Genomic DNA, 288358 nt, shown 5'->3' with positions numbered 1-288358 from the left:
TAAAGACATCTTGAAGATAATTTTTCTCCGAGCACTAAGGGAGGAAAATTTGGAGCTTTTGAACGTAGTAGGAAAGGGAGATATATCAAAGGAAGAATTCAACACCATTTGAAAATTGTGCATTAAGTGTTCACTTGGAGATGTGAGGCATAGGCAAGGCAATCAAACCCTCAAGACATGCAGCGACAAAGATACAAAAGCATAAATTGGAAACTTGGAGGACAAATTGAGGACCGATATCTTGAGCACACTGTCCTCAAAACTAGACGTTTTACATGTGAAACAAGAGAAAATGGAATCATAGAAGGTTATGTCCATTTTATGCCCTCAATTCAAGAAGAAGCACCTGCTGAAGGAATTTACATTGAATATTGTTGAGACTTGCACGATATATGAGAAGAGCCATTCCACTAGCACTTGTCCATCTCTTCTTGGGTTGAAGACACCTTTTTAGGGAGAAAATGAAGAGATAGATCAACTATACTTCATGGGATCAAGGAAACCATGGAAACCACAACCCAAAAACATGAATCAAGGTATGCCTCAAGACCCATCTCATTGTTTTAATAATTTAACTTTTGGGCCTTAATCTGTACCTTTTTCGCCTTCGTGGATATAGTCTTGTTAATATCCAATGCCAGGGAAACCATGGTTCCCTCAATCTGGTCCAACTCTTTCATGGTCCTAGAATTGGTGTGGACCTCCTCCTCCTTCAGGACAATTCTCCCAGCCTATGCCACAACAACAGTTACAACTACCTTCTAATGCCTCCACCAGTAATACTCCTCTTCAGCCACAACTGCCTGTTCAATCCAACCCAAATCCAAACAATAGTGGGGATCAACAAGTTGAGACACTCAACCTTCCTGCATAGAGTATTACCATCGCAAATGTAATGAATTAAATCTAGTCTGGTCGAGTGGTAAGTACTTACACTTCACCAATAATTGTTGAACATACTAATGATGGAGTCTCAGAACTAGAACCTAGCAATTCTACTGGAACAACTGGGGATGAGTCAACACAAAATGTTATGGAACAAAAACCCCCTTCTCAAACAATTTTTACTAGAGGATTTCATATTGGTCCAGCTTATCCTTAGAGACTATCCTTGAGCGAACAGAGTCCTCATCTTGAATTTCACTTTTTAGGGGAACTGAAAAATTTATTTGTCAAAATCCTATTACTTCAGGCTATGAGGCATGTACCGATTTATGGCAAAAATTATCAAATGAATATGGCTTTAAGAAGACTAGGATAAAAACAAAGGATCCACTCACTATTCAAGTTATGGGAAAATTATCAGACATAATGTTGTGGAAGCCTACACCTATTGAATACGGGGATCCTGGGAACTTGATTTTTATAGTAAAAATTAATGGGGTTGATATCCCAATGTGCTGGTAGACTTTGGGGCAACATTTAATGTCATAACCTATGCAACTGTGATTACCTTGGGCCTGTGAAACCTTAAACCAACTCCCACCATCCTAGAATTGGCAGATTAGTCTACTATAAGACCGATAGGGAAGTTGGAAGATATAACCATTTTAGTAGGCTCATGGTAGTATCCTGTCGATCTTTTGGTATTACATACCCAATCCCCAGCTGGTGGGAATCCTTTGATTTTAGGAAGCCATGGTTTGCGACTATAGATGATTACATTGGGTGTTGGTAAGGAAATATGGTAATATTCAATGGGGGAGTTACAAAGAATATTATCCTTTATCCCCCTTCAAAACCGAGTTCACCAGATAAACCAGGATTTAACTTAGTACAAAAATCTATACCTATGAAATGGCTTGACCCGAAAATGAAGAAGTTAGACCAATTCTTACCATTGGTGAGGCCCTCTATTTTAAGTATGAAATGGAGGATGATGCCATTCGTACCTTTATTAGATGCCCCAACTCCGTTTATGATTCAACCCGCCAACTATTAGAATCTGTTATGAGTTGCAATGTTCAGGAAGCCATTGAACTAGAGACTTAAGTTGAAAATGTTCATGTAATTGTACCCCGTAATAGTGTTCCTGTAGAAATCGAGCCAGGGAGGACGCTGAAAGTTAATCCTAACCTTTCACCTTCCCAGTCTGAATGGTTACTAGAAGTCCTTTGGGCACAAAAAGAATCCTTTGCTTGGGAATATACAGATATGAAAGGAATCCTTGTTGACTTATGTACTAATCGCATATACATTAAAGAAGAATTTTGACCTATTAGGAAACCACAGAGAAGAATGAATCTTGCTTTAAAGAACATTGTCAAAGATGAACTACATAAATAATTAGATGTGGTATTTAGTTACCCAATCTTGGACAGTCAATGGGTATCCCCACTAGTCATTATTCCGAAGAAGAATGGCAAGTGGCAGATTTGTGTTGATTACAGGGAATTAAATAAAGAAACTCAAAAAGATCATTTTCCCTTACCCTTTATTGACCAGGTCTTCGATACGTTAGCCAGAAAGAAGTTCTTCTCATTTCTGGGTGGATTTAGTGGGTACAACCAGATCCAAATAGCTCCCAAGGATCAAGATAAATCTACCTTCACATTCCTATGGGGAACCTTTGCATATAGAGTCCTCCCATTCGGTCTCTATAATGCACCAGCTACCTTTAAATGGGCAATATTAGGAATTTTTTCTGATCTAGTCAATGATAATGTTGAAATCTATATGGATGACTTCATCCCATATGGGGATTATTTTGAATAAGTTTTGGAAAACTTAGAGAAAGTACTTAAAAAATGTAAGAAAACACATGTTTCTCTTAGTATAGTGAAATTCCATATGATGATGAAAGAAGGAGTAGTGTTGGGACACCTTCTTTCAACTGCAGGAATTTGGGTTGATCTTGCTAAGGTAGAGGTAATATTAATTTTTCCTACACCTAAGACATCGATACAAGTTCATAGTTTCATCGGTTATGTTGGCTATTATAGACGTTTTATAGAAAAAATTTATAAGATAACATTCCCACTTTTTCAATTGTTTCCTAAGGAAGCAAATTTTGTGTGGACAGATGAATGTGAAACAACCTTTGTGAAAATCAAATAATTCATTTGCAAAGATCCAATGTTACGTGGTCCTAATTGGAAGCTCCCATTTCATATCTCTATAGATGCTTCTCACATAGCAATAGGGGCAGTCTTGGGACAACAGGAGGACAAGAAATTGTACGTGATCTATTACGTCAACAAGAATCTGACTCCTGCTGAATTGAACTATATGGTAGCTGAAAAAGATTTTTTTGTTGTTATTTATGCTATTAAAAGTTTCAGCATTACATTACACGGTATCCCACTTTCATGCACAATGATTGTACAACCATGAGGTCTCTGATGAATAAACCGATAACTCCTGGTCATATTACGAGATGGTTATTATTAATTCAAGAATTTCATATTACCATTGTAGAAAATCCAGGGAAAGATAATGTCATTGCATATTTCCTGTCTAGGCTAGATACAAGTGATGAAGGTACACCTGTAGAGGATAGCTTTCCAGATGAACATCTCTTTGCAATTTCTACTCACACTCTATGGTATGTAGGTATTCATAACTATCTTTCTATAGGAAAATTACCTCAACACTTGCCATACAGAGAGCAGTGAAAGATTATCCATCATAGTGCCCACTATTCATGGATACAGGGATACTTATTTTATACAGGAATTGATCAACATATACGGTGTTGCATAGGTGAAAATGGCATCTATGATGTCTTGATAGCTACTCACTATGGCCCCTGTGGAGGGCATTTTGCAGGTAAGCGAACATGTCATAAGGTGTTACAGATGGGGTACTATTGGCCCTCTATTTTTTGTGATGCAAGGAAATATGTTTGGGGGTGTGATAGATCCCAGTGGATGGGACAACCTGGTCAATTAGATGACATGTCATTACAACCTCAACTAGCTCTTGAGCCCTTTGAGAAATGGGCTATCAATTTCGTTGGGCCATTCAATCTGCCTTCACATAAAAAAATTCGACATTCTGGTCTGCACAAATTATGTGACAAAGTGGGTAGAGGCCAAGGCTATTGCGAAAGAAACAAAACAAGTTGTCTCAAACTTATTTGAAGAAATTTTCACTCGGTATAGAGCTCCTAGAAAGATAGTTTCAGGTGCAGGGTCGCAGTTCACATCACATATGATAGCAGGACTTATGAAGAAGTATGGAATCAAACAAAAGATGACATCTCCATATCATCCTCAGGAAAATGGTCAAGATGACAGTACAAATATAGTGTTAGAAAATATCCTTACAAAGACTATAACAAACCATCACCGAAATCGGGTTGAAAAGCTTCCTGAGGCACTTTGGGTGTATAGAACAAGATGGTGGAACACAACCAAATTTTCACCACACGCGATTGTCTATGGGAAATCCCCTTTTTCTCAGCGGAATTCAAAATTAAGATGCTCAAGACAACCCTTGAACTAGGTTTGGATCTTTCAGAAGCCCAAAAACACCGACTTGAATAATTAGATGAGCTGGATGAAATTCGTTTAATAGTTGTTCAAAACACTGCTGCAATTCAAGAACAATGAACTAAATGGCATGATAAATTCATCAAGAAAAAGGTGTTTCAAAGAGGAGATTGGGTGTTTCTCTACAACTCTTGGTTCAAATATTTTAAAGGAAAACTCTTCTCTAGATGGATGGGACCATATGAAGTTGACAAGTTGTTTTATAACGAGACTATTAGACTTGTAACAGTTGATGATGCAAATACTCCCCTAATTGTAAATGGACAATGCCTTAGATTGTATCATCATCCATCTTCTAAAGACTCCTTTATTAAACATCTCTCTAATAATTTCGGTTTTGAAATTGTTAGTGCAAAGAACTCTTCCTCTTCACCTCTTTCTTAATTAAAAAAAATTAAAAAAAATTACATATATACATACACACACACACACACACACAGATATATAGATATATAATATAATATAATAAAATGTTGTTACTACTCTAACCTTATTTTTCTTGTAGGTACTTCACTAGTACTACTACTCCACTGGTGTTGTTACTCCCCCGAATCTATTACCCTGTAGATGCTAATTTTGTCTAAGGACTTCAATGGTCTGGTTACTCCTTTGGTGCTATTACTCTGTGGGTGTTGATTTTGTCTAAGTACTTCACTGGTGCTGTTACTCCTCTGGTGTTTTTACTCCGTTCATGGCAATTCCGTCTAAGTACTTCACTGGTGTTATTACTCCTTCGGTGATGTTACTCCACCTGTCGCGATTCTGTATACGTAATTCACTGGTGTTGTTACTCCATTCGTTGTGATTCCATATACATACTTCATTGATGTTGTTACTCTGTTTGTACCGATTCGGTCTAAGTACTCATCCAGGGATGTTACTCCTCTAGTTGTATTACTCCTCTGATACTATTACTCCATCAAGGTAAGGTACTAGGTACATCCACCACTGACTTCATGGATTTGATTGATATTTCACCTAAGACATGACTAGACATGACCATGGATGTTCATCCCTTAGTTAGGGGGAGTTATCCTATTTAATGTTAAAGATGTGATATTTAATAGCAATGATTATCTGTCATTATCACTGTTGAACCTCTCGCGAAATTGTACATTCCAAGATCATTATTTTGATCCCCACCACACCTTGCACATTTATCCATACGCATCGGAACTTGAACCATGTATGATTGCATTGAATTACAATCCTTTCCAATGTGTTGTAATAATTTCCATTATTACCATGATCTACCATGGATTTTCTCCATAAAATTTGCCCGAATTTCCCTATCACAACATCCTTTGCCACCGCAATCCTTGTCATCGCAAATTTACCGGCTAAAACTCTTCTCAACGGTTTTGCTGATACTCCAAGTGTTTCTACTCCAAGTTCTTCTACAAAGCAACTGGCATAATGGGTGGGCAAGCTATTAGGCATGAACCGGAAGATACAACATAGGTTCGACACCATCTTGATGTGTGGCAGCTTTTTCAAGATGTAGGATAGCACACCTATATTGAGAGGTTGTAGGGTTTCAATGAAGTTGTTACAGTCAAATTTGCATTGAATTTAGACGGGAGTTATTCCAGAGCCGATGGGTTAGAAATTCTCGTCACTAAAGAAATTATCTCGACTCTCAGCCGATTGCCACAAGGAGGGTAGAAATGGCTCACTTGAAAATCACCCTTATTATAATTTCCAGAATTATTCTTGCATGTAAGAGAAACCATGGTTCATAAGGGAAGGGGATATGATCAGAAATCCTTACCGCATTCATGGGCCGAGTTCACATGCTTCATTGTGTGATACATTAGTTGCGAAGGTCGTCTCTCTACCTTGTTTGAATACTATTTTAAACTTATTGCATGCCTTTAGTTCCATCATTTGAATTCTCTGGATATGCCATATTTATTATGGAATAACCTTCAGTTAGTGGCATAGGCTTCTTGTTGGTCATGCCAAACCGTTGGCAGTCCTCACAAACAACAGGCTTGTTAGGCTGCTGGTGGTGCATGCCCTGTCACAGAATTTCGTGGCTTGGCCACAATTCACTGAATTAGTAGACGAGGAACTTGTAGCCATGATGTCAGCAAGAGAGGAAGAAGAATTAGTGGCATAGGAAGAAGCAACAAACAATGCTGCTACACAAGAACCAACATGGAATGCAGAACAACTGAAAGAATTGGCAACGAAACAGGCTACAATAGAATCACCAGCAGAGGAAGGGAGTGTAGGTGACGTTGTTACACAAGAACCAACATCGAATCTCGACCTAGAAGCAGGAGTAATGGAAGTGGAAGGAACCGTAGGTGACCTTATTACATAAGAACCAACATCAATTGCTAAATTTATGGAAGAATTGCCAGTAGTGGAAGAAATAGAAGTTGTAGTTGACGTTGTTACACAAGAACCAGCATCGATTGTCGAGCAAGCAACTGAAATAGAAGAACATGTGGCACAGGAAGAAAAGGATAAGGAGAGTGCAGAACAACCACTAGATAAAGGGGAAGGAGAAAGAATTGAAGGACTTGAAGAAGTAGGCACTGAAAGGATGGAAATTAAGGAGGATATCTGTTCCAGGTGGCTCCATAGAGACACACAGGACAAAGAGGACTTAGGAAAGCTCAAAAATCAAAGTGTTTGGATTAAGCTAGAACTAGGATCAGAGTGTATATCTCGTCATTTTGATCGCGACAGTGTGAATGGTTTGTCAATCCGAGTCCGTATGCGAAAGTTAGAAGCAGTCAAAGTTGGGTTGACATTTTGATGACCGAGGAGGCTTAAGGAGGCCATGATTTGGCCTTTTTTCGGCCACCAGATTCCAGCCAACCTAGGACGGATTCTAAACAAAATTGTGGGGTCGTTAAAATCACTCCTATGGCTAAATTTAATTTTTTTTTTTTTTTAAAATGGAAACTTATTGTTTGCAAAACAAAAAATATATATTAAAAGGGGGTGAGGGCCACCAACCCCACCACCCCCAACACTATACATATGTATTAAATATGGTGAGGCCGGTAGGAGTTGAGCCCACCTAGCCACGTGGGCTGGCCCACCGGGCGACCCCATAACCAACCATCCACCAACCCATTTAATATAACATTTGAAAACAAACTCCACTCCAAAACTACGACATTCCATCATAACCATTTGCAAAATTAATGTGCGCCAAAACAATAAACCAAATCACATGTATTTTTGGTAGAGGAGGGATTTGATCCCCTGACCTCTTCGCCTCGAACAGTCCGCCTTAACCAATGCACCAAGTGGTGCTCCTTTGGAAATTTCTGCCCACAAACACTATATAAACTTTGTTTTTCAGTGCAATGGAGGGGGAAGAAAGGCAGAACGTGGCACATTTTTCGAGACATATAATTTTTAATTAATTTTTAATGCAAGTGGAACCATGAATGTTGTAGGAGGGCCAAATTTCCACTTTGTCAGAATTTGAAAAATTTTATATGGATTCAGCACCTCTCGACGCCATGAATGCAATGACGTTGTCTGTTTCTCCATCAGAGTTCTGAATTTTTTGGCCACTTTTCAATGTGCATGTGGAACCATGATTGCTGTAAAAACAAGGAGAAAAACCACGATCCTTGAAATTTTCCCAAGGAGGTATTTTTTCTCCATGTTGGAATATAGTCAAGTTTATACTTGTTTTGCCTAGGGATAGTAATGGCGAAGTTAGATTCGTGTTTGGAGTTGAAGATTTCTAGTCCACCCATGTAGCAGAATCTTTGAGTAATCTAAGGGGAATCTAAAAGATTCTTTGAGCCCCAGATTCTCGGCTTCTTATAATTCAGATTTTGGACAGTTGATTTTGCACTATTTGATGCCACAAATCTGATGGTGCGTTTAGTTTCTCATTCTCTCATTCTATTCTTCAACCACTTTCTAAGTGGAATGCATATGTCAACATCCATGTGCAAGTAGTCATGCGATTGGGGTCGTGAGATTGATGGCCTCAACAGGTTCATCAGTTTGACATCTGCTTCTTTAGATGGCCCTTGGTTGTGAGGTATATGCAGTCTTCATGTACTTCTTCTTTATGCATTGTGCTGCACAAATCCTTGTTGATGTCTGATGTTGGATCTTGTTTCTTACTCATTTACATGATTCCTACTTGATGTGATGCGGGATCACCTATGTGATGTACTTGTTTTCATGATTCATCATGTTGTGTTTTGAGATCACTTTGTTGTATGTTGCTGGGATATTCTTATTGTCATCATGCATGTTTTGCATTGAGATCCCTTTTATGCCATGTTGGCGGGATGCTCATCATGCATGAGTTTGTGTCATACTGATAGGATTCTTTCGATTGAGAGTTCCTGTAGCGGAACATCTCTTAGAGCCACTCCTGCATTAGGGCATTCTTCCTTGTATGATATCGACATCATCTCTTGTGTACATATCACTATTGACAACACTTAATGCAGCGACCTACACTATCTTGACACTGGGGCCCGAAGACGTAGTCCCTCCTGGACAAACTCCATTATCAACACTTATGTTTTTATGTTGCTGATGATTGTCATGTTCCTCTTCTTTATAACATGCAAATATCTTCATTAATGGTCTTTTAAAAAATGCAATTTAACACATCACGAAAGTAAAAGGTCTTGGAAGGGTCCTTCGTCACACCCAGACCTGGATCAAGTGGTATCAGAGTGGTCTTTGCATAGATGTGAGTTGTAGCGTGAACAATGGAACATGGAGCGATAGAGGATGAGAAATCAATGTACGAGACCCTGCTCAAAATTTCCAAACGATTGGAAATAATGTATGAAACTCTACAAAAAGAGACAAACAAAAAGGAGCGATTACAACATCAGTTGCAAGCCACGGAAGATGCCTTGGAAGAACTGAAGCATAACAAACATAATCTTCAAACAGAGAATGTTGAATTGAAGATGCGTCTACATGAAGAGAAAGAGGAAAAACAAAGTTTACTACAACAGCTACAAGCAAAGGACGATGCCTTGGAAAAGCTGCAGCATGACCCATGCGAGGTAAAAAGTAGTTCTCCAAATTCATGTATGTTTCTTGACGATGATTTCGCTGTTTTTAAAAATCATACCACAGGAATTGGCTCCAAACTGTTGAAGAAAATGGGGTTTGAAGGAAAAGGCTTGGGTGTTAATGGCCAAGGCATTGTCAACCCCATCAAAATAGAGGAATTAATGTGTCAAATAGGATTTGGGTATGTCAGAAAGGAAGTTTGGGAATGTGCTGAGACAACACGAAAACAACCAACAACAGATGATGGACAACCCTCATTAGTTTTTTCCAAGTCAACAGAGGAGGTAAAAGATGTTGATTTCCTTTCAGTTTTGTCTTCACATAGTGTGAGTGTTGTTGGAGATTTGGAGATCCCAATTACAGGGACAAACATGAGGCTCCTTACAAGGATGAGGCACGAGGAGGAAGAAGAACTTGGTGTTAATAACCAAGGCATAACTTAACCTTTGGAGGTTTTGCACGAACATCAATTTTCAGGCTTGAGATACACTAAAGGAGAGTGCTCGAAGGTGTCACAGTCATCCGAGACATCGATGAAATCGTCAAGGAAAGAGAATGATGGGAACACATCGCCATCATCCCACGATAGTGCCCATTGCAGGGAGAGAGAAGAGGCAAGCTCTCATTGCCATAATGACATCAGAGACAACAAGGGAATGTATAACCACTTTCAATCTTCAAATGTTCATTTCGATTATGATCATGAACGTAAAACATGGCATCGAAAAACATGCACCTTTTGTGGATTATATAACCATACATTTTCTAAGTGTTGGAAAAGAATGGCAGCACACAAAAGGATGAGGCATGAAAGACCCTCTCAATAGCATGAAAAGAAACAGGTTAAGAAGATATGGAGGAAGAAAACCTACTGTAGTCATTGCGATAGAAGTGGCCATCAAAGAGCCACTTGTTGGAGGCGCCATCCAGACCAGTGCCTTAAAGACAAAGTGTCGGTGCGTGAACCAAGTGAAGCAGTTGTTCAACAAGAAAAACTGCCACAAGGAGGTGACCCATTCACATTGATAAGTGAAAAATGGTTTCTAGACATGTTGTCATTTCATGGTCGTTCGTTTTTAAATCATTTGTTGCATTTTAAAATGTAAAAGTGATGATGTGTTTTCCATCGCTCGTTCAACAACAATGATGTCTGGTTGTATTTTGAGTTGCATGTTAAACTGTGAAAGTGATGTTGTGTTTCCATCACTTGTCAAAGCAAAACAATAATGTTTAGCCTTATCTTTGTAAATCATGTGTTGCAGTGATGATGAGTTTTCCACACTTGTTGAAGCAATAATGATATGTTGGCCTTGTTTTTGTAGCTGGGGTATTGCACCCATCTTGTTGTAAACTTGACCACCGAGTATGTGTTATAAACTCATGGCAAGTGTGGGACGCTTGGCTCGTTAGTTAATCATGTCAATCAAGCATGTAATTTGCAAAAAAATGTACTACAAGTTGTAGAGGTTGCAGGTGTTGGCTCATCGCTTAAGGCTTCGAAGAACAGAGGTGAAGGGGATGGAAGCGAGACCTTTTTAGGATGCTTGTAATGCAGACAAGGTACAAAGAAGTTGCAAATTATTTTTCATGCTTTTGGAGGACCAAAAGCTCCTCAGTGGGGGGGATTGATCCAGGTGGCTCCAGAGAGACACATAGGACAAAGAGGACTCAGGAAATCTCAAAAATCAAAGTGTTTGGATTATGCTTAAACCAGGACTAGAGGGTAGATCTCGTCGTTCTGATCGTGACAGTGTGAACGGTTTGTCAATTTGAGTCTGTATGTGAAAGTTAGAAGTAGTCAAAGTTGGGTTGACTTTTTGATGACTAGGCATGCTTAAGGAGGCCACAATTTGGCCCTTTTACGACCACCAGATTCTGGCCAACCTGGGCCAGATTCGGGGTGAAATTGTGGGGTCATTAAAATCACTCCTATGGCTAAATACAATTTTTTTTAAAACTGGCACCTTATTGTTTTTAAAATAAAAAATATATATATATTAAAAGGGGGTGGGGGGCACCAACCCCACCACCCCCAACTCTATATGTATGTATTAAACATGGTGAGGCCGGCGGGAGTTGAACCTGCTCGGCCACGTGGGTCGGCGCACCGTGTGGTCCCATAACCAACCATCCACCAACCCATTTAACATAACATTTGAAAAAAAATCCGCTCCAAAACCGCAACATTCCATCATACCATTTGCAAAATTAATGTGCGCCAAAACATTAAACCAAATCACATGTATTTTTGGTGAAGGCGGGATTTGTTCCCCCAACCTCTTCGCCTCGAACAGTCTGCCTTAACCAATGCACCAAGTGGTGCTCCTTTGGAAATTTCCACCCACAAACACTATATAAACTTTTCCTTTCAGTGCAACAAAGGGGAAAGAAAGATAGAACGTGGCATGGATTTCGAGATGTATAATTTTTAATTAATTTTTAATGCAAGTGGAACCATGACTTTTGTAGGAGGGCCAAATTTCCACTTTGTCAGAATTTGACAAATTTTATATGGATTCAACACCTCTCAACACCATGAAAGCAATAGTGATGTCCATTTCTCCATTAGAGTTTTGCATTTTTTAGCCATTTTTTAGATTGTAGGTGGAACCATGATCGCTGTAAAAATAGGGAGCGAAACCATGATCCTTGAAATTTTTCTCCATGTCGTAATATAGTCAAGTTTATACTTGTTTTTCATAGTTTTCCACAGGTATCAATGGCGAAGTTAGAGTCGCCTTTGGAGTTGAATATTTCCAGTCCACCCATGGAGCAGAATCTTTGAGGAATCTAGAGGGAATCTAAAAGATTCCTTGAGCCCCAGATTCTCAACTTCTCAGAATTCAAATTTTGGATAGTTGATTTTGCACTATTCGATGCCACAAATCTGATGGTGCGTCCAAATTTCTCATTCTCTCATTCTATTCTTCAGCCAGTTTTCTAAGTGGAATGTAGGTGTCAACATCTATGTGTGAGCAGTCATGCGATTGGGGTCATGAGATCGATGGCCTGAACAGTTTCAGCAGTTTTTCATCCACTTCTTTAGATGGCCCTTGGTTGTGAGGTATATGCAGTGTTCATGTACTTCTTCTTTATGCATTGTGCTACATAGATCCTTGTTGATGTCTGATGTGAGATCTTGTTTCTTACTCATTTACATGATTCCTACTTGATGTGATGTGGAATCGCCTATGTGATGTACTTGTTGTCATGATTCATCATGTTGTGTTTTGAGATCCCTTTGTTGTATGTTTCTGGGATACTCTTGTTGTCATCATGCATGTTTTGCATTGAGATCCATTTTATGCCATGTTGGCGGGATGCTCATCATGCATGAGTTTGTGTCATACTGATAGGAGTCTTTTGATTGAGAGTTCCTATAGTGGAACATCCCTTAGAGCCACTCCTGCGTGAGGGAAGTTTTCCTTGTATGATATCGACATCATCTCTTGTGTACATCATCACTATTGACAACACTTAATGCAACGGCCTACACCATCTTGACACTGGGGCCCGGAGATGTATTCCCTCCTGGACGAACTCTGTTATCAATGCTTATGTTTTTATGTTGCTGATGATTGTCATGTTCCTCTTCTTTACAACATGCAGATGTATTCGTTAATGGTCTTTTAAAAATTACAATTTAACACATCACGAAAGTAAAAGGTCTTGGAAGGGTCCTTCGTTACACCCAGACCTGGATCAATATCCCTCATTCTCCACTTTCCACTTCCCTGCTAAGAGAAGCAAGAAAATTTCACTCCCCTAGATGCTCAGTGAAAGAAAAGGTCTCTCAGGATACTTAGATTTATAGGGACAACTATGGGCACCATCGTCAACACCTTCACACAAGAACTAGGGTCGAATGGTGGATAAATTGGGAAAATTGAAGAAATGGTGGGTTGCACTATTACACAAGAACCAGTGTCAACGAAAGGACAGGTTGAAGAAATTGTGGCTGATGTTGTTTCCACAGAGCCATTGGAAGAAAATGTTGCTATTGGTACCAAACCGCAAGGCTAGAACTAATTTATGAGTAAATGGAAGAAGATGACCAGGAAATAAAGAAGACACAGGAAAGAGGTGTTGAAAATGCTACTCTGCAAGGGTCTGCAGTGGATCTGGAGCCATTCAGAGAAGATATGGAGGTTCCAAGACTTGTGGAAGAAGATGTTGGGGCCGTACCCTGAGTTGTGGAGCATACAGAAGAAATAAGGGTGAAACAGGAGCTGGTTGGTGGGTTCACTGATGTTAATCTGCCAAATCAAACACTGATTGTGAGAATAATGGAGGAGTTCATTATCAAATAGGAATTCATTGAACAATGTGAAAAGAGAAGGGCCCCATTGAGGAAAGGTACCGATCGCATTTTAAGGAGAATATGCAATTAAAAATGGAAATTATTAAGCTAAGGAAGTAAGTGTTACACTTACGAAGACATGTGAGGAAGTATAAGAGGGATTCCAACTAGGTTTCCGTAAATCCTGGAGCTAATACCACTTTAGCAGTAGTACAGACTGAAGATAGGCCTACAACTTCAATAGTCACATAGATCGAATCATTTTTTCATATATTTGAGTTGCAGGAATTCTTGTTCACTGGAGAAATTCAAAAATGGTGGGCTAATACATCTCTTCTTCAACATGGGCTATCCCTCTAGAAGCCCACTAGGAAGGAGTGAGAGGAATTCAGGAACAAGTTGTGAAAGTAGTAACTGATTATATGAATTAGATAGAGAAAGTGAAGTAGAAACATGAGAAGCAACAGAAAAACATTGATGAATCATAAGAGCAAGTGCAACTACTAAAGGTTGAAAAAGTTGAAATATTTTCTCTAGCGTAGTAGGTGATGGCATGCTGACCTCTTGTTCATATTTATCCTCTGTTCCTCCATGAACAATACCATTTTTTTTGGAGAGAATCCATCAGGAGATAAGCCATGAAATCTAAGATGCAATATAGTTTTTTTTTTATCTTGAGGGATCACAATATCCTGAACCAACACTTAATGTGCGAACTAGACATGCATAATTATTTTATGGGGAGCGATCAATCGTTCAATCTAGTGCCATATGTGGGGGATATTGAACTGAGAGCCTTCCCCTCCTTCATGATAAATGAAGTTAAATGGAAGAAAGCCTTCAACACGTTCGAAGAGAACCAAGCAAACATGCCACTTGTAATTCAAAAAAAGCATTGTTAGTCTGTGAATATTTTTAACAAACATCATGCCTTCTTGGAAATAGAAGGGCGGAAGGGTTAGACGTTGGAAACATAGAAGTGGTTCATTGACATGTGTAGAAAGAATATTTTTACTTGTTAGGAGGAGGAGGCTCAGGATGGATGTCAGAACAATGGATGTTGTCGTCATCAACAGTAAGGATACATGAAACTTTTGGGCCCCTAATTTTGTTCAGGATTTGGAAAGAATACCACGATATATCGCATGTATTCAACATTGTGGGACTCGATGGGTGTGTTGGGTGTGGAGCTTGATTATCTGCTTTATTCATAGGTATTGCCGCACTAGACCCCAGTTTGTAATGGGGCAGCAATGGCGCCCATTTTTTCCCCACCAGGTGGGTTCACGGGGGGTGATGACAATTTTTATCAGCCCCCCCCCTAGTGGGGTTTCAAGGGAAGCACCCTCGAAGCTAAAAATAAATGTAAAATTTCGTTGTAAAATATTGTAATTTTGTAGTTAGTCTCGACTGTTCATTTGGCGAATGATCTGACGGTATAAGTTATGTTTAATTTAGGATTTTTTCCCTATAAGGCAATGCCTCGCTATATATGAGGAAATTGTATTGCGACTAAAGATATGTGCATTCTGAGTGAGAAAGAGAGAGGAGACTATGTGAGAGCGAAGAGGAAATTGCAACAGATTGGCTATAGGTTATATCTCTTCATTTTGTTGGATAATATAAAAGGAAGGATTGGCTGTTTCTTCGTGGATGTATCTCAAATTGGGTGAACCATTTATATTTGTGTCTCTCTCTTGTTGTATGCATTTTATGTCTTTGTGTTTTTGCAATATTTTATGTGTTCCATTGCTCTGCAAAATATAATTTTCTAACAACTGGTATCAGAGTTGAAGGTCTATTTGGCTAATAAACTCGTAGGAGAGAAGGGTTCCAGGTTCGAGCACGAGAAATGGCAGAAGATGGTAGATTTAGGTTCGAAAAATTTAACGACCAAAACTACCAGCTATGGAAGATGCAGATGGAAGATTATCTGCATTAGCAAGATATGTACCTACCATTGAGTGGAAAGACAAAGAAGCCGACAAGTATGACAGACACATAATGGGATATTCTCGACAGAAAGGCACTTGGAACAATATGGTTGTGCATAGCAGCGTTGGTAGTCTTTAACATTTCAAAGGAAATGAAAACAAAGGGTTTAATGTCAACATTATAAAAAATATATGAAAAACCCTCAGCCTCTAATAAAGTATTTCTTATGAAACGTTAATTAATATGAAGATGTCAGAAGGTGTATTTATTGTTGAACATTTAAGTGAATTTAATATGGTTACCAGTCAGTTATGTAGGGGTAAATTTTGATGATGAAGTTAGGGCTCCGTTATTTTTGTGCTCATTGCCAGAAAGTTGGAATGGTTTAGTTATGGCCATTAGGAAATCTGTCTATGGATCTAGTACATTAAATTTTGATGATGTTGTTGGTAAAATTCTTAGCAAGGAAATGTGACGGAAAAGCTTTGGTGAGACATCAGGTAATGATTTGACTGCAGGTACTAGGGGAAGAAAAATGGAAAGAGGAAAGAGTCCTAGATATCGCAATAAGTCAAGGAAAGACAGATCCAAGTCCAAATCAGGGATAGTGTATTAGAAACGTGTGAAGAAAGGACACCTGAAGAAAGAATGCAAGCCTCATAAGGTCAAAAAAGGAGACGCGCGACAAGAAAACAATCATGAAGTGAATGTTATAGTTTATGTGTTGCAATATGATTTGTTTCTTTCTTTAGAAAATATTATTAATGCTTGGGTGGTAGATTGAGGGGCCTCATTCGATGCCACACTTGATAGAAAACATTTTCATGATTATGTTCAAGGATATTTTGGACAAGTTTGTTTGGGTGATGATAAACCATGTAAAATCATTGGAATGGGTAAAGTTTTCATAAAACAACAGAATGGAAAAAAAATGGCTATTGAAGGAGGTAAGGAATGTTCCAAATCTGAAGATAAATCTAATTTCAATACTACTTTTATAAATAAAACCTGGAAGGTCACTAAAGGAGCCCTGGTAATAAAAAAGGAGAAAATGTTGGTACATTGTATTTATGCAATGGCATTTCTAATTCTGTTAATGCTTTAACCTCTAGAGGAGAATATACAACATTGTGGCATCATAGTCTCGGTCACATGAGTGAGAAGGGGATGCAAATTCTTCACTCAAGAAATTTGTTTCCAAGTTTGTAGCATGTTGATTTGGAATTATGTGAGAATTGTGTTTATGGAAAAAATAAGAGAGTCAGATGCCTCAGAGTTGGGAAAGAAAAGAAGACAAAAAAATTATATCTTGTGCATACATATGTATGGGGACCTGTTTAGGTATTATCTCTCAGTAGATCTCACTATTATGTTATTGTTACTTTTATTGATGATGCAAAAAAAAAAACCTAGATTTTTGTATTCAAAATAAATATTATGTATTTGATACTTTCAAGAAATGTAAATATTTGGTTAAGAATGAGACAGGAAAAATGTTGAAGTGTCTTAGATCAGAGCATGGAATTCGCAGAGAGAAGATAGTTTTAGGAACATCGCAAGAAAATGGTGCATCAGAAAGGATGAACATGACAATCATGGAGTGTGCAAGGTGCATGGTATTGCATACAAGATTACCCTCACAATTTTGGGCAGACGTTGTAGATGCCGTTGTTTATCTAATAAACAGAGGGCCTTCAAGATCCTTGGATGTTGGTATTCTAGAGGAGGCATGGATAGGTAAAAATGTAAACTACTCATTTTTAAAGTCTTTTGGTTGTGAAGCCTTTGTCCACATTAATAAAGAAAATAAAACAAAGCTTGAGGAAAAATCAAATAAATGTACCTTTATTGGATATGGTGTTAATGATTTTGGTTATCGCTTTTATGATTATGAAAAACAAAAAATCATTATGAGAAGAGATGTCATATTCAATGAAAATGTTTTTTGTAAAGATCATATGCAGGAAAAGAAACAGGAAAAATAAAACACAGAATACACAATGCTTGATGAGATCATAGAAAAGTAAAGGTGCCTGAAAATCATAATGATCAACAACCATAACAACAAAAACAACCATAACAATAACAGGCAGCTCAAACACCTAAAAGTGATGTTAGAAGATCTACTAGGATAAGTAGACCCCTTGAACAATACTCTCCTTCATTATATTATGTATTGTTGATTGATTTTGGTGAACCAGAATGTTATGAAGAAGTAATGCAGGTAGAAACTAGGAAGAAGTGGGAGCTATCCATGGAAGAAGAGATGGACTCCTTAGTACATAACTAGACTTGGGACTTAGTCAGGTTTCTTGCAGGTAAAACAACATTGCAGAATAAATTGGTTTACAGGTTGAAGGAAGAATATGGAGGTAGAAAAATGTATAAAGCTAGACTTGTGGCTAAGGGGTTTGCACAAAATAAAGGTATAGACTTTGATGAAATATTTTCTCCTGTTGTTAAAATGATTTCAATCAGAACTATTTTAAGTTTAGTAGCAGTATAAGATTTTCATATTGAGCAATTAGATGTAGAGAAGGCCCTTCTCCATGGGGATTTCGAGGAAGAGATCTATTTGTAGCAGCCACAAGGATATGAGTTCAAAGGGAAGGAGAAACTAGTGTGCATGTTGAAGAAGAGCTTGTATGGATTAAAACAGATCCAAGGTAGTGGTATCTACAATTTGATAGGTTTATGTCTGAACAAGGTTATACTAGATGTCACTCTAATAATTGTGTTTATCTTAAAAGGAAAAATGATGGTAGCTATATTATATTATTATTGTATGTAGATGACATGCTTGTTGGAGGGTCTAACATGTAGGAAATAAATGTGCTCAAAGGAAAATTGGTAAATTCATTTGCAATGAAGGATTTGGGTGTTGCAAAACAAATCATTAGTATGAGAATAACTAGAGACAGAAAAAACACAAACTAACATTGTCTCAGAGTGAGTACATACAGAAGGTGTTGGAAATATTTAATATGCAGAACGCAAAACTAGTTACTACACCTTTGGCTATCCATTTCAAACTAAGGATATTTGTCCCAAGAATTAAGAACAGATGGATTATATGTCTAAAGTTCTAGATGGATCAAGAATTGGGATCTTAATGTATGAAAAGGTCTGCACAAGGCCTGATATTTCACATGTAGTGGGAGTTGTAAGTAGGTACATGAAAAATCCAGGAAAAGAACATTGGATGGCCATGAAGTGGATTCTCAGGTGTTTGAGAGGTACCACATATCAAGAATTATGCTTTGGTGGTTCAAACATTGCTCTACAGGGATATGTTAATGCAAATACGGTAGGTGATAGAGATAACAAGAGGAGCACCACAGGGTATTTTCTTACTATAGGTGGAATAACTATCAGTTGGGTTTCCAAATTGTAGAGTGTTGTTGCATGCTCAAGGATGAAAGAAGAGTATGTTTCTACTACAAAGGCTAGTAAATGATTTGGTTACAACGTTTTTTGGATTAATTGGGTACGAAGTAGGAGTTGGGAAGGTTATACAGTGACAACTAGAGTGCCATTCATCTTGCAAATAACTCAACATTTCATTCCAAGAACCATATATAGCTCAAGTACCATTTCATATGGTTAGTATTAGAAGATGGAAAAGTGAAGTTGGAAAAGATACACACTAGCCAAAATCCTACAGATATGTTAACAACAGTTGTAACCAGGGAGAAACTAAGATTATGCTCGGTTTCAATTGGTCTTCAAGTATGATGATGAATATGAGAAATAAGCAGGTCAAAATAGGATCATTGTCCAACAAATGAATTAGTGGTGGAGTTTCTATAATTAGTATCCAAGTGGGAGATTGTTGGGTGTGGAGCCTACTTATCTTCTTTATTCATAGGTATTGTTGCATTGGACCCTAGTTTGTAATGGGGCAACAACACTTCTCGTTTGTTCACTGTCAAGGGGTTTGTAGGGGGGGGGGGGGGGGGGAGATGGTGATTTTTATGAGCCCCCCTGGCAGGGGTTCGGTGGCAGCGCCCTTGAAGCTAAAAATAGATGTAAACTTGCCTTGTAAAATATTGTAATTTCGTAGTCAACCTGGGTCGTTCATTTGGTGGATGATCTGATGGTAGAAGTTATGGTTGATTTAGGTTTTTTTTCCTAGAAGTCAACCCCTCGCTATATATGAAAAAAATGTATTGCGGCTGAAGATATGTGTATTCTGAGTGAGAAAGAGAGAGGAAACTGTGTGAGAGCAATGATGAAATTACAATGGATTGGTTGTAGGTTGTATCTCTTCATTTTGTTGGATAATATAAAAGGAAGGACTGGCTATTTCTTCGTGGACATAGCCCAAATTGGGTGAACCACGTATATCTGTGTCTCTCTCTTGTTTTATGCAATTTTTTTCTACAATATTTTATGTATTCTATTGCTTTGTAATATATAATTTCCTAATAGGATGGGTTTGAGATTTCAGTTTCCCAATGTTTGGCTGCTAGTTGAGAAGTACACACCATCTTATGTGGTAAACAAGGATTTTTGGAAGGAATTCCTTCACATAGATGAATATAAGGTTCTTGGAATAGAAATGACCATAAAATATGACCTTGCATAGCTCCATGCTGACTAGAGTAGCTCTAACCCAGATCTGCATAGAAGAGGAGCTGCATGAGGACATGCAGAAAAGCTAGTTGGGGGGAGATGTTGGTTGCTAAATTTTCCTACTTTTTACCCACATTTTTAATATTTATCCCTTTCCTGTACTCATTTCATATCCTTGTTGGTCGATTTGTATTCTAGAAAACAAAGGTATGCCTATTGTCATGGCTTTGTGAATTATTAATCGATGAAGTGTAGTCATAGGGGATTATTGCCTAAAGTGACTTGCTAACTTAAGTTTCCTTGTAGGTTCAAAGGAATGATGATCATGACCATGATTCAACATATGATGAATATCAAGTTGGCAGCGTTATCTATGGATATCAGTTGCAATGGTGGTTCTACGTATCGACCAACACAAGTTCTATCTTTATATTTTTTTGTATCTTGAGAATCTCTATGTATTTGTAGGCAGGCATGTACCATAATATTAGGAATTTTCAGTTGTTAAATGAATGTATAAGTAGTGTTACGGGGCTGGGAAATCCACCTCTAAGAAATACATGAGACTTTTGAGTTGTAACAACAAAACTTTGTAACGTTATTTTGATTAATGAAATCTCTGATGTTTTTAGAATTTCATAGTTCTTAATCTTGCCACAACCCTAATTAGGGAGTTGGGGCCACTCTCCTCACTAGGAGCTGTTGGACTAGTTGCGTGCGTAGGTTTATTTCTATTGCATTATATTCTTGCTGTATAATGATTTATTAGTGTGTTGTTGTGAGTCTTAATTTGTTGTTACTTTGATTGTTGTTTCATTCATTACTTATTGTTACACATTGTTATGTTTATGATTGAATTTTCAATGTTTGGTAAGGAAGTTGTTGCCAACATATACCTTGCATGATAGCCTTGAAATAATCAGTCAAGCCAATGGTTGACAATTAATGTGGAATTGGGTGAATTATATGACTCATATCTGAACACCAACAATGATCCTCTAAAATTTTTCCATGATTCCATCATTGCTTCATGAATTCATTCCGCAATCTAATCCAAGTCCCCATCAGTGAGGACCACTGGTGTGATTTCCTTTGTCTTGTATACCTTTTGCTTCTTTTTTCATCTTGTGGTAGCTTTGACGTCTGCCTTCCTCTTCTCTGTGACAACTTGGTCTGTCCCTATATTTTCAGAGTCTGTTTTCTTCTCATCACCTTCAGGAGGATCCTAGGGAGCCTCGTCATATTTCTCCTCTTGTTATGACTCTATCTCATCCTTATCCTTCCCACTAGCATCCTCTTGCTACGTCATGTCTTCCTATATTATAATATCCTCTATCTATGTATCTAGCGCAGTCATCCACTCTACGGGTCACTGCTGTATCTGTGTTAGGATATCGTCTTCTGTCATTAAATATGGTAGGGGATGTGATTTATTCCTTGTTTCCCTACAAGCCTAAATGTAAATTATGTGGAAGCAAGCCTCAAACTTTACAATAGAGCTATACTGATTATCTAGGCTCGGTGAAAGGAGAGGGTGTTGGTTCGCCAACATGTGTAAGTCCATATGATATAAATAACAAACATTCTGTTATCATGTGCTCACTCCGGTTTAGCAGTATACCACAATGAGGCATACTGTGTGACTTCAGAAACATCTGAGTGTACCAAAGGGAACTACAAATCTTCCGGCTCTCTCCATGCAAGAATCACAATGATCAAAATTAACCATGCATAATGGAACGAAGTACCTTTCTCCTCAGCCTCGTAGTAGTCACCCAGAAATTGTTGGCGTAGATATCTGGCCCAGTTGTACTGAACCCCATTAGTGCACTGTGTAGTTAATGAAATTACCAGTGCAGGGACTTCATTAGCACGACACTTCCTCACGATTTTTCCAACCAATATATGTGCTACAAAGCAAACTCTCAGGTCATTGAACGAGTTGATATCATAAACTCACTTCCCTTTTGTCAGCCCAAACTTCTTCTTCATGTTTTTTTCTATGGATCTATCCCAATCTGTCACACGCAATAAGTCGATCTTGCGGACAAGATAGACCTTCCTAGAATCTAAAGAAGACCTAATGACAAGAAAACCAACCAGACACCATCTTTCTCTAAATATGCTTTAATAAACAATAGCAAACAAGTGTTTTTAGGGCCTACCTTAGGTCCAACGCTAGCTTGTGGATGCCCTCTCTCCTTCGATCCAAATGAGCTCCTTTTCACGGATCTGCAAACACAAACAAGGCAAACAAATTAAATAGCACCTGAAAAGCCAATTGCATAAAACATATTTAACATGAAAGTCAAGGAGTCCATGAAACAAATAACATAAGATAATTGTTGAGAAAAATGAGTTTGATTGTATTAATTCAGAAGAAGAAGAACCTTACAACCTTTGCCTTGACGCTGTACAAGCTCCTCCCAGGGTCCAGCAAGAAGTCTCCTCTACTTTGACATGTTTCACTCACTCCCCAATGAAACCAAAAAGGTATGTGAACTCTCATCTTTAGGCTTAACTAGGAAGTCTTGATTTCACCAGCATTTACCCTAAAAAATGTTCAGTTTCTAACCTCCTTAGCAACCAGCCCAATGCCTGTATTTATAGTGCAATGGAGGGAGGTTACTAGGTCCTCCTTCAAAGGGATAAAGCCCTCCTTCAAAGGGATAGCTCCTCTCATCAAGGGATTAGCTCCTTCTCTTTTGGGATGCATGAACCACCTCAGAGTGAACAATCCACGTCAAAATTCCTTCTAGAAACCTCTAGAATTAACCCAAAGTGAGTTTTTTAAGATAAAACTTGCGCCTTTTGACTTTCACAGGGGTCCACACCTACACCGTTAGGGACAAAGCGGGTAGGTACGCAACTTTTATACACAGAAGGTGCGGGACCGCAGGTGACCATGAGAGAAAGTGTGGAACCAGAGTTACATTGATTTTTAATGTCTTTCTCTCATTTCCAAAGCTTGATTTGAAGAGCTGAGGTCTGAGACTTGCTTAGGAGGATAGTACAAGTAATGATAGACCCATACTAATTGCAAATGATCATGATGATGATATTTTTGTGTAACAGATTGCCCCCTAAAGTGCGAAGTCTGTAGTAGATGTGGATTTCTTATCATTTAGGAAGAGTGAAGTACTTTATCATTTCAAGAATCATCTTGTGGAGAACCCGGTTGGATCCTGTAAAAACATTCAATGCAAAATATATATATGAGATCATATCATCGCTGAGGTAGGCATTCCCATGCTCAGATCAAAACTGACTAGAAAAACTAACTACTGCTCTGATACAGGAATGATCTTGTAAAACATCACAAGTATAGACTCATGTGGACACAGTATGGACGCAGCCATCTGTTTATGAATAGTCCATTATATAATGAATACAAAATCCCTCGCAGCCTGGATTGTGGAAACTAGATCCAGGGTCTTCATTTCTACTTCCCGAAATAGTACGTCGAACATGGTAGAAACCACTTGATTACCAGTCAATGATGTAAACCGTTAACAAGTGTGAGAGAAACCACCAGTGATGTCAATGGCTCTCAAAGTACCCAGTACAATCCATGAGATGCGAATAAATGTGTCGATGTCGAGCATGTCACGGAATCCTTTGATCGAAAGTCAATAATGTAAATTGTCGTCAAAGGCAAGAAACCTGCCATTGATGCATGCAGATCTCAAGGTACTGATGATTCCTAGATCACCTTTCTAGATAATGGGTTGATGTTGATAGAAAGCGATCCGTCGTAGGCAAGCCCACAACACGAAATCATAGATCAAGTTGAAGAAATTTAGTTGCAAGAACTGACTCAGGGATGGTCAAGATGGATGACAGATATTTTGCAGATGAATGGCTTATTGGCAGTGACCTCTTAAACACATAACGACACAACAGATGGTTTGGTGACAATTGACCCAAAGTTAATACCCAGAAATCGGCTGAAGACTTTCAATGTGTATTGATCAACTGTTAGGCAAAGGATTTCCCAACCCAGGTGAATAAAAGTGTCGTGTTCAAGAGTGGTTACAAAGTATGACAAACAGGCTCATTTTTCTCTCTTTTCCCCCACCATTTCTGGCAAGTACGTCTTTATTTTTGACAAGCTTGAGGAGGATAACATTTGCTTGATTATAAGCTCATCATTTGGATGAGTCCAACTTAGTTTAAATTCGAACCCTAAGAAGGAGTGGTTCGTTCCTGTTTGTAATTGAACAAGTCCTTTACTGTGAAATTTTAATGAGTCCAGTATAGGAGAAACTCGGCGTTTTTTCAATTTTAGAGAGTCTAAAAAAACCTAAGAAGACTCCAGGGTTGAACTTTTTCGTAAATTTGTGTCTCTCAAGCCCAAAAAAGTATAAAATAATACTTGAGAGAACCGCTTGATCTTTTACAACCAAGGAGTACTTTTCGTCATTAGTGCCTTTGACCCGAAAAAGTAAAAAAGCGATCAATGACACGTCATTTTATAACCAGTATCGAATTTGAAACGACAAAAATCCGGCAATCTTTTCATATTTTTAAGGTCGGAAAAGAGCTGTAAGGGGACCGTCTTTTAATTCTGTTTTAACGAGTTTAAAAGAAACACTCGGCAATCTTTTCATGTTTTAGGAGTCAGAAAAGAGCTTAAAGATGACTCTACATGTTTTTCTGTCGAAAATGGTAGATTTCGCCTGAATAATCCTTTATTCTGCACAAAAACACAAACATTACTCATACCTGTTTGAAATGGATAAAAACATCGCAAAATACCTTTTCAAAGTGAAAAATAAACAAATTTTCAATTTATTTACTCAAAAAACTTATAAAAAGGGCCTTTGTCGATTCATTTTTACCGTTTGAGTTTGGGTGAGAAAATAGTGCTTTTGCTTAGAAAACTTCCCATGAAGATTGCGGAAAATCCAACCGTCGGAATCGAGCGCCGTCTTCTCCAGGTAATCCACATCATCGTACTCTTCATTTTTAACCGTTTAATTCTTGTTTTAGTCCTTCATTTTATTTTTTGGGATGGTTTTTAGGCGCAAAACCCGCGCGGGGGCCCGCAGGTTTACCATTGCAGACCCGCGGACCCCGACTTTTTCTCCATTGGAAAAAGCTCGGGGTCCACACCTTACGTGTAGACAAAGTGCGGTCCCATGCACTGTGTCTAACCTGGAGGGTGCGTACCCCGCCGCAAGGGTTTTGAACCCAAAGATTCTAAAAAATGGACCAATCAAAATATTTTTTAGCAATTTAATTAATCTTTATACTTGATGCAGAGAGTACATCATGCTAGACTGGCGTGAACGAGAGCATGAGGACGTGGATGCTGCCGCATGGAATCATCAGCCTTCACTTGATGCTTTGAGGGCATGAGGACTGTACAAATTCTGGGCCATTCCTGGCATGAGGGCTCAGGTGGATTTCTTACAGTGGCTGGTTGACAGATGGAGCATACAGGACCAGTGCTTCTTCATTGGCAGCCACCAGCTCGAAATCGAGCCGGCAGACATATATTTCTTGACTGGTTTGCCTAAGAGAGGTGAAGACTTGAATCTGCATGGGACTAGGCCAGGTGGCCAGTCTGTCGATAGCCTCCAGCTAGAGTACTGCAATAGCCAGGCTAGAGACAAAGGGATAGACATAAAGACCATATCCCATCCTGAACTCATGGTGATTGCGTTTACTGTCACCAGACTTTGCGGAGCTGTCGCATTACATATTGCCACCGGATCCCAGATGCGTATGGCAATTGATTACTTTCGAGGCACCATCTTCAACTAGTGCGATGCTGTGTTGGCCAATGTGAAAGGCCAACTGACCAGGGCCAAGAACAGACGGCTAAAGACCTTTGGTTATGGGGCTTTGGTCATCAGTTTTGGCCTGGAGAGGGTTCCTATGTTGATCCCACAACACCTTGCTGTTGGAGTTGGGCTTCCTCGAGAGCCCAAACTGATGCGATGGGTCGCAGTCATGGCCCATCACCCGGACGAGAGGACAGAGGTTGCTCAGTTCAAACCTGAGTATTTCCAATGGTTGGAAAACCAGGTCTTTTCCATTCAGGACTTCCCTTACAATGGGATAGATTTTCGTGGTGACCCAGACATGGCTCTTCCACCAGGAGAGCAGTGGGACGAGTTAGGTAAAATCCTTTTCAACTTTTTCCTATTTTAATTTTTTTTGTTATTTTTCCATCGTCTCAAAACTGATAGTAAAAATTTCAAATGCAGATGTGGGTCCACAGTGACCAGCCGCAGTCCGGCCTTTCGAGAGGAGGCAACCAGTTGCACCCGCGCCAGCCCCACAGGACGAATCAACAGAGGTTTTGGCCGAGTTGGAGGGTCATCTCGAGTGCTTGACAGGAGATATTCCTGAGACCACTATAGACGACATTCCTCGTCGGCTTCAATGCTATGTGATTGGAGTCCCGGGACCTTTTAGGAGGTTCCTTTGGAAGGTCGCCCATGCAGTGGTTTCTTATAGAGATCATCACCAGTGATAGGATGATCGCCTATTGTGGGCACATGTGACATTTTTGTTTTTTGTACTTATCATTTTTGCCGATCATAAGGTGTTTTTCAACCTATGATCGAGGACGATGTATTTTTTGACACACTCCTATATATATATATATATATATATATATATATATATATATATATATATATATATATATATATCACTATTACCGGCTTATCCTGTAAATCATGTTATGGAATGATTTTAAATTCACATGTATGATTATTGCAAATGTCTATTTAACATTCGAGAAGCAATTGCATCTGCTAATGTATTTAAAGACCTTGGAATATGCTGATATTCAATATAATCAAATTCACGTTCCAAGAGACGCACTCTCAAAAATAATCTTAATAACACTGGATTTCTATTGGCATACACTCTATTAAGCTGTAATACAACGAGTTCAGAATCTAACCTCACTATCAAACGCCGAATCCCAAATGAAATAGATTCAGACAATAACTCAATCACTGCACTGTACTCAGCAATGTTGTTTGTTGTTTGACCGAGGCTTACCCCATGCATAGATACCAACTCGTCAGAGGGCGAATAGATAACCCAAGCTGCGGAAGAGATGTTCCATGTATTACGACAAGCACCATCAGCAAAACCAATGTATGTTTGGAGAGGCATCAACATCTGCAATATCAAGAGTAAAACCAAGATAAGCAGGAATAATGACGAAAAACACTCTCTAAGCTAAGCACACTGTTTGAACTAAAACACACCAGCTAGAAAGAAAAAACTATCCTAACTAAAAAAAATCTCCATACCCATTCTTTTAAGCATAATACCTCTTCAAGTAAAGGCCATTTCTGGGTTTACCCAAAGAGTCCCCATCAAAGTCTACCAATTCATAAGCCCCTTTGGCTAGCTTTCGCTTGACAACATAGGGACCATGCCACATAGGAACGAATTTTCCAGCGCCTAATTTATCATTACCTTGATCATAAACTAAGACTAGATCTCCTTCCAAAAAATTTCGAGGGGTCACATTTCGATCATACTGAGCTTTTATCCATTTTGCGTGAGTCTCGATCGCCAATGCAGCATCACGTCGATTCTCATCTAATTGAGCCAAGTATAACAAATGCTTTTCCTCTTCGGAAGTGGCTGGAAGTAACTCAATGGCCATTTTCAGTGACGGGATTTCGCATTCAATGGGTAACACGGCTTCCAAACCATAGACTAGTTGGAAAGGAGTGAACCCTGTTGATGTTTTTACTGAAGTTCGATATGCCCAAAGCGCTGAAAATAGCATGTTGTGCCAATTCGACCGATGAATCCCAATGATTCATCGGATCATGATAACTAAAACTTTGTTGATGGACTCAACCAGACCATTCGCTTGTGGATAATAAGGGGTTGAACTATCGTGACGTAAACCAAGCTGGCCTGTAAGTTCGGTCATCATAATGTTTCGAAAATGACGCCCATGATCAGTGATTATCACTTGCGAGACACCAAACCTAGCAATTATATGATTTTACACGAAAATTGCAGCTGTTTTGCCGTCTGCCTCGAATGTAGGCATCGCCTCGGCCCACTTAGTAAAATAATCTACCGCAAGGATGATATACGCATGCCCCCCCGCCGAGTGAGGGTTACATGTAATAAAATTGATACCCCATTTGGCAAAAGGACCAACGGAAATTATAGGGTGGAGAGGAGCAGGTGGAGCGCGCATCTTACGATCAAAAATCTAGCAGTTGTGGCATTTTCAGACCGCCGTAATACAATCTTTAAATAAGGACGGCCAGAAGTAGCCAGCGCGCAATATCTTTTGGGCTGTGGCATACCCAGACATATGACTGCCACACGCTCCAGAGTGGCAGTCATTTAGAACCCTTTCAGCTTCCTCGTGAGTTAAGCAACGTTGAAAAATGGAGTCCGCCCCATGGTGATAAAGAGCATCTCCAATAATTCTGAATTGTTGGGACTGGAATCGAATTTTCCGACGTTCTGGCCTTGAAATTTTCGGCCGAAAGGATTGGGTCTGGAGATAAACGATGATATCCCCATACCATGGATCTAAAGTGCTGATTAGAAACAAGGATTCGTCCGCAATGGGCTCCTCCGCCACAGTTTCCGTGTCAGCACGCGGGAAGTCACACATTAACCCCGCAAAAACTAAAGATTTCTTAGACTTAGATTTCTCAAATTCCAAGTCGAACTCTTGCAGGATAACGATCCATTTAGAGTACTTGCCCCCTAGCAATTGCCTGGTCAAAATGTAGATCATAGGGTTGCAATGCGAAATGACTGTAGTTTTACGTAGTAGAATGTAGTGACGAAAACGTTGGACAGCTTGAACGACTGCCAATGCCAATTTCTCCACATGTGAGAATTTTAGCTAAGTTGGATTTAACGTTCGACTAAGGTAATATATCACATGTTCCGTTCTGAATTCGTCTTCCTGAACTAAGACCATTCCAATGGTGGAATGAGAAGCGGCGAGATACAAGAAGTAATCTTGGTTGTAGTTGGGAGGATGCAACAACGGTGCATGGGTCAACGCGTGTTTGAGTGCATCAAAAGATTTCTGAGCTATCTCATCCCAATGGAATTGAGTGTTTTGCTTCAACAACCGGGTAAAACCCTTTGTAACCTCGACGTAGTTAGGAATGAATCGTCATAAAAAGTTTACTTTCCCCTGCAAACTTTGGAGTTGGCGAAGACTCGAAGGAGGAGGCAATTTGATGATAGCTTCGACCTTCAATGGATCAATGCGAATGCCGGCTTTCGAAACTACAAATCCCAGCAATTGACTCGTTTCTATACAGAAGACACATTTGTGTGGGTTCAACCGAATACGATAATGCCTATACCTTATAAAGATTGCTCGTAAATGGACGAGGTGATCAGCTCGATGTAATGAATGAGCAGGCAAATCATCGAGATACGGTTGCACAATGTGCTTGATGTCATGAAACGCATAAGACATCGCCCTTTGAAAAGTTGCTCCGGCATTCTTAAGCCCAAAAGGTAATTTGCAATAAGAAAATGTCCCCCATGGACAAATGAAAGCCATTTTTGGTTGATTGACAGGTAGAATGTTGATTTGATTGTATCCGGAAAAACCATCCATAAAGGAAAATATTTCGCTACCGGCACAATCATCAATGATTTGATCGATATAGGGAGTTGGGTAATTGTCCTTTGGACAGGCTCGATTAATGCCCCTATAATCGATGCATATTCTTATTGTTCCCTGCTTTTTGTTAACCAGAACAATCCGTTAACGGGATCGGATAAATGAAACCTGCTTTCAATAGTTTTTCAACTTCTGCTTTAATTGCAGCATCTTTTCGTGGGTGAATCTGACGCAAACGTTGCCGGACGGGTTTAACATCCGGGTAAGCCTTGATCTCATGAACAACAATCGCGGGATCAATTCCTGGCATTTCCTCATAGGACCAGGCAAACACGTCGCAGAATTCTTGAAATAGGGCCTTATATAATTGAATTTCGTTATCTGAACACGAGGCACCTATATGAATGTTCTCAACAATTCCAGGCTTAACCGAAATGTCAATAGGAATAGTTTGAGAGATGCTTACCAAATTTAACTCTGAATCGGGATGTTTCATTGGATTCTGAGGTTCCTTGACATATTCAGTTGTAAAAATTGATGAGAAATCATTTTCAAAACGATCACCCTTAGGTAAAAACGAAGATCTGTGATGGAGATCTTCCCATGGTAAATCATCTACACATAGGATTTCACGAATTTTCTCATCAGAGTGAACAAGTTCAGAAAACGTAGTTAAATCCGAGGTTGATGTGAAAAGTGATTCCTCACGGACCACATTCATTAAGTCATTTTTGGTTGAACACGAGTCGGCAAAAGACTGCACGGCTTCATAGGCAATTTCATATGGACTCAAAGGCATGGAATTACCAAATGAGTCTATCTTAGATTCAGAAGGGACGATCCAAGGATCATCATACATAATGGTGTCAGATGTAATCATATGAATGGTTGCAAATGAAGATGATGCGTTGATTGGAGGAAAAGGAAAAGTTCCCAGTAAACCGGCATCTTTAACTAATCCTACTCCAACATCCTTATATGGGATAGTCATTTTACCAACATGCTGAATACTCTCTGAAGAGGCTGGGTCGGATGAAAAGTAAGCCAGCTGGTCTATTGTTATGATCTTTCCATTATGTGGAAACTTTATTACTCAAAAGACCGATGAAACGACCGCTGTCATAGCGTAAGACCAACTTCGACCCAAGAGAAGGTTGTAGTCTAGAGGAGCATCAACCACCTCCACATCTAAACTAACGGTTTTTCCTTCAACCCCTATAGGCAAATCCTGTAGAATGCTAAAAGGATGAAACCCACGGCCATCGCAGGCCTTTAGAATCGTCGGGGATTGATTTAGTGAAGGAGAACCAAGCGATCTCCAACACTGTATCGACATAATACACATTGAGGCTCCCTCATCAATTACAGTCCGATGAATAGGCCTGTTTTTTACTATTACTGGAATCTGGAAAGCCATTTGATGAGGCAAATGCAGCATACTATTTTCTAGATAGAAAATTATTAGGTTCGGGTCCTAAACATCAACAGCTCCTATAGCCGACAAAAGTAATTTACGTTGTGCTGGGCATGGTTGTAGCACTTCCAAAGCCGACATTGCTGAGGGTGAAACAGCTAAATCCTCGACAATGTTATAATTCTGAGCCGCTCTCGCATATGGATTGAAAGCTGACTTTCGAAGTATACACTTGGCGGGCGGTTTGATTACCAAGTCTGGATTAGGTTTCTCGATCTGTAGTGGATTGGAACCGGGAGCTGAGGTTGATGGATTAGAATGAGAAGATTTTGCTTCTTTACCATCAACAGGACTCTTACTACCATAATCTTGCGATCGAGTTGCAATCCTAACATGGGACATCATCAGTATGGGTTCTTCATTAGCACTCGAGGATGAACCTATCATCTTATTGTCTTGAGCCGGAAAAGGATCCTTCAAAACAGCAAGAGGTTGGGAACCCTTGACAATTTTTGCAACCTCTGCACGATGAAGGCAGTCTCTTGTAAAATATTCATCATCACAAATGAGACAAGGATAACGAGGTTTGCGTTTTTCGTCATTGGATTCCGCCTTTTAAGGTTTCTCCTTTGAACTTTTGTCCGTTTTATTCTTCTTCTTTCCTTTCTTCTTCCCACCGGATTTTGATTTGGCTGTAGATGACTCTACAACGTGAATATCGGCAGAAATATCTGCAGAAGAATTTCCTGTTGGGGAATCAGGCAAGGTTATAATAGGAGAAGAATTCTTGGAGGATTTCTTCTTACTTTTAGTGTTAACCGTGCCAATCATACCATCAGCGGCATGAGATCCCGAAGGAGCTGCAGTGATTTGATTTGATTTCGGAAGATCGGGGATTTTTTCGTGTAACGTACCTGACTGAGTATAGACCAAGTCAAGGTACTGTACTTGAGCAATGACTTGCTCCTCAATAACCACTCTGGCTTTAGCAACATCTTCAGTGATCTTTGGCAACAAAGATTTTACAAACCACTCAGCCAAGATCTGATCCAGAATAAATACCTTCACTAAACGACGTCGACGTCTCCACTCATGAATATGATCTGAAATGTACGTGGATGTCGATTGTTTTAGTGAAGTTAACAATTCCATGCCATTGTCATATCGGACTGGCAACTGGAAATGAGTTAAAAACGAGGTAGCTAACTGACTAAAATTATAAAAAGTGCCTCGCGGTAACTCAATGTACCACTTGGCCGCGAGACCAATTAGAGTGCGCTGGAAAAGTCTAAGACGGATCGAATCATCTGCGATGGAGTTAGACACACACCAGAGGTGGTAAGTCATCACATGGTTCGACGGGTCCTCTCCTGATTTACCTTCGAACTTGGGAATGTCACTGGGCAACTTATTCGGCATTGGCGGCCAAAATAGAAGATAATTAATGGGATCATTCGTTAGGCATGACAAGTCAGGTAAGTCCAAAGTTGTGATAAATGGTAACTGCCGATTAGGATCCCTAAAACTCTGGGTCATGAGACTAGCCCCAAGAGGAGGATATCAAGGATAACTAGGAATAGGAATCGCATTCGGGATATTGTATCCTCCCGGAAAACTAGGATTAACCGGACCGTACTGGGGTTGTTGAGGTTGTTGATAAGTGTACCCAGGATACGGTTGATACTGATAAGCTAGCTGCTGGACAGCAAGACCAAATTGGTACTGTCCCTGGTACGGTTGATAGGTGAATTGTGGTTGACTTGTGACAACCGTACTTAAACCAGGTTGTCCTACAGGCATCTGAACCGAAGTCTGAATCGTAGATCCAGACGGTGGTAAAGATGTCTGAGGAGTAGATACAGGAACAGTAGAAACCGGAGCTGTCGATACTCTAGAAGTAGGTGGGGTAGACTGAACAGATGTAGCGGCAGTTGTAGTAGTCGTTTGAGGCGGAGTACGAGGTGTACTAGGCCCAGGTTGAGAAACTACCGAAGGTATAGAAGTTTGAATGTTAGACTAGACCGGTTGCTGGGATGTACCAGAAACTAAGGGTTGTCCAGTTTGAGATGACAACTGTACACTTGGCTGCAACACTTGTTGGGTTTGTGATGGATCCCACACTATATTCATTCCGGGGTACTGACCCATAATTGGTTGAGAATATTGAGGACCATAACCGGGTTGAGGGTAGGATTGATAATTGAAAGGTACATTTCCTGTTCCTTGAACAAATGTTTGACCTTGGGGTGGTTGGAAACCTTGGTTCGAGTATTGACCTTGGGGTTGATACCCTTGAGGCACATACTGATACTGGGGTTGACCTTGAGGTATAAATTGATACTGGGGTTGACCTTGGGGTACATATTGAGTCTGGGGTTGACCTTGAGGAACGTACTGTCCCATAGGTATGTACTGTCCTTGAGGTTGCCCCCCAGATGCAAATTGTGTACCTTGAGGTTGCCCCCCAGGTGTTAATTGAGGCTGCCCCCCAGGCGGTAACTGGCCACCTTGAGGTTGAGGATTGGGAATAGAATATGACATCATAAGAATGTCTTCTACGCTCAACTGTTTATTACCATTGCTTCCAGTTAATAACCCTTGCTCAATGGGTTGAGGAGATGCTCCCAAAAAAGTACCAAAAAGAGACTGATACCCAGAGGGAACAGATGGATCGCCGTACAAAAAGGATTCAGGCGATTGAGTAAACATGGACGACTGTCCTGACAGATTTACGGGAGTGTAAAAACCTCTAGGTGTTGAGTGAGAAGGAGCACGAGGTGGTGAAAAACTTAACCCTGAGTTTTCTAAATAATTAGTCAAAGAAAGATACCAAGAACTACTCCTAGGTGGACTATAAAAAATTGATTGACGCTCCCTTAGTTCAATGACAGGTTGATTTTCAGGGATAGGGATGCCTACTTCTTCTTCTTCCGGAGCAAGTTCTTCAATAGAAATAAGTCCAGAAGGAAGATCTTGAGTGATTACTCTTTCTACCCTAGGTGAACCAGGACCACTAAAAGTTGGAGAAACAAACCCCAATGTTGGAGTAGCAGCAAATTCACTTTCAGGCTCAGATATTTCGGGTTCTTCACCTATATCACTAGTAGATGAAAAGCTACCAGCGATTTCGGAGACAGACACTGACTGTGGATTATATTCTGCTACTGGAGTTTGAAAATCAGGATGTACTATCAAAGAAGATTCTCCTTCTTCCGGTGATCCAACTCTACTGTCTCTAGGAGTTATGAGGAATTTTAAGCCTTCAAGTTGGCTCAGTACTTCCTCAGGAGGTTGGCCCCGAAGTCTACGGGACTTCCTCAGTAACTCAGCCACGTTTATAATCTCAGGAGACTGTCCGCGAAGTCTACGGGACTGTCTTGGTAATTCAGCCACAGTTAAAGACTTTTAACTACTTCACATGCAAACAAAGTAAAATCTCAATGAAAAACACCTAAAGTCTCTAAAGAACCAAACAAATTTGAATCACATGCCTAAAGAATCTAGGAGATCAAACACACACAAAAAGTAACTTTTCGGACCGAAAACACTAGTTGGTGATGAAATCCAATGTTGCAGAGTTCAGTACAGAAATGGCAGTTGGAACAGTTACCCCGACAACCTGCTTAATGAATAGACTGGCACAAGTTCCTCCACTTAACCGTCTCGAGTGAAGTGAACCCCCCAGAAAATCCAAGTGAGTCTAGCCGACGTCTGCTCTAGGTACAGTGGGATCTTCCCACCACTGTCACCTCAGGAAGAGTCCTAAAGAATATGGCCACTAAGGTTACCAATTGAGACAAATACACCTGGGGGAACAGTCTACGATCCGATACGCACGCAAGGGCAGAGTAGCAAGCTCAATCCCCTTGAAGGCTCCTTGACATAATCCAAGGTTTACCAACAAGTGACCCTAGGCTCCTCGACAATGGTTAATCCGAGGTTTACCGTTTTTAATACATGAATATCTGGCGTCGTTCCCAATGAGGAAGGATTGATTCCCACACTGGTTCGGACACGATCTCGTGCTTCTCCTTTAAGAGGATCTTTCCCAGAGCATAAATGCAACAATTGGATTTCTTCCCTACCACAAGATACAGCTACTTGTTTGTTTTTACTGTCTTGGAGAGTTAATTACTCTCCTACTCCAAGACACTAGCCTAAGCTGAGTTGGTGTATCAGAGCCCTAGAAATAAAAATGTTACTAGGTGAATTCTACTTTAAGCGTTAATTTTAGTGGTTTTTTGTTTAAGTCCAAAGGTGTGGAGATGAAACTCGTGGTATGAAGACTCGACTCAAAATCACTAAAAATGCACCTAAGATGATCTAAACAATCTTTTTCTTTTCGATGAACTTCTAAAACTAAGAAAGAGTTTGAGAATGCAAATACTTTGTAAACACAAATCTTTCTCAATTTAACAAATTAAAAGAAGAGCTTTTCCTTTCCAAAGCACTCAAAATGAGACAACTAATTATTTCACAAAAATTTCCCTTTTTCATTTCAAAGCACTCAATCACTACAAAAAACAAACTTTTTCTCAAAAGAGATTTTTTATATTTTGTAAATAAAACACTCAAAACTAATGAAAATGACTAACTTTGAGAGCTACAAATTATAAAATCTATTTGAAGTCAAAGCCTACTAAAAGTCTTTTTTAAGGATGTTTTACTCAGCTAGATGCAAGCTAAGGACTAATTTATGCAGAATCACAAATCAGTCAAGAACAACCAATTTCGTTTTCTTTTTGAAAATGAAAATCCAAACTCTCAAACACAAGCTTTTCGAAGTTTTGAAATGAGAAAATACAAAGCGGATTCCTCAACAAGGGGAGATTTCATACATGGTTAGACTCATAAGAAGGCTGGTAGACACTAAGGTGATCTGAAGTCCCTACAGCCTCTAAGCTCAGAGCCACTACACAACCAAAATGAAAAACAAACCCAACAAGCAAAACTCCTAGGAATTTCACCTAAAACCCTAACACTAACGAAATCAATCCAAGGAAAGTTTTTGACAGGGTACACGCAGGTCTGGGCAATGGCTAAAACCTATAAACAAATTCTAAACTGATAAAAAAGAGAAAAATTTAAAATTTCTCAAAACTTTGACAGGGTACGCAGGCAACCTGTTTACACAGGTGCGTTCACGCTCTGTGCACAAAGCAAAAGCGCGTACAGGTACGCACTGTGCTTAACTCAGAGGGTGCGTACTTCTCCCAAAACTATGAAAAATAAAAACTAACTCAAGATTAACTAAAATCACCCAATCCCACAATCATCAAGCCAAAAACAGAAACAAAAATACAGTTTCTCAGGTCAAAGTATAAACAAGGAAAACAATCAAGTCCCCAGCGGAGTTGCCATTTTGTCACACGGAATAAGTCGATCTTGTGGACAAGATAGACCTTCATAGAATCTAAAGAAGACCTAATTACAAGCAAACCAACCAGACACTATCTTTCTCTAAATATGCTTTAATAAACAATAGCAAAGAAGTGTTTTTAGGGCCTACCTTAGGTCCAACGCTAGCTTGTGGATGCCCTCGCTCCTTCGATCCAAATGAGCTCCTTTTCACGGATCTGCAAACAAAAACAAGGCAAACAAATTAAATAGCACCTGAAAAGCCAATTGCATAAAACATATTTAACATGAAAGTCAAGGAGTCCATGAAACAAATAACATAAGATACTTGTTGAGAAAAATGAGTTTGATTGTATTAATTCAGAAGAAGAAGAACCTTACAACCTTTGCCTTGACGCTGTACAAGCTCCTCCCAAGGTCCAGCAAGAAGTCTCCTCTACTTTGACAAGTTTCACTCACTCCCCAATGAAACCAAAAAGGTATGTGATCTCTCCTCTTTAGGCTTAACTAGGAAGTCTTGATTTCACCAGTATTTACCCTAAAAAATGTTCAGCTTCTAACCTCCTTAGCAACCAGCCCAATGCCTGTATTTATAGTGCAATGGAGGGAGGTTACTAGGTCCTCCTTCAAAGGGATAAAGCCCTCCTTCAAAGGGATAGCTCCTCTCATCAAGGGATTAGTTCCTTCTCTTTTGGGATGCATGAACCACCTCAGAGCGAACAATCCATGTCAAAATTCCTTCTAGAAACCTCTAGAATTAACCCAAAGTGAGTTTTTTAAGATAAAACTTGCACCTTTTGACTTTCACAGGGGTCCGCACCTACACCGTTAGGGACAGAGCGGGTAGGTACGCAACTTTTATACACAGAAGGTGCGGGACTGTAGGTGACCATGAGAGAAAGTGCGGAACCAGAGTTACATTGATTTTTAATGTCTTTATCTCATTTCCAAAGCTTGATTTGAAGAGCTGAGGTCTGAGACTTGCTTAGGAGGATAGTACAAGTAATGATAGACCCATACTGATTGCAAATAATCATGATGACGATATTTTTGTGTAACACAATCTTTCCCAACAAACTCCTCTGCGGGGTTCAACCCTTAATGAGGTAGTCATGTGATTCTCCATATTAGCATTGGGTCGATAGGGATCCTCTTCCCTATCCACATGCATCCATCATGCACCAATATGAGCATTTGTCTCATACAAGTTGTGCTTCTTGGACTTTTGCTGAGGTGTAGCACATTCAACATATTCATCAAATTCGGATGCGCCAATCCAACCGCCCACTGCTGTGGTTCTAAACTTGTCACACCACTCTCAAGGTAGTGTACCTGTTTTAAGTATCTATTTGGTGCAAACTGTGGATATTTATTTCTATCGCTGAAACCATAGTCTGCGAACTTCAGCTGCAGAATCTTCCTAAGGATTTCTCTAGTAAAAATCACACTGACTCCATAATAAAGGTGTGAAGGTGCCATAATTCACATCCTTCGATTCTTTCACTGGTCTTGAATCCGTTTTCTTGGTGGAATATATGGTGGGATAAATGATGGAAATGTTACGCCATCCATTTCCATTTGCACTTGCTCTGCTTCTTATTCATTGACCTCTCACTTGTTCAGGCTCGATAGGTATCTTTTCATGTTTCTTCTTCATTTGGTGCTCTTTGGTCATTTTTTTTCGTGGGGATTTTTGTTGCGTGTGTGATGATGCTGGTGTGGGTGGTGATGTTGGTGTGGGAATATTATCTAATGCTTCTTCCATGACTCTGTCTAAGCCCTTCTCACTAAATATAAGAATAAATTCTTTAGTCGTCAGGATATTCATGCGGAAATTTCAACAACTTCTTCGCAATAGCAATATTCGAAATCTTAGGACAGAAAAGTGCCAAATTTGGGTAGGATGCATCTTTTTATAACATATCTAAATTTCTAATCCCATCTTTGGCTCAGATTATGTTCATTAATTGCATATCTATTCCTAGGTCTGGTTAATCTGTCCTTATAAATGCATCTTTCCGCGTCTTTTAACGTTAACTTTCCCTTTTAATGGCCATGTTTTTGCGGTGAACTTTGACGCATCCCATATTGTAGTGAACAATCCCTCCTACATCGAGGCTCCTACGAACTTCGACATAATCCAGGCTGTAGCGAAGTAACTTCCTACATCGAAGCTCTCTTTAAAACATAGTTTATAATCCAATGCCCACTTTCAACTGCAAGTGGCATTAATACTTTTCTTCTTTCTTCAGAGTGAAGCTATAGGGAAAACTTGTTCCTGTACAGCTTCAACCTGCTACCATTTACTCTTCCTTGAACCAATTCTCCATTTAAATTTTCTAATTGAACTGTGCCTCCATCAGTAATATGCTTGATAATGTATGGGCCCAACCATTGCATCTTCAATTTTCCTGGAAATTTTACAAACTTACTATCATAAAGGAGAACACAGTATCATACCTGGAACTTCTTCTACTTAATATGTCTGTCATGCCATGCCTATTCTCTTACTTTCTATACCTACTGATGGAATGTTGTTATAAATCTATCTTCCTCCAAATAAATCAACTCTGACATTCTTTCCTCCATTATATCAGGATCCACCATATCTGTAAAAGGTGCAATTCTTAGGCTAGGCACGATGTACTCCATGGGCATCATACCTACTTGCCCATAAACTAACCTGAAGGGTGTCTGGCCTGTTAAATTTTTACATGTGGTCCTATAAACCCATAGTACTACTATAATTCTAAGGTCTTAGTCATTCCTATTCACATTGAATACCTTAGTAAGTGCATTATCTAAAATCTTATTAAATGCTTCTATTGTTCCATTGGCCCAAAGATGATAAGGGGTACTCTTCTGATCATAAACTTGGAAATCCTCAGTCAATGCTTCAATATTCTTATTTAGGAAGTGTGAACCTTGGTTACTCATCAAAATCTCCAGACATCCAAATCTAGACAATATGTAATAAAAAATAAACTTCGAAACATTCTCTATGCTACAGTCTCTTACTGGTTGTGCTTCAGCCCATCTTATCAAGTAATTAGTTGCTGTAAATATGTACCTTGCACAAGTCCTCTTTCCAGGTGGGTTGATGGGTCCAACAAAATTAATGGCCCACTTATCAAAGGTTTACAATGTAACCTATGTTACCAATGGCATCTCATCTCTTCTATAAGGCTTGCCTATTCCTTGACACACTTCCATTTCTCGAGAATACTCCTTCGCATATTTATGTAGTGTAGGCCACCACAATCTTGCTCTCAAAATATTTTGCGCAATAGCTTTTCTTCCATAGTATCCACAAGTTGTGCCTTCATGAGCCTCTGCTAGAATCATCTGTCTTTCATATTCAAGAATATATTTGTGCAATATCTCATATGGTCCCATCTTATATAAATGTCCTTCTATTAATGAAAATCTAGTTGCCTTAACCATTAATTCTTTCTTCTACTGTGTAGTATACTCTGAAGGATCCATTCTTGTGCTCAAAAACTGAATGATATCTATGAAATGGTCATCTGCCACTATGATTGCAAATAACTGTGCATTAGGGAGATTATCCTCTGTGCTGGTTGGTTCTTCTCATGTTTCTAGTCTTGACAGATGGTTAGGTCGTGCATTCAGTCTCCTTGGTTTAATAATGATATAAAAGTCATATTCCTAGAATAATAGTAACCATCTGCAAATCTTTCCTCCTAATACAATATTATTAAACAAATACTTCAGTCCATAATGATCTGTAAACATTTTAAAGTGTGACCCCAACAAATAGTGTCTAAAATTCTACAAAGCATATACCATAGACAATACTTCCCTTTCTATACTAGTGTAATTCTTTTATGCTTTAGATAACTTCCTACTTACAAAAGATAGGATGATCAATCTATCCTGCACCAGGTTGTGCCAGTACCACTCCCAAAGCTATACAAGAGGCATCCAAATGGACATGTAATTCCTTATTCCAATCAAGGAACACTAGTATAGGTGCAAATACCATTTTTATTTTCAATATGTTGAGGCTCTTTTGACATTCTTCATTCCACTAAAAAGTTACATCTTTCTTTAACAATTTCTAGATAGGCATAGTGATCTGAACATACCCCTTGATGAACTTCCTATAATACCCAGTATGTCCCAATGTAGTGTGAAGCTATATTACTCTCCTAGGTGGAGGCAAGTTCACAATGATAGCAATCTTAGCTGGGTCCACCATTAGTACTTACTTACAAACAATATGTCCCAACAATATGCTGAAATGTACACAAAATATGCACTTCGTTAGGTTCAAAGAGATTTGATATTGTCTACATGTGTCGAGCATAAGTCTTAAACTTCCAACATGTTTTCTCAACAATCCAAATACTTTCCAATCATCAAAATATACCTCTAAAAAATTATGGATGTATTCCCTAAAAGCTACAACCACCACCCTAAAAATATAGCAGGGGCATTTTTTAATCCAAAAGGAATTACTGTGTACTGATATGAGCTCCATTCTGTAGGAAATGTGGTCTTATTCCGATCTTCAGGTGAAATCCTAATCTAATGATAACCTAAGAATCCATATGTAAATGAGTAAGCTCTAAGACCCCCTACATTTTCTAGCACTTCATCTATGAAAGGGGTAGGGAAGAGATCATGTAGACATGCATCATTCAACTTTTTTAGATCAACACAGATCCTAATCTCTCCTTGAGTCTTATTCTCTTGCACTACCATAGGACTCACCCATTATGGTTCTTCTATAGGTTCAATAATTCCTGTTGCTATCATCTTATCAAGTTCTATGTTAGGAAACCAGCTCAAGAAAAGATAGAAAGGATAGATCAACACCTTAGAATTCAGCCTCTTCGAGGGGGCAACCTCCTTTACATTACATAAATAAACAATTCTTTGATGATTCAAATGACAAAACCTCCTTTGTATATATAGGAGTCTAAGGAGTCACAATATAATCCAACCGACCTAACAATAATAATATAAAGCCACAAAAATAACAATAGAGGGATTCTATGGGGCACATTAATAACAATATGGGGGCAATAGGGGCACAACAATATTAATAAGGGGTATAACTACAATAGTAATGGGGTAATCACTAGTATTATAGGGACCCAACATGCCCTTCTCCTTCAAAAAAGCGTTGTCCTCAACGCTTGAGTAGTTCCGGATACTTCTGCATAAAATTCTCATCCTCCGATGTGGAATCTTCAGCGGATAAGTTCTTCCACTTGATAAGATACTCTGAAATTGATTGATTTCGTAGCTGTCAAGTTCTTGTTTCTGTGACTGCTTCCAGTTCCAATATAATTATTCCTTCCTCATCAAGTTCTGGCAATATTGTTTGAATTGGGAGCTTGTTACCTATAACCTTCTTTAAACATGAAACATGGAAAACTGGGTGCAATCGAGAAGCTGCAGGAAGCTCCAATTTGTATGCCATAGTGCCAATCTTTTGCAACACCTTGTACGGACCATAATACTTTGGTGATAATTTATTATCCTTCTTAGCTTGCTTGAGGGACATTTGATTATATGGTTGTAGCCGTAGGAATACCCAATCACCTGCATCAAAACTTCTTTCACTACGATGTTGATCTGCCTGTTGTTTCATTCTATTCTGTGCCAACATGAGGTTATCCTTTAAGAGTTGGAGGACTTGTTGTTGATGTTAGATGTGATGTTCCACTGCCTGAATCTTAGAATTTTCTCTTAAATATGATGTGATGGATGGTGATTGATACCCATAAAGTGCCATAAATGAGGTCATTTTTGTTGCTATATGGAAGGAAGTGTTATACCACCATTCAGCCAGAGGCAACCATTTGACCCATTGTGTCTGCTTATCAGATACAAGGCAACGAAGATATCATTCCAAACATTTTTTTACTATCTCAGTTTTCCCATCAGATTGAGGATGATAAGATGAGCTATGAGCTAACTGAGTACCAAGACAAGAAAATAATTTTGTCCAAAAATTTCCAGTGAAAATGGGATCTCTGTCACTTACAATAATCTTTGGGTTTCCATGTAGCTTTTGAATTGTTTCCATAAATGCAGTAGAAACTGTACTGGCTTTAAATGGATGTGATAATGCACAGAAGTGTGCATACTTGGTAATTCTATCAACTACCACCATGATGACACTCTTTCCCTCAGACTTGGGTAAACCTGTGATAAAATCCATTGAAACCTCCTCCCAACGTTGGCTTGCAATGGATAAAGGTTGTAATAGACCCGGTGTCTTAATTGTTTCAACTTTATTTTGTTGGAAAACCAAACATTCTGCCACAAAATTTTGAATCTCTGATTTAAGGCCATCCCAAAAAAATTCCTTCTTAACCCTGTGGTAAGTTTTTAAAAATCCTGAGTGCTCTCCTAAGGGAGAAGTGTGCATTTCCATAAGAATCTTTTGTTTTAGCTGGGAATTCTTACAGAGGTATAAGCGATCTTTGTACCATAACAAATCATTTTTCCAGCTAAATGTATTAGATGTACTGGAATCTTGTTGTAACTTTTGAATAAGTGCCCACACTTCTTCGTCATTCTTCCATTCCTCCCTTGCTTCATTTATCCAATCTGGTTGGATAATAGAAGTGGCGCACAACAATGCTTCCACATCCTCATCCTTTCTTGAGAGTGTATATGCCACCACATTTTGCTTCCCTTTTTTGTAGATGATTTCAAAGTCATAACCCAACATCTTTGTGACCCAATTTTGTTGCTCTTCAGAGGATAATCTTTGTTCTAAAAAGTATTTAAGGCTATCATGATCCGTTTTTACCTTGAAATGTCTTCCCATTAGGTAGGGTCGCCATTTCTTAAGTGCATGGAGTATTGCCAACATTTCCTTCTCATAAATAGATTTTCTTAAAAACTTTCCCTTGATTAGACGACTTTCAAAAGCAATGGGTCTTTCATCTTGCATTAGAACAACACCAATTCCATTTCCTGAAGCATCACATTCCACAATAAAGGTTTTTGTGAAGTCCGGTGTAGCTAAAACCGGTGCTTGGCACATTGCCTCTTTAAGATGCTCAAAGGCCTTTGTTGCTTCCGGAGTCCATGAAAATGCATCTTTCTTCAATAATGTTGTTAGAGGTGCTGTTATTCTCCCATAATTCTTAACGAACTTGCGATAATACCCTGTCAACCCGAGAAATCCTCGCAGATGCTTTATGGATGTGGGGATTTTCCATTCCTTAATGGCTTTAATTTTGCTAGGGTCTACCTTAACTCCTTCATGAGATACAATATGACCCAGATATTCCACCTCCTGGACTCCAAAGAAACATTTGGATCTTTTTTCATATAATTGTTTCTCCTCCAATAGTTGTAGCACCCTGTCAACATGTTCAACATGATCCTTCCAAGACTTGCTGTAGATTAGTATATCATCAAAAAATACTAACACAAATTTTCTAAGGAATGGTTTAAAAATTGAATTCATCAAACCTTGAAATGTTGAAGGTGCATTAGTAAGGCCAAAAGGCATGACCAAAAATTCATAATGACCCTCATGAGTTCTAAATGCTGTTTTCGGAATGTCTTTAGTCTTCATTCTGATTTGATGATATCCTGAATGAAGATCCAACTTGGTGAAGTAAATTGATCCATGTAATTCATCCAGTAATTCATCAATGACAGGAATGGGGAACTTATCTTTAATAGTGAGCTTGTTGGGCTCCCTATAATTTGGACACATGCGCCATGATCCATCCTTCTTGTGCACCAATACTATTGGAGCAGAGAAAGAACTTTGACTCGGTTGAATTATACCAGCCTCTAGAATTTCTGCAACCATACGTTCAATTTCAGTCTTTTGGACATAGGGATATCTGTACGGCCTGATTTTTGGAGGAACACTTCCTGGAATCAGATGAATAGCATGATCATGATCACGCATAGGTGGGAGACCTTTGGGAGTCTCAAATACCTTGGAATGATTGTCCAGGACTTTTTGGAGATCTGGAGAAATAGATGATTCCGATGTGGAAACATCTAGTGAACATAATTGTGCAATTACACCTCTTTGCTCCTTTTTTAGAAGCTTTGTCATACCATTAGAGCTAATTATCTTTCCTGGTTTCCCTGCAATACCCCTTAATTCAATTTCCTTTTCTTCCATAGAAAATTTGATGAAAAGTTCTTGAAAATTAAAAGATATTGTACACAAGGATTGTAGCCATTGGACTCATAGTACAACATCAGCACCTCCCATTGGAATGGAAAGCATTGAGCTAGTCAATATGTATTCTCCCATGGATAGCTTGATATTATGGCACTTTCCAGAGAAATTTATTGTTCCTCCATTTTCAATCATCACTTGACACTCTGGTTGTGGATATAGGAAGCAATTCAATTCTTTTGCTACCTTACAATGAATAAAATTGTGGGTGCTTCCTGAATCAATCAACACTATTACCTTCTTCTTCTTGATTTGTCCTTCTATATTGATGGTGTGAGGAGTGGTAATTCCCGCCAATGCATTACAATATATGGTCGGATTTATTTGTTCTGCATCTAGGCTTTGTTCCTGGAGTATATCCTCTTCTTTTGACCTTTCTTGCTCCTTTTCTTCTTCCTCTTCACAATCTATGTAGAATAATTTCTTCTCAGCACACTTATGACCTTTAGTGTATTTGCTATCACAATTGTAACAAAGCCCTTTTGCTCTTTTTTCTTCCAATTGTTGTGGTGTCAACCTTATAGGTTGTGGAAGACTAGGGGCAACAACACTTCCGTCTTTATAGTTGTGAGTGGTATGCTTCCTGGTTGCCATAATTTTGCTTTCCATTTTTCTTGCTAACCTAAATGCCTTCTCTAATGAATCAGGTTCCCAAAGGTGAACATCATGTTGGATATTATCCTTTAAAGACCCTATGAACACATCAATCCTATGCTCCTCTGGAATATCTTTTACCCTTATGTTCAATTTTTGGAACTCCTCAATGTGCTCCATTATTGAACCCTTTTGTTTGAGACTTATCAATTGGCTAAAAAAAGTGTTGCTTTTTGTATCCTCATAATGTGCTATCGATTCTTCCATAAAAATTGCCCAAGTAATAAATTGTTTATGAGAGCAAAGCCATTGATACCATACAAACTGATTTGGTTCCAAATATAAAGTTTCCATACGTACCTTTTCTGTGTTTTGCACATTATTGAGATCGAAGAATTGCTCCATTTGTAATATCCATGTGGTGGGATCCTTGCCATCAAACTTCCTCATATCGATTTTTGGCACATGGTGAGTCTTCGATCCAACATTAGAGTCTATGGAATCATGATTAACATTTATTTTGTTCTCATCATGAGTTTCCTTTAGTACCCTTTCACCCTTAGTGACCATTTATTGTAGCAACTTATTCATATTTATCTTCAATTCTTCCATCTTATCATCCATGCCATCAATTTTAGCGTCCATGCCATTCACCTTAGCTTCCATGACATCCATATTAGCTTCTACGGCTTTCTTTAAACCATTCATCTTAGCTTGTACATCTTTCCTTAAACCATCCATCTTATATTCTCTTGCTTTTTGTGCAAGTGACACTTGTTGCACTTGTTCTTGTAATTTTGATATATCATATAGCATTTCTTCTTTTCCTTCATGAGTCATCCTAGAGCTTTCAGGTTCCTTACTAGGTGTTTGTATTTTCTTTCCTCGGGGCATCAGTTACCGATAATAACACTCTATTATTCCCTTTCAATTCCTTCAAAATAAATTTTCAAACCAAGCTTAAGCAAAAATTTAAGAAAATCTACACAACTTTTTTCACTTTGTAGGAGCTCGATATTGCCTCTGATGTATCTCTATACTTTTCGATCATCTAGTTCTGAATTTGTGACCTACAGTAGCCCTCTATGTCCTCTTTCCAATGCCACAAGTCTGACCCAAATTGGATTCTCCAAGGAAGAGTTATGCGAAAGCGCCCACAGTGACTTGATTATAGAATAGTTCAGTAGAGTGAAATTGTACGACGTGCCACGAGTCATTATTTTGACCTTTGGATCTGAAAAATGCATACAAGAAACTACAGTCCGTCCTCTTTCTGTACCTTCTTACGAAATTTCAATCTGATCCCTAGCGAGAAAGTTATGACGATTTTCCCCAGGTCACCTGTTTGGAATGTAATTCAGGAGTTTGCAAAAAGACCAACTTCCTCAGATCATATCTCCACAAATATAGCGTGAAAATCTCTGAAATTTGGACCTGAGGTTCAACGAAATTTCTTATCAAATGGGTTTTTTTTGCAACTTCTGAAACGTCGCAGAAAAAAAGTTATAGTGAAAATGCCACGATGACCTGTTTGGAGCAGCGAAACTCTAGAATCCAAAGCTTTGATACCAAATGTTAGGAAACCAACTCAAGAAAAGATAGAAAGGATAGATCAACGCCTTAGAATTCAGCCTCTTTGAGGGGGCAACCTCTTTTACATTAAATAAATCAACAATTCTTTGATGATTCAAATGACAAAACCTCCTTTCTATATATAGGAGTCTACGGAGTCACAATATAATCCAGCCGACCTAACAATAATAATATAAAGCCACAAAAATAACAATAGAGGGATTCTATGGGGCACAGTAATAGCAATATGGGGGAAATAGGGGCACAACAATATTAATAAGGGGTATAACTACAATAGTAATGGGGTAATCACTAGTATTATAGGGACCCAACATTCTACCTTCACTTTCTCCTTATACATTGGGTTCAACTTGTAAGGTATTTGTTTGACTAGCTTCACATCAGGCTTAAGGGGCATCTTCATGACTCATAGATCTCCTATTATACCCTTCATTTCTTAAAACTTGGTGGGAAAAATTTCTTGATATTCATAAAGTAATTGTGTAAATTTACTGACTATCTCCTCATCCCAGTAGTCTCCTATTGTTGCAGACTTGGATTTCTTTTTCGATCCTATCTTCACCTTCTTGGTCTTCAGTGGATTTTTTATGTCTGGTATCTCTAGCTCAGGTCCAGTTACTTCGTGGTATCCTTCTGACTCTACTATGTCGATGTTGTGAGGATATTCTTATTCATCTTTAGTAAGCATATAAAACTCCAATGCCTTTTATATTTGTGCAACCCAATCAGGTTGCTGCCATGTAAGTGGGGTTACATTCTCAAAGATCCTCTTCTTAACTATCTGAAGGGCCAAATCTATGTATGGGAAATCATCCTCAAATATGAATGTTAATATGAAGCCATCAACCATGTCTACCCAGTTCATGGTACCATGTCAAAGCTCTGTTTCTAGGTACCAGTTCTTAGGGATTGTCTCTAATGTATGAATGAATCCATGTACCCATTCTTGCTGTGGAATCTCCTTCCATGTTGTGGTGGATAAATGGATATGCTTCCTAGGATTAGTTTCACCATCATATTTTATCTCCATTATCTGTATCTATCTTTCCAAACCTTATCCCCATTAGTCTTCGACATTCCTGCAAACCTCCTATATTCTTCTTGTGTGCATTCCACAATCTAGTAGGGTTAGCTTTCACGATTATATCCAAGATTGACAACCTTTGATTTTTTGGAACTTTTTCTTCATAATAATTAAGAAAAGTATTATCAGCTAAGCCATCATAAGAAGGTAGGTTACATACCTAAGATATCATACAATGAACTGATTTGGTAATTATTGCATAATCCCTTGTGGATACTTCATGCAACCTATTTTTCCAATTTTCCAATTCTTCTTCTAAGTCTGAGGTACAAGAAATATCACGTTCCCAACTCAACTTTCCCTCTACAGTAGGGTTAACACAATCTTGTTCCTTCATTGTCATTTGATAGATATTGTCTATATCAGCTTCACAATATTCCTCTTTGACTAGTTCTGTATATCTTACTCATTCTGATGGATCCAAGGAAACAATTACTCTCATATTTTTTCCTTAAAATATCATCTATCTCTTCTTTAGATTAATTATGACCAATTTTTCAAATTGACAGTCAATTCAAAGCAATGCAGGATAAGGGTTGTTGTCATCGATGATCTCTATTGCTTCAAAATCAACAGTAGTGCCAACTCCTTTAATATCCATAGTGACACCTGGTAGTCTTCCCATAGGGAATATCTTTTGTTTATTTTCCATCATTAACTAAATAGGTCACCATTGTGGCTTCTACTTACCCATTAATTCCCATGTCTGTTTCATCAAGACATTACCATAAGATCTCAGATCTAGAATAATTGGATCCATCTCATACTCTCCTATCTGTGTACTAAGTATCATCTCTCTTCCGATTCTCTTTTTTTGATGAAAATTATTAATTGCCCACATCTCACTTCATGGTGTTTCTTTGGATGCATATGAATCTATCAACTCCTAAAGCCCTTCTACAACCTTTTGATCTCTTAAAAATTTCATACAAGTCTGCAGAAAATATTTTAAAATACCTACTTGATTTGTTGAATCTTGGTCTTGTGTCGGAGCTCGGTTATGTGTCGGAGCTCGGTTATGTGTCAAATCCCGATTCTCTGTTGAAGTTGATGACATGTCACAGTTCCTTTTCTGATCGAGCTTTGGTTGTTCATTAGAGTTCGAAGCTCCAAAATCCATAAAAATTTTCTTTGCTTCTATAAATACTTCTTTTTCTTTCTAAATATAAAAAACATGAACTTTCTCAACAGTCTTTCTGACCCATTCACTTTCATATTCTTTCTTTTCATCTGCTTTATCACTACCAGTCGCACCTCCACATCTAGTGACAATACTAATTAGAGGTTTGTTGGTCCTCCTTTCAACAATCATCATTTTAATATTCTGGGTCGGCCACTGATTCCTTTTTTCTTGCATCTTTGCCATAAGTACAGGAAATTCTTCAATTACATGGTCAAAGAATTTATAGTACTTACATGTCATTGTGGGATTCTAGCAGTCTCTCGCAAAATGATCTAGCTAGCCACAATTATAGCAAATTATCTGTCAGCATCCTCAACCAACTCCACCACCTCAACCTATTCCTTAGTAACCTCCTTGACCACCTTGTTGTCCATTGTACTCATGTCCATGCTCTTCTTCTTGCATTCTATACGTGTCAGCACCGCACTCCATTATTAGTTCGTAAGCCCAAAAACTATTCCCATCATGTCCTACTGATTTACAAGATTTTCAATAAGTAACAGTGTTTCGAATGATGTTGGCCTCTAATATTACATATTTTTTAGCATAGGCTAGATCCTGCATTCAAGGGATTCCATGCTCCACCAACCATGTAATTTTTTTATGATAGGGCACTGTTGTTTAGAATGGCCCTCTGATATGAACTTCGTACACCATATTTATTCTCTAACTTATTTTATTTTCTTTATGTTTTGTATCTATAGGGTTAGGTCCTCTAGCTGATTCTAAATTTGTTGCTTACCTACATTATTTTCTCCTATAGGACAAAATTCAAATTTCATCACAATCTCTAGAGCTTTAGCTTGACTTCCTAGCTTTTGTTGCATCAATGGCAATCTGATATGTGGTAGAAGTGCAGCTATAAATAATTATTTATGTTTTTACGAAGCTATGTCGAAGCTTACTTGATCCAATAACACCTTAAATCTTTGATCAAAATCCCAAATAGACTCAGTCAGTTTCTGTTTGATCTCTTTCAACCCGGTGATGCACTATGACTAAGAATTCAATTTCTTAATTTCTTTTATCACTGTCATTTTAATATCTGTAAATGTTCTATTCTGATTATTTGAATACGTCATATACGATGTGTTGAGTCATGGAAAAGGTATGCATATTCTATTTATCTCATCATCCTTTCCCTTTATTTATACCCTTTTATATCCTAATATGTTAATATATCAAAGGATTATTGCAAGAATGAGGAAATTATCTGCAGTTATAACTTAGCTGATCGTTATCTTTCCTTATGCAGGGAAAGTACGAAAAGGGACAATTTTTGTTCCCTAAGCAAGGAACAACGAAAAAGTAGCAAGCTAAAGAAGGAGTGTGGAAGTTATAGGTAAGGCCAAAACGAATCACAGGGATCAGAACGAGAATGGAAATATGCCTGAAGTTAGAAAATTGCGTGAATCCCTTAGGATCTCTTGAGCCTGAGGGATCACTTTTACCATTTATCTTTTTACCCTTTCTCATTATAAAAGGCAATGATTGTAAGCAGAAAAGGAGGATGATTTTTATTATTATTGTAATTCTTAATTACAGACGCTCGTTGTAGCAAAGAACACAAACACATTGTAATACTCTTTCATGATTAATACATAAGAGGAGTTGTCCCTTTTCATTTATCTGAAGTAACCAGTAGTGTACACTGGTGGCTAAGGGTCTGGCTTCTGGTGGAATTCACCACTTCACGTGTGTCATATATATTTTCAATTATTGCAAGTGTGATAGTTGATAGTATTATCGCTTTCTATTATTTTATTTAGTTGTTGTTCCTTATTTCTTTGCGTTGCCAGAATAGCTCTGTTTTATATAATTTACATCATTGCTGTTTAATTAGTTTCCTTTCGCTTTGGATTTAGTTTCCTAAATAAATATCCTGCTCGAGGTGATCAACTGTAATGAGTATTAACTACTATTGTTAGACTTTCAGATTGATATCATCGTTGTTTTACAGGGTAATGTGTTTGATTTAAATTCAATCAGTTTCTAAGAGAAGAGTTATCATTGCTGCACTCTTAACTGATACTACTGTTACTTGAATCGCATATTGTTGTTATCTAAATTGTTGTAGGATTTGATTTCATTAAAGGATTGAGTTTTCTTTTAATTGCAATTAGAATTTACTTGCTGCATCTATTTACTCTCGTATTTAAGATCTGTACTACAACTTAGAAACATTACTCTCTGAGTTAAATAGTTGCCACATACTGTGTACACTCTTGAAACAAGAAGACTTGCCCAGATTGACAATTAATGTGAAGATAATTAGGATTTTAAAAGGAACCTTTTATCAACCAACATTTTGGCGCCGTTGTCGGGGAGAGTGTAGACATTTCTAAGGAGTAATGTACATCGGATGATTGTTGTTACAGAAGAATTAGGTTTTCAAAATAGAAGGTAAGAACCTACGTAAGGAGCAAGTAAAGTGCTTGCTCCTCTGCCCACTTTTCAATACAATCACAGAAAATTGAAGTAAGTATTTGTTGCCTGTCTGTTGAGAGAGAACTGGGTATTTAAAACGAAAGGTAAGAACTTGTGTATAGAGCACATAAAATGCCTACTCCCCTGCTCACTTTCTAGTAGAATTGTTAAGAACTTAGGGTATAGGTAAATATTTTAATTGTGCGTATGAATGACTAAGAAGAAAAAAACCTGAAAATAATCCAATTCCACTACCCAAACCCGACAAAGCTAAGGGACCGGTGACCCTTGGAAAATCAACTTTCATAGACGACATCTTAAAGAAAGTTGAAATTCAGCCATCAATAGGTCCTAGAAAATTTGCTTCCAGACAACCTACTGGATACCTTCGGGCCACAGGCTCACCATCTGTAGCCTTCGTTGAGGTCCACAGAAAAACAAAAGGGACTGAGCAATGTTTTCAAGAAATTGAAATTCTTGCCCAATTTCTTTACAAGAAGATAATTCTTGTAATCTTCGTGAAGGAGGAGGGGAAACAAGGGAAATAGCGGAGCCAAGATCCCCTCAAGTAATAATTCAACCAGGAACACTCAACATCCCAGATTAAGGGAGTGTTGTTAAGTTCATTCAATAAGAAGCAAGGGAATCAAAGGAGCTAAGATCCCCCCCAAGTAGTAATTCAACAAGGAACACTCATTATCCTAGACCAGGGTACTGCTGTTAAGCTCATTCCCACCCCTTCTAATCATCCTAGGAATAACTCTATAGAGATCCTAAAAGGGTATTGGCACATATTTGATCAAATGGCCAACAACCCACAAACACCTCAGACCTCTACATTGCAGTACCCCATCGTTGACACAGTTGTCAACGCACCCATGAAAGTCATCCCTCTCCAAAATATTCCTACCTTTCATGGACTGACATCAGAGGATCCAGATGCACTCCTATTTGAGTTTGATGTGTTTTTTCGGGGTTATGATTATACCACCGACCCCCAAAAACTAAAGTTGTTTCCCTTTACATTGAAAGGAGTAGCCTTGCGATGCTTTATGGGATTAGGTGGAGGCACAATAAACGACTGGGAACAAATGAAAACCTCTTTCCTAAAAAAGTGTTAGGACTATTGTAGATCTAGGGAATTGAAAGACGAAATATTCGAAAGGGTAGCAAGATCCAGTGAAACATTAGAAGAATATGTATAACAATTCCAATATAACCTCCAGCAGTCTCCCTATGCAACTCTGCCTTTACCTGATAATGTGCTAAAAACTACACTGATTAAAGGTATGAAAGAACAATGGATAGAAACATTAAATGTTATGGGTAAAGGTGATATATATCAAGAGGAATATGTTGACATTATTAAATTGTGTATTAGGTCCTCAAGAGGCAGTACAAGATTGAAACCAGCAGAACGCGACATGACCACTGGGGATAACAAAATCTCTGGTTGAGGTATAACTCATGCAGAAATTGGAAATTTGCTAGAGGATTTCAAAATAGATATTTTGGGAACTCTGACAACGCAATTGGACATTATGCAAGCCAAACAAAAGCAAGAAAAATCAGAAAAAATCTTGGTGATATTCTGTCCTAGATGCAGAAAGAAGCATAGTAACAAAGAGTGTTCGCTAGATATGGTGCAAACCTGTGCCATATGTATGAAAGATCATGCTAAAGAAAGATGACCATCACTCCTAGGGCTAAAAGAAGTCTATAAGGAGGCAGAAGAAGAAACAGAATCAATCTACTTGCTAAATCAGCATCGCCAATGGTAACCATGACAAACAGGTACGCCGATTGATCCATCTTATTTCTTTCAAACTCCACAATATAATTCGCAACGATACCTGGGAGTCATGTGGCAGAATCAGCCACCTTTTTCCAATTGGTCACAATAGCCATTCCCTATGCCACCTTGGCCCAACCAATCAAATCAAAATAACATTTGGCCAAATTCCTCTTACTTCCCACCGTTTTGGCAAAATAATGCATATCAATCCCAATGGCCACCCTCGACTTCACAGAACCAGAACTGGTAGTCAAGTTGGCAAAGACCTGCAAATGAGCCAGCAGAACAATCCCCCTACCTCAAACCACACTTCCAGCACCCTACACATTACAACAGAACCCTTAGACCAACCTACGATCGCAACTCCCAGCTCAACCCAATCCCAACCCCAACAACAGACCGGTTCAATCTATGCAAATTATTGAAGGACTAGAGTCAGAGACTGAGTTAAGGGAGTGCAATGAGCTTCAATTAAGATCAAGGTGGATAATAGAATCATAGGGGGATAAAAATGTACAAATTGAAGATCCATTAACTATAGAACAAGCACCACAAGAGGAGAACATGGTTAGACATAAAACTCATGATAAAAAAACCACCTCTTCCCCACCATTCCCAAAAAGATTAATCATACCTTGCCCAATTGAATATCCTGATTTTGATCTTCTGGGAGAAGTGAAAAAGTTGTGTATAAAAATACCACTCCCCTAGGCTATTCAAGACATCCAAATTTATGCAAAAACTATTAAGGAATTGTGCATGAAAAAGCAAAAGAGGAAAATAAAAACAATCCCAACTGTCCATGTAGTTGGTACCTTATCTAATTTACTATCAGGAAGAGAAACACCTATAAAATATGAGGACCGAGGAAATACTATAGTCATGGTGCAAATAAATGGATGCTCCTTCCCCAATGCATTAGTCGATTTAGGAGCAGCAATCAATATTCTTACAACCAAAACTTGTCAAAAGCTTGGCATTACATCCTTGGACCCAACCACGACCTTTTTGGAATTGGCTGACTGATCGTTAGTCAAACCAGAAGGCCATTACAGGATGTAATGGTGTCTGTAGACTCTTGGGAATACCCAGCAGATCATCAATCCTAGAAACTGACTCGATGGGCATCCCCTAATTCTAGGCATACCTTCGCTAGCAACCGCGGATGCTTACATAAGTTGTCAAACAGGCAGCATGACTATAGGAAAAGGAAGAAATGTGAAGAATTTAGCCTTATATCCTCCAGCTCAACCAATTTTAATAGTAACAAAAACTAGAAAACAACTTGTATCATATCTAACTGAAAGCATTAGATCACCGCTAACCATAGAAGATGCTCTTCAATTTAAGGATCAAACAGAATATGACATCATTAACACCTACATTAACCAACCAGATGTCGGATCCCATTTAAAATGTCACATGATCGAAGCAGCATTCGATAACGAAATAGAATAAGATCCCCTAAAAGATATTAACGATCAATAAATACCAACAACCTCTGTTTATAATAACAAAACCATAGAAATTAAGTCAGGAAAAACTTTGAATATTAACAAAAAACTGACTGCTGACCAAGAGCAGAAGCTTGTTCAACTCCTGAGTAAATATAAAGATGGCTTTGCATTGGATTACCCGGACATGAAAGGGATTGATCCCCAATTATGCATGCACCACATTTATATAGAGAAGGATACTAGGCCCATTCGACAACCTCAACGGAGGTTAAATCCTCATCTTAAAGATATTGTTAAAGCTGAACTACAAAAATTGCTAGATGTAAACTTTATCTACCCAATATCTGACAGCAAATGGGTCTCTCCATTAGTAGTGGTGCCGAAAAAGAATGGAAAGTGGAATATATGTGTTGACTATAGAGAGCTTAATAAAGCAACCCAAAAAGGCCATTTTCCCTTTCCGTTCATTGACCAGGTCTTGGACACATTGGCAGGAAAAAAATTATTTTCTTTCCTAGATGGCTTCAGCGGATACAATCAAATTCACATTGCACTTGAAGATTAGGATAAGACTACCTTTACCTGCCCTTGGGGAACATTTTCTTACAGGGTCTTACCTTTTGAGCTGTACAATGCACCTGCCACATTCTAGAGGGCTATACTCAGCATTTTTTTAGATCTGATAAATGAAGGGCTCGAGGTGTACATGGATGAGTTTACACCTTACAGAGATGACTTCAAGCTAGCATTACAAACATTAGAGAAAGTTCCACAAATATGCATTACCACCAAACTCTGTTTAAGCCATGAAAAATTCCACATGATGATGACCGAGGGCCTCATCTTGGGTCACTATATCTCAACAGCTGGAATCTAGGTAGATCCAGCAAAAAATCAGATAATTCTTTTAATACCTACCCCTTCCACACAAACTAAGGTATGCAGTTGGGATTTTCTGGCTATTATAGAAGGTTTATAAATAATTTTTCTTAGATTGCTGCACCATTATATGCATTAACAGGAAATATTGATTTCATTTGGACTGATAAATGTGATAGTGCTGTTGAATATTTAAAATGGTTTGTATCAACAGCCCTAGTATTAAGGGGCCCAAACTGGGATTTGCCATTCCTGAATTCATCCAACGCTTCAGACACAGCCATCAAAGTAGTTCTCAGTCAGGAGGAAGATAAAAAGCCATATGCAATATACTATATCAGCAAAAATCTATCTCCCGTTGAATTAAATTATATTGTTACTGAAAAAGAATTTTTGGCTATAATCTATGCTGTCAATAAATTCAGACATTATATAACAGGATACCCTGTTGTTTTATACACTGATCACTCTGGTATTAAATATCTAGCTAATAAACCTATTATAAATGGAAGAGTGACAAGATGGTTGATTCTTTTGCAGGAATTCGATATAACAATTAAATATTGACCAGGAAAGGAAAATCCAGTAGCAGACTTCCTTTCACGAATGCCAAAGACAGATGGCTCGGTAGCAATAGAAGACTAGTTTCTAGATGAACATTTATTTGTTATAACTGTGAAAACACCGTGGTACGCGGATGTCGCAAATTATTTGGTAGTGGGAAATTTACCCAAGCACCTGACTCCTCATGAAAAAAAACAAATAGTACAACACAGCACGTGATTCTCTTGGATCGAGGGCTATTTATTTCATACAACGACCGATATGTACATTAGAAGATGCGTCAGGGAAGACGAGATCTTTGACATCCTGAAAGCTTGCCACGATGGGCCTTGCGGCAGACCTTTTGTAGATCGTAGGACTGGTCACAAATTTTTACAGATGGGCTATTATTGGCCCACCGTTTTTAAAGATGCCAAGAAGTTTGTCCAAGCATGTGATAGTTGCCAAAGAATGGGACGACTTGGGTAGTATTATGAGATGCCCCTACACCTGTAGATAGTAATTGAACCTTTTGAGTGATGGGAATTAGACTTCAATAGTCCAATAAACCCATCATCTAATAAAAGAACATATATATTAGTTGCAACAGAGTATGTGACTAAATGGGTGGAGGCAGAGGCACTACGAAGGGCAACAAAGGACTTGGTAATCCACTTTCTTTTCCAGCTATTCGTGCAATATGGTTTTCCTAGAGAGGTAATTACGGATGGAGGGCCACAATTCATAGGCCATAAGATTGCTACAACACTAAATAATTATCATATCATGCACAAAATCACGACTCCATACCACTCGCAGGCAAATGGCTAGGTAGAAAGCACCAATAAAGTGATTGAGGCAATACTCACAAAGATAGTTGCATCACATAAATGTGATTGGGCCACCCGATTGCTAGAAGCCCCATGGGCATACCATACGACATGGAGAAATACCATGGGATATTCCCCATATCATCTAGTGTTTGGTAAAGAACCTATCTTCCAAATTCAGTTTGAAATCTAGACATTAAGGATAGCTCAGGAGGTAGGCTTGGACTTAAATGAGGCACAGAATAATAGGCTACATCAAATCAATGAATTGGATAAAATCCGACTATCAACTCTTCAACACACTGCACTGATCCAACAACAAGGAGCGAAATGGCATGATGCCCTTATAAAAAAGAAGATCTTCCATGAAGGAGATCCTCTATGATTCTAGGTTCCAGGATTTCCTGGGAAAACTCTAGACCAGATGGTTAGGACCTTATGAGATACAAAAGGTGCATGATAATGGCACTATCACATTAGCCACCATTGATGGGTTTGGCTACTCTTTTAAAGTGAATGGACATCGAGTACGACTCTATCACAAACCGCTTACCAGGGAGTCCTTTTGCCAACAATTACGGGAAGATTCCACCATAAAAATTCTTGTTGAGGAGGGCAACCCATCATCAGCATTGACCCAATGAATAATTCATTTGTTTTTGAAATTTGTACATAAATTTTTCTTTCTATTTTTGATTGAATTTGCTTGTATAAATTGTATATAAAGTCTTTTTTTCCTTGTTGTTCCCTCTAAGGAACAACTGCTGTTCCCTTTAAGGAACAAATGTTGTTCCTTCTAAAGAATAGCAATGGTTGTATGGATTTTATTTTTGTTGTTCCCTCTAAGGAACAACTGCTATTCCATCCAAAGAACAACTGTCATTCCCTCTAAGGAACACCAATTTTGTATATTTGGTTTTCGTGCGATTCCTTTTAAGGAACAGTTACTGTTCCCTCTAAGGAACAGTTGTCGTTCCCTCCAAGGAACAGTTGTCGTTCCCTCTAAGGAACAATATTCCCCTGTATATTTTATTTTAGTGTTGTTCCCTTTAAGGAACAGTTGTTATTCCCACTAAGGAACAACTGTCATTCCCTCGAAGGAACAACAGTTCCATGTGTACTTGTTCTTTTGTTGTTCCCTTTAAGGAATAAGTGTTGTTCCCTCTAAGGAACAGCTGCCATTCCATCTAAGGAACAACAGTTCCCTGTATATTTGATTTTCATGTTGTTCCCTTTAAGGAACAGTTGCTATTCCCTCTAAGGAACAGTTGTTGTTCCCTCTAAGGAATAACAATTTCCTGTGCATTTTCTTTTTTAGTTATTCCCTTTAAGGAACAATTGCTATTCCCTCTAAGGAACAGCTGTCATTCCCTCTAAGGAACAAAAGTTTTGTATGCATTTACTTTTTTCTGTTCCCTTTAAGGAACAATTGTTGTTCCCTCTGAGGAACATCTGTCATTCCCTCTAAGGAACAACAGCTTCCCATGTATTTTCTTTTTGTTGTTCCCTTTAGGGAACAACTATTGTTCCCTCTAAGGAACAACAGTTTTGTTTGGATTTGTATTCATGTTGTTCCCTCCAAGGAAAAACCACTGGTCCCTCTAAGGAATAGCCACTGTTCCCTCTAAGGAACAACAGTTTCATTTGCATCTATTTTTCCATTGTTCCATCTACAGAATAGCTACCATTCCCTTTAAGGAACAACTGTTGTTCCCTCTAAGGAACAACAATTTCGCGACCAATTATTTTTGTTTCTTTTCATCATTCCTTATAAGGAACAACTATTGTTCCCTCTAAGGAATATTTTCACCGTTCCTTATAAGGAACAACTATTGTTCCCTGTAAGGAATAACAGTTTTGGTGTGTAGTTTTTTCTTTTTGCTATTCCTCCTAAGGAACAACTATTGTTCCCTTTAAGGAACAATACCTTTTTGTGTCTTTTTCTTGTTGTTCCCTACAAGGAAAAACACTCTTTGTGTGAGGTTTTCTTTAGGAAATAACCACTTTGTGAATATTATTTCACTTTTTATGGGTACAAATATATATGAAATGATACAAATTTGAGGATTACTGGAACAAGCAAGTATTGAATATTATCATCTTTAAACAAGATTGCTTTGCATTGATCGAAAACGAAAGGACATAACCATATATATCACTTCACTGTCTTCATTTCCATTATAAATCAAAGTGATTGATTATTTGTACCATGCTGGTTCCTCCCTAAACCCTATAAATCACTCTGTTCATTATCATCAGGTAAGGTGAATGGCATACTTTCTTCTATTTGATATGTTTAGACTTCTTCTGCCATTCCTACTCCTAAGGAGTGTTGAGGCACCCTCTATGCATAAATAGGAAGTGTTGTTCTAAATATGTGTGTGTATATATATATATATATATATATATATATATATATATATATATATATATATATATAGATATATATGTTTGCTAACAATTGTATGATTTTGTTACAGATGGAGGATAAGGGGTCTCATCACGAGCTAGTCTACCATGATCATGAAGAAGCAACAAAGTGGCATTCCCACTATGGCCACCACACTAGGGATATGATTCAATGGATGAATCAAGAAATAAAAAGTCCTTGGAACAGGAGGTCTCATCACGAGCTGACCTGCCCACCTTTTGCTCCTTCTTAGTGAATGACAATGTGTTCATTTGGTCACCAAACTAGCACATTGGTCTCCACTCTGATATCATAATGCACTTTCCTTATTATACACAAAGGACCATGGTTCCAAAGGGTTAGAAGGCAACTCTGTCGAGGCTATAGATGCCTGCAGGTAACAAAAGCTCTGTTGATGGTATTGAAGTCATATTACCAACATCAATAGTTTTTATAAGACCCTTTCCTTACTTGGTATCTTTACTACAGAGCGATTATGTTCCTAATTTATGTTGAACCTTTATGCATGGATATCTTCTAAAAAAATCAATCATAATAAGCTTTAGGTGGAATGATGACGGTAAAGTATCTTTTTGTGTCAGATGTCCTTTTTCCCTTTTCGAAATCAACTCATAGCATCTCCTCACTAATTGATAATTATCGTCTATACCTTGATTTCAGCACTCTGATATCTATTACGATCCTTTCATAAATAGGCATACCTTACCACTTCCATCGTCCCTGTATGTCGCCACTAGCATGATTTTCCTTCATTCATTAGGTCCAAGGCGACCTATCATTTCAAAGGGGGCGAGGGTGACTCCCAAAGCACTCATGCATGCGTGTCAGTCCTTTATTTGGTTATGCCGGACTATATGACATTCCATAATAGAAAGTCCTTAATGACATTTATGCTAAAAAAGTATCATCTGATATTAACAACTTGTTGTTCCATTGTTGGCTTTTTCTATTGCTGTGTTACCTGTGTTAAGATAACAGTGTGCAGAATTCAAGAAAAATGGGAGGAAGAATAGTGTGCAAGGAGCCACTGATACTAGCTGTTTTCGATGCCGCCAGAGAAATTCTAGTCCAAGCCAGGTGGGTCGCATACTTCACATGATTTCAGCAACCCAACAAAACTATTGCTGTTGAATTCCTACAAAATTTACAGAATGACCCGTCTATGGTGAGGGGCAGAAAAATCATAGTATCAGATGCTATGATTGCAAATGTTTCTAGATTACCAGCTGAAGGACCTGTGTGGACGAATAAACAACTGAAGCTATAGGATGCCATTGAAGCCTTTAAAGATGAAGGGCAAGAGTTGATCATCAAAGGAAATGGAGTTCGACCATCATCCCTTGGAGAACCGTGGGGAGAACTATCCAGAGTCATTTAGAACTTCATTACATGTGACGGGAGCAAAGACGTGGTAAGGCCACGACAACTTAAACTGTTAGTAGTGTTGGAAAAAAATGTTCAGTAAATCTACCTGCATATTTGAATTTCTTACTGCATGATTCTGCTGAAAGAAAAAGAAAATCTCGACGCATAGAAACAGTTGTAAGTCATCATTGTTTAATTAGGTTGATAGTAAGCTACAACCTCACCCAACAGAAAACAAGTTGGGAAGAATTAGTATTTACCATAGAAAGGGGGTTAGCTTTACCTGCTCCTAACCCTATTCGAAAAAGGAAGAGGACTACTAGCACCAAAAAAATTCCATAGAAACGTAGAAACTCTGCAAGATTAAGAACAAGCTTGGGAACAACTAAAAATCCCCATGGTAGCAGTAGCCAACCCATAGAACTATCTAGTCCAGAAAATGAGCAATATTTACAGTTGGAAGGACGGGGTCACCAGGAGTCATAACTTGAGGAGGAAACAGAGCACACTAGTGAAGAGGAAAGAAATGAAACAAAACTCCCCTTAACATCCAATGCAAGTCCCTCGCGAGAATTATTACATAATATTGAATTGGCCCAAATTTTGGCCAATATGAATGAATTTATACAGCTCGAAAGCCCACTCAACTTTAATGTTGAAGCAACATAATCGGAAGAAAACTCTGCCTAGAACAGGAGCATACCAGAAAATGTAATCTTTGAAGAAGAAACAGGGGCAAGTCACTCAGGAAGAGGTGGACCAACCTGGCAATATACCCCCAGAAGGTCCTAGCTTGGTAGACCTAAATACAGAAAATACTGACCAAACAAACGACATGAAGATGACAATCAATCTGGGGACACAATTGTTTTAGAGTAAAGTCAAGATGAGCAACCAAGCTTGTTAGGAGTCGAAACGACCAGAAAAACACTCGCTCCCCTAAAAATAACAAAGCCACAATTGAAAAGGTTAGGAAGGAACAACAGAGGTTACGGAAAATAGTGAAGAAGCTCAAAAGAAAAATAAGGAAGTTATCAGTAGGAAAAACTCCAAACAAAACCTAGAAACAATAAACACAACCATCCAAACTGAATTGCAAGAAACATAAGCTGCAGGGGCTCAAACTGAACCCGTACCCACTGAATTTGTTAGGGAACAACATGCAACGTTTGCAGAAACATCTACCCAAATAGAGGCTATACTTTCTCATGACTTAGCCACTCAGACAAAGATGGAACCCTCCTATAGCACATCTACCCAGAAAGAGGTTTGGGCCTCCTACAACAAAGAAACACAGACAATCAATATCCATTCTCTTAATAGGAGTACAAAGACAAATACTCAAGCCAAAGACATCATGACAAGCAGTGACCCCAGTATAGTGAATCTTCAAGAAGATTTAGCTCAGGCTCACCTTAATTTAGAACGGCTTGAGTTAGAGATTGTCCCCCAACAAAAATATCAGGAATTACAGAAGCAACTTTAGGACATGAACATCTCAAAAAGTGACGCATTTGATAAATACCGAAAGGCAAAAGAGAGGACTGAGAAAATGAAGCTCAGATTAGAAAATGTCAGGGATCAAATGGATACTATTTTCTCATTATATGCTGACGTATTGGCATGTAGATCTCCTACCAATAATTATGCCCTATTTATGCTGGAAAGATACTTACAGTTGAAGATCGAAGCTGTCAAAGCTGGATAACCAATAGAGTTGAAAGAAATTGAGGATTTCATAAACTGTTGTAAACATTATGGGATAAATGTTCAGAGATTGCTGTGTGAATTTTACTTACATAATTTTATACTAGAGGAAGAAATTGAAAAGAACCCTAGTCCTTTTGTGGGGGATGTGCAATTCTAGGCTTTCATTTCATTTGGTGTCAATCAATTGAAATGGTTCAAGGCTCATAACACTTTCTAGAGGTAGGAAAATGGATTGGACCTTTGGGTCAGAGCTCAACCAAAACACCCGTTACAAATGCTGGCCAGTCACAAAATTTTGATGAAAAGGGAAGGAGTAATTAAAATCTTGGGGCCCATTCACAAAGAGATTGTCCAGAAGGGAGTAGAATACTTTCTCTCTATTTAGGAAAGCTCCTTGTCTGTAGCTAAGGTTAGGTGGACAGTTTCTAATAGTAATGTACAAAACAGGGAGCCATTCAATTATAAAAAATTTAAGCTTGCTGCAGAACGTTTTGTTACTTACAACAACCTCATCTTAAGGGAAGGTCCTTATTGGCCAAGCTGTCGATTCGATATCCCTATTGTTTGGTACCCTGCCGAAGGTTATAAAGCTATATATGAATTACCTAAAGGGCAGACAGGGCCCATCCTTGAGCTCTTGGCTAAAAACCATGGCTTTAGACCACTTTACGACATTCCTTCTCCAGCTTATTCTCTAACTGCTCTGCATACAAATTACTTGCTTTTCATGAGGACATGAAAAAGGGTAAGAAGGGGAGTATGTTGAGTCATGGAAAAGGTATGCATATTCTATTTATCTCATCATCCTTTCCCTTTATTTATACCCATTTTATATCCTAACATGTTCATATATCAAAGGATTATTGTAAGAATGAGGAAATTATCTATAGTTATAACTTAGCTGATCGTTATCCTTCCTTATGCAGGAAAAGGACGAAAAGGGACAACTGTTGTCCCCTAACCAAGGAACAACAAAAAAGAAACAAGCTAAGGAAGGAGCGTGCCAGTTACGGATAAGGCCAAAACGAATCATAGGGATCAGCACGAGAAGGGAAAGATGCCTAAAGTTAGAAAATTGTGCAAATCCCTCAAGATCTCTTGATCCTAAGGGATTGCCTTTACCATTTATCTGTTTACCCCTTTTTCATTATAAAAGGCAACAATTGTAAGCAGAAAGGGAGGACGATTGTTATTATTATTGTAATTCTTAATTACAGATGCTTGTTGTAGCGAAGAATGCAAATATGTTGTAATACTCTTTCATTATTAATACATAAGAGGAGTTGTTGTTCCTTTTCATTTATCTGAAGTAACCAGTAGTGTACGCTGGTGGCTAAGGGCCCAACTTCTAGTGGAATTCACTCCTTCACCTGTGTCATATATATTTTCAATTATTGCAAGTGTGACAGTTGATAGTATTTTTTTTTAAGTGTGGTTCACGGGCACCGGAGTGTCCGCTACGTCCACATAGAGAAGCGGGGAAGCTCCACCCGAAGGGATCTGCCGGTCGGCCATATCAGGCATAACCCCTAGGGCGTCGAGGAGATTTGACCCCATGACCTCCCAAACCGGGAGAGTACTTAGCAACGGGAACTCGACCATTTGAGCTATCCCTCGGGGCTTAACAGTTGATAGTATTATCTCTTTCTGTTATTTTATTTAGTTGTTGTCCCTTATTTCTTTGCGTTGACAGAATAGCTCTATTTTATATAATTTACACCATTGTTGTTTAATTTGTTTCCTTTCACCTTGGATTGAGTTTCCTAGATAAATATCGTGCTCGAGGTGATCAACTGTAATGAGTATTAACTACTACTATTAGACTTTCAGATTGATATCATCGTTGTTTTAAAGGGTAATGCATTTGATTTCAATTCAATCAGTTTCTAAGAGAAGAGTTATCATTGTTGCACTCTTAATTGATACTGCTGTTACTTGAATCACATATAGTTGTTATCTAAATTTTTGTAGGATTTGATTTCATCAAAGGATTGAGTTTTCTTTTAATTGCAATTAGAATTTACTTTCTGCATCTGTTTACTGTCTTATTCAAGATCTGTACTGCAACTTAGAAACATTACTCTCTGAGTTAAATAGCTACCACATACTGTGTACACTCTTGAAACAGGAAGACTTGCCCGGATTGACAATTAATGTGAAGATAATTAGGAGTTTAAAAGGCACCTTTTATCAACCAACACCATGTTAATGATCTATATTGGAACATTGTAATGATCTTCACTTTCTTTATATTCTCATCATTTATCTACTTTGTTGTCCATACAAATTCACATAAAAACCAAAATTGTTTTTAATCCCCCAATCCAGTTCCTTTAAAAATGGGTAGCTTAATATCGTCAGCCATACTTCTACTTGGAGGGGGAGGGGAAGGGGGAGGAGGAGAAGTAAGGGGAGGGGAATGGTGGGTAGGATGGGTAGAGGGAGGAGGGGGAGGGGGAAAGCCAAAAACACCCTGGCTATTACTAGATTCTAGCTTCTATGAACTCTTAGGTTGGAAGGGTGAATACTGCAAAGCTACCTGGGGGTTATCAGGGAGGCTTCCCCCTCTTTTAGTTTCAGATTCACTTAAAAGAGGAATATAATAAATCTCTATAAAGGTATTTGGGTATTCTCCATGAGATCTCTTTCCAGTATCTACTTTATATGTCTTTCCACTTCGCGTTATCTGATCTCTTGCTCAAATTTATTCTCTTCTTCCAAACATAAGTAAACTAGTGATATGATTACATCTATAAAACTCCCTTTTCACACAAAAGCATATTAATTCAAAGTTTAATAGGTTTTAAATGCTTACCTAGCGGTCCTTTGAAGAATCATCATTCCACTTTGCTATAGGACATGATCGAGTCTACGATGAACTCAATAATGAATCCTCCCAAGATACTATGAATCTAGAAATCAACAACCCTTGAAATCCTATTTTCAGTGCTCTTAAGTCACTACATTAGTTCAGGAGTCCATACCATAGGTTCTTCACATCTAAAATAGTTCTTCCTTTTAGTCAACCTCGATATCCACTTGTAAAGCTCAACAGGAAATGAAGCGAATAAAATCTCATATTGATCTGTAAAAATATACTTTTGTAACCAATCTTCAGATGTCAGATGAGGGTTTCTGTTTTCTTGATCCACAAATTCTCGCTCTTTCAGGTCTATCCAGTCTTGAATATCTTTCTTTGATGGGTACCACATCCACATATCCTTCAAACAGATCCCAGTCCTGGCAACGAAACCATTTGTTGGCTTGGTTTGGGCTGACCCAGGTTCGATCTATATTTCGCACCAGCAAAACCCTCAATCACTGGCCCTTTCGACAACAACCTATAAGCAGATCATGGTATCACCCAAAGTGACTATAGGAGGATGCAGAACCAGGTTTTTGTAGCCTTGAAGGATTAAGAGATGTTGTTATAGACATTTTTGGGCACTGCAACCCCAAGCATGAAATGTCCATAACACAAGGGCTCTTAAGTCCCTAAAAGTGTTGTTCTAACCCCTAAAGGAACAAGGTCAACTGATTACAGCTTCTCCCAGAAGTTCTCCATGAAAAACTGCTCAGAATTGGTCAAAATAGGATCATTTCAGCTACTCCACAGGCTAAGTGTGTTGCATCTCACCTAAGTACACTGTGTGGGTGCGTTGCATTTCAAAAAGCCCTTCTATCGGGTGCGATGGGCAAGAAATGACAAATGGCAGTGTCATTCTGCGAGGTGGAGAGGCAATGGAAGCTTCCAGAAACTTCTCCTATGACACTTGCCTCTCTGAATTTGACCAAGGATGAGTAATAGATCATCAATCTACAAGTGGAAGCAAGAACTATCAGAGGGAAGACACTAATCAAATCATAAGCTGACTCATCTCCCTTACAGATATCTATATATGGATCCCTCATCCCAGAGATCCAGAGGCAGGAATTTTGCATATTGTAAGGAATTGTTGTTGGTTTCTTGAGACAAACATCATATTGTTGGGTGATCTAAGCTTTGTATGAGGTGAAGAGGGGCTTCCTTGCTGAGAGGTTGATATTGGGTCAGAACAACTGGTTGTAACTCCTCTTGGCTCTTTCTTGTTTATTAATAAAAGCTATTCAAATTTTCCCCCATACTCTTGTGTCATTTATGTTTGTTGCATTTGTGTGGTCAATTTACATCTTATCCTAGATTTTTTATGATTATAGATCCATGTTCTTGTATAGTGCTATGCTACTGTGATCTTACAAGTACTCTGTGAAGCTGGGCGTGCGAGGGAACAAGTAGCGAAAGACTATCAAGGAAGAGAGGAATCGAACCAGGAGATTAGCGCAAGACAGAGGTTGGTCTTCTTTATTCCTCTCTATCTATACTTCATAAAGGAAAAACGAAAGTAGCTTTACTTTGTTTGTTTGTAAGGCAACTATCACACCTTAGTGTGATAAGAAGTTCTGAGTAGACACTTTTCCCTGTAACAAAATGGCGACTCCACTGGGGACGAATTAGTTTGTTTGTTTATCTTCCTTGTTGTCTATTTCATAAACTTACAGATGGAGTCTGAAGTCGTGCCAGGTAGCATTCGAACTGCATTTGCCATAGCAAATGCAAAGTAGATAAATGCCACTTCAGTCCATCTCCAGGATCTGTTTATGATTTAAACAACTGATTCACAAACTCTCTGATTGCCCTTGTGATAGCTCTTAGATCCTAGTTAGATCTACCCCTGATTGTTGAATTACTGATTACCTTTTTCTTGGCCAAAACCCATGAACTGAACTGCAAACTGTGACCAGGAACCCAAGCAAAGTCTCGTTTCTGGCCCAGCGCAGGTACTGTTTTGAGAATCTAAAATTCAGCGCACTTCCCGAGTGTAGAAGGGGCGTTGCATTTCAAATTCCCTGTGTTACAGGTGTGCTGATCAGGCTAGGCTTTGTGCAGTTTTGGTTTCTGTGATTCATTCTTTCCAACTCTATTCATGAATTTTGCTGCCTGTGATCAATATATCTTTGTTTGAAACCCCTTTTCCTTGCTGTTATTCCGCCTCCTTTGTACAAAAGAACTGTAAATGTTTTTGTGTGTTTGTTGAGTCATTTTCAGTTCTCCTTTGCAAAAGTAGCGTAATCGTACTGTTGTCCTTTGATTTGAAAGTGTCGCAAGTGCCAATTTCAATCATAGGAAAGAGTTTGATTGCTGTTGCTAGTCGATTATCCTATTACTATTGTTTTTGGTCTGAATTTGTAATTTTCTAGTGTCAAAAACAAGTATTCATTTCAAAATCGTAAGGTGTTGTGATCGCCTCCATTTTTGATTTCGAAAAGAAACTTGTTGATATTTGTCGCTTGAAAAGAAATTCAGATTTGTGCATCAACTTTCTTCTTATCATTCATATAATAAGAAAGTCGAAAACAAATACATGGATGTGCATTTGCATTTAGACAGTCTGATTGGTTTGATTTAGGAAAGTGCATTTAGAGTGTGCTCTTTGCTCTTTGTGAAAGAATTTTGTCTTTCTTTCCTTAGTAGCAAGGATTTTCATTGCACAAAGAAGATAAAAAGATTGTTTATCATCTTAGATTGCATTTTAGGAATTACATCTACATCTCGTGGTGAACCTGAAAGGCAAACTTCATAAACAAGATCAACTATAAAATAAATTCAATGAACCTAACAACGCTTTGGAACCTAACGCACAACATTTAGAAGTCTAGGCTAGAGACGTATTCCGGCGTCGTAAAGCCTAGTAACTGTTGTTCTCACTGATGGTTGGGTGATTCCTCCACTTTGAGACGATAAGTGCCAGTACGGACTTGTGCTCCCACGTACCGTCGAGTATATTTTGGGAGACCACAATAGGCTTAATCCTTTATCCATAGGAAGTCGTGCCGCCCTATCCATCGCAATGCACTGAACACAACATTCGGGAAGATTGACTGTCATACCGTAAAAAGTATTCTGCAGTTTTGCGATTGGCTTGGTAATCCCTCTACCTAGATTTCTAGAGCAGTCCCTTTCATTCCTTTTCAGACTCTTTAACAGAAAAGGTCCATCTAAGTACTTGTCACTTCAGGCTCATTAAAAATCGAAGGCGACTAGAGTCATCTTTTGTTTTTTCTCGACTCTTAAAAATGGAAAAAACAAGTTGTGTCAAAGCATCTAAAATTTATTTTAAACGAAATATTCATTACCCTTTCCTCTGTTGATCTTGGGTTGAGAAAATGGAATCCACCAACCAAGGAATTCCCCTTGGAGGAAATCCTAGTCCCTTCTCCTCTTGGGGAGATGTTGGTGCACCCCATATGGCCACATTGTCGCTTCCAGGACTGACAATCGGCTTGCCTGTATGGCTCTTCTCAACCTCTGTTGTTCAGAACACCGCAATTCCTGAACAATCGAGTCAGCAACTAGATGATTCCAGGGTTACCCACCAACCTTCTACTTCCTCCAATTCTTCCTCTCCTCCTTCCCCTTCGCTTGATGGGGCTGGTAAAGCCAAAAGCCAAGTACCTGAGAAGAAGAAGGAAAAGAAGAAGAAAGAGAAGAAGAAGAAGGAGCCAAAAGCGAATGGGGGCAAACAAGCGTCGTCTAGCGAAAATCCACAAGCTGCACTGACCAGGCCTAAATTGCCATGTGTCATTTGCAAAGGAGACCACTATCATAGAGATTGTCCTTGCAACCCTCGGATCTTAAGGGACTGGTCTCCTCATTTGCACAACCCGATGTCATCAACCTATGATGATCATGTTGAAAACACACCGTCGACTAGTGAAAGTGAAGCCCCAGGACAAAAAGGAAAATATAGATTTCCTTGTAAACTGTGCGAAGGCGATCATGCCGTCCACCGTTGTCCCTTCTTAGATGAGGCTAAAAGAGTTTTGGATGATCATCCAGTTTCACCGTTACGACTTCCTCCTGGATATAAAAAACTCTTGCCAAGTCCGTCACTAGTTGAAAATCCGGCTGGCCCGCTCAGTTGGTCGGCTGAAGCATCTATCATTGAAGACAAACCATCTGAACCCATACCAGACGAAAGTCAAAAGGTCGAGGCGACAGTTGACCCGGTCTTGCCTTCAGAGGTTCCATCTTCAGATGATACAGTCACCGAAGAGAACAAGGATGACACCGTCCAAATTCTTTTCGTAAGCACAGACTCCAATGAACATGGGGGAAATTTACCTGTTCCTTTACCGTAGGAAGGAAGTTCGTCAGAGTCATACCCGACCATCTATTCGGTCCCACCTCCAAGCAACCTAGTTGTCTCCTTTGATTGGAATCAACTAGGCAGACCCCGTTTACCAGCTAGTGTACCATTCCGAATCATTGTTCAAATATATAGAATGGTTATGGTTGGTACCATCATAGATGAAGGGGCTTCTGTGAGTATCCTTTCCTCGACTGCTTGGAAAGCGCTTGGTTCACCATCGCTTTTGCCTGAGATGAGAAATCTAACAGGCTTTGATAAAGGAACCAGTCGACCGTTAGGGATCCTTCCCAATGTACCCATAACATTGAGAGGAAAAACCGTTCAAATGAACGTAATGGTAGTTCAAGGACCCCTGGATTACAATCTACTCCTTGGACGAGACTATATTTATTGCATGGGAGCGATTGTCTCCTCACTCTTTAGAGTAATGTGTTTTCCGCACGAAGGAAGAGTGGTCAAGCTCGTAGACCAGCTTTCATTTCTCGGATCACACAGAGCAAATAGTCATATACCATCCCTGAATGGTCTTTTCACGCAAGAAATATCTCAACCTCCAGTCCATCCGCCTGATGAGCGCGAGTGATTCGGGGGACATGACTGAAACCCAGGGGGCATGCACCCTGGCCTGCTTCGACAGGAAAACTTCTGGTATAGGGTAGGTTTCCGCGAGAAAATATGACTAGTCTGTACTCCCGTCCATGATTGGAAGAGGGGGTTATTCTGGAATAATATTCTCTTGTCAAAGTTATGTGGGTTGGCAAGCATCGCCACTCACCTTTTTTTATTTCGATAAACATCGCCGAAGAAGTGTTTTGTTTACACCGTAAATAGAACAATCTTTGGTAACCTGTAAGAGGTAGACCTCTCCCGGTAAAACAAATGTTTTAACAGAAGGAAGAAGGGGTAATCTTGAAACTCTGTTTTATACCTGGGGGCATGCAAACCTTTTGGCATGCAAGCGAAGAGCGACTATTTATTTTTTAAATTTGTAGGTCCTCTAACCATTTAAACTCGTAGGATTGGTCGTTTCCTAACTTGCATAAAGAAAGGATGTGGGGAAAAACTCTAAAAGTTGTCGTTTTTATATATGAGACATTCTTATCACACGACTGGATTAATCGAGTAGTTTTAGCGCGGACTTCATGCTCGTTAAAAAATAAACATAAGCAATGAGCACATGTTCCTCTAGAGTTTAAGCTCATTAAAAAATGAACCAATTTCCGGTAAATAACCATCGTGGATGTAATACTTTAGCCTTTAAAACCTTGGTCGTGTTTGCACCGTCACCTCCACTTTTGCATTGGCCGATCATTCACCTCCATTTGATTGTTTACCCATTTTGAGGAACATCTGCGAAGAGTGATCATGTTAGCCATCCTTGTAACACTGCCGTGATTGGAAAATTCCAAACCTTACCTGGAATCAGTTGCTACCCATTTTATCACTCGTTCCTCAAAATACGAGTCTCCTTTAAGCTCTTTTCAATTGACTCGTAAAATATGAAAAGATTGCCGAGCGATTGGCCTCTCCAGCTCGTTAAAGGGACCGGAAGTGTTATCCCTCCTCTAAATTTTAATCTTTTTGGACCTGAGGGATTATTACACAAAAAGATCGAGCGCTTGTTTTGTTCGGCTCGTTAAAAGTATCGAAAATTCATCCCTTCTGTATTGTTTTATACTTTTTCAGACTTAAGGGATTAGATGACGAAAAAGGAATTTTGGAGTTTCCTTTACGTTCCTTTTCAGACTCTCTAAAATTGAAAAGGACTGAGTTATCTTTGTCGTTAAACTCATTAAAATTTTAATAGCGACAAACTTGTCTATAGACGAGAACGAGTTTCACTATCACTAGGCTCGTTAAAACATAGCGATGGGTTTGCCCGAAGGGAAAATTATAGAACAAGCATATGTTATCCTCCTCAAGCTTGATAAAAATAAAGAGGTACTGGTCAGCAATGACTGGGGAAAAATTGGGAAGAAAACTTGAAGAAACTTTGTTGGTAGCAAGTCGCTCTTGAACATCACACTTTCACTCCGCATCAAAGTCGGGTTGGGTTCTTTCATTCACCGGTCACGTCACCATGGTCCCATCATACCATCCACATTCGGGGTTAATGCTACCAATCCATCACGTCAGTTTTGCCGATATGTTCAAGAGAAGTCATTCAGAGAATTCACCTGTGTCTCACCCACTACAATACATTTATACTCCATTCTTTCATGACTACCACGTTGAACCTTATATCACCAGATCGTTTTCACCTCCATTAAAATCATTTGCTCCATTCCGTGTCATTGATGTGGGATTCATTAAGGCCCTCCTGTGATGGATCACTTCTTGTCGACATTATCTCATTATCCAAGAAGTTGATCTAGGAACACCCCATTCAGTACTTTGAAGCTTACATGCCTCAATGGCAAGTTTCTCACTTCCGGTGACAGGTTTACATCAATGACCTTCGACCGAAAGATTTTGCGTGGTGTTCGACGCCAAGTCCTTTATTCACACCACGTGAATTGTACTGCAGTACCTTGAGGGTCATTATCATTATCGATGATTCCTCTCGCGCTTGTTAACAGCTTATATCATTGGCTGGTAATCAAGCGATGTCTTTCCATGTTCGACTCCAGAACATCTCTCACATGGATAGACTTGTACTTCGAGTGAAGATCAAACAAGATTGAAGACGCCGGATCTAGTCTCATCCATCCGGGCTGCGATATATATTCAGGAAAATAAAGACATCAAATGTACATCATTGCTGCACAGATAATCATCCAATCAAAGGGATGATGGCTCTATTAGAATCATCAGTCTACACTCAGACGATTGTCTGTCCTATGTACATGAAAATGAATTTATAAAGCTGAGCATGGGAATGCCCGCCTCAACTAGATCATTAAAATATTATGAAGATAATGTATTGTATTGTATCTTATTACAGGTCTCCTCCCATCTTGAAAGAACTTCGGATCCTCGTAATAAAGCATTTCACCTGACATCAAAATATTAACGACCTCATGCTTTAGGGGGCAGCTGTTATAGACATTTTTGGGCACTCCAACCCCAAGCATGAAATGTCCATAAACCAAGGACTCCTAAGTCCCTAAAAGTGTTGTTCTAACCCCTAAACGAATAAGGTCAACTGATTACAGCTTCTCCCAGAAGTTCTCTATGAAAAACTGCTCAGAATTGGTCAAAACAGGATCATTTCAGCTGCTCCACAGGCCAAGTGCATTGCATCTCACCTAAGTACACTGTGTGGGTGCGTTGCATTTCAAAAATCCCTTGTATGGGGTGCGATGGGTGAGAAATGACAAATGGCAGTGTCATTCGCGAGGTGGAGAGGCAATGGAAGCTTCCAGAAACTTCTCCTGTGACACTTGCCTCTCTGAATTCGACCAAGGATGAGTAAGAGATCATCAATCTCCAAGTGGAAGCAAGAACTATCAGAGGGAAGACACTAATCAAATCATAAGCTGACTCATCTCCCTTACAGATATCTATATATGGATCCATCATCCCAGAGATCCAAAGGCGGGAATTTTGCATATTGTAAAGAATTGTTGTTGGTTTCTTGAGACAAACATCAGATTGTTGGGTGATCTAAGCTTTGTATGAGGTGAAGAGGGGCTTCCTTGCTGAGAGGTTGATGTTGGGTCAGAACAAATGGTTGTAACTCCTCTTGGCTCTTTCTTGTTTATCATAAAAAGCTATTCAAGTTTTCCTCCATACTCTTGTGTCATTTATGTTTGCTGCATTTGTATGGTCAATTTACATTTGATCCTAGATTGTTTATGATTATAGATCCATGTTCTTGTATAGTGCTATGCTATCGTGATCTTACAGGTACTCTGTGAAGCTGGGCGTGCGAGGGAACAAGTAGCGAAAGACTATCAAGGAAGAGAGGAATCGAACCAGGAGGTTAGCGCAAGACAGAGGTTGGTCTTCTTTGTTCCTCTCTATCTATACTTCATAAAGGAAAAATGAAAGTAGCTTTACTTTGTTTGTTTCTAAGGCAGCTATCACACCTTAGTGGGATAAGCAGTTCTGAGTAGACACTTTTCGCTGTAACAGATGTGGTATTATTATTTTATCTTATTCTTATTACTTATAAATCACTTCACCGTATTAGATTAATCACTTAAACATCCCATATAAAAACATAAACCATCATCGTGCTAAAGTAAAATGTAACTGCAACAATTGCTACTCTATAATAGATAATAAGAAAATATACACATCAAACACCAATATATGATGGTTAACCCTAGTGTAGAGCTATGTCCACAAGGACTGTTGCTTAATGTAATAAATCTTTGATTCAAAAAACACTTCTTAGCCTGCGCACTAAGCTGCAGGTTATCTGCGCACCCAGCTACAGACTCAAACCTCTGCACACTCAGCTGCAGAGCCTCGCCTTCTCTACCAAATTACATATTACAATACTTCACTCATAACATTGATCTGGATCAAAATATGATTCTCTTCTTATTATTTTACCCTATATATACTATTACATCGAAGGGCTACATCATCAAAATACCATGGATTCCCTAAAACAAGCAACTTTGGTCCCAAAACCATTGATCCCTTATAAAATCGTGCGCTTTTACAATAAAAAGGGGCTTTAACCCACCCCGAAGCCCTTATGACACCACATGGTATATTCGAAATTCTCCACTGTGTGGTTCACTTTGCACTTTGCTATGCTCTCCACCCCACAAAATGCTGAGTCTTTACCAAAATCTAGGCCAGGTTGGGCTGCGCCCAACACACATTCATGGATTTGTAGTCTGATTTATTTGACATCAAACATAACTAAATTGAAGGATTTAAAGTCAAATTCAAGTATTTCATGTAGATACCTATATATTTATTGTTAGAGACTTCTGGATGTCTATCACGTCTAGAGGAAACATCGATAACCTGAAAAATTGCAGTTATCCCAGTATCAAAAGTTTTCATATTTTCATCCAACCTTTTGATGCGAAATTTGTGACCATCACACCACGTTTTGTTGTGGTGTTTCAATTGAAATATGTCAAACACATAAAAATTGCATTTTCAATTGATAAGAATATTTAAACTTGCAAAATTTGAAAATTAAGAAAAAAACATGCCATATGCATCAATATAATTGTAAAAAAAACTAAGTGGTATGGGTGAATATGCTTTCCTGATAATATTTTTAACCTAAGGGCCCTAAAGAGAATTTCGGGTTAGTTTACCTTCCATTCATTCAAGGATTTATAGATAAGATTGCCAAGGTTCTAAGAAAAAAATACGTATTTACACATTTTACGACATGTGGAACAATTAAGCAAAGAATGAGACCTGTCAAGGACAACATCAATCATGAGCAGATTAAAGGAATTTATCATATTGATTGTTCTTGCAGAAGAAGTTATGTTGGAGAGACCGGGAATTCTTTAAAAATAAGACTTAAAGAACATGGAGCTAATATCAATAATGGGAGATCTTGCACTTCAGCCCTTGCAGAGCATTCCTAAAAAACAAAACATCATGTTTGTCTCAAGAATGCTAGAATTATCGCTAGGGAAGATCATTATCAGAAGAGGAAAATTAGAGAAGCGCTCAAAATTAGGAAATGTATGAATAACCTCAAAAGGGATAGTGGGAATGAGATCAGTGGAAATTGGCTTCCCGTGATTAGGCACATCAACACTTCTAGGTCTTCTCAGGCATAATATTCGAGGTATAATCCCACTCTCCCATCCTTAATCTCTAAATAGTTTATGAAACTTTTTAACTAGCATCCACTAATAAAGTGTTTGTTGATTAACAATCCACAATAAACTCTTAAAATTTACAAAGCATCTTTACTAACATCCATTATGAAATTAAACTTAATTATTATTAATAAATAATAAATAATTATTGATAATAAATAATTAATAAAACTATTATTTAGGCATGAAGATACTTATTCATTATAGAATAAGTTAACCAAATAAATAAATATTATTTGTAATATCTATTTATATTTAAATTATATTATATTATTTTATTTATATTTATTAGTTAACAAACAATATTATTTATTTATAGTAAATTAAAATTTCATTATTTAGGTAAAATTAAATATAATAAAACTTATCTCAGTTATTTTATTAGGTTTCTAATTGTTATTAATAATATTGTATTATTAAAATTAATTAAAAATTAAATAAATCAATTAATTTCTTGCTACTAAGGAAATATTAATATTGATAATAATATAAATTAATATATTTATTTCATAATAAAGTAAAAGGATTTCTGAATTTAGATTGTTGCATAAATTAAAATCATTAAAAGTAAAAACATTTATTACCAGGATAAAAATAGATTAATTTCTTATTATAAAAAAGTATTAGGTTATTAATTTATTGCATATTAACTTAATAGAAGATTTCATTAATATTTATTTTTATTTTAGTTTTTATCTAGAATTAAAATCTTTATTATTATAAATAAAATTAAAAATCTTTATTATTAGAAAATACAATCGAATAAAATAAAATAAAATAAAATAAATCTACATATAATTATTAATATAATAATTTACGTGTAGGCTTAGGTTTTGTTTCCTCCTTCAATCTATCACTTAATTATGTCCTAAAGATGGATCTCCTTTGGGATTCAAAATGTCAACAAGATACTCATAATACTATGCCTGATCCGAATCACAAATTTCAAAATATTTTTAACCATATGATAAATCAATTTTCCTCTGTGTAAGATTGGTTTCTCCACTACATTGAGTTTCTTTGACCATGATAACCTACCATTATTAGCTTGTTTTCATTGTTCAATCCATACCTTCATCCAATCAAGATTGTTTGCAATGTATAAATGTGTGGTTCTCTCTTCCGGATTCATCGCATTTTACTTGTTTTATGTATCGACGTTTCAAACCATCCTCTATGGTTCATCATCAGGATTAGATATGTGAAGAAGTCAGAGAATGATGTGTAATACATAAAGAATTCTCTCCTCACACTATGCCCAAAGAAGATATTTTGTGCAGTATAGAATATGGGATCAAGGACATGTCAGACAATATTAAAGAAATTATCAGACAAGATTTACGCATAATCCTCAAAAAAGCTAAACCACCAGAAGCAACATCTCCAAACAAGAATACCTAGCTCTCAAGACTTTAAACCAAAACCCCATCATTGTGGTCCTGAAGGCTGACAAAGGGGGTGCAACTGTTATAATGAACACAAAATACTACAATGAGAAAATGCTGGACCACTTAACCAATAGTGGTTGTTACATTAAATTAAAAAAGAATCCCATAAAGAAGATCTCTAAGAATGTCAATAACTTAATCAAATTGAGCAATGAACACAATATTAAGAATCTTATTGAAACCAACCCCTACACCCCTAGGATCTATGGAGCCCCTAAAATTCACAAAGAAGGTATACCTATTAGACCCATTGTCAATACAATTGGAGGCCCTACTTACCATCTCGCTAAATATCTTGCTAAGAAGCTTAAACCCTTGGTGGGTAACACTAGCTCCTTTGTTAAGGATTCCAATCATTTCATTAATGAGATCAAACATATAAAACTAGACCAAGATGACATCTTAGTGAGCTTTGATGTAAAAGCTCTCTATACCAACATTCCTATAGATGAAGCTATGGATGTTGTTCACAAAATCACTGACCCTAACACAGCTAAATTGGTAGAAATTTGTCTAAAATCCACCTTTTTTAGCTTCAAGGATGAGATATATGAACAAACTTGTGGCATGGCCATTGTTGAGTTTTGAAAATGTAATTCATTTCCATTACACTTTCACTATTATGTCCATTATACCACCTCCATTTCACCTCCATTTCACTACTATGTCACCACATTCATACCACTTTCATTATTATTGGGCCACATTTATGTTTTTCCAAACTTTGCTAATTCTAAGCCTTTTAAGTTAATTTGTGGTTAAAAATTAGAAAATAATGTGCATATGCTTATACCTAACAAACGGGTTGAGATTGTTGACATGAGTAGGTTGAAAGGAGGCTTCTAGAAGACCCTTATGTGGCACTCTAAGGCCAAATTCGAATTTGAGTGGAAAAAATCATGGGATCATGAGGATATGTGTCACATCTCCTAATTGTATTGTAACTCTAAGAAGACATGTGTCTTATCAGTTCCTATTTTGATTAGGACTCTAGAGGTAGAGGGAGAGATTCATGGACTCTCATTCATGAGATGGCTCTCATCTTTTTGTATAAATAGGAGATCTCTCTCCTTAATTTGTTAGCTTGGCTTGGCTTTTAGTTCTTTAGCTTGGAGTTTGTAGTTCTTCCTTGATGGCTTTTGAAGGCTTTGGAGAGCTTTGTTGTACTTTGTGATTTTGAAGAATTCGAATAAAGCTTTGATGTTCTCAACATGGAAGGAGATGTGAAGTAGATGTCATGGAGCACATTAGAATGTAAGGTAGAGTAGATTTCATTTTGTAATTTTGCTTTGCTTTCATTATGTCATTTGATTGATTTCAAGTTTAATAGATTAGATTTTCCATTCATGCAATTTTAATTCATGTAAGTATGTTCAACCAGTTGATTGTATATTAGTTTTTCTTTACATGTTTTTGCATCAAATAGTGACATGCGATTTACCTCTTTGCTGACTTTGTTTTTTTTTTTAGCTTTTCAATTTCAGTTATGATTTGATTTCAGTCTTATTCATTTGCTTTGTTAGTTAGTTTAAATATCAGATTGCTCAAGTTGTTGATGATTACCTCCGAAAGCCATAGTGGGACTAATGGCAAGGGATCAGACTATGAATTGATGTGATTTGATTTTAAGTTTACTTTTCTACAAGGTAGATATTAGATTACTCATGTCATTTTCAGTTACCTCCGAAAGCCAGAGTGAGTCAAATGGTGAGGGATTGAAGTATGAATGCGTAGTTTGATATTAGTTTATTTTTCTGCAAGTTAGTTATTGAATTGCTCATGTCATTTTCAGTTACCTCCGAAAGCCAGAGCGAGTCAAATGGTGAGGGATTGAAGTATGAATGCGTAGTTTGATATTAGTTTATTTTTCTGCAAGTTAGTTATTGAATTGCTCATGTCATTTTCAGTTACCTCCGAAAGCCAGAGCGAGTCAAATGGTGAGGGATTGAAGTATGAATGCGTAGTTTGATATTAGTTTATTTTTCTGCAAGTTAGTTATTGAATTGCTCATGTCATTTTCAGTTACCTCCTAAAGCCAGAGCGAGACAAATGGTGAGGGATTGGAGTATGAGTGTGTAGTTTAATATTAGTTTCATTTTCTACAAATTAGGTATCAGATTGCTCAATTTGTTTATGATTACCTCCTAAAACCAGAGCGAGACAAATTGTGAGGGGTCAGAATATGAGTTGATGTAGTTTGATCTTAGCTTTTCTTTGCTTGCAACTTTAGGATTTCTTTGAGTTCAGTTTTTTTTATATTTCCGTATTTAGACAAGCAACAGAGACAGCGATTTCATGATCAGTATTTCATCTTTTGCTTGATTGAAGTAGCTGCATACTTACACTTTTGTTTAAGTACTAATTCCATCAATAACATGTTTTAAGATCTTTTGAAGTGCTAAGTTTTGGAAGTTACCATTAGGGACATAGACTTTGTCTTGAAATCTACATCCATACTTGACCTTTAAAAGTATTCATAAGACCTTAGAATAGGATTTCCATTTGCATTAGATACTTTAGGAGATCAACAAGAACAAAACCCCAAAACAAAATAAAATCTATAAAACAACGAAGTAAGAAAAAGGTTAACTAAGCACATATGGTGCACCACACTTCATCAGTTTACGATACCCAGATTGATAATTTATGTAGAGAAATTTAAGATGTTAAATTGACTAGACATTTTGGCACCATTGCCGGGGATCACCTCTGTCTCCTATCATTGCCAATTTGTTCATGGAACATTTTGAAACTAAGGCCATTGAGTCTTCCCCTTTAAAACCTAAACTATGGAAAAGATTTGTTGATGACACTTATGTCATTTGGCCTCATGGAAAAGAAAAACGAAACAAATTCCTAGAACACCTCAATAGTCTATCAAACTTGTCTTCCCTTTCTTGATATCCTAATCAAAAGAAACCAAGATGGCACAATATCTCACCAGGTCTATCGTAAGAAAACCCACATGGAACATTACCTGCATGCTAACTCTCACCATCATCCAGCTCAGAAACTCGGAGTGCTCAACACTCTAGCCACAAGGGTGATACGTATTTCAAATCATGATAATTTTGAGCAAGAAAAGAACCACATCTTGGATGTTTTCAAAAAGAATGGATATAAGAGACACCAAGGAATCAATGCTTTCAAGAGAGCTGAGAATCCCAGAAACAAACAACACATGGATTATTCTAGTAAGGTTCATCTTCCCTACATTCTGGGCACCACTGATAAAATTTCACACATCTTAAAAAGGAACAATATAAAAACCACATTCAAACCCATGAAAGAAATTAGCAGATGTTTTTTAATTGGTAAAAGATCCTATTGATCCAAAACACCACAAAGGGGTGTACTTAGTCCCTGTTCATGCGACAAGACCTACATTGGTGAAACCGGTCGTTCTACATTAACTATGATTCAAGAACATGCTGCAGACATTAAACATAACTGTTCCAAAACCTCAGCTTTGGCTAAGCACTCTAGTAAAACTAATCATCACATTTGCATTGAAAACTCCTGCATTGTGGCCAAAATTGAGCATTACCACCATAGAAAATTTAGAGAAGCTATCAAAATAGGGAAACACCCCAATAACTTAAACCGGGATGATGGTTGGAAAATTAGTGGTAATTGGATTCCTATGCTAACAAGTGATTCTTCCATCGCCTAGACAACCCCGACCCCATTGCTTCTTGGTCCTCCTCTTTCAACTCCTTAAAGAACTCTAGTTAAAATAAAACTCATTTAATTACATTTAATCCACTAGTTAACCTAACTCTAGTAATCAAAATTAAATTAAGTTAAATTAAAATTAAATCAAATTGAATTAAAATTAAAATTAAATTAAATCATAATTAAAATTAAAATTAGACTAAATTAAATTAAATTAAATTAAATCAAAATAAAATAAAATAAAATAAAAATTAAATTGAATTAAATTAAAATTGAATTATATTAAATTAATTTAATTTTAATTAAATAAATTAAATTAAATTAAAAATTAAATCAAATCAAATTAGAATTAAAATTAAATCAAATTAAATTAAACTGAATAATATTTATAATTAAAATTAAAAATAGATTAAATTAAATTAAATTAAAATAAATTAGATTAAATCAAATTTAATTAAAATTAAAATTAAATTAAATTCAAACTAAATGGAATTAAATCAAAATTAAATTAAATTAAAAAAAAAAAAACACCATTTTCACTGTCGGCTCTTTACATTACTATCCCTACCATATCCTTTATTTATTACCCTTCATTCTCTGACTTCTTCACATATCTAATCCTGATGATGAACCACAGAGGATGGTTCGAAACGTCGATACATAAAACAAGTAAAATGCGATGAATCCGGAAGAGAGAACCACACAAAATGCAGATCACAGAAGTCTCAAATCTATTATGTATAAATGTATTGCATCCCACTCTCGACTAACTTTATTAAAATAGAAAATTCACATATATATAAAAGTTACCATGTTATACCTTCATAATAATGGATTATGTAGGAAGACTAAAAATTAAATAAGTACGATATACATATAAACAAAAAAGTAAAATGTGTTATAAATCTCCACTTATATCTACTCACATCTCACTCTCCTCATTCTACCTCTCCCTAATAGGTGCTCCCCTTCAAGTTTGTTCTTGGAGTTGACATCCCATATTAGATCCAATACATTAATACTTTTTCCTATTGTAGGACTATATTGAAGAATATAATCCATGGTTTGATATACCATATATCCATCAATCATAGAACTCTCTGGATGTGCTCTTTGTTTGACCAAATCCTTCAACAATTTCAAGTGCCTCTCAACCATCCACATTGATCTTGTGTGTACAGGTCCACAATTTTAAATCTCCTCGACTTGGTGTATGAGGTAGTGTTGTTGTGCATTGAAAAATGTTGGAGATAGATACTTTTTCATTTCACACATTAGACGATGAACTTGTTTCCTCCAATACTTTATATATTCTTTATCGATTTCTTTAGATGACAACCATATACAAATGAAGCAAGAAAATCATATGTTTCAACAAAAAAAGTATATAAGAGATGATGACAAGTAAAACACATGCAACCAAAAATAAGGTGTATAATAACTTATTGAACAAATTACACTTTGCACATAAATCTCCACTTACCTTATGTATTTTCAAAGATCAAATATAACTTGTTTGGCATTGTTGTCAATTTTTTTTCTAGAAGAGATAGAGGTAGAACATATTGTAACAAAAATAATGATCAATCATTAATTTTTCCCAAATTGGTAGAAAAAAACACTAATTAACAATATGTTTCACCAATGTATAAATATATACACGAAAATAAACACCTTAATGAACCTATTCCAATCAGGATTTTTTACCCTATCTTATTCACCTTTCTTTCCTAGGATATTCATTATGTTTGAAGAAAATCTAATTGGAAATGTAATTTTTCAATAACCTCTTTAACATCCTTTCTTTACTACTCTGTCAATAACCATGGAATGGTGCTTATATTTTTTCCATCTCCATCGCTATTTGAATGTGTCGCACTTTGAAATGTTGGCCTCAATGTCATTGAAAATATTGCATTTTTTTTTTTTTTTTTATATCTCTCCCTCCATCTAAGATTCGCCATAAGGTCTCTATTACATTATTCCCAATGTGCAATTTATCAAACAAATGAACATTTTCTAGGTGTTCATAATAGGGGAGTCTATTGAATTACTCGTGATAACTTTTCATTCCTCATGGAAGTGCCCTATTCTTAATGCCTTGATGACCTACAATATGAATCACAGTTAAATATATTATAAAAGTAATATAATATTTCAATTAGTACAATAATGAAAATGCCATAAAAATAAAAAATAATCTAAACATATCATGTATATTGATACATAGACAATTCAATCCATACCTTGAGAGACTCTATTATATTGCAACTTCCATGCATGAGTGTCATTCTCCGTGGTATTAATCCAGTGTCTTCTTTCCCATTGAAAATATGTTTTTTGGTAATTCGGTACCTATGGTTCTTATAAAGGAAGTTCCTATAATCATCAAACACCTCCTTACCTAATATTCTTGAACAATGAGATTATGTCTTAAGACCACAAACTGGATAAGTGAATTCACCTTTTATTTGAATACTTGAAGAGATGGAATAATTTTTATATCATTTATTTTAAGTATGTACAATTAAGGAACTATTTAAAAAACATACATGAAATGAACTTCATAAAATTAAACACTATTGAAGTGTTGGGTAATGTTATATCATACCACAAAAATGTGTTAGCCTTGGGGCATCACGACTTTTCCATACAAGCATTGCATCGAATTCAAATTCCCTTTGTGCATCTACTAGTCTAGATATATCATACATAGTGACACCATTCCATAACTCCAATAACTCATCGATAAGAAGCTCAATATATATATTCATATCGTTGACTAGGTACTTACCTAATTGATTGAAGAAACAATACATAATTACTACATATATGAGTTAATAAAAAAACTATAAGACATAATTATAAGGCATAATTGAACATATATGAGTAAACAAAAAAATATAAGACATAATTATGAAACAAACAAGACAAATGAGATGTTATTGTGTTAAAAAAAGTTATTCTAAACAAATTAATACCTGGAACAATCATTGCCAACATTATGTGGTCCCTCTTTATTGACATCCATGGAGGAATGCTATTGTTGATAACAAAAATAGGCCAAACTGAGTAAGTAGATATGGTCTCTCCAAATGGATTGACAATGTAGCTACTAATGGAAGCCTGATATTACAAGGTTCTGTTTTAAACTTTGGCCACTTTTCCCCTATATTCCTAAATGAAAATCGATCTGTTGGAAATTCGAAGAACACCATCTTCAATTCTATTCGTTGCATGCTAATCCATAAGTTCGGCTATGCTTTTTCACTTGAAAATTTGTCGTAGACATGGAATTATGGGAATATAATGAAGAATCTTGTGTGGCACCTTTTTTGTTACTTTATCAGTTTGATATCTATTCTCATCACATTTTTGGAATTTGTCTTTTGACGCATGTTATTTATAATAGAGAATATCATCTTTAGGGCATGAATGAATAAATTGATACTTCATTCCAATATCTTTCATAATGGCATGTGAATCCCAGATACAAGGTAAAACATTTGACGATGGTAACATAAATTCACCTAATAATATACAACCTAAAAAAGTAGCATTGGTTAATGTACTAAACAATATTAATTATAAATATTGCATTAAAATGTTAAAAATTAATTGAATGATGATCAACGTACTAACTTTAAAAACAAAGGAAAAAATAATTTCTTTATCATGTATATAGTACTAAATGTTACAAAATATATTACATACCTAATGAGCTGTGTCACACATTTGTTTGAGAAACCATTCACCACCTTTAAGTTGACAACCAAAAATATAACAAAGAGAAGAGATGTTTATGAGCCTTCATAAAGAGGTTGAATTTCCCTCTCAAGTACGGGTATATAAAAAGCATGGTCGTCAAAATGGTTTCCATCATCATCCATTCCAACATTATTAAATGTATTTTGCATAAATGTATTTGTCTCATCTTCTTCAACTATTATATTAATATCATTATCTTCTTCCATATGATCATTAGATCTATCCTCAATATTTATTCCATTTTCATGAAGAGGTGCTTGTACTACAACCACCTCTTCCTCATTCAACAATGCCCTAGGGGCCCCACACTATACAATTACAATCAATTAAGTAATATTAGTTTATATAGAAAATATTTAGACGTTGATACAACAATTTACAAATATAATATATAAGGAAAATAAAGACAAAGAGAAAGACAACTTAGGTGGGACCAAGAAACAAAGACAACAAATCGATGATGAGGCTTGTGCAATTTATGAAGACACTTTCTGAGATTTATAGTCACAACCATAATAAAAAACATATTGATCTTATTTTACATTCATCATTATAATAAATATACTTTCTTAAATTCACTTAGAGACCTGAAGTTTTAAGAGGATAGGTGAGAAACCGTGAGCTTGGGTGAGAGAAAGAAACAAATATGACAAATCAATGTGATCATGAAGCTTGTGTAATTAACAAGATGTTTAAGATTATGTTGAAAACTTTTAGGAACAATAAACACATGTGAGCTATAGGAATGGGTATGACACACATTCTAATGATATGTATGAGTGTTTAATGTAGAGAAGTGAATCAGAACTAATTCTAGTGATGTGCAAAGGTGTGACTCATATAGGGGTCAACATACTTAAAATTGACACATATGATTGTAAGAAGAGATGAAAACGACACTTTCACATGTGAACTACCTTGAAATCAACACATGCTAGAGAGAAGATAACATTAAAATGCCACTTATTACAGTGAAAGCAAGCCAAATTGATAGCCACGAATGTGAAAGAAACACTTGTGAAAGTGAAAGTGTGCAAAAGATGACGATTGTGAAAACTCACCAAATAGAAGTACAAACACAATCAAAGTGAAGGAGGTTGTCAACAAAAGTGTGCATTGACTATCGACATGAGTTGAACATCACATAGACACTATCTTTATGGATGGTGCTATGCTTGTTTAAGATTTCATAAAGGAAGTACACTTTTTTCTTTAGGAAAGTGGTAGGGAACCCACAAAATATATTTTTTTTATTATAGGAAACCCTTGTTTACTAAGGAAAAACATCAAATATCTCTCCTTCTACACAAAATGGGGTATTATTTATTTTTTACTACTTATTTGATTTAACCAAAATGTCAAAAAATCACTCCTTTGTACTTAGTGGTAAGTGAATGTTATAGAATAAAAACATTGTGCCTACTTCAAAGGACATTCAAAATGGAATGTTCTACCTTGCATGAATGATAATAAGTAAGATAAATTTGGGAAAAAAAACCATTGATGATTTATCAAACATTTCATTAATCTACCCTTTTCCTAGAACTATTATAGCTTTGATATTACTTCAATTAGTTTTGATCTCACAATTTACAAAAAATTAGACCATTTACTTATCACAAAAAGAGAGTTTATATAGATAATTCTTAAATTTATATCACTTGAGCTTAAAAAGTTCATTGTCACCTAAAACATTTTGAAACACCAAACACAAGGATTGTGTACCATACTTTTTTTCCTGAAAAAATGAGAAGGAGTCTCTTTTATGAGCGAAATATATTGTGGTTAGGAACATAACATTTTAATAAATTGTGGTTTATAAATTTAAACTTTTTAATAAATAAAGTAATTTCTTTTTTTATATAATTTTTTCATAAAAAATGGTTTTTTTATTAATTATCATCTTACCTAAATTAATAAAATGGACTCATTTTATCTTTATCCAATCATCTTTATTTATAATTTTTTTTTAATCCATTTTATATTTAATTATTTTTTAATGATATTTATATTTAATTATTTTTTAATGATATTTATTTTTAATTATTTTGTCTTATAAAATTTTATTACAATATATTATATATTTATTTTCTTCTTTGCTATAAAAAAGTATTCATTATGTCCATATTTTAAATTATGTGCATAATATAATTTAAAAATTTATTAATAATGCTCCATAAAAACCCATGATTAACCTCTAAATCTTCTAGGTCCTAATTAACATCCTAAACATACATTAACCCCATAACACCTTAAACCCATTTCCCTAAGCCATTAAACCCCTAACCCATAAGCCCTTAACCCCTAACCCATAAACACTTAAACAATAACCCCATATCCCTAAGCCCATAAAGTAATTAACCCCTAACTTGACCTAACCCCTTAATCGAGTCTAACAAAAATAATCAAATAATATTTCTCCACATCAAGATGACAACATAGGTCAAATACCTCCCAAAAGAATATAAAATACATTTACAATTTAGAAAGATAATACAATTTACAATACAAATACATATAATCTGAATACAATATACATATTAACATTTACAAAAATAATCTACAATACAAAGACATATAATGAATAACTTACTAATGGATGGTATTAATGTCTGCCTTCATCATGTCCATAGTCTTTACAATGCTCTTTAGCTATTTTTATTAGAAATCTCCTTAGCCTCAAGGCTCAAACCCTTGAAATTTATACAAAGGCAATAACATCTTCAATCCTTAGAAGCCCCTGATGCCAATTCCATGTATATTTGGCCTCCTTGAAGAAATTTATGTGACATTGTTTGTCACCAAACTTTTAGTGATGATTTTGTTCAAAAATTAACCTCAAAATAATCCTACAACCTTTCAAAACAATCACAACTAGTATAGAAACTATGTCAAAGTTATATGATGTTTGAGCCTATATATATATATATATATATATATATATATATATATATATATATATATATATATATATATATATATATAGATAGATAGATAGATATAGATATATTATTATTATATAAATATTAATATATTATTGAAATTAATATTAATATGTATTAACTATATATTGATAATATTATATATAATCAAGTTTAGGCTTCTGTGATCCATATCAATATTATAAAAGGAATTTTGGTATTAATCACATCAAGAAATTTTTGTTCACGTGTTTCGAACATCCCAGTGTGGTTCATTATCACAACAAGATGAACATGATAAAACTCGCATGTGAGCTCCAACTATCTTTCCTTGATGATGAACGACACTGGTTGGTTTGAAACGCGTCGGAAAATATTTCTTGATGTGATTAATATCGATTTTTTAAATAATATAATATATAATTGTAATATTAATGTTATATTTATTATATATAGTTAAACTCAACATAAAGCAGTCCCATATTAGACATTGTTAATGGAAAAAATATGTTAATGGTGGAATTGAATGTTATACAACTATTTATTGCCATTTATTAGATATTGGACAACACGTTAGACATTTCATATTGGAAAAATTGTCAGATATTCAACAATAAAAGAACTCCTATCAGATATTCAATGACCATCAGGATTAAAAAAAATGTCGGATATTTGTTAAGAAAATAACTCTCATTAGATATTCGATAGTTAAAGAAATCTTGTTGGATATTTGATGACTCTCAAGATTTAAAAATAAAAGTTAAAAAAACATTTAACTACCAAATTTTTTTCTTACTTTATCCATTATGTTGGATTCTGCCATCAGAATTTCTGCCCAAATGTAGTAGTGAATGATCTAATCCATTTCCTCTACAAAGTGGGATCTACCAACTCAATATAAAAATATTAATATTTTTTAAGTTAATGATTATAGGTGTAGACATAGGCCTATTATCGTCCATCCTCTGGAACAACATAAAACCATTTACACATCACTCGAGGGAATGGAGGGGTACTGATCTTATCAACGCTTGGGTAGAATGGGACAACAGCCATAAAGGCACGAAGGCCGCAAATTTACCCATCATTGTGAATTGGTCCATTTGGAAAGCTAGGAACCAAATGATATTCGAAGAGAAGATCATACACTGGCCCCTTATTGAAGCAGGCATTATCCATGCCTTCAACGAACTGCCGGAACTGCCTCCTCCAAAAGCCCGCAGGCCAAATCCTCCCCCCACCATTGATCAGGGTACTCCTTGGGCATTCTTTGATGGAGCTGCCAATGTACAAAGCAGCGGGGGTGGTTTCATTCTGCATTTATCTGATAACCACTCCTTCTACATTAAAGCGGGATTGGGTGCTGGAACAAACAACTATGCTGAGCTCAATTCTCTGCGACACCTGCTTCATTTTGCCTTAAGCCATCATTGCACTAGCATCAACATATTTGGAGATTCACAGATCATCATAAATTTGTTCAATAATATCTCTACATGTCACATGCACACACTCAATGTCATTCTTGATGAAGTTCTACAGCTCAAAGAGGCTTTTAATCACATCACTGTTTCACACATCTACAGGGAACATAACCAGGATGCTAACAAACTTTCCAAGGAGGCCGCGCTGATGGAAAAAGGACACTGGGAGATAACCGAGATTTTGGACCAACAAGAACAAAAGTTTTATCATCGCCCATATATAGACCCGCAATATCCTACTGTGGGTCTACATGCGACTTAATTTATAACAGCACCTTGATAGCAGCAGTATATAGGACTGTTTTTTGTATAAATCTTTTTGTAATAGAAGGATGCCAAGGCATCTAACTCCATGAACTACACAGCAGAATTACAGTGACATAAACAACAGCATATTCATGCAACTTTCTTGTAAAATGTACAGAGATATCTGTGAACAATGGCATATGTGAATGCATCTACATATGTAATCTTTCATATTAATGAAATGTTTACGGATTTTTCCAGTGGAAAAAAAAGGCCTATTATCCTCCATCCTAAAATTATCTCTTCAAGATCTCAATTACATACTTCCCTTGCCCAAGGAAAATCTCTCCTGGCTACTACCACACCTCCAATCCAAAAAGGTATTACATCAATCCAATTTCCTTTATCTCAAACTCAAAAGCAAGGTCATCCTTACACATCCCTATGAGGCTCTCCAATCCCATTAGAAGGATATCATCAACATAAATTACTAAGATGAGAAATGCACCATCAACAAGTACATAGTATAAGTTGGAGTCCACCTCACTCAGTGAATACCAACCCAAGTAGGTACCCATAAATCCAAGGTTACCAAGAATCAGGTTCTTTCCTAATTCTGTACAAGGATTTCTTCAATCTCCATACATGGGATTCCCTCACATGCACCTCAAATCCCTAAGGTTTCTCAATATACACCTCTTCCTCATTTACCCCACTGAGGAAGGTAGAACTCACATCCATCTGATGTATCCTCCACCCTATGTATGGAATAATTGATATGACTGCCCATATTTGGAAATAGGTGCAAAATTATCCTTGTAATATACTCCCTCCTTATGGGAGAACACTCTCATCATGAACTTCTCCTTATTTTTCTTGACACTACCATCAACTACATGTGTAATATTGTAGATCCATTTGGAAGTGACCACTAACTTCTCCTCAAGCCTTAGTAGTATTTCCCAAATATTTTTCTTCATGATGGAAATGTACTCTTCCATCATGGCATCTCTCCAATCCTCTTGGATTTGTACCTCTTCAAAGGTAGAAGGATGAAGCTCACTGATGCTACTCATCAAGGCCATATACTTGGAAAATATATTAGGTGGTCTACTTTCCTTGAAGGTATGATAGGAGCCTCCTCATCCTCCTAAGAATATTTTAAATTCTAGCCAACCCATCTTGACTCCCTCTAGGTAGAGCTAGAAGTAGAATCTTGCTCATCCTCCTAATAAGAAGGTTATTCGCCTATTTTTGGTGTTGTTGGTCCTATTATCACTCCCGAAAACTCTTCTAAGTTGTAGCTCGAAGATTCCTAGTAACATATAATCTTTAGTATTATTCTCGCAACTACTGGAATGGATGATGGTTTGGATCAAGTTAGATAACCATTTCAGCTCTATTCTCACTCAAGACATGCATGAACACCCCCAACAACGCAAAGCTTTCGACCACTAATGCTTAATAGTTTGTAGATTTGATGGATAGATGGAGAATACTGACTATACCAGCAGATTGCATACATGAACATATGTGAATGGCTAGCTACAGGCTACAAATGAGCTTACTGACTGTACTGGTAGATGCATATATAATAGCACATATAAATGGCTAGCTACAAGTAGCAAAGAAGCTTGCAAATCTAATATATCAAAGCATAGATAAGATGAAAGTTATCTGGCCTCAAACACACAGAAAAAATGAACAAAATGTCGAAGTGCAAGCATAGAATAGAAGAGAAATGGACATTGAACATATAAGAACAAAAGAAGCTTGTATTACTAAAGAATGAAGATGAGAAGCTTGAAGGAACAAAGGAGGCATAATCTCCAAAAGTTGAACCCTTGTTACATTTAGTTTTCTGACTTTTATAGGCCCTTTACAATGCTCCTGAGCTTTCTAGAAGGATCAGTGTCTTAACCTTGTCTGATTTGTCCCTTAACCATTTGATTCCCCAATAGGCAGGCATGGCTTGGTGGTTTTCCTCTTCTGACAGAGGAATAACTGTATTCAGATATTTTGGGCAGCTTGTTGTGATGCCTGGGAGCTCTCTCATGCCAGAGATGCTCCATCATGTTTGTTATGACATCTGCTATGCTGACAGGACCGTCAATGCTCCATGATCTCATTTGATTCGGTTACAGCGTGCTGTGGCCCCTCTCTTTCCCTTTCTGGGATCTGTCCACTGGCACTGTATCCCAACCGAATCCCTCTTTTGGTAGGTAAACATTTCTGCACAACACTTCTAAGGATGGGTGGCCACCTGATCTTGCAAATGGACTGGCTATCGGGCCTATGAAATCCCTGCAAAAGTCCCTTTCAAATGATAACCATGAATGTTTTCTATTTCTTACATAAAAATCTGCAATTGTGTAAATCTCGCCCTTCTTTGTTCTTTTCGGACCTCAAAATTCCTTAAACATGGCCTATTCTCTCATTAGTTCTACCCCCTAGGTCGTTGTCGTCTATCGCAGCTAGCCTAGTCCCTTTGTTCCCATTGTATTTTGAAATACTTAAAAAACACAGGAAATACTTGAAAATTGGCCTCCCTCCGGACTTCAAATCTTATGGATTTCATTCCGAACCCTTTCGAGTCCGGGACTCATTGCAATCACCATTACCACCTATATAGAGGCCCTGCTCCTTCGCAATATTTTGATGCGATCTGATCGCAATCGCATATCGCTCCAACCAACGGTCTTCATATAACATGGCGTATGTTCTTGCCGATTTCGAGCCTGTGATGCGATGTGGGCCCCCTGACCCTTGGTAATGTTCTGCTATGATGTAGTGATGAAATCTGATTGCAATCACTGATCACTCAATGCTGGGGCTTTATAGATTATGCTCTCTACCGCCGTGATTACCAATGTGACTCGCCGATTAACAGTCCCTTCAACTTGGCCGATTGCGATTTAGCTGCTTAGATCTGGGCCATTGATCAGCCAAATCTAACGGTAGTTGTGCGTTGCTCTATTCGTGCCTGTAATACTCTGTCTTTTCACTGTTTTGGAGTATTTCAGCCTCCCGATAGTGTATTTCCGCCCTTCTAAGGGCTTTTGGCATATGATTGTTTCGGTCTTGGGAGGATCTTAATCAACTCTGAAGACTTTAGGAGTGTTTTGGATCCATTTTTTTGGGCCAAATTCCAACAAGGCTAACACTAGCTCCTTCTGGGGATGAAATCCTCCCTGTGAGGTTTCAAGAATCATAGAGCAATGCCTTTCCTGTAAAACAAAATTAAATCTTCCCCCTAGTGTTCCATTGGGCATGGAGTATTTTTAGCATAAACATAAAACTGAAAGAAAAACATATGTACAATAATAAGGTTTTAAGGCCTTAAATGAAATAGAGTTTCAGGAACCACCCATCTACCAGGCTACCAAAAGTGTCTCCTCCTTCCAGATTGTGTAGGATGAATGTATTGTTGTGTTGAACTTGAGGGATGACAAAAGGATCTATTCATAAGGATTCAAACTTGCCATGGTTACCTTTCTTTTCCTTCAATGCATCCCATTTGAGCACCCAATCACCAACTTGGAAATTGTCCACTTTTGCCTTCCTGTCAAAGGCTTCTTTGATTTTCTTCTGATGGACTTGTGACTTCTCAACTAGCTGCTCTCTGATCTGTTGTAATTCAAATAGGTTATTCATTCTTCTTACCATGTCATTTTCTTCATCTTGTTCTTCTTGTAAGAACTTAGCCACAGGGAGGATCAGCTGGATAGGGAAAACAACATCAACACCATAAACTAGTTTAAATGGAGAGTCCCCTATGGAATTTTTTATGGAAACTCTGTCAGCCCATAGTGCAAACTTCAACTTAGAATCCCAGCTCTTTTTGTTGTCTTCTAACAATTTTTTTATTATCCTTACCAAACTCTTGTTAGATGATTCTTCCAGGCCATTGCCTTGAGGATAATATGAGGTAGAATGCACCACTTGAATGCCCATGGATTTAGCCATGTCCATCAATTATTTTGGCTTAAAAGCTGCTGCATTATCAGTGACTAGTTTGGTTGGGCAACCAAATCTAGTGAAAATATTCTCATTCAAGAACTTTATGACAACTTGATGATTGGAATTCTTAGTGGGTATAGCCTCAATCCACTTGGTGAAATAATCAGTGGCTACTAAGATTCATTTGTGTTGGCCACTGGAATGTTGGTTAATCTCACCTATAAAGGCCAAGCCCCACTATTGGAAGGGACCATTGACATGTATTGGCTTCAATGGTAGAGATTTTAGTTGTTGTCTTCTTGCAAACGTCTGGCACTTTTGTCACAAGATTTTACAAAAGAAAACACATCAGAGAATAGCGTAGGCCAATAGTACCCAACCCTCAAGATTTTGTGAGCTGTGGTTTTCCAATAATGATGCCCACCACAGATGCTAGAATGGAACTGGTTTATGACCTCTACAGATTGTTCTTTATCTAGACTCCTCAAGAGGATTCCTGATGGGTCTTTCCAGTAATGCAGATTTTTGTCAATGTAGAATTTGGTTGATCTGAGTCTAGTGGTACAAGCTTGACTTGAACTAAGCCCTGGAGGAACTTCCAGCTTCTACAAGAAATGAACTATGCTGGAATAGTATGTGCATGTGGCTAGATTTTCAGCCAAGGACTGATTTTGCTTTTGCTCTTCTGATGCTCCCTTTGTTTTCTCATCATCTGAATTTAGACCCATGAAATTTATGTCTAACAAGCTGCAATTTTCTTCGGCCATGAGCTTAGCCAAGCCTTGGCCTTTGACAAGCTTAGTGGGCTTCACCTCTATGTCGAATTCTATGAATTTTGCAATCCATTTTGCCCTCTTTCCATCAATATCTGGCTAAGTTAAGACATCTTTCACTGAGGCTGAGGGCACATATGCAATTACTTTGGAATGCATAATATAAATCCTAAATGCTTTCAAATATTTTATGAGAGCATAAGCTTGCTTCTCAATAAGGCCATACCTTAGTTCAACATCCCTTAGAGTTTTGCTGAAAAAGGCCACGGGGTGCTCTATGCCTTCATCATTTTTCTGCAGTAGAACTGCCGCAAGTGTATCATAAGAGGAAAAAGAGAAGATACAAAACTCCTTGGTGTAATCTGGGCTGATTAGAGTGGGAGCTTCCATGATAGCTTTCTTGATGGCTTCAAAAGAGCTTCTTGAAGCATCTGTCTATTTTATTTCTACTCCTTTCTTCAGCATGGAAGTGATGTGCTTTACTAACACTGCAAAGTTTGGAATGAACCTCCTTACAAAGTGTATCTTACCCAGGAAGGATTGGATGCCCCTTTTCAACCTTGCGATGGACAGTGTCTAAATGGCTTGAACCCTTGCTAGATCAATCTTCACACCTTCAGCAGAAATAATATGTCCCATAAGTTTGCCTTCTTTTAGAGCAAACTGTGACTTCTTTGGGTTTACTGAGATTCCAAACTGTCTGCACTTTAGGAAGACCTTCTTCAAATGTTGTAAATGGTCTTTGTGGCTATTGGAGAAGATTGTTATGTCATCAAGATAAATAAGGAAAAACCTGTCCTTCTCTCCCATGAAGGCTATGTCCATGGCCCTCTAAAATGTGGCCCTAGCATTCATCAGTCCGAAAGGCATCTTGGATTACATGAAAGTACCCTAAGGAGTAGTGAAGGTAGTCTTTTCTTGACCTTCAGGATGTACAACAATTTGATTGTAACCTGAAAATCCATCTAAGAAAGACATGACTCTAGCCCCTGAAACCCTTTGCAGCAAGTGTTCCATCTTGTGCAGGGGATAGTTATCCTTTTTAGAGCACTTGTTCAGATTTTTGAAATTGACACAAAGCCTGATTTCTTCATTTTTCTTCCTTACCACCACAAGGTTGGCTATCCATTTCGAATACCTTAGGGGAATTATGACTTTGGCATCCAACAACTTCTTGATTTCTTTCTCGATCAAGGCAGTAAAAGAGGGTTGACAGGTCTTAATTTCTGCTTAAAAGTGGTTGTGTTCTTTTCCAGTGGATCCTATGCTGAATAATATTTGGGTCATAGGTTTTAAGATCGTTGTATTCCTAGGAAAAAATATCAGTGAATTGCTTCATGAGGGTGCAATACTCGGAATTCCGGGCATAAGACAAATGAGTAGACAGATTGATGAATTTAGGATGGGTTGGGCTCCCTATATTATGTTGTAAAATAGCAGACTCCTCCTCTATTTTGGCCGGATTGTAGGGCACGTCATTACGATCGAAAATCTTCTCTAGAGGCACCAATCCCTTTGGCATGTGATTATTGGGTAGCTGGATGATGATTTCTCGGCCAATTTCACTTTTTAGCTTGGACTGGCCGAATTCTTCCATGTTTTCATTTTCTTGGTCGATGTGCGTTTCAACAAATTCCTCAACGACTTGTAAAAACCTGTTGATTTGCTCAAAAAAATCTCCAATATTTGACATTGTATGGCAGGGACGGTCTGTATTTTACCTGAACTCCATATGTCAATTTAGGAGGCAAAGGAGGAACAAACATGCTAGCAAAGACAACAAGGGAGTCAGCAAGTTGGTTCTTCATTCTTGGAATATAAGAAATTTTGAAATCTTTGAAAGAATATTTGAGCCTCCATACCTCATCCCGATATGATTTCATCCTTGGATGCTTTGCTTGGAATGTTTTATTTACCTGCTGAATGATGAGGTTTACATCCTCAAACACTTGCAGGCCTTTGATACCCATTTCTTTGGTGATGCTTAAGCCCAGAATCAAAGCTCCATACTCTGTTGTGTTGTTTGTGACCTGCAAGGTTAATTTGAAAGACAAATGGATGTATTCTTGTGTTGGAGACACAAGGACCAAACCTACCCTTGCAACCTATTTAGAGTAAGCCCCATCAAATAACATATCCCAAATCTGTGGGTTTTTGTCCTCTACGATCTGGAAAACTGGTTTCTTGAGCTGCGTGGAGGCCAACTGAGATTCTTCAATGTGAAGAATACATGCTCCAAAATTAGTATCCATAGCATATATGGGATGATTCTTAGGGTTATTCTCATCACTGATGATATAAGCCAATTGCGTCTCTCTGTATAATCTCTTGCTTTCACCTCCAAAAACTGGGACAGTAGCATATGATAGATCATTTTGTAATGATCTACCTAGTCTCTTGATCCATCCTTTGGAAAGTAACATGCCAAACTTGGGTGGTACATCTGCTACCACAATATCCATCATCATGCTTTTCATGGATAGCTGAGACAAAGTGATGGCCAGGTCCTTGATTAATCCTAGACATTTCACTTTTCTAGAGTCAAAATAGAATAGGTCATGATAAGGCTTGGTAATGTCTAGACCCAACTCATCCACGATAGCCTTGGGCATTAAGTTATGGCTAGCTCCAGTGTCCAAACGGCAGTTTTGGAGGATTTTATCATGAATGTTCAGAGAGACATAGAATGATGGGGAGCTGTCCTCACCATTTTCAGTCATTTGGCTGAGGATAACAGCTGGCTTGTCATCTTGTACATTTACACAGTCGGTGGAGGCTTGGATGGCTTTAGGCTCAAGGGCTTCGAGGATCGATCTTTTTAAGGAATCACTTTTCACTAGTTCAATCAGAGGCATAGGTATTCTTAGCTTTTGAATTTTTCATTGAAAACTGAAAGGGGAAGGAGACTTGTCAAGGCCTCTTACCTCATGAGTTGGAGCTTTGAGGGTGATGGGATCAACTGCGTGTTGTTTTTTCTTATTAGCTTGCTGCACTGCAGGGTCAACAACTCTTTGAACAGGAGTTTCCTTGGCATTATTCATCTTTGACCATAAATTATATCTGCACTGATCTTCAGTTTGTAGGATAGCTTCATCATCCCATTCCTGGCTGATCTGGTCATTGCATAATGACTTTTCATATGTAGCTTAGGTCAAAATGGAAGCATTTCCTTTGTCTTCTAGACAATGAATCTCATCATCTTCTTCGAACTGCTCTTCTTCCATGACTGCATTCTGAAAAGAAGCCTTCACCCTTTGGACTTCATTTGCATTCTTGTTTCTTTGCAAAATCTGCAACTTCTCATTCATTCTTCTATATGGATTTGGATTTCTTGGGGCAAAGGTATTAGGCATTCTTCCTTTCCACAGTTACTGCTCAACCTTCAATTTAGAGATTTTAGAGGCTAATGACTTGATCATTTTGGTCATTTTCTCTATCTTAGGATCGAAGGATGATGAAGACTCGCCCCTCTCTCTTCTTCTATCAACATTTCCCTTGAGCTTCTCTGCCACCATTATGTTTGATTCTACTTCCAAGGATACATCCTGCATGTTAGCCAAAGTAGCACATTTCCTCTCTCTCAGTAGTAGGCAGAAGTCAGAATCAAAAGCATTAGCATAGGTGAGTTTAGCAGAGGTAATAGTGGGCTTTACTTCAGCTGGTATCTTGTTGTACATGCAGTTAAATCTCTTATTAAAATCGGACAGCAATTCACCATTTTCTCCCTTCAAGTTCCCAAACTCAGTGTGGTAGTAGAGGAGATCCTTCTGATCCCCCCAATGTTTCAGGAATGCATCATATAAGGCTTCAATATCTGCTATAGATCTTGAGGCTAGTTCTTTGAACCATTTTCTAGCCTCTCCATCTAGGCTTTGGACAAAGACACTCATCCACACATCATCTTCACTAATGTCTAGATTTTGGGCATAGCTGTAGAATGACTCAAGATGTTCTTCAGCAGTAACACCTTTGGTCCCAGTGAACTTAGGCCTATATTTATGATATTCTCCAGTAGGCATAGCATTCAAAGGAGTGGGGAGTATTAGAGGTTCATACCTAGCAGCTATGATTCTTTCCATTTTGGTAGGTTCTTGTGGACCTGCCATAGCTGTGGTAGCTAAAAGAGTACTAACAGTCTGAATGATAGAGGGCTGAGGAGTGACTGACAGGACTAAAGGAGTATGATGGATAGGAGGTGAGGTTTCCTTTGGGCTTAAAGGAAAAGGAGAACCTAAAGAATAAGGAGCTTTATGAATTTTTGAGAGTTTTTCTTCACTGCTAGTATTAGAATCTGTACTCTCAACATGTATTTATTCTATTACAAGATTTTCTTGAAGAGATATAGAACATTGTTTAGGTTTACCTTAACTTGCTGCTCCTTTCTGCGATGTATTTATTTCTTTGAAGGTCTTTCCAAGGTCAAGTATTGGATTAACTTGTGATTTCTAAGGATTTCTCCGAGTGTGGCTCACAAACTGAGCCGGCATTATGAAGTGGAGTCGCCAAGAGGTTTGGCCTCTAGTAGAGTCACCAGATAGATGATTACAACCAAAAATGTGTCCATACTTTGTCTATCATCAAATTTGGGTCTGTGTCGTTTCCCAGGGAAGCTGAGCTTCAGTTTCCTCTCCCCAGCAACGGTGCCAATTATGTTATTACTCCAGGAAACTCTCCTAGGTTGCAGCTCGAAGATGCCTAGTAACATATAATCTTCAGTATTGTTCTCGAAACTACTGGAATGGATGATGGTTTGGATCAAGTCAGATAACCATTTCAGCTCTATTCTCACTCAAGACATGCATGAACACCCCCAACAACACAAGGCTTTCAACCACTAATGCTCAATGGTTTGTAGATTTGATGGATAGATGGAGAATACTGACTATACTAGCAGATTGCATACATGAACATATGTGAATGGTTAGCTACAGGCAGCAAATGAGCTTACTGATTGTACTGGAAGATGCATATATAATAACACATATAAATGGCTAGCTATAGGTAGCAAAGAAGCTTGCAAATCTAATATATCAAAGCAGAGATAAGATGGCAGTTATCTAGCCTCAGACACACAGAAAACATGAACAAAATGTTCAAGTGCAAGCATAGAACAGAAGAGAAATGGACATTGAACATATAACATCAAAATAATCTTGTATTTCCAAAGAATGTAGATGAGAAGCTTGAAGGAACAGAGGAGGAATAACCTCCAAAAGTTGAACCCTTGTTGCATCTAGTTTTCTACCTTTTATAGGCCTTTTACAATGCTCCTAAGATTTCTAGAAGGCTCAGAGTCTTAACCTTGTTTGATCTATCCCTTAACCATTTGATTCCCCAATAGGCATGCATGGCTCGGTGGTTTTCCTCTTCTGACAGAGGAATAACCATATTCAGATATTTTGGGTAGCCTGTTGTGATGCCTAGGAGCTATCTCGTGCCAAAGATGCCCCATCATGTTTGTTATGATGACTGCTATGCTAGCAGGGCTATCGATGCTCCATGATCTCATTTGATTTGGTTGCAGTGTGTTTTGGCGCCTCTCTTTCCCTTTCCAGGATCTGTCCACCGACCGCTATATCCCGACCAAATCCCTCTTTTAGCAGGTAAAAATTTCTACACAATGCTTCTAGGTATGGGTGTCCACCTGATCTTGCAAATGGAGTGGCTATTGGGCCTATGAAATCCCTGCAACAGTCCCTTTCAAGTGATAACCATGAATGTTTTCTAATTCATACATAAAACATTGCAACTGTGTAAATCCCACCCTTCTCTGTTCTTTTCGGACCTCAAAATTCCTTAAACATGGCCTATTCTCTCATTGGTTCCACCCCCTAGGTTGTTTTCATCTATCGCAGTTGGCTTGGTCCCTTTGTTCCCCTTGTATTTTGAAATACTTAAAAAACACGGGAAATACCTGAAAATTGGCCTCCCTCTAGACTTCAAATCTTATGGATTTCGTTCTAGAACCCTTTCAGATCTGGGACTCATCACAATTGGCGTTACCACCTGTATAGAGGCCCTGTTCCTTCGTAATATTCTGATGCGATCTGATCACAATCACATATCGGTCCAGCCAACGGTCTTCATATAACATGACATATGTTCCTGCCGATTTCGAACCTGCGATGCGATGTGGGCCTCCCAACCCTTGGTAATGTTCCACTATGATGTAGTGATGTGATTTGATTGCAATCACTAATTGCTCAATGTCGAGGCTTTATAGATTATGTTCTCCATTGCCGCGACTGCTGATGTGACTCACCGATTAACTATCCCTTCAGCTTGGCCGATTGTGATTTAGCCAGTTAGATCTGGGCCATTGATCAGCCAGATCAACGGTAACTGTGTGTTGCTCTATTCGTGCTTGTAATACTCTGTCTTTTCACTGTTTTGGAGTATTTTAGCCTCTCGATAGCGTATTTCCGCCCTTCTAAGGGCTTTTGGCATATGATTGTTTCGGTCTTGGGAGGATCTTAATCAACTCTTGAAGACTTCAGGAGTGTTTTGGATCCATTTTTTGGGCCCAATGCCAACAAGGTGAGCAGGTCCCTGCTCAAATTTTTGATACGCTTGTTTCCAATCCTTTGCCATTTCTTTATCTAAATCATGTGAAATCCTAATTGATCATTGTTTTCCTCTACCTTTCAACGTAGACCCAGAAGGTGTTTGAGGTTTCACTGTATCGGAAAAAATCCATTATTTGATGGGGGCACTAGCTTAGTCCTATTCTCTTAAGTAATATGGTTATAAAGATACTTCCAAAGATATGAATATGGATAACCTTTGGTCTCAATATTGTATAAGCCTCCTAAGGCATTTTACTCCACTCCCTTGTGAGGACTCCGGTTATGGAACTATACAACCATGTCACATGCCTCTTCTCATAAGAACATAGGTAAATCTTGATCATGGATCATGCCCTTAGTTTCCCTGACTATAGTCCTTGCTTCCTCCTTGCCACTCCATTCTACTATGGATTATATGGCACTATCGATTATTTCTTGATTCCCTCCTATTTTCCAAAACTGTTGAACTCATTAGAGGTGTACTCACGCACATTGTCTAACATGAGAATGTTGCTATTATTCCCAGTCTACTTATCCACAAGAACTTTGAACTCTTGGAACCAAACAAATACCTTATCATTGTCCTTTAATAAGAAAATCGATGTCCTCATAGATGTTGGAACTATGGTATAGGTGTTGTCCTTGATAGAAACTCACATATATGATACTCAAAAATGATTCAGTGATGTATGATGGAAGTTCCCAGTGCTACAGGTCAATTTAGAAGTAAAAACAAAGGATTACATATCAAACTCTAGAAATTGAAGACAGAGAATGGTTTAAGTTGTATATGTTAGATCACCCTGTCCAAGTAGCGTATACAAGTGGGTTCACAACAAAAAAAAGCATGTATACGTATGCACACACTTTCACAAGAGGGAAAGTGTGCATGGGACGGAAAACTAAGATTAAAGAATACCAGGGGTTCCTACCATGTTATCGACCCATGGTAATGAGCACGAGAAAGAATATTGATACCATCGAAGAATACCAACAACATAATTATGGTTTTGGTCTGAGGTATTGAAAAAGGCTCCAAGTATATAAGAAGGAGAAGATCAAAGGGCTAAGTGTTCAAAGAATGAATATCTTATGAAGAGTTAGATCAAAAGTAAATATGCATGTTATGGGTTTTAGATACTTGATTTGAACTAAGTATGCACCTGAGTGTTTGATGATGGATGAGATCTAATGATGGATCAGGATCATAAGACCTAAAATGACTTATCATTATGTAATGGATAGTCTAGATCTGATTGATAATGCATGTTTATCCTTTATATGCTATGATATGGGTATATGTGAAGTCTGGAATAGTTGCGAAGTTATAAGTTATTATCTGCAGATCTATATGCTGGTTCGCCTTGGTGAAGGCACGTATACACGCTGGTTTGCCTTGGTGAAGGCGCGTATACACACTGGTTCGGTACTTAGAAGTAGCGTATACATTATGACATATTTTTTTCAAGTTGCAGTTGGTGCTGGTTGTTGATGCAGAGTTGTGGGTTTAGCTCTGTGTTCTGGTGATAGTGATTTGATAGTTCAGATTGATTGATTGTGATTTGCTTCAGTGTTGATGGGTTTCAATAATTGGTTGTATTGTATTGGTGATTGATTTTGAGCTTCAATGTTACTGATGGGTCTAGTATGAAAATTTGATGAAACGTGACCTACATACTATGTTGTTGTGTACCAGGAGTATCCAGTATGAAAATTTATGAAACATGGTCCATGGAGGAAGAGTGAAGGTAGTAGCCTTTTGTAGGTCGGTGCCTACATATTTCTAAACATGTCTGCTAGTACAAGAGCTAGGGGTTTGGAGCTCCCTTCTAGTAGCAGAAGGAGAATGATTGAAGGTAGTAGCCTTCTGTAGGTCGGGGCCTACATACTGTTAAACATATCAGCTAGTACAAGAGCTGGGAGGTTGTAGCTCCCTTCCAGTAGAAGCTAGAGAACGAGGGAAGGTTGTAGCCTTCTATAGGTGGACGCCTGCGTACTGGTATGAGTCTGAACTAGTACAATATTGTAAATAGTTTTTTCTTATATTAAAAAGAACACAAAGATGACAATAAAAGGTATTTTTTCTCTCGCATTGGGTTTCCACATTAAATCTTGGTGTTCATGTGTGTTTCTTATGTGTGATGGTTTATTTTGTTATTGCTGCACCTGGTTACTTTTTATCTAATAGTTAATAAAGTACTAATGCACTGGATGAAGAGAAACATATGATGGATTAACTGAATTATAAGTTCATTGGATATATGCTAGTTGTCTTAAGAACAGTCACGTGAACACACAGGTTTGATTCAGTAAATTCGCATATAGAAATATGAATATGAAATGGAAAATTTGTTGATGATTTGTAAACATTGATTCCCCCCCCCCCCACCTCCCCCTCCCTCTTAGTATTTTTCCCAACAATTGGTATCAGAGTAGGTCCTTTGGCAGAAGCTTGATCTCTTGAAGGAGATTCGTCAAGACAATGGGAAATAATCAAAAGAAGGTAGAAGATCAAAAGAAGAAGATAGCTCAAAGAAATAGTGGCAGTGGTGGCAAAAAATGTTTAGATTCAAAATCACCTCAGAATGAAGATGAACATGCAAAATAAGTATCAGGTATTGATTCCTTGTCCTTCGGTGATCCCTTTATCTTTTATATTGAAGATAGTGAATGTGTGAGAAGAAGGCTCGCAACTAAAGTTAGAGATCAATAAGATATGTTTGATAAAAGGGAATCTTCCTACAAAGAAGATATTACCAGATTAAAAACTTAGTTGGAAGAAGGAAAAAAATAAGGAAGAAATACAAGGAAAGGGAAGATCAATGTCAAATATTACAAGATGAAGTGACATCATTGAGAAATGAAGAGAATGAAAAGGATACAACAACCAAGGAACTTAAAGAAAGAACCAGTTACTGTGAAGGTCTTGACGCTGAGGTTGTCTCTCTAAAACAAGATCTTGAAAATTCAAATAAGTAGAATGAAGAACTACTCCAAGAATTTGAAGAACAAGAAAATGAATCTCAAATTAAGACAACAAGTAGAAGAAGGAAGAAAAGTTGAAGAAATCATGAAGAAGTAGTATCTGGAAAAGGAAGAGAAATATCTGGTTGAGGTAAATATCTTAAAAGGTAAATTAGAAGAAAAGGATAAATTGTTACGTTTTCAAGATAGTACAAAGATTCTGAATAATATTCTTAGTAATCAAAGGTCTCCTGCCATCAAATTTTGTCTTGGTTTTCATCAAACTGTTGAATGTGAATCTAGCTCACAAGTAGAGGCAAGGAACTCTAATGCAAAATATGGAATTCTTAATAAGGAGATAAGAGGTCAAGCCCATCAACAACCAAGAAAAGAAAGTCTTCAAAGAAAATCATTTACTCCTAACTATGGAAATGATAATCGATTCTTTCCTCTGATGAATAATGTTGAATTTTATATCTGTCATAATTTTGGACATGTTGCAGCCAAGTGCAGAAGTAGAATGTTTCAAGAAAGATCATCAACATCCAGGTACTTTAAGGGATATTGTTTTTGCTACAATATTTTTGGTCACAGAGCCATTGATTGTTATAGAAAGAATATGAAACATAGAATATGTTATTCTTGTAACAAGATTGGGAATATAGAAAAAGAATGCAAGGGAAAATTTCGGCTAACATACGAAAAGGAGAAAACATCATCACACTCTAAGGTATGGAAGAAGAAGGAACTATAGTCCGAAAGATGTGGCATAACCCATTATATAGACATAACAGACTCAGGGGGAGTTGAAAGTGTGAAACTTCAGTATTCCAATTCTCATACGTAGTTATTATGAATACAGGTAACTTATATACGAGAGTTAGAAGCAACACAATTACGTATATGTTGGTTTGATGAATAAGCAGTGGGATAGACTAAGGAAAAGGGGTCTGATATGGTTCAGTTAACTATCAATTGTCTTCTATGTTCTTATTGATTATGAGCACAATCTATTGATGATATGTAGAAGTATGTTTTGCCCTCATAATTTTTTGATGACTTGATGAATAATTGGTTAATGATGATGCCTTGATGATTCTTACTGACAAATGCAATGATCAGATCTAACAGTGAACAATTTGCACAGTTTTAGGGTGAGATATGCTATGCTTCTAACAATGCATTGTTGGCATTATGTTTTTCTTTAGAAGACTTTGGTACATGGTGATACTTATTCTTCTTGAGCCACATAGTTCCTTTATTCAGATGACCCTTTTCATGATGGACATATACATGTTGTTTTTCTTGATGTTGGTGACAGATGCTTATGGTGCAGATCATATATTATGTATGATAGTTTCTGATAACTATCATGGTCTTGTCTAAAGTCATAGGCTTTTGATATCATTTGATGTAAAGGTCATGTAAAGACCTATAATGGAATCTGTAACCTCACTATGCATGGGAAGGATGATGTAATACTTGCAATATTTCAGTCATGCATGAACATTTGGTATATCCCCACTTGTTTGGTGATTGATGTATGTATGCGTCATTGGTGATTGGAAGATCATACTCACATAGTTGAGTGATAGAGTCATGTACTTCATTTCACATCCATCACAGATTTTGGTAAAAGTTCAGGGGGAGCATGATCCGAGAATTTAGCATGTGCAGCACATCTTTAAGGGAGTGAATATCTTGGTTTGCCCTTTTCCCTTGATGTCGAAAGGGGAGAGTATGTTGATGTTATTTGATATATCTAACAAGTTCTACAGCCTGATGTAATAAACACCAATATGGTTGCCATCAAGTCCAAAGGGAGAGATTGTTGGCACTATGGTATAGGTGTTGTCCTTGATGGAAATTCACATATCTGATACTCATAAATGATTCAGTGATGCATGATAGTAGTTCCCAGTGCAACAGGTCAACTCAGAGGTAACTAAAAAGGATTAAATACCAGACTCCAGAAATTGAAGAAAGAGAATGGTTTAAGTTGTATACGTTGGTTCACCTTGTCCAAGTAGCGTACACAAGCGGGTTCATAGAAAAAAATGCGCATATACGTATGCATGCACTTTCACAAGAGAGAAAGTGTGTATAGGATGGAAAGCTAAGATTATAGAATACTAGCGGTTCCTACCATGGTATTGACCCATGGTAATGAGCACGAAAAATAATATTGATAGCGTCAAATTGTTGGAAATAATATTGAGCGGGGGGTGAATTAGTATTATCAGATCAATAATTTTATTTCCAAAGTTGATTTATATATGCTACTTCTGTGAAGTGAACTAGCATGTACACACAACTGTGATTAGAGAAACCAATGTATACCTAGAGAACTTGTGATTTAGACAATTTATCATGTGTTAATCTTTAACCAGTGCATCAGTAACTTATTAAACAATGAAGTAAAATAGAATAAAGCATCACACATAAGAAACACACATGAACACCAAGATTTAAGGTGGACACCCAATTTGGGTGAAAACCACCTACTGTTGTCATCTTTGTCTTCTTTCAATAATAAGAAAATATGTTTACAATATTTTACTGGTGCAGACTCATACCAGTACATAGGCACCCACCTGCAAAAGGCTACAACCTTCTCTCGTTTTCTAGCTTCTACTGGAAGGGAGCTACAACCCCCTAGCTCTTTTACTAGCCAATGTGATTACTAGTATGTAGGCGCCGACCTACAGAAGGCTATTACCTTCTCTCTTCCTCCAGGGACCAAGTTTCATAAATTCTCAAACTGTATGCTCTTGGTACACAACAATCTACATGAAGGCTTTGTTTCATCAAATTTTCATAGTGGACCCATCAGAAACTATGGAACTCAAACTGCATCAACCAATAATTAGTTAATCTGAACAATCAGATCACTATCACCAGAACGTTGAGCTGAACCTAGGAACCAGCTGCAACCTCAAAAATCATGCATCAGAATGTACATGCTACTTTACTGAAACAAACCTACATGTATATGCTACTTCCCGGAATCAAACCTGCGTATACCTTCAAAGCTATTGAAACATTAAACTTTTGAATCAAGTCTATACCAACCAGCAATATACTGAACATCTACTGTCTATTTATTGAGCTTTACACAGGCAGTAGAAGAGATCACCCTTCTCACTTATACAATCAGTCAATCAGATATCAAACTCCTTATTCATTCAGTTTTACATTCAGCTCTAAGAAGACTTCATTGACATACAATAGTAAAACAACAACACTGATATGATAGATCAGTCATCCTTGAACATCAAGCTTTTATTTTGCATATGCTACTTGGAAGAGCCAAACCAGTGTGTATACAAACCTTCACCACAACGAATCAGCATACAAATTTGCAAATACTTACTTCATAATTTCACTACACTTTCGGATTTCAGACAAACCTAGATCACGATATTTAATGAATAAAACAGGTGAACATAATCATATCTAGCCCAATATTAGATCATTCAAAAATAAGTAATTTCAGGTTTCATGATCCTGATCCAATATTGAATTCAAGGTGCACAAAGTATCTCAGATCAAATAAAAAACATAGCCCCTGCAACATAGAATATACTTCAGATAGAAGTATTCCTTAGAAACCCATACACTTACACATTTTCTTTTTATCTAACACTTCATAAGATATTCATTCCTTGTACACTTAGCCCTTCGATATTCTCCTCATATACATAGATCCTTTATCAATACCTCGGACCAAAACCACTTAGGGCCAATACCTTGGACCAAATACCTAGGCTCAATACCTTGGACCAAATACATTGAACCAAATACCTTGGACCAAATATCCTGGATCAAATAACTTGAACCAAAACCATGGTTTTCCAACATGTACACGCATTTCCTCCTATGGGAGTGTGTGTATACGTATATGCTCTTTTTGTTCTATGGACCAGTGTGTATGCTTTTTTGACTAAGTGGACCTGCATGTACCTCTTAAACTACTTTGCATCATCCTTTTCCTTTACCTTCTTTATTCTGATCAATAGCCCTTAGTTCCATCCTCTTGTTCTTCTATACCACTGCCTTGTTACCTCTAAATATACCTATTGTACTGTTGGGCATGGGATCCCCCAAGGGTAGTTTTGGGGCTTAAAGCCCATATTTTTGTCATAATTTTGTAATCCAAATGTAAAGAATCCACATTTTGTGGTCGCGAAGTGCGTAGGTGTTAAAGAGTCATGGGGTTGTTCACTTATTTTAGAAATGTAACGTTGGCTGTAGAAGATCTACCCATGGTCCACGGACCATGGGATTGTATAAATAGATCTAGGCTCTAAGTAGTTAGGAGAGAAATCAATCAAGAAAGATATGATGTATGAGAGACAGCTCTGAAGTAGAAGTCTAAGTCTTGTTTCATTGCGTAGGTAGAGGCTCTACAGTTGAGTGAGCAGAGGCCTAGAAGTCTGCAGCTGAGTGAGCAGAGCCGATTGAGTCTGTAATTGTTCAGAATTATCAATAAAGAGAAGTATTCTACAATTTCTACATCTTTATTTCCTGTTTATGCATCTTGTTATATTGGCTATGAATTTCACTTATAATGCTTATATGATGCACGAATATATATAATTGTGTTGGATAAGTGACCGCATGTAAGCACCTATGTTTACGCAAAGATAACTAAGATCTGTTAATAAGATAAGAAAAACACTTAACCTAGTTAGGAAGATATCGCAGTTCGCTGCCCTAGCAGCGTGAAGGGACTTCAGCCCCTGGTTAGGGCTACATGGAGGCCGATTGTACCCTTTCGCGAAGGTACTAAAGGGTGGAATAGAGGGTTAAGCAACTTGTGCAAAGGTAGGTATAGTTGGAATAAACTAACATCACAACCGTCTCAAGGGTGCAGAAACTTGGTTCCAGCATTCGTCCATACTGCTTCGGGTGAGACTTTAGTCTGTGCTCCGCGGGCTGATGCTAAAAGGGCCAGTAGTGTAGGGATTTTTTTGGCTAACTAACAATGAACCTGGGTTAGGCCCCCTCAAGCCAACAAATGGTTTCATTTCTGGGACTAGAATCTACATAAGAGATGTGTGATGTCGTATTACTGGAATCCAACTAAGAAAGAAATTGAAGGCTGATTGGACAGAAGGATCGATGAGTTTGCAGCACAAGAAAATAGAAACCCATGACTGTCAAAATAATAGTGGTTGGACCGATATACGAATATCCACGAAATATTTTTCGCCTCGTTTCCTACTGAGTTATACGAGTGGATCACGAAGCTAGTAGATTTCCAAGGAAGGTGGAAACTTGACAGTCCTATTGTGTGGACCCCAGAGCTAGTGTTAAGGTTGGAAGCGTCAGAGGATAAGATCATGTGTGCTATGGATCATTGGCTTGATTGCATGATATGAGGATTTGTTACTGAGTCCATGGTCGACACCTCAGTCAGCTATTGCGAGACAGAGCAACGCTTCTTCAAAGGACCACGAGGTAAGTACGTAAAATCTTTGAATACTTCAATTAAAATTTTGTTCTGTGAAAAATGGGTTATGCAGTGACCTTGATGTTTGGAACTACGCGCAGTGGAAAAAGTTACAGAAATGAAGGAAATAAGGGTCTAGAGTATATCCCTTTGATTTCACCTTTGCGAAGGGACAAAGAAGGGATAGCGAAGGTCTCTCTACGGAGTGCTATTCAGTTGATAAGAAAAGGATTTCTGCGAATACCACCTCCGCCCACACCACCTCTGTCTTCACCGCCATCACCTCCAACTTCACCCATACCACCTCCACCTCCACCTCCACCTCCACGGATTACATGGGAGCATGAGAGTTCCTGCACTTTGGACTCCGACGAAGAGATAGAATGCTGGAAGAATCGGTTACATGAAGTAACTATGTTGAATTGAAACATGATGACCCAGTCGATGTGCTGTGTGTCGTCAAAGGTAAGAAATATGCCTATTTATGGTGGTCTAAATGAGGTAGACACCTTTTTTGATGCATTTGAAAGGGAGGTGCCTGAAAATCAATGCTTCCAGGCCTTGGATTGGGCACTACACGCTATGCTCGCAAGATAGTGGGGTACGCACAAGGGGAGTTTTGATGATTGGCGCGAGTGTAGGAGAATGATGAGAGCACAATTTGGGAAGCCTAAGATGTGACTGACAGACAAGAATGATGGGCAGAATGATCCTCGTGTGCATCTGGCCAAATGGACGCAGGCCTATGAAGAAATGCCCCAACTTGAGTAGGTGCACCTATACTCCGCACTGAAGTACCTGGTCAATAAGCCTGTGTTGCAGGGGGCGAATCTGTAGATGACTCTTATTGTTCCAAGAGTACGATTTTGAAGTTTTTGTGAAGCCCAAACAGTTGAACGTGGGAACAGACCACCTGGTACGCATTGAGACAGGGGAAGAACCCACTAATTTGGAGGAAGGATTACCTGACTTGTAGCTCTTTGTTGTGTGCATTGCGGATGGACATTTCAAGGATATAATACACTTCCTAACAATTGGAGCTGCGGCGAAAGGATACTCTGTCCAGCAAAAGAAGGAATTAGTGGTGCATGCGACAGACTTCTCTGTCATTTCTGGGCATCTATAAAATATGGGGAATGATGAAATACTGCAAAGATATGTACCTGAATTTGAATGAAGCAGCATCCTCATGGATGCTCATGGGGGCACTGCGGGAGGACATTATGCAGGAAGAGAAATTTCACAAAAGATTCTACATGAAGGGTTGTGGTGGCCAACCCTTCATCAGGATTCAAAAGCATATTGCAAGGCATGTGATGTATGTCAAAGAACAGCCATGCCATCACGGAGGGATGAAATTCCTTTGAATCCACAAATGACGTTGCAACCATTCGAAAAGTGGGCAACATATTTTATAGGACACGTTCAGCCTCAAGGAAATACAGGAGTGAGGTACATTATCACTGCAATGGAGTACTAGACTCGTTGGGAAGATGCGCAGCCAGTGAGGGATTTCATGGGTGAGATTGCCATGAAGTTTCTATTTGAGCATGTGCTAACATGATTTGGATGTCCAAAGATTTTGATGAGTGATCGAGGTACGCACTTTTTGAACGAAACAATTAGCGCACTAACCAAAGAATTTCAGGTATATCACCAAAAGAACACACCTTATCACCCACAAGCTAATGGGATAGTGGAGGCATTTAACAAAGTTCTTGAAAATTCATTGACCAAGGTCTGCAATGCTCAGTGAAGTGATTGGGATTGACGCAGACCTATAACATTATGGGCTTATTGGACGACGTGCAAGAAGTTAACAGGACAGTAGGTTGGTATACGTGGTTGAAGCGGTGATGCCTATGGAATACATAATGCATAGTTTGTGCATAATAGTGCTCACAGGTATGATAGATTGCAGAGCCCTAGAAGAGACACTTGCACAGTTGGATGAGCTTGAAGAAGAGATATTTTTGGTTGCATTTCATCAGCAAGTCCAAAAGTAATGTGAAAAAGCATGGCACGACCAGCATATTAAGTTGTGCACCTTTAAAGTGAATGACTTGGTGTTGTTGAATGACTGTAAGTTTGATAAATTTCTAGGGAAATTCAGAATGCATTGGTTGGGGCCCTATGTTATTAAGGAGATTACCAATGGTGGCATGATCCAACTGGTTAAGTTGAATGGTGATCCCTTCCCTGGAAAGGTGAATGGAAGTTGATTGAAGCCATACATAGGTGGCTCGACATCTGACTAGCCAAGAGAAGCACAGTCTTAGTGCTCCAGGTAGCTAAAAGGAGGCACGAGACTATAAACTACACTGCCTAGGTTGGGGAGCTACCCGATTGCAAGACTGCGCAAAGTAGCAAAGTTTTAGAAGGTTCGCGACAGCATGAAGACAATTGCGCTAGCACATAGGTCCACCAGAATGTAACCGTTAAAGTCACTATTCACAAATTGACGGTCGGTTTGAGGCCAAATGGAGTGGGCGATAGGCATTTAAGGTGAATTTTACGGCTTAAATTCTTGAAAATCTATCGCCAATCTAGCATTAATGGGCCAAATGTGGGGGGAATGGTCGAGTTTGAATTCAAAAAGGCCTATAAATCACAGGTGGCTTTCCATTGAACAACACTTGGCGTTTTGAAAATTCGGTTGTTGCATTATCAAGTGTGTATGGACCTTTCGAATTTTGAGGCATTGAGAGCAAGTTCAGTGTTTGAAACATTGCCGAAGGAGACGCAGGACGATTAGAATGATGTCGACACTCGAGGAAGTCGCGCAAGAAATTGCAGTAGTAGAAGCCCCAGATAGTGCCGAAGCAATAGTTGAGGTCCCTAAATCACCTAGAACACCAAGACCTAAGAAGGATAAGTAGGCTATGATCTCAGTGCACGTCTCACCACGAAACCCACAGAGGACCAAGATCACCTTGCAGGAAAAGGGGAAGGCCATTAATATGGAGGTCGACGAGGAGGAATCTGAAGAAATCTTGGTGGAGGAGGAGGACATAGAAATGGAAGTTGAAACCTAAGGTGTGGACCCTATTACCCGGTTACCCGAATATGTTCCTCCATGCAAGGGCAAAGCCAAAGTGATGAAGGACATAGATGAGAGCAAGAGCTCTTTACAAACTCTATTGCTCCAAGATGATATTGTTTTTGAGGGGCCACGGTTAGGGCGAGTTCTTGCACTGAAGTTTGAATATTGGAACCTCGTGGATCATGAGAAATACCCGCTTTTAGCGACTGAGCAGCTAATGCACTGACAAATGAACACAGCAACTCAAACGATTTAATTAGAGCTGCACACATGGCTCAAGGGTGTAGAGAAAGTTAGGTTGCTAAACCTGCACTTGGTGCCACATTACCACCATGCCCAAGTGATTTTCTTCATCATCAGGCAACTGCTCTGCTTGGTGCATGATGGATGTTTGTGGCTAGAGGAGCCCATTCCCATCATAGGTGATGAGCAAGCAAAGCATCAACATCGAGCATTTGGGCTTGCAGTGTAATGAGGTAGTGGAGCAAAATAAGAAAATAATGTAGGTAGTGGAGGAAGCCTGCCGAATGGTCCCGGAGTTGGACATTCAGGTAGAAGAATCGGTAGAGGTGTGCGTCTACAAGTTAGCTGCAGGGGTGTGTGTCACTCGAGTAGAAATGGCCAGTGTTCAGCTAGATCTGAACCTATAGATAGTTGAATTTTAGTTGAAGGCCTAGCCTTCAACTCCACCGGAAGTCAGGGAACAACATACCACCGCAGTTACAACAACAATAGCAGTAGTTGATAGTGTAGTGGCAAACTGCATGTAGCTTTTCGAACAGTCATTTGAGGTCCTAACCACCTTGCAGGATGACCCGCATGTACAACGCCTAGGGATAGAGGTGCGCGAGTGATAGCAAAGGTATGATGAGGTCAAAGGGACTGCGCAGACAGTTGCCCTTACACAGAGGCTTTCATGGATGTAGGAGGTAAAGGTGCTCAAGGAATAGGTGGATGCCGCTTGGCACAAAGAAGCGGTCTTAAAAGAGCGCCTACAACCATGGATAGATGAGGATTATGTAATAACAGCCTCCATTCAAGGAAAGATCGCACAACTATAGGCAAATCAACAAAAGATTCAGGGCAGCAGTTTAGTAACAGTCACCGAGTAGCCCATGGAAGAAGTCTAGCAGGAGGCCGCTTAGTGCGTTGTCGAAGTTGTGGTGATCCAAATGGACCTGGGAGGTCTTCGTGCTAAGATCTCCACACCTATAGAGTGACTTGAGGGTGAGACACGATGTTTGTGTTGGGGGTATGTTGGGCACGGGATCCCCCAAGGGCAATTTTGGGGCTTAAAGCCCATATTTTGGTCATAATTTTGTAATCCAAATGTAAAGACTCTGCATTTTGTGGTTGCAAGAACATACATGTTAAAGAATCATAGCGTTTTCCGCACTTCTTTTGGAAATGTAATGTTGGCTGTAGAAGATCTACCCATGGCTAGCAGACCATGGGATTGTATAAATAGAGCTAAGCTCTAAGTAGCTAGGAGAGGGATTAATCAAATAAGATATGATGTATGAGAGACAGCTCTGAAGTAGAAGTCTAAGTCTTGGGTCGTAGCATAGGTAGAGGCTCTACAATTGAGTGTGCAGAGGCCTAGAAGTCCGTAGCTGAGTGCATGGACCCCTTCAGCTGAGCGCGCAGGGCGAGTTGAGTCTATAATTGTTGGGAATTATCAATAAAGAGAAGTATTCTACAATTTCTACAACTTTATTTCCTGTTTATGCATCTTGTTATATTGGCTATGAATTTCACTTATAATGCTTATATGATGCGCGAATATATATTTATGTTGGATAAGTGACTGCAAGTAAGCACCTCTGTTTATGTGAAGATAACTAAGATCTGTTAATAAGATAATAAAGACACTTAGCCTAGTTAGGAAGATATCGCAGTTCGTTGTCCTAGCAGCGCGAAGGGACTTCAGCCCTTGGTAAGGGCTGTGTGGAGGCCGATTGTACCCTTTCGCAAAGGTGCGGAAGGGTGGAACAGAGGGTTAAGAAACTTGCACAAAGGCAAGTATAACTAGAATAAACTGACATCACAACCATCTCAAGGGTGCGGAAACTTGGTTCCATCATCCCCCCATACTGCTTCGGGTGAGACTTTAGTCTGTGCTCCATGGGATGATGTCGAAAGGGCCAATAGTGTAGGGATTTGTTTGGCTAACTAACGTTGAACCTGGGTCAAGCCCCTTCAAGCCAACATGTACTGTGAGTTTTCATTTACCAAAACTAAATAGACCTGTGAGTGAGTTGCCATCAAGGACAACACTTGTATCATAATTCGAACAATCTCCCCCTTTGGGCTTGATGGAAACCATAAAGGTGTTGATTACTACAAGCTATAGAAACTATTAGAGATAACATGAAACACCAAAATAGTCTCCCCCTTTGACATCAAGGGAAAAGTGTGGACCAAGCAACTTTCCTCCTTTGATATACATTATGTTGTCCATGCTCACCCTGAGTACATGCCGAATCTACAGAGATATGATTCAAAAGAATAACATGACTCTATAACTCAACTAAGTGAGTATGACCTCCTTATGACCAATGAATCATACATACATCAATCACCCAACCAAGTGGGGATACACCACATTTGACTTATCCACCCAACCAAGTGGGGATATACAAATTTTTTATACATGACAGAAATACAATAAATATTACATCATCCATCCCATGAAAAGTGGGGATACAAATTACATCATTTGTCCAATAAGACTCATTCACATATATGAGAAGTCATATCACACCCTAGACCTTTACATGATTTAAACAAAAAATGGTATAAATATCTAAAGTCATAGCTGGTCTCAACAACCATAATGCCAACAATGCAGAATGCTTGTGAAGGCTAATGCCCCCCGAACCTGTGCTACCTGTACATTGTCAACAAGTCATTCATCAAGGAATCTTTGTCAGTCAGATAAAAATGAATGAGAAAAGCATATCGTCAAACTATAATCATCAACATCATACATAGCACCCATATCAGAGTTTGACCCACTATTTTTCTGTCAGAAAAACATATACACTTCTTCAGCCATAGAAACCCACGTGTATACATGACTAACCTTCATGAAACCTACTTGGCTCCGAGCTTCGCAAAAATAACTGGTGGCTCATCCGCCTCTGGAGGGCAATCTCCTGCCCATATCGTGAGTGAAGCCCCAGCTCCCACTATCCAAGTGGTCCAGGACTCACTCGATGAAGCTTTGAAGTTCTCCGAAAGTGCCCTAATTTGCCGGTTCAATGGTTTTTGGCCGTGGCTGATAGCACTCCACAATTGGATCTCAGAGGTATGGAAGCCTATCATTTCTGATGAAATTAATATCTACCCCTGTGCTAGAGGTTTCTTTATAGTAGATTTCGAAAATCCTGAAAGCAGACAATGTATTCTAGATTCCGGCCCTTGGTTTTGGGAAAAATCAGGCCTATTCATGAAGCCATGGAACCCATCATTCGATCCCTCTACAGCAGTGATAACCTCAGCACCAGTTTGGGTGAGATTGCCAAGCCTACCCTTGCATCTCTGGAATCTCTCCTCGCTAAAAGCCATCGGAAATGCAATTGGGAAATTTTACTGCAGGTGCCCAGAAACAGAGGAATATGCCAGAACCACCTATGCACGCATCTGTGTGGAAATGGATTTCAGCGCCGGATTCCTAGCTGAAATAAACCTAACAAGTAAAGACTATGTGTGGAACCAGAAGCTTGATTATGAAAGCATCCTCTTCAGATGTCGATCATGCTTTGAGACGGGGCATCTAGCCAAAAATTGCCCAAAAGCCTCTGAGAAAAATTTTGCTAGAAAAAACCACCACAGATCTACATGGTGGGAAGGAGCACAAAAAGAACACTACACTGTCATCAAAGAAGAAGAATATTCTAGAGAAAATGAGTCACAAGAAATCAAGGAAGAAGGAAACAACTCTCAAAACAAGCAAGGAGAAAGCCCATCCCAACAAATCAACAGTTATGAGGATTTGAATACCGCGGAAAACAAATCTTCATTTAACAACAAAGCAGATCTCCTAAACCAAACTTCTTCTCCGACTATTTTCAAAAGAACGAACACAATAGATCGCGAAGCTAAGACACCAATGTCCCAAGAACCAGAAGAGATGAAGGAGATGCAAGACAAAGGAAGTTGGAAGACCGTAGAGAAAAGAAAGAAAGCTACAACACCAATCTCGCCAAGAAAGACGAGGAGCCAGACAAGTAAAAATTAAGAAAATTGTAGGTCCGATAGACCAATTTGGTCTCAGTGGATGTTAACCATCATCATCATCATCATAATAATAACCTTCCTCTAAAAAACAGGATTTAATAGTTGGATGATGCATCAACTACTCCCAGCTTTTGTGTGAGATATTCAAATGTTTCTCTGGGTAGTGGTTTAGTGAATATATCAACAACCTATTCTTTGGAGGGAACATACTCCAATTTGACCTTTTGTTCAAGCACTTGTTCTCGTAAAAAATGGTACTTTATGGGTATGTGCTTGGTCTTGGAGTGCATGACTAGATTTTTTGAAATTCTGATGGCGCTTGTATTATCAAATAGAATGGAGATGGGTGGAGTACATGTGATCTGAATCTCTTGCAAAGTTTTCATCATCCAAAGTAGTTGTGTGCAGAAAGATGTAGTAGCCACATATTCTGCTTCATCTTTAGATAAAGAAATTGAACTTTGTTTCTTGCTAAACCAAGACACTAAATGAGAACCCATATAGAATGCACCTCCACTAGTGCTCTTTCGATCATCAACACTTCCTGCCCAATCTGCATCTGTATATGCATGAAGAGTACGATATATATCTTTAGGATACCATAGTCCAAAGTCATGAGTTCCTTGAAGATATTTGAAAATTATTTTGACTGCCTGGAGATGTGATTCCTTTGGATTTGCTTGGAACCTTCCAACAATTCCTACTGCATGCATGATGTCAGGTCTGGTACTTATTAGATAAAGTAGACTTCCAATTATAGATTTGTACTCTGGTTGGTTTACTACTAGTGATTCATCATTAGAGCTAAGATTACATCCTGTTACCATTGGAGTACATATTAGTTTAGAATCTTCCATTCCATACTTATTCAAGATCTGCATGAGATATTTGGTTTGTGAAAGAAAGATACCATATTTTGTTTGCTTAACTTGTAGGCCAAGAAAATAAGTAAGCTCACGAACTAAGGACATTTCAAATTCTTGCTACATTACTGAAGCAAAATTCTAACTCATGGATTCTTCATTGCTACGAAAAATGATATCATCAACATAAACAACAATAATTAGCAATTTATCATCTTCAATCTTTGTGTATAAATTGCTATCTGTAGAACCTTTTGTAAAGCCTTCTTGTTGTAGATATTTGTCAAGGTGGTAATACCAAGCCCTTGGAGCCTGTTTTAGACCATAGAGAGCCTTTTTGAGCTTGCATACGAATTTTGCATCATTTCCAAGAATGGATCCTTCTCGTTGTTAAATATAAACTTCTTCTTTTAAGTCTCCATTAAGGAAGGTTGATTTTACATCCATTTGATATACTTTGAATTTCTGACAACTAGAAAGAGCAATAAACATCCTTATGGCTTCAATTCTGGCAACAGGTGCAAAATTTTCTTCAAAATCTATACCTTCTTGTTGTGCATACCATTTACAAACAAGTCTGGCCTTGTTTCTAATAACTTCTCCATTTTCATTAAGCTTGTTCTTAAATATCCATTTTGCTCCTATAATATTTTTATCACGAGGTCTAGGAACTAATTCCCAAGTATCATTCTTTTCAATTTTCTTAAGTTCTTCATCCATGGCCTTGACCCAACATTCATCTTTGCAGGCTTCATTTACATTTTGAGGTTCGATGGAGGATAGTAATACGAGATAGCTTGACGTCCCTGTAAGAGTTCTTCTTGTCTGTACACTAGACCCCTTTTCTCCTAGAATTTGAGATTTTGGATGATTCTTCTGAACATACCTGGATGGAATCTTTTCCCTTTCTATTGTATCTTCTTCTAGTGCTTCATTGGTTTCTTCTTCAATATCATTTTGATTTGATTCAGAAAAGAAATCCCCATCTTCCTCATTGTCATATTCCTCTGTTGATTTCATCTATTCCATATTTATGCATGCTTCATCAACCACAACATCAATGCTTTCAACAATTTTCTGAAGTCTTTTATTAGAACATTTGTACCTTTACTTCATGAAGAATAACCAAGAAGAATACCTTTGTCTACTCTAGGTTCAAACTTACCAAGTTTTTCATCAATCCTTTTGATAAAACATTTGCTTCCAAAAACTATAAAGTGTTTTACAGTATGAGGCTTACCATACCAAAGTTCATGTGGAGTTTGATTGCTCTTTACCTGAACATTCTCCTTGTTGAGAATAGTCACGGCAGCAAATGCATCTTCTTCCTAGAAGGTTGCAAGTGTTCCAAATTCATCTAGCATAGCATGAGCCATTTGTTGAACTGTTCTATTCATCCTTTCTACTACACCATTTTGCTGAGGAGTTATTGTAGTGGAGAATTTCCTTTTTATTCCATGTTGTTCACAAAATTCAAAGAATTCATTTGATATGAACTCTCCCCCTCGATCAGATCTAAGACTTTTGATTTTTCAATCTGGTTCATTTTCAACTAAAGCTTTGAAGGCTTTAAACTTTTCAAAAGCTTCATCTTTATTCTTTAGAAGACCTATCCAACACATCCTAGAAAAATCATCAATAAACAAAATAAAGTATTCTTCTCCACGAGGTGACTTTTTCATTGTTGGTCCACATAAATCAGTATGGATGAGTTCAAGAGGCTTACTTGCTGATCCTTCCTTTTCAATGAAGTGAACCCTAGTTTGCTTACTGATTTGACATGGTTTTCATATGGTATTTTCTGGGATGCTGATATCTCGAAGATCATGAACTACCTTGGGCCTGCATGCTTTTCTTATTTGAGAAAATCTTAGATGTCCCAATCTTCTATGCCACAACCAGTTTTCATCTATTTTTCTTAGATAGCGTTGTTGTTGTCCTCCTTTGAGTATGTATAAGTTGTTTGGAGTTCTCATACCTTTGATCATGGTATTTCCTGTATCAAGTTCACGAATGATGCATCTGTTTGATCAAAACACCACTTCATTTCCTTGATCAAAAATTTAACTGACACTCAACAAGTTATGCTTTAAACCATCTACATACATGACATTTCCAGATTTAACCTTTTCTTTCAAGAAAACAGAACCTTTACCTTTAATGACAGCTGGAGTGTCATTTCCAAATGAGACATTCTTTTCCTTTTCTAAAGCATTATATGAATGAAGTTTCTCTTTATCACTTGTCATGTGTTTAGAGCATCCATTATCGATGTACCATCGATTTTCTTGTCCTTCTGCATACAAAGATATAACACATCTTTTTGATTGAGATTCCTTCCTTCTCCATATCTTGGGATTTAATGGCATTTTCTCCTTTTGAAATGTTGGCCGAAATTTGCTCCTACATTTCAGATTCTTCATGACCAAAGTTGTTACAAATTGAGCATTCTATTTCATTTTCAAGAGGAGAAAAGTTATTATAGGAAATTTTCTTGATTCCTGTTGTACTTCTTTGATTTCGTGCTTCTCTAGTCATGATGGTTTTGTAAGAAACACATTGAGTACCCTTGTGTCCAAAGTTATGACATGAAAAACATTGCCCACCAAAGAAGTTTTTGTGAACATAGAATATTTTGGCATTTCTTACCTATTGGTTACGACTTCTATTGATATTCATTGTTTGAGTAAATTGAATATGATTTACCCGAGTATTTTTAGGCCTTTGCTGACAATTGACATATTGTTCACTCATCTTTGCTACATCAAGATAGCTTCTGGTGGAGGTTGACGACTTCTGTGATTGAGATGGTTCTTCAGTATATCCAAGACCTGTCTTTATCAGAGGAGAACGTTGAACTTCGATAATTTCATTTAAAGTTTATGATCCTTTAGCAAATCTAAGGTTGAGATATTTTGTCTTCTCAAGATCTTTTCTTAGACCCACAATTTCACCTTCTAGATTTTCATTGTGTTTTTCCCTTTCAGCAAGTTGGTGTGTCAAAGTATCTATGATCATATTATTTTCTTCTAAATAGATTTTGAGTTTAGTGATTTCGTCAAGAAAATCTTCCTCTTCTAATGCATCCAAAAAGTCATCATTGTCACAGGCCATGAGAAATTTATAATCTTGTTCAGTTTCATCTTCATCACTATTAGATAAACGATCGCTATCTTCATGCGTATAGTAACTCCTATTCACAACTTGTTTTCTATCTCCTTTTGCATATTCCTTCCCTTTTTCATCTTTATCTTTATGAGGACATTTGGAAACATAGTGACCAACTCTACCACAAGCAAAGCATTTGAAAGGTAGCTTACCTTTGAATCTTCCGGAACCCTCTTGAAGCTTCTTGACAAAATTTACCTCAACTTCTTCTTTTGAAATGTGTCCTGATTCATGGTGCTCTTCCTTTTCTTTTTCCTTTGCTAATGCTTTAAATGCAGCTTCTCTCATATCTAATGGACCTCCTTTTCCCATTTCAAAGGCAGTTAGTATTCAACGAAGTTGAGTTATAGTGATAGTATGAAGATCTTGCTTTTCTTATATGGTAGACACTTTTGACTCAAATTTAGAAGACAAGGATCTTAAAATTTTCTCAACTAAAGTAACTTCCTTTATCTCTTCACCCAGATTCTTCATACAATTAACAATATCATCTATGCGTAAAATGTAACTAGCAATACTCTCATCACTATGCATCTTAATACTGAATTATGAGAGTTTGAAGCTTAGCACGTTTTACCTGAGAGTCTCGTTCATAGCTCCGAATGATTTTGTCCCATATCTCTTTGGCTATCTTGAGCTGCATGACTTTGACAAATTTTGATTTCGACAGACTTCCCAATAATGTGTTGACTGCTTTGGCATTGGTTTCGTATAACTTCTTAACTGCAGAGTCTGTAGGAATTACTGTTGGGAATTGATATCCTCCTTCCACAATTTCCCAAACATCTGCTCCAAGTGATTGTAGATAGGTTCTGGTTCTTATTTTCCAATATACTAAGTCGTTCCAATTAAAGATTAGTGGTCTGATGGATTCCATGCCTTCATGATTATTCATCTTGAGAGATATACCTTCAAGTGATAAATCTTCTTCTGAAGGACTTGCTCTGATACAATTTGTTGGAAATAATACTGAGAGGGGGGTGAATCAATATTATCAGATCAATAATTTTATTTCCAAAGCTAATTTATATACTCTACTTCTGTGAAGTGAACTAGTGTGTACATGCAACTGTGATTAGAGAAACTAGCGTATACCCAAAGAACTTGTGATTTAGACAATTTATCATGCGTTGATATTTAACCAGTGCATCAATAAATTATTAAATAGTGCAGTAAAACTAAATAAAGCATCACACATAAGAAACACACATGAACACCAAGATTTAAGATGGAAACCCAATGTGGGTGAAAACCACTTGTTGTTATCGTCTCTATCTTATTTTAATAATAAGAAAATATGTTTACAATCTTGTACATGTGAAGACTCATATGAGTTCGCAGGCACCCACCTGCAGAAGGCTACAACCTTCTCTCGTTTTCCAGCTTCTACTAGGAGGGAGTTGCAACCCCCTAGCTCTTGTACTAGCCTATGTTATTACTAGTATGTAGGCACTGGCCTATAGAAGGCTACGATCTTCTCTCTTCCTCCATGGACCACGTTTCATAAATTTTCAAACTGGATGCTCTTGGTACACAGCAATCCACATGAAGGCCTCGTTTCATCAAATTTTCATACTGGACCCATTAGAAACTTTGGAACTCAAACTGCATCAACTAACAATCAATTAATCTGAACAATTAGATCACTCTCACCAGAACACTGTGTTGAACCCAAGAATCAGCTGCAGCCTCAAAAATCATGCATTAGAATGTACATGCTACTTTACCGAACCAAACCTGCATGTATATGCTACTTCTTGGAATCAAACCTACGTATACCTTCAAAACAACTGAAATAACTTCTGAATCAATTTTGTACCAACCAACAATATACTGACCATCTACTGTCTATTTACAGAGCTTTACACAGACAACATCAGAGATCACCCTTCTCACTTATACAATCAGTCAATCAGATATCAAACTCCTTATTCATTCAATTTTACATTCAGATCTAAGAAGACTTCATTGACAGAAAAAAATAAAATAGCAGCACCGATTTGATAGATCAATCATACTTGAACATCAAGCTTTTCCTTTGCATACGCTACTTGGAAGATCCGCACTAGTGTGTATATGAATCTTCACCACAACGAACCAATGTACAAATCTACAAATACTTACTTCATAACTTCACTGCACTTCCAGACTTTAGACAAACCCAGATCAATATATTTAATGAATAAAATAGGTGAACATAATTATATCTAGCCCAATATTAGATCATTCAATAATAATTCATTTCAGGTTTCATGATCTTGATCCAATATTGAATTCAAGGTACACAAAGTATTTCAGATCAAATCACAAACATAGCCCTTGCAACATAGAATATACTTCAGATAGAAATATTCCTTAGAAACCCATACACTTGCACATTTGTTTTTTATCTAACACTTCATAAGATATTCATTCCTTGTATGCTTAACCCTTTGATCTTCTCCTGCTTATATACTTAGATCCTTTATCAATACCTCGGAACAAAACCACTTAGGACCAATACCTTGGACCAAATAACTAGGGTCAATACCTTAGACAAAATACCTTGGACCAAATACCATGGAGTGTGTGTATACGTATATTCTCTTTTTGTTCTGTGGACCAGCGTGTATACGTATATTCTCTTTTTTTTCTGTGGACCAGCGTGTATACGTTGTTTTGACTAAGTGGACCTGCATATACTCCTTAAATTTCTTTTCATCAGCCTTTTCCTTTACCTTCTTTATTCTGATCAGTAGACCTTAGTTCCATCTTGTTGTTCTTGTGTACCACTGCCTTGTTACCTCTGAATATACTTGTTGTACTGTGAGTTGTCTTTTACCAAAACTAAATTGACCTATGAGTGAGTTGCCATCAAGGACAACACTTGTATCATAATTCCAACAAAAATAATACCAACAACATAACTATGGTTTTGATCTGGTGTATTGAAAAGGGATCTAAGTATATAAGAAGGAGAATATCAAAGGTCTAAGTTTGCAAGGAATGCATATCTTATGAAGAGTTAGATCAAAAGTAAATATGCATGTTATGGGCTTAAGATACTTTACTTGATCTAAAATACGTATGCACCCGAGTGTTTGATGATGGATCAGAGCTAATGATGAATCGGGATCATAAGACCTGAAATGACCTATCATTATGTAATGGATAGTCTATATCTGATTTCTAACACATGTTTATCCTTTATATGCTATGATCTGGGTATATGTGAAGTCTAGAATAGTTGCAAAGTTATAAGTTATTATCTGCAGATCTATACATTAGTTTTTCTTGGTGAAGGTGTGTGTACATTTTGGTTCGGCATTTAGAAGTAGCATATACATTATGACATATGTGTTTGAAGTTGTAGTTGGTGCTAGTTGTTGATGCAATGTTCGGGGTTCATCTCTATGTTCTGGTGATAGTTATTTGATGGTTGAGGTTGATTGATTGTGATTTGCTTCAGAGTTGATGGGTTTCAGTAATTGGTTGTATTGTAGTGGTGATTTATTTTGAGCTTCAATGTTACTGATGGGTCTAATATGAAAATTTGATGAAACGTAACCTACATTTTGCGATGTTGTGTACTAGGAGTATCCAGTTTGAAAATTTATGAAATGTGGTTTGTAGAGGAAGAGTGAAGGTAGTAGCCTTCTGTAGGCTGACGCTTATGTACTGGTAAACATATTCGCTAGTATAAGAGCTAGGGGGTTGGAGCTCCCTTCTAGTAATAGCTGGATAATGAGTGAAGGTAGTATCCTTTTGTAGGTCAACGCCTAGGTACTGGTAAAAATATCAGCCAATACAAAAGCTAGGGGGTTGTATCTCCATTCCAGTAGTATCTAGAGAATGAGAGAAGGTTGTCGCCTTATTTAGGTGGGTACCTACGTACTGGTATGAGTCTATACTAGTACAAGATTGTAAATAGGTTTTTCCTGTATTAAAAAGAAGACAAAGATGACAACTACAGGTGGTTTTTCTGTGCATTGGGTTTCCACCTTAAATCTTGGTGTTCATGTGTGTTTCTTATGTGTGACGGTTTATTCTGTTATTGCTGCACCTGGTTACTATTTATATAATAGTTAATAAAGTACTAATGCACTGGATTAAGAAAAACATACGATGGATTAACTGAGTTATAAGTTCACTAGATATATGCTAGTTGTCTTAAGAACAGTCGTGTGCACACACATGTTTGATTTAGTAAAGTTGCATATAAAACTATGAATATGAAATGGAAAAGTTATTAATGATTTGTAAATACTGATTCAATCCCCCCCCGGACACCCAGTATCTTTCCCAACAATTGGTATCAAAGAAAGTCCTTTGGCAGAAGCTTGATCGCTTGAAGGAGATCCGTAGAGACAATGGGAAAGAAGAAAAAGAAGAAAGCAACTCAAAAGAAGAAGACAACTCAAATAATTAGTGACAATGGTGGAAACAAATATTCAAATTCAGAATCACCTCAGAATGAAGATGAACAAGAAAAAGAAGTATTAGGTATTGATTCCTTGTCCTCCAGTTATCCCTTTCTCTATTATATTGAAGATAGTGAATGTGTGAGAAGAAGGGTCACAGATAAAGTTAGAGATCAACAAGATATGCTTGATAAAAGGGAATGTTCCTACAAAGATGAGATTACTAGATTAAAAACTTAGATGGAAGAAGGACACAAAACAAGGAAGCAGTACAAGGAAAGGGAAGATCAATGTCAAAGAATTTAGGATGAAGTGACATCATTGAGAAATGAAAAGAATGAAAAGGATACAACAACCAAGGAACTTAAAGAAAGAACCAGTTACTGTGAAGGTCTTGAAGCTGAGATCGTCTCTCTAAAATAAGATATTGAAAATTCAAATAAGCCAAATGAAGAACTACTTCAAGCATTTGAAGAACAAGAAAATGAGATTATCAAATTAAGACAATAAGTGGAAGAAGGAAGAAAAGTTGAAGAAATCATGAAGAAGCAATATCTGGAAAAGGAAGAGCAATATCAAGTTGAGGTAAATATCTTAAAAGGTGATGCACCGAACTCCTGTGCTCAATCCAATTAGGTTACAATTTATAGCACAAACAACAATACAAACAGAAAAATTCTGTTTATCTTTAAGAAGGCGGAATGTCGAAATGAAAACCCTGTTACAATTAAATATGAGAACTAATTCTTTCGATTTGTTATACAGGTGCAGCCTTCCAATTCTTTTACCAACGCATAATAGGTAACATCCACTGGTTTCAAATGGAACAAAAACATTTGCCACCTATCTACGTTGCATTCTTTGCAATTTACAAATGTCATCAAAACCATTTACGCCCCATCTGTGTTATTAGTGTTGCAATTAACGAATAAAATAACCATATATCGATTGAAACATTCCAATGCAATCTATTTCATTTGCCAGAACGTAAACATCACTAAATCGTTTTATATCTGTGTTAAAACGATTTTACACAATACATCTATACCCAAAAACGCTTTTCCACTGTAGATTTACGTTTTAGCTTTGCTGGTCTGGAACAGGAGGTACTAAAACTTCGCTCTGCTCCATTAACTTAGATCCATCTGCATTTTTTCAATCTGCCGTGATTTGGAATGGCACTGTCAATGATTGACTCCTCCCAAAATGGTGATTCGAAACCCAACGCATCGGAAGCCACCAGATTCCGTTTCATATCGAATCCACTATTCGATATGGCCGAGTCAATTGCATTTTTTTTTCCGTGATCCAATACACAACTGCCAGTTAATGCATATCCAATCTGATTCGTTCTACAACTGGCAATTAACAACCTCCAAGATTTTGAGGCGAAATTTCAGGAATCACAAATTCCAAATCCGCATTGTTCCGAAATCCACGCAGTCTGTTTTCTTGATTATCCTCTGTGGGAAGATTCCACGCACAAAACTTAACACATATCACAGATATTTGAATTGAAACCACAGTTCAGCATTCCATTGATACGAATCTAATCTGTTACATTTATAACACAGATTTCCATCACACATTGGCACAAACAATATTTTTTTTTATTCATAAGCAACAACAACAGTAATAAAAAAACAGAGATTTGTTTCGATGACTTCTCACAAAGAACGATCTCCAGTTTTATTCAAAAAAATAGTCCTCTTATTTAGTTGGATCTTTTCGCCCAAAAACAAACAGCCACACCACACCTACGCTCTCCAAGATCACACACTCAAAACTCCCCCCTCACAGCTTCAACCTTTCTCTAATTTATACAAATATGAGAAACTATTCTTCTAAGAATAGATTTCTTCTAGAGTTTCTCAACAAACTAATACCCCCTATTATTTAGCATTCTCCCTATTTTGGTTCTATTCCACGCAGGGAAAGAAACCAACTCTATTATTATGCCGTATTTAATTAAACAACTACAATTCTCCTAAAATAAATAGCAAATTTAATAAAATATATTATTTAAACTATTTCTAAGTCTAATATATTTTTAACTAGCCACAACATGTGACCAAGATGTCACATTGCTGGCTAAGTGCTTGATGCTCCTGCATCAGACTCCCGGGGAAGAAAACTAATCTTGTAGTTGTTTGGAGTTGATCCTCATTCTCTGTAGCTCTGCTGACGTCCTCTACTGGTTCCTCTTTCCACTTGGTCAAACACTGATAATGAGTCTGACTCCTGGTTCTCTTTAGCACTTTCTTTTTCCTTTTCCCTGCTTTGGGCTTCCGTCTGTTATGGGGTCTCTTTGTGGTTCTTCTTCTGGCTTTTAGTGTAGGTACTATTCTGCAATACATGACTAAATCACCTATTTGGAATTCCTTTTTCCGCCTCCTCATATCTGCTCGCTGCTTGTCTTTGCTACTGCATTCCCGCCATCTGCTTTTGACATCTCCCTCAAATATGCTTCTAGGAGTTAGCCAATTCACATCTACTTGGATCTTCTTCGGACTGAGTGCTATTGGCACAACACATGGATTAAGGCTTCCACTGATTAGCCATTTATCCATCAACTCTTTCACTTGTGTTCCAGCTTCGACATTTTCCTGCATTACCCTGTAGGCTACTTTATTCGACACACTGACTCCCAGTATTAGATCATTATGTTCACTAATACTCCTGATGGGTAACAACTCATCCACAACAATATCAACAAAATCATTCAAGAAATTCTGAATTTCTTCAGGTAAATCTTCTAAATTTGTAGAAGTTAAAATTACCTTGGGTTTGCCAACACTAGTAAGATGCATCTCCTTACCCTTCTCATCTTCCTGCAACAAGATCTTCTCATTCATCAATGTAACACTGTTTCGAGCTGTTTCTTTATCAGCTTCAGCTTTTAACGGCAGTAGTGTATGCTTATTCCCATCTTTTTCCAAAGTATAAGTATTTCTTCTGCCATCATGAATGGCATTTCGGTCAAATTGCCAGGGCCTTCCAAGCAATATGTGGCATACATCTATCGGCATTACATCACATAAAATGACATCATTATAAGTACCAATCTGAATTTCAAGTTGACATTGTTCAGTTACAAAAATTTGATGGCCATTTTGAAGCCACGATACTTTGTAAGGAGTGGGGTGTACTGTTCTCTCCAACTTCAACTTGTCCACCATCTCTGTAGAAACAAGGTTGTCAGTACTACCGCTATCAATTATCAACTTGCAACACTTACCCTTGGACTTACATACAGTTCTGAATAAAGTCTGCCTTTGAACTGGTTCTTTGGCTTCCTTAGCTCCTTCCAGTAATACCCTCTTCAGTAATAGGGACTCTCCGTCTTCTGGTGGTTCCTCTTTAGCTTCAGGTTGAGGAATCTCTTCCTTGGCTTATGCAACATTCACGTTGCGTTGGTTTGCTGATCTCTGATGAGGACAATCCCATTGTACATGTCCCCATTCACCACATGCAAAGCACCAGACATCTCTTCCTCGGCCTCTGCCTCTGGGCATGAACCTTCCACGACCAAAATCTCCTCTTTGTGGTGCTCTATTGCTCGCACTCCCTGCCTCATTCTGAGAGTATTGAACTTTGGATTCAAGTATCCTTCCTTCTTTTGCTAGATTCTTACCTCTGTTCCTCTGGTTTTGTTTGCGCAACAGTTTTTCCTCTGCCTTCAAGGCTGCTTGATAGGCATCCTCAACAGTTTTCAAACTTAACAGGCTAATCTCATCTTGGATCTCATACCTTAGCCCATTAATATACCTGGCTACTTTCTCCAAATCATCTTCTACATGCCCTGTTCTGATATTTAACCTGTAAAATTCTTCAGTGTATTCTTTAACAGACATTCCTTTCTGCTTTAGATTTTGCATCTGCTTAAAAAGATTCAAATGATAGTCTTTAGGCAAAAACTTGGCTTTTCAGTTTGCTTACCATTTTATCCCACTGCTTGATCTTAGATTTCCCCTTTCTTGTTCTTGATGTCTGTAACTCGTCCCACCAGATGGCTACATGGCCCTTCAGTCTAGTGACTGCAAACTTCACCCTCTTATTCTACTCAATCTCTTCATAATTGAAATACTGATCTATGGATCTGATCCAATCCATGAGCTCCTTGGCATTTAAACTTCCTTCATACATAGGAATTTCTATCTTGGGTTTGCTTCCAACTTTTGCCAGCATCTTGAGGACTTTGGCAGTTTCATTTTCTTCTCCTGCTTCCTCCTCTTCATCATATTCTTCTGAAGAACTCTCAATTCTCTCATCAGGTGCTCTTCTCTGGGCTGTTTCCATTGTCTCCATTCGTTCACGCAGTCTCCGCACTTCTTCTATCAGGACTGCATGTGGTTCTGGTCTTCCTCGACCAATTCCTCGCCTTGGCGGCATCTTTGCTGCAACACCTGTGACTGGCTCTGATACCAAAAATTGATGCACCGAACTCCTGTGCTCAATCCAATTAGGTTACAATTTATAGCGCAAACAACAATACAAACAGAAAAATTATGTTTATCTTTAAGAAGGCGGAATGTCGAAATGAAAACCCTGTTACAATTAAATATGAGAACTAATTATTTCGATTTGTTATACAGGCGCAGCCTTCCAATTCTTTTACCAACGCATAATAGGTAACATCCACTGGTTTCAAATGGAACAAAAACATTTGCCACCTATCTACGTTGCATTCCTTGCAATTTACAAATGTCATCAAAACCATTTACGCCCCATCTGTGTTATTAGTGTTGCAATTAACGAATAAAATAACCGTATATCGATTGAAACATTCCAATGCAATCTATTTCTTTTGCCAGAACGTAAACATCACTAAATCATTTTATATCTGTGTTAAAACAATTTTACACAATACATCTATACCCAAAAACGCTTTTCCACTGTAGATTTACGTTTTAGCTTTGCTGGTCTGGAACAGGAGGTACTAAAACTTCGCTCTGCTCCATTAACTTAGATCCATCTGCATTTTTTCAATCTGCCGTGATTTGGAATGGCGCTGTCAATGATTGACTCCTCCCGAAATGGTGATTCGAACCCAACGCATCGGAAGCCACCAGATTCTGTTTCATATCGAATCCACTATTCGATATGGCCAAGTCAATTGCATTTTTTTTCCGTGATCCAATACACAACTGCCAGTTAATGCATATCCAATCTGATTCGTTCTACAACTGGCAATTAACAACCTCCAGGATTTTGAGGCGAAATTTCAGGAATCACAAATTCCAAATCCGCATTGTTCCGAAATCCACGCAGTCTGTTTTCTTGATTATCCTCTGTGGGAAGATTCCACGCACAAAACTTAACACATATCATAGATATTTGAATTGAAACCACAGTTCAACATTCCATTGATACGAATCTAATCTGTTACATTTATAACATAGATTTCCATCACACATTGGCGCAAACAATATTTTTTTTTATTCATAAGCAACAGCAACAGTAATAAAAAAACAGAGATTTGTTTCGATGACTTCTCACAAAGAACGATCTCCAGTTTTATTCAAAAAAACAGTCCTCTTATTTAATTGGAGCTTTTCGCCCAAAAACAAACAGCCACACCACACCTACGCTCTCCAAGATCACACACTCAAAACTCCCCCCTCACACCTTCAACCTTTCTCTAATTTATACAAATATGAGAAACTATTCTTCTCAGAATAGATTTCTTCTAGAGTTTCTCAACAAACTAATACCCCCTATTATTTAGCATTTTCCCTATTTTGGTTCTATTCCACGCAGGGAAAGAAACCAACTCTATTATTATGCCGTATTTAATTAAACAACTACAATTCTCCTAAAATAAATAGCAAATTTAATAAAATATATTATTTAAACTATTTCTAAGTCTAATATATTTTTAACTAGCCACAACATGTGACCAAGATGTCACATTGCTGGCTAAGTGCTTGATGCTCCTGCATCAAAAGGTAAATTAGAAGAAAAGGATAAATTGTTGCGATTTCAAGATAGTACTAAGATTATGGATAATATTCTTAGTAATCAAAATTATCCTACCATCAAATATGGTCTTGGCTTTCATGAAACTATTTAAGGTGAATCTATCTCACAAGCATAGGCAAGAAACTCTAATGCAAAATCTGAAATGCTCAATAAGGAGATAAGAGGTCAACCCCATCAAAAACCAAGGAAAGAAAGTCTTCAAAGAAAATCATTTACTGCTAACTATGGAATCGATAATTGATTATTTCCTCTAATGAATTATGTTGAATGTTATATTTGTCATAATTTTGGACATGTTGTAGCTAGGTGTAGAAGTAAAATGTTTCAAGAAATATCATTAGGTTCCAAGTACTTTAAGGGATATTGTTTTTCTTGCAATATGTTTGGTCACAAAGCCATTTATTGTTATAGAAGGAATATGAAACATATAAGATGTTATTCTTGTAACAAGATTGGGCTTATAGCAAAAGAATGCAGGGGAAAATTTTGGCTAACATACCAAAAGGAGAAAACATCATCACACTCCAAGGTATGGAAGAAGAAGGAATTATAGTTAGAGAGATGTGGCATAACTCAGTATACATACATAACAGACTTAGGGGGAGCTGAAAGTGTGAAACTTCAGTTTTCCAATTCTCATACGCAGTTATTATGAAGAGAGGTCATGTATATATCCAAGTTAGAAGCTACACAGTCGCATATATGTTGGCTTGATGAAGAAGCAGTGGGACAAACATAGGAAAAGGGGTCTAATATGGTTCAGTCAATTATTAATTTTCTTTTTGTTCTGATCGATGATGAGTATAGTTTGTTGATTATATGAAAAAGTACGTTTGGCCCTCATAAGTTGTTTATGACTTGATGAATAACTAGTTGATGATGATACCTTGATGATTCTTACTGACAAATGCAATGATCAAATCTAACAGTGAACAGTTGGCACAGGTTCAGGGGGAGAATATGCTATGACTCTAACATTGCATTGTTGGAATTATGTTTTGCTTTAGAAGACCTTGGTACATGGTGATACTTATATTGCTTGAGCCACATAGTTGCTTTGATTTAGATGACTTTTTTTTATGATGGACATATGCAGGTTGTTGTTCTTGATGTTGCTGACAAATGCTTATGGTGAAAATCATATATTATGTATGATAGTTGCTGATAACTATCATGGTCTTGTCTAAAGTCCTAAGTTTTTTATATCATTTGATGTAAAGGTCATGTAAAGACCTATTATGGAATTTGTAACCTCACTATGCATGGGAAGGATGATGTAATAATTAAAAATTTTCAGTCATGTACGAACATGTGGTATATCCCCACTTGGTTGGTGATTGATGCATGTATGAGTCATTGGTGATAGGAAGGTCATACTCACATAGCTAAGTGATAGAGTCATGTACTTCATTTCACATCCATCAAATATTTTGGTATAAGTACAGGGGGAGCATGATCAGACAATTCAACATGTGCAGTTAATCTTTAAGGGGAAGAATATGTTGGTCCACCATTTTCCCTTGATGTCAAAGGGGGAGAGTATCTTGGTGTTACTTTATATATCTAACATGTTCTACAACTTTACGTAAGAAACACCAATATGGTTGCCATCATGTCCAAAGGGGGATATTGTTGGCACTATGGTACAAATGTTGTCCTTGATGGCAACTCACATATATGATACTCAGAAATGATTTAGTGATGTATGATGGTAGTTCCTAGTGCAACAAGTCAATTCAGAGGTAACAATAAAGGATTATAGATCAGACTCTAGAAATTAAATAAATAGAATGATTTAAGTTGTATATGTTGGTTCACCTTGTCCAAGTAGCGTATACAAGCGGGTTCATAGAACAAAAAACACGTATACACATGCACATACTTTCACAAGAGGGAAAGCATGTATGGTATGGAAAACTAAGATTAAATAATACCATGGGTTCGTACCATCGTATTGACCCATGGTAATGAGCACGGAAAAGAATATTGATACCGTCAAAGAATACTGACATCATAATTATGGTTTTGGTCCACTGTATTGAAAAAGGCTCTATGTATACAAGAAGGAGAATATCAAAGGGCTAAGTGTTCAAGGAATGAATATCTTATGAAGAGTTAGATCAAAAATAAATATGCATGTTATGGGCTTAAGATACTTTACTTGATATGAACTAAGTATGCACCAGAGTGTTTGATGCTAGATAAGATCTAATGATAGATCAGGATCATAAGACCTAAAATGACTTATCATGATGTAATGGATAGTCTAGATCTGATTTCTAATGCAAGTTTATCCTTTATATGCTATGATATGAGTATATGTGAAGACTGGTATAGCTACAAAGTTATAAGTTATTATCTGCAGATCTATACGTTGGTTCGCCTCGGTGAAGGCGCGTATACATGTTGGTTTGGCACTTAGAAGTAGCGTATACATTATGAAATATGTTTTTGAAGTTGTAGTTGGTGCTCATTGTTGATGCAGAGTTTTGGGTTTAGTTCTGTGTTCTGGTGACAGTGATTTGATGGTTTAGATTGATTGATTGTGATTTTCTTCAAATTTGATGGGTTTCAGTAATTGGTTGTATTGTAGTGGTGATTGATTTTGAGCTTAAATGTTACTGATGGGTCCAATATGAAAATTTGATGAAAAGTGACCTACATATTGCATTAAGAGTATCTAGTCTGGAAATTTATGAAACATGGTCCCTAGAGGAAGAGTGAAGGTAGTAGCCTTCTATAGGTTAGCGCTTACATACTAGTAAACATATCCGCCAGTACAAGAGCTAGGGGGTTGGAGCTCCCTTCTAATAGTAGCTAGAGAATGAGTGAAGGTAGTAGCCTTCTATAGGCTAGCACCTACATATTGGTAAACATATCAGCTAATAAAAGAGCCAAGGGGTTGTAGCTCCCTTCTAGTAGAAGCTAGAGAACAAGAGAAGGTTGTAGCCTTCTGCAGGTGGGTACCTACGTACTGGTATGATTCTACACCAGTACAATATTGTAAACAGGTTTTTTTTTATATTAAAAATAAGACAAAGACGACAACAACACTTGGTTTTTCTCCCGCATTGGGTTTCCACCTTAAATCTTGGTGTTCATGTGTGTTTCTTATGTGTGACGGTTTATTCTATTATTGCTTCACTTGGTTACTTTTTATCTAATACTTAATTAAGTACTAATGCACTGGTTGAAGAAAAACATATGATGGATTAACTAAATTATAATTTCACTGGGTATATGCTAGTTGTCTTAAGAACAGTCGCGTGCACACGCAGGTTTGATTCAGTAAAGTTGCGTATAGAAATATGAATATGAAATGGAAAAGTTATTGATGATTTGTAAATACTGATTCACCCCTATCTCAATATTTTTTTGAAGATTAGAATAGTCATCTACAAATGCCACAAAATAACTAAATCTAAATACAAAATCCATTAAAATAGGAAAACAAAGATTGGAATGAACCAAATTCAAAAATCCCTTGGACATGGTCTCATTGTTAAGAAATGTTTCGTCCTAATGTTGCCGGAAATCACTCTGAGGTTATCAAATGCTCCCATCCTGTGGCCAGTGATCCTGAACGCATTCTCTCTCCAGGCGCAAGATGGTTTTCTTATAACAGCAGCCGAGTTGTTGTGACAGCTTTCAGCATTTCTGGTTCATCTGCGCTATCGTCCAATGAATCCTCTGCCTCCCCGGGCATCAAGGGTTCTGATCTGGTGGTTTTAAGTCCGGGTTCTCCTTCCGATAGCCCCGATTCTGCAGTGCATAGAAGGATATCAACTAGCGATTCGGCAGACCGTTTTGGTATGATCAGCATGGCGAATTCGTTGTCGGATAGCTCCTCATCCCCGGTACCTAACAAGACCGTGATTCCTGAAAATGATGTGGCTAGAATGTTTGGAGAGGTCAGCATCCCCGTTCCCCGTTCTTCGTACAGCATTAGAGATCCCGCAGGTTTTGCAGCGCCTCAGGACAATATCGGTATGGTTAATATGAATCATAATAATAACATCATGTTTAATCGTAACAGATTTATTAATAAGAGTTATAATAACAATATAAACGGCAGTGGTAACATTAATATGTTTAATAATAATGATTTTATTAATAATAATATTAATAATTATTATAATAATACTTATAATAATAATAATAACATTAATAACTATAATAATAGTAATATGAATTATCATAATAACAATGTTAATAAGTATAATAATAATATGAATAATAATAATGAAATTACTAATTATAATAGTAATAGCAATATTTATTGTATTAATAATAATAATAATATTATTTATAATAATAATAAATTCAATAATAATAATAATAATAATAATAATAATAATAAGAACTGGATGGACAAGATTGACACAAACATCTCTAACATGAAAAATAATAATAAGAGGTCTTCTGGTATTAATAATCTTCTCCTTTCTTCTCTTTCTAGTAACAGGGTTGTTAATCTTTCCAGTTTTGATTTTCCCCCTTCTGTTTTTAAAGTTCTGGGCAAAGGATTAAATTTTGCCTTAGCCCCTAGGAAAATCCCCGTGGAGGATATTATTTGTGATATTGAGTTTGGGATCAGAGGTTTACCTGATAGGATCAATGATACTATTAGGCAGGATTGTGCAGTTACCTTGAGAAAGGCCAGGCCGCCTAAGAGCAACCTTAGCAAGGAAGAATCTTTAGCTCTCAGATCCTTAAACTAGAACAAAGATATCGTTGTTCTTAAGGCAGACAAGGGTGGTGCTGCCGTCATTCTTAACAAGGTTGATTACCGTAGAAAGATGTTGGATCATCTTCATAATAGTGGTAGCTACAAAAAGCTTCCCAAAAATCCTTTGAAGAAGGTTGCTAGGAATGTGGCTTTGGCCATTAAATCCATTAGCTCAATGAGTTCCTTACACCAAAAACTCATTGAAAGCAACCCTATTACTCCTAGAATCTATGGTCTCCCCAAGATTCACAAGGAAGGAGCCCCCTTAAGGCCCATCGTCAACACCATTGGAGGTCCTACCTACCTTCTTGCGAAGTTCCTTGCGTTAAAGCTTAAGCCCTTAGTTGGTCGTACGGAGTCCTTTGTAAAAGACTCTGCTTCCTTTATTGAGGAACTCAAGGGCATTAAGCTTAAGCCTCGGGACATTCTTATTAGTTTTGATGTTGTCTCCCTATTCACTTGCATCCTATTAATGAGGCCATGGAGGTGATAAATCGCCTAACAGATCCTGACACGGCCATGTTAGTTGAGATCTGTCTCACTTCCACCTTCTTCAGTTTTGAGGGAGAGTTCTTTGAGCAAACCTGTGGGGTTGCGATGGGCTCACCCCTTTCCCCTGTCATTGCTAATCTGTTTATGGAAGATTTTGAGTCCAAGGCTCTTAACTCTTCCTGGCTCTTGCCAAAGCTGTGGAAAAGGTATGTGGATGACACCAATGCCATCTGGTCTCATGGCCAGGATGAGCTTGATCTCTTCTTTGATCATCTCAACAATCAATCCTCAGCCATTAAGTTCACTAAGGAGCAGGAAGTTGATGGATGCCTTCCATTCCTTGATATTCTTATTTCTAAGAATAGTGATGGTTCCCTCGCCCATAAAGTTTTTCGGAAGAAAACTCATACAGAGAAGTATCTTCATGCCAGTTCCCACCATTTCCCGGCTCAAAATATGGGTGTTCTCAATACCCTTGCTACTCAGGCCCTAAGGATCTCGAACAAGAAGAGCTTTGAGAAAGAAAAATCCCATCTGCTTGATGTCTTTGTTGAGAATGGTTATAGTAGATACATGGGTCAGAGGGCTTTCCTTAAAGCTTCCAAGAATTCTCTGACCAAAAGGGAACCGAAGGAACGAATTCCAGGTGTCCATCTTCCGTATGTTCAGGGGACCACTGATAGAATTGGAAGGATTCTCAGGAAGCATAGTATACCTGTGACCTTTAGGCCCCTGAACACCATTCGTATGTCCCTCAGATCAGTGAAGGATCCTATCGACCCTAAGGATATGAAAGGTGTTTATATGATCCCTTGTTCCTGTGGGACCCCCTATATTGGGGAGACTGGTCGCTCCATTAATCAAAGGATTAGCGAGCACGCAGTGGACCTTAAGCATAGGAGAGCTAAGTCTTCCACTTTAGCTGAACATGCTGAGAAAACCAATCATCATGTTTGTATTGAGGAGGCTAGTGTTATTGCTAGGGTTTCGCATTTCCATCATCAAAAATTTAGGGAAGCGCTTGAGATTGAAAAGAGGCCTAGCAATCTCAATAGAGAGGATGGCTGGAAAATCAGTAGGTGTTGGGTCCCAGCACTCTCTTCCTAGTCGTTTTTCCGCCCTCCTCTTAAGGTTTTTTTATTTTTATTTTATTTTTATTTTATTTTTATATTATTATTATTATTATTATTTTTTATTTTTTTTTAATTGATTTATTTTTATTTATTTTTATTTATTTTTTCTCAACATTATTTTCTCCTTTCATTTATTTATTCAATTATTTTTAGAGTTAATTTTTTCATTTCTTATAGTCCTTTAATTTTCCATGTGATTTCTAATTAGCTTTTAATTTTAATAATACTTCTGAATAGTCACCCATTTCAATTATTTATATATATATATTTTATATTACTTCATATATTCTTGCATATAATTTATTATAAGGTCCCTTATATAACTAATTTTCCATTTAAATTCTAATCAACTTATATTTTTAACTAATTTACTAACCTAACATCCTTATGATTTTACTTTATTTTATTATAAGGTCCTTTATGTAACTAAATTTCCATTTAATTATTAATTAACTTTTTACTTTATATATTTGTATTTAGGCATTTAATTTATTCATATATTATAAGGTCCTTTATCTAATTAAATTTCCTTTTAAATACTATTTAACTTATAATTTTAATAATATTTTTTGAACTAAATACCCATTAAAAATATTTTTTATATTTTTAAGGGATTGGTCCTAAATATTACTAATTAAATTAATAAAATAATTTTGACCCCGGTCCTAGAGTCAAACTAGTCATTGGTCAAGTTAGTCGTTGGAGGCTCTGCTCAGACTATTTAACTTGCTAAGCTGGATCTGTTTCTTCAACTTGTCCTGACGATGAACCACACTAGTTGGTTCGAAACGCGTCGGCAAATGGTATCCCATGTGATTTTTGCCGAAAAATCTCTCACAAACTTGATATGGATCACAGAATCCTGAACTCTATAATAAGAAATGTTTCCTTGGAATGCTTTCGAAGCACACATCCTTTGCACACACCATCCTAATTTACATTGAACTCTAGAAGACCAGTGACCATCTCCCAAAAAAATGGTAAATACCTATAATGTAAATTCACCATCCTCTTAATGCATAGCTCACTCAAGATTTCACTATTATGTACAATGGATTTAATTGGTTGTCCTCTCAATAGATATAAATTACTCTCTCTACTTCCTATAACTCACTTCATGCTAGAATAAGGTATTTTTGACTTGAAAAGTACCTCTCAATTTTTGAAACTAATTTCAAGTCACCTATCCTCCATAGTTGAAATAGAGAGTAAGCTCTTCTCCAGCCAAGATATATATAGAACTTCCTTCACCTCCATAAGAATCCCTGAGACTAGCTAGAATTGTATGCTTCCAACACCCTCTACTGCAAAACTGACATTATCACCAAGCTGCACATAAATATAATGATGCTCATTAACCATATTCGTGAATATATCATGATATTTAATCATATGAAAAGAAGCTTCACTATCCAAAAAAAATACACCACATGTCATGGTTCCTAAAAGAGAAGGCACCAATGCGGTCTCCTTCAAAATTCTCAGCTAGCTTATCCACCTATGTTAATGTATTCCCATTTCCTTTCTTCTTGTTTAGGGAATTCCCTACATAATGTCCATGCTTATCACATGTAGATCACTTAAATTTTCTCATGTCCTTATTTTTCTCTCCTTGTGATGATGCTCCTCCACCTTGGTTCTACTTGGATTTACCCTTTTCCTTCTATTGACGGTGCTGGACTTGCCAATATTTAGGGGATGTCCCCGATATGAGTTCCCAACTAGAAATCACATCGTTTGGAGTAGGAATCCCAATAGTGGGTGGTAATGTTATGCCTTGACTATGAAAACGTGTAGAGTGAAGTAGGATAACTTTGGGTGAGAGAAAGTGTGTGACTCTCTAGAAAGCCAAGTGTGATGCACCAAGGTTCCAACACATGGAGGGAAAAGAAAGTGCACCCCTTGGAATCCTATAATATTACGCAGATTGAAATGAATAAACAAGAGTAATGCCATCAAAAGCTAAGATGCGGAATAATCCACAAGTTAAAGTGTTGAATTAACACAACAACAAATACTCAAAAATATTCATACAAATGCAAACGAAATAGTTCATAATCATTAACCTAAGTTAAATAACATACATTGCAAATAAAACAAGAATAGTCCTACTATATTCAAAACATATGCACGAAAGCATGTTGGATCTGATTTTATTATTATAAGTGAAAGTTTCATTCATACATACACCATTAATGAACCACTAGCCCCAATAGTGGAACATTAAAGTCAAGAACACATGCTCCTCCAAAGAAGTATACTTGCTCTATGCTACGGAGAATCCAAGGCTCTTCATAATACTCTCCTAAGCCTAGCCAAAAGCTTTTCTCCGACAATCCCCTTATGTGAGTTATGAGGTTCTATTTATAGCAAGAGGAGGTGACTCTTCAACTCCCCTTTGTGACCTTTGGACTATCATCATGAATCTTCAAATTCTTTACAAAAATGGCTCATTACATTACATGATGACTCTTCATATTCCAATATTGACACTTGGAATTTCACTTACAACATAATTACAAATAATATGACATTTTACACTTGTACCCATATAAGAAAGAATAGGGTAGAGACAACATGACAGCCTAACATGACACAACACTATGATTCTTGAGTTTGGAAGAAGTCGAGCTCAACAACCTCCACTTGCTACTTCGTAGTTATATATTGGTGCCAAGCTTGATTCTGTGTGATGATGTCCCCAAACTGCATGATGATGTCTGGTTGGAAGCAGACTCTAGCCTCCATGGCATCCAGGTACAATGTCTTGGAACCTATTTCAAGTTCATTCTAAAGCATGAGCAACATTGTTATGACTTGGATAGGAACATTGATGTAACTCTGCATGTTATTTTTGTTCACCTCCAAGTCTTCTTCAAAGATGAGCTTGTACAATGGGATGATGAAGTGGTCAGTTAGTTGTGCCATTACTCCCTGATAACTACAAGACGAAAGAAACTTGCAATAGATGTGTACAGAAGCCTCTCGTGGTTTCCATGTCTATTTCATGCCAAGGAACTATTGTTGTGCACATATTGCATCTAGTAAGTAGGCAGACATATAGGACTTTTCTCACTCACCCTTGGGAGGATTTCGATCTTGTGCTACATGCACCATTAACTATCAAGCCAAAAGATCTAACCAGTTGAACAGATTCCCTTCATTCACCACCTAGTCTAATAAGGCTTCCCACCCTTCAAGAAATATTTTCGTTTTCTACTGACCATGGATCCTGCAAGAGATGATAACCAAGAGTTGGTAGGTCTTCCCGAGGGATGTTTTCTTGTGCACATGGGTTGGTGTCTATTGAAACTTCAATGGCTCCTTCACTCAACATTTGAAAATGTCTCTTGTGTTCACATAACTGTGGGTGGCATACAAAAGTGAGTCCAAATGCTCTACATGATCAGGAAAGTGATACATGCACTGATAGTCTTTTTCCCAGAAGGTGGCAAGCTAAAATCCACTGGTATTGTTCAATTCCATCGTCTTCTCATTAATGTGTGAGAAAATCTAGCTGATGACATCTGCACACAGGAAGGATAGATAATTTCATGCAACCTTATATAATCTTGACTACTGGACGTTGATATACACTTGTTAGTCCTCTAATTCTGCCTCAAATTCCTTTGCAAAAACGTCTTTAACCTATTGCCATGTCAGTGATGATCCCTTTTCTACAAAAAAATCAGTATATTCATATACTGGAAAGTCTACTAACATTTGCTAAATTGCTTCCGTAGTACTACTTTCAATAGTTTCATTTGAAGCATCTCTCTTAGGTGCCATGGTAATAGTGATTGCTGGAGAGGTGCTCAATAAGTGTTGTACCCGTGGGATAGAAAAGACACTCATGGCAAGCAAATATCAATCTTAAGAAAATCTACTTACAAAGAATGATCAAGGAGAAAACTGGGTATTTAATGGGGAGGATTATGAAATTCTCATTGGCAAGGGGAATTGGCTTCCTATGGGGATTTCACATTATGTAGTGCCAACAGGAAAGGTCACATCTTGTGGCTTGGAACTGTGCAATGCACACTTCATCCTGGGAAGAGGTATGGGAGAGACTACACATTGCATAGTCTCAGTGGCCAAGATGATAGGCTGACTCCTAGAACTACATAGTGCAGAGTTGGAGCCAGCATGGATTGCACATTACACAATTTACAGAGGCCAATTTTGTGGATTGTGCCTTAGGATTGTGCACTGCCCAGTTGGGCAAAGTGAAAAACAGCGAAGCAAATTGTAGATCTGCCCAAGGGAAGTGTGGAAAATGAGTATATATGAGATATAGTGTGAGCTTGAGTGGAAATATGATTAATTATGAATAAATCCATGTGAATCAAGTGCAACAATTAATCAAATGAATAAAAATCAAGATTGTGAGGAGAGTTGCTGCAACGACGACCATAGGTGCAAAAATAGGAAAACTAATGCGGCACTTGGGAAAGGAAATCTAAAACTCAAAGAAACACTGCTATAGGTTAATAAAAGTTAAAACCCCAACAACCATGAAGAGAAATATGGGAAACAACACTCGCACAAGTCAAATGAAAAAAATGATAGAAAAAACGGCAAAAGACAACAAAAGTGAAACTCACCCAGAAAAGTGACGATGATCACACCAAAGGTTCCTTGATATTGTTGGGAATGTTATAGATCCAAGATCTAAGGTGAAAATGAGCTCTAGAAGTGTCGATTAAATAGATTTGGGCGAATTAGGGTTTATGGCACACATGCCTAAAATTAAGGAATAAGCGACACTTGGAGGAAGTTTCTAAAATTAGCGCAAGTGCCTCCATGGTACTAAAAATAGATCCCTATTTTGTAGGGATTTTTTTATTTTCTTTTTCTTTTTCTAGGGAAATTTACTATCCACACTACCAAGAAAAAGTTCGTAGTTCTAGGGACTAGGCAACTTTCCGGTTCAGTGCACTACACAGTTTCTAAGCTTAGTGAGAGTTACACAATTTCTGTGCTCAGTGTTGGGCTTCCTTCCATGACTGTACAATTTTTTAGCTCGAGGCTAATTTCCAGTTAGGATGATGTAATTCCTATCATCAAGATTGCTTGCCCTAAAGAATTTTACAATTTTTGGAGGCAAGCCCAGAACTATACTGAGACCAAGTTGGGAGATTAACTTGTGACTTAGAAAGATAAGCTAAGTGAGAAAACACAAGAAAAAAATGAAAAGATAAGTCTCAGTTGAAGCATGAATACCTGGATCATTACAAGATGAGCTCCTTTGGATAAGAAGGGAGGCTCCAAAATCGAAGCATAGGAAAAATTTTGGAGGGTGGTACTAGCCACTACAACACTAGTCACACACTGGTAGAAGTCCAACTCTCTATATGGATCTTTCCTTATGAATAACAGGTCTAACCCTTCTAGAAGTATTGTTCATTTCATTAATTATCATAGCTTCTTCACATATGTTGAGTTAAATATATAGTCCCTACCATTCTCTTCATCAACAACACACATACCAAGCCAAGTCAGATTGAGTTATTTCGATTGGGGATGAGGAGTATATAAATGCATAAGTAAAAAAGATTGTCAGAGTCTTAATTTTCATCTTTGGTATTGATTTGCTGCTAGCAAGCCTAGATAGTACCCTAGTAGAGTCACTTCAGGAATACAAGCATTGCTCCACTGCCAGCGAACCTGAACAGTACCCCAGCCAAGTTGCTTGCTTCACCTCTCTGTGCATGAAGCCTTTCTCTTATTTCACCCTTTATTTCATTTTTCATTTTTTCATTTTTATTTGTTCAAAGAACTGTGCATATGCACTTATTTATTTCATGGGGCGAAAGAGAGATCCCAACTTAATAATTAAGAACATAAGAGATTGTCCCTTCAGAGAAGGATATTTATATACATCTCTGACATACTTTTTAAGGTTTTACTCCCCTCCTTACTCTATTCGACTTAGTTGACAAGGATTAACCAAAAATAGAAGACTGATTAGAGTAGGCGGTACTAGTTAAAAGTGAAAGAATCGTGATTTCACTTGTGAATTTCTCCGAAAGGAACATATTTTCTGGTAGAGCATCATCGACTAAAAGAAATACAAGGTTCACATAAAGAGAGGGAATAGATAGATAACCAAGCATTAATAACAGTACAACTTCCTCTTCAACGAGCTTGTTTGAGAAGCTAAACACATTCTCATGAAAAATCTAACCTATAATTAAAAAGAAAACAAATGAAATGAAAGAAGAGGTGTAAAAGTGAAACAAGGTAAAGAAAATCAAGGAAACAACAAAGAAAGTAAAAACTATTCCTACTCCTGACCTAAAAAAAACATAGGAAAAACTTACATAAAATGATGCTTTGAATGTAGCAACTGGCACATTGGCTAGCCTATGTAGGCAAGGGAATGCATGTCAAGAAAGGTAGATAAGCATAAAAAAACACAAGAAAGATAAGACAATACAAACAAAAATGTTTGAAGTTTGAATAAAAACACATAAAAGTAACAACAAAAAGTGCATGAAAGATACTTTGTGGATGCACCATGGTGTTTAAACACACTGTGAGTCAAACACATGCAGGAAAAAAATTTCCAACTTGAAAAATGAGTGAACATGAAGAAATAAGGAAATTTTCACTTTTCACCCGTGCTTGCCACATATGACTCCTCCAATGAATGAGTGATAGGATTGTGTGATAGATATGGAGGATGTGAAAATTGTAAAATAAATTTATTTTCAATGTGTACGAGAGAGTGATGAGGAGCCTCGAAAGATTCAACACATTTATAGTCGGAAGTGGAATTGACCTCAAGAATACGAGAACCTAACGTAACCATTAGTTTAGGAATCCTCATGATACATAGGAATCCTCATGATATGATGAATCATAAATAAGGGATGATTATTTCCAAAAAGATGAGATGAGAGATTGGGAGCATCAGGTAGAAAATATTTGTCCTCTTTGCAATTAGATAAAAAGTTGAGATTCCACGTGTTCTGAGAATGATTGAAAGTAGTATCATCAACAAAAGATGAATTTTCACAAGATTCAATAGGAATCACAGAATCATGGAAAATGTCAGGATAATGCAGAAGAGGTGTGGATAGAAGGATTTCATCCTCCACCAAAGATTCTTGTTCAGATGCCCACACATACTCATAAAAAATAATACCATAGGTTGGTTGTTCAATACCAACTCCATCAAGAACTTGATCCTCGAGAACATCAAAAGATGTATTCGACAGAGATTAACACATGACATCACAATTCAGAGGATTAGAAGGACCAAATTTTGGAGGAAGAGGAGATAATGCTTGATCACAACCATCAAATTGACAATCCAAACCTACGCGAAATTATGAGTAGGTGGGATGGGAGAAGATGGTGGTAGTTCGACGGATGAATTTTGAATCTCTCCCACCTTAACCTACAGAACTAGAGTTGTTTTATGAGAAGAGGATGAAGGGTCACTTGGAACAATGACCTTTTCCATCCGAGATTTAATTAGAAGCTCTAACACCGAGGTATGTTGGGAGTGGTTTAAAAGATTCTAACTCATGTGGATTTTCTAAAATGTGAATAACATATTGAAATCTTCCTATCAAGAACTGGAAATAAACTTCATCTTTCAGAAATTCTAAACAAAAATTCATGAAACGATTGTGAAAATGATGCAGTGATTCATCAGGTGATTTTTGTAATTCTAAAATTTTCTTGCACAGACGTTTATGATCATACATATCAAAAGCTTGAAACAATTCTGTGACAAGCTTTTTGAAAGAGTGTATGGAGGCAGCGGTCAATGTGTGACACCATTTGCTTATGCACCCTTTGAATGTGAGGATGAAAAACCTACAAGAAACATCGCTAGAATGGATGTTGTGATTTGTGTATAATTCAAGAAAATGAGCAGTATGCTCAAGTAGGGTTGTTTCACCCTCGCCATCGAATTTGAGAGTTGAAAAGTCATCTACAATACTCACCAGCACTTGCACTTGCAAACTTACGTTTCTGGAAAAACATATCAAGGATATGAATGTGGAAGAAGTCATTAAATGAGTGGAGAAATTCAAAATATACTTCATGGGCTCAACCTGTCATCTGACCCTCCTTCTAGCACCAGAACTGTTAATGGTGCTGGACCCACCAACATTCAAGGGATCTCCCAGATATGAATTCCCAACTAGACCTCACACATTTTGGAGTAGGAGTCCCAAAAGTGGGTGGTAATGTTATGCCTTAACTGTGAAAACATGTAGAGTGAAGTATGATAACTTTGGGTGAGATCCAGTGTGTGATCCTGCGGAAATCCAAGTGCGATGCATGAAGGTTCCAACACATGAAGGCAAAAGGAAGTGCATCCCTTGGAATCCTGTAATAGTATGCAGCTTCAAAGGAACCCACGTGTGCAATGACATCACAAGCTAAGATGTGGAATAGTCCACAAGTTAAAGTTATGAATTAAAACAACAACACATTCAACAAGATTCATACAAATTCAAATGAAATAGTTCATAAGAATAAGCATAATTTAAATAACATACATTGCAAATACAACAAGAATATTCCTAATATATACAAAACATATGCATGAAAGCATGTTGTCTTTGATTTTATATTAAGAGTGAAAGTTCCATTGATACATAAACCATTGACGGACCACTAGCCCCAATGGTGGAACATTAAAGTCAAGAACACTTGCTCCTCCAAAGAAGTATACTTGCTCTATGCTATGGAGAAGAAAAGGCTTTTCACAATAATCCCAAGCTCCTTCTAAGCCTAATCTTAGCCAAACGCTTGGCTCCCAAAAGCCGCTTACTTGAGTTATGAGGTTCTATTTATAACAAGAGGGGGTGATGGTTCATATATGTATTAAGAAAAACTAAACTTACAATAGTGCAATCTTGAGCCTTCCTTCAAAAATTTAGAACCCCTTATCATGAAAAAGGAGGGGATTTATAGTTTCATAAGAAAATACAAATATAGGAAATATAATAACAAATTTAGGCGGTTTTAACAATCGAAGCCAAAATAAACCAAAGGAGAAAAATTTAGAATATGTTGCAACAAATCATCTACGCCTGTGAAGAAGATTGTCCTCCCATTCATCATTGTAGCTCGTAGATATTTGTCATATTCTTTAGTTTGGGTGGAGACCTCGGTTGAATTCACATCTTGATGATGAAGATTGTGTCTTTTAATGCTAGCACCATCTGAGTGGTGGTATTGGATAAACACTTGAGCATCAACCACTAATTGTGAGGTTTGGCCAAAAATTGCCAATGACTTTCAAAGTTGATTTTAGATAGTTGATTAACTACTTCGGCCATCTTTTTGGATGACTCTTGCCACATTTTAGTTAGTGGTTTAATCTTTGGCAATTCTCCTTTGGGGAAAATTGATATGAGATTTGATTGAAATAAGTTATCAGTCACTGCCTCAATGAGATTATTAGAAATATCTCTTGCATGGAACACTACTGCCTTTGTTTGCTTAAGACGAACCTCCTATTCTCTAAATACTATTTCCTTATGTGATTCTTCAATTCTAGGAAGATGAGCTAATCTTCCATCAGCGTTGTCTTGCCATGTAAGAAAACCTGCAATTTTTTCTTCAACATCATCAAAAATAGTTCTGATATTTGACAACTGATAAACTAGGGAATTGGTTGTATGGAAAAAATCATAAATAGTTTACAACCTTTGAAAAAGGATAATTTTTTGTTGAGAAAGGAGAGTGTTTAAATCTCTTGCTTCCTTCTTGAACTATATCAATTCAGGATTAACACTTAGTTGCTCAATCCTGCTCTACAATTCCTATATTTGAAATTTTCAGGCCTGGAAATCAATATCATATTGAACTTTGAGGGCATAAAAAGCATTCTTGAGTTCAATAATTTGTCCTTTCCATTGATTGGCAATATTTTTTTTATCAATTTCAAAACTTTGTCCCAAATGCACAATTCAATCTTCATTTTATTTTAACCAATGTTGTACTTATGTGGCTTTATCCATTGTTGCTAAATCATAGGCTCCTTTTAATTGAGTGAGTCTTCTCAGCTCCTCTGTAGGTGTGGTCAAAGAGCCTTTCCATACAACCTCAAAAGAAGCATTTCCAAGGACTAAAGCCTAGGATTGATCAATTTTTCTGTTCTGCCTCTCTCTTTTGACAACAACCTTGTGCTAAGGACTGAAAAGATATCAAGTGGAGGAATTTCTTCAACCCTTAACACAACAATGGATGTTGGGAAAATCGATATAATTTCAATGCCTTCATCTCCTAAAGGATTCTCAGAGGCCTTTGTTGTTATTGAAGTTTGTTCAAGACTTTTAAAAGTGTCTTGAAATTTCTCTTGTAAGGGAGTCTTTAAAACTTGAGGTTCATTGGATTTCAAAACCTAGTTATATTGCTTCCTTATTTCTTCAAGCTTGGTATTAGGCATAAGAGCTTCTACCTAAGAAGAGGAGAAAGCACATGTTTCTCTTGATTGAGACACATTAGTATTCAGTGTGGAACCAACAACTACGAAATCATCCTAAATTATCCTTTCTTGAGGATTTTTTAATGAATCCATAGGAAAATTAGCTAGCCTTATGTCTATGTGCTGGGTGAGTTGAATCATCTCTTGTGGAGTCAACTATTTTTCTGCTTGTCTCATAACCATTGAATAAGTATAAGCCTTTTCAAATAGATCATCAAACTTTTTTGGCTCGTGAATAAACTTCTTGATGCTTGATGTTGTTGTAACCTTTCTAATAGTTTGATGGGGATCATACAATCTATTAGGAATGGTGTGTAAATTGAGCTTTTGGATAGCATTAATTTCAATGCTTTGATGCTTGAAATTATCCAAAGAATATATGCCACATGCAACAGGAAAAACATGCCGCATTTTCTTATTTGATTCCTTTAAGACTTTTAAAATATCGTTTCCTACATTTTGGTATGTTATTTCTTGGGCAAGAAGCATGTGAGGGACAGATAGAGGAAATACATGAGGGTTAACAAGACTATTAAAGACTCAAACATAGATAAATAACTACTCGTCAAACCAGTTTCCTATTTGTAGAAAATCAGTTTCATCTTCTGCGAATATCCTAGGAGTTTTCTTATCAAATATGATATCATAAATATGTAGCATTACTGCATGGCAGATTTTATAAAAATGAGGTTCATAATTTAAATCCAAAATAATATCGTCAGGGAAGTGGATAGGGTTTGGGTCTTCTAAGGTCCACTTCCACCCTATAAAAGAGAAGTCCATAGTGAAACACACGGTGTCCATTATGTAGGAACTCATGTAAAAGGGGGGAATTATGTTTTTTGAAACATTACATTTTCTTCTAAAATCCAAGATATGAGAGGTTAGGTTAGTTGAACGTATATTTCCTCAGTCAAAGATATTACCCTCTGAAGCCCCATTAATTAGTGGTGTCCATTGATCAATAAAATTTTGTGTATTAGGGTAAGCAAAGAGTATACACATCATAGTGGCTACTTGAAAATAGGGACCAAAAAGAAAGTCAATTGTGTACTTACCTAAATCCTCTCACTTATGCTTGTTTGGATCTCTCTTCCATGCTCTAATAGGTTCTGATGCATGGTCGTGTTCCTTCATGATTTTTTCCATGAACTGTTTGTTATATTTGCACAGAGGGTCTGGAAAACAGTACATTGCACTCAAATCCTTGCTTGTAAATGATCCTCTGACTATATGCTTCATTGTCATGATCTTTCTTTCTACAATGCTCAAGTTGTCAACGACTCACCGAACCATGTCTGTATAAGGAATAATTTTTGGGCCAAGTCGCAATCCCATGCAAGAATTAATTGGCCACATTAGTATAAGTAGTATTCAAGGCTGGGGTAGAAGCATTCACTGTAATTTTTCTTTGCATGACCCTGGGTCCTTCATCCTTAAACAATTTATAAATAGATTCCTAAGAGGAACTTCCAGAAACTGGAGAATGAACTATGTCGAAGAATAATACTAGCATAGTAATGTTTTCAGTTGGAGGAGCGATAGATTGCTACTAAGCAACGAGTTTATCCTTTTCTTTTGTTGCTTTAGACATTTATTCACTGTTATGAAGGTCAAGACTAGCTTGTAAGACAAAACACAATTCTAAGCGATAACTTCTTCACATAAAAGACTTAGCGTAAATAATAATTATACACAACAATATCCATATTAAACACGAATTTTGATAGAGTCATACTGTAATGAATGAAAATGTTTATAATTTCAAAAACATTAAATTCACCACTCTCAAACATTAAGTGCAGATATTTGAATTCACATGGGTTTATCTAAATCAATATATCAGAAGCTAAATATCGGAGAAATGAGTTAGAGGAAAGAATTTTAGAAGTTACGATAATGGTAACTTGTGCTAAAGGTATTTCAGATGAAGTAATAGTTATTAAGAAGAGGTGAGAAGTAATATCGGGAGATTTATATCAGAGGTGGTCATGGAAAACTTTAGGGGCTAATATTCACAAGTTGGCTAATTTTCCATGATTTTTCCAAAAAAAAGATTCTCCAATTTCCATTTTTTATAAAAATGGTTCGCCCGAATTTTACAATATAAAATTATTTTACCTTACAAATCGCCAACATTATATAGATAATATATATAAAATCATTATAATTTGAATAACTTTACAAATACATCAATAAACATTTTATAGTTTTCATATAAGGTACTAGTGAGATTCATGAATGTTTTTAAACTTCAAGATAATTTTCCACCCTTAAAATTTTACTTGGAGGTGGTATATGAGAAATTAAACGAACAAGCTCCCAATACAAAAATCTCTATAAAATTTGTAAACAAGAATATCGGGGGTCTCGTGGTATCAGAGGCGATGAGTATCAGTGGTAGTAGATATAGGAGGAGGAAGGTATCAGAGTTGGGAGATACTGGAAGTGATGAGTATCGTAAGTGTCACACTTAGAAAGTTATGATATTGTGAAGAGTCAATATGCCAAGTGGTAGCTATGGGGCTGGCAACACTTATGATATTCATTTTAGAAAAAAATGGTGCATGACTTATATTAAAACTTTTGACAAAATCCCTTTTAATAAATAAAGTAATTATCGCTAAATCTTGATCGGGAAGGGACTTTATTGCAACTTTCTTAAAAGGAAAGTTACGATATAATAAGGGTCTGATGGAAACATTCGGTATTGCATTGACTTTTCAGAAAGAGGGCTTATCGGGATTTTTATTTATTGTAACATTTTAAGGGTTGAGCCTCTGATAAATTAATTCTGACGCGGGAAACTTTTAAGCCTAATAAATTTTACAACAAACTTGAAAATGTATTATCTTTATTGAAAATTGAAGAGTTTTATTAAAATGAAAGAACGGTCCCCATTATCTATTAATAACTAAAATTAAATAAATGGGGGGTTGTTGAATAGTATAACAATTGGGGGCATTCTAGGTGAAACAATTATCTCTGTAAAAGTAAATGAAATTTTAACAACAATGGAAAAAGACTTAGAAATATGTAAATATTTGATATTTAAATTGATTAAGATTATAGATATCAGTCTTTTGGATTAATCACATCATTAGGATTTGGTCGAAGTTTTGAACCAACTAATGTGGTTCATCCTCAGGACAAGGTGAGAAATTGATCGATCAGAGTGAATAAATAGCAATGATGCATCATTTCCCAGAGTTAGTCGTTGAAAAATAGTGGCTAATTAGTTAAAAACTATTTGTTAATTAGTTGATTAGTTGAATATTCAGCAGGCCCTAGATTCTAGGGGTAAGGGGATTGCTTTCAATGAGATTTTGGGAAAGAGGAAGAAGAGATGAGTCTGCTTTAATAGCGGATGCAATCTCTTTAGAGATGGAATTAATGGGGTTCTTCTTGAGCTTGATGTAACTCCCACTATTAGAAAGGTGGTCCACCATTTTGTGGATATAATCGGACTTATCAAGAATGACAACAACTCCACCTTTGTCCGCTCTAAGGACAATAATGTCAGGGTTGTCTCTGAGGGACTTAAGGGCAAGAAACTCGACCTTGCTCAGGTTTTTCTTAGGAGGCTTAGCCTTCCTAAAAACAACAACACAATCTTGTCTAATAGCCTCCTTGATGATGTCAGGAAGGTCTTTGATCCCATACTCGATGCTACAAATAATGTCATCGGTAGGAATCTTACTAGGGGCAAGGGAAAAATTGAGACCTTTATTGAGGAGACTAAAGATAGAAGGACCAAAGGTCCTACTAGAAAGATTGATCACATTCTTAAAGCCTAACAAAGACCTATTATTATTATTGTTGTTGTTATTAACGCTTTCATTATTAAGCGGGTAAGTAGAATTATTATTAAGTGCATTAATGAAATTGGTATAGTTATGATTATAATAGGAGGAGTAAGTCAGTTTTTTATCGTAATTAATAATCTTATTCCTATAATTAATAGAATTGAATGAATGTTTATTGTATTTCCTAATATTATTTATAGAATTCTTGTAATGTTTGTTATTACTATATATATTACTATTATAGCTATTTTTATTATTAATATTAATAATATTATTAATCTTGCTAAAGCTATTTTTAACGTTGGGGACCAAGTTGAAAATTAAACCCATAGATCCAGAGTGGCTACTCGCTTTGGAAGATGGAGTGAAGAGATCACAGAATGTAGGGGACATGAGATGGGAAGGAATGACATGGGGTGGGGAGGATGGGAGTCGAACGGAGGAGGGCGAGGAAGGTGAAGAATTGGAAACATCAGTGTCGGAAGAAGAATGCATAGAATTGGATGAAGATGTTGACGGTGTTGGAGGAACAAGTTGAAGAAAGGATGACAGATCTGGTGGAGAAGCGAGAAAACCCACCTAAGTTGATCCTATCTCTAAGGTTTATCTCTCATATATCCACGGAACCACAGACAGGATTTCCCTCATTCTTAAGAAGATGAATGTCTCTTCTTCTTTCAAACCTCTCCAAACCATAAAAAAACTTCCTTAAATCCATTAAGGATCCTATTGACCCTAAAGACTCAAAAGGAGTTTACCTTATTCCCTCCTCCTGTGGCATCCCCTACATTGGAGAAACAGGTAGGTCCATTAAGCTGAGAATAGGTGAGCATGCTGCTAACATTAGACACAATCAATCCCGCACATCGGCCCTTGCCGAGCACATAGAGAAATCGAAGCACCATGTCTGCATTGAAGAATCCCAAGTCATTGCTAGGATTGATCATTTCCACCACAAGAAACTCAGAGAAGCAATTGAAATTGAGAGGCATGCCAAAAATCGTAATAGGGATGATGGCTGGAAATTAAGTAAAAGTTGGATTTCGGCTCTCTCCTCTTGAATTTTCCTCCCTTCCCTCTCCTTTCTCCTCTTCGTTCATTTTGGTCTCTCCCTTTTCGCCCTCGGACCCCCTCCTTTTTTTCTGTATTAACCTCAAAATGATAAGCTTAACTAATCCCGATTCTTATCTTGATTTCCTTCAATTTTATCTAAGGATGATAGGTTCTCTTCCAAATATTTTAATCTAATTGAGTCCATTCATTAAGTTCCCCCTTTTACCTACATTAATCCTCTTTTCCAGTAAACCTTTAAATTCATCTAAGGTTGGTGGGTTTTCCCCTAATATTTTTAATATTAAATTATAATAATATTAAAATATTTTAATCTAAATTACTCCAAACATTGTGCCTTTAACCTAATTTAACTTGAATTAATCTGACCCTAACAAATCACATCTCATAAATTTATTATTTATTAATAATATTGGTATTATTAGATAATTAATTTATGATATCAAAACTAATTTTTTTTACATATAATATTTAAATAATCAATTGATGATATCTTAATAAAACATTTAATTACTACATAATGACTAGTATCACTCTAAATATTAAACCATTAGATTAGTCAAACCCTAACAAGCAATAAAAATTAATTATTCTAGATAATATAAAATTTGATATTATTTAATAATAAATTTATATTATTATGTAATAAATAATAAATATTTAACTACTATATAATAGCTAGTTTCTAAATAAATTATTAAACAATTCAACTAATCAACTAATTAACGACTATTTTTTAAATAATTAATAGCTTTATTCAATGGCTAACTCTGGGCAATGATGCATCCTTGCTATTTATTCACTCTAATCGATCGATTTCTCACCTTGCCCTGAGGATGAACCACATTAGTTGGTTTGAAACGTCGACCAAATCCCAACGATGTGATCAATCCGAAAGACTGATATCTACATTATGGATCACAAAAGTCTTAGATATAACATGATTAAGATTACTCTAAATGAAACAAAACTCATTATTTTGTAAAACTTCAAAACTTGTTATTGATAAAAATCTTCATTATGTTTGTCAGTCATTTAATTAGTTATAAAGATAAAATAGAGAACTATAGAATCTTAGTGTTAAGATAGACTTATTTGTCACTGGTAGAGCCATTGTTTCCAACATGTGTCCATAGCCTCGATAGGGTTACAATTTAACCAAATAATATCAATATCCCATCCACTTATAGTAACATTTTAGAGGTATTAATTTTCCTTTTTTAAACTTTTAGTTTAGTTGATTGAAAGCCATTGTCCTCGTTTGGTAGCTAGATAATGACAATGCCATTCATAGGTTATAATGATATTGAAAAAACCATCTCGTGATGAGACCTCTTGTCCTATATTTATGTAGCCATAATCCATTATCCTGGCTTGGTGACCAATCATGATAATGTCAACATCATTAGTTTCCCATGATCATGGTAAGTCAGCTCTTAATGAGACCTCTTATCTTTTAAGTTTTTAAATATTTTTGAATTACACTCTAAAAAATGTAAAATTAGTGGATGGGGAGGTAAAATTAAGAGTTGTGGATGACAATCAAAGTAAAAAGATGCTAAAACTTCAAATAGTCCTTATTTTAAAAGAAAATTTCTATGACAAATCAAAGGAAAACGAGATATTTTAAGGTTTCAAGTCGTGAAATATTTACAAACTAATGGATATTAAGATTTCAGAGATTATAATAGGTGTAATAATAAACTTCAATTTTTTTCTTTCTAATGACTTCTCCTTTAATTAATAAAAATTCATGTTAAAGATGAGAGACCTCAATATGAATTCAAAAGAGTATTACTCAACACAACTAAGCTAAAGATATTGATATGTACATATGATTATTTACATACTTACAATAGAACATGCATTTTGAAGAAAAATATTTTTTCAAAACTATCCCATTAATGGGAAGAGCATCCCTCTTTCCATATAAATCTTGAACAATAAAAGTTGTTGGGCCTAGTTCCTCAATGATCTGAAATGCGCCAATCCACAACTTATGAAATTTTATGTGTTTACCTTTTTCTTCATGGGCTTTATCCCATTTCAGAACTAAGTCACCAATTTGAAAAGTTTTATTACTTACTAAAATTTCATCAAACCAATACTTGACCAATTGATGGTCACGAGCATGAGATTGTTTGGCTTTATCTCTTCCTCCTCTAACTTTAGAATTTGAGACATTCTTAACTATAAAGCAGAGTAAGGTTGTTACTTTATAGATTTCACTAGGGTTAGTGAAGGAAGAGCTAGATTTAGAGGTAAGATGGCTTCTTTTCCATACACTAAGTGATAGGGAGATGTGCCTAAAGAGGTTTTATGATTAATTTTGCTAGCCCATAGAGAAAACACTAGAGCTTTGTGTCAATTCTTTTTATTTTTATCAACGTTTCTCTTGACGATTCTTAAGAGGTTTTTATTGGTGGATTCTACTAAGCCATTTCCCCGAGGATAGTAATTTACAAAATATTTGAGTTTAAAACCTCTGTTGAGTATGAATTCAGTAATACAATTTCCAAAAAAATAAGATGCATTTTCAAACATGAGTGAAAAAGGAAGGCCAAACCTGGTGATTATTTATTGGTCAATAAAATTGATTATAGTTTCAGAATTGACCACCTTCAGGTGTATTTCTTCCACCCACTTGGTGAAATAGTCCATAGTAGTCAAAATGTACTTATGATGTTTAGAAGAGTGAGGAACGATCTCACCTATAATATCTAGTTCCCATTTCCCAAAGGGTTTCTCAATACTACTTGGCTGCAAAGCAAGGCTGGTTTCCTTTCCCTCCCTGAATATGTTTGGAGGATTTTTCATTTTATGAGATAAGCATGAGAATATTTAAATAGAGTCAGACAATAGTAATCGACATGAAGGATCTTATGAGTGGTAGTGTCTCTGCTATAATGTCCACCAACTAGTCCATCATATAGTTCCTGCAACACTTTTTCTGCTTCAGGTTTCTCCAGACATCTTAGTAAGAAAAAATCATAATTTCTTCTAAACAAGACATTATTGACAAGTTGATACTATGTTGGAAATAATACTTGGGGGGGGGGGGCGTGAATCAGTATTATCAAATCAATTACTTTTTCATTTCCATATTCATATTCATATACACTACTTCAGTTAAGGGAACCCGTGTGTACACGCAACTATGTCTAATGCAACTAGCGTATATCCAGTAAACTTATGATTCAGTTAATCCATTAAATGTTGATCTTTAATTAAAGCATTAGAACCATATGAACAGTAAACAAGTGCAGTAAAATAGAATAGATCATAGCACAAGAAGCACACATGAACACCATGATGTAAGGTGGAAACCCAATGTGGGTGAAAACCACCTGCTACAATGCTTCTCTATCTTCTTGTTAATAAGAAACTTCTTTTTACAATATTTCTGTACTGGTGCAATCTCATACCATTATGTAGGCTTCTACCTACAGAAGGCTACAACGTTCTCTCATTCTCCAGCTTCTCCTGGAAGGGAACTACAACCCCCTTAGCTCTTGTACTAGCTGATGTACTAGTATGTAGGTGCTGACCTAGAGAAGGCTAAAACCTTCTCTTTTCTTCTATGGACCACGTTTCATAAATTTTCAGACTGGATCCATAAGTGACATCAATAAAATATCAAATATATCTGCATCAACCAATCTCCTTTGCACCAACCAAAACTGAATCAATCAATCACTTCTCTGAATGCTGTAACCAGAATACAGTAACAGTAACCAGACACCAATCCTGAACCTAGAATACTAAAGCAATAAACAGAAGTAGCTAAAACATATTTTATGAGACGTACGCTACTTCAAGATGAAGAACCTGCGTGCATACGCTTCTGTATTAAGGAAAACTAGTGTATACGCTGTTTTGAATTACTGAACTAGTGAATATACACGCCTTTGCTATGCCGAACCTACATACAGATCCATAAAAGAAAATTTTCCCTTTTCAAATATTCAAACATCAGTTATACCTAGATTATCAGATTTATAGATCAAGTCATGCGCCAAATATAACAGATCAAAATCACACAAAGATACTACTATTCAAGCCTTAAGATCTTGACCCATCAATAGAACTTATCCTTCTTCTAGCGCTCAGGTTCCTCCTTGGTTCAGATCCAGCTATACACCATAACCCAATGACCAGTATTCTAGATCTTGCTCTTCATAAGATATTCAATGCTTGAGTGTCTTTGCCTAATGATCTCCTTCCCCTTTTATAATCATAGGCCTTACTCAATACCATGGTCCAAAACCACTTAGAACCAATACCTGGGTCCAAATACCTAGGTTCAACACTTCGGATGAGATACCATGGTCCAAAACCATAGGTCCAAATACCAAGGACCAAATACCATGGACTAAAAAATGAGTTTTCCAACATATATGCGCTTTTCCATGCATGAAAGTGCGTGCATACACATACGTGACTTTTGATCGGTGATATCGTGTGTATACGCGCCTTGGTTAAGTGGAAACTGCGTATATCTCTTTTTCCTTTATTTTGAGAGCTTGAATTGTGATCTGTCATCTGAGTGAGTTGCCATCAAGGACAACACCTGTGTCATAGTGCCAAACCTGAGTCATAATGCCAACAATCTCCCCCTTTAGACTTGATGGCAACCCCAAGTCACTCAAAATCATTCTCCCCCTTTGTCATCAAGGGCAAAGGGTTGTGCTTCCCCTAAGGACATGCTGAAATCTCAGCTCTGCTATGTTGTCCATGCTCCCCCTGACTGTAGGCAAGGTCTGCAAAATGATGTTCTATAAGAAAGAACATGACTCTATAAATGACCTTCCTATCACCAAAGACTCATACATACATCCTTCTCCCAACCAAGTGGGAATACATCAAAAGTTTACACATGATAAAACAAGAACATTACATCATCCATCCCAGGCATAGTGGGGAAACAAAATAGGTCACTACATGACCTTGATGATAAAAGATATACATAACATAGAGACAAAATATCTACAACAAGACTATGATAGTCATCAACAACTATCATCAGCAACATCTGTCAATCATCATTCAGACCAGCAACCTTGTTCTCCCTCAACACCTGTTCCACCTAAAACCAAAACAATTGTGAAATTGAACCAAGATCTTCTAAGATAATGCTAATAATGCTTTATTAGAAGTATATGCTCCCCCTGAACCTGTGCCAGATGGTCTCTATCAGACCCATGTCATACCCTTTTCATCCTAAGTTTGACCCACTGTTTTTATTCAAATCAACATATACGTGACTGTATCCATAGAAACCTGCATATGTACGCGGATGCTCCTCATGAAACTCGCATACAATCACTTTTCTCTGAAATAGATAATTTTCAACAGCAAAATGATGCATCCACTACTCCCAGTTTCTGTCTGAGGTATTCAAATGTCTCCATGGGTAGTGGTTTGGTGAATATATCAGCAACCTATTCCTTGGAGGGAACATACTCCAATTTGACCTTTTGTTCAAGCACTTGTTCCCAGAGAAAATGATATTTGATAGGTATGTGATTGGTCTTTGAATGCATGACTGGATTCTTTGTGTTAGAGCCTAGATTTGCCTCAGGCTGAAAAGGTAGGATCCAGGACCAACAACAAACCACGCTCAGCCTGGTAGCTAGCCCTACCAGGTCAGGATAGGGCTCTCTCTGGGTCAATCTCAGCAAACTATGATCAATGAGGGTTTGAGATGACTAAAATATCTACTGATCTTAGGCTAGGTATATGTGCAAGAGAGTTTGATTGAATAAAATGATGTTTTTGTTGGCTCAGATGGAAAGACAAATTTTGGGTGCGGGGATTGAGTCTCAGTCTTGCAGAGATCTCAATGGGGCAAGGTAGGCAATTGTTTTGGGCACTTAAAATTGAAGGAAATGGAAGGAATAGATAGGTGAGGTGTTGAAGAGGGCAAGGGAAATCATGGATCCTCCCCAAATAGCTGAAAACATCAAATAACTAAAGCAAACTTCAAGTAGAGAACTGCAATTTCAATGGATTCTACTTACACTCTTGTTTGTTTAGTTCAGAAGAAACAAGATAGAGAATGGCATACATAACACATAAGAAAATTCACAATTACAAAGTAAAGCACTGTACCAAGAAAAATTGCCACATGAATCCCAAAGAGTGCTGCAAATCCTGGTCTCAATTGCTTAGCCAAAATGCTGATATGAGTGTACAATGAAGCTCAAGGCTTTCTCAAAGGTCCAACCATTCTAATGACTTAAAAACAACATAATATAGACAAGAATAGCTCATCCTTACCTCTAGGGGTCGAGCTCACATGTTTAGGAGCTGATCCAGCTGATTCTAAACTGAGAACTAGAAATTAGGCAACATAACAGCATGCCTCTAGAAACAAGGGAACTGATTCATTTAGTTTCAAACAACCTTTAAACTGATGAATCTACCTCTACAAGTGAAAATTTAACATATTTACATCATGATCCATCAATTTTCATCAAATTACATAACAAATTTGCCATTAGGAAAGTGAAAAAGTCAAACTAGCCAAAGTTGGGCGAGAAACAGAGCAAAACTTGGTCAAACTAGCAATTTTTCCTCTATGCGTCGTGCCTGTTTGGACCCACTTTTGGAGGCCTCTCGGTGTCCAAATGAGCTTTGGGTGTGCTTGTTGGAAATTTCTACCTGTATACTTTCCAACCCAAGTGGAATTTTTCAATTTTGCCTCCATTTGCCCCTCCAAAAGTCCATTATCCCAACACTGCTTCCTGTGTGTCAAAATAGGGGCAGTGAGGTCATTTTTTGAGTGTTTTTGACCATTTTGAGGGCTCAAAACCTGCCCAAATTTCTTGGCCATAGGTAGGCAAGCATAATTTTTCATGCCAAATCCAAAAATGTTGAGTTTTTGTGATTTGGAGGCTCCTAGAAAAAGCGAGCGCCACGTGGCGCGGCACATAGGGCAGAAAATCCTGTTTTTGTGCCAAAAAATTTCCAAAATGCAAAAATTGCTCCAAATTTTTTGAAATTTGGGCTGAGTCTTCTCTATCAAGAGCTATGTTGGGCCAAGGAAGCCTCAGCCAATATCTGAAGTCGATCATGCTCCTTTTGCCTCTTTGATGCCTTCTTCAATTTTTCTTTCAAATTCTTGATTCTCGCCTTGCAAACTTTGTTCCTTGCCATGTAATGAATAGCCATGTGTCTCAACAAGTTTTTCTCCTTGTTGGCCTTCTCCAAAAATATCTCTAAGTGGATGTTGGCCCTTTCAAGCCATGACTCCCGATCGGCATTGATCTCTCGTTCAAGTGAAGTGAATTCCACCCTCCTCCTTTGGGCAGCTTGGCGATTTTCCCGTATGTTTTGCAACTTTATGAGGTCTCCTGGGTGCATGTACCTCTGTAGGAGAGTCAATGTGTGTCCCTTCATCATGGTCATATGAAGGATCAGACTCCATCTCTGTTAGCAAGTGATTTTTCTTGATGAAAAATAGGAAAATTATGGTGTTTCTTGATTTTCTGCCACCAAGGGAAAAGTGATATGAGGGACTATATAGGGAGGGGAAAATGAGGGATTTTAGGACTGTTAGGATAGTGTTCATTTAGGGAAACATGGTATTAGGAAGTAATATGGGAGTTTTAGGGATAACGGCTAGGTTTGGGAATTTGTATTTAGGAATTGGGAAATGGGAATTGGGATAGGGATATATGATTTTTAGGAATATGGGAGTTTAGGGAATAGGGAAGTAAAAATGAGTGAGGGAGTGAAAAGATAAGGAAATGACAGAATGAAATTCGTAGCAAAACAATAATGCAAACCCTAGTCAGCAGTTTTTTGGGAATAACAAGAAGGTAGGGTTTGATTTTCTTTACACAATCCACCATAAATTGTATGGAAAACTCTTTTACTAGCAGTGATGAGAGCATTAACTTACTTGCACGCTAGAAGAGTTGAGTGATTTTGGCAATTTGAGGGAGTTTTTGAGAGAATCAAGTTTTTCAGTTCTATGCACCACGCCTCAAATCCAATGCACCGTGCCTTCTCTATGCACCGCGTCAGTGTAAATTTGCACTGGAAATTGCAGCCCAATGCGCCGCGCCAGTTATGTGCGCCGCGCTAGTTGCCCAATGAATAGCGTTTTTTGTAGGAGACTTTTGGAGGCCTTCCAGGTGTCCAAATTAGGCACAGGATATCTCGTTGGAAAGGTCTTTGAGTCTACTTTCCAAAACAGCTAGAATTTTTCAATTTAGAGTTCTTTTTCTCTATAAAAAATCAAATCTCCCAAGATTGGTCAAAAAGTGCCAAATGAGGTTGCCTAAAGGCAGAGTGCTCTTGAAGTCAACTTTTGAAGGTCTTCCTCAACTCCAGATTGAGCTCATGATAGCTCATTGGAAATATATTTGTGTCTAGTTATCATTTGACTCATCAAGTAAGTCATTTGGACAACTAAGCTAGGAGAAAACTTGATTTTCCCAAGGTCACTTTAGAGGTGCATCAATTCTCCCGAGGCAACTGTATTTTTGACGTTTCTATAAAACCATGACAAATATGTAAAAAGTGAAGGAAATTTTCTCCCTTGGCCTATTGTGGATAAAAACCACTCTCAGTTTTTCAAAATTCATCTTTTCTTGCTCAGAAACATCATTTGAGTAAAACCTACCCCGATGTGTGGAATAGGGGATTTGTTGAAATGAAGCGAAATGAAGGGGCTTCTAAATTCTTGAGAAAATTTTGGGAAGTAGGGAGAGATGTTAGGAAGCAGGGGAAAGTGGAATTTCAAATATTGAGTGAGGGGAAGGGGTCCAAAAGGGAAAAACATAGGTCTAGCCTAGAAAATTGCCAAGTTGTAGCAAGAAACTAGGGTTTGTGCGAAAATGAGGAATTTGGGTGATCTCAGTGATGGGAAGTGTGTAATAAGGTACATTAAGGATAGGGGAAGGTGTATGAACATCAGGATACAAGTTTTGCTGATGATTTGACCATCCAAGAGAAATTGCCTTCAGAACCCTAGGAGAGGGAAATGAACCTTACTTAGGCGCAATTGAAGCATGAACAAGGTGTAAAATGACCCAGTGGAACTTGACATGATGATGAAAACTCTCTAAATAATGGTACACTCAGCTGAATGGTGACATGGATCGACATTTGGACAAATTTGAAAGGAGTAAAAGGAAACCCTAGACCTAATACCTAGTGACCAAATTTTACTTGAAGACTCACTGAAATGACAAAATTTGACCTTGACACCTTAAAATCACTTTGTAAGAGCATGTTTGATCACTGGAGGAAGGCTGCAAAGACTGACACTAACACTTTGAAATACTGATTGCATTTGTATTATCACATAAAATGGAGATATGTGGAGTACAAATGATTTGAAAGTTTTACAAAATTTGCATCATCCAAAGGAGTTGTTGTAGCAAGATGCAGCAGCCACATATTTTTCTTCAGCTGTCGATAATGCAATTGAACTTTGTTTCTTACTGAACCAAGATACTAATCTGGAACCCATAAAAAATGCACCACCACTAGTGCTTTTTCTGTCATCCACGCTTCTTTCCCAATCTGCATCTGTGTATGCATGAAGTGTGAGATCTGTATCTCTAGGATACCATAAGCCATAGTTTTGTGTTCCTTGAAGATATTTGAAAATCCTTTTAACCGCCTGAAGGTGTGCTTCTTTTGGATTTTCTTGGAATCTTCCAACTATTCCCACTGCATTCTTGATGTCTGGTCAGGTACCTGTCAGATAGAGCAAACTACTAATCATCGATCTATAGGTTGGTTGATGTACTGCTATTGAATCATCATTTGTGCTAAGACTACATCCTGTTACCATAGGGGTACATACTAGTTTCGAATCTTCCATGCCATATTTCTTTATTTTGTTGGACTCGTAAACCAAGAAAATATATCAGCTCACCAAGCAGAGACATTTCAAATTCTTTCTGCATCACCAAAGAAAAGTTTTGACTCATGGCTTCTTCATTGCTACCAAAGATGATATCATCAACATACACAACAAGTATTAGAAATTTATCATTATCAATTTTCATATATAGATTGCTATCTGCTGATCCTTTTGAAAAACCTTATTGATGGAAGTATTTGTCCAGACAATAATACCAAGCCCTTGGAGCCTATTTAAGACCATAGAGTGCCTTCTTAAGTTTGCATACAAGTTTTGGATCATTTCCCATGATGAATCCATCTGATTGCTCAATATACACTTCTTCTTCTAAGTCTCCATTTAAAAAGGAAGATTTCACATCCATTTGATCTACTTTGAACTTTAAAAAGCTAGAAAGAGCAAGGAACATTCTTATGGCTTCAAGTCTAGCAACCAGTGCAAAAGTTTCTTCAAAGTCTATACCTTCTTGTTGAGCATACCCTTTATAAAAACAAGTTTGGCCTTGCTTCTAATAACATCTCCATTTTCGTTCAGCTTGTTTTTGAATAGCCATTTGGTCCCTATGAAATTCTTATCATTAGGTCTAGGAACCAATTCCCAAGTGTTATTCTTTTCAATCTGCTCAAGTTCTTCATTCATGGCCTTGACCCAACATTCATCTTTGCATGCTTCACTTACATTTTGTGGTTCAGCGGAGGAGAGTAATGCTAGATATCTTGAAGCTTATGTTATAGTTCTTCTTGTTTGAACACCCGCCTCTTTCTACCCCAAAATTTGAGTCTCTGGATGATTCTTATGAACATAACTGGATGGAGTCTTTTCTTCTATTCTTATCTATTCTTCTGGTGCCTCATACATTTCTTCTTCAGCATTAGTCTGGTTTGATGTTGAAGGATAGTCCTCTTCGTCTTCAAAATCTTCGGTTTTTATCTATTTTGAATTGTTGCTTTCTTCATCAACCACCACATCAATACTTTCAACAATTTTTCCAAGCCTTTTATTGTAACACTTATATCCATTACTTCGGGAAGAGTAACCAAGGAGAATGCCTTCATATGCTCTAGGTTCAAACTTGCCAAGATTTTCATCAGTCCTTTTGATGTAACATTTTCTTCCAAAAACCTTGAAGTATTTTACCATAGGAGTCTTACCATACCAAAGTTCATGAGGATTTTGAGTGTTGTTTACCCGAACATTTGTTTTGTTGAGAATAGTAATGGTAGCAAATGCAACTTCACCCCAGAAGGTTGCAGGAGTTCCAGATTCATCATGCATAGCACAAGCCATTTGTTGAAGCATTTTGTTCATCCTTTCCACTACTCCATTTTGCTGAGGGGTCCTTGTAGTAGAGAATTCCATTATTATTCCATGTTCTTCACAAAAGTCGAAAAATTCATCCGAGGTGAATTCCCCTCCTTGATCAGACCTGAGGCATTTGATTCTGCGATCTAATTCATTTTCAACCAAGGCTTTGAAAGCTTTGAATTTTTCGAAAGCTTCATATTTATGCTTCAGAAGTCATATCCATCACATCCTGGAAAAGTCTCAATGAACAATATAAAATATTCCTCTCCTCGAGGTGACTTTTTCCTTGATGGACCACATAAATCAGTATGGACAAGTTCAAGTGGCTTACTAGTTGATCCTTCCTTCGCAGGGAAATTAGTTCTGGTTTACTTACCAAATTGACATGATTTTCATATTGTATTGTCTGGAATTTTTCTGTCAGGGAGATCATGAACCACCTGATATTTGCATGCTTTCATTATTTGAGAGAAGCTTAGATGCCCCAATCTTCTGTGCCATAGCTAGTGTTCATCATTCTTGCTTAGATAGCACTCTTGTTGTCCTCCCTTGAGTATGTATAAATTATTTGGAGTTCTTATGCCTTTGATCACTATTTCTCCTGTATCAAGCTCACGAACAATACATCCATTTGATCAAAATATTACCTCATTTCCTTGATCACACATTTGGCTAACACTCAATATATTATGCTTTAAGCCATCAACATACATAACATTTCCAGCTTTGACTTTTTATTTCAAAAGAACATAACCTTTACCTTTTATGAATGCATGTGTGTCATTTCTGAATGAGAGCTTCCTTTCCTTTTCTAAGGCATTATATGACTGAAGTTTTTCTTTATCACCTGTCATATGTTTCAAACATCCACCGTTGATGTACCACTGATTTTCTTGTCCTTTCGCATATAAGGTTATACCACATTTTTCTGGTTGCAGTTCTTCCTTTCTCTAAGTTTTGGGACCCAATGAAGGTTGCTCCTTCTGAGATGTTTGCCAAAACTTACTCCTGCATTCAAAATATTCATGACCGAAGTTGTTAAAAATAGAGCATTCTATTTCATTTTCAAGAGCAGAAAAGTTATTGTAGGTCCTCTTCATGATCCTAGTCATGCTCCTTTGATTTCGTGCTTCTCAAGTCATGATGGTCTTGTAGGCAACACATTGTGCAGCTTTGTGTCCAAAGTTATGACATGAAAAGCATTGGCCATTAAAGAAATTCCTGCGATTATCAAATCTACTGTCCAGGTGATTGTAGTTTCCATTGACATTCATTCTTGAGGAAAATTGAGAATGATTTACCTGCAGTTGGTTGTAGCTTCTGTTCATCCTTGAAGTAGATTGACCCTGATTTACTTGGTGATTTGCTTTATTCCTTTGCTAACGATTGTCAACCTGTTCACTTCTCTCTGCTGCATCAAGATAACTTTTGGAGGTGGATGGATTCTGTGCTTGAGATGCTTCTTCAGTATATCCAAGATCTGTCTTGATTAAAGGAGAATGCTACACTTTGATAATCTCATCTAAAGTTTTAGATCCTTTAGAAAATCTAAGAATAAGAGCTTTTGTTTTCTTAATATCTTTTCTAAGTCCCACAATTTCACATTCTAACTTTTCATTGTGTTTTTCCCTTTCAGCAAGTTGGAATGTCAGAGTCTCTATGATCATATTCTTTTCTTCTAAACAAATTTTATGTTTAGAAATTTCTTCATAGAGATCATATTCATCTATAGCATCCAAGAAATCATCATCTTCAAAAGCCATCAAAAGTCTATAATCATTACCATGTTCATCTTCATCACTATTTGAAAGTCCATCACTGTCTTCATGTGTATAATAACTCTTCCTACTTACATTCTATTTTCTGTTCCATTTAACTGGTTCCTTACCTTTATCAATCTTATCTTTATGAGGACATTTGGCTGCATAGTGACCGAATCTCCCACAAGCAAGACATTTTAAAGGTAGCTTACCTCTGAATCTTCCAGAACCCCATTGAAGGTTCTTGACAAAGTTTGATTCTTCCTCTTCTTCTGATGTATGCCCTGAATTATTGTATTCTCCTTTTCTTGAAGTTGTGAATGCGGCTTCGCTCATGTCTAATGGTCCCCCTTTTCTCATTTCGAAAGCAGTTAGGATTCTGTGCAGCTGTGACATAGTAATACTCTGAAGATTCTGCTTTTCTTCTATGGCAGAAACTTTTGATTCAAAATTAGAAGACAAAGATCTTAGAACATTTTCAACTAAAGTAACTTCTTTTATTTCTTCACCCACATTTTTCATGAGATTAAAAATCTCATCTATACGTAAGAAATAATTAGGCACACTTTCATCACTGTGCATTCTGAGAGTTTCATATTTAATTCTGAGAGATTGTATTTTTGCACGTTTTACCTGATCATCTCCTTCATAGATTAGAATGATCTTGTCCCATATTTCTTTGGCGGTTTTGAGCCACATAACCTTGATGAATTTTGATTGAGATAGACTCCCCAATAGAGTAGTGACAACCTTTGCATTTGTTTCATACTTCTTTTTACTAGCTGTCTTTAGGAGTTGTTGATGGGAATGTGTATCCTCCTTCCACAATATCCCAAACTTTTGCACCAAGAGATTGAAGATAGGCTATGGTTCTTACCTTCCAATAGATGAAGTTTCTCCCATCAAAGATTGGTTGCCTGATGGATGCCTCCCTTTCATAGTTTCTCATGATGATAGATCTTCCTTCAAGCGATCAAGCTTCTTCTGAAGGACTTGCTTTGAAACCAATTGTTGGAAATAATATTGAGAGAGGGGGTGGGGGTGAATCAGTATTATCAAATCAATTACTTTTTCATTTCCATATTCAGATTCATATACGCTACTTTAGTTAAGGGAACCCGCGTGTACACACAACTGTGTCTAATGCAACTAGCGTATATCCAGTAAAATTATGAGTCAGTTAATCCATTAAATTTTGATCTTTAATTAGAGCATCAGAACCATATGAACAGTAAACAAGGGCAGTAAAATAGAACAGATCATAACACACAAGAAGCACACATGAACACCATTATGTAAGGTGGAAACCTAATGTGGGCAAAAACCACCTGCTGCAATGCTTCTCTATCTTCTTGTTAATAGAAACTTCTTTTTACAATATTTCTGTACTGGTGCAGTCTTATACCAGTACGCAGGCTTCTACCTGCAAAAGGCTACAACCTTCTTTCCTTCTCCAGCTTCTCCTGAAAGGGAGCTACAACCCCCTTAGCTCTTGTACTAACTGATGTACTAGTACATAGGTGCTGACCTACAAAAGGCTACAACCTTCTCTTTTCTTCCAGGGACCACGTTTCATAAATTTTCAAACTGGATCCGTAAGTAACATCAATCAAACATCAAATATATCTACATCGACCAATCCCCTTTTCACCAACCAAAACTAAATAAATCAATCACTTCTTTGAATGTTGTAACCAGAATACAGTAACAGTAACCATACACCAATCTTGAACCCAGAATACTATAGCAATAAACAGAAGTAGCTAAAACATATTTTATGAGATGTATTCTATTTAAAGATGAAGAACCTGTGTGCATACGCTTTTGTATTAAGGCAAACCAGCATATACGCTGTTCTGAATTGCTAAACTAGCATGTATATGCACCTTTGTTGTGCCGAACATTCATACAAATCTATGAAAGACAATTTTCCCTTTTCAAATATTTTGACATTAGTTATACCCAGATTATTAGATTTATAGATCAAGTCATGTGCCAAATATAATAGATCAAAATCACACAAAGATACTACTATTCAAGCCTTAGTGACCCATCGATAAAACTTATCCTTCTTCTAGCGCTCAGGTTCCTCCTTGGTTCAGATCCAGCTATGCACCATAACCCAATGACCAGTATTCTAGATCTTGCTCTTCATAAGATATTCAATGCTTGAGTGTCTTTGCCTAATGATCTCCTTCCCCTTTTATAGTCATAGACCTTACTCAATACCATGGTCCAAAACCACTTAGAACCAATACCTGGGTTCAACACTTCAGACGAGATACCATGGTCCAAAACCATAGGTATAAATACCAACGACCAAATACCATGGACTAAAAAATGAGTTTTCTGACATGTACGTGCTTTTCCATGCATGAAAATACATGCATATGCATACACGACTTTTGATCAGCGATCCTACGTGTATACGCACCTTGGTTAAGTGGAAACTGCGTATATCTCTTTTTCCTTTATTCTGAGAGCCTGAATTGTGATCTGTCATCTGAGTGAGTTTCCATCAAGGACAACACCTATGTCATAATGCCAAACCTGAGTCATAATGCCAACATATTAATTATATTTAAGCCTAAAAGCTATTTTTCTTTTGTAATTGAGTTCTATTGGAGCATAACCATTTTTTAAATAAAAAATTAGATCAACATACTGAGTTTTAGTGTCAACATGACATACCTCTGAAACATGAACGTTCTTACCAAATATTCATTAGCTGAAGTGTCAAAAGCTACAGTTATTAATCTGGAAAAACCTTGAACTTTGACTATTTTAGTTCGCTTTATCTCTAGGTCATATTCTTGTAGGGAAGTAACCCAATTAGCCCTATTTTCCCCTACTTCTTTATGAATAAGAAATTGTCTGATTGCAGGAAAAGGAACAATTACATTCGTATGTGATTTTAGGAGAAAAGGTCTAAAATGATTTATTGGCTTAAAAATTGCAAAAGCTCGTTTTTCAACTTCTGAATAGTTTAGCTCAGCTCCTTGCAGATTGGAACTAAAAAAGGCAATGCAAGCTTCAACTTGTTGTTCATTGGGTTGGGTGAACATTGCTGCATAGGATGTTGGAAATAATATTGCGGGGGGGTGAATCAGTATTATCAAATAAAACACTTTTTCATTTTCATACTCAGATTCATATACTCTACTTTAGTGAAGGGAACCTGCGTGTACACGCAACTATGTCTAATGCAACTAGCGTATATCTAGTAAACTTATGATTCAGTTAATCCATTAAATGTTGATATTTAGTTAGTGCATTAGAACTTTTATTAACCATATGAATAGTAAACAGGTACAGTAAAATAGAATAGATCATCACACACAAGAAGCACACATGAACACCATGATGTAAGGTGGAAACCTAATATGGGTGAAAACCACCTGCTGCAAGTCGTCTCTATCTTCTTTTAATAATAAACTTCTTCTTACAATATTTTTGTATTGGTTCAGTCTTATACCAGTACACAGGCTTCTACCTACAGAAGGCTACAACCTTCTCTCATTCTCCAGTTTCTCGTGGAAGGGAGCTGCAACCCCCTTAGCTCTTGTACTAGCCGATCCTTTTACTAGTACGTAGGTGCCTACCTACTGAATGCTCCAACCTTCACTCGTTTTCCAGTTGCTATTGGAAGGGAGCTACCGCCCCCTTAGCTCTTGTACTAGCTAATGTACTAGTACGTAGGTGCCAACCTACAGAAGGCTACAACCTTCTCTTTCTTCCACCAGGTACCAAGTTTCATAAATTTCAGACTAGATACTCATGGAACACATCATCATAATCTGAAGGCCATGTTTCATCCAATTTTCATACTGGACCCATCAATATCATTGAAGCACACAATCAATCAACACTAGCATCATCAATCTCTGAATCACCCAATACTGAATCATTGAAACCCAATCAACAAACTGTAATCACCAGAACACAGAGTAGAACACAGGACTCTGCAACAATGTTCAAATCTAACTGTATCATCAAAAATCATGTATCAGAGTGCATATGCTACTTGGAAGAGCCGAACCAGCGTGTATACGCAACTTCACCAAAGCGAACTAGTGTATATGTCATTAATTACTTACTTATAACTTCACCGCTCTCCCTGACTCCAAAAACCCAGATCATTACATATACAAGGATAATACGTATGTTAGCAACCAGATCTAGTCCATAAGATCACATAAAGATAAGTCATTATGATCCTGATCCATTATAGATCTCATCCATCAACACTGAAGCTAAACACAATCAACCAAACTGAATATGCAGAATACCGACACCAGTAAACAGTCAACAAAACTCATCAATAACTAGAACCACCTGTAACTTCAAACATCATAGTTCATATGGTATATGCTACTTAGATGTATCTAATCTGCGTATGTACACGCTTTTATCATATTCAACCAGCGCATACATCGGTAAATATTCATTCATGATTTGTAGTTATTCCAAACTTGAGTTATACCTTGATCATAATATTTACAGAACATTACATGCGTCAGTATATAGATCTAGACTTAACAAGATCAAGCTGTATAGAGATGATTCATTCCAAGCCATTAGATCCTGATCTATGCTTAGATCTTTTTCTCCATCAACCCCTGGGATTCCTCCTTAGCTCAGATCAAGCAAAGCATCATGAACCCATAACCTGCATACTAGATCTCATACTTCATCAGATATTTAAGATTTTCTTAATTGCCTTTACCTAATGATCTTCTTCTCCTTTTATAGTCTTAGGCCTTACTCAATACCATGGTCTAAAACCATTTAGAACCAATACTAGGGACCCAATACCTGGGTTCAACACTTTGGACGCAATACCAAGGTCCAAAACCATAGATCTAAATACCACGGACCCAAAAATAAGCTTTCCCACATGTACACGCTTTTCCATGCATGAAAATGTGTGCATACGTATACGCGACTTTTGATCAGCAATCCTGCGTGTATACGCGCCTTTGTATATAATGTACTTGCGTGTATAACCTGCATGTATAGAGTACGTGGTTTATAGCGAACCTACGTATATACGCGACTTGGTATATAGTGAACCTGCGTGCGTACACAACTTGGTATATAGTGAACCTACATATATACTTTTCTTTCTTCATTCTTTGTAGTCTGATCATCAATTCTTTGCTACTGACCTACTGCACTATGATCTGTCATCTGTGTGAGTTACCATCAATGACAACACGTGTATCATAATGCCAACAATCTCCCCCTTTGAACTTGATGGCAAAGCTAACTTGTCATACTGAGAACTGTCATCTTAATGAGTTGTCATTGTTCATTACATCTGAACTGATTCCTTTGGGTTGTCTTGCATCCCATGTGTTCTGTCACATATGATCTCTCTTATGTAGATTCATCTAGTTATGTATAAGTGAGATGTTCTGCTACAAGTGGGTTGCCATCAAGTACAACACATGCATCATAATGCCAACAATCTCCCCCTTTGGACTTGACGGAAACAACCATACCAAGTCACTCTCACCCTTTGACATTAAGGGAAAAGGGTGAACCAAGATATTCTCTTCCTTGATATACATTCTGCTGTCCTTACTCCCCCTGAGTACCTGCTGAAATCTCTGATTGATCTCCCCCTTTGTATATACCAAGGTGTACCAATCTGTCCATGCTCCCTCTGAGTACATGCTAAAATCTCTGCTCTACTGAAGTGTGTTGTTCATGCTCCCCTTGACTATAAGCAAGGTCTGCAAAAAAATTTTCTACAAGAGGAAAATGACTCTATCATAAATGACCTTCCTATCACCAAAGACTCATACATACATCCATCTCCCAACCCAGTGGGGATATACCAATATTGACTCATCCACCCAACCAAGTGGGGATACGCCAGATACCAAATGTTTGTACATGACTGAAATATTACATCATCTTTCTCATGCATAGTGGGGGTAAAAATTACATCATATGACCAAAAGGGATTCATCAAATGACTACAATAGATAAAGACAAACTATTACATGATGAGTCTTGATATGACCTTTACATGACATTTATAACAGAGACCAAACATCTAAATAAGACCATGATAGTCATCATCAACTATCATACACAATGTATGATCTGCTCCATAAGCATCTATCAACAACATCTAGACCAACAACCTGTATATGTCCATTAGTGTATAAGTCATCAACCTATAACAAGGTATGTCTGCATATAGATATCAACTCATCATTTTGAAAAGAATTCTACATATGACATACAAAATCATTCACATTATATCATATGTGAAAATACCATAGTCATCATCCATGATCATAATAATCAAGAACTACATGATCTTTCTACAAGATCCTTCAATATATTATCCATGTATCATCACTAGGGAACATCCCACATCTGACAAGCATCAACCATGATAATCAACATATGTGAGTATCACCCTATCGTCATAAGGTAAGAACTCAAAGTGATTAAGTAAGCCATGTCTTCGAATAGCTATGTCTCCATGCAACCTATAATAACATCATTCTCTTGGTCAACCAACAATATGCAATTTAAGTAATCATCCATGTATCCAGCATATTGTATATAGCACTATGTATCTAGCAAACCATGAGCTCATGATAATTTTTCAAGGTTTCTTTATATCATCAATAGAAACACTCCTCATCCATGTGAGAGCAAAGAACTATAGGAATCCTTATCCTTATGAAGATCACCATGTAAGCACCATATATGCATCATTAGAGAATCAACCACAAATCTTATCTGAACACTAACTATGTAACCCCAAGAATCATATGAGATTTTGTCATGTACAACTCATTACCATATCATAGAAAGATGTATCATATAAGCATCATCACCAAGGATGACTAACCATAATGCCAACAATGCATTAATAAAAGTATATGCTCCCCCTGAGCCTGTGCCATCTATTTACTATCAGATCTGATCATGCATATATCAACAAGAAGTATTAAGGCATCATCATCATCATCAAGTTAGGATCAAAACACCTCTAAAAATCCTATAAGTATCAAGATATTTCCACACATCATCGGTAGATTGTGACCATTATCAAACATAGCAAATAATGGAATGAATCATATTAGACCCTTTTCCTGAGCTTGTCCCACTGCTTTTCTCAAACTGACATATACGTTATTGTGCATGATCTAACTCACGTATATACGCGATTTCTCTTTATGAAACTTGCATATGAGATTGAGAATACTGAAGTTTTACACTTTCAGCTTCCTCTGAGTCTGTTATGTCTATACATTGTGTTGTGCCACATCTTTCTGACAGTGCTTCCTTCTTCTTCCATATCTTCAAGTGTGATGATGTTTTATCCTTTTGGCATGGTGCCCGTACTTTGTTCCTTCATTCCTTTGTTGTATGTCTAAGCTTGTTACATGCATAACATCTTACATGTTTCATATTCCTTTTGTAGCAATCAATAGCTTTGTGACCAAACACATTGCAAGAAAAACAATATCCCTTAAAGTACCTGGAACGTGATGATCTTTCTATGTGATGGTCTTGAACCATTCTACTTCTCCATTTGGCTGCAACATGTCCAAGATTATGACATACATAACATTCAACATTATTCATCGGAGGAGTAAAAGATTTTCTTTAAAGAATTTCTTTCCTTAGTTGTTGATGGGATTGATGTCTCATCTCCTTGTTGAGCATTTCAGATTATGAATTAGAGTTCCTTGTGTTATTTTGTGACCTAGATTCACCTTCAACAGATTCATGAAAACCAAGACCAGTTTTGATAGCATGAGACCTTTGACTACTAAGAATATCATCCAAGATCTTAGTACTATCTTGAAATCGTAAGAGCTTATCCTTTTCTTCTAAGTTATCTTTTAGAATATTTACCTCAACCTGAAGTTGCTCTTCCTTTTCACGATACTACTTCTTCATGTTTTCTTCAGCTTTCCTTCCTTCTTTGAACTGATGTTTTGATTCATGAACTTCGTTTTCTTGTTTTTCAAGAGATTGGAGTAGTTCTTTATTTTGTTTATTTGATTCTTCAAGATATTCTTTTAGCGAGAGGATTGTAGCTTCAAGACTTTCATAGTAACTGGATCTTTCTCTGAGTTTCTTGATTGTTGTGCTCCTTTCATTTACTTCATTTCTTAATGATGTCACTTCATCCTGCAACTTTTGACATTGATATTCCTTTTCCTTGAATAGCTTCCTTACCTTGTTTCCTTCCTCTAGTTGAGCTTTTAGTTTGGTAACTACTTCTTTGGAGATACATTCCCTCTTGTGCAATAGATCTTGTTGACCTCTAATTTTGTCTGTAAGCCTTTTAAATTCTGCCTCTATTTGATATCTTTCTTTCTCACCCATAAGGGAAAATTCAGTTGTTTCACTATCACTTTCATCATCTTCAAATGGATGGATAAATGTATCACCAGAGGATAACAAATTAATACCTAATAGTTATTTTGCTTGTTCATCTTCATTCTGAAGTGATTATGAATCTGAAGTGCTTCTTCCACATATTCCCCAATCGATTCTCCCACAGTCATAGTTCTTCTGAGATGTCTTCTTCTTCTTAGGTGCTTTCTTCTTAAGCTTCTTTCCCATTGTTCTACAGATCTCCTTCAAGCGATCAAGCTTCTACCAAAGGACCTGCTCCGGTACCAATTGTTGGAAATAATACTGAGAGGGGGGGGTGAATCAGTATTATCAAATCAAACACCTTTTCATTTTCATACTCAGATTCATATACGCAACTTCAGTGAAGGGAACTTGTGTGTACATGCAACTCTGTCTAATGCAACTAGCGTATATCCAGTAAACTTATGATTCAGTTAATCCATTAAATGTTGATCTTTAGTTAGTGCATCAGAACTTTTATTAACCATATGAACAATAAATAGGTGAAATAAAACAGAATAGATCATCACACACAAGAAGCACACATGAACACCATGATGTAAGGTGGAAACCCAATGTGGGTGAAAACCACCTGCTGCAAGTTGTCTCTATCTTCTTTCAATAAGAAACTTATTTTTACAATATTTTTGTATTGGTGCAGTCTTATACTAGTACACAAGCTTCTACCTGGAGAAGGCTACAACCTTCTCTCGTTCTCTAGCTTCTCCTGGAAGGGAGTTGCAACCCCCTTAGCTCTTTTACTAGCCGATCATTTTACTAGTACATAGGTGCCTGCCTACTGAATGCTCCAACCTTCACTCGTTTTCCAACTACTACTGGAAGGGAGCTACCACCCCCTTAGCTCTTGTACTAGTTGATGTACTAGTACGTAGGTGTCGACCTACAGAAGGCTACAACCTTCTCTTTCTTCCACTAGGTACCACGTTTCATAAATTTTCAAACTGGATACTCATGGAACACATCATCATAATTTGAAGGCCACATTTCATCCAATTTTCATACTGACCCATAAATATCATTGAAACACACAATCAATCAACACTAGCATCAACAATCTCTGAATCACCCAATACTGAATCACTGAAACCCATTCAACAAACTGCAATCACCAGAACACAGAGCAGAACACAGAACTCTTCAACAATGTTCAGTTCTAACTGTATCATCAAAAATCATGTATCAGAGTGCATATGCTACTTGGAAGAGCCGAACCAGCGTATATGTCATTAATTACTTACTTATAACTTCGCTGCTCTTCCTGACTCCAGATAAACCTAGATCATTACATATACAGGGATAATATGTATGTTAGCAACTAGATCTAGTCCATTAGATCACATAAAGATAAGTCATTATGATCCTGATCCATTATAGATCTCATCCATCAACACTGAAGCTAAACACAATCAACCAAACTGAATATGCAGAATACAGACACCAGTAAACAGTCATCAGAACTCATCAACAACCAGAACCACCTGGAACTTCAAACATCATAGTTCATATGGTATTTTCTACTTAGATGTATCTAATCTGCGTATGTATGCGCTTTTATCATAGTCAACCAGCGTATACATCGGTAAATATTCATTCATGATTTGTAGTTATTCCAAACTTGAGTTATACCCTGATGATAAGATTTACAAAACATTACATGCGTCAGTATATAGATCTAGACTTAAAAAGATCAAACCGTATAGAGATGATTCATTCCAAGACATTAGATCTCGATCTATCCTTAGATCTTGTTCTCCATCAACTGCTGATATTCCTCCTTAGCTCAGATCAAGCAAAGCATCATGAACCCATAACCTGCATAATAGATCTCATACTTCATCAGATATTCAAGATTTTTTAAATTGCCTTTTCCTAATGATCTTCTTCTCCTTTTATAGTCTTAGGCCTTACTCAATACCATGGTCCAAAACCATTTAGAACCAATACTAGGGACCCAATACCTGGGTTCAACACTTTGGATGAAATACCAAGGTCCAAAACCATAGATCTAAATACCATGGACCCAAAAATAAGCTTTCCCACATGTACGCGTTTTACGTGCATCAAAATGAGTGCATACGCATACGCGACTTTTGATCAGCAATCCCGTGTGTATACACGCCTTTATATATAGTGTACCTGTGTGTATACACTACTTGGTATATAGCGAACCTGTGTATATACGCGACTTGGTATATAGTGAACCTGCGTGTGTACACGACTTGGTATATAGTGAACATATGTATATACTTTTCTTTCTTCATTCTTTGTAGTTTGATCATCAATGCTTTGATACTGACCTACTGCACTATGATCTATCATCTGTGTGAGTTGCCATCAAGGACAACACTTGTATCATAATGCCAACATAGGAATGTTTAGAAGAAAAAGTGTATAAAACAAATTCTTTAGAAAAATCAGGTGTTGATAATGAAGGATCATCTATGATGGCTTTCTTTATTGATTAAAATATATTTCTTTCATGTTTTCCCCATTTATAGACTACTTTATTTTTTATCATGGCATATAAGGGCAATTTGTGAAAAATCTAGGACAAATCAATTGAAAATTTTAAACTGGCCAAGAAAGGATTGCATGGAATTTTTTATTGTGAGGCAAAGGGATTTTTGATATTTCCTTAATCCTTTTAGGGTCTATGCAAATTCCTTCCTTGGAAACAATAAATCCTAGAATCTTACCTTCACTAAGAGAAAATAATGACTTCTTATTCAAAGAGATTCCAAATTTTCCGCACCTTTCAAAGGTTTGTTTAAAGTCATGAAGATGATTATTCCTTTTTTTTTAATAAATTGTAGTATCATCTAGATAAACAACAACTGATTTATTGATCAAGCTTTTGAAAGAGATATCCATGGCTCTTTTGAATGTAGCTCCAACATTTATCAATCCAAAATGCGTCTTTTGGTAAGCATATATTCCCCATTTGGCCCTGAATTTGTTTGTAAGTCTACTTGTAGGATGCACAAGGATCTGATTATAACCTGAAAAAACCATGTAAGAAATATATCAGTTCAGAACCTGCAACAGATTGTGAAATTTGTTCCATTAGAGGTAAAGGGAAGTTATATTTTTCACATGCTTTACTTAAATCCCTAAAATGTATCAAAATTCGAATGTCTCCATTCTGTTTCTTAACAAGGACAAGATTCGAAACCCATGTGGAATGTATAGATGAGACGCTGATTTTGGCTTTGATTAGCTTATTTAATTCAATATTAATTTGAGCTTCTACATTTGGGTGAATTTTCGTAATTTTTTATTGAATTGGTTTTACGTCTGGCATCATAGGTATAGTGTGCTGAATGATAGATGTATCATAAGTTTTAATATCATCATAAATCCAAGAAAATACATCATTGTATCTTTTCAATAGATGTATGAAAGAAGATATTTAATCTGGTGTAAGTCCAAGGCCTAAATTGATGTTTTGGGGTTTATGATCAGATCCCAGGTTAACTAGTTCAAATCTTAAAGTAGAGCTTTGAAGTTTTCAATTGGAAACCTTTTCAAATCTATAGTTCAAATCATACAAGTCTTCCAATTTCACTTCGAGATTAGGTAAAGAATTCTCTTTAGAAGAATTATTTAATTGCCTATCATGTTCATCATCATCAATGCTTTTATTAGAGTAAGACCTGTTAGAAGTTAAAAAACCTAGGATGTCATTGTCATAATTAAATACACACCACTTGGTTATATTATCTAGAATGGAGGGGCGAGAAATCAACTCAATTGAAAATATATCAGGTCTAAAATCTTGAGGTGGAATGAGATTTGAAGCAACATTGGCTAGGGGATTAGCACTAGCATTCTATAATCCTTGAATCAAATGTAGTGAAATGAGTAGTCAAATATTGGATTAGGGATTGATAATGTTTGAGGTGATTAGAAAAACAATGGATGTTGTTTCTAACTTGCATAATGACAATATCTAAATCACCAAAAACTTTATGATACTTGACATCAAGACTAATGGCCTTTTGCAAACCTTGTACAAGTGCTTCATATTCAACAATATTGTTGGTACAATCAAATTCCAATATGCAAGCAAGCATGATATCTTCTACATCAGGGTTTACTAGGATGCAACTGGCTCCTGCACCATCATTAGATTTTGACCTATCAAAGTAAAGAGTCCAAAACAAATTGTCACACTTATTTACAATATTTTATACAATATTGATACATTTATATGAATCTATTTGAGAAAAGTTTTCTATATGAGATGAAACATAATCAACCAGAAATGGAGATTTATGAGCTCGAAAATTGCCAAATAAATATTCTAGAGAATATTTCCCATTATATTGTTTGTGAACATTACTGGTTCATTTTCGTCATCTAAATCAGTCACATAGTACTTCATATGTTTTCCCCTATCAACATAAATTTGATTAGGTTTTGCATTGTAAGGAAGCTAAGTATGTGACCAATCAGTTGAAAAATAGCCATGTAGTTTCTTAGACCAATCCATGCTTAAAATAAGGCCATAAAATCCAGGGGTATTTGCTACCAATATATCAATTATTTGACAAAATTTAGGATTTGAAGACAATCTAATTAGGACAACATTCAACTCTCCCAAGACTTTTTTTTTTTTTTTCTATCTGACAGAAAAATTTGAACAAAATATTTATAAGGTGAGATATTTAGTTTAAGACAGATAGAATAAGGCTTGATATTGGATGTTGCACCAAAATCTACTAAAAAATATGAACATTCTTGTTAAAGATTTCAAAAGTCAAGAGAAAAGGAGTGTGATAATTTGATTTATCTCCAATCAAAATACCATCAGAAGAATCAAACTTATCTCTAGAGACATTTGGTGGTTTTCCTTTCCCTTTTGAGGCTTTTGCAGTAACAAAAGTAGAAGGTAATGGAGATGCAGGACCTGCATTTAATTCATTTAGTAATCATTTCTATTGTTTCTTTAATATACAAACCTCATATAAGGAAATGTTAGCTTTGATCTTTTTCATGTCTTCTACAATATTATATTCAATGTTATTGGAAGCTATCAAAGTTTTAGATGATGAGGGAGATTTGGAAGTAGTTGGATTAGACTTAAAAGATGGAGTAGAAGTATTTTTTATTGTACCTTTGTCTTTGGTAGGAGGAGTGGGGGACCTTTTAGTTTTACTTGATGAAGTAGTATCAACAGTTCCCTTACTTCTTGTGCTTACTGAAAACATTTCTTCTTCTTCTTCATTTTGTGAAGTAGTCAAGATGAAGTCCCATAAACCATGCGATTCAACTATTTCCTCTTCTTGTGTTTCTGTTGATAAGGTTAATCCTCTCTGCGGACAGATACGATCCCTCTAGACCGGTGAGTGGGTCTAGCAACTGAAGTGACAATCAAGTAGACATCTTCCTAGGTTATAATTGGAAAGTAGAACGAAAGAGATGACCTACCTCGTACTAATGCTATTCTGATTTCCTTTGTTGAGGGCCTCAAACCGCTTGTGTCACAGATTTTTTCTTGCTTCTCTCAACACTTATGTACCTACAAAAGTGATCAAGAGACAACAAAGCATGCGAAAACCAATGGAAAACCCAATAACAACCTACTTGATTGATCAAGGAATACCAAGCTAATACATACATGAACATATATATTTTGGGAATATGAACCAACAACTATATATTATTTAAGGAATAAATGGAAGCTTACAACCATAACCTTGGTTTCGAAAGGCTCTCCTTGAGTGGTAATCTAAGTCCAAGCCAAGAAACTCTCCAAACACTCCTTCTCCAAGTCTAATGAATAGCCTCTAGGCACAAGCTCAGCATAGGGGTGCAAATGGACATAGTCCAACCATTTGGGAATGGGAGAGGAGGAATTTATATGCTGGGAGAGGGAGTTAGGACTTCTAAAAAGATATGATTACACCCACACCTCAAGGAGGTACCTCATAGGGATAAGAAAAAAAGGTCAAGTTGGGAGGATTCGACTTCATCCATGCAAAACCACCTCCATCTCGCCACTCTAGAAGCTTCTAGATTACGAAGCTTCACATCTCCTTTGGGAAAATGACCTTTTTGGGATCATCATAGGTATGTAAGGGAACAGAGCGATGCCATTGTGGGTCAAACACAATGCAACACACAACCATCTCTATTTTGAGCTTCATAACAATGGTGACTCTCATTTTAGGGTTTGAAGAGCTATTTCTTCAGGGAAAGCTCAAGACATTTTCCAAATGAAGTCTTAGGAGGGATCTAAGTTGTATACATGGATGAGAATATTGTATAATGGTTTCGGGAACTTAAGAGTATGTCATAGGGAAGTGTAATAGGTGTGACAAAATACTGTGTAATAGATGCCCCCCTAAAGCATGAAGGCAGAACGAGGAGTGATCATTGAGATACTTTAGGAGCTCTTGCAAGGATGAGGACACACACTATTAGGAGACCTACAAATCAAGGGCGCATATACATATACATATTTGAGATCAAGACATGAATCCATGACATGGACACAACCATCCAGATGATGAAGACTATATGAAAAGATGCATGGTATGGGCACAACCATCCAGATAATGAGGATCATCATAAATATAAAGTCCCACGGTATGGTCACAACCATCTGTATAGTGGAAACATGTGTACAATCATGAATTCCATATAACTCCATGCATCTTGAGTCATATCATACAAGACTTTGGGTCTTGTGCTCTATCCTGACTTGATCAAAGTACAGATTTTAACATGTGAATGAACATGTCGCATTCAAACATGCTAGAAAACCACCTGATTACTGGCCATTGATGTAGATCATTATCAGGCATGAGAGGAACCACCCATAATGAAAATGGCTCTCAAGGTAAAATAGTACAATTCGTGAATGTGATAATGAAGCTGAAGTCAAACACTCATGGAATCATCCGATCGAAGGCCAATGATGAAAACCTATCATCGGATGCGAAGAACTTTCCATTAAGGCATAAAATCTCTAAGGTACTAAAAGGGAGTTTCTAAGTCATCTTCTTAGATAATGAGTTGTAGTCAACAGGAAGTGACCCATCAAAGGAGGGCAATAATGAATCCCCCATCATCAACATGAAACAAGGAATAAAGTGGAATGAAATGAGTAGGATTCAAGACTGTAGCAAAGACTCAGATAATGTATAGGTAATAGACTGCAGATTGGACTTCTCTTGAACATATTAGCGACACGACTTCGGATTGTGGCAACATTAGACTCAACTTAGGACCAAGGGTCATAATGACGAGGTGGAATGTTCAAATGAGAGGTAAAATGGATCACCCAAACCCAGAAGGACATTTGACTAAGTGAGGGTATCCCAAACCCGACACGACAAATAGATGAGTGTCATGTTCAAGATTAACATGTTGTCTATACAAAGGGTGTTTCATCTTCAATTCTCCCCCCACTATTTCTAGCAAGTACCTATTTATTTTTACACAATATTGAAGAGGATACCATATGCGTGTCGTATAAGTTCACCCTTCAGAGGAATCCATCCTAGTAAGTTTTACGATTCCTAGGAATGATAAGCTTGGGCTTGTCATGGTGACAAGCCTTTCGTCATTTAATTAGTCCGACATAAGAATAACTCGGTATATTTTTCACATTTAGAGAGTTTGAAAAAGAGAAGAAAAAAAAAACTCCATTAGGTCCCTTTTCGTAATTTGTCTCTTGAATCTGAAAAGGTAGAAAGCAATATTCGAGAGAACCTATTGATCATGTTGACCAAGGTGTAGCTTTTTTGTATAATAGTCTATCTCAGTCCGGAAAAGGGTTAAACTTATACTGAGTAGATGTCATTTCATTTACTTTTACGAGTTCTAAAAGACAAGTACTCGACAATATTTTCATATTTTTTGAGTCTGAAAAGAGCTGAAAGGGGACTCCACCTGGAGGAACGGTTGTTATAAAAGGATAGCAACTGATTCCGATCATAATGGAACTTCTCAAAACATGTAATGGTTAAGAGGTTATCTAATAAGACCAATTATTTGAAATCTTCCTCAGGGAAGGGTAAAAAAACCAAGTGAAAGCATATGATCGGCCAAAGAGATGGTGACTATGGAATGAAAAAACCAAGTCTCATCTAGAAAAATCAGTTGACAAAAATCGCAATCACGAGATGTAAACTAGGCATGGTTTCATTTTTACACAAGATTGGAACAAAGATAAACTATGATTGATATTAGTTTCATTTTTACACAAGCTTGAAACAAAGAGAAACTATGCTTGAATTTGGTTTCATTTTTACAAAAGCTTGAAATGGAGACAAACTATGCTTGGGTTTGGTTTCATTTTTACACAAGCTTGAAACAAAGATAAACTATGCTTGAGATAAGTTTGCATGCCCCCAGAATAATGATGCAATTCAAGGTACATGCCCCCCAAGCTTCATTTCATTCACCTAAGTAGACTACAAGTTACTAATAGGTGGATGGAATGAAGGTTCACTTACGAGATCAAGTGAAAGACTTAACTGGGATTTTACGAGATCTAATCAAAGACTCAAATTAGAAGGGGATTTGTTTCATTTCTTAAATGAGCTTGACAAAGGGAAAGAACCATGCTTATGACACCTATTTCATTTTTTTAATGAGGTTGAAACAGTAAAATAACTATCCTCATGGGGAGCTATTTCATTTTTTAACTAGGTTGACATGGTAAAAGAACTATCCTCATATCCCTTGTTTCATTTTTAAAGGAGCTTGACACAAGACAAGGAACTCTTCTCCATGGAGAACTTGACCCGATAAAAGAATAAAATAAGTCATGGCTTCCAGTAGGTTCTCATCATATGGGAGAACAACACTCTAGAAGGGATACATGTCCGAGGATCTAAATGAAAAATTGGGCTCCAATGCATCCAATACATGGTGTACTACATCACCTACTAGATCATCAGTAGATGTGGGCATGAAATAGGTAGCCACATAATTAACCTGTGGTGGGGGCAATACTGCTTGCATATGAGAACCATTTAGGGATGATGATTGAGTGGGATTTGATTCAAGACCACTGAATGTAGGCTAATCAATGATCACAATGTTTCCTTCATGTGGGAGACACATCACTCGAAGAGAGAAGAAACAAGAGCTCCCATGACGTAAACACAGTTACAACCCAGGAGTAGATTAAAATCCAACATACCTTGGACAACAATGACATCGATATAAACATTATTTCCTCCCAAAGTAATAGGTAACTTAGAAAGGATTTGTAATGATTGACTGTTTCCTCTGTTAAAAGCTAACAAATTCTAGGTGACAGGGGTAAGTTGAGGAGAACTTAAAGCTTGCCAAGCAGTTGAGAATAGGATGCTAATAGACGCACTCTCATCTATGACTATGCTAGGTACAACCATATGGTAAGCCTGTACTGTAATCTGGAAAGGCACATAAGACAAAAGATGATATCCTGCTAGTCGACTCCAATCAAAATAAGTGACTAGACTACTTGGAGGGGGTGTCATAGGAACTAGAGAGCTACCCTCTTTCTCTAAGGGAATAGGAGAACTACTCTCATGAACCTTGGGAACGGGATGATTTCCCTCCAGTTCATTTGAAACTAAAGAAACTAGAAGATCCTGAGTAGTACAAGGTTCACTCTCTGCTAGAAGGGTACAATAAACTGAAGGTGGAGTCAATTCTATTGTTTTCTCAACCAATGGCTGGTTGAGAATGTACTCATGAGACTCACTTTTAGAGAGAGTGGGGTTGTCCAAATATGACTTTTGATCAATCATAGGATCAACTAGTGAAGGATTAGGGGAAAGCTTTCGATACCCAATTGGAAGACAAGGCTTGGAAGCTATAAGGTTTTCCAACTATTTGGAAGCTTCATCCATAAGAGGAAAAAGGTGAATGGGATGATTACCTTCACACAACTTATAGGGAAATTTGACTTGTCCCCTTTTCCCATAGGCTTCACTATTACTAGTTGAGGGTTTATCACCAGAATGATTACTAGAGGCTAATGATAAAGGTCGATGTGAAATTGTAGAGCACACTTCTAAGACCTTGGTAATACCAGGACAATTCCAAAGAAAGTGGTCACCCTTACATAACACGTAAGTGAATTTCACTTTTCGGGGCTCGCTGGAATATTTTTCTTCGTTAGTTGCATCCGTAGAAATGGCTACTTGGTTGCCCCCTTTCTTATTTTTCTTCTTCTTCTTCTACCTATTCTTCTTATTCTTAGCTTCTAGATTACTAGAATCCAGACTTTCACAAGGCGAAGAGGAAGAACAAGGTGAAGATATAGGCGAAGAAGGAAAGGGGTCAACTTTAGGATCAACATGTGGTTGATGTTGTTTAGGTGGAGGAGAACTTGGTTGAAAATCATTTTGAGCACTTGGAACCACCGAGGTCGAAAATAACCAAAATGGCAGACCAATGGTCAATGCAGGAAGGGACAATGTTTCCATGTAGGGAGCACCAATATTTCCAAAAGAAGGAAAAGGACTAGCATTCCCGTCAAAAGGGTTTCCTTGACTAGTAAATTGAGGAAATGTTGCCATCGATATCAACCTAAGATCTATTAACGAGTATTTCCATAGGAAGGATGTTGTTCTGTGGTCAATTAATTTTATAATTTGAAAAAAAAACTTGGCCTTTTCATGATTTAAGAGTCGAGAAAAGGATGAAAAGGTGACTCTAGTTTCTTTCGTAAGTTTAGCGAGCTTGAAAGAACAAGTTCTCGATGATATTTTCAAATTTAAGGAGTCAGAAAAGATCGAAATGACTACTCAAGATACTCTAGGCAAAAGGAGTAACAAGTAAATGTGAACTACAATATACACCTCAACAAATAAATTTACCAAGGACTTGATGTACGTGCAGGAAATCTCCTCGAATGTTGTGTCTAGTGTATTACATTTACAGGGTAGCAGACTCGGCTTCCTATGGATAAAGGTTTGCAACCTATGAGGGTCTCCCTTTATATAATCAAGGGTATGGGGAGAAAAATTTTGTGCTAGCACTGTCTAATGCAAAAGCGAACAACAACTGCTAAGTTTTATAGATGCTGGAACATGTCTCTAGCCTAGACCACTAATTATGAACGTTAATGTTTCAAATGCTCCTTAGATTAATTAATAGATTTTAAATTTGATCTTGAAATTATGTTTCTATTTTAAGGCCATAACGATATCACTTGATCACCTATGATGCAACTATATGAGAAAAGGAAAAACTTTCGATTCAATGAAAGCTAGACTAATCAAGGGAAGAAATTTCAATGAATAATGCATCAAATAAAATCCATCATGCAAAATGTCTTCCACTAACTTTCACTTTTGTCTTCCAAATGAAAAATGTGAAAACAAAATCTAATCTTTCATTTCACTAAATGCAATGTTAAAACAAACCTTAAATCAAAACATCATTAAGATATAATGATGATTTTTCTCTTTTCAAAATGAAACCAATGTAATCTAGTGCAAAAGTAAAAGAGAATGCAAGCAAGCCAACAAATATGAAAATCCATTTCACATTAATGATTTGAATGCAACTCAAAATGGTTCAAAAACTATAAAAATATTAACACTTTCACTTTCACTTTTCGAAACACAAAGCTCAAATCAAACACTCCCTTTTGATTCCAATGAGATAATCAACTTGTAATCTATATTTATGCTTAGTGGAAAAACCTGTGAACCATTTATGAAACCAACGTTTCGGACTAGCTTGGTGAGTCCATCATCAGAGCAATGAGATCTGTATTTTGAGAAGAGAGAGTTGTGAAAAATATGGAGCTACTAATAGTTGTTTAGAAAGAGATTTGATAGCTATTTGTTTATAATGTCGGCCTGATTGATTCATAATTATTAATTAATAAATTTTTATTTTTTTATTTTTATTATTTATATATATATATATATATATATATATATATATATATATATATATATATATATAGATATATATATATATATTATTTATTTTATTATATATTAAATAATCTAATTAATTAATTATATTAACTATTTATTTAATATTAATTATTAATATGATTTATAATTTTAGGTTTTAATGTTTGAGTATATTTGAACGTATTTGTTTGTTATATATATTATATTATTTTATGTGTTAACTTATTTATTTGTATTATTATATTATATCTAATTGTATATTATTTATTTATTTATTTTTAATTATTTATTTGTTATTATTATTATTATTATTATTATTATTATTATTATTATTATTATTATTATATTCATTTATTTTTATTATTTATTTAACTATATAATCTATTATTGTTATTACTGTTGTTAATATTAATATTTATATATTATTTATTATTATTATTATTATTATGATTTATATTTATTTTTTGTTTATTTATTAATATTAATTACATATATTTTCATTTTTTCATTTTTTTTTTAAACATGGTTCTTATTATTAGTTATTTATCTGTTAGTTTATTATGGTTATTAATATTAATATTATTATTATTATTATTATAAAGATATATTATTATTATTATTATTATTATTGTTTTTTTTTGTTTTTTTTATTTAATTATATGATATGTTATATAAATGAGTTACTTGTTATGAATTAGTTAGAAAGTATTAGAATAATTTAATGATTTTTCATTCTGTTTAATAAGGGTTTCCAGGTGCTACTTAATTTAAGACCGTCATCCCTATTCATGTTATTGGAGGATTTCTCAATTTCAATTGCCTCTTTCACCCTTCTTTTTAAATAATGGTCTTCCTTGTGGACTAATTTTGCTTGTTCCATACAGATATAATGCGAGGAGAAACATGTGTGCTCTGCTAGACCTGATTTTTCTGACCTATTTCTTGTAATATCATTAATGTGTTCTTTTAATCTTATCCCAAAGGATCTCCCTGTTTCACCTATATAAACTTTACCGCAAGAACATGGAATCAAGTATACTCCTTTGTGATTTTTTGGGTCTAATAAGTCCTTAGCAGACTCAAGCATGTTTCTTAGGGTGTTAGGGGGCGTGAAAGCAACCATAATGTTATGCTTGGCGAGAACTCTAGCAATTTTATTTGTGGTTCCTTTGATATAGGGTAAGGAGATTCTAGGGTTTTCAAGAGATTTTCTTTTCTGTTTATTAGTTATGGAATCTTTAATTATTTTTTGGATAATGTGTTTTTGATAGCCATTGTTTACAAAGACCTCATGGAGATGGTTAAGTTCTTCCTCTAAATGTTCAGGGTCAGAGATTCTGGAGGCTTTGGTGGCTAGGGTTTTGATGACACCAACTTTTTGCTTCAGATGGTGGTGGGAGTTTGAATGAAGATATCTGTCAGTGTGTGTCTGCTTTCTGAAGACCTATCAAATGAAGCTTAAGTGACTTTCAAAATATCTACTAATGAAGACAAATTAAGATACAAGAACCAAAAGAGATCTACAAAGGATGTATGAACACACAAAGATCTTTAACACAGGAAATTGATCTCTAATCTCTGATGAGAAGACCAACGAGTGGACGAAGGTTGACCTAGAAGACCTAGAAACCCTAAAAGGATAATCAAACTTAAAGCATACTCAAACCAAGTTCAAAAGTGATTGTAGTCAGACAATAAGAGAGTCAACTAAGATCACACTGGTAAATCACTGGGAGAAGGTAAATGGAATTGAAAATAAGAAGACAAACCCTAAATTTCTTAATCTTTTGCAATCATCGCACTTGCCAGGAGAAGGTAGAGATAATCACTACTGTAATAAAAATCTTGTGATGTCATCGTCACTGTCAAGGTAAAAAACACAATGGTTGAGAAAAATAAAAAATAAAATAAAAATCTTCAAGAACAACTCAAATCAACAACCTTTAGGCATCTATCAGAGAGTGACATTGACTACAGACAAGCAATGAAGTCTAAAAATGAATGGTTGATCAAACTCGTCAAAAGACAAGGTGAAGAAAGGGAAGGAAAGGGTCATAGGCTCCCTAGTGGAGTTGCCATTTTTTTGACAAGGTTAATCCTCTTTGCAGACAGAGATGATCCCTCTTGCCCAATGAGTGGGTCTAGCAACTGAAGTGACAATCAACTGGACATATTCCTAGGTTATAATTGAGAAGTAAAACGAAAGATATGACCTACCTTGTTCTGATGCTATTCTGATTTCCTTTGCAGAGGGCCTTGAACCACTGATGTCATGAACTTGTTATTTCTTCTCTCAATGCTTATGTCCCTGCACAAGTGATCAAGCGACAAAAAAGCATGCTAAAACCAATAGCAAATCCAATAACAACCTACTTGACTAATCAAGGAATGCCAAGCTAATACATACATGAACTTATATATTTTGGGAAGATGAACCAACAATTGTATATTATTTAAGGAATAAAGGGAATCTTACAACCATAGCCTTGATGTTGAAAGGCTCTCCTTAAGTGGTGATCCAAGTTGAAGCCAAGAAACTCTGCAAACACTCCTTCTCCAAGTCTAATGAATAGCCTCTAGGCACAAGCTCAACATAGGGGTGTAAATGGACATAGACCATAGCAATGGGAAAGGAGGAATTTATAGGATGGGAGAGGGTGTTAGGACTTCTCCAAATGTAGGATTAGTCCCACACCTCAAGGAGGTAGCTCATAGGAAAAGACAAAGAGGTCAAGTTGGGAGGATTCAACCTCATCTATGTGAAACCAACTCTAGCTCGCCACTCTGGGAGCTTCTAGATCATGAAGCTTCTCGTCTCCTTTGGGAAAATTTCCTTTTTTCAGATCATCGTGGGTATGCAAGGGAACAGAGAAATGCCATCGCCGGTCAAACACAATGCAACAAACGACCATCATTGTTTTGAGCTGCATAAGAGCAATGACTCTCATTATAGGGTTTGAAGAGCTATTTCTTTAGGGAAAGCTCAAGAAATTTTCCAAATGAAGTCTTAAGAGGGATCTATGTTGTATACATGGATGAGTATATTGTATAAAGGTCATGTTTCAGGCACTTCGGGGTATGTCACAGGGAAGTATAGGAGGTGTGAAAAAATACTGTGTAACAATTTCATCAGCAGATAAAGATGTTTCTTCTTATTCATCATCTTCATTAGATTCTGCGTTTGATATATCAGTAGGATATTGTGATGGTTGATTCCTTTTGAAAGGCTGAAATTATTTACTTGAAGATTCAACAACTTGTTTGTTTATTTCAACCATTTAGTTTGACATTGTTTTCAAAAAAATTTGTAATCCTTGTAAATCATAAGGATCTTTAGGAGCCTATTTCTTGGATTCCTATTTAAAAGTCACTTTCTTGGTCTGCCTTCTTTCTTCAATAGAAGATTTCTTGTCAAGAGCTAGAAATATCTTTTCCACAGATAAAGCTTCTTTCGTGTTATCGAGTAGTACTATTTCATTTCTCTATATACGAACATAGAAATATTTGAAGGAAGAGTGCTAATGTACCATTCAATTTGCACATCAGTACCAGGTCTGGAAGTGTCTGGGATTTTATTTAACAATTTGTTAAATATTGAGTTAAAATCCTTAATTTTCTCATTTGGATTGGTTCTGAGATTTGAAAAATCATTGATTAGAGTATTTTTTGTTCAGTCATCCCCAAATTTTAAGAAAAAATGTTCTTCAAACATATCCCAATTTGTAATTGATATGACAGGTAGGGAGAAATACCAAGACCCTATAGATCCTTCAAATGTTTAAAGGAAAAGTATACAAACACAATCCTCTTTTATGACTCCATTGAGATTGATGACCAACATGAAATTATGAAGGTGTTTCTATGCAGGCATACCATCGTCTGAATTAAACTTGGGTAACCATCTCTCTAGATTTTTAGGAAGAGGATGTAATGGTGGTGTCATTTTAACTTCCCCTGGGTTGTTACATGGTCTGTTTTCCATTATGGGAGTACTAGGAACAAAGAAAGTTGCAGATGATGTAGAGGTTATAGGAGATTTAGGAGTTGAAGAGGTTGTAGCTATAGTGCTATTGATTACAACAACACCAGTTGATTGTGATTTAGGAATGTGAATGGACATAATTAAAGGATGATAAGAAGAAGGTAAAGGAGTATGGGAAGAAGCAGGATCAAAAAATAGAGTATGAGGCTGGAAAGATGATGTAATCCCACTAACTAAAGACTAAGTCCCTAGAGTATTTTTCTTTTTCTGATGAGTGTGTAATGGAAACTAAAAAGGTTTGAATCCAAGTTTCTCACTCTAAGATCTAGTTAACACACCAAAAGAGTCTAGGGATGAAATAACACTTCATTAAGATAAATCATACTGGACAATTTTTTCTCAAGAAATGGAAATCCCTCCCAATCTCTGAATCAAAGTATAAACTTCTAGGGAGTCTGTAGGTGATTCTATAGAAGTTTGGCTGACTCGCTTTGGAAGTGTGCTAGGAGATTTAGTGGTTGTTTCAACAACTCTGAATCTAGGATTAGGGAGTTTGGAATGGGATCTTGATGTTGGTCGTGATTTCGAGGCAATTGTCTCTTAGAATGAATTAGACCTTGTTTCCACTCGTAGCCTGACGGCCCTCCTTCTAACACCAAAAATGTTGATGGCTTGGAATGTGATCCTCAAAATTGGGTGAAAACCCACCAGTTTTGACCTTAGAGTAGATCCTTTTCCATTTGGAGTTTTGGCTCCAACTGGGTTTATGGGACCAGTTTCCATTTAACTAAAATTATTACAAATGAATTAAGTAAAATTCTAAAGCTCTGATATAAGTAAAACTGAAATAAAGATTAATGACTTAATATCTATCCCGGGAAAGTCATTTGTATATGTGACTATAAATATTTCTTAATTAACATGAAAATGTACATTATCGTATAATTATGAATTTAAAATGGAAGAAGATAACTAATTTGATTAAATAGATAATTAAATTAGCTTATGAATTCATCACATATATGAGATCTCATTGTTCATATATATAATTTATGAATCCAATCAAACATATCATTAGTGATAATGTACGATTGTTATAACACATATATATTGAACAATATCAAATTTCCATTCAACTCTTAAACAAAAGAGTAATACACAAATAATGGTAATTGATGTATTGTTTCTCTTCTCATGAGAAAAATGGCGATGATTCAGCTAAGCATTAAGAAAAAATGATGTTACAATATTTCAAGTGTTAGGTCCCTATACTATTAGTGTAACCCTTATTGTTATTACTGAAACCCCCTTATTATATTTTTGTGCCCATACAATCCCCATATTGTTATTATTGTGCCCCATAGAATCCCACTATTGTTATTGTTGTGCCCTTACACTATTATTCTTATGTCGGCTCTGATTACATTATGACCCCTTAGACTCCTATATATGGAAAGGAGGTCTTGTCATTTGTATCATCCAAGAATTGTTTATTTTGTAATGTAAAGGAGGTTCCCCCTTGAAGAGGCTTATTTATAAGGCGTTGATCTCTATTTTCTATCTTTTTGTAAGTTGGTTTCATAACATTTGGTATCAAAGCTTTGGATTCTAGGGTTTCATTGTGCCAAAAAGGTCATCGCGGAAGTTTCACTATAACTATTTTCCTGTGACATTTTAGAAGCTAAAAACAAAACCCATTGGAGCTGAAATCGTTCTGAACCTTGCTTTCAAATTTCATATCTTGTCGCGCTATATTTTTGAAGATATGATATGAGGAATTTAGGTTTTTGCAAGGTCCATAATTCCATCTCAAATAGGTCATCGTGGTATTGTCACTATAATGTGTTTTTTGCAAAGGTTCAGACTCTAAAATTAAAAATCGTTTGAGCTAAAATCATGGTGAAGCTCGCGTCCAAATTTAAAATCTTCTTTCGCTATAGTTTCGGAGATACGGTACAAGACATTTAGGGTTTGTACACTCTCCCAAATTACATCCCAAACAGGTGACCTAGGGAAAATTGTCCTAACTTTCTCTCTGAGCACCATATTGAAATTTCATAAGAAGCTACATAAAGAGGACAACTTGTACTTTTCTGTATATTATTTTCCGGTTTGAAGGTTGAAACAATAACATGTAGCGCTTCGTGCAAGTTTGGTCTACTGAAAAAGTATAAAAGCAAGTCATCTTGGAATATTGGGAATAACTCTTTCTTGGAGAATCTAATTTTGATCAGATTGCTGGCACTGGAAAGATGATGCATAAGGCTACTATAACTCGCAATTTTAGACCTTGGAGATATGAAATTACATAGTTACAATTGTTTCAAGATCGAGCTCCTAAAATCAAGAAAATGCGATATGAGGAATTTTGATGGCAAGGATCCAGTATATTGGATACTACAGATGGAACAATATTTTGATCTACATGATGTACAACTGTTACAAAAGGTACATATTGCGTATTTATATTTAGAATCAAATCATTTTTATGGTGTAAAGGGGTTTATTCTTGTAAACCACTTGTCACTTGGTCAATTTTCACAGAGGAAATGATAGCACATTACAAGGATACAAAGAGAAACACCTTCTTTAACCAATTGATAAATCTCAAAAAAAGGGTTCAATGGTAGAGCACATTAAGGACTTCCAAAAATTGAATATAAGGATAAATTATATTCCATAGAAGCAAAGGATTGATGTCTTCATAGGGACTTTAAAGGATAACATTCAACATGAGGTTCATCTTTGGGAACTTGATTCATTGAAGAAGGTATTCAGGTTGGCAAGAAACATTGAAAGTGAAACTATGGAAACAAGGAATCCTACTACTCTCAACTATAAATATGGAAGTGTTTTTTCTCCTAGCCTTCCACAACCTACAAGGTTTATACCACAACAATTGGAAGAAAAAGGAGAAAAAGGGCTTTGTTACATTTGTGATAGCAAATACACTAAATGTCATAAGTGTGCTGAGAATAAATTATTTTACGTAGATTGTGAACAGGAGGAGAAAAGGATCAAGAAACATAAAAAGAAGAGGATATACACTAGGAACCAACCCCATAGAAAGAAGAAATGAATCCAATCATATCTTGTAAAGCATTGGCAAGAATTACCACTCCTTAAACTCTCAAGATAGAAGGACATATCAAGAAGAAGAAGGTTCAAGCAATGAAATGTCAGAAAGAAAAGGATCAAGAAATGTCAAAAGAAAAGGATACTCACCAAGAACCAACCCTAGATAAAGAAGAAATGAATCTGACCATATCTTGTAATGCATTGGCCAAATTACCAATCCTCAAACTATAAAGATAGAAGGACATATCAAGAAGAAAAAGTTAATAGTGTAGATTGATTCGGGTAGTACCCATAATTTTATTCATTGTAAGATAGCGAAGGAATTGAATTTCTTCCTATATCCAGCACTAGAGTGTCAAGTGGTGGCTGCAAGTGGAGGAACCATAAATTTCTCTAGAAAGTACCATAATATGAAGCTATCCATGGGAGAATATGTCTTGAATATTCCAACCATTTCCATTCAAATGGGTGGTGCTGATGTTGTACTAGGAGTCCAATGGCTACAATCTTTGGGTAAATTGGGAAAGATAATCAACTCTAATGGCATGAAAAAGATTCTAAAGGAAGAACAACATGGCCTAATTGCACAATTATGTTCTCTAGAGGTTCCCACATCGAAATCATCTATTTCTCCAAATCTCGAAAAAGTCTTGGACAATCATTCCAAAGTATTTGAGACTCACAAAGGCCTCCCACCTATTTGTGATCATGATCATGCTATTAATTTTCGAGGAATTGTTCCTCCAAACATCAGGCCTTACAGATATCCCTTTGCACAAAAGAGTGAAATTGAATGTATGGTTGCATAAATGCTAGAGGTTGGTATAATTCAACCTAGTCAAAGCTCTTTCTCTGCTCTAGTAGTATTGGTGCACAAGAAGGATGGATCATAGTGCATGTGTCTAGATTATAGAGATCTCAACAAGATCACTATTAAAGATAAATTTCCCATTCCCCTCATTGATGAATTATTAGATGAATTGCATGGAGAAATTTACTTCAACAAGTTGGGCCTTCATGTAGCATATCATCAAATTAGAATGAAGACTGAATACATTCCAAAAACAATATTTAGAACTCATGAGGGTCATTATGAAGTTTTGGTCATGCCTTTTGGCCTTACCAATGCACCTTCTACATTCCAAGGTTTGATGAATTCCATTTTCAAAACCTTCCTCGGAAAATTTGTGTTAGTATTTTTTGATGATAGACTGATCTACAACAAGTCTTGGAAGGATCATGTTCAACATGTTGACAAAGTGCTCAAACTATTGAACGAGAAACAATTATATGCAAAAACCTCCAAATGTTTCTTTGGAGTACAAGAGGTGGAATACTTGGGTCATATTGTATCTCATGAAGTTGTTAAGGTAGACCCTCAACAACAACAAGTTCTCCAACTCTTAAATTATAACCTCACTTTAGCACATAATTGAATGAAACAATAGGAAAATCAACATTGCTGTGAAAGAAGTTTTGATATAGATGACTGGGTATTTTTACGAATAAAACCATACAAACAAGCAAACTAATAAGGATGATAAATTATCACCAAAGTAATATGGTCCTTACAAGGTGTTGCAAAATATTGGTACTATGGCATAAAAATTGGATCTTTCTGCATCTTCCCAAGTTACCCTAGTTTTCCATGTTTCATGCTTAAAGAAGTTTATAAGTGACAAGCTCCCAGTTCAAACAATATTGTTGGAATTGACAAGGAAGGAAATATCATATTGGAACCTGAAGTAGTCACAGAAACAAGAAACCGACAGCTACAAAATCGATCAATTTCAGAGTATCTCATCAAGTGGAAGAACTTACCCACTGAAGATTCCATATGGGAGGATGAGAATTTTATACAGAAGCATCCAGAACTACTCAAGCATTGAGGACAACACTTTTTGAAGGAGAGTGGCATGTTAGGTCCCTATAATACTAGTGTAACCCTTATTGTTATTAGTGAAACCCCCTTATTATATTGTTGTGCCCATGTAGTCCCCATATTGTTATTATTGTGCCCCATAGAAGCCCACTATTGTTATTGTTGTACCCTTGGATTATTATTGTTATGTCGGCTATGATTACATTATGACTCCTTAGACTCCTATATATAGAAAGATGGTCTTGTCATTTGTATTAGCCAACAATTGTTCATTTGTGTAATGTAAAGGAGGTTTCCCCCTCGAATAGGCTTATTTATAAGGCATTGATCTATCTTTTCTATCTTTTTGTGAGCTAGTTTCATAGTATTTGGTATCCGAGCTTTGGATTCTATGGTTTCGCTACACCAAACAAGTCATCATGGAAGTTTCTCTATAACTCTTTTTCTGCGATATTTCAAAAGCTAAAAAAAAACCATTTGAGCCGAAATCGTTCTAAACCTCGGGTCCAAATTTCCAATCTTGTATCGGTATATTTTCAGAGATATGATCTGAGGTAGTTAGGGTTTTTGCAATCTCTAGAATTCCATCTCAAACAGGTCATCATTGCATTGTTGCTATAATGTGATTTCTACGAATTTTAAGATTCTAAATTTAAATCCCATTTGAGCCAAAACCATGGCAAAGATTAGATCGAAATTTTAGATCTTGTTTCACTATATGTTCGGAGATACTGTCGAAGACATTTAGGGTTTCTACAGGCTCCCAAATTACATCCCAAACATGTGACCTAGGGAAAATCGTCCTAACATTCTATTTGAGCATCAGATTGAAATTGCGTAAGAAGCTACAGAAAGAGGATAGACTATTCTTTTCTTTGTATTTTTTTCTGGTCTAAAGGTCAAAATAGTAACACGTAGCACTTCGTACAATTTTGCTCTACTAAAAAATTATATAAGAAGGGCATCTTTGGAGATTGGGCATAACGCTTTCTTGGAGAATATAATTTCGATCAGATTGGTGGCATTGGAAAGAGGACGTAGAGGGATAATACAACTCGAAATTTCCAACCTTGGAGATCTGCAATTACATAGTTACAGTCATTTGAAGATCGAGCTCCTAAAATCAAGAAAAGACGATATGAGGAAGTTTGATGGGAAGGATCTAGTAAATTGGATACTACAGATGGAACAATATTTTGATCTACATGATGTACAACTGTTAGAAAAGGTACATATTTCATCTTTATATTTAGAATCGAATCAATTTTTATGGTATAAAGGGCTTTGTTCTTGTAAACCACTTGTCACTTGGTCAATTTTCACAGAGGAAATGATAGCACATTACGAGGATACAAATAGAAACGCCTTCTTTAGCCAATTGATAAAGCTCAAACAAAAGGGTTCAATCACAGAGAACATTGAGGAATTATGAAAATTGAATATAAGGGTAAATGGTATTCTAGAGAAGAAAAGGATTGATGTCTTCATAGGTACTTTAAAGGATAACATTCAACATGAGGTTCGTCTTTGGGAACCTGATTCATTGGAGAAGGTATTCAGGGTGGAAAGAAAAATTGAAAGTGGAATTATGGAAACAAGGAATCCTACCACTGACAACTATAAATATGGAAGTGTTTTTGCTCCTAGCCTTCCACAACCTACAACGTTTACACCATAACAATTGGAAGAAAAAATAGAAAAAGGGCTTTGTTGCATTTGTGATAGAAAATACACTAAAGGTCATAAGTTTATTGAGAATAAATTATTTTACATAGATTTTGAAGAGGAGGAAGAAAAGGATCAAGAAACATCAAAAGAAAAGGATATACATCAGGAACCAACCCCAAAGAAAGAATAAATGAATCTGATCATATCTTGTAAAGCATTGGCAAGAATTACCGCTCCTCAAATTCTCAAGATAGAAGGACATATCAAGAAGAAGAAGGTTCAAGCAGTGAAATATCAGGGAGAAAAGGATCAAGAAATGTCAAAAGAAAAGGATACTCACCAGGAACCAATTCCCGATAAAGAATAAATGAATCCAACCATATCTTGTAATGCATTGGTGGGAATTACCACTCCTCAAACTATAAAGATAGAAGGACTTATAAATAAGAAAAAGGTAATAGTGTTGATTGATTTGGGTAGTACCCATAATTTTATTCATTGTAAGATAGCCAAGGAATTGAAATTATTCCTATATCCAACACCAGAGTGTTCAGTGATGATTGCAAGTGGAGGAACCATAAATTTCTCTGGAAAGTTCTATAATGTCAAGCTATTCATGGGAGAACATGTTTTGAATAGTCCAATGCTTTCCATTCCAATGGGTGGTGTTGATGTTGTACTAGGAGTCCAATGGCTACAATATTTGTGGAAAACGGGAAAGATAATTAGCTCTAACGACATGAAGTAGCTTCTAAAGGAATAACAATGTGGCCTAATTGCACAATTATGCTCGCTAGAGGTTCACACATCGAAATCATCTATTTCTCCAGATCTCGAAGAGGTCTTGGACAATCATTCCAAAGTATTTGAGACTCCCAAAGGCCTCCCACCTATTTGTGATCATGATCATGCTATTCATTTTCTAGGAAGTGTTCCTCTAAACATCAGGCCTTACAGATATCACTTTGCACAAAATAGTGAAATTGAACATATGGTTGCAGAAATGCTAGAGGCTGGTATAATTCAACCTAGTCAAAGTTCTTTCTCTGCTCCAGTAGTATTGGTGCACAAGAAGGATGGATCATGGCACATGTGTCTGGATTATAGAGATCTCAACAAGCTCACTATTAAAGATAAATTTCCCATTCCTCTCATTGATGAATTATTGGATGAATTACATGGAGAAATTTACTTCAGCAAGTTGGACCTTCATGCAAGATATCATCAAATCAGAATGAAGACTGAAGAAATTCTGAAAACAACATTTAGAACTCATGAGGGTCATTATGAATTTTTGGTCATGCCTTTTGGCCTTACCAATACACCTTCTACATTCCAAGGTTTGATGAATTCCATTTTCAAACCCTTCCTTATAAAATTTGTGTTAGTATTTTTTGATGATATAATAATCTACAACAAGTCTTGGAAGGATCATGTTCAACATGTTTATAGAGTGCTTAGACTATTGAACGAGAAACAATTATATGAAAAAACCTCCAAATGTTTCTTTGGAGTACAAGAGGTGGAATACTTGTGTTGGCTTATTGGGGCCTAACCCAGGTTCAGAAGAGTTATTGAGCCAAACAAATCCCACACTACCATCCCTTTTGGCAATAGTCCACGGATCGCAGACTGAAGTCTCACCCGAGGTAGTATGGGAGGGTTCTGGAACTAGGTTTCCGCATCCTTGGGATGTATTGATGTGGATTGGAGGGGTTGCAAACTTCGTGCTACTTTGTACGATTATCATACTTCCACGTAGATCTGCGCTTATGTGATTTATTATTAACGAGTTTAGTATAGACCTACTCTGCTTCTTACGGTCTATAAGCAAACATTTAACAATAATACCAAGTGCTCATAATCATCATTCATAAAGACAGGCTTAGATTTAGATAACAGATGCAGAACCTAGAATAGGAATAGATCCACAATAATTCAAAATTAACATAGTATTTCAGAGCCAACTTATCTTTATTAATCTTCTGCCAATACAACTAGATCTGCCCTGTGCACTCAGTTGCAGGGGTCCGTGTACATAGCTGCAGACTCTCTCAAGCCTCTACACACACAGCTACAAAGCCTCTTTCTATCTACCAACACCCTTGGCTTGGACTTACAGACCTAGAGAATATCACCTCTTCAAACCCATAACATTAAGAGCCAACTACTTCAAAAACTGACTTCTAACAATAGAGCCTTACTCTATTTATACATTTCCATGGTCCACGGACCATGGGCAGGCCGAATCGCTTCCTATTTTCTTATATTTTTCTTGGGCAGACAACCCTTTGACTTGAATCATTACAATATGCGCTCCGTGCACCTCACGAAACCTTGTCCATCCTTTTACCCAAAATTGTAGGCTTTGAGCCCCAAAACCATTACGTAGGGCCTCCGCTACCCAATAGGTCCCCAACAAAATCATCGTGACTCATCCCGAGTCACTCAGATAGTGCAGAAATCTTCGTGCAAAGGTCATCCAACAACCTCTACGCTTCGCTTACACTTGCAAAAAAATCTTCTGCCACCTGCTGTACCTCTTCCACACAAGCAACTAATGCATCAATGTCTATTTTAGGTCCCTGTCTGGGTGCATATGTTGCCTGCATGTGTGCCGAATTTCCCTCGATGGTGGTGGAGACCACGAATGCCTCATCAAGCCAGGGCTAGATGCGTTCTTTAAGCACTGCTTCCTTTTTTCGAGTGGCGTCAACTTATGCCTTGAGACTCTGGGCCTCCCTCATTTTGGCCAACCACTGTGTGATGACAACTATCTGTGCAGTCCCCCAGACTGTGTCATAAGCTTACTACAACTCCCGTCCTTTTATCTCTACTTGCTATAGTGTTGTGTCTTCCTAGAGGGATATGAGCATAAGGAGGGATTGATCTAACATTACGGAGAAATCTTGGACAACGCACTTTATCACTTCCAATCTTGCTTGAATTTCACTGCGGTGCTGCTCTCAAACTTCCGGGGGTGTGAGTGAATATGCCTTCAGTCGGAGCTCTGCAATTTGTCAATTTAATTCCCACTGAGCTCTTGCGGCCTCCTCTTGGGTTGTACGGAATCCTATGACTATGTGATGAATCTTGTTAGCTGTTGGAAGTTCCGCTGGGATAGTTAGCTCCGGTACCTTGCTGTAGGCCTCCGCCATGACCTGTTCCACTTCCTGGTTGTGTGTGACCTAGTCATCGCATTGTAGACTGACTTGTTCCAGATTTTCCTTGTACTCTGTTAAGGTTTGGAGGGTGCGGCCTTCCCTGGCGCAAAGCTTAGCGGTGATCCCATCTTGTAGTTGGTAAAGGGTTTCTCTAGGAAGGGCGGCCAAATTCAACCCCCAACTACACATGTCCCCTTTGGCTTTTGCAAGGACAACGCCTGCTAGCAACACTAAAGTGTTCGTTGTGTGGGTGTGCACCATCTTTTTGGCTATGGCTATGTCCTCTGCGAGGTTTAGGATCATCCCTCCCGAGGGACACACTTGTAAGGCTTGAAATTGCACTCTGAGCTCCCCCACCATAGTGGTCTGCTTGGTCATCAATTCCTCCAATGCACCTGTAGTGATACTGCACGTCGGTGTACTATTGTCTAGAAACTCTATCTCCAACGTCTTTGGTATCTTTGACTTTTTGCATGTGGGTAGCAATTCCTTGCTGCATGGCTGCTTGTTGTGGGTCGATTCTGTGAGATGGTCTGTGTAGTCCTGTGTCTTTGTTTCCCTCTGCATGTCCTATTCCGAAGACATTTCTTGATCTTCTTTGATTTCCTTGGCGATTATTTCCTAGGTCGCCTCCTGCTACGAAGTTGCCTTTTCCGCCAAGTTGGTGAGTCGCAGCTGGATTTCCCTCTTTCGTTGTTGTGGTGCCATATTTTCTAATGTGGCCCTATCCGAGGCGCGCCACTCAGGAGGCCATGCTGCCAAAACCTCGTAAATTGCATCATTCGTTGCAATGAACGGGATCTTGTCCCATGTTCATTTTGGATCCTTCCACGCCCAGATATATAAGTTATACATGTCTACTTTGAACTCGGTCATGCTTTGAAAAGTGTTGTATATTGTTGGGGACATCCACGGCCTGCGAGCGATCCATGTCCGGATACTCGCCTCCATGAATATCCAAAATACCTTGATCTCCCAAACCCTTATGGCGTCCTTTTGTAGCCCAGAGCGAAGTATACCGCACTGCTTTAGGTAGGTTGTTCTCAATGCTGGGAAACTGGCTACTCTGCGGTAGTTCTCCTGCAACCAGAAGTATTGATAGTAGCAACCATGCATAATGGAAAGTCTTACCTTTTTCTTGTGCTTCCTTACAATTGGTCAAAAATTCGTCACATAAGAATTGTGCCTAGTTGAACTAAACCCCTTCCGTACACTGCTCTGCAAGCACAATGATAGTGGCTCGTACATCATTTGTGTGACATTTCCTCATGAGTTTACTAGCTAGGAGCTGGGTGGCGACTCATACCCCTCGGTCTTTGATGTTGGTTATTACATCCCCATGCTTTCGCTTCTCCAGCTTATATTTAGCCTTCATTGCTTCTACGAGACCCATGTCGCTACTTGTCCCGGCTATGTTTGTGGGGTCGTTCCCTTTAATAGGCATGCGGGTAATCCGGTGTACTAAATTGGCTGTGATAGGAATCACCTCTTCTAGCTAGAGATACCCATCATGTACTAGACATAGTAACTGGCAGATAACAAAAATGGTGATAGTCACGCAGTGATAGTGGGGTATCCACCTTAGATTAAGTAATCCTACCTTTTCCACACCCAGTAACCACATCCACGGCATTAATTTGTCTTCGGCCAATTGGGGGAGCTTTTCACTGTCCACCAGATCCCAATATTCAAACTTGACACTCAGAACTCGGCCTAGCCGCAAACCATCAAACCTTATCTTGTCCGGAAGAAGCGGGTTCTGGAGCGAACTCTTTGCAGCATCCAGATCCTTTGGTATCTTGGCCATCCCATTCCATGGAGAGACATATGGGGGTAGAGAAGGTAGTTGGAAAGTATCCTCTTCTTCCTCATCCTATGCTTCAATCTAAGTGATCAGGGCTTGCAAATCTTCTTTGTCCTCCTCAAGTTTGGTGGTGATGGCTTTTCCCTTTTCAGCTGTTGATGATTTATTGACTCTCGGTGATACCCTGATTGGCCCCATCGTCTGCTTGTATTTCCAGAGTTGCAGTGTGTGTGGGGACTTTGGGACCTTGGGGTCCACAGCCACTTCAATTGGCTCTCCTGGGTTGTATACAGCTCTTCCGCGAACCGTGCTTGGGTTCTTGCCATGGTACTCATGGATACCTAGTAGTTGGGTCTTTGCTGGTCTTTACTGGTTCAATTTTCAAATATCGATATGTTGTCCACAGGTTCTTATAGGAACGCGTGAATTGGACTGTATCCCTTCCCTCCACTTCCAGTTCATTAATATATTCTAAGCGCCAGATCTTTTCATATCTCACTCGGAACTCTTGTCTTAATGACCCACCACCCACTCTTTTCCGCCATAATTCAAACTTCTTATCAGGAATAGTGTTGTCAATGGTCACCTCCCAACCTTCCCATGCAGCAACGCAGTCTCTGTGGTGCTTCTACGATCTTGCTGACCAAATGGCCTTCAACGAAACCTTCCTACCGCACCGGCCTCCCGCATACTTGTTTATAGTCCCACGCCTTCTTTCAACTGCTTGGGGCGCTAGGACTGTGCTTTCCACAGCTAGTCAGGTGGTCACACCCTAGGCGCAAGGTCTTATCATTCCTGCTAGCCCAGGCTATGGGCACCTTTCGAGTGCCTTCACATTGGTTAACTTCAAAGGTGCTACTGTAGGGGGTACACTCCTCTTTTGGTGCGGTCGTAGCCATGATAGCAGGGTCACAGCTCATTGTACTATCGAGGTAGACCCGGTGATTCGGATTTAAACAAGAACGCAACAAATTACAGAGATAACCATAAACACAGAGATGCAGAGGAAATAATACTTCATTTCATTATGTAAAATATTGCAATATGCTAATAAACAGAGTTGGGAATAAACCAGCTAGGGCAATGGTAGCTGCGACCTAGAAAGTTGTGAAGCTCTGTCAGAGTGGTTGGAGATGGCCAATTTCGAATGACTTGGATATTGTATGGATCCACATGTATCCCCTGTTCATCAATATTGTATCCCAGATACTGAACCTGGGTCATGCCAAAAGTGCATTTCTACAAATTAGCACATAACCTGTGTTGCCACAGTGTTTGGAGAACCTATCGGATGTGGTGGAGGTGTTATTCCCAACTATGGCTAAAGATCAGGGTGTCATCCAAGTATACCACTACAAATGAGTTGGTTAGTGGCCGCAAGATGTCATCCATTAGCCTCATGAAGGTTGCAGGAGAATTCGTCAATCCAAAAGGCATAACCAACCATTCGAAAAGGCCCTACTTGGCTTTGAAGGCAGTCTTCCACACATCGAAGGGTTCGATTGGTACCTGGTGATATCCTAACTTCAAATCGATCTTGCTGAAATATTTTTCCCCCTTCAGTTGGTCCAAGAGGTCATCAATTCGTTAGATCGGGTACCTATTATGGACAATGATCTTGTTCAACGCCTGATAGTCAATACAGAGTCTCCAAGTCCCATCCTTCTTTTGTAATAACACAATCGGGCTCCCACAAGGCGATGAACTTGGACGGATGTGATATTTCTGTAGTAGCTCCTGAATCTACCTCTTGATTTAATCATTCTCCATAATAGAGCACCAATAGATTGGTCCATTGCGCAGTGGTGCACCTGGGTCAGATGGATGGAGTGCTTGACTTGACAATGTAGAGGAACCCCTACAGGGGAGGTGAAGATATCCTCGTACTCCTCCATGACCTTGTCCATCTGTAGTTGTCGTGCAGAGGGGGTCAATATGGAGGTCGTGGCCACCATCTTCTTTGTTCCTTAAGGGCGTATCATCAGGAAAACAAATTTCCTGGTTTTGGAAACGAGCTTACTACATTGTTTTGTAGTAATAAAGGAGATGGCGGTAGGGGATGCTACCTTTGGTATCCTGTACAAATTATTTCCCAAAGTAACAATAATAGCACGGGGCCTTGATTCATACACAGCATGTCACTTCCACAAGTAAGGTTGTCCTAATAATACATCACAAACTTCAAGGGGAGAAATTTTGCACAATACCTCATCCGTGAAGGGCTTGATGTTGTATGGAAGGCGACACTCCCGGCTCACGTGAAGATCCTGTCCTTGGTGAAGCCACCTGATGGTGTATGGTTGTGGATGTGTTGTGGTTGGTAAGCCCAGCTGCTTCATGACCTCTACCGAAATGAGGTTCTTTTGGCTCCCACTGTCGACAATGAATTGTAGCTGGGAGCCCTTTACCCACATCTGGGAGTGGAAGAGATGCTCCTCCTCCTCTAGATCTTCGTGTTCCTCCTTCTGGATATTCATGGTGGCAATGGTGGCGTTGGGCTCCACATCGATAATCTGCTTCCCTTTGTCATTCCCCTTGTTGGGTTCTGACTTAGAGTCGGAACATGCATGTGATTTTGAAACCTTTAGCTCAGCCACCAGGGATTGTTTGGCCCGACACTCACTTGTGTTGTGAGTAGAACTCTGATGGAACTCACAACACTTTCCTGTGTCCTTTTTTGGCTTCACGACGTTGTTCTTTTCTTGCATCTTTGGTGGGTTTTCTTGGGCCACCTAGCCTTGGCTTTGTCCTTTGTTCTGCGGTTTGGGGGCACCTTTCCCATGCTTTTGATTCGTAGATCCAAAGTCTCGCTTCTTCTGTTTAAACTTTTGTTCGACCTTGATGGCATATCGGTATGTTGTGCCGAGCGAGGGGATGTTCAGGAATTTTATTTCTTCCTGGATGTACTTGTGCAAGCAGCCACGGTATTTGAGTATCAAATACTGATTCGAATCCTTGATACCCAACTTTGTGCGAAGGGTGTGGAAAATATTGGTAAACTCTGGCACATCTTGGTCCCTTCCCTGCTGCAGCATGGTCCACTTTATGTATTGATCCTCATAGCTTTCGACAGGGTAGTATTTCCTCTTGATGGTCTCTCAGAAGGAATCCCAAGTGTGTGGGGCTAAAAATAGTGAGCCTGTACTTTCATCCTTTCACTCGCAGTAGGTTTCCCACCAGTCCTTGATGTTGGGGCTGCTTTGAGAAGAGTGAAAATAATCTTTTCTCGACTAGAAAAATCATGAACAAAAAATAACCCTCTAGCAGATTTAACCATTTATCGACAACATCTGCGTCTATCTGACCCTCGAATATGGGTATTTCAAAATTAACTTATACCTTAAATGGTGTGGCGTTTCCAGAGTAGCTGTTGAAGTCGATGCGTCGCCCCTGGGTAGCCACTAAAGGATCTGGGCAAAGTTGTCCATCATCGCGTTCCTTTGTCACTCGAGGGCTTCTTCGAGAAATATTTTGATAGGATCTCCTGTCCCCTCATCTTTCTTTTCATCTACCATGGGAGGTCATCGTGATTTGTGAGGCTGGTCTTGCAAAGGTTCGACTAGTTCAAGCCCTAACTCCTTATATCCCAACCTCGTTGGGGACATGCAAAGAAAAACAAAGAAAAAGCAAACCACTTTGATACCACTGATCCAAATTTAAACATGAATGCGACAAATTACAGAGATAACCATAAACACAGAGATGTAGTGGAAATAATACTTCATTTCATTAATGTAAAATAATGAGATATGCTTACAAACAGAGTTGGGAATAAACTAGCTAGGCGATGGTATCTTATCTCTGAGAAGAGATGTAGCAGCTACATGCCTCTGAACTGTGTTACAATGAGGCTTGAAGGCTTATTTATTGTTGAGAAACAATGGAAAACCCTTAACATTCCAAAACCTAACCCTCGAAGATGAAACGCCAAACTGTGGGCCCCGTTTGGGTAAATTGGTACATCAACTTCCTGGAGTTGTAACTTTGGCATACGATCTCTGTTTGACGCACACACTATCTCGTAAGAAATATCTATCCAAGAACTACAACTTTGGGAAGAGAAAAATTGGTCCATGGACCCATGTTGCTCCCATTTTTCCCAAAAAAATGTCGTTTAGGGCCTCAAAACTGCTCTGGAAGTTCATGACCCGAAAAACTGCTAAAAATAGTAAACTGGGCTACAATTAAGGAAACTGAAAAGCTAAAAGAAACAATGGTGGGGGTCCAAGTGGATTTGGCAGGTGGCCACCAATATCCACTTGGATCATTCCTCCCCCCTTAGGAAGTAATGGTCCTCATTGCGTTAAGGTTCCTCCACGAAATGAGGAAACCTCTGTTGAACTTGGTCCCTAGTGAGCCACTTACCCTGGTGAAGAAGTTGGCCTACCTTGACAACTCAATACAATTGGATATTCTACTGGTGAGTGTGCTTGATCTGTGTGTCCATGATCCGATTAGCTATAGATTGTTCCATGCAATATGGATTTAACTCTGTGGGTCTGAGCTGTTCTGCAATGTCAGGTGTGTCTAGTAATGGTGGAAAGTATCACCGAAGACGGTCCACATTGAACACTGGGTGCAAGCCAAAGAATGGGGGAATGATGAGCTCAAATGCATTGTCTTCCATAGCCTTGGTAATGGTGTAAGGACCATATTAGAGTGGTTTGAGTTTTTGATAGGCTTCGGTAAGGCATTCCTTTTGCAAATGCAACCAGACTTTGTCGCCCACCTGAAACCTGTGTGGCACCCAATGTTGATCATGTAACTGCTTTTATTTGGCATTTTATTTCTCCAGAATGTCATGGACCTGCTGGCGAATATATTGGATGTGCTCAATGAAGTTATTTGCCTTATTTGTTTTGGACTGGACATGAGGTGAATCTACGTGAGTAGCTATAAATGTCATGGCCACATCAATGGGACATAGTGGCTGGAATCCCAAGCCCACATGAAATGGGTTGTGGCCAGTCGAGCTGTGGAGAGCTCGGTTGTAGCTGTTCTGAACATAGGGGAGGCTCTTGTCCCATGTACGTGGATGCTTTGAGTTGTACATGCACAGAATGTGTATGATCATCCTATTGACAACCTCTGTCTGGCCATCAGTTTGAGGATGGAAGGTTGTGGACTTAGTGAGTTTGGTGTCGAGCATTGACTAGAGACTGGACCAAAATGTACTGAGAAACTTGCTGTCCCGATCTAAGATGATAGACTATGGGATCCCAAAGTGTACCCACACTCGTTCAAAGAAGAGTTTAGTAGTGGCTTCTGCTGTGATATTCTTCTTGTAGGTAGCCATAATGGCCATCTTCGAGAACCTGTCGACGACCACAAAAACACAGTCGTTTCAATGCTTAGTGGAAGAAAGGCTTGACATGTAATCCATGGAGATGAATTCCCGAGGTCAACTAGGGGTAGGCAACAAGGCATAAAGGCCTTGCTTCTTGATGGTCGGTTTGGCAATGGTGCAGGCAGTGCATGATCTGATGTACTTCCTGACATGCTGTCGAAGATTCAGCCAATAGAAATACTTCTACAGTACTACCACTGTTTTCTCGACCCTGAAATGTCCAACAGCCCGACTATAGTGTGCTTCCCAGAGCATCTTGGCACACTCGCTTGAAGGAACACAATGGTGACCCAAGTGGCATAATAGGGCAACTTGGAGGTGAGAATCTGGAACATGTTGACCCTCCAAGAGTGTCTGGTATGTGTGGTCGAATTTTGGGTCACTTTTGTAGATAAGTGGCAATCAGAAGTATCGTGCCCACAAGAGTTGAGCACAGTGGTTAACGCCATGATCGGTGGTCGGCTGAGGCAATCTGCAACATTATTGGCGCTACCCTTCTTATACTTGATATTCAAATGGAACTGTTGCAGGTATGTAGGCCACTTCTGATGGCGATCATTCTGAAATTTCCCTTGGGTCTGTATGAACTGTAGGGGTCAATGGTCTGTGTGGATGACCGTTTCCTTCCCCAAAATGTAATGCTTCCGTTATCGGTAGGCCTGCACAATGGAATACATCTCTTTGTCATAAGTGGGATAGTTTCGGACTGTGTCTAAAAGTGTCTCACTGTAATATGCCACTGGATGCTTGTGTTGAGTGAGGAGTGCCCCAATAGCATAGTCATAGGCATTTGTCTCGACCTCAAATGGTGGTTGCAAGCTAGTAATGTGAGCACTGGTGTCGTGTAGAGGCAATCTTTCAACTCTGTGAATGCCTTCTGTTGAGATTCAGAACAAAATATTTTTTCTTTCACTCCTCCCTTAGTGACTCAAGGGCCAAGTGATATGAGAAAATCCCAACACGAACCTACGGTAGAAGTTGGCAAGACCTAGAAAGCTGCAAATCTCTATCAGCGTGGTTGGATATGGCCAATTTTGAATGACTTGGATCTTGTATGGATCCACTTGTACCCCCTATTCACCAATAATGTATCCTAGATACTGAACTTGGGTCATGCCAAAAGTGCATTTCTCCAAATTGGCACATAACTTGTGTTGCCGCAGTGTTTGGAGAACCTGTCGGATCTGGTGGAGGTGTTCTTCTCAACTATGGCTGAAGATCAGGATGTCATCCAAGTATACCACTACAAATGAGTTGGTGAATGGCTGCAAGATGTCCTCCATTGGCCTCATGAAGGTTGTAGGAGCATTCGTCAATCCGAAAGGCATAACCAACCATTCGAAAAGGCCCTCCTTGGTTTTGAAGGCAGTCTTCCACACATCGGAGGGTTCGATTGGTACCTAGTGATATCTTGTTATGAAACCAGCTTAAGAAAAATATAGAAAAGATAGATCAACGCCTTAGAATTCAACCTCTTTAAGGGGGAAACCTCCTTTACATTACATAAATGGACAATTCTTGGATGATTCAAATGAAAAAACCTCCTTTCTATATATAGGAGTGTAAGGAGTCACAATATAACCCAACCGACCTAACAATAATAATATAAAGCCACAAAAATAACAATAGAGGGATTCTATGGGGCACAGTAATAACAATATGGGGATAATAGGGGCACAACAATATTAATAAGGGGTACAACTACAATAGTAATGGGGTAATCACTAGTATTATAGGGACCCAACATGCCCCTCTCCTTCAAAAAAGTGTTGTCCTCAATGCTTGAGAAGTTTTGGATGCTTCTATATAAAATTCTCATCCTCCCATGTGGAATCTTCAACGGATAAGTTCTTCCACTTGATAAGATACTCCGAAATTGATCAATTTCGTAGCTTTCGAGTTCTTGTTTCTGTGACTGCTTCCGGTTCCAATATAATTTTTCCTTCCTCGTCAAGTTCTGGCAATATTGTTTAAACTGGGAGCTCGTCGCCTATAACCTTCTTTAAACATGAAACATGGAAAACTGGGTGCAATCGAGAAGCTGCAGGAAGCTCCAATTTGTATGCCATAGTAGCAATCTTTTGCAACACCTTGTATGGACCATAATACTTTGGTGATAATTTATTATCCTTCTTAGCTTGCTTGAGGGACATTTTCTTATATGGTTGTAGCGGTAGGAATACCCAATCACCTACATCAAAACTTCTTTCACTACGATGTTGATCTGCCTGTTGTTTCATTCTATTCTATGCCAACATGAGGTTATCCTTTAAGAGTTGGAGGACTTGTTGTTGATGTTCAATGTGATGTTCCATTGCTTGAACCTTAGAATTTTATCGTAAATATGATGTGATGGATGGTGGCTGATACCCATAAAGTGCCATAAATGGGGTCATTTTTGTTGCTGTATGGAAGGAAGTGCTATACCACCATTCAGCCAGAGGCAACCATTTGACCCATTGTGTCTGTTTATCAGATACAAAGCAACGAAGATATCCTTCCAAAGATTTGTTTACTATCTCAGTTTTCCCATCAGATTGAGGATGATAAGATGAGCTATGAGCTAACTGAGTACCAAGACAAGAAAATAATTCTGTCCAAAAATTTCCAGTGAAAATGGGATTTCTGTCACTTACAATAATTTTTGGGTTTCCATGTAGCTTTTGAATTGTTTCCATAAATGCAGTAGAAATTGTACTGGCTTTAAATGGATGTGATAATGTACAAATGTGTGCATACTTGGTAAGTCTGTCAGCTACCACCATGATGACACTCTTTCCCTCAGACTTGGGTAAACCTGTGATAAAATCCATTGAAACCTCCTCCCAACGTTGGCTTGGAATGGATAAAGGTTGTAATAGACCCGATGTCTTAATTGTTTCAACTTTATTTTGTTGGCAAACCAAACATTCCACCACAAACTTTTGAATGTATGATTTAAGGCCATCCCAAAAAAATTCCTTCTTAACACTGTGGTAAGTTTTTAAAAATCCTGAGTGCCCTCCTAAGGGAGAAGTGTGAAATTCCATAAGAATATTTTGTTTTAGCTGGGAATTATTATAGAGGTATAAGCGATCTTTGTACCATAACAAATCATTTTGCCAGCTAATTGTATCAGACATATTGGAATCTTGTTGTAACTTTCGAATAAGTGCCCACACTTCTTCGTCATTCTTCCATTCCTCCCTTGCTTCGTTTATCCAATCTGGTTGGATAATAGAAATGGTACACAGCAATGCTTCCACATCCTCATCCTTTCTTGAGAGTGCATCTGCCACCACATTTTGCTTCCCTTTTTTGTAGATGATTTCAAAGTCATAACCCATCATCTTTGTGACCCACTTTTGTTGCTCTTCAGAGGATAATCATTGTTCTAAAAAGTATTTAAGGCTATCACGATCCGTTTTTACCTTGAAGTGTCTTCCCATTAGGTAGGGTTGCCATTTCTTAAGTGCATGGAGTATTGCCAACATTTCCTTCTCATAAATAGCTTTGTGTAAAAACTTTCCCTTGATTGGACGACTTTCAAAAGCAATGGGTCTTTCATCTTGCATTAAAATAGCACCAATTCCATTTCCTGAAGCATCACATTCCACAATAAAGGTTTTTGTGAAGTCAAGTGTAGCTAAGACCGGTGCTTGGCACATTGCCTCTTTAAGATGTTCGAATGCCTTTGTTGCTTCTGGAGTCCATGAAAATGCATCTTTCTTCAACAATGTAGTTAGAGGTGCTGCTATTCTCCCGTAATTCTTAACAAACTTGCAATAATACCCTATCAACCCAAGAAATCCTCGCAGATGCTTTATGGATGTGGGAATTTTCCATTCCTTAATGGCTTTAATTTTGATAGGGTCTACCTTAACTCCTTCGTGAGATACAATATGACCCAGATATTCCACCTCTTGTACTCCAAAGAAACATTTGGATCTTTTTGCATATAATTGTTTCTCCTCCAATAGTTGTAGCACCTTGTCAACATGTTCAACATGATCCTTCCAAGACTTGCTATAGATTAGTATATCATCAAAAAATACTAACACAAATTTTCTAAGGAATGGTTTGAAAATTGAATTCATCAAACCTTGAAATGTTGAAGGTGCATTGGTAAGGCCAAAAGGCATTACCAAAAATTCATAATGACCCTCATGAGTTCTAAATGCTGTTTTTGGAATGTCTTCAATCTTCGTTTTGATTTGATGATATCCTGAATGAAGATCCAACTTTGTGAAGTAAATTGATCCATGCAATTCATCTGGTAATTCATCAATGACATGAATGGGAAACTTATCTTTAATAGTGAGCTTGTTGAGCTCCCTATAATCCGGACACATGCGCCATGATCCATCCTTCTTGTGCACCAATACGATTGGAGCAGAGAAAGAACTTTGACTTGGTTGAATTATACCAGCCTCTAGCATTTCTACAACCATACGTTTAATTTCTCTCTTTTGGGCATAGGGATATCTCTATGGCCTGATGTTTGGAGGAACACTTCCTGGAATCAGATGAATAGCATGATCATGATCACGAATAGGTGGGAGACCTTTGGGAGTCTCAAATACCTTGGAATGATTGTCTAAGACTTTTTGGAGATCTGGAGAAATAGATGATTCCACTGTGGACACATCTAGTGAACATAATTGTACAATTACACCTCTTTGTTCCTTTTTTAGAAGATTTGTCATACCGTTAGAGCTGATTATCTTTCCCGGTTTCCTTGCAATACCCCTTAATTCAACTTCCTTTCCTTCCACAGAAAATTTCATGAAAAGTTCTTGAAAATTAAAAGCTATTGTACCCAAGGATTGTAGCCATTGGACTCCTAGTACAACATCAGCACCTCCCATTGGAATGGAAAGCATTGGGCTAGTCAATACATATTCTCCCATGGATAGCTTGATATTATGGCACTTTCCCGAGAAATTTATTGTTCCTCCATTTGCAACCATCACTTGACACTCTGGTGCTGGATATAAGAAGCAACTCAAGTCTCTTGCTACCTTACAATGAATAAAGTTGTGGGTACTTCCTGAAGCAATCAACACTATTACCTTTTTCTTCTTGATTTGTCCTTCTATCTTGATGGTTTGAGGAGTGGTAATTCCCGCCAATGCATTAAAAATATGGTCGGATTCATTTCTTCTTTATCTAGGCTTTGTTCCTGGAGTATATCCTCTTCTTTTGACCTTTCTTGCTCCTTTTCTTCTTCCTCTTCACAATCTATGTAGAATAATTTCTTCTCAGCACACTTATGACCTTTAGTGTATTTGCTATCACAACCGTAACAAATCCCTTTTGCTCTTTTTTCTTCCAACCATTGTGGTGTCAACCTTATAGGTTGTGGAATACTAGCGGCAACAGAACTTCCGTCTTTATAGTTGTGAGTGGTATGCTTCCTGGTTGCCATAATTTTGCTTTCCATTTTTCTTGCTAACTTGAATGCCTTCTCTAATGAATCTGGTTCCCAAAGGCGAACATCATGTTGGATATTATCCTTTAAAGACCCTATGAACACATCAATCCTATGCTCCTCTGGAATATCTTTTACCCTTATGTTCAATTTTTGGAACTCCTCAATGTGCTCCATTATTGAACCCTTTTGTTTGAGACTTATCAATTGGCTAAAAAAAATGTTGCTTTTTTTATCCTCATAATGTGCTATCAATTCTTCCGTAAAAATTGCCCAAGTGATAAATTGTTTACGAGAGAAAATCCATTGATGCCATACAAACTGATTTGGTTCCAAATATAAAGTTGAAATATGTACCTTTTGTGTGTTTTGCACATTATTGAGATCGAAAAATTGCTCCATCTATAATATCCCTGTTGCGGGATCCTTTCCATCAAACTTCCTCATATCGATTTTTGGAATATGGTGGGTCTTTGATCCAAAATTAGATTCTATGGAATCATGATTAACATTTCTTTTTTTCTCATCATGAGTTTCCTTTACTACCCTTTCACCATTAGTGACCCTTTCTTGTAGCAACTTATTCATATTTATCTTCAATTCTTACATGTCTGTCTTCAAATCTATCTTCAAATCATCCATCTTAGCTTCCACATCATTCATATTAGCTTCTACACCTTTCTTTAAACAATCCATCTTAGCTTCTATGCCTTTCTTTAAACCATCCATCTTAGATTCTGTTCCTTTTTGTGCAAGGGACAGTTGTTGCACTTGGTCTTGTAATTTTGATATATCATGTTGCATTTCTTCCTCTTCTTCATGAGTCATGCTAGAGCCTTCAGGTTCCTTACTAGGTGTTTGCATTTTCTTTCCTTGGGGCATCAGTTACTGATAATAATGCTCTACTATGCTCTTTGAATTCCTTCAAAATAAATTTTCAAACCCAGCTTAAGCAAAAATTTAAGAAAATCTACACACCTTTTTCACTTTGTAGGAGCTTGATATTGCCTCTAATGTATCTCTGTACTTTCCAATCATCTAGATCTGAATTTGTGACCTACAGTAGCCCTCTGTGTCCTCTTTCCAATGTCACAAGTCTGACCCAAATTGGATTCTCTGAGGAAGAGTTATGTGAAATCTCCCACAGTGACTTGATTATAGACTAGTTCAGTAGAGCGAACTTGTACGACGTGCCACGAGTCACTATTTTGACCTTTGGATCTGAAAAATGCATACAAGAAACTACAGTCTGTCCTCTTTTTGTACCTTCTTACAAAATTTCAATTTGATCCCCAGAGAGAAAGTTATGACGCTTTTCCCCAGGTCACCTGTTTGGAATGTAATTCAGGAGTCTGCAAAAAGACCAACTTCCTTAGATCATATCTCTGCAAATATAGTGCGAACAGCTCTAAAATTCGGACCCGAGGTTCAGCACGATTTCTTCTCAAATGGTTTTTTTTTGCAACTTCTGGAACGTCGCAAAAAAAAAAAGTTATAGCGAAAATTCCATGATGACCTGTTTGGAGCAGCAAAACCCTAGAATCCAAAGCTCTGATACCAAATGTTATGAAACCAGCTCAAGAAAAAGATAGAAAAGATAGATCAACACCTTAGAATTCAGCCTCTTCGAGGGGGCAACCTCCTTTACATTACATAAATGAACAATTCTTGGATGATTCAAATGACAAAACCTCCTTTCTATATATAGGAGTGTAAGGAGTCACAATATAACCCAGCCGACCTAACAATAATAATATAAAGCCACAAAAATAATAATAGAGGGATTCTATGGGGCACAACAATATTAATAAGGGGTACAACTACAATAGTAATGGGGTAATCACTAGTATTATAGGGACCCAACATATCTTAACTTCAAATCAATCTTGTTGAAATATTTTTCCCCCTTCAGTTGGTCCAAGTGGTCATCAATTAGTGGGATCAGGTACCTATTACGGACAATGATCTTGTTCAGCACCCGATAGTCAATACAGAGTCTCCAAGTCCCGTCTTTCTTCTGTACCAACACGATTGGGCTCCCACAAGGTGATGAACTTGGACGGACGTGACCTTTCTGTAGCAGCTCCTGAATCTGCCTCTTGATTTAATCATTCTCCAGAGCAGAGCACCGATAGATTGGTCCATTGCGCAGCGGTTCACCTAGGGTTAAATCGATGGAGTGCTTGACCTGACAGTGTAGAGGAACCCCTGCAGGGGAGGTGAAGATATTCTCGTACACCTCCATGACCTTGTCCATCTATAGTTGTAATGCAGAGGGGCCTTGTCTGGAGGTCGTGGCCACCATCTTCTTCGTTCCTTGAGGGCATATCATCAAGAAAAAAAATTTCCTGGTTTTGGAATGAGCATACTGCATTGTTTTGCAGTAATCAAGGAGATGGTGGTAGACAGTGCTACCTTTGGTATCCTGTACAAATTATTTCCCAAAGTAACAATAACAACACGAGGCCTTGATTCATACACAGCATGTCACTTCCACAAGTAAGGTTGTCCTAATAATACATCACAAACTTCAAGGGGAGCAATGTCACACAATACCTCATCTGTGAAGGGCTTGATGTTGTATGGAAGGCGACACTGTCGGCTCACGCCAAGATCCCGTCCTTGGTGAAGCCACCCAATGGTGTATGGTTATGGATGTGTTGTGGTTGGTAAGCCCAACCGCTTCATGACCTCTGCCGAAATGAGGTTCTTTTGGCTCCCACTATCAACAATGAACTGTAGTGGGGAGCCCTTTACCCACATCTGGGAGTGGAAGAGACACTCCTCCTCCTCTAGATCTTCGGGTTCCTCCTTCTGGATCTTCATGGTGGCAACGGTGGCGTTGGGCTCCGCATCGATAATCTACTTCCCTTTGTCATTCCCCTTGTTGGGTTTTGACTCAGAGTCAGAACATGCATCTGATTCTGAAACCTTTAGCTTGGCCACCAGGGACTTTTTGGCCTCACATTCACTTGTGTTGTGAGTAGAGCTCTTAGGAACTCACACCACTTTCCTGTGTCCTTTTTCAGCTTCACGGCACTGTTCTTTTCTTTCATCTTTGGTGGGTTTTCTTGGGCCACCCCACCTTGGCTTTGTCCTTTGTTCTGCGGTTTGGGGGCACCTTTCCCTTGCTTTGGATTTGCAGATCCAAAGTCTCGCTTCTTTTGTTTAAACTTTTGTTTGACCTTGACAGCATATCGGTATGTTGTGCTGAGCAAGGGGATGTTCAGGAATTCTATTTCTTCCTAGATGTACTTATGCAGGAAGCCATGGTATTTGAGTATCAAATGCTGCTTTGAATCCTTGATACCCAACTTTGTGTAAAGGGTATGGAAAATATTGGTAAACTCCGGCACGTCTTGGTCCCTTCCCTACTGCAGCGTGGTCCACTTTATGTATTAATCCTCATAGCTTCTGACAGGGTAGTATTTCCCCTTGATGGCCTTTCAAAAGGAATCCCAAGTGGGTGTAGCTAAAAATAGCGAGCCTATACCTTCATCGTTTTGCTCGCAGTAGATTTCCCACCAGTCCTTGATGTGGGGATCTGCTCTGAGAAGAGTGAAAATAATCTTTTCTTGGCTGGAAAAATCATGAACAAAAAAATAACTCTATAGCAGATTTAACCATTTATTGACAACATCTGCATTTATCTGACCCTCGAATATGGGTATTTCAAAATTAACTTTTACCTTAAATCGTGTGGCATTTCCAGAGTAGCTGTTGGAAGCTAATGTGTTGCCCTTGGGTAGCCGCTGAAGGATCTGGGCGAAGTTGTCCATCATCGTGTTCCTTTATCACTCGAGGGATTCTTCGAGCAAGATTTTGATAGGATCTCCTGCCCTCTCATCCTTCTTTTCATCTGCCATGGGAGGCCATCATGATTTGCGAGGCTGGTCTTGCAAAAGTTCGACCAGTTCAAGCCCTAACTCCTTATATCCCGACCTCGTTGGGGACATGCAAGGGAAAAACAGAGAAAAAGCGGACCGCTCTGATACCACTGATCCAGATTTAAATAGGAACACAACAAATTATAGAGATAACCATAAACACAGAGATGCAACGGAAATAATACTTCATTTCAGATATCATTTTTGGGATTCAACTGCGTTAAGTAAGTCATTCACATATGACCATTTCCATGAGAGGTAGTCGTAACTGACTAATTTCTCATGATTTTTGAATAGTTCACATAGCACTCATTGCATCGGGTGATGCTCACAGGGGTGAAGAAGTGGGATTGAAACTAGTGAAATGAATCACATAGCATCAATCATCACTTCCGGGGCTTGCACCCGGTAACCAGGACTTCCCAGGAGGTCACCCATCCCAGAACTCCTCTGGCTCAAGCGCGCTTAACTGTGGAGTTTTCCCCACAATCAAGCCCACTTAGCTTGCTACCCCATTTGCAAAACGTTAGCAAGTATTGTGCCTCATGAACCATTCAAGTACAGATCCCTTAAAATACTGAGATATGCTTACAAACAGGGTTGGGAATAAACTAGCTAGGGTGATGGTAGCTTATCTCTGGGAAGAGATGTGGCGGCTACATGCCTTTGAACTATGTTACAATGAGGCTCAAAGGCCTATTTATTTTTTAGAAGAAATGGAAAACCCTTAACATTCAAAAACCTAACCCTAGAAGATGAAATGCCACACTGTGGGCCCCGTTTGGGTAAATTGGTACATCAACTTCCCGGGGTTGTAACTTTGGCATACGATCTCCGTTTGACGTGCACAATATCTCATTAGAAAGATCTATCTGAGAACTAAAACTTTGGGAGAGGAACATGGTCCATGGACCCTTGTTTCTCTTAGTTTTCCCCAAAAATTTCGTTTAGGGCCTCAAAACTGCTCTCGAAGTTCAGGACCCGAAAACTGTTAACAATAGTAAAGTGGGCTATAATTAAGGATATTTAAAAGTTGAAAGAAACAATTGTGGGGGTCCAAGTGGATTTGGTAGGTGGCCACCAATATCCACCTGGATCATTCCTACCCCCTTAGGAAGCAATGGTCCCCATTGCATTGAGTTCCTCCATGAGATGAGGAAACTTCTATTGAACTTGGTCCCTAGTGAGCCACTTGCCCTGGTGAAGGAGTTGGCCTACCTTGACAACTCGATACAATTGGATATTCTGCTGGCAAGTGTGCTTGATCTGTGTGTCCATGATCCAATTAGCTGTAGCTTGTTCCATGCAATCTGGATTTAACTCTGTGGGTGTGAGCTATTCTGCAATGTCGAATGTGTCTAGTAATGGTGGAAAGTATGGCCGAAGGTGGTCCACATTGAACACTGGGTGCAAGCCAAGGAATGGGGGAATGCTGAGCTCAAATGCATTCTCCCAAAGCCTTGGTAATGGTGTAAGGACCATATCGGAGTGGTCTGAGTTTCCGATAGGCTCCAGTGAGGCGTTCCTTTTGTAAATGCAACCAGACTTTGTCTCCCACCTGAAACTTGTGCGGCACCCGATGTTGATGATGTTGCTGCTTGTACTTGGCATTTGATTTCTTTAGAATTTCGTGGACCTATTGGCGAATATGTTGGATGTGCTTAATGAAGCTATTTTCCTTATCTGTTTTGGACTAGACATGAGCCGAATCTGTGCGACTAGCTATAAATGGCATGGCCACATCAATGGGACATAGTGGCTGGAATCCCAAGCCCACCTGAAAAGGGTTGTGGCCTGTTGAGCTGTGGAGAGCCTGGTTGTAGTTGTGCTAAACATAGGGGAGGCTCTCATCCCATGTGCATGGATTCTTTGAGTTGTACATACATAGAATGTGTATGATCATCCTATTGACAACCTCTATCTGGCCATCAGTTTGAGGATGGAAGGCTGTAGACTTAGTGAGTTTGGTGTCGAGCATCGACCAGAGACTGGACCAAAATGTACTAATAAACTTGTTGTCCTGATTGAAGATGATAGACTGTGGGATCCCAAAGTGTACCCACACTCATTCAAAGAAGAGTTTAGCAGTGGCTTCTGCTGTGATATTCTTCTTGCAGGTAGCCATAATGGCCATCTTCGAGAACCTATCGATGACCACAAAAACACAGTCATTTCCAGGCTTAGTGGAAGGAAGGCCTGACATGTGATCCATGGAGATGGATTCCCAAGGTCGACTAGGGGTAGGTAGCGAGGCATAGAGGCTTTGCTTCTTGATGGTCAGTTTGGTAATGGCACAGGCAGTGCATGATCTGATGTACTTCCCGACATGCTGTTGAAGATTCAGCCAATAGAAGTACTTCTGCAGTACTGCCACTATTTTCTCAACCTCGAAATGTTCAGCAGCCCAACTATAGTGTGCTTCCAAAATCATCTTGGCACGCTCGCTTGAAGGAACACAAAGGTGACCCAGGTAGCATAACAGGGCATCCTGGAGGTGAAAATCTGGAACATGCTAACCCTCTAAGAGTGTCTGGTATGTCTGGTCGAACTCTAGGTCACTTTTATAGAGAAGTGGCCAATCAGAAGTCTCATGCCCACAAGAGTTTAGCATGGTGGTTAATGCCATGATCAGTGGTCGACTTAGGCAATATGCAACATTATTGGTGCTACCCTTCTTATACTTGATATTTAAATGGAACTGTTGCAAGTATGTGAACCACTTTTGATGGCGATCATTCTGCAATTTCCCTTCGGTCTGTATGAGCTGCAAGAGTCGGTGGTCTGTGTGGATGACCGTTTCCTTCCCCAAAATGTAATGCTTCCATTGTCGGCAGGCCTGCACAATGGAATACATCTCTTTGTCATAAGTGGGATGCTTCTAGACTGTGTCTGAAATTGTCTCACTGTGATATGTCGCTAGATGCCCGTGTTGAATGAGGACTACCCCAATAGCATAGTCAGAGGCATCTATCTCAACCTCAAATTGTTGTTGCAAGTCTGGTAATGTGAGCACTGGTGGTGTGCAAAGGCGATCTTTCAACTTTGTGAATTACTTCTGTTGAGATTCAAGCCAAAAGAATTTTTCTTTCACTCCTCCCTTAGTGACTTGACTTAAGGGCCAAGTGATATGAGAAAATCCCAACACGAACCTGCGGTAGAAGTTGGAAAGACCTAGAAAGCTGCGAAGCTCTGTCAGAGTGGTTGGAGATGGCCAATTTTGAATGACTTGGATCTTGTATGGATCCACATGTACCCAATGTTCATCAATAATGTATCCCAGATACTGAACCTGGGTCATGCCAAAATTGTATTTCTCCAAAATGGCACATAACTTGTGTTACCGCAGTGTTTGGAGAACCTGTCAGATGTGGTGGAGGTGTTCTTCCCAAATATGGCTAAAGATTAGGATGTCATCCAAGTATACCACTACAAAATGATTTGGCGAATGGCCGCAAGATGTCATCCATTAGCCTCATGAAGGTTGCATGGGCATTCGTCAATCCGAAAGGCATAACCAACCATTCGAAAAGGCCCTCCTTGGATTTGAAGGCAGTCTTCCACACATCAGAGGGTTTGATTGGTACTTGGTGATATCCTAACTTCAAATCAATCTTGCTGAAATATTTTGCCCCCTTCAGTTGGTCCAAGAGGTCATCAATCCATGGGATCGGGTACCTATTACGGGCAATGATCTTGTTCAGTGCCTGATAGTCAATATAGAGTCTCCAAGTCCCATCCTTCTTCTATACCAACATGATCGGGCTCCCACAGTGTGATGAACTTGGATGGATGTGACCTTTCTGTAGTAGCTCCTAAATCTGCCTCTTGATTTCATCATTCTCCAAAACAAAGAACCATTAGATTGGTCCATTAGGTAGCGGTGCACCTGGGGTCAGATCAATGGAGTGCTTGACCTGACAGTGTAGAGGAACCCCTATAGGGGAGGTGAAGATATCCTCATACTCCTCCATGAACTTGTCCATCTGTAGTTTTCATGTGGAGGGGCCCTGTCTGGAGGTCGTGGCCACCATCTTCTTCGTTCCTTGAGGGTGTATCATCAAGAAAACAAATTTTCCGGTTTTGGAAATGAACTTACTTCATTGTTTTGCATTAATCAAGGAGATGACGGTAGGCAACGCTACCTCTGGTATCCTGTACAACTTATTTCCCAAAGTAACAATAACAGCATGGGGCCTTGATTCATACACAACATGTTGCTTCCATAAGTAAGGTTGTCCTAATAATACATCACAAACTTCAAGGGGAGCAATGTCACATAATACCTCATCCATGAAGGGCTTGATGTTGTATGGAAGGTGACACTGCCGGCTCACACAAAGATCCTATCCTTGGTGAAGCCACCTGATGGTGTATAGTTGTGGATGTGCTGTGGTTGGTAAACCCAGCCGCTTCACGACCTCTATTGAAATGAGGTTCTTTTGGCTCCCACCATTGACAGTGAACTGTAGCGGGGAGCCCTTTACCCACATTTGGGAGTGGAAGAGATGCTCCTCCTCCTCTGGATCTTCGGGTTCCTCCTTTTGGATCTTCGTGGTGGCAACGGTGGTGTTGGGCTCCGCATCGATAATTTGCTTTCCATTGGCATTCCCCTTATTGGGTTCTAACTCAGAGTCAGAACATGCATCTAATTCTAAAAACCTTAGCTCGGCCACCAGGGACTGTTTGGCCCGACACTCACTTGTGTTGTGAGTCTTATGGAACTCACACCACTTTCTTGTTCCCTTTTTCGGTTTCACGGCGTTGTTATTTACTTACATCTTTGGAGGGTTTTCTTGGGCCACCCCACCTTGGCTTTGTCCTTTGTTCTGTGGTTTCGGGGCACCTTTCCCTTGCTTCGGATTCGCAGATCCAAAGTCTTGCTTTTTCTGTTTAAACTTTTGTTCGACCTTGACGGCATATCGGTATGATGTGCCAAGTAAGGGGATGTTTAGGAATTCTATTTCTTCCTGGATGTACTTGTGTAGGCAGTCATGGTATTTGAGTATCAAAAGCTACACCGAATCCTTGATACCCAACTTTGTGCGAAAGGTATGGAAAATATTGGTGAACTCTGGCACGTCTTGGTCCCTTCCCTACTGCAGTGTGGTCCACTTTATGTATTGATCCTCATAGCTTCCGACAGGGTAGTATTGCCCCTTGATGGCCTCTCAGAAGGAATCCCAAGTGGGTGCGTTTAAAAATAGTGAGCCTGTACTTTCCTCCTTCTACTCACATTAGGTTTCCCACCAGTCCTTGACATGGGGGGCTGCTTTGAGAAGAGCAAAAATAATCTTTTCTCGATGGGAAAATCATGAACAGAAAAATAATCCTCTAGCAGATTTAACCATTTATTGATGACATTTGTGTCTATCTGACCCTTGAATATGGGGATTTCAAAATTAACTTGTACCTTAAATGGTGTGGCATTTCTAGAGTAGCTGTTGGAAGCCGATGCGTCGCCCCTGGGTAGCCGCTGAAGGGTCTGGGTGAAGTTGTCCATCATCGTGTTCCTTTGTCGCTCAAGGGCTTCTTCGAGCAAGATTTTGATAGGATCTCTTGTCCCCTCATCTTTCTTTTCATCTACCATGGGAGGCCATCATGATTTGCGAGGCTAGTCTTGCAATGGTTCGACTAGTTCAAGCCCTAACTCCTTATATCCCAATCTCGTTGGGGACATGCAAAGAAAAATAGAGAAAAAGCATATCACTCTGATACCACTGATCCATATTTAAATAGGAATGCAACAAATTACAGAGATAACCATAAACACAGAGATGCAGTGGAAATAATACTTCATTTCATTAATGTAAAATACTGAGATATGCTTACAAATAGAGTTGGGAATAAACTAGCTAGGGCGATTGTAGCTTATCTCTGAGAAGAGATGTGGTGGCTACATTCCTCTGAACTATGTTACAATGAGGCTTGAAGGCCTATTTATTGTTGAGAAACAATGGAAAACCCTTAACATTCCAAAACCTAACCATAGAAGATGAAACGCCAAACTATGGGCCTCGTTTGGGTAAATTGGTACATCAACTTCTCAGGGTCGTAACTTTGGCATACGATCTCCATTTGATGCGCATAGTATCTTGTTAGAAAGATCTATCTAAGAACTACAACTTTGGGAAGAGGAACATCGGTCTTTAGACCCATGTTGCTCCCAATTTTCCCAGAAAACGTCATTTAGGGCCTCAAAATTGCTCTAGAAGTTGAGGACCCAAAAAACTGCTAAAAATATTAAACTGGGCTACAATTAAGGAAACTGAAAAGTTGAAAGAAACAATGGTGGGGGTCCAAGTGGATTTGGTAGGTGGTCACCAATATCCACCTGGATCACCTGGCCAGACCCAGTTCCCTTATATGCAGATTCGCGTGGCCTGCTTGTGTGATGCCACTATTCATTTTGCTAGTTCCTTCCCTCGGCATTCGCGCCTTTCCTTCTTAGCTAGGCCCATTCATCATTAGCTTCACGAAGCCTACTACTACCACACCAATTCTAGATTCCCTCTCATCTCCTCATTGATAAGCTCACCTTCGTCCCCCTCCTAGTATAGGCCCATCGAATCCTTGGTATTCACAGATTCCCAATGGGTCGTCTTATCGGGTGGACTTTGTTTGTGCTCCCCCCTGTTTTCCTACTGGCTTTGTCGCAGACAACTGGTGGACTGCATTGCTATGATGAATTCAGATTTTTGATTCTTCTTTGGTTAGGCACTTACACAACATACACGTGCACCCTATGCCATCGATGGATGCTCATCCCATTTTTTCCTCCAAACCATACACGCATCTGCCTTCTATATTCGTGCCACTTTCCCCTAATCTTTTGGCATGTGCTCCACCCTTGTGTAGTCGTTGCATGCCATGGCCCCGGTTGCATGCCCTACTACTTTTGTTCCAGACAGACCATTTTGGAATGGTCTACGGGTTCCTCCCTTTTCATTGTACCCTCATTAGTTGGCTTCTCCCTTGCTTTTGTCATTACACGGCGTAGTGATCTAACCATCATATTACAATTTAACGTTGTTACCTCATGCAATTGGTTCAGCCATTGCTCAATTTCTTCATCGGAGTCTGACATGCAGGAACTGTCGCATTCCCATGAGATTCTCCCGTCCACTGTTGGATTCACCCAATCCTGATCTTGTGCAGTGATCTGGTAGATACAGTCCAGTTCATCGTCACTTTTCTCATCGCGCATAGGTTCAGTGTAGCGCGCCCCTTCTGCTGGGTCCAGTGGAACCACTATTCCCAAAGACTTTTTCTTGAAAATCATTTTTTGCCTCATTAGGTTGATGACTCCATTCATATCCGTGGCCCAGTATATCCCTAACAATGCAGGGTACGGGTCAATGTCATCCAAAATTTCTATTACCTAAAAATCAGTTTGTGTGCTTGCACCTTCGATGTCAACTGTAACTCCTTGCAGTCTCCCCATAGGCACAATCTTTTGTTGGTTCGCAATCCGTAATTGGATAGGAGACCATTGTAGTGTGGGCTTGACCATGCACTCCCAGGTTTGTTTAGGTAGGAGAATCACATCTAACCCCAAGTCCAGAACGACTTGATCCATCTCATAGTCCCCAATCTGGGCAGTCAATTGCATTTCCCACCCAGTGCGCAAAGCATGCTTGCCTAGTTTCTAGACCATGCGCGGTTCACCTGACCCTGTGCACCTAGTTATCAAGTCTTGCAATCCCTTCACCGCTTTAGTGTCCCATAGTAGCTTCATGCAAGTTTCTAAAAAGGTAGTTAGCATAGAATTATCCATCTCCGACTCAGTTTGATCCTTGCTACCCAAGGTAGAAACCTCCGTGAAGCTCTTCTTAGCTTCCATAGAGGTTTCCTTTGCGCATTCCAAATCAAATTCAGGTTGCTTTGTAGGGGCCTTGCGAACCCATGAATCCTCCTTAGGTTGCTTCCCCTTATCCTCTATTGTAGTTGCACCATTTCTGAGCATCATGTTCACGTTAGGATCTTCCTCACGCGGTTCAGCCTTCATCTTTTGGACGTTCTGAGTGGGAGTGCCCTGAAGCACCCCTTTTTCCCACATCTGCACAATTAGTGTGGGGAATCTACTGCTTCCTGGTCAAATTGGTAACAGTACGGGAAACATGTTTTGGTCAAGTTCATGCAATCACATGCGTAGTGCCAGTCCTCTACAATTATAGCATATTAATTGTCCCCATCCTCGTCCGAGTGCCATTCCCCCTCGTCCCCATCCACATCCTTGGAATCCGCCCCATGCTATTACTGCAGCTAGATCCTGACCTCGCGCCTCCATCTGCATCCTGTAAGCAGATGTTTGATCCATAAACAACTCATAACTTTGAAAATTTCATTCGTTGCGGCCCATCGTCCTACAAAAATTTCAAAATAATTACTGGGGGAGTTGTCTTAGGTTCTGCAATAGATGACAGTGTCTGTAGCATGCTTTCCTCCCAGCTGGCAGATCACGCACCAAAGTGCGGGTGCTATGCTTGGCCCTACTTGTGCCTCTGGTCGCAATGGCGTTGGTCCCCCCCCAACCAAGTAATTTGCGAAGAGCAGACAATGATCTTTATCATGGCCCTATGTTAAATTGGCAACTAGGGCCAAACTCCATGTGGGTCAGCTTATTTATGGCATCTGATATTTTTATTTTATCCCTCTCGTCGAGAGGTGTAGGATTGATCCAAAGATCATCCGATTCCGATAAGTATTTATAGAGATATGAATTTATTTAGATTATGGTTTTATTATCTAGCCGACCAGCTCTTACGTAGGCTCAAGAAGCCCAAACATCATGTCTATTCAACCTTACGCTTTTAGTATAAATAAGAGAGGATTTGAAGGCTTTTAAACACACTCTTCATGTGATCTCCTCCTCACCACATCTTGCATTTTTGGTGATGGAGAGACACACAAGAAGATATATTGGATGATGCCCCAACTCATACATGAATGACACCCTAACTTACACGCTGTTCAAGAAGCCCTAACATCTTAACACAGTCCTGCAATGAAATCACCTAGAGTATGAGAACACATTCTTACGCTAGAGATTATACTCAGTTCACATGCTGTCCATGATGGATTACACACTGTACATGATGAGGAATGCAGACATGGAGACATTCATACGATGTAATGGGATATGCTATCACATACGCATATCTATATGCACAACATCTCACTCACTGACATAAAGACTGTAAGAAACGCAACATAATGAAGGAGTAGCAGTTATGTATGAAGCCACAGCCAAGAGCCGTAGTCATGGAAATTCAATGATATTATGCATACGCAAAGACTGATATAATAATTATGTATACACAGAGATTGACATCTAACGCAGTCATGGCATTTACATACACACTGTTATGTAGCTACGGAGAGACTGATATAATATGTATGTATACATAGTCATAGCACTAACATATACGTTGCACAATATTAATGAATGAAAGCCGCAGTAGTTACATGAAGCCTGCAATTTCAATTATATATGGAACACTGATAATACATGAAGCCTGCAGTTTATATATGAAACGCAGGTAATACATGAAGCCGGCAGCTGAATTATATATGGAACGTTGATAATACATGAAGCCTGTAGTTTATATATGGAACGCAGGTAATACATGAAGCCCGCAGCTGAATTATATATGGAACGCTGATAATACATGAAGCCTGCAGTTTATATATGGAACGCAGGTCATATATGAAGAACACAGTCATGTATGGAACCTGCAAGCCAGCAGTGGTTAGGGTTTGAAGCAGAAGGACTACGTTCTCTGCATAACTATTATAGCATAGAAGATCACTGTATATATCTCGACATTCGTCATCTGTAGGGATATGACTTATACTTGGTGATCAATAAGTATATAAGGAATATGATCTCGATGGCTCTAATATGAATGTGCAACATGATGATCTCAGCGAAACGAATGATGAAGTAAAGATGCAACATGATAAACAACAGTGGTAGAATGGCATACCTGTAGCAGCCCTTTCACAATGAACAACAGTGATAGAATGCCATCTGTTAGAACAGCAGCATGATGATGATGTACATTAGTATGGGCAGCATGATGATGGATAAGATCATGGACATGAGCAGCGTGATTAGTGCAGTATGAGTCGTACAACAAGAGAACTAGATGTTGCACGATGATAGGTGAAGGAGTCACCTTGGAGAATCAGTTGAAGCAGAATGTCTTCAACTGATCTCATAGTTATAGAAGATGATCTATGCTTAGATCTAGACAAGTCAAAGTGTTGACTTCTATTGTAATTGTACTCTCTCTCTCTCTCTCTCTCTCTTTCTTTGTTGAACTTTGAAGATAAAAGAAGATTTGATCAAAGGGTTTCCCCACACATTGTGGGGTTTGTCCCTGGCTCACGCCACATCTTGTGTCCTCTTGTCTTGGCTTGTCTTCTACGATTTATATTTATGTTCTATTTGCAGTTTACTTTGTGTTAATGTGATTGCTAATATGGAAAAGAAATTAAATAAATTGCTCTAGCATAGAACATACCAAAATTAACATGGTATCAGAGCTGAGGTGAAGACAATGCCCAAGCAAGAATGAAAGAACAATCACCGAAGGTAGTTGGGACAAGACAGAAGGATTAATGGGTTCTTCACAATTCACTTAGGGTGAAGTTGAAGCAGAGCATATTATCAAAATGGCCCAACAAAACTTCTGATGGCATACCTGAAGATCACTTCATTGGGAAGTTCAGATCTAAGGGTGGAAGGAAAGGTAGATGTCTTGGTTATGAGTTTGGCCCTTATGCAAAGGAGTGTCCGAATGACAAAGATGCAGGTCATAAAAGACATGGCCGACTCTTCAAGGAAGCAAGGAACCCCAGGTAAGAAGAACCAAATATTGGTTCTGATAAAGAAGTGTTATCTTGTATTGGCCCTCTCCTTTAGATTCTTTGGGAATATGGCATATTGATTGTAGTGCTTCAAGGCACTTTATAAGATAGAAAGGTGCACTCTCTAATTTGGTAGAGATGGAAACAATCATGGAGCTGATGCCACCCATCCTGGGAATGGAAGTCAAAGGTTTTATGGCGGCATTTGTCAATGGAAAGTTACGTAAATTGAAAGATGTCTTTGAGTTCAGGGTTGTATCAAGTTGCAGGAAGTCCACTGGGGACCATGTCCATTGACACAGCACCAGAGGTCTGTGAGTTAGATGGTGACAAAGATGCTTGAAGAGCATGAAGGTACATTTCTGAGATGTACCGAAGGAAAATACTACAAGGGGACCATTCCCCCTCATGTAGCAGGTCCATAGGTTTGGAACAACCTGAGGGGTTTGAGATTGATGATGAGGAATCTCACGTATGCTGGTAAAAGAAAGCCCTCTATGGCTTGAAGCAAAGCACCCCGGGCGTAATATGAGAGGATTGATAGTTGTTAGATTAAGGTGAGATTCATTAAGAGTGAAACCAATCTAAACCATTACCCAAAGGTTGAGGATGATAGACCTCTCATACCAGCACCTATGTCTGACAGGTGTTGACCCTCTCATTTGTAGAAGACAGAGGGAGTTGGATTCTGGATGTGAAATGATAAACTGCAAGCCTGTGACTACCTCGAGGATCGTAAGTTATATGGTAGGGATGTCAGACCAGATTTTGGAATGCCTCTGAGTTTCATAAACTCATTCGCATTGATGTTCTTGGTGAACCTCCATTCGGACATGTGTTTTGCAGTTAGAATGGTGAGCTCATATTTGGTTGAGCCTCATTGGATTGGTGCCAAGAATCTTCTGAGATATCTTCAGGGGCACAATCTCTCATGGATTGAGATACACTGCCAAAAATATGAAACCACATGATTATTAGAATGATGAGTGGGCAAGCAGTGTGGAGGATCAGTAGAGCACTTTTCAGTGTTGGTTCTCTTTGGATTCTGCTTCGATGCAGGAAGCAGAAGTTGGTCGCTATAAGAACCACCAAGACCGAATACATGGCTACGAGTATGATCTCGTATGAAGCTGCATGGTTGCAGAATTTCTTATGTTAGCTGTTTTCTCTATGACAACCAGAGGTGGGATTTGATTATTGAGGAATCATGTATTCGACAATTGCTCCAGCAGACAGACATTAGATACTGCCTTATCTGGGATATGGAAAGTCGATGAGCAAGGAGGCTCCATCGCAATGAGATGATATACAAGTCGCTAAAGCCCCGGGGGAAAGATCAAATTTGCGATTTTCCCGAACGACTTGGAGTCATCAAGAGACCTTTGTAAAAGGGTCCCGCATATTGCATACATTGAGCTCTGGGAGTTCTGGGGGGCTTGCGGTTCTTACTGGAGAAACATATGACCACAGAGTGACTCACCCTCCCTTAGTGGTGTGCATTGGGATAGGATGATTTGCTCTCTTATGGACATGATGATTTGCTCTCCTGTGGACAAGATGATTCACTCTCTTGTGGGACAAGATGATTTGATCTCTTGTGGAACAGGATGTTTCGCTCTCCTGTGTAGCAAGATGATTAGTTCTCCTGTGAGGCCTGGATTGATGTGTTCTCCATGGCAATTGTAGCAGGATTGATGTGTTCTCCTGTAAGGACAGGATTGATTAAGTTCTCCTGTCGAGGCATCCTACCCATGCAGTCTGGGACTCATGAGAAGTACCTCTCATCTGATCAATGAGTAGGGAAATGAAGTTAGGGACCATAGTAGTACTGATGGACGCATCATTGTATCAACTGTACTCTCTACGCTAGGATGTCCTCCATTATCCGGGATCAATGATACTAGTTTGGGACCAGTGGTAGGAGCTGTACATACTATGATGTTGACTTCGGGTCAGCTGAGACTGATCTAGGATTAGTGGTACATACTTCGAGACTGACTTCTTGTCAGTGCAGGACTGGTCTGGGACCAGTGAGAGTCGTACATACTATGACGCTGACTTCGGGTGAGTTGAGACTAGTCTGTGACCAGTAGTACACTCTCTGAGCCTGCAATACTAGTCTGGGACCACTGGTAGGAGTGGTACATACTATGACGCTGACTTTGGGTCGGCTGAGACTGATCTAGGATCAGTGGTACATATTCCGAGACTGACTTCATGTCAGTGAAGGACTAGTCTGGGACCAATGAGAGTGGTACATACTATGATGCTGACTTCGGTTCAGTTGAGACTGGTTTGGGACCAGTGATACCCTCTCTAAGCCTGTGATACTAGTCTGGGACCAGTGGTAGGAGTGGTACCCACTATGACGATGACTTTGGGTTGGTTGAGACTGGTCTGGGACCAGTGGTACGCACTCTGAGACTGACTTCAGGTCAGTGGAGAATGGTATGAGACATTCTCGATCAATTCTTCTTCTTCTTCTTCTTCTTCATAATTTAGCAAAGCTGAGCTGAGCAGAGCTGGGCAGAGAAGTGCAGGGCACTGATGGCAGAGATAGTACAGTCGGACATATGGATCAGTGGATGGAGTTCCACCTAGTTGAGAGGGAGTGTTAAATTGGCAACTAGGGCCAAAATCCATGTGGGTCATCTTATTTATGGTAGTTGATATTTTTATTGGATCCCTCTTGTCGAGAGGTGTAGGATTGATCCAAAGATCATCCGATTTCGATAAGTATTTATGGAGATATGAATTTATTTAGATTATGGTTTTATTATCTAACTGACCAACTCTTACGTAGGCTCAAGAAGCCCAAACATCATGTCTATTCAACCTTACGCTTTTAGTATAAATGAGAGAGGATTTGAAGTCTTTTAAACACACTCTTCATGTGATCTCCTCCTCACCATGTCTTTGTGTTGTAGGGAAAAGTATCCGATTCGGATGACCCTATCCCACTCTAAGGGTGATAGTACCTCAGCAACAACTGTAAAGAAAACTACTTAAGGTTTACTTCTTTATGAAAGCAAGAGAGAATGAAGAAATGCACTAACCGTTGTCTTGCGCTTAATGTCGAATCCAAACTCTTCTCTTTGCTTGCTTGCTCCCAGCTCCTTGCTCTTTTGCTGGCCCAGCTACAATGAGATCCTGCAAAATAACAAAGAAGGAAACTACAAGAAGCATGCAATCATAACTGATTCAAGGATTAGCATAAATCAAATATACAATTATCACAATACATCATTGAAACAAGTGCATATAGAAGAACCTCAATAGCTTTTATTAATGGAAGAAGTAAAGTTCTGAGAGTGTTACAACCATTGAAGGCCCCAATCCAGCAACACCTCCCAGCAGAAAGAATTTCTCCTCTTCACCTCCTTCAAGCAATCACCCAATAGCTCTATAGTGAAACCAACAGCATATCATTACTTTGCACAAAATTCCAGCCTCCTGAGCTCATAGGAGAGAGCTCAATATATAGATGAATTGAGAAAGGATGAGTCAGCTTGCAACTGATGTGTAGCTGCCTTGTGTCCTCTCTCTCTTCAGTTGATCTTCAGTTCTTGAGTCCACTTGGAGAACCTTGCTTCCACTTGGAGAAACAGAGCCTCTGACTCATCACAAGGCAAAATCCCTGATCCAAGTGTCATTTTTGGAAGATTCTAGAGCAATGACTCAGTGTGCCACTTGTCCCATCTCGCTCAGCGCAGGTGGCCTTTGTTCTACCTGCTTTGCAACGCAGGTACACCATGGAGGAGTTGAGTCTCAGCGCAGAAGCCTAGTGGAGCACCTGCTTTGATTTCAGGATTGCTTGTTTTTGAGTGTTTTCAGGTGGAGAACTGATCTGAGAGCTGTTGGTTTGCTGACCTTGTTCCTCTAGGGGTAGGAACACCATGTTTAGGGACTTTGGATCCCTTGGATTATTGACAATTCATGCCTGATGCTGCAAGGCACAAAATTGTCTATAACAGATGCCCCCTAAAGTATGAGGTCGTTTATCGGGTGAAATGCTTTATTAGGAGGATCCGAAGTTCATTCAATCTGCTGAGAAGTGTCCTGTAATAAGATACAATACAATACATTATTTTTCATACTTTTTCATGATCTAGCTGAGGCGGGCATTCCCATGTTCAACTTTATAAATTCATTTCGGTACATAGAACCGACGATCGTCTGATGGTAGACTGATAATTCTCTGCTGAAATTATCATCCTTTGAGAAGGATGATCATCTGCTGCAATGATGTACACATCAAATGTCTTTATATCCTGAATATATATCGCAGCCCGGATGGATGAAACTAGATCCGGGGTCTTCAATCTCTTCCGATCTTCACTCGATGTACAAGTCGATCCATGTGAGAATTTCTTGAAGTCGAACATGGAAAGACATCGCTTGATTACCGGTCAATGATGTAAACCATTAACAAGCGCGAGAGGAATCACCGATAAGGATGATGACCCTCAAGGTACAGCAGTACAATTCACATGGTGGGAATAAAGGACTTGGCGTCGACCACCATGCAAAAATCCTCTGGTCGAAGGTCATTGATGTATACCTGTCGCCGGAAGTGAGAAACTTGCCATTGAGGCATGCAAGCTTCAAAGTACTGAAGGGGTTGTTCCTAGATCAACTCCTTGGATAATGAGCTGATGTCGACAAGGAGCGATCCGTCAAAGGAGGGCCTTAATGAATCCCACATCATTGACACGGAACGGAGCTAGTGATTGTGATGAGGTGAAAACAAACTGTGATGTATGATTCAGGGTGGCGGTCATGAAATGGATGAAGGACAATGTATGGCAGTGGATGGGACACGGTTGACTCTTTGCAGAACAACATCTCTTGAACATATAACGACACTGATGTGATGGATCGGTAGCATTACCCCAAATGTGGATGGTGTGGCGAGGACCATGGTGATGAGACCGGTGAATGAAACAACCCAACCCGATGTGATACGGAGGACAAAGTGTCATGTTCAAGAGTGACTTGCTACCATTAAAGCTGTGAGGTTCTCCCAATTTTTCCCCAGTCATTGCTGACCAGTACCTCTTTATTTTTATCAAGCTTGAGGAGGACAACATATGCTTGTTCTATAACCTGCCCTTCGGGCAAGCCCATCGCTATGTTTTAACGAGCCTAGCGATAGGGAAACTTGTTCTCGTCTAAAGACAAGTTTGTCGCTATTTAATGAATTTAACGAGTCTAACGACAAGGATAACTCGGTCCTTTTCATTTTTAGAGAGTCTGAAAAGGTACATAAAGTCAACTCCTGAATTCCTTTTTCGTCATCTAATCCCTTAAGTCCGAAAAAGTATAAAACAATACAGAAGGGATGAATTTTCGATTGCTTTAACGAGCCGAACAAAACAAGCGCTCGATCTTTTTGTGCAATAATCCCTCAGGTCCAAAAAGATTAAAATCTAGAGGAGGGATAGCTTTCCGGTCGCTTTAACGAGCTGGAAGGCCAAAACTCGGCAAACTTTTCATATTTTACGAGTCAGTGAAAAGAGCTCAAAGAAGACTCGTCTTTTGAGGAACGAGTGATGAACAGGGCAGCAGCAGATTCCAGGTACAGGTTGGAATATTCCAATCACGGCAGTGTCACAAGGATGGCTTAGTGAAATCACTCTTCGCAGCTGTTCCTCAAAATGGGTAAATAAACATATGGAGATGAACGATTGGCCAAATGAACAGATGGAGGTGATGGCATATAAACACGACCAAGGGCTTTAATGTGGCTGTCAAAGGTTACATTTACCAAGGTTATTTACCGGTTCATTTTTTCTGGGTGAGCTTGAACTCTAGGGGAAGATTGCTCACAACTTATGTTTATTTTTTAACGAGCATGAACTATGTGCTAAAACTGCTCGAATCTTGCGTTTATTTTTTAACGAGCATGAACTGTGTGCTAAAACTGCTCGATTATACCAGTCATAATACAAGAAACGCCTCAGGTGAGATAGCTATTTTTTAAGGAGCTTTATCTCACGAAGCTATGCTCCTATTTAGCAAGTTTTGACTTTTGCCCCACATCCTTTCTTTATGCAAGCTGGAAACGGCTAATCCTACGAGTTTAACGGGTTAGACCTACAGGTTTAAAGGGAGGACCTAAAAATTTAAAAAATAAATAGTCGTCCCGTGCTTGCATTCCAAAAGGTTTGCATGCCCCCAGGTATAAAGTATAATTTCGAGGCGCTGCCTCTTTCTTATTATCCGAAAAATGGTTTTATTTGATGCCGCAAACTGAACTCTCTTTTCGGCGATGTCTATCATTAGGTTGCTAAGGATGGTGACTACTTGTTGCAGCAATTTCATCTCTTTCTTTGGAGGCTGCCCCTACTTATCCTTCAAAACATATGTTTTAATGGGTGAGGCTTGCCTTCAAAGATGGTGGCTACTTGCTGCCACAAATGGATCTCCTTCCTCAGGAGAGCCTACTTACCTAGACAAGGGGAGCGAGAAGCTGATTATCTCACTCACATAACTTTGACAAAAGAATCTTATTCTAGAACAACCCTCTCTTCCTTCCTTCGGACGGGGTACGGACTAGTCATATTCTTCTGCGGAAATCAACTTTATACCCAAGGTTTCCTCTACCCAAGGCAGGCCAGGGTGCATGCCCCCTGGGTCCCAGTTACATCTTTCCGAATCACTCGCATTCATCGGGAAGTAGAACCGGGGGTGGAGGCATTCCTTGAGTGAATAAACCGTTAAGGGATGGTATTTGACTATTTGCGATGCATGATCCTGGAAATGAAAGTTGGTCTACGAGCTTGACCATTCTTCCTTCGTGCGGAAAACACATAACTCTGAAGAGTGAGGACACTATTGCCTCCATGCAATATATATAGTCTCATCCAAGGAGTAAGTTATACACCAAGGGTCCTTGGACGACCATGACGTTCATATGAACTGTCTTCCCCTTCAATGTAACGGGAACATTGGGGAGAATCCCTAACGGGCGACTGGTTCCTTTATCAAAACCTGATAGATTTCTCATCTCAGGTAAAAGCGCCGGGGAACCCAGTGCTTTCCAAGCAATAGAGGAAAGGATACTCACAGAAGCCCCTTCATCAATGATAGTTCCAGCCATCACCATTCTGTAGATTTGGACGATGATTCTGAATGGGATACTGGCTGGTAACCGGGGTCTGCCTAGTTGATTCCAATCAAAGGACACAACCAGGTTGCTTGGTGGTGGGACCGAATACACGGCTGGATACGACCCTGACGATGTTCCTTCCTGCGATAAAGGAATGGGCGCATTGCCCTGATGCTCATCAGAGTCTGTGTTGATGAAAAGAATCTGGATGGTGTCATCCTTATTCTCTTCAGTGAGGGTGTCATTTGAAGATGAATCTTCAACGACGGTGTCATTTGAGGATGAAACCTCTGAAGGAAGAACCGGGTCAACTGCCGTTTCGACCTTTAGACTTTCGTCTGGTCTGGATTCAGTAGGTTCATTCTCAATGACGGACACTTCAGCTGACCACTTGAGCGGGCCAGCTGGATTTTCAACTATCGAGGGATTAGGCACGAGTTTTTGGTATCCAGGAGGAAGTCGTAACGGTGATACCGGACGATCTTCCAAAACTCTCTTCACCTCATCTAAGAATGGACATCGGTGGATGGCGTGATCACCTTCACACAACATACAGGGTGATCTTGGTCTACCTTTTCGTCCTTCACTCTCGCTAGTTGATGGACTGCAATCAACATGACTACCAGAGGTTGATGCTACCGGATTGTGCAACCTGGGGGACCAGTCCCTTAGTATCCGTGGAATACAAGGACAATCACGATGGAAGTGGGTCCCTTTGCAAATGACACATGGCGATTTAGGCCCGGTTGGTGCAGTGTGTGGATTTTTGTCAGATGTCTTTTGCTTGCCCCCAGTCGCCTTCGCCATAGGCCCCTTCTGCTTCTTTTCTCTCTTCTTCTTTTCCTTCTTCTCCATGGGAGGCTGACTTCTGCCGGCTCTACCCTGCGAAGATGAAGGATCAAAGGAAGAATTGTAAGAGGTGGAAGGCTGGTGGGTATCTCGAGACTGGTCTGACTGTTGATTCGACTGCTCAGGATTAGTGGTGATTTGAACTACATTAGTTGAAAAGAGCCATACCGGTAGGCCAATTGTCAATCCTGGAAGTGACAATGTGGCCATATGAGGCGCACCAACATCTCCCCAAGAGGAGAAGGGATTGGGACTTCCACCAAGGTGACTTCCTTGGTTGGTGGGCTCCATACTTTTCAACTGAAAGATCAACGTGGGAATAACAGGTGATTATGTTCCGATTAAAATAAATTTTATTAACGACGCTTTAGACACAACTTTGCTTTCTCATGTTTTAAGAGTCGAGAAAAAGCTAAAGATGACTCTAGTCTCTTTCGATGTTTTAACGAGCCCGAAGTGACAAATGCTCGGATGGACTTTTTCAGTTATAGAGTTTGAAAAAGGCCAAAAGAAACTACTCTGGAGTTCTAGGCAGAGGGTGTGCCAAACTTTTCGCGAAACCACAGAATACGTTTTACGGTATGGGTGGTCGATCTTCGTGAATGCTGTGTTCACTGCATCGCGATCAGTACGGCGGCCGACACGGCTTCCTATGGATAAAGGCTTTGTCCCTATAGGGGTCTCCCAATATATACGCGACGGTACGTGGGAGCACAAGTCCGTATTAGTGCCACCGACTCTCAGGAGGAATCACCCACCTTCGTAGAGATCGACAGTCACTACGTTTAACGACGCCGGAACACGTCTCTACCTAGACCTCTATGTGTTTGCGTTATGTTTCAAAGCGTTGTTATGTAAATTGAATTTATTTTAATGTTGATCTCGCTTAGCAGTTTGCCTTTAAGGATCACCACGAGATGTATATGACAAATTCCTGATGCAGTCTAAGATGAGAAGCAAACTTTTCAATCTTTCAACTTTGAAAATCTTAACTACTGAGGGAGAAGAAAGGCAAATCTTTTCACACAGATCATAGAGCACACACTAATGAAAAATTTCCTAAATCATCATGCAAGCAGTCAAATGCAAAATGCACAATGCATGTATTTTCTTTTCCCTTTCTTAATGTTGATGTATTACAAAAAGAAAGTTGTTATATAACTTCGATTTCGATTTAAAGCGAAAGTAAACAAGCTAGTCCAAAATCAAAAGACACCTTAAGATTTACTTGTTTAATCACTGGAAATACATGAAATCAAACCATAATGACGAAAATAAAAAGACTAATCAGCTATGGACAGCAAACAAGCTAACTCTTTAGACCAGCAAAATGCCTAACACAGGTTCAGATCTAAGAGGCCAAAGCAAGACTAGTTCACTTTCGTTATGGGAAATTGTAAATGATGGAAGAAATACAAAAGAACAAGTACAATTTCGTTATATAACAGAGGCGGAATGATGGCAAGTAAGGTTGGTTTCAGAATAGGTGCAAGACTGGTAACTGGCTGCAAAATCTATAGTGAAAACAGGCAAGAAAAAGGGAGGAAACCCCAAATGCACAAGGCAAAATTGGGCCAACGCAGGTGCTGCATAGCCAGTCTGGCTCTCAGCGCAGGTAGCCCCTTCGGGACCTGCGTTGCAAAGCAGGTAGCCTATGTACTACCTGCTTTGGAAAACGAAAGTTGCGTTCTCTCAGTTTCCGGGTCACAATTTTCTCAAAAATTCACAGTTTTTGCTCAAATCAGAAGCTATCAGTCAAGCACACACTAAGGGATGACAAGGAAGATGAAAAGCTATCACTAAGAGCTTACAAGGATCCTTGTAGATCAGCTCTTCAAATCATGAACATGCTCAGAAATGAGCTAGAGTAGCTGCCCTTCTACTTTGCTTTTGATATAGTCAAAAGCTTTTCGATTTGGTACTCTTTTGTTCAGGAAATGAATAGAAAAATACTACAAACAATCAAACAGATACGATCCCCAGTGGAGTCGCCAGTTTGTTGTAGGGAAAAGTATCCGATTCGGATGACCCTATCCCACTCTAAGGGTGATAGTACCTCAGTAACAACTGTAAAGAAAACTACTTAAGGTTTACTTCTTTATGAAAGCAAGAGAGAATGAAGAAATGCACTAACCGTTGTCTTGCGCTTAATGTCGAATCCAAACTCTTCTCTTTGCTTGCTTGCTCCCAGCTCCTTACTCTTTTGCTGGCCCAGCTACAATGAGATCCTGCAAAATAACAAAGAAGGAAACTACAAGAAGCATGCAATCATAACTGATTCAAGGATTAGCATAAATCAAATATACAATTATCACAATACATCATTGAAACAAGTGCATATAGAAGAACCTCAATAGCTTTTATTAATGGAAGAAGTAAAGTTCTGAGAGTGTTACAACCATTGAAGGCCCCAATCCAGCAACACCTCCCAGCAGAAAGAATTTCTCCTCTTCACCTCCTTCAAGCAATCACCCAATAGTTCTATAGTGAAACCAACAGCATATCATTACTTTGCACAAAATTCCAGCCTCCTGAGCTCATAGGAGAGAGCTCAATATATAGATGAATTGAGAAAGGATGAGTCAGCTTGCAACTGATGTGTAGCTGCCTTGTGTCCTCTCTCTCTTCAGTTGATCTTCAGTTCTTGAGTCCACTTGGAGAACCTTGCTTCCACTTGGAGAAACAGAGCCTCTGACTCATCACAAGGCGAAATCCCTAATCCAAGTGTCATTTTTGGAAGATTCCAGAGCAATGACTCAGTGTGCCACTTGTCCCATCTCGCTCAACGCAGGTGGCCTTTGTTCTACCTGCTTTGCAACGCAGGTACACCATGGAGGAGTTGAGTCTCAGCGCAGAAGCCTAGTGGAGCACCTGCTTTGATTTTAGGATTGCTTGTTTTTGAGTGTTTTCAGGTGGAGAACTGATCTGAGAGCTGTTGGTTTGCTGACCTTGTTCCTCTAGGGGTAGGAACATCATGTTTAGGGACTTTGGATCCCTTGGATTATTGACAATTCATGCCTGATGCTGCAAGGCACAAAATTGTCTATAACACTTTGGTTTTTGGTGATGGAGAGACACACAAGAAGATATATTAGATGATGCCGCAACTCATATGTGAATGATGCCCTAGCTTACACGCTGTTCAAGAAGCCCTAACATCTGAACGCAATCCTGTAATGAAATCACCTAGAGTATGAGAACACATTCTTACGCTGGAGATTATACTCAGTTCACATGTTGTCCATGATGGATTACACACTGTACATGATGAGGAACGTAGACATGGAGACATTCATGCGATGTAATGGGATATGTTGTCACATACGCATATCTATATGCACAACACCTCACTCGCTGACATAAAGACTCTAAGAAATGCAACATAATGAAGGAGTCGCAGTTATGTATGAAGCCACAGCCAAGAGCCGCAGTCATGGAAACTCAACGATATTATGCATACGCAAAGACTGATATCTAACATAGTCATGGCATTTACATACACGCTATTATGTAGCTGCAAAGAGACTAATATAATAATTATGTATACACAGAGATTGACATCTAACGCAGTCATGGCATTTACATACACGCTGTTATGTAGCCGCAGAGAGATTGATATAATATGTATGTATACATAGTCATAGCACTAACATATACGCTGCACAATATTAACGAATGAAAGCCGCAGTAGTTACATGAAGCCTGCAGTTTAAATTATATATGGAACGTTGATAATACATGAAGCCTATAGTTTATATATGGAACGCAGGTAATACATGAAGCCGCAGCTGAATTATATTTGGAACGTAGGTAATACATGAAGCCCGCAGCTGAATTATACATGGAACACTGATAATACATGAAGCCTGTAGTTTATATATGAAGAACACAGTCATGTATGGAACTTGCAAGCCAGCAGTGGTTAGGGTTTGAAGCAGAAGGGCTACGTTCTCTGCATAACTATTATAGCATAGAAGATCACTGTATATATCTCAACATTCGTCATCTGTAGGGATATGACTTATACTTGGTGATCAATAAGTATATAAAGAATATGATCTCGATGGCTCTAATATGAATGTGCAACATGATGATCTCAACGAAATGAATGATGAAGTAAAGATGCATCATGATAAACAACAGTGGTAGAATGGCATACCTGTAATAGCCCTTTCACAATGAACAACAGTGATAGAATGCCATCTGTTAGAATAGCAGCATGATGATGATGTACATTAGTATGGACAGCATGATGATGGATAAGATCATGGACATGAGCAGCGTGATTAGTGCAGTATGAGTCATACAACAAGACAACTAGATGCAGCATGATGATAGGTGAAGGAGTCACCTTAGAGAATCAGTTGAAGCAGAATGTCTTCAATTGATCTCATCGTTATAGAAGATGATCTATGCTTAGATCTAGACAAGTTAAAGTGTTGACTTCTATTGTAATTGTACTCTCTCTCTCTCTCTCTTTCTTTGTTGAACTTTGAAGATAAAAGAAGATTTGATCAAAGGGTTTCCCCACCCATTGTGGGGTTTGTCCTTGGCTTGCACCACATCTTGTGTCCTCTTTTCTTGGCTTGTCTTCTGCGATTTATATTTATATTCTATCTGCAGTTTACTTTGTGTTGATGTGATTGCTAATATGGAAAAGAAATTAAATAAATTTCTCTAGCATAGAACATACCAAAATTAACACCCTAGGCTTTACATTTTATGTACCACACCTCTACGCGCTTCTCTGTCCAGGGTGCCTTATCTTGCTTCAAACTTTGCATTTCTAAGCATATGTTTTGTAGTTGTGCATGTATTTGCTAAACTCCCAACCCTAGATCCTGTATTGGAGTTTCATGCAACCTCATTTCTATTTCTAATGCTTCAACTTGGGTTGAGATCTTCTACTGTGATAGCGCCATCCTCAGATACAGTGTCAAGGACACCAAAAACCATGCACAGTGCTGCACATCCATCAGTGTCATGTTAGCCTCATAGATTGTACTCTTCAGTCTATAATCCAGATCCCATGGGGTTTCACCAAGCATCATCGCAATTTCCTTGAACCCAATGATCGACTGTGTTTCTGATTTTGGTCGGCTAAATTCTTTATTTAATGCATCCTAGATTGCCGCTATTCCCACATTTGGGTGGTCGCTCGAGTACTTTATATACCACGTCAACGCGTGGTCCTGTAGCACACTTACCAGAGTGGCCTTTTTGATGTTGTCATCCGTAACACCTTGGGCTTCCCACACAGCCTTTACCACGAACCAAAACTGATCTAGTTGCTCATTTCCTACGCGTCTAAATACCAGTAACTTGATCGCACTCACCATTCCAACCCTTGGTGATGGTGGGGGTGGGTTGGGTGAAGATCAGTTTGAAGTAGGTGATGACGTGGATGGTGGTGGTATCAATGGAATGTGCTGCTTTATTAATAGGACTGCCTGCGAGCTCCTTCTCGCTCTCTCATGACAGTGAAATTAGAAGAATATTTTCTAATCCTTCTGTCCCTGGGTAGCCTCTTTCGCTCCTTGTTACCCCAAACATCAATGGATATGCCTAACCATTTTTTCACATAACAACATTTTAATCTAAGTATTCAAAATTTTTATGTACTTACCCTGTGGTCCTTGGAGGAAGTGCCTTTCTGCCTCACTGTAACTCATAGTTGTGTCTATTGTGAACTTAGTTATAAACCCTCCTATTACAGTGATCTACTGACCGTGCGATTTTATCTTCAGACGCTTCCAGCCTATGCACCAACTCTAGAGTCCACACGATGGGCTGATCCAGTTTGCACCTTCCCTGACTGTCAGCTAGCCATGTGATCCACTCATACAGCTCTATCGAGAAAGACGCGAAGAATATCTCATGGATTTCTATGTATATGTAGCGATCCAACCACCTTTTCTCAGATATTCGTAGATTTCTGTTTTACTGGACCACGAACTTGTGAAGCTTCTGATCCAACCAATCTTCAAGCTCTTTCTTTGTAGGGTTCCAGTGTTCCAACATTAGACATCACTTAGGCAGATCCCAGTCCTGGCAATGGAACCATTTGTTGGCTTATTGGGGCCTAACCCAGGTTCGGAAGAGTTATTGAGCCAAACATATCCCACACTACCGGCCCTTTCAACAACAGTCCATGGATCACAGACTGAAGTCTCACCCAGGTAGTATGGGAGGGTTCTGGAACCAAGTTTCCACACCTTTGGGATGTCTTGATGTGGATTAGAAGGGTCGCGAACTTCACACTACTTTGTATGGTTATTAGACTTCCGCGTAGATCTGCACTTATGTGATTTATTATTAACGAGTTAGATCTACTCTACTTCTTATAGTCTTTAAGAAAACATTTAACAATAATACCAAGTGTGCATCATCATCATTCACAAAGACAGGCTTAAATTTAGATAACAGATGTAGAACCCAGAATAGGAATAGATCCACAATAATTCAGAATTAACACAGTATTTTAGAGCCAACTTATCTTTATTAATCTTTTGTCAATACAACCAGATTCGTCCTACGAACTCAGCTGTAGGGGTTCGCGCATAGAATTCCAGACTCTCTCAGGCCTCTGCGCACATAGCAGCAAAGCTTCTATCTATCTACCAACACCCTTGACTAGGACTTACAGACGTAGAGAATATCACCTCTTCAAACCCATAACATTAAGAGCCAACTACTTCAAAAACTGACTTCTAACCATAGAGCCTTGCTCTATTTATACATTTCCATGGTCTGTAGACCATGGGCAGGCCAACTCACTTCCTATTTTCTTACATTATTTTTGGGCAGACAACCCTTTGACTCGACTCATTACAATCCGTGCTTCGTGCACCTTGTAGAGCTTTTTCCATCCTTTTACCCACAATTATGGGCTTTGAGCCCCAAAACTGTTAGCGGGGCCTCTGCTACCCAAAAACTTGGGTCATATTGTATCTCATGAAGGTTTTAATGTAGACCCTCAACAACAACATGTTCTCCAACTTTTATAGGATAACCTCACTTTGGCACAAAATCAAATGAAACAACAGGAAAATCAACATCATAGTGAAAGAAGTTTTGATATAGAGGACTGGGTAATTTTATGAATACAACCATACAAACAAATGTCCCTCAAGCAAGCTAAGAAGGATAATAAATTATCACCAAATTACTATGGTCCTTACAAGGCACTGTAAAAGATTGGTACTATGGCATACAAATTGGATCTTCCTGCATCTTCCCGAGTGCCCCCAGTTTTCCATGTTTCATGCTTAAAGAAGTTTATAAGTGACAAGCTCAGAGTTCAAACAATATTGTCAGAACTTGATGAGGAAGGAAAAATCATATTGAAACCTGAAGTAGTCACAAAAACAAGAAATCGACAGCTATGAAATCTATCAATTTCAGAGTATCTCATCAAGTGGAAGAACTTACCCACTTAAGATTCCACATGAGAGGACGAGAATTTTATACAGAAGCATCCATAACTACTCAAGCGTTGAGGACAACAATTTTTGAAGGAAAGTGGCATGTTAGGTCCCTATAATACTAGTGTAACCCTTATTGTTATTAGTGAAACCCCCATATTATATTGTTGTGCCCATGTAGTCCCCATATTGTTATTATTGTGCCCCATAGAAGCCCACTATTGTTATTGTTGTGCCCTTACATTATTATTGTTATGTCGTCTTTGATTACATTATGACCCCTTAGACTCCTATATATAGAAAGGAAGTCTTGTCATTTGTATCAGCCAATAATTGTTCATTTGTGTAATGTAAAGGAGGTTTCCCCCTCGAAGAGGCTTATTTCTAAGGCATTGATCTATCTTTTCTATCTTTTTTGAGCTAGCTTCATAACAGCGAGCTTGAGCTTTCTTTCAAAAATTCAAAACCCCTTATCATGACAAAATGAGGGGCTTTATAGTTTCATAAGAGAATACAAATATAGAAAATATAATAACAAATCTAGGCAGTTTAATCAATCGAAGCCAAAATAAACCAAAAGAGACAAATTTAGAATCTGTTGTAACAAATCATCTAGGCCTATGAACAAGAATGCCCTCCCATTTGTTGTTGTAGCTCGTAGATATATTTAATATTCTTTAATTTGGGTGAAGACCTCAATTGGATTCAGATCTGGTTGATGAAGATTGCATCTCTTAATGATGGCAACATTTGAGTGGCGGTATTGGATAAACACCAAAGCATCAACCACTGACTGTGTGGTTTGACCAAAAAATGCCAATGAATTTCCAATTCGATTTTAGATAGTTGATTGATTACTTTGGCTCACTTTTTGGATGACTCTAGCCACATTTTTAAAGTGAGTGGTGTAATACCTGGAAATGCTCCTTCGGAGAAAATTGATATGAGATTTGCTTGAAATAAGTTAATAGTAACTACTTCAATGAGATTATAGAAATATATCTCGCATGGAACACTGTTGCTTCTATTTTGTTAAGATGAACCTCCCATTCTCTAAAAATTATTTCCTTATGTGATTCTTCAATTCTAGGAAGATTAGCTAATCTTCCATTAGCGTTGTCTTGCCATGTAAGGAAACCTGAAATTTTTTCCTCAATGCTATCATAATAAGTTATGATATTTCATAACTGATCAACTAGGGAACTGGTTATATGGCAAAAATCATGAATAGTTTCCAAAACTTGACAAAATACAAATTTTTGTTGAGCAAGGATAGTGTTTAACTCTCTTGCTGCATTCTTGAACTCTATCAATTCAAGATTAACACTTAATTGCTCAATCCTGTTCTAAAATTTGAATGTCTCGGCTTGCAAATCAGTATCATATTGAACTTTAAGGGCATCAAAACTATTATGGATTTGAGTAATCTATCATTTCTATTGATTGACAATATTTTGTTTCTTAGTTTCAAAAATTTGTCCCAATTGCACAATTTTGTCTTCTTTTTCTTTTAACAATTGTTGTACTTCTAAGGTTTTATCCATTGTGGTTGAAGCATAGGCTCCTATGAATTGATTCAACCTTCCCATATCCTCTATATGAGTGGTCGAAGAGACTTTCCGTAAAACTTCAAAAGAAGAATTTCTATGGAACAAAGCCTAGGACTGGCCAATTTTTCTTTTATTCCTCTCTCTTTTGACAACAACCTTGTGCTGAGAACTATAAAATATATCAAGTGGAGGAATTTATTCAACCCTTAACACAACCTCAGATGTTGGGAAATTCACTATAGTTTCAATATCTTCATCTCCTAAAGGCTTCTTAGAGGCCTTTGTTTGTATCAAAGTTTTTTCAATACTTTTAAAAGTGTCTTGAACTTTCTCTTGTATGGGATTCTTTAAAACTTGAGGGTCATTGGCCTTGAGAACCTGGTTATATTGCTCCCATAGTGAAACACAGGGCATCCAATATGTAGGAACTCATGTAAAAGGGGGGAACCATTTTTTTCAAGACTTTACACTTTTCTAAAAGCCAGGGTATGAGAGGATAGGTTAACTGAAAGCATGTTTCCCCAGTCAAATACATAACCCTTTGAAGTCGCATAAATTAGTGGTGTGCATTGATCAATAAAATTTTGTGTATTAGGGTAAGCAAAGAGTCTACACATCATAGCAGCTACTTGACAATAGGGACCAACAAGAGAGTCAACTATGTACTTACTTGAATCCTCTCTCTTATGCTTGTTTGGATCTCTCCTCCATGCTCTAATAGGCTCTTATGCATGGTAGTGTTCCTTCATGAAATTTTCCATGAATTGTTTATTATTTTTGCACTAAGGTTGTGGAAAATGGTACATTGCACTCAAATCCTTGCCTGTAAATGATCCTGTTACTGTATGTTTTATTTTCATGATCTTCCTTTTTTCAATGCTCAAGTTGCCAACAACCCACCGAACCATGTCTATATAAGGAAGAATTTTGGGTCGAGGCACAATCCTACACAAGAATGAATTTTCCACATCATTGTAAGTAATATTTGAGATCAACGTAGAATCAACAGCTGTAATTTTTCTTTGTATGAACCTGGGTCCTTCATCCTCAAATAGTTTATAGATAGGTTCCCAAGAGGAACTTCCAGAATCTTGAGAACAGACAGTGTCGAAGAATAATCCTGGAAGAACAACGTTTTCAGTTGGAGGAGTGGAAGATTGTTGTTGAGCAGTAAGTTTCATCTTTTCTTTTTCTAATTTAGACATTTGTTTGTTGTTACGATGGTCGAGACTAGCTTGTAATAGAAATAGAGATCCGAGCTATAACTTATTTACATAAAATAGTTAGTGAAAATAATGAATTTTACACAATAATCTTTGTCTTAAAAGCGAATTTTGATAGAATCAGACTATAATGAATGAAAATTTTTATAATTTCGAAAACATTAATTTAACCACTCTCAAATATTAAGTGCAAAAATGTGAATTCAAGTGGGTTTATCCAAATCAACATATCATAAGCTAAACATCAGAGGAATGAGTTAGAGGAATGCATTTTAGATTTTACGATAATGGTAACTTCCAATAAAGGGAATTCAGATGATGTAACAGTTATTAAGCAGAGGCAGGAACTGATATTGAGAGGTTTATATTGGAGGTGGTATATCAGAGATTTAAAGAATAAGCTTCCGATATGAAAGTCTCGATAAAAGATGTAAATGGGAATGTCGGGGGTCTCACAGTATCAGAGGTAGTAGATATAGGAGGAGGAAAGTATCAGAGCTGGGAGATATCGGAAGTGTTGAGTATCATAAGTGTGACCCATAGAAATTTATGATATTGCAAAGAGCCTATATGCCAAGTGGTATATGTGGGGCTGATGACACTTATAATATTCATTTTAGAAGAAGGGGCACATGACTTATATTTCACCTTTTGACAAAATCCTTTTTAATAAATAAAGAAATTGGGAAATATTTATGAGGGGGGGACTTTATCATAACTTTCTTAAAAGTAAAGTTACGATAAAATAAGGGTCTGATGGGAACCTTTCAGTAATGCATTCAATTTGTAGAGAGAGGGCCTATCAGGATTTTTATCTATCGTAACATTTTAAGGGTTAAGCCTCTGATAAATGAGTTGTGATGAGGGAAACTTTTAAGCATAATAAATTTTACAACAAACATAAAAATGTCTTATCTTTATTGAAAATTATAGAGTTTTATTAAAATTAAAGAAGGGTCCCGATTATTTATTAATAACTAAAATAAAATAAATGGGGGGTTTTTGAATACTAAAAAAAATGGCGACATACTAGGCGAAACAATTATCTTTGTAAAAGTAAATATAATTTTAACAACTAAGGAAAAAGTCTTAGAAATATGTAAATATTTTAAATTTAGATTGTTTAAAATTACTCTAAATGAAACAAAACTCATTATTTTGTAAAATTTCAAAACTTGTTATTGATAAAAATCTTCATTATCTTTGTGTGTCATTTAATTATTACAAATATAAAATAGAGAACTATAAAAGCTTAGAGTTAAGATAGACTTATTTGTCACCAATAGAGCCACTGCTGCCAGCAGGCATACATAGCCTCCTCAAGGTTACTATTTAACTAAATAATATCAGTATGACATCCACTTATATTAACGTTTTAGAGGTATGTTGAGGGCCCGGAAATCGGGTCAACAACAAGGAGGATACCCACCCGGTCCGGAACTTGGTTGGCAGCTCCTTGTCCGTTTGGTATAGTGGGTCCGACTGGGGATAATGGGAGCAGTTTCCCAATGTAAGGGGTGTGTGTGTGTGTAGAGTTTGATGATGCTGATCTAGAAGTATTTTAAGCTAATTTAATTCTAACTTCTAAACTGACTCTATGTTATTGTAATCTAACAAAAACAACACATCTAATCTACGCTAACCCGGGGTATATTTCTTCTATTATGCAATCTAAAAAGATTTCGAACAATAACTGGTAATAAAGATCATTCAGCTATCATAAGAATATAAATCAATTAAGATAAACCATTCTGCATAAAAAGTTAGGCAAAACAATTGTGAACATCATATCGCATAATAAGTTATTCATATGTCAAGCACAAATAAATGACTCCACCGTACAAAAGTGCCAAATGGTAACCCACACATTCATACATTAGCATATAAACAACTAAAACTGCATCTCACTCTAAGAATATAAGCAGAAATTCGTCAAGAGATAAAAGTACCATTTATGACTGATTTCACTCACAAACTTCAAGCAATAACGATTTATCTCTACTTGTTCTAACATCTACTAAGAGTACAGAAGTGCAACATCAGTAGCAGACATTAAAAATGCAAACATAAATAAATCTCGATCCATCCATTTATCAAAACCTCCTCTGAGGGTGCAGAAGTGCATGTTCCGAGGACAAGTTTTTGACAAATTTCTGGACCCTTCTCCAATGAAATGGGAAGGGTTAAAGTACTACTACCTAATTCTAATAATAGTATTATTACAAAATTTTTAGGATGCGGTTTTCAAACGACCGTCCTTTTTCTAATCTAGTTGAAGGAAAAAACAACATTCTAAATGAAGTCACTTATGAACTTGGTCCTTAAAGTTGCAAGTGTTTAGCATAGGCTTGAGAAGAGTCGGCTGACTGATTTCTGCGCTGAGCTGGGCTGCGAAAATGGCATCTACGAGAGCTGGCGCTACCTTTTCGGCTGCGTTTGTAATGCATTTCACCGTCATCCATTGGCTGTGTGGTTTAACCAAGTACGTCCAGTAACATTCCCAATTCAACCTGGCCAATGCTTGGATTGCTTTCCCTTTTTTCCTGCGCTTTCTGCCTCCATTCCGTTTCCAGTTGCAACTTGTTTGGTAGGTACCCCGGGGTGGTCTCTGCAATTAAATTGGCCCTGTGTAAATTCTCATTTACACAGTCGATAAGAATGCTTGCCTGTGTTGCCGTTGTCTCTTCTGCTCGCTCCGCCTGCCTGATTTGATCGTCCCATTTATTAAAGAGCAACTCCTTATGATTTTCATTTATCCTGGGTGCACCTGCCCTTTTGCCTTCATCATCATCTTGCCAAGTCAAATATTCTGTCACCTTCTTGTCATTCTCATCATAGTCACTCCGCAAATCCACCACTTGACTGGTGATTTTTTCGCTCAGCTCACAATAGTGACTCCACTGTGATATTTTACGTCCCAACTCTTCATGTTGCTGCAAAAGTTGCTCGTTCAAGCCAATAGATTCTGAAATGAATTCTGCCAGCTTGGGCTCATCTTTATGCATTTCTTGTAAAGTCTGCAATTGTTTTTCTTTCTCTTCGAGACTCCTTTGATAGCATATCTGCATTTGTTGAAAGTCTTCCTGTAGTTTCTCGAGCTGTCTGGAAGGTTCAGTGTTAGCGTTGGCTTGTTGCAACTATTGTTGTAGTAGCTGTATATGATTTTCTTGTTCCTTCAATAATTGCTGAACTTCCGAGGCCTTGTCAATAGTTGCAGAAGCATATGCTCCTGCGATCTGAGACAGCTTTGTGAGATTTTCAGTCGGGTTATTATTGGGGTCTTTCCATAAGACGACCAAATGTTCAGCATCTTGCGACAGTGTATTCTCTAGTTTTCTTTTCTTTCTCTTTCTCCTTACAACTGCTTTGTGTTGGGGACTATAGAATACATCCAGTGGGGGAATTTCTTCTACGTTAAGTAGAAGCTCTGAAGGTGGAGCGATAGGAAGGTGTTATGCTTATGCGGCACTACTGATTATGGTCGAAACCACTTCTTGCACCACATGTGTATTATTCACAGGTGTTTTCGGGGCTTGGCCTTCAAGATTGATCAATTCATTGAAGGTTTCCCACTCTTTATCTAGCTCTGTTGTGACAAGTGGTGCTTCGATGACAGGAGGGGGAAGATTTCTTGGTGGGGAGGCGATAACTTGCTGTTGAGACATTGCACTTGACTGAGCTGTATCTTTGGTTGTTTCTTCGTTTTTTTCTCGGTCGTAAACAGAATCTTCAGGATGCTCAGATACTTCTTGCACGGCGTTGGACTTAGATCTGGAAGTGCTAGAGTTTTCACTGAGGCTGATCCTTGGAGTTGGTTCTCTAGCAGGCAGTCACAGCTCCTCTAGCGGAATACTGGCCAGCCTTCTTTCTCTGTATAACGTGAATTTTTGGAGGTCACCTGAAGACAACCTCGACTGAGCTTCCTGCAAAATTTCTTGGAGCGAACTCTTATTCTGAAACAGGTCATCAAACAAATCTTTCTTTCCAGAGAACACTCTTATCTTGACATTCGTGGTGAATTCTTGGGCCACATCATTTGGGTCGAATGGCCTCGATGGGAATTTAAATAATTGAAGACACGTCACATTCTCCACTTTGCCAAAAGCGTGTCCTACATCGAACAAAGAGAAGGCCCCACAAGTTACGGGAAATTGAGGCCATATGGCCTTCTTCTTGTCCTTTAGGTATTTGGTCAGACCGCCTTCAGAACAGGTTTGATAAGCGATTTCCCGAGCCAAAAGTTTATCAGGGACATATAAGGGTAGGACATGTGGAGGTATAGTGCTTCCAAAAAAACTAATGTAAGTAAACCATTCTTCCTCGAACCATCTCGCGATGGGGATGATGTCAATTTGTGCCTCGGGAGAGCACCTTAGGGGGTCTTTGTCATAGATTATTTTATATAGGGGCAAAATAAGCCCATGGAAAATCTGGTAGAAGTGAGGGGCAAACTGGGAATCCCATAATACCTTATGATAAACATGGATGGGAAATGGGTCTTGGGTAGTCCATTTCCAACCCATAGCAGGGAATTTAGATACAAGACAAACATAATCCATAATATATGCAGACAGATAAAAAGGAGGATAGACCCTTTGAGATAAGGATCTCTTAGACCGGTAATTGATAACAGCTGTGTATAGATTATCAGAAAGAATTTTGGCCCAATCTATAATGTCGGCGTTTGTGGCAGCATCAATTAATGGTAGCCATTCAGATGAAAACTTGTTGATATCCGGCATCCCAAATAACCTACAGAGCATGGCCGCAGCAAAACAATATGGAGAGGTGAGGGAACCAGTGCTGTACATACCGTTTTTATCCTTTTTTAGCGGCTTGTCTCTTCTAGACCATTCTTTAGTGGTGTCTGATAGATCTGGATTCTCCGCCGCGAACTTCTTAACAAATTGTGCGTTATAGGTCGCTTGCGGTTCTGGAAGATGATACATAAGCTTCAAATCTTGCGCAGCAAACGATCCGACGAGCCCGTATCCTTGAACTTTGAAATATCTGTTGTTTAAGTCTGCATCATCCAGTATCCACTTGATCATATCAGTATATGGTAGAATTTTAGGTCTTGCCACTATTCTGTGAAGAAACGAACATGCTAGGTCCTCTAAGGATGCCTCAGAAGAGCGCGGTCCATCCACGACAGTAGCAACCTTCATTATTCTAGGTTTTTCTTCTTCTAGCAGCCTGTACATGCCTTCCCATGTTGATATCCCTGTGTCTCTGTTACAGGCTGTCTCTGTATACAGAGGCGCCATCTCCTTAGTCTTCTCCTTTATTTCGGAGCTTTGAGCTTTATTTTTCTTTCCCATTTCTCTCTGCGTTTGTATCTGAGTCGTCTTAGCTCTTCGTTCCTGCAAATTACGAGTGAAATGGAAATGACTTATCCAGAAAGGTGATGGGAGAGTTTTAAATGCAACAGATAAATCAAATATGCCACCTTACGTGAAGTAAATCTCTACCAAGGTACGCGTCTTTAATCCATTTAATAACTGACAACTAATTCATTTACTATCATTAAAAGCGCATGATTTCGGGTCAGATTATGGTAAGTGGCTTTTCTTTGAATGGTGTGCCCGGAGGATTCGTACTGAAGTGATTTATAATTTGCTGACGTAACCTTGCATATCGCGCGATCGCTAATCGCATCATCGCAAATCGCAAGGATGTAGCATCGCAGCGATCGCAACATCGCAGATCGCAGAAATTTGATGTTTGCCAAATCTAGCCGACTTATTTCTGCGATATGCGATCTCGCGATCAGCGTTATCGCAGATCGGTGAATCTTTAATTTTTTCCTTATGGGCACTACTTTGTTGCGATGCGATGTTTTTGTTAACACAAGGGTCGTGCGCATATTGATTTTTCAAAGAGAATTGAAGGTATTTCCTATCCTTTTGCAACGCGACTTTAAAGATTTTCTTCTCATCATAAACTTAGGCTTAAAATATCCAAGAGGCTTTTCCTAAGCATATGATTGTAACCTCAAAAAGAAACTCTTGCTTTTCCTAAAAATTAACTAAGGGTCCCCATTCATTTAAGTATCTTGTTTGATACCTAAATGAACTAGGGGGGGTGTTGCTGGCCACAACAATTGGCGATTCACTTGGGAGAACCAGTTATCTCTGATTTTCTATTGACGCTTTCAAACTCCTGATTTTTTTTTTCCAGAAAACTTGAACTTTATTATAAAAAGATAGAGCAAATGATACTTCAAACTGTCAATGATGTTTTGTTTCAACCTCTTTCTATTTCAATTACTTGCATCCTCAGTTTGTCCTTGCATTTAAATCAATCATTACTTGGTCTTGTAAAACATAAAATAAAGCCTTCCCTATGTAACAGCCTCTTTTAAATATGCTCCTTTGTCGCAGGTAGAGCCTCTACTTCCAGCAGGCATCCATAGCCTCGATAGGGTTACCTATTACCCAACAATGATCCTTTATCCTGCTTAAGGTTATTTACAACTCTTTCAGAGAAAAACCCTCTTTGACACTTTTTTCTTTTTTATTCTCTAAAGAACAATGTCTTGGTTTGGTGGCCAAATTATGACACAGTCATTCACTTGATTTACACTTTTTCTGAACAAGTTGGCTCGTGATGAGACCCCTTGTCTTTTGATTGCAACAATCTTGAGTCATTGCCCTGTTTTGATAGACAGTTTTGGCAAAGTCAGCAAGTTATAATATCTGTGATCATGATAAGCCGGCTCGTGATGAGACCTCTTATTCTTTGAGATATAGTGTCCTTTTGGATTGTTCCTCTGAATGCTGCGTTTTCCTTTAGCAGGGAGGAAGTCAAATTTTCTTTCCTTAAGAAAGATCTGGACGACAATGATAGAGTTGTTTGGTTATGGCTGTTTCTACAGAGAATCTTTATTTTATTATTGATACCTTTCATTGTACTGACCTAAGACAATTTCTTCACTAAGATAGCCTTCTTCAAATTTCTTGGATTTGAAACTAGTATCATATCTGAGTTAAAGTTCTATTGATAATAAAGATCAAGTTTCTAAAAGATTTGTTGTTCATAGAAGTAGAAGTTCAAAATCTTTGACAGAGAAAAGGTGTCTTTAGTAAATGTCAAATGCCGTTAACCAAAGCAAATGTTATTATGGAGAAAAATATTTAACGCGATGAGAGGTAGATATTTCCTAGGGTTATGTACAGAATAGGTATAATTTTGCCGATCAATTATCGAAAGCAAACCTAATAACTTAGCTAAATTACTCCTACTCCTATTCTAGCTATATATAGAAAATAAACTATGTGAAATGATATTTCCAATGGAACCATCTATTCATTTTTATTCCTAGCCGTATGAAACTTCCAAACATCAGTGTAAAGAACCAAATTTTCCTTGGACCGTAAATGTTGGCTGTGGAATAAGAATATATAACCTCAGCTGGAATTATGTCTGATTTTCCTTTCTTATGAGAACTTCTTTCCAACTGGATACCTATTGGATCATAAAAATTAAGATGAATTTCTGTTATGAATTGATGATCTCGTAATAGGAAGGATAACAAGCCAGGTTGTGAAGATGATTTTTTAGTTTCAATGGCTTGTAACCTACTGTTTGTTAACGCTGAGCTTTTAGCGATTTCGTTTGAAATGAAAGTTCCCATGTATAAATCGCTAAAACATAGTCTATCAAAAGTTTGAAAATTTAAAACGAAATCCGATTTTGTACAAAATGAGTGCAAGTGAGAAAGAAAGGAATGACTATTTGTACAGATAGTGTTACAGCACAACTGGGATTTACTTGTAACATCTTGCTCTTCACAAGAACTGGCCAGGTCTTGTGAATCGGGAGATGAGTTATGATTTCGAACAGGTATGGAGCTTTCCTCATGATATGAATCATAGATCGGGGTATTGTCTTGGATAGTAAAATCATGTAAATGATCTTTTACTTTGAAATGAGGGTCGACTGATATGATTTCTGATTTAGGACGTTTCTCATTATCTAAACCTAGTTGAGTTACTTGGGATAACTCAACAACATCATCGTTGTCAAAGTAACTATCACAAATGATTTTACAGATTTCCCTAGGCTTCTCTTTTTCATTATATATTTCCAGACAAGGGAGGTCAAGTGGCTCTTGTTTGACATTGGTCAAAGGATGTGCTAAAGCTCTCTTTATCTTGAAAACCTAATGATGAGACGTTTGAATAACCCTCTGTGTTTTTTGAGATATCTTAAATATTGAGAGGGGGAAAATTGTGATCACTGAAAACATCGGGATAAAGAGAAAAATGCAAATTTGGAATAATGCATTTGAAAACATCATGAAAAAAACTTTGTTCATCAGATTCATCATAAATATCGGGCTTTAGATCATACCTTTGTGCGCTGATACTTTTTGAAAGAGAAATAGTTCGCTGTTCTAACCTTGGCATCTGCATTTGTTGGTTTGTAATGATATTGTCTGACCTTGTATCAGAGTCATCTCCTGGTTCCAAGGTAGTTTCTCCTTCAGCATTCTCATTTTTGTCTTCTGGTATTAGAGCATCCATGACTCCTAGGCTTTGCAGATTTTCTTCATTATGGATGATTTGTGTATTCAACTTGGAATGCTCATTCATATTAGAAGAAAATGAAACAAAGGTTGAACTAATTTCTGCTTGATCAGACATAGGAGGTAGGGAATACTCATCATAATCTGAAGATTCTTCATCCGTGATCTCACTCTCAAGATCATATTTTAGACATTTGAGATGAAATCGCATATTAAAATCCCTTACGGGTTCATATTGCGTCCGTAGATAATCAATTTCATCATATACCCGGTCGTAGTCATAACAATCAAATTCCAAAATGAAAGTCTTGACGAATTGGTCCCAGCTGTGAATTGATGCAACTGGGAGGGTTCTGCACCATTTTCTAGCATCCGCTGTGAATGTAAGAGTAAAAATCCTGCACAAAACGCCTTCATCAATTCTCTGAATATCAGAACCTGAAACTTTTTGAATAAACTGAAGGGCATGATTAAAGGCAGAAGAATTATTCTTACCGTTGAATTTTACCTGAGACAAGAGTCTTACCACATCTGGTGGAGTGTTGGAAGAGGTAGGAACATGGATGCAACTCCAAATAGGAATTTTATGAGCAGCCATCCTGATTCAAATTTTACAATTTGGAAATCATTCCAACAGACACTATGTTCAGGCCCTCCTTCTAGCGCCAAATATGTTGAGGGCCCGGAAATCGGGTCAGCAACGAGGGGGATACCCACCCGGTCCGGAACTTGGTTGGCAGCTCCTTGTCCGTTTGGTATAGCGGTTCCGACTGGGGATAATGGGACCAGTTTCCAAATGTAAGGGGTGTGTGTGTGTGTAGAGTTTGATGATGCTGATCTAGAAGTATTTTAAGCTAATTTAATTCTAACTTCTAAACTGACTCTATGCTATTGTAATCTAACAAAAACAACACATCTAATCTACGCTAACCCGGGGTATATTTCTTCTATTATGCGATCTAAAAAGATTTCGAACAATAACTAGTAATAAAGATCATTCAGCTATCATAAGAATATAAATCAATTAAGATAAACCATTCTACATAAAAAGTTAGGCAAAACAGTTGTGAACAGCATATCGCATAATAAGTTATTCATATGTCAAGCACAAATAAATGACTCCACCATACAGAAGTGCCAAATGGTAACCCACACATTCATACATTAGCATATAAACAACTAAAACTGCATATCACTCTAAGAATATAAGCAGAAATTGGTCAAGAGATAAAAGTACCATTTATGACTGATTTCACTCACAAAATTCAAGTAATAACAATTTATCTCTATTTGTTCTAACATCTACTAAGAGTACAGAAGTGCAACATCAGTAGCAGACATTAAAAATGCAAACATAAATAAATCTCGATCCATCCATTTATCAAAACCTCCTCTGAGGGTGCAGAAGTGCATGTTCCGAGGACAAGTTTTTGACAAATTTCTGGACCCTTCTCCAATGCAATGAGAAGGGTTAAATTACTACTACCTAATTCTAATAATAGTATTATTACAAAATTTTTAGGATGCGGTTTTCAAACGGCCGTCCTTTTTCTAATCTAGTTGAAGGAAAAAACAACATTCTAAATGAAGTCACTGATGAACTTGGTCCTTAAAGTTGCAAGTGTTATGCATAGGCTTGAGAAGAGTCGGCTGACTGATTTTTGCGCTGAGCTGGGCTGCGAAAACGGCATCTACGAGAGCTGGCGCTACCTTTTCGGCTGCGTTTGTAATGCATTTCACCGTCATCCATTGGCTGTGTGGTTTAACCAAGTACGTCCAGTAACATTCCCAATTCAACCTGGCCAATGCTTGGATTGCTTTCCCTTTTGCCTGCGCTTTCTGCCTCCATTCTGTTTCCAGTTGCAACTTGTTTGGTAGGTACCCCGGGGTGGTCTCTGCAATTAAATTGGCCCTGTGTAAATTCTCATTTACACAGTCGATAAGAATGCTTGCCTGTGTTGCCGCTGTCTCTTCTACTAGCTCCGCCTGCCTGATTTGATCGTCCCATTTATTAAAGAGCAACTCCTTATGATTTTCATTTATCCTGGGTGCACCTGCCCTTTTGCCTTCATCATCATCTTGCCAAGTCAAATATTCTGTCACCTTCTTGTCATTCTCATCATAGTCACTCCGCAAATCCACCACTTGACTGGTGATTTTGTCGCTTAGCTCACAATAGTGACTCCACTGTGATATTTTACATCCCAACTCTTCCTGTTGCTGCAGTAGTTGCTCGTTCAAGCCAATAGATTCTGAAATGAATTCTGCCAGCTTGGGCTCATCTTTATGCATTTCTTGTAAAGTCTGCAATTGTTTTTCTTTCTCTTCGAGACTCCTTTGATAGCCTATCTGCATTTGTTGAAAGTCTTCCTGTAGTTTCTCGAGCTGTCTGGAAGCTTCAGTGTTAGCGTTGGCTTGTTGCAACTGTTGTTGTAGTAGTTGTATATGATTTTCTTGTTCCTTCAATAGTTGCTGAACTTCCGAGGCCTTGTCAATAGTTGCAGAAGCATATGCTCCTACAATCTGAGACAGCTTCGTGAGATTTTCAGTCGGGTTATTATTGGGGTCTTTCCATAAGACGTCCAAATGTTCAGCATGTTGCGACATTGTATTCTCTAGTTTTCTTTTCTTTCTCTGTCTCCTTACAACTGCTTTGTGTTGGGGACTATAGAATACATCCAGTGGGGGAATTTCTTCTACGTTAAGTAGAAGCTCTGAAGGTGGAGCGATAGGAAGGTGTTCTGCTTCTGCGGCACTACTGACTATGGTCGAAACCACTTCTTGCACCACCTGTGTATTATTCACAGGTGTTTTCGGGGCTTGCCCTTCAAGATTGATCAATTCATTGAAGGTTTCCCACTCTTTATCTAGCTCTGTTGTGACAAGTGGTGCTTCGATGACAGGAGGGGGAAGATTTCTTGGTGGGGAGGTGATAACTTGCTGTTGAGACATTGCACTTGACTGAGCTGTATCTTTGGTTGTTTCTTCGTTTTTTTCTTGGTCATAAACAGACTCTTTAGGATGCTCAGATACTTCTTACACGACGTTGGACTTAGATCTGGAAGTGCTAGAGTTTTCACTGAGGCTGATGCTTGGAGTTGGTTCTCTAGTAGGCAGTCGCAGCTTCTCTAGCGGAATACTAGCCAGCCTTCTTTCTCTGTATAACATGAATTTTTGGAGGTCACCTGAAGACAACCTCGACTGAGCTTCCCGCAAAATTTCTTGGAGCGAACTCTTATTCTGAAACAGGTCATCAAACAAATCTTTCTTTCCAGAGAACACTCTTATCTTGACATTCGTGGTGAATTCTTGGGACACATCATTTGGGTCGAATGGCCTCGATGGGAATTTAAATAATTGAAGACACGTCACATTCTCCACTTTGCCAAAAGCATGTCCTACATCGAACAAAGAGAAGGCCCCACAAGTTACGGGAAATTGAGGCCATATGGCCTTCTTCTTGTCCTTTAGGTATTTGGTCAGGTTGCCTTCAGAACAGGTTTGATAAGCGATGTCCCGAGCCAAAAGTTTATCAGGGACATATAAGGGTAGGACATGTGGAGGTATAGTGCTTCCAAAAAATCTAATGTAAGTAAACCAGTCTTCCCCGAACCATCTCGCGATGGGGATGATCTCAATTTGTGCCTCGGGAGAGCACCTTGGGGGGTCTTTGTCATAGATTATTTTATATAGGGGCAAAATAAGCCCATGGCAAATCTGGTAGAAGTGAGGGGCAAACTGGGAATCCCATAATACCTTATGATAAACATGGATGGGAAATGGGTCTTGGGTAGTCCATTTCCAACCCATAGCAGGGAATTTAGATACAAGACAAACAGAATCCATAATATATGCAGACAGATAAAAAGGAGGATAGACCCTTTGAGACAAGGATCTCTTAGACCGGTAATTGATAACAGCTGTGTATAGATTATCAGAAAGAATTTTGGCCCAATCTATAATGTCGGCGTTTGTGGCAGCATCAATTAATGGTAGCCATTCAGATGAAAACTTGTTGATATCCGGCATCCCAAATAACCTACAGAGCATGGCCGCAGCAAAACAATATGGAGAGGTGAGGGAACCAGTGCTGTACATACCGTTTTTATCCTTTTTTAGCACCTCGTCTCTTCTAGACCATTCTTTAGTGGTGTCTGATAGATCTGGATTCTCCACCGCGAACTTCTTAACAAATTGTGCGTTATAGGTCGCTTGCGGTTCTGGAAGATGATACATAAGCTTCAAATCTTGTGCAGCAAACGATCCGACGAGCCCGTATCCTTGAACTTTGAAATGTCTGTTGTTTAAGTCTGCATCATCCAGTATCCACTTGATCATATCCGTATATGGTAGAATTTTAGGTCTTGTCGCTATTCTGTGAAGAGACGAACATGCTAGGTCCTCTAAGGATGCCTCAGAAGAGCGCGGTGCATCCACGACAGCAGTAACCTTCATTATTCTAGGTTTTTCTTCTTCTAGCAGCCTGTACATGCCTTCCCATGTTGATATCCCTGCGTCTCTGTTACAGGCTGTGTCTGTATACAGAGGCACCATCTCCTTAGTCTTCTCCTTTATTTCGGAGCTTTGAGCTTTATTTTTCTTTCCCATTTCTCTCTGCGTTTGTGTCTGAGTCGTCTTAGCTCTTCGTTCCTGCAAATTACGAGTGAAATGGAAATGACTGATCCAGAAAGGTGATGGGAGAGTTTTAAATGCAATAGATAAATCAAATATGCCACCTTACGTGAAGTAAATCTCTACCAAGGCACGCGTCTTTAATCCATTTAATAACTGACAACTAATTCATTTACTATCCTTAAAAGCGCATGATTTCGGGTCAGATTATGGTAAGTGGCTTTTCTTTGGATGGCGTGCCCGGAGGATTCGTACTGAAGTGATTTATGATTTGCTGACGTAACCTTGCATATCGCATGATCGCTAATCGCATCATCGCAAATCGCAAGGATGTAGCATCACAGCGATCGCAACATCACAGATTGCAGAAATTTGATGTTTGCCAAATCTAACCGACTTATTTCTACGATATGCGATCTCGCGATCGGTGTTATCGCAGATTGGTGAATCTTTAAGTTTTTCCTTATGGGCACTACTTTGTTGCGATGCGATGTTATTGTTAACACGAGGGTCGTGCGCATATTGATTTTTCAAAGAGAATTGAAGGTATTTCCTATCCTTTTGCAACGCGACTTTAAAGATTTTCTTCTCATCATAAACTTAGGCTTAAAATATCCAAGAGGCTTTTCCTAAGCATATGATTGTAACCTCAAAAAGAAACTCTTGCTTTTCCTAAAAATTAACTAAGGGTCCCCATTCATTTAAGTATCTTGTTTGATACCTAAATGAACTAGGGGGGGTGTTGCTGGCCACAACAATTGGTGATTCACTTGGGAGAACCAGTTATCTCTGATTTTCTATTGACGCTTTCAAACTCCTGAAATTTTTTTTTCCAGAAAACTTGAACTTTATTATAAAAAGATAGAGCAAATGATACTTCAGACTGTCAATGATGTTTTGTTTCAACCTCTTTCTATTTCAATTACTTGCATCCTCAGTTTGTCCTTGCATTTAAATCAATCATTACTTGGTTTTGTAAAACATAAAATAAAGCCTTCCCTATGTAACAACCTCTTTTAAATATGCTCCTTTGTCGCAGGTAGAGCCTCTGCTGCCAGCAGGTGTCCATAGCCTGGACAGGGTTACCTATTACCCAACAATGATCCTTTATCCTGCTTAAGGTTATTTACAACTCTTTCAGAGAAAAACCCTCTTTGACACTTTTTTATTTTTTATTCTCTAAAGAACAATGTCTTGGTTTGGTGGCCAAATTATGACACAGTCATTCACTTGATTTACACTTTTGCTGAACAAGCTGGCTCGTGATGAGACCCCTTGTCTTTTGATTGCAACAATCTTGAGTCATTGCCCTGTTTTGATAGACAGTTTTGGCAAAGTCAGCAAGTTATAATATCTGTGATCATGATAAGCCGGCTCGTGATGAGACCTCTTATTCTTTGAGATATAGTGTCCTTTTGGATTGTTCCTCTGAATGCTGCGTTTTCCTTTAGCAGGGAGGAAGTCAAATTTTCTTTCCTTAAGAAAGATCTGGACGACAATGATAGAGTTGTTTGGTTATGGCTGTTTCTATAGAGAATCTTTATTTTATTATTGATACCTTTCATTATACTGACCTAAGACAATTTCTTCACTAAGATAGCTTTCTTCAAATTTCTTGGAATTGAAACTAGTATCATATTTGAGTTAAAGTTCTATTGATAATAAAGATCAAGTTTCTAAAAGATTTGTTGTTCATAGAAGTAGAAGTTCAAAATCTTTGACAGAGAAAAGGTGTCTTTAATAATGTCAAATGTCGTTAACCAAAGAAAATGTTATTATGGAGAAAAATATTTAACGCGATGAGAGGTAGATATTTCCTAGTGTTATGTACATAATAGGTATAATTTTGCCTATCAATTATCGAAAGCAAACCTAATAACTTAGATAAATTACTCCTACTCCTATTCTAGCTATATATAGAAAATAAACTATGCGAAATGATATTTCCAATGGAACCATCTATTCATTTTTATTCCTAGCCGTATGAAACTTCCAAACATCAGTGTAAAGAACCAAATTTTCCTTGGACCGTAAATGTTGGCTGTGGAATAAGAATATATAACCTCAGCTGGAATTATGTCTGATTTTCCTTTCTTATGAGAACTTCTTTCCAACTGGATACCTATTGGATCATAAAAATTAAGATGAATTACTGTTATGAATTGATGATCTCGTAATAGGAAGGATAACAAGCCAGGTTGTGAAGATGATTTTTTAGTTTCAATGGCTTGTAACCTACTGTTTGTTAACGCTGAGCTTTTAGCGATTTCGTTTGAAATGAAAGTTCCCATGTATAAATCGCTAAAACACAGTCTATCAAAAGTTTGAAAATTTAAAACGAAATCCGATTTTGTACAAAATGAGTGCAAGTGAGAAAGAAAGGAATGACTATTTGTACAGATAGTGTTACAGCACAACTGGGATTTACTTGTAACATCTTTCTCCTCACAAGAACTGGCCAGGTCTTGTGAATCGGGAGATGAGTTATGATTTCGAACAGGTATGGAGCTTTCCTCATGATATGAATCATAGATCGGGGTATTGTCTTGGATAGTAAAATCATGTAAATGATCTTTTACTTTGAAATGAGGGTCGACGGATATGATTTCTGATTTAGGACGTTTCTCATTATCTAAACCTAGTTGAGTTACTTGGGATAACTCAACAACATCATCGTTGTCAAAGTAACTATCACAAATGATTTTACAGATTTCCCTAGGCTTCTCTTTTTCATTATATATTTCCAGACAAGGGAGGTCAAGTGGCTCTTGTTTGACATTGGTCAAAGGATGTGCTAAAGCTCTCTTTATCTTGAAAACCTAATGATGAGACGTTTGAATAACCCTCTGTGTTTTTTGAGATATCTTTAATATTGAGAGGGGAAAAATTGTGATCACTGAAAACATCGGGATAAAGAGAAAAATGCAAATTTGGAATAATGCATTTGAAAACATCATGAAAAAAACTTTGTTCATCAGATTCATCATAAATATCGCGCTTTAGATCATACCTTTGTGCGTTGATACTTTTTGAAAGAGAAATAGTTCATTGTTCTAACATTGGCATCTGCATTTGTTGGTTTGTAATGATATTGTCTGACCTTGTATCAGAGTCATCTCCTGGTTCCAAGGTAGTTTCTCCTTCAGCATTCTCATTTTTGTCTTCTGGTATTAGAGCATGCATGACTCCTAGGCTTTGCAGATTTTCTTCATTATGGATGATTTGTGTATTCAACTTGGAATGCTCATTCATATTAGAAGAAAATGAAACAAAGGTTGAACTAATTTCTGCTTGATCAGACATAGGAGGTAGGGAATACTCATCATAATCTGAAGATTCTTCATCCGTGATCTCACTCTCAAGATCATATTTTAGACATTTGAGATGAAATCGCATATTAAAATCCCTTACGGGTTCATATTGCGTCCGTAGATAATCAATTTCATCATATACCCGGTCGTAGTCATAACAATCAAATTCCAAAATGAAAGTCTTGACGAATTGGTCCCAGCTGTGAATTGATGCAACTGGGAGGGTTCTGCACCATTTTCTAGCATCCGCTGTGAATGTAAGAGTAAAAATCCTGCACAAAACGCCTTCATCAATTCTCTGAATATCAGAACCTGAAACTTTTTGAATAAACTGAAGGGCATGATTAAAGGCAGAAGAATTATTCTTACCGTTGAATTTTACCTGAGACAAGAGTCTTACCACATCTGGTGGAGTGTTGGAAGAGGTAGGAACATGGATGCAACTCCAAATAGGAATTTTATGAGCAGCCATCCTGATTCAAATTTTACAATTTGGAAATCATTCCAACAGACACTATGTTCAGGCCCTCCTTCTAGCGCCAAATATGTTGAGGGCCCGGAAATCGGGTCAGCAACAAGGGGGATACCCACCCGGTCCGGAACTTGGTTGGTAGCTCCTTGTTCGTTTGGTATAGCGGTTCTGACTGGGGATAATGGGACCAGTTTCCCAATGTAAGGGGTGTGTGTGTGTGTAGAGTTTGATGATGCTGATCTAGAAGTATTTTAAGCTAATTTAATTCTAACTTCTAAACTGACTCTATGCTATTGTAATCTAACAAAAACAACACATCTAATCTACGCTAACCCGGGGTATATTTCTTCTATTATGCGATCTAAAAAGATTTCGAACAATAATTGGTAATAAAGATCATTCAGCTATCATAAGAATATAAATCAATTAAGATAAACCATTCTGCATAAAAAGTTAGGCAAAACAGTTGTGAATAGCATATCGCATAATAAGTTATTCATATGTCAAGCACAAATAAATGACTCCACCGTATAGAAGTGCCAAATGGTAACCCACACATTCATACATTAGCATATAAACAACTAAAACTGCATATCACTCTAAGAATATAAGCAGAAATTGGTCAAGAGATAAAAGTACCATTTATGATTGATTTCACTCACAAAATTCAAGCAATAACGATTTATCTCTACTTGTTCTAACATCTACTAAGAGTACAGAAGTGCAACATCAGTAGCAGACATTAAAAATGCAAACATAAATAAATCTCGATCCATCCATTTATCAAAACCTCCTCTGAGGGTACAGAAGTGCATGTTCCGAGGACAAGTTTTTGACAAATTTCTGGACCCTTCTCCAATGCAATGAGAAGGGTTAAATTACTACTACCTAATTCTAATAATAGTATTATTACAAAATTTTTAGGATGCAGTTTTCAAACGGCCGTCCTTTTTCTAATCTAGTTGAAGGAAAAAACAACATTCTAAATGAAGTCACTTATGAACTTGGTCCTTAAAGTTGCAAGTGTTATGCATAGGCTTGAGAAGAGTTGGCTGACTGATTTCTGCGCTGAGCTGGGCTGCGAAAACGGCATCTACGAGAGCTGGCGCTACCTTTTCGGCTGCGTTTGTAATGCATTTCACCGTCATCCATTGGCTGTGCGGTTTAACCAAGTACGTCCAGTAACATTCCCAATTCAACCTGGCCAATGCTTGGATTGCTTTCCCTTTTGCCTGCGCTTTCTGCCTCCATTCTATTTCCAGTTGCAACTTGTTTGGTAGGTACCCCGGGGTGGTCTCTGCAATTAAATTGGCCTTGTGTAAATTCTCATTTACACAGTCGATAAGAATGCTTGCCTGTGTTGCCGTTGTCTCTGCTGCTCACTCCGCCTGCCTGATTTGATCGTCCCATTTATTAAAGAGCAACTCCTTATGATTTTCATTTATCCTGGGTGCACCTGCCCTTTTGCCTTCATCATCATCTTGCCAAGTCAAATATTCTGTCACCTTCTTGTCATTCTCATCATAGTCACTCCGCAAATCCACCACTTGACTGGTGATTTTGTCGCTCAGCTCACAATAGTGACTCCACTGTGATATTTTACGTCCCAACTCTTCCTGTTGCTGCAGTAGTTTCTCGTTCAAGCCAATAGATTCTGAAATGAATTCTGCCAGCTTGGGCTCATCTTTATGCATTTCTTGTAAAGTCTGCAATTGTTTTTCTTTCTCTTCGAGACTCCTTTGATAGCCTATCTGCATTTGTTAAAAGTCTTCCTGTAGTTTCTCGAGCTGTCTGGAAGCTTCAGTGTTAGCGTTGGCTTGTTGCAACTGTTGTTGTAGTAGCTGTATATGATTTTCTTGTTCCTTCAATAGTTGTTGAACTTCCGAGGCCTTGTCAATAGTTGTAGAAGCATATGCTCCTGCAATCTGAGACAGCTTCGTGAGATTTTCAGTCGGGTTATTATTGGGGTCTTTCCATAAGACGTCCAAATGTTCAGCATCTTGCGAAAGTGTATTCTCTAGTTTTCTTTTCTTTCTCTGTCTCCTTACAACTGCTTTGTGTTGGGGACTATAGAATACATCCTGTGGGGGAATTTCTTCTACGTTAAGTAGAAGCTCTGAAGGTGGAGCGATAGGAAGGTGTTCTGCTTCTGCGGCACTACTGACTATGGTCGAAACCACTTCTTGCACCACCTGTGTATTATTCATAGGTGTTTTCGGGGCTTGCCCTTCAAGATTGATCAATTCATTGAAGGTTTCCCACTCTTTATCTAGCTCTGTTGTGACAAGTGGTGCTTCGATGACAGGAGGGGGAAGATTTCTTGGTGGGGAGGCGATAACTTGCTGTTGAGACATTGCACTTGACTGAGCTGTATCTTTGGTTGTTTCTTCATTTTTTTCTTGGTCGTAAATAGACTCTTCAGGATGCTCAGATACTTCTTGCACGACATTGGACTTAGATCTGGAAGTGCTAGAGTTTTCACTGAGGCTGATGCTTGGAGTTGGTTCTCTAGCAGGCAGTCGTAGCTTCTCTAGCAGAATACTAGCCAACCTTCTTTCTCTGTATAACGTGAATTTTTGGAGGTCACCTAAAGACAACCTCAACTGAGCTTCCCGCAAAATTTCTTGGAGCGAACTCTTATTCTGAAACAGGCCATCAGACAAATCTTTATTTCCAGAGAACACTCTTATCTTGACATTCGTGGTGAATTCTTGGGCCACATCATTTGGGTCGAATGGCCTCGCTGGGAATTTAAATAATTGAAGACACGTCACATTCTCCACTTCACCAAAAGCGTGTCCTACATCGAACAAAGAGAAGGCCCCACAAGTTACGGGAAATTGAGGCCATATGGCCTTCTTCTTGTCCTTTAGGTCTTTAGTCAGGCCGCCTTCAGAACAGGTTTGATAAGCGATTTCTTGAGCCAAAAGTTTATCAGGGACATATAGGGGTAGGACATGTGGAGGTACAGTGCTTCCAAAAACTCTAATGTAAGTAAACCATTCTTCCCCGAACCATCTCGCGATGGGGATGATGTCAATTTGTGCCTCGGGAGAGCACCTTGGGGGGTATTTGTCATAGATTATTTTATATAGGAGCAAAATAAATCCATGGAAAATCTGGTAGAAGTGAGGGGCAAATTGGGAATCCCATAATACCTTATGATAAACATGGATGGGCAATGGGTCTTGGGTAGTCCATTTCCAACCCATAGCAGGGAATTTAGATACAAGACAAACAGAATCCATAATATATGCAGACAGATAAAAAGGAGGATAGACCCTTTGAGACAAGGATCTTTTAGACTGGTAATTGATAACAGCTGTGTATAGATTATCAGAAAGAATTTTGGCCCAATATATAATGTCGGTGTTTGTGGCAGCATCAATTAATGGTAGCCATTCAGATGAAAACTTGTTGATACCCGGCATCCCAAATAACCTACAGAGCATGGCCGCAGCAAAACAATATGGAGAGGTGAGGGAACCAGTGCTGTACATACCATTTTTATCCTTTTTTAGCGGCTCGTCTCTTCTAGACCATTCTTTAGTGGTGTCTGATAGATCTGGATTCTCCGCCGCGAACTTCTTAACAAATTGTGCGTTATAGGTCGCTTGCGGTTCTGGAAGATGATACATAAGCTTCAAATCTTGCGCAGCAAACGATCCGACGAGCCCGTATCCTTGAACTTTGAAATGTTTGTTGTTTAAGTCTGCATCATCCAGTATCCACTTGATCATATCCGTATATGGTAGAATTTTAGGTCTTGCCGCTATTCTGTGAAGAAAAGAACATGCTAGGTCCTCTAAGGATGCCTCAGAAGAGCGCGATGCATCTACGACAGTAGCAACCTTCATTATTCTAGGTTTTTCTTCTTCTAGCAGCCTGTACGTGCCTTCCCATGTTGATATCCCTGCGTCTCTGTTACAGGCTGTGTCTGTATACAGAGGCGCCATCTCCTTAGTCTTCTCCTTTATTTCGGAGCTTTGAGCTTTATTTTTCTTTCCCATTTCTCTCTACGTTTGTGTCTGAGTCGTCTTAGCTCTTCGTTCCTACAGATTACGAGTGAAATGGAAATGACTGATCTAGAAAGGTGATGGGAGAGTTTTAAATGCAACAGATAAATCAAATATGGCACCTTACGTGAAGTAAATCTCTACCAAGGCACGCACCTTTAATCCATTTAATAACTGAAACCTAATTCATTTACTATCATTGAAAGCACATGATTTCGGGTCAGATTATGGTAAGTGGCTTTTCTTTGAATGGCGTGCCCGGAGGATTCGTACTGAAGTGATTTATGATTTGCTGACGTAACCTTGCATATCACGCGATCGCTAATCGCATCATCGCAAATCGCAAGGATGTAGCATCGTAGCGATCGCAACATCGCAGATCGCAGAAATTTGATGTTTGCTAAATCTAGCTGACTTATTTCTGCGATATGCGATCTCGCGATCGGCGTTATCGCAGATCGGTGAACCTTTAAGTTTTTCCTTATGGGCACTACTTTGTTGTGATGCGATGTTTTTATTAACACGAGGGTCGTGCGCATATTGATTTTTCAAAGAGAATTGAAGGTATTTCCTATCCTTTTGCAACGCGACTTTAAATATTTTCTTCTCATCATAAACTTAGGCTTAAAATATCCAAGAGGCTTTTCCTAAGCATATGATTGTAACCTCAAAAAGAAACTCTTGCTTTTCCTAAAAATTAACTAAGGGTCCCCATTCATTTAAGTATCTTGGTTGATACCTAAATGAACTAGGGGGGGTGTTGCTAGCCACAACAAGGTATTAATTTTCCTTTCTAAAATTTTTCTTTTAGTTGCCTGAAATCCATTGTCTTGGTTTGGTAGCCAGATAATGATAATGCCATTCATAGGTTATAATGATATTGAACAAACCGGATCATGAGGAGACCTATTGTCCTATAGTTATGTAACCATAAGCCATTATCCTGGCTTGGTGACCAATTGTGATAATGCCAACATCATTAGCTTCCCATGATCATGGTAAGTCAACTCATAATTTTAAATATTTTTGAATTACACTAAAAAATGTAAAACTAGTGGATGGGGAGGTAAAATTACTCCTTAAGAGTTGTGGATGACAATCAAAGTCAAAACATGCTAAAAATTCAAAATAGTCTTTATTTTTAAAAGAAACCATCTATGACAAATAAAAGGACAAAGTTATATTTTCATGTTTCAAGTCATGAAATATTTACAAACTAATGGATATAAATATTTTAAAGATTATAATAGGTGCAATATTAAACTTCAATGTTAGTTTCATTCTAACGAATTCTCCTTTAATTAGTAAAACTTCATGTTAATGATGGGAGACCCCAATATGAAATCAAGAGATTATTACTCAACACTACTAAGCTAAAGATACTGATATGTAGATATGATTATTTACATATTTACAATAAAACATGTATTTTTAACAAAAATAATTTTTTAAAACTGGCCCATTAACGGGAAGAGAATCCCTCTTTCCCTATAAACTTGAAAGATAAAGGATGATGGGCCTAGTTTCTCAATGATCTAAAATGGGCCAAGCCACAAATTTTGAAATTTTGTGTGTTTACCTTTTTCTTCATGGGTCTTATCCCATTTCAGAACTAAGTCACCAATTTGAAAAGTTTTATTACTTACTGAACTTGCATCGAACCAAAAATTGACCAATTGTGGGTGGTAAGTATGATTTTGTTTGGCTTTATGTCTTTCATACTCTAACTTTATAATTTGAGACATTCTTAACTGTAAAGTAGAGCAAGGTTGTTCCTCTATAGATTGCACTAGGTTCTATGAAGGAAGAGCTAGATTCAGAGGTAACATGGCTTCTTTTCCATACACTAAGTGATAGGGAGATGTTCCTAAAGAGGTTTTATGAGTAATTATATCAGACCACAGAGTAAAGACTAGATCTTTGTGCCAATTCTTTTGATTTTGGTCAACAGTTCTCTTAATTATTTTTATGAGGTTTTTATTGGTGGACTCTAATAAGTCATTTCCCTGAGGATAGTATTTTGTAGAATATTTGAGTTTAAAACCTCTGTTGAGTGTGAATTTAGTGATACATTTCCAAAAAATAAGATTCATTATCAAACATGAGGGAAAAAGGAAGGCCAAACCTTGCGATTATATATTGATCAATAAAATTGATTATAGTTTCAGAATTGGCCACCTTCAGTGGTATTTCTTCCACCCACTTGTTGAAATATTCAGTAGCTATCAAAATGTACTTATGCTATTTAGAAGCATGAGAAATGATCTCTCCTATAATATCCATTCCCCATTTCTCAAAGGGTTGTTCAATATTAATTGGTTGCAAAGGCAAGGCTAGTTTCTTTTCCCTCCTTGAAGCTGTTTAACAGACTTTTCATTTTCTGATATAAGCATGAGCATATTTAAATAAAGTCAACCAATAGTAACCAACATGAAGGATTTTATGAGCAATAGTGTCTCCACTATAATATCCACTAGCTAGTTCATCGTGTAGTATCTGTAACACTTTTTCTACTCCATGTTTCTCTAGACATCTTAGTAAGATAAAATCATGGTTTCTTCTAAACAAGACATTATTGAAAAGTTGATACTGATTATATTTCAGCCTCAAAGCTTGTTTTATTTTTTAATGGAGTTCTATTGGAGCATAACCATTTTTTGAATGAAAAATTAAATCAACATACTGAGTTTTAGTGTCAACAAGACATACCTCTGAAATTTGAATGTTGTTACCTAAATCTTCATCATCTAAAGTGTCAAAATCTCTAGTTATTAATTTGAAAAAACCTTGACCTCTGACTATTCTAGCTGGCTTTATCTCTAGGTCATATTCTTGCAGGGCAATAACCCAATTAGCCCTATTTTCCCCTAATTCTTTCTGAATGAGCATTTGTCCAGCCACAGGGAAAGGAACAATTACTTTCATATGTGTTTTAATGAGAAAAGGTCTAATATGCTTTGTTGACTTAAAAACTGCAAAAGCTTGTTTTTCAACTTCTGAATAGTTTATCTCAGTTCCTTGTATATTGTAACTAAATAAGGCAATGGTAGCTTCAACGTGTTGGTCATTGGTTTGGGTGAACATTGTTACATAGGACTGTTCAGAAGCAAAAGTGTTTAGAACAAATTCTTTAGAAAAATTGGGTGTTGATAATGAAGGAACATCTATATTGGATTGATTTATTGATTCAAAATGATTTCTTTTGGTTTGTCCCCATTTATAGACTTCTTTATTTTTTATCATGGTTAAATGTAAGAGCAAGGCAATTTATGAAAAATCTAGGACAAATCGTTTGACAAAATTAATATGGCCAAGAAAGGATTGCATGGATTTTTTTATTGTGAGGAAAAGGAATTTTTGATATTTCCTTAATTCTTTTAGGGTCTATGAAAATTTCTTCCTTGGAAACAATAAATGCTAGAAACTTACCTTCATTAAGAGCAAAGAATGACTTCTTAGATTCAAAGAGATTCCAAATTTTCTGCACCTTTCACTACTATAAAATGATGAAATTAGTGACTAGGTGACTAAAAACGTTAGTCACCCCTACTTTTTTAGGTGAAATACTACCAAAAATGAGAAATATTAACTGACCCAACTAAAAATGACTAGCATAAATGACTAATTTAGTCCCACATTAAAATATACTACTAGTTAATAAGTACTACAACTAAAAATGACTAATGTTAATGACTAATTTAGTCTAGGAACGAAATTATGACTACCTAACAAGTACTACAATAATAGGAATCAATCATTTATTTTAGTCATTTTAATTATGTTAATAATTTAAACTTACAAGTGATAGTGGATTCAAATGTTGTTATAGATTGACTGAAAGATTATACTTCCTTAAACACTTCTTTATTGATTAGTGGATTATTAGATTTATGGAGCTGATTAGAATATTCAGCGTTATACCCTTTGATTTCATTCACAGGGAATTAAATTCAAAGGCTAACAAATTATCCAAAATGGGAGACGTGGGTTGACAACTGGGTCAAATAAAATATGAATAATTCTTGCAAGGAGAAGTGTTGGTTAATTAGTAGAGGACATGTTTCCCTTAGTAATGAGAACATTCTAAAGAAATATAAACATTATAACCACACACAAATATTTTGCTCACCTTTAGCAACAAATAGAAAATTTATCACAAACTCAAAATATTGAATAGTACAACAAATTCAAATCCCAATACTCTTCACTCATCTTGATTTCTTGATTACCCAAATTCAATGACATGTGGATGTGGAGGATATATATATATATATATATATATATATATATATGTGTGTGTGTGTGTGTGTGTGTGTGTGTGTGTGTGTGTGTGTGTGTGTGTGTGTATATCTATATAATTTATCCATATACACCTTGCAGCTTCGAAACTTGATATCTTGGTCAAAGAATCATGTCTAATGGCTTTTTTAATGGTTTGTGGAATGGGCTATTTAGATAGCTTTGGAGTGTCCCAATCACTTCCTATTAGGATTAGAACACTCAAATCCTATGTTGATTTACAATATAAATAACTAAGGGATCACCCTTGTAGAATCATGTCTAATGGTTTTGTTTAATGGTTTGTGGAATAGGATATTTAGAGAGTTTTGGAGTGTCCCAATCACTTCCTATTAGGATCAGAACATCCAAATCCTATGTTGTTTTACAATATAAATAACTAAGGGATCATCCCCGTAGTGATTTGACTATAAATTATATGAAAGCATACATACTCCACCCCCTCTGAATTTGAACCTATGACCTCTTAGGAGGAAACACATGTGCTTAACCATTAAGCCCACTTAAGGTATACATACACATCATGAAAAAATATAAATATCTTAAATTCGCTATATTAATATTACAATCTCAGTCAACATCTATGAAATCAATCCACTATACACATAAAACTTTAAATGACATGGTGTCGGGAGTGGGATCCACCAAGGGTAGTTTTGGGGCTAAAATCCCATGTTTAAGTCAAGTTTTTTTAATATTATTGTAAAGACTTTGCATTTTGTGGTTGCGGAGTGCGAAGGTATTATGTGTCACAAAGGGTAGTCTGCCCTTAGATTTGTAAAGTAAAGTCGGTTGTAAGAGATCTACCCATGGTCTGTGAACCATGGGATTGGATAAAAAGAGCTAAGCTCTAAGGAGTTAGAGGCATCGATCGAAGAAGTAAGAAAGTCATATCTTTAGAGCAAGAAGTCTAAGTCTTGGGTTGTAGCGTAGGTAGAGGCTCTGCAGTTGAGTGTGTAGAGGCCTAGGGTAAAAGTCCGCAGCTAAGTGCGTGAACCCCTACAGCTGTGTGCGCAGGGTGAACAGAGTCTCTAACACTTAGAAGATATTAATAAAAGGAGTTATTCTACAATTTCTGTGTATTTGTTCTATTGATTGGTTTGGATATTTTGTATGAATTTCCTTTGTTATGCTTCTATGTTGCACGAATGAATATAGTTACATTGAATAATTAAATGATAGTACAAATATCTGATTACTCGGTGATAAACTTGAGTATTTGGAAAAATAAACAAATCACTTAGGGTAATTGAGGCATTTACACAATGTGTTGCCATAGTAGCACGAAAGTACTTGAGCCCCAGGTTAGGGCTACACAAAGGTTGATCGTATACTTTCACGAAGGTATTGAAATCCAGAATAGAGGGTTTTCCTTATAATACCTAGAGCGAGATCACCTGCATGAAGGCAGGGATAGAAGAGATCAAACGACATCACAACAATCTCAAGGTGCAGAAACTTGGTTCCAACATCCCCCCATACTACTTTGGGTGAGACTTTGGTTCGCATTCCATGTGCTGATTCTGAAAGGGTAGTGTAGGGATTTGTTTGGCTAAATAATGGTGAACTTGGGTTAGGCCCCTTCAAGCCAATAAATGGTTCCATTACCAGGATCGAAATCTGCATAAGAGACGTGTGATGTCGTATCACTAGAATCCAACTAACAAGGATATTGGAGACTGGTCGGATAGAAAGATCCATGAATTCATAGAACAGGAGAACATAAACCCGCGACTGACAAAGGAACAATGGTTGGACCGGTACCTGTATACAGAGATCCACAAGATCTTTTTCTGCTCTTTCCCTATTGAGCTATACGAGTGGATCACGAAGCTAGCAGATAGCTAAGGAAGGTGGAAACTTGACGGTCCTATTGTGTGGACCCTAGAGCTAGTGTGAAGGTTGGAAGCATCAGAGGATAAGATCACCCACATTGTTAATCATTGGCTCGATCGCGTCATAGGAGGATTTGTGATTGAATTCACGGTCGACACCTCAGTCAGCTATAGCGAGGTGGAGCGACACTTTTTCAAAGGACTGCGAGGTAAGTACGTAAAATCTTTGAATACTTGGATTAAAATGTTGTTGTAAGAAAAATAGTTTATGCAGCTTCCTTGATGTTCGGGACTACGCGAAGCGGAAAAACTTACAGGAACAAAGTAAAAAGGGTTCAAAGTATAGCCCCTTGATTTCACCTCCACAAAGAGACGAATAAGGGATAAAAAAGGTTTCTCCACGAAGTGCTATTTAGTTAATAAGACAAGGATTCCCAGGAATAACACCTCCACCCACACCACCTCCGACTTTACCGCCATCGCCTCCAACTTCACCCATACCACCTCCACCTCCACCAAGGTTCAGTATGGAAAATATAGTGAAGTTGCATTTGTTCAAAGGCTTGCGAAATGAGGACCCAAACCAATTCTAGTTCGTTGTGAGGGCTGTATGGGAAGCTCAAGGTGTTACATATGATCATCTAAAGAAGGTTACACTGGTTAGTGCTCTACACGATCATGCTCTAACCTGGTATATTTAGTACTCTAACGATAACCTGAATGCTAGAGTAGCAGACATCCAAGCAAAACTAAATACGGAATTTAGTAGGCCTAAATCTGAGGTGCAGTCGATTGTGGGATTCGAAGAGATCGCGATGCAACCAGGCAAGATGCCTTGGGAACTAGATCAAAGTAATTAATGTACAATCCATGAAGCCAACATGAATTTGATAGATGGACAACATCGCAAGTGGTTTTTGGCTTCGCTACTACCACACTTAAGGAGTGCACTATCGCAATAGAAGATAACAACTCAAGCAGAGACCTTGGAGATTTCCATGAGACTACATGAGACTCCCATGCAAGATCCTAATCTAGGAGTTCAATAGATCCATGCGCAGCTAAAGAATATGTGCCTTGAGATGCAAAGTCTGAAGTAGGACAAGACGGTTCGGCTAGAGGTACGCGAGGAGGTATGGTGCTTGAAATGCAAGAGTCAAGGTCATGAAAAATACCATTTCCCTGTCTTTGAAAATTACATTGTAGGAGGAGGACCTAGTAGAGGTCGAGGATAGTTTATTTGCTACAATTGCAGAGGACCAGGACACTATGCCCACGATGGCACTAATCCAACGCGCCCGTCGTGCAAGTATTGCACACTGTTTGATCATGAAATGGAAGATTGTCCTACAATGATAGCTAGGATACGTGACAAAGGGGTGCTACCACCTCCGCCAACTCAGAACCTATAGATGATGAGATCTGAGCTACGCGAGGAAGATCCAAATGTAAATATAGTACTCAGAAGTGGAATCGTGATGGGAGGTGATGAGGGGAAACATCTAGAAGATAGTACATGGGTTCACAAAGCCCCGGCAAAAGAGGTTGAATTTGATTTGGATCGCGTTTAGGAAACCTTCATGGAAGTTTAGAAGAGCTTTGTTGAAGCCTCCACCTCAGGAAGCAAGGATAAGCCTGAGCCATAGATGGACCCCTCCATGCTCACAACTTTCCTGGAAACCTGTATGAAGTTATTGCGTGACAATAAGGCTGTGAAAGGGTTACAAGAACTCATCGATAGATGCATTGGAACCACGTTAGGTGAGCCATGCGCAGTATGAAAGATTAGAAAACATAAAACAAGGATGGGACGGGAGACGAGACTGACCACACAGATAGGAGAGTATGAAATGGATTAGGGCATTTTGGATTTGTGGTCAAATGTGAATGTCCTACCAAAGTAGAATTAGGAGCAAATGGGGAGACCTGCTTTGAAATGGTCTCCAATTTAGCTAAGGATGGCGAATCAACAGAAAATTATCCCCATGGGGCGGCTGTAAGGGGTGACTATGGATATTCAAGGAGAAAGTGTGCTGGTCGATTTTGAAGTAATAGAGATAGTGGATGACAACTATCCCTACCCTGCGCTCTTGGGAATTGACTGGGCTACTGATATGAACGGGGTAATCAACCTGAAGAAATGAAAGATGATCATTGAGAAGAAATACCTATGTGTAATAATACCCCTCGATCCTGCTGAAGGATCGCACTATACTGAACTTGTCAGTGATTATGAGAGTGATGACAACCTGGACTGTATCTATAAGATAATAGTGAGAGACCAAGACTAGGTGAATCCCACCACAGATGGACGAATTACGTGGGATCACGATAGTTCCTACACTTTGGACTCTGATGAAGAAATAGAACGTTGGAAGAATCGGTTACATGAAGTAACTGCGTTGAATTGCAACATGATGACCCGGTCACTACGCTGTGTGTCATTAGAGGTAAGAAATATGCCTACTTGTGATGCTCTAAATGAGGTAAATATATTTTTGGATGCATTTGAAAGGGAGGTACTAGAAGAGTAGCGCTTCCAGGCCTTGGATTGGACACTGCGCGCTACGCTTTCAAGATGGTGGGGTACGCGTAAGGGAATATTTGATGATTGGTGCGAATGTAGGAGGATGATAAGAACATGATTTGGGAAGCCTAATATGCGACTGGAAGACAAGTACAACAGGTAGAATGATCCACACATGCATCTGGCCAAATGGACGCAAGATTATGGAGAAAATCCCCAACCTAAGTGGGTGCACCTGTTTTGTCAGACCCTAGATGTTATCCCAATGAATTGGTATATAGAAATAGAGCTCTGCCATGGGACACGCGAATGGGATATCCTGCAAGAATCATTCATGATGACATTCAATTTTGAGGATGGGTTTGACAGTATTGATGAAGCGCTACAAGAGGTGAAAGCAGTAATATTTTTGATACCGTAGGATCATTTAGACCTGATTCAGCCTGAATAGGCTACTCAGCTGAGTTAGGTGATCAAATTTTATAATATAACTGCTGAAGTAGAGGATGAGGATCCATGGAAGATTAACATTCCAGAAACAGAAGGCCACCACGAGGTTCAAGGACTACAGATTGAGAACCCTGATATAACTGTGCTAGTGAAAACAAAACAAGTTAAAATTGGTACAGATGCTGAACCCAAGTTCGCGAAGATTGGAGACTACTGGGACAATGCAAAGGTGGGTAAGGTCGTTGAATTACTTGGCGAATACCAGGACTTATTCCCTACCAAGTTTATAGATCTGAAAGGAATAATCAGAGACCTAAGAGTGATGAAGATCACATTAAAGCGAGACGTGAAGCCAGTTACGCAGAGGCCTTACTGCCCCATTCCGAAGTACAAGGAGAAGGTATGCTTAGAGCTAGATAAGATGCTAGCGGCAAGCATCATTGAGCCTATGGAAGAATCTGATTGAGTAAGTCCAATGGTGGTGCAAGAGAAGAAACAAAAGGATGAGATAAGGATATGCATGGATCTCAAAAAACTGAATGAAATTTGTGTGCATGATCATTTCCTGACTCCATTCACGAATGAAGTGTTAGAAAATGTAGGTGGCCAGGAAGCATATTCCTTCACTGATGGGTTCTCTTGGTACCACCGAATCAAAATCGCGCTGAGGATAGGAGAAAGACAACCTTCATGACTAAGTGGGGTTGTTTTCAATACATTGTAATTCTGTTTGGATTGAAGAATGCGCCTGCAATATTTTCGTGCGTGGTTGGTGCGGCATTCAAGGAATTTATTCATAAGTTCCTGGAGGTATGTTTTGATTACTGGACTGTAATTGGACTTATTAAGTGCCATATAGCAAGCTTGCACTTGATGCTAGACACCTGTTGAAGATACCAGATCGTGCTCAATCTCAAGAAGTGTTTGTTTTGTGTTCCTTTTGGGAACCTATTGGGGCATGTGGTTTGCAGACAAGGACTGACGGTAGACCCCACGAAGATGATGATGATACTGAACTTGGAAGCGCCAAGGAGTGTGAAACAATTGCAGGCTACTCTGGGACATACGCGATATTACAAAAAGTTTATCAAAAGCTATGCACAAATCACCATGCTGATGGAAAAATTATTGAAGAAGGATGTCATGTTCTGCTGGAACGATGACTATAAGAAAAGCTAAGATATATTGAAAGAAAAGAGGTTATCGCGCCGATTCTAGTCTTCCCAGATTGGAAGAAAGAGTTTCATGTACATGTCGATGCGTCATGTATAGCACTGGGGACAGTACTAACACAGGATGGAAGAGAAGGCTTGGACCATCCTATCATGTTCGCAAGTCGCAGATTATCCAAAGCAGAGAACTATTCTACCACTGAACGCGAGGGGCTAGCTATGGTGTATGTGCTCAAGAAGTATAGGCACTACTTGCTAGGAGGCCATTTTAAGATGTGTACAGATCACTCCACGCTGAAGTGCCTAGTCAATAAGCCTGTGTTGGGGGGGCAAATCTGCAGATAGCTCTTATTTTTCCGAGAGTATGATTTTGAAGTTGTTGTGAAGCCTGGACAATTGAACACGAGACCAGACCATCTATTGTGCATCGAAATAGGGGAGGAACCTACTAACTTGGAAGAAGGATTGCCTGACGTGCAACTATTTGGAGTGTGTGTGTCACGGATGGTCATTTTGAGGATATAATACACTTCCTAACAACAAGAATTGCATCAGAAGGATACTCTATCCAGCAATAGAAGGAATTAGTGGTGCACATGGCATATTTCTCTGTCATTGCTAGGCATCTATACAATATGGGGACCGATGAGATATTGCGACAATATGTACCTAAGTTTGAACAAATCAGCATCCTCGGGGATGCTCATGGGTGCTCTACGGGACAACATTATGCAGGGAGAGCAACCATGCAGAAGATTCTATGTGCAGGGTTGTGGTGGCCAACCCTTAATCAACATTCAAAAGCATATTGCAAGGCATGTGATGTATGTCAAATAATAGGTAGGTCATCGTGGAGGGATGAAATGCCTCTGAATCCACAAATGACGTTGCAACCCTTCGAAAAATGGGAAATCGATTTTGTAGGACCCATCCAGCCTCAAGGGAAGATAGGAACAACGTACATTATCACTGTGAAGGAGTATTTGACTCGTTGGATAGAACCATAGCCAGTGAAGGATTGCACGGGCGCAACGGCCGCGAAGTTCCTATTTGAGCATGTACTAATGCGATTTGGATGTCCAAGGATCTTGATGAGTGATTGTGGTATGCACTTATTGAATGATACGATTAGCGCACTAATGGAGGAATTTCAGGTATATCACTAGAAGAGCACACCTTATCACCCACAGGCTAACGAGACAATGGAAGTGTTCAACAAAGTGCTTGAAAATGCATTGAACAAGGTTTTCAATGCTCAACGAAGTGATTGGGACCTACACATACTTGCAGTATTGTGGGCTTATCGAACGAAATCTAAGAAGTTGACGAGACAAAGCCCTTTTAGGTTTGTCTATGGTGTGGAAGTCGTAATGCCTATGGAATTCATTATGCCTAGTTTGCGCATAGGAGCACTCATAGGTATGATGGATCACGGAGCCCTGGAAGAGAGGCTCGCATAGCTGGATGAGCTCGAAGAAGAAAGATTTTTGGCTGGATTTCACCAACAGGTCGAAAAGAAACGTGAAAAGGCATGGCATGATCGACACATCAAGATGTGAACATTTATGGTAAATGATCTAGTTTTGTTGTATGATAGTAAGTTTGATAAATTCCCCGGAAAATTTAGGATGCATTGGCTAGGGCCTTATGTTATTAAGGATATTACCAATGGAGGAGCAGTACAGCTGGTTAAGTTAAATGGAGAACCCTTCCCAAGAAAGGTGAATGGAAGTAGCTTAAAGCCATACATTGATAGTCTGACCATGTGACTAAATGAAAGTAGCACAATCTTAGCTCTTGAGGTAGCTAAAAGGAGGTGCAGGACTAAACCACACTACCCAAGTTGGGAAGTTACATGATTGGAAGTTGGTGTGAAGAAATGACGTGTCACTGGGTACAATATAGCGCAGAGGGAGTTGGACTACCTAGGGAGAAATCGTGCAGGTCGGCTGGAAAGTGACCGTTAAAGTCACTGTTCATGAAAAGACGACAAAAGTGAGGCCAAATGGAGCAGGCGACTGACATTTAAGATGAAATTTATGGCTTAGATCCTTGAAAATCTAATGCCAATCCGACATTAATGAACTGATTTTGGGGGGAACGGTTGGATTTGAATTCAAATTTCCCTATAAATTACAAGTGGCTATCTAGCAAGAAACACTAGGCTTAAGTATTCAGCTGTTGAGCTCTCAGATGCATATGGACCTAGAGTTTTTTGAAGCTCTCAAACAGACTCCTACATTTGCAAACTTTCCTGAGACATCGTGAGTAGTGATAGAGAGTGTTATGTCATCACCCTTAGAATTTATCAATACACAACAAGTGGTAGAAGAGCTGACACAAGAGATGGAGAAACAGGCAGAAGAAGTTGCCCCAGAAGTAGTTGAAGTACTGGGAGAGGTCCCTAAATCCCAAAGAATGTCGAGACCAAAGCCAACCCCAACCAAGGAGACCATGAAAGATAAGAAGGGAAAGCAGCCTTCCATCCCAATGCGTGCATCGCCGAGATGAAACCCAACAAAGCCCACTGCCTAGGAGAAAGGCAAGGCTATAAACCTAGAGCTAGAAGAGGAGTATATCGAAGACATTCCCATGGACAATGGGGATGTGGGAGTCGAAATAAAGGAGGTTGGAGCCCAAGGTGTGGACCCTATTAAATGATTACCAGAGCATGTCCCTCCACACAAGCTTAAGTACAAGGTCACAAAGGACATTGATGAAAGTAAGACTCCCCTGCAAACCCCATTGCTACTAGATGAGGTCACTTTTGACGGTCAGCATTTGGAACAGGTGCCGATTTTAAAGCTTGAAGACTAGGACTTGGTGGACCATGAGAAGTTCCCACACCTAGTGACCAAACAGTTGATGTGCCACATCATAGACCCAAAGACGGGGATGACTGCAATGGAGCCACGGAAGTGGCTCAAAGGAGTAGAGAAGGTAAGATTACTCAACATGCTCTGGGTTCTGCACTATAACTGCACCCCCATGATAGTTTTAGTCATCAAGTAGCTAATGTGCTTTGTGCATGATGGGTGTCTATGGTTGGAGGATCTGATACCCATCACCGATATTTTTATTCACCGCATAACACGCCTGTTGTATACAAGAAAAAATCCAGCCATGATCTTTGGTGGTAAGGGTGGCCAACTAGCACTCATAGAATCAATGAAAGAAAAGTTCAAGTTGGTGAAGAAGTCGTGCGTGTATGCAATCTCCAACATCTGTGACCTTGTCGTGAAGGTGGAAACACAGATCCTTGTAGGGAAGGTGATGTAGAAGTGTCATGTCCACGAGGTGCCGACGCTTGTCATCACACTCGCATAGCTATGCGCAGAAGGAGTCCAGTTTAACTGGTCAAACTACCTGTGCATTGAGATCTTGGCTAACTATGATGAAGCGCAAGAGAAAAGCAAGACGTTAAACTACACGTGGCTCTTGCTATCGATTGTGCTCGTAGTGTTGGAGCTACTAGAAGAGAGCCAATTCCCCTCGGTTGCGCTGAAACTTCCTGAAGTAGTGAAGTACGCTTCGCTATGGGCGACTAAGGATGCAGAGCACATTCGGGACAACAAGATCTTCTGTATCTTGATGGAAATGAATATCAAGATGGCTATCAATCACAAGCCGCGATTGTCACCCACAGTATATGCTAACCTGCAGAACTATGTTGAATTCAAATTTGATTTCCATGAGATATCAATTAGGGCATGGAAGGACCCTATGCAAAAGTGGTACGACTTGCCGTACCTAGCTATAGTTGATGCCATTGATTAAGTGTTGGATAAATGTTCAGCAGAGTGGCGCACCACCACGGACTTGGCGGTGGGTGGAAGCAAGTCTGTTGCACAAGAAGGACGAGGCCAAGTTGAAGATGGCATAACTGGTCAAAAAGAGGAAGAAGGAGGCCGCTGAGAAAGCCAAGGTAGAACATGAAGGGAAGGAGGCAGGAAAATAGACAAGTGGCACAGAGCGGGGCTCTGAAAAAGGCACAGGGTCGCCTTCACCTGAAAATGAAGAATAGGACACAGAGCAGCATGGAGTGGACCCTCAGGAGATGTCCGGCTGCATTAAGCACTCGAGAAAGCCAGAAAAGGGAGGGTCTAGAAAGAAATGAACAGCGACCAAGACCTCGCTGGACCCTATCACACTGACAAAAAAGGATTTATACGACATGTTGGGTCCCTATAATACTAGTGATTACTCTATTACTATTGTATTTGTATCACTTATTAATATTGTTGTGCCCCTATTGTCCCCATATTGTTATCACTGTGCCCCATAGAATCCCTCTATTGTTATTTTTGTGGCTTTATATTATTATTGTTAGGTCAGCTGGGTCATATTGTGACTCCTTAGACTCCTATATATAGAAAGGAGGTTTTTTTCATTTGAATCATCCAAGAATTGTTTATTTATGTAATGTAAAGGAGGTTTCCCCCTCGAAGAGGCTGAATTCTAAGGTGTTGATCTATCTTTTCTTTCTTTTTCTTGAGCTGATTTCATAACATTTTATATCAAAGCTTTGGATTCTAGGGTTTTGCTACTCCAAATAGGTCATCGTGGCATTTTCACTACAATTTGTTTTTCTGCAACATTTCAGAAGCTAAAAAAAAACCCATTGGATAAGAAATCACGCTGAATCTTGGGTCCGAATTTTAGATCTTTTTGCACTATATTTGCGGAGATATGATCTGAGGAAGTTGGTCTTTTTGCAGACTCTTGAATTACATTCCAAACAGGTGACCTGGGGAAAATCGTCATAAATTTCTCTTTAAGCATCGGATTGAAATTTCGTAAGAAGGTATAGAAAGAGGATGGACTTTAGTTTCTTGTATATCTTTTTCAGAGCCAAAGGTCAAAACAGGGACACGTGGCATGTCGTACAAGTTCGCTCTACTGAACTAGCCTATAATCAGGTCACTGTGGGAGATTTGACATAACGCTTCCTTGGAGAATCCAATTGGGATCAGACTGGTGGCATTGGAAAGAGGACATAGAGGGCTACTACAAATCACAATTTCAGAATTGGATGATCCAAAATTATAGAGATACATTAGAGGCAATATCGAGCTCCCAAAAAGTGAAAAAAGGTGTGTAGATTTTTTTAAATTTTTGCTTAAGCTTGGTTTGAAAAATTATTTTGAAGGAATTCAAAGGGCATAGTAGAGCATTGTTATTAGTAACTGATGCCTTGAGGAAAGAAGACACAAACACCTAGTAAGCAACCTGAAATCTCTAGCATGACTCATGAAGAAGAGGAGGAAATGCTACATGATATATCAAAATTACAAGACCAAGTGCAGCAAATTTCACTCTCACAAAAGCTAACAGAAGCTAAGATAAATGGTGTGGAATCTAAGCTAAAGGGCATGGAAGCTAAGATTGATGATTTGAAGACAGATTTGAAGATAGATTTGAAGAGAGACATGGCAAATTTGAAGACATATTTGACAAATTTTCTACAAGAAATACTTACTAATGGTGAAAAGGTAGTAAAGGAAACTCATGATGCTAACAAAAGAAATGTTAATCATGATTTCATAGACTCTAATGTGGGATTGAATACCCACCATATACCAAAAATTGATATGAGGAAGTTTAATGGTAAGGATCCCGCAACATGGATATTACATATGGAGCAATTTTTCGATCTCAATAATGTGCAAAACACACAAAAGGTACGTATTGCAACTTTATATTTGGAACCAAATCAATTTGTATGGTATCAATGGCTTTGATCTCATAAACAAATTATTACTTGGGAAAATTTTACAGAAGAATTGACAGCACATTATGAGGATACAAAAAGAAACACTTTTTTTAGCCAATTGATAAGTCTCAAACAAAAGGGTTCAATAATGGAGCACATTGAGGAGTTCCAAAAATTGAACATAAGGGTAAAAAATATTCCAAAGGAGCATAGCATTGATGTGTTCATAGGGACTTTAAAGGATAATATCCAACATGATTTTCACCTTTGGGAACCTGATTCATTAGAGAAGGCATTCAGGTTAGCAAGAAAAATGGACAGCAAAATTATGGCAACCAGGAAGCATACCACTCACAACTATAAAGATGGAAGTGTTGTTGCCCCTAGTCTTCCACAAACTATAAGGTTGACACCCAAAAATTGGAAGAAAAAAGAGCAAAGGGTGTTGTTACAGTTGTGATAGCAAATACACTAAAGGTCATAAGTGTGTTGAGAAGAAATTATTCTACATAGATTGTGAAGAGGAAGAAGAAAAGGAGAAAGAAAGGTCAAAAGAAGAGGATATACTCCAGGAACAAAGCCTAGATAAAGAAGAAATGAATCTGACCATATCTTGTAATTCGTTTGCGGGAATTACCACTCCTCAAACCATCAAGATAGAAGGACAAATCAAGAAGAAAAAGGTAATAGTGTTGATTGATTTAGGAAGTACCCACAATTTTATTCATTGTAAGGTAGCAAAAGAATTGAATTGCTTCTTATATCCAACACTAGAGTGTCAAGTGATAGTTGCAAATGGAGGAAAAATAAATTTCTCAAGAAAGTGCCATAATATCAAACTATCCATGGGAGAATATGTATTGACTAGCCCAATGCTTTCCATTCCAATGGGAGGTGCTGATGTTGTACTAGGAGTCCAATGGCTACAATCCATGGGTACAATAGCTTTTAATTTTCAAGAACTTTTCATGAAATTTTCTGTCGAAGGAAAGGAAGTTGAATTAAGGGGTATTGTAGGGAAACTGGGAAATATAATCATCTCTAATGGTATGACAAAGCTTCTAAAAAAAGGAACAAAGAGGTGTAATTGCAAAATTATGTTCGCTAGATGTTTCCACATTGGAATCATCTATTTCTCCAGACCTCCAAAAATTCTTGGACAATCATTCCAAGGTATTTTAGACTCCCAAAGGTCTCCCACCTATTCGTGATCATGATCATGCTATTCATCTGATTCCAGGAAGTGTTCCTCCAAACATCAGGCCCTATAGATATCCCTATGCCCAAAAGAGTGAAATTGAACGTATGGTTGTAGAAATGATAGAGGCTAGTATAATTCAACTGAGTCAAAGTTATTTCTCTGCTCCAGTAGTGTTGGTGCACAAGAAGGATGGATCATGGCGCATGTGTTTGGATTATAGGGAACTCAACAAGCTCACTATTAAAGATAAGTTTCCCATTCCTGTCATTGATGAATTACTGGATGAATTGCATGGATCAATTTACTTCACCAAGTTGGATCTTCATTCAGGATATCATCAAATCAGAATGAAGACTAAAGACATTCCAAAAACAACATTTAGAACTCATGAGGTTCATTATGAATTTTTGGTCATGCCTTTTGGCCTTACCAAGGCACCTTCAACATTTCAAGGTTTGATGAATTCCATTTTCAAACCATTCCTTAGCAAATTTGTGTTAGTATTTTTTGATGATCTACTAATCTACAGCAAGTCTTGGAAGGATCATGTTGAACATTTTGATAGGGTGCAACAACTATGGGAGGAGAAACAATTATATGCAAAAAGATCCAAATGTTTCTTTGGAGTACAAGAGGTGGAATATCTGGGTCATATTGTATCTCATGAAGAAGTTAAGGTAGACCCTAGCAAAATTACAACGATTAAGGAATGGAAAATCCCCACATCCATAAAGCATCTGCGAGGATTTCTCAGGTTGACAGGGTATTATTGCAAGTTTGTTAAGAATTATGGGAGAATAGTAGCACCTCTAACAACATTATTGAAGAAAGATGCATTTTCATGGACTCCAATAGCAACAAAGGCCTTCGAACATCTTAAAGAGGAAATGTGCCAAGCACTAGTCTTAGCTACACCGGACTTCACAAAAACCTTTATTGTGGAATGTGATGCTTCAGGAAATGGAATTGGTGTTGTTTTAATGCAAGATGGAAGACCCATTGCTTTTGAAAGTCGTCCAATCAAGGGAAAGTTTTTACACAAAGCTATTTATGAGAAGAAAATGTTGGCAATACTCCATGCACTTAACAAATGGTGACCCCACCTAATGGGAAGACACTTCAAGGTAAAAATAGGTCATGATAGCCTTAAATACTTTTTAGAAAAAAGATTATCCTCTGAAGAGCAACAAAAGTGGGTCACAAAGATGTTGGGTTATGACTTTGAAATCATCTACAAAAAAGGGAAGCAATATGTGGTGGTAGTTGCACTCTCAAGAAAGGATGAGGATGTGGAAGCATTGCTGTGCGCGATTTCTATTATCCAACCAGATTGGATAAATGAAGCAAGGGAGGAATGGAAGAATGACAAAGAAGTGTGGGCACTTATTCGAAAGTTACAACAAGATTCCAGTATTTCTGATACATTTAGCTAGCAAAATTATTCATTATGGTACAAAGATTGCTTATACCTCTTTAAGAATTCCCAGCTAAAATAAAAGATTCTTATGGAATTGCACACTTCTCCCTTAGGAGGGCACTCAGGAGTTTTAAAAACTTACCACAGGGTGAAGAAGGAATTTTTTTGGGATGGCCTTAAATCATATATTCAAAAATTTGTGGCGGAATGTTTGGTTTGCCAACAAAATAAAGTTGAAACAATTAAGAAACCGGGTCTATTACAACCTTTATCCATTCCAAGCCAACGTTGGGAGGAGATTTCAATGGATTTTATCATAGGTTTACCCAAGTATGAGGGAAAGAGTGTCATCATGGTGGTAGTTGACAGACTTACCAAGTATGCACACTTTTGTGCATTATCATCCATTTAATGCCAATACAGTTTCTTCTGAATTTATGGAAACAATTCAAAAGCTACATGGAAACCCAAAGATTATTGTAAGTGACAGAGATCCCATTTTCACTGGAAATTTTTGGACAGAATTATTTTCTTGTCCTGGTACTCAATTAGCTCATATCTCATCTTATCATCCTCAATCTGATGGGAAAATTGAGATAGTAAACGAGTGTTTGGAAGGATATCTTCATTGCTTTGTATTTGATAAATAGACACAATGGGTCAAATGGTTGCCTCTGGCTGAATGCTGGTATGACACTTCCTTCCATACAGCAACAAAAATGACCCCATTTATGGCACTTTATGGATATCAGCCACCATCCCTCACATCATATTTAAGAGAAAATTCTAAGGTTCAAGCAGTGGAACATCACATCGAACATCAACAACAAGTCCTCCAACTCTTAAAGGATAACCTCGTGTTGGCACAGAATAGAATGAAACAACAAGTAGATCAACATCGTAGCAAAAGAAGTTTTGATGTAGGTGATTGCGTATTCCTACGGCTAAAACCATATAAGCAAAGGTCCCTCAAGCAAGCTAAGAAGGATAATAAATTATCACCAAAGTATTATGGTCTGTACAAGGTGTTGCAAAAGATTGGTACTATGGCATATAAATTGGAGCTTCCTGCAGCTTCTCGATTGCACCGAGTTTTCCGTGTTTCATGTTTAAAGAAGGTTATAGGCGACAAGCTCCCAGTTCAAACAATATTGCCAGAACTTGACGAGGAAGGAAAAATTATATTGGAACCAGAAGTAGTCACAGAAACAAGAACTCGACAGCTACGAAATCGATCAATTTTTGAATATCTTATCCAGTGGAAGAACTTATCCACTGAAGATTCCACATGGGAGGATGAGAATTTTATACAGAAGCATCCAGAACTACTCAAGTGTTGAGGAAAACACTTTTTTTAAGGATAGGGGCATGTTGGGTCCCTATAATGCAAGTGATTACCCCATTACTATTGTAGTTGTATCCCTTATTAATATTGTTGTGCCCCTATTGTCCCCATATTGTTATTACTGTGCCCCATAGAATCCCTCTATTGTTATTTTTGTGGCTTTATATTATTATTGTTAGGTCGGTTGGGTTATATTATGACTCCTTAGACTCCTATATATAGAAAGGAGGTTTTGTCATTTGAATCATCCAAGAATTGTTCATTTATGTAATGTAAAGGAGGTTTCCCCCTCGAAGAGGTTGAATTCTAAGGCGTTGATATATCTTTTCTATCTTTTTCTTGAGCTGGTTTCATAACACGACATCAGATATGTCACCATGGAGGCCCCACAACAATTCAAAAAGTAGCAGCAGATCATCCTAGGGAGCATCCAGACAGGATTGTAGGAGTTGCAGACCCGTGTGTCACAAGTTGGTATGATGTCTACCAGCTTGGCTATCGACACATTAGAGGCTACCGATATGTTGCACACAAAGGCTTCCAGTGTGCAAGTGCTACTCGATGGAGCACTAACAATAGAAAATGAGGCTTACAAGCCCACTATTAGTGCCTTGAAGGGAGTGGGATTAAACCTGGCATCGCTTCCGCGTGAAGCACTCCACTCCTTGTAGGATGGAGTAATTGCAGAGCTAAGGGCCCGTGAGAATTGCGCCCTCCAAGTGATCAGTGAACATAAAATCAACAATGAGCAGATGGCCTTACAGAGGGATTTTGACATCACTGCTAAGGCTGAGGTGACCAACCAGAGAAAGAAGATCATACAGATCATAGAGGAGGCCTACAGAATGGTCCTGGAATTGGCCATTCTAGAGGATGAGCCAGTCAAGGTCCGCATATGTAAATTGGTAATAGGGGTGCGTACCACTTGGACGGAGATGGCGTGGGTTTAGTTGGAGCTGACCTTGCAGATTAAAGAGCTCTATTTGAGGGATAAATCTTCAATGCCACTAGAGGTCAAGGAAAAGTGGGTGGACACTATCACAGAAGCAGTCGCGATAGTGGAGAGTGTAGTAGCAGACTGCACATAGTTGTTTGAAAAATCGTTTGAGGTCCTAACCAGCTTGCAAGAGGACCCAAACATCCAGAGGCTCGAGACGGAACCGCACAAACTTCAACAATGCTATGACGAAGTTAACAACATAGCATGAATCGTCGAGCTGACACATAGGCTAGCCAAGCTGCAAGAAGCCAAGAAGCTAAAGGAACAGGTGGATGCAGTGTTGCACAAGGAAGCAATGCTAAAGGCGTGACTAAAGCCTCAGCTAGAGGAAGCTTATGCAGTCATAGGAAACATTAAAGGCAAGCTTGAAAATCTGCAAATGATGCAACAATAACTTCAGGCTGACAGTGCAGGGGCAGTAGTTGAGAATACAATCGAAGATGCGAAGCAAGCAGCAGCTTAGTGCACAACCGAAGTTGTTTTAATTAAGGCTGAGCTGGATGGGCTTCGTGCAAATATCTCTACACCTACTGAGTGACTCAAGGGCGAGTCACTATGTTTGTGTTGGGGGGCTTTTGGGAGTGGGATCCCCCGAGGGCAGTTTTGGGGCTAAAATCCCATGTTTAAATCAAGTTTTTGTAATATTATTGTAGAGACTCCGCATTTTGTGGTCACGAAGCACGAAGGTATTATGTGTCACAAAGGGTAGTATGCCCTTAGTTTAGTAAAGTAAAGTCGGTTGTAAGAGATCTACCCATGGTCTACGGACCATGGGATTATATAAAAAGAGCTAAGCTCTAAGTAGTTAGATGCATCGATCGAAGAAGTAAGAAAGTCATAGCTTTAGATCAATAAGTCTAAGTCTTGGGTTGTAGCATATATAGAGGCTCTGCAGTTTAGTGCACAAAGGCCTTGGGAGAATTCCACAGCTGAGTGCATGGACCCCTACAGATGTGTGAGTAGGGCAAACAGAGTTTGTAACACTTGGAAGATATTAATAAAAGGAGTTATTCTGCAATTTTTGTGTATTTGTTTTGTTGATGAGTTTTGATATTTTGTATGAATAATTAAACACAAGTATGAATATCTGATTACGCGGTGATAAACTTGAGTATTCAGAAAAATAAGAAAATCACTTAGGGTAATTAAGGAATCTACATGACGTGTTGCTATGGCCCCAGGTTAGGGTTGCGCGAATATTGATCGTATACTTTCGTGAAGGTACTAAAAGCCGGAATAGAGGGTTTGTCTTACAAGCCCTAGAGCAAGGTCACCTGCATGAAGGCATGGATAGAAGAGATCAAACAACATCATAATCATCTTAGGGTGCAGAAACATGGTTCCAACATCCCCCCATACTGCTTCAAGTGAGACTTCGGTCCGCAATCCATGGGCTGATGCCGAAAGGGCTAGTAGTGTAGGGATTTGTTTGGATAAATTTCGCTGAACCTGGGTCAGGCCCCTTCAAACCAACAACAAGATCAATATTCTCCTCCTCAAACTAATATACCTAATAAGATGGTAAATATAAATCACATCTCATATAAAGATTTAAA

Source organism: Pinus tabuliformis, chromosome J (assembly GCF_031772625.1).
Source record: "Pinus tabuliformis cultivar Carrire ecotype Pingquan chromosome J, CPIR1, whole genome shotgun sequence".
Lineage (NCBI taxonomy): Eukaryota > Viridiplantae > Streptophyta > Pinopsida > Pinales > Pinaceae > Pinus > Pinus tabuliformis.
This window is presented reverse-complemented; position numbering follows the sequence as displayed.